Here is a 240,790-nt window from a genome sequence, read left to right on the forward strand (position 1 = left end):
GGTAACCCTATGCCCTGGTATCTTTCTGTATTTTTTCACTGAACAAACGTATTTTTAAAATAAAGAAATATTGCTCAACACACTACATTTTGTATTTCAAAACAGAAATATTAAAAAGCATCTTCCAGTCATTCTACTTACACTCCATAAACCAAGAATCTTAAATAAGCCAACTTTCTTTGAACAGGGAAAAGTACTTAGACATTTCTCAAGAATATACCAAAGCAAACAAGGTTGTACTTTTTAAAGGATCGGATGCTACCAGCCTCATGTACACAGGGGATAAGGGCTGGCAGACTCTGACCCAAAGTAATTCTCTGAAATTAGTTCACTGAGGCACCAATATGGATGTCTACCTTCAATGCTAAATTGTTTTGCTTGGTACTATAATGAAGCAGAAACATATAATGTATTTCATGCAACCAACCTCATTTATTGAAAAAGCCTAATTTTATTGCCTTGTTTAGTAACATCTGTTTGTGTAATTTTTTTCATGAAGCAAAGCACAACTTTTTCTTATAAATAGTATAAATTATTTTATTTACAGAAACTTGTTACAAAACAAATAGACTATATATTTATTTTTCTTTTAAATATCCAAAGTAATTTTTCTATCCCATGACATTTGTTCATGTACTATACAGCAGCCACCACAAAGTTCAGCTGATCAGATGCTCTTGATTATGTATACAAATTATTAAACTATTCACACATTTTACACAGGAGATTGCTTTTTAGAACCAGGCTCAACACTGAGCAGGATACTTTTGAGGCCTACATTCACATTGACATTATGTAGTGCTCATTTTTAAATTATCTTTCAAACGTAAAATATTTCGCACAAAATGTAAAAATGATTTTCTGCTCAACAGTGAAAAGTTAAGAATTTTTCAAGCCCGATTCCCTCCCCCAGGACAGAATGAGCGAGAGACAACAGAGATTCCTTGGCAAGAGAACTCTTAGAGGAAGACAACTGCCGTAGAAATGACATTTGGAAATCACACATTTTTTTAAATTGTTTTAAGAGGTACTTATCTGGTTTTTTTTGTTGGTTTTTTTGTTTTTTTTTCCTGGAATACAAAATATTTTCAACATTCTCTTTTTCTAAACTATATCGTTTAAGAATGAATAACCAAAAAAAGGAGACAGTTCTGTAAATTTCTGTTTGAAAAAAATATTTAACCCTTGGCATTATTTTGAGATGCACGATTAACGGGCTTGTTTCAAAACACGTTATTCTATTTAAAATGCTTTACAAAAATCACCAGCATCAGTCATTTTTGTTTTTTGAACCCCTTCTAATTAAAATTTTAGAAATATATAGGTGGAAAAAGCAAGCTCCAAAATTTCAACTGAACATTCAAGTCTTTTAAGGAGAAGCTGTCTAAACAGTCCAAGCGTAAAACTAGTTATATCAGGCACTTTCAGTTTTTCCATTAGTTTTAAACCACGAGACCCATACAAATGCGCGTGCGCGCACACACACACACACACACACACACACACACACACACACACACTAAAAAAAAGAGAAGCAGAGTGTCACTTAACTAAATGTAGTCTTCTGGGAATCAGACAACTGATAAGCAATGTCATCTAGACCATTTAGACCCTGATCCTGCAATCAGATTCTTGCGGCAGACCTCTGCATGGATCCAATTGCAGGATCTTGGCGTTAGTTTGTGGGTATCCACTCCCAAGACACTAAAAGGGACACAACTTTCACTGAACAAAGGCATCCCTTAATTTGCAAAGTAGGCATGTTACTATTAGCTTGGCAGTGAACCACTTCAAATGATAAAAAAGGTATTTGCTATTTTTAATTAATTAATAAATAAATACTAGATGATCTCAATTGTACCAAAACTGGATATAAGAAAAAAAGACCTGTGCAAAAATACATATTTAAATATGTACAATCAATTAACAAAATATGTCTTCTGAAATAGGGATACTTCAATATTTATAATAGAACAAGAAATTCCAAAATAAAGATACAAAAGTATGTTTTTTGTATAATTCTTTGTTCATCATTGCAGCAATATTTTAGGTTAAGAAAACTGCAGGAGTCATAACAAGACGTTGGAAAGCCTATAAAATTGTATCTCTTAAATTACTACGAAAATCTGTCTAGAAACAACCCAGCCACTGCAAATTCAATTTTGCAAGGTAAATTAATTTTAAGCTTCCTTAATTATTTACAGTAAGAATTATGAGAGACAATAAAAGCTTCAGGAACTGTGTTCGGGTTTAGAACCAAGATCTAACCTGTAATATTTAAGCAGGTTTGTACTCAAGGGCAGGCGAAATTTAAGATGGCCTCACTTCCTAGTCCCAATAGATTAAAACTACGAGCCCTAATGCATATGTAGTTAAAACCCGGCCCTACATGAAGCACAGTGATTAAATACTAACTTTCAAATGTCTGAATGGTTTTGAATGAGCTTTGACTTGCCATTAAGCTTTCAGATCAACATAATCTTTACACAACTAAAGATGTTCCATCACTTAAAGCCACAAAGGTTGATGAATATACATTTCTGTTCACCTGAAATGTAAGTCTATCCAACCAAATTGCACTTGTGACTGAAACGTGGGGGTGAAACCTTGGCACCACTGACTGCCATGGGGCCAGAATTTCACACCCACTGTGCAGGAAACAATCCTTTCAATTGGGCATCATATTACATCTTCAACTTTTTGTTCCTGAAATACAGTTAGTTTATGTTTGCATAATAAACATCTGAAGTGTTTTTTCATGGTGACCTTTTATATAAACTCAAAGCTAAAGTGTCTGCATAGAGGCTTGCTGTTGTTTTGCGGTACATAATAATTCTGCAGCAAGGTCATGTTAACTTGGAAACGTGAACAGGTAACCAACCAACCACCTGCTGCTCTTAGTGGCTTGAGAATCCCTGATGTATGATTTGCCACCAAACTGGGGAGAAGAAGGCTGGACTGCGTGAATAATTTGATAGGCTCAGATTGTCTGATCTCAGCAATATCTGGTGCCCCTTTAAGGCAAAAGAGTATATTCTTGATTTAGAAGTTGTTTCCTTTACTTCACCCCTTAACAAAGGTTCAAGTAAAGTCTCAAAATTCACTGTTAAAAAGCTTACTGAAAATATCCAAATCAATTACATTATAATAATGGTAAAGCCCTTTAAAGGATTTCATTTTTGAGATGTTTTAAAACAAGATAAAATCTCTCGTGAAAACTGACCATCTGGACTGTAACCTAGCACAGTCCCTTTACTCACAAAACATCTGTATCTGAGAAAAAGATGATAGTAACCCATCCAGGTGGATTTAAAGCTGAACTCAGCTGCTAACTAGCATCTAGTGTAGCATTCTGAAATATCTGATTGTGGGTAGCTGAAAGCATGACAAGGGTTAATGATTTGATTACAAGAACAAGGCATAAACTAACTGAAAAGCTTTCAGAAAATCTTTAAACATTTAAAATATTTAGTTTTAAAAGGGCTGTTTTTACAGGCCGGAAGGTACAACCAACCTAATTCAAACGAGTAGAGTTCTTCTTTAAAGTAACAAAGGCTTCTGGTATACAGTATAGGTCAAAAAATACGTTCTTTGGGAATAGTTTTATAGGTTATTTGCCTTTGTTAATTGATACTTTTGCATTCGGATTTCCTTCATCAAAAGAAATTAACAATTTTTACTTTCTTTTGCAATAGAATCTTATTCAGAATAATAATCACTTTTCCATCAGGTAGAGTACATTATTTTTATATCTGTTTTTCGAACAATGGCCTCAAACAAGTTTTTAAAAGTTTTTGAAACTCCTGACAGCTTCTTATCCCAAATTACTTGCAAAAGGCTGGGCAAAACACAGACTATTTAGTTTCTGAATTGTGCTATTTTTGTGTTCCATTAAAGGAACACTGCTATAAAAACACTAAAGCCATATTCCCTTCTTGAGGGCTTCTTTTCATTGTGCCTAACACACTGCACCCCCGCTGGAGGGGTTCTTTCAATTGACAGCGCCTGTCGGGTGGCTAATAACCTACAAAAGACACCATTAGCATAAAAAGAGTCCACAGTAATGGCTGTCCCCAAACATTCTTTTGCCAGCCAATCTATGTCAAATAGCGGCAAGATGATGAACTCCTGTAGGTAAAATCTCACAGGTTTGTAGCAAGCAGTCCAGACCACTGTTAACACTGGTAAGAGCAATTATGTGGCTGAACTTCATCCAGTGTCCATTTACAATATTCACTGCTACAGACATGGCTTCAGGGAAATTCCTTGTTTGAATGACAGTCCAGTAGATTTCCGCACCTGAGGACCACGGGAAGCTGGGAAAACTCAAAGGCATCTTGGAGTCCAGAATTCCAGATGGAGGTTTTGCTTATAGTGAACGTTGTCCAGTTCTTTTCTCACCACGGCATATTCAGCTATCAAGGACGTGCCTTTGGCTTTCAAACAAAAAAGAAAGCTGTGTAAGCAAGCATGCTGTAATAGCTACAGTAAAGGCCACATCAGGCAGGACCTTTCTGCACAGCAGAGAACACGTCAGAGGGAGTTACAAGGCACCAGGTAGCATTGTTAACAGCCAGTTGGCTTGTTTGCCTCTGGAATTCTAAAGTCTCTGCCTTCCCAAGGAATTGTGCCCTCCAATTACACTCTTAAGTGGCTGACTTGTATCGTAGTCACGACAACAATAATCAGCAGCACTAAGGTGTGACTTTCTGCATTTCTTAAGCCTATACGTTCAATTTAATTATTTCAAAAGCAGCTTTTTTCCCCCATTAGGTTGCTGAGTTAAATAAAAACTGTCAGGAAGTATCAAAAGTGACAGTTCCTAGAGCAATGATGGCTGAGCCGTATAATCCATAGATAGTCATTTCTTCTTCCTTTACAGTACGTACACTAATCAGCGTACAACGGCAACGACAGGCCTGTTCTTTGGAGGAAAGGGAAAATTCAGAGACCTGTCTAAGATGGACCTTTGTGAGCTCCTAACACTTCCACAGTAACACGAAAAAAAAGCCAAGGGGGGAGGGGCTTGTAGGACTGGCAGAAATAGAAAGACATCGTCAATATTTCAACACAGTAGGAAACATAGCATGGGGAACAATCGTACAATGTCAGGGATCTGGATGATCTGATAAATCTTCTCCATATCTACCTTCTCGGAGTCTATTTTTTAAATAGTCTCTTTCAAGTGATCTTCCAACCTATTTCTCATAGTTTTGCAAAAACAGCCTTATCTGATTTTGCTCTGTTTCCCACTCCTCTCCTCATGTCCCCACTATGCATGGCAAAATAGGTTTTAAACAACACATCCCTTTCAATGTGGTTCTATTTTGAGAAGTAACTATAACAATAGGACCCTACTCACTGGCAAGATCTGATCCCTTTGTGTTTTTCTTGTAATTTCTGCTGGTTTTAAACTAACAAAAGTAATTGTTAACTACTCTTTTCTCCTGTTCATACTGCAGAGCCAGTCAATAGAGCTCTGGGGAAGGGAGCTGTATTTTACTGCAGCTGAGTTATAATCAAAATGGTTAACTATGTTCTGATTATAGAATGCTTATTGTTGTGGATATGGAAGTCAGAAAGATCCCAGCCTGACTTTCAGATACTTGGCTCAGTTTTCAAGACTGACACTCAGGAAAAATATTTTTACTTGTCAAGTGAGTGAATTCCATCTGGGAGTAATTAGGTAATAATTACGGAACCCATTATGCCACTTTTAAACCCAACTTTTCGGAGTAAAACCACACTTTAAAAAAGTGGATTTGTTGTAATAATCCAACAGCAACAGATTCACAGTGAAAAATATTTCAAAAGAGTAACGGTCAAATAGGAAAACAGGTACCCACCTTTCACTAACAGAGTGCCTAGAATCAGCTAGTCAACCTAAATCAACAGAACATGACCTAGATGTTATAGGGGTCCCTTCTGGCCTTAAACTCTCTATGACCAATATAACCATGTGCAGTCACCTGTGCAAGTCTGCAGAGTCTAAAGCTAATTTGTCAAGCTTACGTCAGTGAAATCTCTTCAATACAAAATGTCATACCTGATGAAGAAGAGAATTGTTCATCAGTCCCTGTGTGCCTGTGATTGCACTGGTGTGTTTTGCATGAACATTGTTCACCGATGGCAATTTGGCAACCTTGTTTGATTTGCTGCTGTTTATGCTGCTTGAACCAGGTGAGCACTTTCTTTTCTTTCCTATGAATTTGTCCAGGGAAGTGTGTGCATGTGAAAAACTGCTGTGTGAATTTACAGTCAGTTCACTGGCCTGATGAACAAATGGCCCTAAGGAAAGAGTGGAATCGCTACTGTTCATCATCACACTCATTCTTTTTATCGATTCTGCAGGGCTCCCAGTAGGAGGGCCCCTCCCTGATTGGTCATGTTTGAGGCTACCAGAGTTAGCTTTGCTAGTCATACAATTGAGGCCAACACTGTGCGACGAAGATGTCAGCGATGAATGATAAGAGGTCCCAGAGTTAGCCACACAGTTTTTCCTAAAGGACTCTGTGGAATGAGACGAAGGTGCTAGCAGTGCGGAACTGTTTTTACGCTTCTTTCCTGAGCCGCCGCTGCTACTGTTGCTATTGGTGCTGTTACAGTTGGCGCTGCTAGCAGAAGATTCCTTAGGTTTAAAAGACTTGCTGGATTTCAATTTCTGAAGTTTGCTGGGCATAGGTGAAGGTACTGAGGAAAGCACTGTAGGTGTTGAAGGGGACGAAGACACTTGTCTTGATTGCATACTGCAGACAGGGTCCACTGCACCCAGATGAGGATTGGCATTTAGTGTAGTTCCATGTGGTGGGACTGATTTACTATTAAGAGACACACAGGAAGGAGAAACCAGTGTTGGTGATGACATAACCGTGGTGGGTAAAAGGAAACCTGCGGCACTGACACCATACTGTGACGTAGGCGTTGAGTTTGTCCAGTGCGGAGCACGAACAGACGCCGTGTTGCTAGATGCTGGGGGAATTTTCCTAGAAAAGAAAAAGAAGAAACGGTTAGTGCTCTTTGTGCACTGACACCAGGCTCCTGAAACTGCCCTGCATTACAATAATTATATTTGCATTTGTTCAGTGCAAAAATACTAACCTTATCAAACCCTAAAGCATTTTGATAAATTAACCCAACTACGCTGCAAACAAGTCAAATACTGCTTAGTGATCCTATCCCTTTGGTGGATGGATACGTGGTTACTTATCTGTAACTGGAGTTCCCTAAATATGACTGTCTGCTCTTCTGGGTGAGATTTTCAAAAGTGCTCACCATTGGCCTAACTCTGCTCCCACTGAAATCAATGTGAGTTTTACAATGGACTTCAACGCTGAGTTCCCTCCGCCTCATAGATGTTGAGCCATGGAAAGGCATCAAGTCACTAGGGGCTTAGTGCCTTGAAGCAGTAACCTCGGAATTACAAAGGAGGCTCCAGGACAGTTCTCAACACCAAGAGCTTTTGTGGAAGTCTTGTGTTGAGAGATGAAGAGCAGGACCCTCTGTTTCATGGGGAGGTGCCACAGGAGCCTTTTTGACCCCAGAAGGAGAGGAAAGCAAACAGAGAAAGACCCTAAAATAACTGCTCTCACTGCAACAAGCTTTAGTGACTGGGCTGGAGCTGGCACCGTTACGGGCTTTGGGATAGCTTGCGCAGTGGGAAATGATGACTAAATGGGACCTGGATCCAGTCCAACCAAACAGCACCCAAACAGAATGCCCCAACTAAACAATTCAAGTGCTCATGACACTCCTGCTCCCTGCCTTGCCACTGTCTCCTGCTCTCAAGTCCCCCACAATCGATACCAAACACCCTCTACAGCAATGGTCTCTAACCTTTTAAAGCACAAGATCACTTTCTGAATTTAAATGCAACCCAGCATCTACCCCGCCCCTTCCCCGCTCACTCCATTCCCCCCTCCCTCCCTCACTTTCACCGGGCTGGGGCAGCGGCTAAGGCAGGCTCCCTGCCTGCCCCAGCCCCACAATGCTCCCAGCACTTTCATGTGGCCCCTGAGAGGGGGCACGTGAATCCACGTGCTGCCCCTCCCTGTAGACACCGCCCCCACAGCTCCCACTGGCCACAGTTCCCCATTCTCGTGAACTACTGGTTGATGACCACTGCTCTATAGGGATACCTGGAACCAAGTTGTGTGGGTCCAATAAGACCCTTCTTAATCTAGGGCCTTGATAATCTACCCCTAGCCTTGAGGATTATTCAAGATGAGAATGATGTTGAATGCTTTTTCCTACACTCTGTATACTACACGGCCAGCCTCAAGCCAGGAAATGCCCCCAACTCCCCAATTATTTCCATATAACTGGGCCCAAAGCAAACCTTTTGTACACGATTTACCTATTGGTGAAAAATCTCTTTGCTCCAAACACATATACTATAGAAAAGCTCATCTTTGAAAAACAACGATCTCCCCACTGTGTCTCAACCTATTTTTTCCAAATCAGAGAGAACTGTCAGTCCCCAAACTCCTCAGCCAGGAAATCCATCGGTCTCAAAGAGCAATGCCAGATGCACATTAACTGTTACAGGAAATAAATGGGGACTAACTGGCTAGGTGGTAGCACTGCTGAAAAGTTACTATCCTCTTTATAACAGCCCGGGGCATATTTGAAGACTTATCAGGTCATCCATTCCCCTCCCTCTCCGCCCCTCTTCTTGTCTCAAGACTCAACATGGCCACTAGTTTTAAGTTTTCCTCATAAAAAGGTTTAGAAAACCTGACCTATCATTTTTGTTGCTCTCATCTGGACTCTAAAACAGATTTGGAAAATTGGGTAAAGTGTGGACACAATACTCTGGCTGAGGCCTCACCAGTGCTTAGAGGGCAATTGACTCATGTTCAATTTATGATACACTAAACCCTCCCAGATCTCCAGGTGCACTGAAGGTAGGACAAGAAGTGATGAGCCTTAGCTGCAGCAAGGGAGCTTTAGATTAGAAATTAGGAAAAACTTTCTAATTATGAGGATAGTTAAGCACTGGAATAGGCTTCCAAGGGAGGTTTTGGAATCCCTATCATTGGAGGATTTTTTGGAGGCTGGACAAACACCTGTGAGGGATGGCCTACGTTGACTTGGTCCCAATCAGCACAGGATGGTGGACTTGACCTCTCGAGGTCCCTTCCAGCCCCACATTTCTATGACTAATAATTACAATTCATCACAAACCACAATGCTAAGAAAATTTAATATTGAAGCTATAAACAAATTAAACTACTAAAAATATTAAGAAAACCAAAGATATAGAAAACAGAGATGGAATGAAAAGGTACAATTTGGATGTAGAACATGGATTCAAAATTAATGTTTGAGGATGAATCATAATTAGGGGTTGAGGTACTAGAATTTTAGAAACTGCTCAAGAGATTTCATTTCCGTGTTCAACATGAAAGCACAAGTTGTCACCCATCATATTGCTTTAAAAAGAATTCAGCTACTCTCAGCTCAGCACAAGAACACGAAGAGAGGAGATCTGTGGGTACAGTTTTATGAAGAAGTAAAGAATACAGTCTCCTAGTGAATGTAACTCAATCCCCTCCTATTCTCCAGAGGACAGTTCAAATGGAGCTGTTGCTCACATTTACCATGTTACTGGGAGGTGCTAATTTAAAAAGAGGTCTTTAATGAATTATTATTACAACAGGAAAGCAAATTTTTCTCTCAAGCTTTAATCTATTTGTATGACAGCAAGAATAATAATTAAAAAAAAAAAACCTTTCATTTCTACTCACTTCCACATCTGTGAATTAAGATGCTTGTCCACCATGAAGTTAAGTGCACATCGGATATGGTTCCACCGCTTATCAAACACGTAATAACCTCTTCCAATTTGCCGGCTACCAAATGTGCAAAACTGAAAATACAGATTTTATTTTGGTGTTTTCTAATTTTAATAACCACTCTCTACATAATAAAATTAACACACTTCATTACAAACCAATAATATACAGGAAAAGTCTAAGGACCTAAGATGGCAAACGTACATTAGGACTTTGATCCTTATGGCCCAAAAAGTACATTCAATATATATTCCCAAATAGCTCAGGCCCAACCCACAAGGAGGACCATCTTTCTCTCTCTGAGATGCTGCCACCTAAATTGGAGTCACCTTGATTAAAGAGAGGGGGAAAGTGGTAGGTTTTTTTGAGGGGCTATTAGGTTTGCAACCTTCTCCCATACTTGCTCTGACATTCAGGCCATGCTGTACGGTCTATGTGAGAAGGCCCTGAGGTTTATGGGGAAGCTTCTTTTGCTCTGAGGCTGAGTCTTGTTGGGAGACAGCTTCTGGTTTTTAGGTGAACTGGTTTTTTAAATGTTGTCAAAGGCAATTAGGATAAGATATACATTATATACAGGATAAGATGTACCTTATATATCTAAATAAATATGTTAGTTCTCTATAAGAAATTGCTTGCAGTCATTTAAAATCTGTTTTTAATGATTCCACTAAAAGATCTAGAAGTTAAATTACATCACATGCACAAATATTTTAGTGATTTTTTTTTTTTTTGCTTTTGGATACGAAAGTATGCCACATGTACCAACTGCTGCCAAGATTTCGACATTAAGCTGTGTTACTGCAAGCCATTTTTCTATGCAAAAATAAGGCTAGCACCGTGATTTAAAAACAGAATACTGAAAGTGTTATTAAACCATACCACTATTTTGCATGTACCAGTTCCACATCTACCCTCTTCTCAAAACACTTTAGAAAGTTTCCGCTTCCACCTCCAATATTTGCGGCATTTTGATTTCTCTTATGTTATTGTGGAGATATCTCAGAATGTGTTTTCATAGCACATTTACTCTGATAATTATGATTAAACCCTTCCTGCCTATTCTGTAACAAACACATTTTCCTGTAGCATGAGAACATTTTAGTGAACACCCCAGAAATACACTGAAAAACCGTAATCGATTTGTTCACCAATTCAGAACCAGTAAAGGATGTAGAACATACAGCGGCTGGCTGAGGATGATGACCTGAATAACGACAATCCAGTTTTTCAACATGTTCTTCTTTTTCATCACACTCTCCCTCATCACTGGATAAACGGGATGCTGGCTCAGCTGCAGGCAACGGAGGGTGTGGAGATTCATGGACCGAAAGAGACTCACTAGGGGCATTTCCGCTGTGCTGGGTTGGACAGCCTGGAGGCCTTGACAAGGAAATACATGTGAAAGGTATTACTGAACAAAGGCTACATTAGTAGGAATTACTTATGCCTGGAATTGTTTGCTTGTATAGACAGGTGCTTTTTTTCTAAAATCAGATTTTCCTTTCTGTCATAATACCAATATTTCAGAATTCTTTTAACAGTTACGTCTCACACCTCTCCAGGAAAAGGAGGAATCATTATATTCATTTTGCAGATGGGCAAACTGAGACACAGAAAGATTAAAGTGGCTTGTAGAGGCCACTCAGCAAGTCAATAGCAGAGCCAGAAATAAAAACAACAATCTAGTCCCAACTTCCAGTCCCCAACCACTTCCACCAGCTACTCCCAACTGCTAGATTTTCAGTTGTCCCTTCGTTTTCTCTCCTCCAGAAACTGCTGGGTATTTTTAAAAGCTGGTAACCTACTCATTAAACAAAGGTATCGCCTTCATACCATCCTGACTTACTGCTATACCGGATCCAGAGGTAATGCTAAACTGGATGCCTTTAATTAATTTACTATTGCAACAACTTCTTTATTTTGCATTCACTTCCTTCTCCTCTGTACTCCGAAATCACATTTCTATTCATCCATTGCCTCCCTGCTGGAGCACCAACACTGAATAGCTGCTACAGAATGGAGCTTCTGGTATGCAATTTCTCAAGCCAGCATTTACCTCCCTGGGCCGCCCATCCTGGCCTCTTGTTAGAAGGGCAGGAGATACAGCTCCCCTAAGACTAAGGAAGGCTATGTCTACACTACGGGGCAGTGTAGACATAGTCTAAGATCCAGTGGGGAGGTTTTGAGTGAGCAATCACCAGGCACAGAGCAAGAGCCCTCGGGTTGCGAATGAATCTGCATTTCCCACGTGGTAGCACTCATTGCCACCAACCCATCAGGTTGCTCCCCAGACTAATTTCACACTTGGTGGATAAACAGATTTCACTTGCCTTGGAAGACTGGGGGGGTGAGGTTTGGGTTTATTAGGTACTAAAGGCTTTGATTCTGTAGGAACAAGTCCATGAGAATTTTGGTGCAGCTCCTGGGAAGTTTTAGAAGGTGAGGGATGTGGTTCCCTGAGAGGGGGCATCTGCTGATGATGATCCGAATGTCGAAGCAATTCCTTTTCCCTGGTTTTGCTTTTGTGCTCGGCTAATAACAAATCAAATCGTTTTCTTCGACCCTGTACAGCCCTCCGCTGGGTTAAGGAATGTGTCTGCAAATCAAAGCATCAAGCATTAATCCAAGGCAATCTGATTTGCGGAAATTAAACACTCAGATATCTAACAGGTCTAGAACGGAGGAAATAAAGCAAGGGATGGCTTTTACAAGAAACGTAAAATAAGGTAATAATTGGAGATATACCAATCTCCTAGAACAGGAAGGGACCTCGAAAGGTCATCAAATCCAGCCCCCTGCCTTCACTAGCAGGACCAATTTTTGCCCCAGATCCCTAAGTGGCCTCCTCAAGGATTGAACTCACAACCCTGGGTTTAGCAAGCTAATGCTCAAACCACTGAGCTATCCCTAAGACATAAAGATGGTCTAATGAGTGTTTATAGTCCTATTTGCTAAGCCAATGGTAATTAAAGTCAATGCTCTCTGTCAAAGGTCTAAGAAGCCTTGAGTTTGAAATTCAAGCCTTTTTCAATGTCCCACTTTCATTACTAATACAAGAATGCTACCTGACCATTTATTTTAAATCAAGAAGCACAGCACACGGTCTTCTCTTAGGAGAAAAGTACCATTTTTTAATGTTTATTTGTGGGAATATTGAGCATAAGATGTAAAACATATTTTTAAATAAAGAGTACTAAACTTAAAAACCTTGTAAATGGCTTTGCTTTTGCAAACTAATGTATTCCCGGACACCTACTGTATTGTAATGGATATTAAAACCACAAAGAAACACAGCAGAATCAACAATTACAACTCCAACAAAGCAACAACATTCACAGGTTAAGGTGATACTATATCAGGTTGTCCCATTCCTGAAAGATCCTGAACACTCAGTGGAGTTAAATACATGTAGTGCAAAATATATATGCAGTAGGATAAAAGATTGTTTCCCTTGTTTACATGTGCTAAATTCATTCCCAAGGCCTTACTTTCACACAGTTTGAAGGGCTCAATAATTTTTATTTATTGTGGAAGTAAACAAGCCTATTTTCCACCTTAGTATTAAGCTCTGAAAATATATGAAAACAATATTTTTGAGGGGAAGTAGAGTGGAAGGAATTTCTATGGGATGCTCTTATTTTCTTTAAAGCTTTTAGTTTATTTCCCTACTGTACAATCCTCTTCTAGAAGCTTGACACTTTTCCTTTGGGAGAACAATAGCTTTGCCCCTGTGTTTTCAAGGAGGCATTACCGTCAAGTTTTCTTCCTTATCATTAATATCAGTTATGTATACACTGGTTCCAGAGGTGGTTTATTTGTTAGGTAACTGGTGGTCCCTCTGCTGGCAGCACAGCTGCTATGCAGGAGCAGAGCTAAATATTTCAAGATCACACGATTCATGACTTTACTTTCTGTAACTTCTCAGGGACAAGTGATCGCTTTTGTTCAAATTGATGTTAGAGCCTGGGTTCACCAGACTGTAACTTTTAAAAAGATGTTTTGTGTACGGCGTTTGACCTACTAGACAGAGACTCTTTAGATAAGGACTTCTCAGAAAAAGAGTTGAAGCAATATCAAACTACAGTCCAAGGAGGCAGCATCATCTGGGTTGATACAACCACCTTCTAAAAGTTGCTTCAGACTTGGTTCTCCTGTGGGAAAAATTTTGCTTTGTCTAGGTCCACATAAAGCAGTGACTATATTTTTAATTTCTTTGTGATAGGTGGATTTTTTTAAATTAATCTTTATAGCCAAAGACACATTCCCCAATAAGAACATCTAACAATTTTAAGATGGGGAAAATTACATAAGATGGGTAAAATTGAGGCCTGAAACCTTCTGTCTGATCCCAAATGAAACATTACATTTTCAATATTTTTTTTAAACCTAACTCTAGTTTACAGTGGAAAAGTCATCAGACCCTACTTATAGATGTTAACAGTGACACTATTAATTGTATAAATCCTTAGACTTTTTTAACAGCAATTTTTATACATTAACATAATTTAATCAAAACTTTGGAAAAATATTTTTTCCCACCAGAACTAAGATTTTTACCAGTCTCCATCACAGTTTTATCAGAGGATATCATTTTCAATGGACATCACTGAAGTTTAGCAGTAAACTGAATGATGTTCAGTTTTCTGTCATGATGCGCAGAAAATTTAAACTTTACTTCATAAATTTATTCGGAGGAACATGTCCTACCTTGCATGTCAAAGACCTAGTACAGGGTTTCTTGGTTTCCACATCAATGACGCCACAGTATATATCAGGATCAAACTCTCTCTCTAGCAAATACACACAAATATACCATTATTGTAAAACAAGAGAGATTAAAAAAACATGTTTTGAAAATATTGGGCAGAATTTTCATCATAATATATATAACTGAACCTGTTCTCAAGACACATGGATTTAATAATAAATATTAGAAATTGCTGAATTTTAAAAACATTTTCTTTTTTACTAGTTTCTGACTGGCTGAAACTTAAGCCCCAATCCTGCAGCAGGATCTATGCAGACAGACATTTATGACTGGGTAAAGTCTCACAGCAGAATCAAATTCTTCACAGCAAAGGAACATGTATTCATGTAAAACTAACACCAGACTTAAAAGGGCACCATATCAATTTGAATACTGATGTCTGAATTTTTTAATCTAAGATAAGTAACACCCAAAATTACTGTAACTGAAAGATTAGAGAAACCCATTTCCCTATGTTTCAGTTTACTTTGTGTAGGCCACTCAGTTTCCTTTGTACGGGTGGGTCTTTCACACAGCAACAGAAAGACACTTATGGTAATAGAAAAATGTAACTGTAAACCCCCCAACACTGGGGCACTCAGAGGCAGGTATAATACTTGAAGCACATTGTCAACTCTTTTTAAAAAGCAACTAGATATCAAGTTGATGGTGTCCCTTTAAGAATGAGTCACTTTAAAGGGGAACATTTAAGACCAACCCCAACACTTAACTGGTCAACTTTCTGCACTGCAATTCAAATCTATCCTGTTTAAAAGAATGTTTTTGATTACATTTATATCTTCATACACTACTACTACTACTATTATTAATATAGCAAACAATATTTTTTAAATTACCTGACAATCTTTTATGTAAGAATTTCCTATTATTTGTACTATCTTCTGGTTTCTTTTCCAAAAATGGAGGCACAGAGAGAAGACCTTTACCAATCAGTATCTGTCCAGGGGAAGGCAAAGGTGGCTTTGGTATTGAGGGACAATTAAGGCCAGTCTTTATTGAGGAACTCACAGTAGTAGAACAAGTTGGACCAACAGCAGTTTTCAATAGTGCACCATCTATCTTTGGATGAATCTTTTCCACTTTGACAGATGGAGTCATGCTGTAGTTAGTGGGAAATAAAGGAAAAGGCCATTTGCAAATAACTGTAGTACCCTATGGTCATGCTTGTCAAAGCTACCGAATAAGTGCTCTATTACTCGAAAATATTCTGAATTGTTCTATTCACAGCAAAAACATAGGTAATAATAATTCTGCCTCTTTTCCCATTTTTAAATTTTAGAAGTTGTTCATTTTATATATTTTTTTTGCTACTTTCGGATGTCCACAATAAGATGAAAATCAATCCTTTCCTGCTCTCTTTACACGATCTCTTCCGAAATGTTTCTACAGCATCAGCGAGGAACTGAGGATGTGTGGTTTAGCAACGCAGACAAACGTACATTACACAGTTATAGTGTATTTCAAAAACAGCTGGGGTGGCCCAATTTTGGCAGAAGACCCAGTGAGAGATGCCATGTTCTGATGACAGCAAATTACGGTGCCAGTACAGCAATCAGATGTGTGCAGGTCAACCCGTATGCCTGTGTGTGAAGTACCACACAAGTCTGGATTGGACCATGCATATCAGATTATAGGATCCAGACCTATATTGGAAAGGGCTTCACTGAGAAAGATTCAAGCTGCGCCTATGTGGGATTTCTCCTGGAACAATGCTGTTGGTTTGCCTACCCTCACCTCAGTGGTCACCAACCTTTTTACACCCAAGATCACTTTTTGAATTTATGGACAACCCAGGATCTACCCTGCCCCACCCCCGAGGCCCTGCCCCTTTCCCAAAGACCCACCCTGCTCACTCCATCTCCCCCTTCCCCCCGGTCGCTCACTCTCCCCTACCCTCACGCACTTTCACTGGGCTGGGGCAGGGTTTGGGGGTTCAGGAGGGGGTGCGGGCTCAGGGCTGGGGCCAAGCAGTTTGCAGTGTGGGAGGCTGAGCCTGGGGCAGGGCGTTGGGGTGCAGGAGGGGTGCAAGATCTGGGAGAAGTTTGGGTGCAGGAGAGGGCTCCACGCTGGGGTAGAGTGTTGGGGTACAGGAGAGGGTACAAGGTGCTGGCTCTGGGAAGGGGGTCAGCGTTTGGGATGCAGGAGGGAGTATTGGATGTTGGCTCTGGGAAGGGGGTCAGGGCTTGGAGTGTAGAAGGGGTTTGGGATGCAGGAGGGAGTATTGGGTGTTGGCTCTGGGAAGGGGCTCAAGGCTGGGTTTTGGGGTCCAGGCTCCAGGAGGGGGCTCAGGGCAATGGGAGCTGCAGGAGTAGCGCTTGCAGGCAGAAGCAGCAGAGACCCCTGCTCTCCGCAGGCCACTTCCGGGAGTGGCACAGGGCTGGAGCAGGCAGGAAGCCTGCCTTAGCGGCAGGCCTGCTGCACCACCAGAGAGCCCAATTATCTGGGAGATCCTCTAAGATCGACCAGTCGATCGCGATCGACCAGTTGGTGACCACTGCTCTAGACTGATCTCCTCTAGAGCCTTTCCAACAGATCGTTGCATTTCATCTTTCATAACCAAACACACAAAATACTTCAAACTGTTACAAATTTTTGCACTAGCTTCTGTGCAAGTGATACCATTGAAATTGGTTCTCAAAAGAACATACTCACATTTTATCGTGGGGAACTTTGCTGTGCTGTACCGGATGCAGTAACCTATTGTTTCCACCGATCTGCAGCTTGTCTTTGGGTGATTTCAACAACTTGGAATTGGATGATGATGCACTAGTACCTCCACTGGATGAGCGATTGCTCCCATTTCCACTGCTACCTTTGCTCTTTGAAGACAAAGATGAAAAGAGGGAAAATACTGAAGAGGAGGGAGGGGTCAAAGGCGGCTTGCTGGAGGAGCTGTGTCTTCTTTCTGAAAGGAAAACCAGTGTTTGTAAATTTCAGAGTAAATGCAGGAACCTTTCCAACGTTTTGTACTTCATCATTTGCTCCATTCAAATTGTTCCTTTACTGGTCTGGGGGCACAAGCTCTATAGGATTCAGCACGTCACAACTATGGAGTACTGAGCTCCCTTCGATGCTGCTCCCTAATTAGTCCCTGGAATGGCTTTTAACTTTGTGAGGTTCATTCCTCCACCAACAATGCTTAACTGAACAAGCTGCCCTTTAAAAAAATACTCCCATGTTCCTCTCAATCCAAGGAGCACGAGCCTGGGAATCAGATCCAGGTCTCCAACACAGGGAAGCCTAGGCCAACCATGCTTAACTCTCACATTTCATCAAGAATTAGCAAATGTTTTGTTCTAAATGCCTCCTAATAAGGTGAAAGAACTTTCACACTAATCTTTTGGCACTGCCTACTAACTCTTAGATCTGGAACACAACTTCTAGATTTATTCTGTAATTTTCCTGGGAGCAATTCTACTCCCCTTTCATAATCTGCCCAGACCAGTTACGGCAGAATTCCATTTTACAGCATCAGCCATCAGTGACTCATCGCATTCATAGGAAAAATAGTTATTCAGGTGTGTGCTTTGTTTTTAAACCAGGAAAAAGATACCTGAATTGCTGAACAGAGAGCAGGCAGGTTCCCGTAATGCACATTTCAGAGAAGAAATGACTGAGTTTATGGAGTTACATTTAATAAAAGGATAGCCATGTCATTAACATAAATAAATGTTTAGATCGATTTTCATTTCAAATGTGTAGCCTGTAGATTTTAAATATCTATATGTTATTACAGTTAATCGCTGAATCGCTGAGCACCACTGCCTGCACACCTCACAACTTCATGGAATATCCAGTTCCACCAGCATACAAGCATGCTAATAAGCCATTCGCTCACCTGATATCTGGGTAACCCAAACTCTCGGTGGTTCCTAGATAACCCTTATAGGCAGCTATCCTGTTTACAGGCATGTCTGTGTCTCCACCAATCGACCAGACCACAGAGCTACCGTGCGTATGTGGGGCGTGGAAGGTCACATACTTGTTAGTAATGTTTCTTCTCAGCTGATACTGTTAACATTGCTTAAGGCCACCCATATGGCTATTCCAATCTCAGAAATGGCCACAGGGCTATGACAAAACCTAATTAAACTGGCAGGAAGCTTGCCCATCAAGTTGCAGTGAACTCTGTCACCTGTTAGGTATATGTAATGATCATGTCCACCATACATCCTGCATGATGGCCTATCAGGCCCAGGAGAATGTGCAGTACTTTGCTGAGATTCTGCTAATTCAGTCCAGGAAAAAAATTCCTTCCCAGCCCCAAATATATCACTCTGTGACCAATCCGGACACCCCAGTCACAGGTTGAAGCCACCCACAGAAAGTTACCAACCCTGTGCCAATGTAGCCAGCAACAGCACTGCCACCCCCAACTCTCAGCAAGAGTGTCAGGGGAGAAGTAACCATGGAAAAGTGAGTCAACCTCTCCCCACTAGGCAAGAAAGGTGGGGGGAGGGCCAGACTGAGGCCAGCAAACTCTATCCCCATGCATCTGGGAGCAAGAATTTTAAACATGTTCGTCAATGCTGAACTAAAGTATTTATAACTGAGGAGATGAACAAGTTAGATCAGGAAACTAGAGGCATGAAATAGGGTCTGTAACTGACTCACTGAGTGACTCTCAACAAGTCTCTTATGCTCTGTACCTGTTTCTCTCTCTGTGAAATGGGTATAATACTGACAGTATTACAATACTTACAAGGATACTGTTGGTTTTAAATAATGTTTGTAAAGAGCTTTGAGATCCTCAGATAACATTTTCTACAGAAATATAAAATAACTGCAGTAACTATCACCACTTTTTCTTAGAAATACCTGACTTAAAATGATACAAGAAATCTTCTATGGTGTCCAATATTAACCACTTAACATATTTACAAAACTAGACATTGTACAAGAGTTTCAAGCGAAGTGTATTAGCATCTTATATCCTAGTAAATGAATGCGCTTCTAATATGACAAACTGTTTATTGCCAAATGTCTTTTTATAGCAATGGCAAGAATCCCTGGGTAGCTTTGATAAGTTACTATTTGAAGGCCATTAGTTCAGTGAAGTTTTATGATGCGGCTAGGCTCCATACATAAACCATGACAGAATCGTTGTGTGAATTACTGAGATAAATTAGTCAATATCCTCCAAACTACTGTATATTTAGCAAATTCCAAGTCCAAATGCTTGTCACTGTTAAAAATAGTTCTTGATAATTTCATAGGTCACCAATGTGATCTGTTCTTAACTTAATTTAATTTATTTAAAATAAGAAAAGGGTGTTACTTCATTTAAGTGTGTTCCGAGAAGAAAAAAGGATTAGGATAAAAACTGAGGTTAAATATTACCTTGCAAGTCATCATTAGTGTTAAACTGGGTAAAATATCAATTATATCAATTAATCCACATGATCTGAATAATTTTTTTTTCTAGTGAGTTTAGTCAGGGCTGTTCCATTGGCCCTGGATTAAGGCTGGATTGAAAGATGGCCAGACTATACTGTTATTTGTATTGGTATCATAGAAGGAAAGCCAGTCTTAGCACAAGTAAGAAAATACAAAAAGAAAAATCCTTTTAACTGGTGATAATTAAAGACCTGACCTAGGGGGTTGAGACTATTAATCAAATATCAGGGTTACACACCATATGGAACAGAACCATGTTATGATAAATATTTTTAAAAGAGAGTGACCTGAATCAGAGTGTTTTCTTTTTGTGCAAACCCTGAAAAGGTTTGTCCCTTTATGGGGATATCTTCATTTTGCAGACTAGATATTTATACTAATATGCAGGTTCTTCACTAATTCAACAGCATTGGGATACTTCCAGTATCCAGGATAACTTCAAACTCTAGACTGCATCCACACTTGGAATTTTAGGGAATTTCCACAGCATTGCTCTAGCACCAACAGAGATTCTCAGCTGCTGCAAATGGTGAGCACTAGGGTAGGCCAACCACCAACATTTTTACCACTGTCCATTAGTGCTATACATACAGCTGAACAAATCCCCAGCCAGCTCCAACAGGTGAGGATCTAGCTTCCTGTATAGAGCCAAGGGCCTAATAACCAGTAGTAGAACTCTTCTTTGCCGCCTTGATGCCTACAAAAAAACCCTGACAACAGTTAGGCTGCTGCAGGTTGGAGGCCACAGCCTACCATGCTGACCAATATTGTCCTGCTTTACACTCCCCCACTGGTCTACATCCATCCATGGTCTCTTGTCTGACACTCACACTGTAAACTCTTTGGGGCGGGGACTGTTTTTTCATTTTCTATTTGTACAATGGGGCTAGGTATAGGACTGCTGCTCCTAGGCACTGCGATGATAATAATGATAAAATAATAAATAACAGACTTGTTCAAGCATAAAGACTGGCAACTTTTTTTTCAAAGTAGGGACAGTATTTAGGGAGAAGGGCAACTAGAGAGTTCAACATAAAATGGAGGTTTTCTCAGATATGTTTCAAGTACCAAGAGAAATGATTATTTTAGAAATTTAGGATAGCAATACAAGCTTTATCCTGCATATCACAGAGAAATCTAGTGTAAATGCTATGACAATAGTGTAGTGTATATAAAGTACTAGTAATTACAGTAGGAACAGGTTTTGAAAAATGTACTCACCAACAATGATGGAGATAAACGGATGTTAATATATTAGTTTCTTTAGATTATAATCTTTCTTTCTTTTTCTTTTTTTTTTAAATTAAGTTTCTGGCCTTTATGATCGCAAAGAAAACCATCCAAATGTAGTTAACCAATTTCAATGTCTTCCTGAGTCTGGAAGTTTAAGTGGAGGAAGGAAGCGTGTGTGAAATTAACAAGATTCTGGTCAGTTTCACTGTTCAGAACTCTGTGAACAGCAGCAATAGCAAGCAGTGAAGTTATTCCTGGGGTAGTAGGACCCACTTGATAGCAGTGTCACTGTGGACCACATGGATCAAGCTTTTGTGCAATTATGGGTCATCATTTGAAAGGTTTTTCTTATGGGGGGTTGAGACATAACAGAGGCAGTCTGCTTGTGCTGTTTGTTGCAAGGAGTTGTGAGGTGGTAATGCTACCTGTTGCTTGTGTTTAATGTAGGTTGTATGCTGAAAGACTTGGCAACAGGCAAAATGAATAGGACTCTCTGGCAAAAATTAATACATTTAAAGTTAGGGGCTAAACTCCAAATGTAGGTACCTAAATAAGCCGCCTGATTTTCAAAAGTCCTAAGCACTAATAGTTCCTCCTGCTGACTTTGAGAGCCAGTGGGTACTCTCACACCTCTGAACTCCTTCTGTTTTTGCAATATCTTTTTCAACAGAGCATGACCAAAACGATATGTTAACACATCAACATCATGGGACAGAGAGATAACAGTGCCGCTTTATGGGACTTATCCATCATAAGAATGAGACCACTAGTAAGAATGACACCTACAATACTCACATCCCCTTCGACCCAAGGAACCCCAAACCAACCAGTGAATATACAAACAAAATCTGAAATAAATCAACCTACAATCACATAATTGGTGCTCAGATACTAACTATAGTGAGGGGTGGCAGTATAAACCCTATGAGAGATACAAAGCTTTGGTTTAGTTATATCTGGAATATTGTATTTGCTTTTGGGTTGTTCAGCATCAGGAAGAAATTGACCTAATGCTGCCAACTCTCACAATTTTCTTGTGTCTGGTGATATTCTTAAAGACTTCGCATCTGCAGTCAAGAGCATCTCCCCACCCCACCCCCCCGTCCTCAAAATCCTTGAGCAGAGCTTGAAAATTTTAATCCTAAAGGATTAAACATCAGAAAACAAATAGAAAGAACTGGATATTTTAATTTTGATTATTAAGCCAATCTCAGGTTTCGAACACTTAGGGAGGGCAATACTGCGATAACACACACAAAAAATGATGAAGGAGCAAGCGTGTTTATTGCACGTTTTACTTTTGCTTTTTTCCCTGGTTCACATATAACAGAAACAGCTTATGAATTTCTTAAATCTTTCCAATACTATTCACCAAATAATGTTGGCTAATTATTTCCAACCTGTAGATTGTATCCATGCAGTTCACCAAGAATATTCAGTATTTTGGGTAGTTTTAGTTAGACTTAGCACACACTTCTGTCCTGAGACTGAAGGAATGTAATTCAGAATCAAGCTTCGAGTGAGAATATTTATTTATTAATTCAAAAATGTGTTGTTAATATTCTCCAATATATTCTTAAAATTAGCTATTTCTGTTTATACTCCTGTCAGCAAACTCATTTTCTCAAATGAACCAAAAAGGAGCATTAACACAGTCAAAATGCTCTACTTATGAGGAACGATTAGAAGAACCAAATATGTATTACTTGGTTAAACTATAAGCAGGAGATGGGAAGAGACATAACAATAGTTTACAAACTAACACCAATGCTGAAAAGGAATTAAGGACACAAGTAGAAGTAATGAGATGAAATTAAAGGCAAATTTAGGTTAAATATCAGGAAAAGATCTGGAGATTAAAGATCTGTTAGGCTGGGAAACTATCTCCCAAGAGAAGTGGTACGAGCTCTACTTATAACTAGACTAAACTCCAGAAAATATACAGTAGGGGAACAATCCTGCCTTGGCAACGTCATCTCTAATTTCTATGGCCAATACTGAGACTGGTACTGTCAATCAGGAGACAGATGCAGTTTGTCACAGATGCACAACTGTCACTGGAAAGTGGCACATTTGCAGGCAAAAGTGAGGTGCAAAAGGGGTCAGTGAATTTATAAAACAGGTTTTGAATTTTAATTCATGTTTAAATTAAAACCTGAGCACCAGTATGTTAGTCAGGAGGATTTATTTTTTCCACGTATTGTAATATATTAAAAGATGCGTGAGAAATAATGCAGAACACAACAAAACATTTTCAAAAGAATAACTGTAAAAGTTTGTATGTACGAAGTGTTTACCTAATTTAGCAACACTGAATGTATTGTATTGTACTGAATTGCATTGTATTGCATTGAATTGACAGGTTGTGGAAAAATTACAGACTGTGGAGATTACATATAGTATTTTGTTCTGATCTCCATCTCAAAGAGCCTTACTTGAACAGTTTTGGTATTTTAATATATATTCACAACATGAACACAAACCAACCAACCAAGCAAGCTTGTTTTAGGCTTTCTTCTCCTCCTGTTGCAGATGCTGCATCTGTTCTGTTTTGGGTATATGAGTCAGGAAAATGCACATCAAACATTAAATGAGAACCTCTTACACTATATGGTGTCCATGAAATGTGTTATAAAATATTAAAACAGTAAAGGTAACTAATAGTGTAATGCTGGAATACTAGGAAATGTGGACTCAATTTCTTTTACTGTGGTACATTATCAATAAAATAAAATGAAGCCTTTTCCCCTCAGCTATTTCCAAGCCTTTGATCTCTAATTTTGGGTAATCTGCTCGTCCCTGTTTGCTGCTGAATGATTTACCAGAGGTGAGGATACTATTACTACCGGTAGTTTGGGAAGATACGAATGGGAACCAACAGCTGCACTGTTCAATCACATTATTCTGCCCGCACATTTAATGATAGTATGTCTCAATCTTGGTGTTAAATTCACATTTTCAAGTGTGATTTGTTTAAGCTGTGTCATGTAAAAACTAGTTTAAGGAATTCAGCAGCTCTTCCTTGTGTGAGAAAGTTAATACTCTTCTCCAAACTCGACCTTCATTTTAAAGTACAGCTATGGTGAGACGTATTTAGTATCAGTTTGATAGTGTCCTTTAATGGAATGATTCCCATACAAACTTACTGAACAATCGAGAAGATCTGGCATACTATGCTAAACATATGACACTGCTGAACACTGCTTAATCATCTGCCAATATATTACAGTTCCCATTTGTCATTATCTATGACTCAGTCTAAAAATATTTTAAAATAATTATGTTCAGGTGTTTTACAGTTTCTATAACATCCTTGTTTCCTCCACTTCACATCATACTCCCCAAATCAAAAATAACTACACTTTAATAGTATCTGATGTGTCTTTTATATGACAGCTCAAAAGGACATTTCAAATGGGACAGCAGTGATTTTTCAAGCTAATAACTTAGCTCCAGTATCGAAAATCTTTTTTAAAAAAATCAAAAGATGTAAACTAGATTGTGGACAAACAACTTAGAAGTATTGTGTTACCCTCTTATGACATGTGCTAGACACACCACAAACTTGCTGCCACACAGCAAAGTAAAAACGAAACCACTCCATATTTTTCTGACTCTCCAAGGGCTCAATCCTATGAGGTGCTGAGCACTCGCACCTCCCCATCAAAGCCCATGGGAGTTGAGGGTGCTCAAGACTTCGCAGGAACCTCAGATAAATATTAGAGCACATTTTTAATGAAACCTTAACAACCCCCTAAAAAAAAATCTTTACCAATAATTTGCATGTGGCTCATTTTCCATACAGTGATTAAAAAAAATTACACAGATCCAGAGTTAGAAACCCCCTGAAAAAGGGCATAAATGTTTGCAATTTCTATTACTACAATAACCATACTGAAAGATATGTTCCTGAGTACCAATGGACTCATAGATTCATAGACTGGAAGCGACTTCCAGAGGTCATCGAGTCCAGTCCCCTGCCCTCATGGCAGGACCAAATACTGTCTAGACCATCCCTGATAGACATTTATCTAACCTCCTCTTAAATATCTCCAGAGATGGAGCGAGACATTTACGTGTGAAATGATTACTGCCTAAGCAATACAGAATATTGCAAGAGAAAGGAAATACATTCAAATTTATAAAAAAGTTAAGCAGTTTCTAGCATTTCACTTGCCCCTTAGTCCTACTGCCAACGTTTGTGGTTTTGTAAAAACATTTCTGTTTCATTCCCTTTTGCTGTGTGAAAGCCTCGCATGCAGAAAAAGGGAACCAACTGACTACACAGGGAAAACCCTTAAGCTAACTATACACAAAGTGCTGTCAAATGCATCAAGTACACCAGAGGCGGGGGGAAACAGCTGATTACCCCTTTCCGTTAGTACTAGGCTGCTGTACCACTAGCGGGTAAACAGTTTTCAGACAAAAGTGTGATTTTTAACCTTACTTCCCCTTAAGACTCACACCACATCAGAAGGTATCTCTTGTATAAAGCTGAAGAGATTGTTTTATATACATGAGCACTCTCATTGCTGTATGTTTAAGACAGCAGGTATCACAGCAGCAGCCTTTAAAGTTAACCGAATGTTCTGTTCAATATGATACTTAACTGAATAACCAAATCTTTCGGACACTTTTGGTGGTTTGCATTATTCCTGTATGTCAATTAATAGGCATGGGCAACAGAATATAAAATGACACATCGGAAGTTTTGTAAACTCAAGTTTTTGTCCTGACTCCTTATGTAAGTGTTGGGCAATGAATCAAACTGACCTGTGCCAGTGCTAACAGACCACTCGTTAAAAATGAAGCAAACCCACTCAGCTTAACACACAGAAATCGACTTCTATGAAAAATGCTGTACCCTTAATTTTCAATCACAAGGCTAGAGCTGTTTCACTTACTTACATATAAGAATTTAGTTCAGACAGTGGAAGAACTTCGACATACATATGTTATTGCTACAAAGAGTAAAGAATGGTTCTATGTTTAAAATTCATTTTGTTTACTGTTTCACACTTCTAATTTCTCCTACAAAACAAAGATAATAAAAGTGCTAATTAGAACACTTAACGTCTTTCACTAAGCAGAAGTCCCAAAGTGTATGATTTTCATACTTTTGCTACGTTTCAACTGTGTTGTTTTATTGTTAAGGTGTTCAGACTTCCCCATACAATATTATACTGTTCAGACAAAACAGTGAAATAACTAGTTTTCACACAAATCCATGTGAACAAGGAAATTTAAAGTTAAAACTGATACTTCTTCCTACAAATTATTTATAGATCATTGTGGAATTCTATGCATCAGGCAGTACTATAGCTACAGAAATAACTAGGTACAACAGAACATTGAAGATGAAGATTCAGACTTAATTTCATATTTGTATTTCGTGTGTGTGTCAAACGGAACGTAAAATTAATATTTTATCAGTTTCCTTCCTTCCATTGTCAGAGAGGTGCATAAAGCTGATCCAGCTAAAAAAAAGGACACTGATTAAAAATAGTATTTAAAAACCTCAAAACAAATACCCATAGACACAGAAAATAGGGTTACTCCTCCTCCTCTGGGGCTGCACGAGCAGCATGGGGCTGGCTGACAGCAATCACCTATGAGCTACATTGGTCTGCTGCTCACTCACTCACTGCTGCTTCATTATCATGTTCTAATCATGGGGCCTAGATACAAGGCTTCTGCCTTAATCTTCAACTGATGTTCCTTTAATCATCAGATCAGGTTTGTTTGCCTGGTAAATCAGGACTGGGTCAGTTCATTTTCTATTGTGTTGTGTTTAAAAGTATGTTATTTATTGAACAGACTGTGTTTAAACAAATGATATTTTCCAAAATAAGAGATTTACAAGGACAAATCCTTCAGAGAGCACAGGTTATTGATCTGACAGATTACCAAGGCTCATTAAGTGATGTTCCAATCTATCAAGCCAGTCTGGCTGTAATGCATGTTCACTAGAAACTTTTACTGAGAATTCTTGTTACATTTTTGTAACAATGATAATACCAGTGACCAGCAGAGGATATTAATGTAATAACTACTGTTGAGCAAAATATCAAAGGGTACGTAACAAATAATATAGTTATGTCACAACCTTCACACAAGAGTCACACTACAAAACCACTGTTTTGAGGTCAGTTAGTTAAGGTAGTATATAGCTAACTTTGCAGTGAGTCAAAAATGCAACTCAACTGCATGGCACATCCTGTAGGTCAGTGGTTCTCAACCAGAGGTACGTGTACCCCTGGGGATACGCAGACGTCTTCCGGGGGGACATCAACTCATCTAGATATTTGCCTAGTTTTATAACAGGCCATATTAAAAGCACTAGAAAAGTCAGTATAAACTAAAATTTCATACAATGACTTGCTTAAACTGCTTTATATACTATACACTGAAATATAGGCTCAATATTTATATTCCAATTGATTTATTTTATAATTGTATGGTAAATAGGAGAAAGTCAGCAATTTTTCAGTAACAGTGAGCTGTGACACTTGTATTTTTATGTCTGATTTTGTAAACAAGTAGTTCTCAAGCTAGTTGAAACTCAGGGTACACAAGACAAATCAGACTCCTGAAAGGGGTACAGCAGTCTGGAAAGGTTGAGAACCTCTGCTGTAGGTATTATGGCATTTTATGTTTGTATACTTCTGGCACAATGGGGCCCCAGATCTTGGCTGGGGGTCCCTAGGTACTATAAATAAATAATACGCATAAACTACTTAATTACGAAAACAGTAATAGAAAACATTCCTTATGTGCGATGTGGCCAAATTAACATTGCTTCTGCAAGCTTAATCCCTGCATTTCCTGATTTTAAAAATAAATAAATAAGTATGCTTACAACATAGTGTGTACTCCGCTTTGCCTGTGATTCACAATGCCAGTTAAAACGCTGAGTAGGATCTGATGGTGATACCTCATTAAGAGTATGTCTAATGTACAAGAAAAGGTATGTCTTTTGTTAGTTAACACATTTCAAAACCTTCGGGTTCACCTCCACAGCTAATATATGTTAAAATACAGCTTGCCCTGTCCACACTAGAACTTCAAAATGTGTTGGCTAACATGATTTAAAACTGTACCTGAAGATGAGTGGCGAGGCAGAGGAGTGAGTGCACACAGATAATGCTCTTGTTCGGCTGGAGACCGTTTTCCATCCATTTTTATTGAGATGGTTGTATCTTCCTCGTAGAAAAAGACAGGGGCTTTTTTTTTTATTTAAAGCTTCAAATTTGAATAATACTGTAACAACTAAAAGGCCCCACCCACCTCATCCCTTAGGAATGAGGATTCACCGTTCTTCAGATTTGCTCCTGCCTGTGATGTTAAAAGCAACTTTCTGGAAGATTCTGCTGGGTCCATGTCTGTGAGCCAGCCACAATCCCTCTCAGGCTAGTGTGCCTCCCAACAGTCTCTTCTTCTGACTGAGCCCTACGGTCAAGCCAGACCGGGAGACTATGCAGCAATATCAAAAAAGAGGTGAGAGCTCATTAGACTCTGATGAAGTTTTATTTTAGCAAATATTGACTGGGCATGATCAGAAGAGATTTTTCAGACCCTAATACACTGAATCCCTCCCCCCGGTGAACCACACGAGAAATTATTCCTCACTGAAAACTATATACAACGGTCTTACATTTTAAACTTCAGTTGTTCTTATGCATCCTTGTTTTAAACTGCTTTAGGGCCTCATTGTGCTAGGCACTGTATAAACAGAAAGGGAAGAGTATTTTTTTTCTTCCCTCCCCCAGTCATCAAACTAAAAAATATTACTGAGTTTTTCCTCAAAACTGCCCATAAAATAATCACCTTCAGGCAGAGAACAAGAGAAGATTTCATAAAGGTTTAGAAAAGTTAAGAGCATCTGAAAATAGGGTGCTATCAAGCAAATTGTTTTGCAACTTTAAATGCAGCTGGTAATTCCAGAGGTCTTGCTTTAGTAAAAAGAACGATAATACCACCCAGCATTTATATATTTAAAAAACGGTGCCAACATTAACTTCATAACACCCCTGTGAGCATCATTCTTCCAATTTGCATATGTCAAGAGGTGCTGATGCCACTTGCCTAAGGACATACAGCAAGTCAGTGGCAGAGCAAGGATAACGTACAACTCAGAATCTCTTGGTTCTCAACTCTGCGCTCATCTCCTCCGACTTTGCTGCTTATTCATTGCCATTGCAACAGCACCCAGAGGCCCCAATCAGGGATCAGGCCCCCTTTGTGCTAGGCACTGCTCACACACACTCAGTGAAAAGACAGTCCCTGCTCCAAAGAACTTCACTATTAATTGCTTAAGTAAACTTGCTTTTTCCAACGGATTTTAAATCCTGACAGAAACTAGGGACTCTGGAGTAACATGAAGTGAATTCTTTGAGGCACAGAATTATAACAGCTCTTCTAATGTCTGTTGACCTGATTATAATCTTGTGACAAACACAATAACCAGCAGTTTCTGATCATACTGAACAATTGGGAACATACGAAGAAAGTCTGGTTAAGTACGCTGGCCCATAGCTATCAGCATTTACAAGTAAGATTTAAAAAAAAAGAAAATCAGTGAAATCAGTGTTATGGGATTTCAAAATGGGAATGACACACTGAGAGCCATGTATCTATAAGTATGTGACTTGTTGCATTCTGAATAAGCTTCATAGCAAAAACAACATGTGATCAATACCTTCAGGGTAGAATCTCATTTATATTTATTTTCTGGCTATACATTAAATTCAACATATGAACATGTTAATCTGCTCATTTCTCCTCTTTTTGGTAAATACATGAATTTAAATGTCTCCCATGCTGTGTATGTGTGAGGAAAACTGCCTTTTTTCTTTTAAACCAAAGGTAAGAAAACAATTATTCCCAGCATCAAGAACTGGGATGATAATTTTTACATTTCTGCCCTAAATTCTATTTAAAAAACAAAACAAAACAAAAAAAAACCACACAAAAAACACAACCAAAAAACCACTCCCTTCCCTAATTTGGAATTTTATCATGAAAATGTACAACTAAACCTAACTACAGCTGAGCCAGCACAATGCTATAATATCCTGGGATCTTTGATATTTCAGGTACACCAACTCAGCAGTCATGGCTACATCACTATTAAAACTGGCAGTACAAAAGACAACAAAAAACCCCACAACAGATTACAAAGAAAGATTACTTACGAGGAAAGAAAAACCGTGAATAGCCTGTAAAAGTTACTAAGAATGCAGCAGAAATATGATAACATTAAGGACCTGTTAAACTAAGGAATCCTCACTTGCTACCCCTCTTATCTTTCCCTTTCTCTCATGCTCTATGCATACCTAATGCTAGTTTTCAATTTTTCCGTATAGATGACTAATCTGTTTAAATCCCAGATAAATATGCTGCCAGGGCAGCTCAGTAATAATTTTGTTTGTTTGTTTGTTTTTTTACAGAATTTAAGATCTTTTTTCCCTTTTATTTTTTTAAGCCCTCAGGATTAAAAATAACTTTCAAAATAAGAACTGATGGTAATGCTGTTCTCCCAAGTCTGCAGAACGACATCTTCTGGCTTTTTTACAGCTCTCCTGAGAAGTAAAAGAATGAAATGAGCAACACTCTGGTCAGGTGCTTTCCAGCTATTCAGAACCTTATGGGTCGCACTGAAAAAGTCAAGAACCATGTGGGAAAGTCAGGGTGCCAGAGGCAGGGTCTTGAATTATTCATAGGGCAGAATCATTAACACAAAATGGAGCCACAGAGAGGGGCATTGTCTGGTGGCACAGGGCCTTCACATTTACCATATCCCTACTAGAAAGAGATTGATGCAAAAGATGGAGCCGCTGAGCACAACTCAGGGATAGCATCCAGGAAGGAATCCCAACACAAACCCAGCAGCTTGACAGGGGGTCAGGATGGGGTGGATTTCTTACCAGGAAATTACCTCTGGAGCTTGAGGTTAATAGATGTCTTGTAAATCTGTCAAGCCACAGGTTATTATGGAAAGATAGAGCATCTGCGTGGTCTCAGACTGCAGAAATTACAACATCCACAGTAGAGTATATGAACACAAATCTCTGTGTTGCCTGTTGAGGACATTACAATATCCGCATGGTTTGATTACAATACCAGGCACTGTATAAAGTATACTTTTGCCTATACAAAAATTAACTGGTGTGATTTTTACCAAATCATAGCTCAGTTCAGAACACAGGGATAATATATACAAACACTGGCAAAAAAGACAACCTCCATCTAACCAGCAATGCACATTAAAGTACCACTGGGGTCATAAAAAAGAAAAAGGTTTGGGAAGTTACTGGGGAATTCTCACACCTGCACTCAAGCCAAATGACCTTAACGGGCTATTATAGGTTTCCAAATCAAACAAGCAAACAAAAAAGCCATAGAAAAATCAAAGAATGCCACTGTAGACATTCTCATTGAAGGTTTTACAAAAGATGAAGTGTTGGAACGCATGGAAATACAGACCTAAGGTAATCCGAACAACCTTATTTCTGACTCGGTTTGCTCATCCTCCACCCAACAACTACAACAGCAACAAAAAAAATGGTTACATTACACCAGCACAGTGTTCCTCTTCAACTCTGACAATGAGTTACACGATCTTACTACATGCCGGTAGTAGAATACGGGTGTATCATATTCATTGAACTAACGAAAACACCACTTACCCGCTACTTGTGCCACCTAATGGTTACAGGCTATGCTCCAAACTCATCTTTCCTTGAAGAAAGGATATCTTGTCACATACTAAAAGACCTACCATGCGTCCATTTTGCTTTCTGTGCCCCTTCACCCTTTTACTATCTGCAGTAGCTTGTGTCGCCTATAGTTACCAAAAGCTGAATCCTCATACACTGACTGGTAGGGTCTGTGTACCCAGCCAGGAAAATCATGTTGCGTTTGCAAATTTCTCAAAATTTGCAGCTGAACCAATGCATAAGGAATTTTAAAATGACCCAGCTGCTCGAGTTCCTGATAGACAGGTGACAAAGATGTTATTGCAATGAAAAGATTTCCATATGAAAGGAGAATGAAAAAAACACAGACTGTTGAGTTGTGAGGGGAGATGAATCAGAGGAAATATGATAGAAATGTATAAATAATTGAGTAAAGTAGATAAATGAGATCCACCTTTTTACAATCTCAGAAAACAAAGAGCACGGGGACTGTCACAGCACAGGGCAACTGCACCTGTATTTCCCCTTGGTGGCCCAGCAAAGGCACACACTCTCGGGCTTCAGGCTCCCCAAACTGTTGCTTCTTGGGAGAAGACTCCCATCCCCATCCATCTCTATCTATCTCTTGACTCGTATCTTATATGTAGATTATTAGCTCTTTGGGGCAGGGACTGTCTTTTTGTTCTGTTTGTACAGCACCTAGCAATGAGGTCCTGGTTTTTGACTAGGACTCCAAGGTGCTATGGCAATACAAATAAATAATAATTGTTTACACCATATACACCAACTGTGGAACTCATTGTCACAAGATATCAGTGAGACCAAAAGCTCTCCGGGATTCAAGGAAGAATACACATTTACATGAATAATTAGAATAAGTTATATTAAATGTTATACAAAATATATAAAACCTTTATGCTTCAGGGCATAAGATAATCATTAACTGTTGGGCTTTAGAAAGGAACTTCCCTTATGGAGCGGTAATTCCATTATTATATATGACAGCATTCCTGCACTTTCCTCAGAAGCATACGGCACTGAACACCATTAGAGATAGAATACCAACCTAGATGGACTAATGGGCTGATACAGGATAGCAACTGCAAAATGCTAAGAAACATTAAGTTAAAAGACACAACAAGCTGCAATATCAATGTGCTTCTCATAGTGACTATATCAGGAAAATAAAAAGGTGTCAGGGATAGAGGGCCAGAGTTCAGACTGATTGGGGTAACTCTCCATCTTCATGCTTTCCAGTTTTTGTTTTAGTAAATGGCAAGCTTTAAGAATGGTCACATTTCCTTGTGGGGAGGCAGGAGAGACAGTAAATTACAATATTTTTCAAGGCTCTTTGACTTAAGATACTCATAAGTATGAGAAACCTTTTCTCTACTTTAAAGTTCTGTGTCTTGGAACATAATATTCATGCTGCAACACCCAGGGCAGAAGTGATATCATTATTTGTTTTTGTTGTTTTAAGATCAGAACCTCAATGCTATTTTACACTGGTTTTATGCCTTTGTAGCACGAACATTTTATTACGCACAGGAAAAGAGCAGTCACGGGTATTCCATTAATTCTGCAACAGCTCACTTGGAGCAGTAAATATATAAAAATTTGCTAGGATTCTGCAGAGTATGTTTACTACCTTCTGCCCAAAATGTTACAACCAAAGTTTTAGTACACACAAAGTCTCACTCAGCCATTTTAAATTGTATTTTAAAAGAGCCCAGCAGCCAGCTGGGATACGACAACCTAGAACAAAAAATTAATGCACATCTAGAAATAAAAAAATATAACTGTAGTATTCAGTACATTTAGACTAATAATTTATTCTTCTATTTCAGTCCACTGAGTACCACTAAAGGGAAAATGATCATGCTGCCCACCCTAAACAAAAGACCTGGCTTTATAACAGGGAATGCATTAAATCTCTGACTTTTAAATTACACTGCTAGGTGCTACTAGGAAGACAGTTAAAATAAACATGTTCTTACTAGTTTATCTCCTTAATTCATAAATTGACAAAATGATACTGAATTGTACAGGATTATAATCTACCTTTTTAAATGTTTAACTGCTGTTCCTGTCCTCGTTAAAATAGTTTCTTTAGATAATTTGTTTTGGATTGCACATTTCTGTAGGGAAACAGTTTTAATTTAACAGATTATGCTCTGTTCTCAGCACTTCCTGTGTCATGAAACCACAGTTACCGCAAATAAAATACAGTACTTCTTCCCCCCCAACCCCCCCCCAGTTAAAACTTTTTAAAATGTTAACTCCAATTTTAGACATCGACTAGGTAAACAATCATATTACTTCAGAGTACATTTTTAAAAGAACTACTGTTTCAAGATACTTAGATGGTTTAGTGCAAACCTCGGCATTTTGAGTTAATAGCAAACTCAACTCCCATCTGCTTTTGAACTTTGGCCAAATCTCTCAAATGACATTTCAGAATGGCTTATGTGGGCCGTTTGCAGCAGTTAATGCCTCATTTTGAGATTATCCACTTTGATCAACTAACTCTGCAAAGGCCTTCTACACAACTTCATCAGTGTTTAACTCCACCCCTGGTAGAGTATAAACAAACCTAGAAAACGCACAAAGTTTACGTCTTTTAGTTCCATGTAGTGTTAGTACAGAACTATACCAACCTTCTGCAAACTCCATGCAGATCTGGGCTCTTTGCCAACTCCTGCCTCTGAAAACTGCACAAGAAAAGTTACCCAGAGCTTTCAGCCCTGTGCAAAGAGAAAGGCTGTTCTGGAAAGCCTTCTTGTTAACTCCCATTCACATAATTTGAGTGTGCTTCATTGCACCCTTGCTACTAAAGCCTTGCATCATAAATTGGGTCTGCCCACAAACTCCAAACAAGCTCCATGTTTGGGTTTATGTAACATTTGCTACTACAGTAAAGTGCACTTGAATCACAAAGGTCCTGGCAGATAAATAGTAAAACAGGAGGTGGAGTCTAATTTTATTTAATATGGTCATACCAGGAGTCCTTGCTGATGTAAATTAATCCCTCTATTTTCACAGCAACTTGTCAGAGTTTGAGAAGGCGGCACTTAAACAATTTATCACATTGACATGCTAATCACTTACTATCCCAATTTTCTCACAGTTTCTTTAAAGTAACCTTAGCACCCCAGGTATATTAACAGATGTATGCAGATTGTATATTACAATAAACATACAATACTTAAAACCATCTAATATTACCAAGAATATTAATACCCCAGTTTACAGCTATCATGTTTATAATACTCAAGTACAGAATGAATCTCTAAAATTACTTTGCATTCTGCATGTCAAAAATCTTGAAATCAGTTCCTTTTACCACAGTACACTGCAGTTTTTAATATTTTCAGATTGTAGTACACATTATACAAACCTTTTATATGCTATTTTTATGCCAAAGCTCTAAAACAAAAATATGAATTCCTTCCCCATAAGTATTGTATGGGTACTAACAGGTGAAATAATGATTATAAGCCTTTGATTGAAGACTAACATAGAACTGATTAATATTAAGTACTCTGCTGTTAACTCTGCCTACTCCATTTAACATTATAAAATCAATATTCAAGCATCCCATCTACATCACAGCAGAAAGAAAAAACTGGTATGTCTGACAGTTTGCCAGCCAGAAGTGTGGTTAATACCTGAAGTCATGTATTTGTTTATTATTCACCTCTCCAAACATTACTGAAATTACCCGGCTAATGCTAAATTACTAACTTCAACCCTATTTCCTGACTAGTCACTTAAAAAGTTCAGTAAACTACCTGACAGAAAAGAATACAGGAGAAGTGCTTTGTGGGTGGTTTCGTTTGGTTGTGCTTTTGTTTTATTTTAAATTATTATCAAAGCCAAGATTTCTTTTCACAGATATCAAATTGCCTTGAAATACATTTTTAAAAAGTAAACAACGGCTTCCGTCTTTGAAATACAAAGGTGCCCAGAGGAAAGACATCTGGCTTGTACAAGTGTCTTTGTGTTGTAAGTTTACTTGTTTTACCACCACGAATGGCTAGCAGAAGCAAGGAACAGCATTCAGCAGCTTCCTTTTCAGGAAAGCACAGAGCCTGGGGACTACTATTCTAATCAAACAGATTAGAAACAAATAAATCAAGGCATTGCTGAAGCTCACTTCACATGTCTTGCATGTTTAAAACACCAGATAGCAATCAGTATTTCCCTTTCCCAGGAACTTCAAGAAAGAGTGGTAAATGCTATCTGACCATTAACCACATGAAAAAACAACTCGGTATGATAAGGACATTTGCCTGGATTTTCAATGTGAAAATCTACTTCACTCCATCTATAATCCACTGTTAAAATTAGTTACCAGCGGCATATAAATTTTGTTTGTTTGTTTGTTTTGTATTTACTGCATAGTATTTTAGTGCACCACCAACAATTACATTCTGGTAGTCCTCCTTCTTATCTTTAGTGGTACACAGAATTCAACTATTGTGGGGGATACCAACGTTGTTGTCTTTGTCCCCTTGCCATCTCACATTTATTTTTCTTCATTTCTGTCTATTCCCTTTCAGGAGCAGCAAGGTGACGATCACAGAAGTGCTTTATTTGCAGAGCAGGCCATGGACTAGGATCGTGCAATCACCGTCGGTTTCATTCTAAGGCAGTGGCATTTATGAAATCATCCTGCTGCTGATTGGGGGTTGGGGAGGCGAGTGATGGCAAAACAGCAGCAGGGAGGGGAATTAGGAAGCATGGTGGGGTAATTTTCCACGGGGAGAAGTTTGGAAAAGGATAATGGAATGGCCACACAACTGCTTGGAGGGGAAAGTGCTGTGATTTTATGCTTCTTTACGTTATGCTAGCAACACACATATTCACTACCTCAGTATTTGAGCTTTTTTCACACATTTTCCATAACTCCTTCATAGCTGGCTGACACGTGGAGCATGATATGGAAGCTTCCAAGCAACTTTAAACTCTGTCTTTAATAAATTTCTATTTGTTTTGTCACAAAACTTTGCCTTTACACTGCCCAAGGTATGTCCCGCAACTTAATGACATTTTAAAGGGCTTTTCTGCTACAGCAAACAAACAACCAAACAAAAAATACTGTCTGTACGATAATAAAATTGAAAAAGGCGTTGAGTTTAATTTCCTTATTATAATAAAGGTCTTAATAGGTTTTTAAGTTTTGGTTTCTAAAAATATTGTTCAAAATTCTCAAAAACATCAAAAAAATATATTTGAGATAAACAATTTATTCTGCCAGTTAACAGGACCATTTCTAGGTTAAGAAGCCTAAAATTAGCCCTATGAGCTGTGGTTTAGTTTGTGTGCATCCACGTCACGCTGGCCTCAACCCTCCCCAACACACTCTCGTTTGTCTGCTCCATTCTAGGGAACAGGCAAAATACAAGAAAATGACAAGAATCCTGCTTTCTAAGTGTCAGCCTGCTTACAAGAATGGAGCAGACAGATAGGAGCAGGGAGAGGAAGAAACAGTGTGATATGCCTCTGCAGAGAAAGCGAGTTCCCTGGTCTTTGTTATTGTAAAATCACCCAGCAGAGTAACGTAAATTTAAACTACACTGGAATTATAGTACTGGGAGAAAAATGGTTTCCCTTGGATCAGCAGAGCGTGAAGAAAAACGTGCTCCCATCTCTTCACTGCGTGTATATAGCAATACAAAAAGGAGGATGTATGTCAATGCATTAATATCATTATGCACACACGGAATACCAAATAGGTTTGTATTGGCATGAGTTTTAGGATGACCACACTGCTTGTCAGCAGCAGCATTATATAATGCAAATCACCGCAAAGAAATGCGAATGAAACCATTATACCACAATATAATGTACTCTGCATATTTCATACATGATGCAAAAAAACTGTTTTAGGAATGGTTAGAGAGCTTTAAATACATTTAATAGGACTATTTTTTGTATCATGCTCCCTGTAAATCCAGATCTCTTATTTACCATGTGTGATGTTTGTGTAGCTGTTATATAATAATCTAAAGCTAAGCGTTAGTTACCGCATAACTATAATGGGTTATTAGAATTTCTTGTATGAATGTACTGATCTAACTTATACTGGGGTAGTGGAATGTTTCTGAAACACCTATAATTATAGAATTCAGGGAGAACTGCCCCCAAGAGGAAGATAACGGCCGCAGATAAGGACACCCCACCATACATGAAAGACAATGGGCAAAGTTTTGCAGAACTTACATCCTCCTCACAAGCCTTGTTCTGCCAATGCTAGGAACTAACAGATCACAGGGCTATAAATGTTAAAATAGTGACTTGGTCTTGGCGAAAGGATCTGATCCAAAGGACTAGTAGGCAGCATTTAAATGACTCTCCCCTGAAGGAGAGAGAAATGGTTTGTGAGTTAAGGAAATGGTCTAGGACAGCAGACCCCAGAGGTCTCTGGGGAGGTCCATATGAAAGAGATCTGGTATCTAGACATGCATGTAGTCTGTTTAATTGTTTTAAGACTGGTTGTCTCTGAAATGCTTTTGTTGTAAATAATATTTTGCTTTAAGGAGGCTGTTTGATTACTGGTTACCTCCATCATTGCTCCCAGAAGGAACCCAACTGCAGGGTCTGAGCTTAAGTCAGGCCTTCTGAGGTAATCACAGTTGATCACAGGGGACTGCAGTCCAGACTTGCTTGGACAGTAGGACAATTAGGTGATTCCACCCCAAGATAGGGGTGACACAGCTCTAAAACTTGAGGGGTGGTACACTCAAAAAGACTGGTGGTGGTGGGGTGATAGGAGGCGCAGTTAGCTTGGGAAATGTGACACATGAGACCAACTACACAGGGATCAAAAAGACCCATTAAAAAACCACTGTACCTTATATCAGATTTTAAAGTCTGATATCTCTTTTTCCAGAGCTAGAAGTGGGTGCTCCATGTTTTCCTCTGAACTCTCTCAGCCCAATAGCATAAGCTTCTGTTTCTAGTCCCTGTAAGGACACCAAACAATTGACTTTGGAAGTCATGACATTTTTGTCTAGAAAAACTGCCACTGACCCAGGATTCAGTGTTTCCTCACCTCAGCCTCATACAATTGTTTGTGTTTGCTTTTGTTTGTTTTTGTTGATTTTTTGGGGATAGGTGCGGGGTGTTGAGGAGAGTGGGAGAAAAGGAGGAAATGTCTCTGGTAAGTTGATTTTAAAAAAAAACAGCAGCTGCTGGATGCTGCTCCGTCTTTGGAAAATTAGCGTAAATCCTGGAAAGATGAATTGGGGGCAGAGAGGAGGTGCGAGATAAATTCACTGGTATATGATCAAGTTATATTGTTCTGCAATCTGTCACATGGATATCAACTCTGCATATGCAGGTACATTTATACAAAAATTATATATTACTAAACACAGACATCATACATACACTAATGCTTATAAATTGTCCTATAGATTTTTTTTGTTTACTATTTGAAAGGATTACAAATTTTACGGAAATAGATTTCTAGTAAATATTTTCAATCTCAGCTATTGCTGAACATTGCTACTAGGACAATCGGGGCTGGACTGCAGAAGTAGGAAGAAGCTCAGTGCCTTCCTAGTGCTTCTAGCACGTTCTAAATAGCCAAAAAGCCTTTTGCTTCCCTGTATACAAACTGGTGGCTCTGCAGAGAGAGAGTGATTGCTATCAAAAGATCAGCAACTGGCCCCACTGCACTATCGCTATGAATCTGGGCATTATGGGAAGCACGCTGCCTAGAAAAACACTACCTCCTCAGCAGCAGTCAGAATCCACACTACACAAAATTTAGTGAGTGACAGTTGCTGTAATGTTCACTCTGTGACTAATGTGATGTGGACACCGAGGCTTACCATATTATGGACACACATAAGTTATACCAATTCCCCTGAGCAACAAAGAAGTGGGGAATATTTTTAGAAGTTGATAAGAAGATAGACGGTCCAGATGCTGGGTTGCGGTCAAGGAAGAGACAGTGCAACTACTATATGGGGAAAGGTTTGCACAAAGGTGGCTAAGAGCCACTCTCCTGATCCTGGGCCATTTGTGGGTCAATATACACCTCTACCCCGATATAACACTGTCCTCGGGAGCCAAAAAAATCTTACCGCGTTTTAGGTGAAACCGCGTTATATCGAACTTGCTTTGATCCACCAGACCACGCAGCCCCGCCCCCCTGGAGCGCTGCTTTACTGCATTGTATCCCAATTCATGTTATATCGGGTCATGTTATATTGGGGCAGAGTTGTACTGTGCTGCCAGGGACCATCATGGCCAGCGGGATTTGCAATAATAGGCTGGCAAACAGGACTGGCAATGGAGGGAAAAGGCGAGTTGGCCAACTCTATGCCACCTATAGGTATACAACCTACTTCCCAGAAGTGTTGTGAAACTTAATTAGTGTTTCTGAAGCACTCAATGCTCTGCAGTTGAAAGGCACAGAAGAAATGAAAAGTATTACTTTAATAACTTCCTCTTCACCAATGCAGCTAACATTAAATATATGTGGCAGTTTCCTGCAATATCTTTGGGAGACCTTACTGAATTAATTTAAGTGTCTTTGGGGACAACTGTATGAAATGAATGGTTTATGTATTATTGTGGGCTAGGGTTGTATGTAACCTCTTGAAGAGGGAGATGTAGCAGATGTGAGACCTGGGGGTCAAAGGACTATATTGAACAAAACAAGAATGGACACTTGGAACAAAAAGTGCTAAGTGGTTTTTCTTGGGAATATATAGGGGGAGGTGAATGCAAATTCCCCACCTCCGGTTATACAAAAACCCAGCCTGCCTTTTGAAGCTAAGATCTAAGGAGGGGCCATTGTCTGATGATCCCCAGTTACATGAGACCAAAACCTAAGTACCATACTGTATAAAGTGTCAGAGGGGTAGCCGTGTTAGTCTGGATCTGTAAAAGCAGCAAAAGAGTCCTGTGGCACCTTATAGACTAACAGACGTTTTGGAGCATGAGCTTTCGTGGGTGAATACGAAAGCTCATGCTCCAATATATCTGTTAGTCTATAAGGTGCCACAGGACTCTTTGACACTGTATAAAGAAAAGACTGAACTATTCATGGTTGTTTACTGGTTCTAAATCTGAGGCAGTTATGAACTTTTAACTATGGGGGAAACCCACTTGTGGGTTTTGAAGGTCTGACACCTACAGAGCCTAAAGTTGGGGTTGCAGTGACCTCTGGTAAGCTGTTTAGCATGCGTATAGGTTCTTTTATTGTCTTTATTGTGTTTCCTCTGTAATGCTTTTGCCTTAAAAATAAATGTGCTTGCTTATAAAGAGTTGTGCAGTATCTCATAACTGCAGGCAGTATGCTACTCACAGCCACTGGAGAGAATGCAAAGCAGACACTGGCCTGTTTAGACAGCCTGGCTTCCTGGGTATATCACAGTATAGATAGGGAACAGTACAGCCTGAAAAACCGTCGCTCAGGAGGGAAAGAGATGCAGGTCTCCACCCAAGAGAGGTGACAGCTAAGGAGTCAGGAGCCTTTGCTGAAGGGAGGTATATCTCCTACCCCACCCACTGAAATAGCTGAATAATGTTGATTACAGACTAAGGCCTCATCTGATTGACAGATAAGGTTCCTGGGAATTACTGGATCCCCCTTAGGAAGTCACATGGCCATGAATGCTATCTCCTAAGATCAGGAGAATGTTCTTTTCTGGTAGAGGCACATGAAGTATATCTAGCTGAAAGAGAAGTCTCCCATTTTAAGGCCACCCTGTATATTTCAGAGCTGTGAGACAAATATTTCCTGACAGCACTTGCCTGTAGAAAGAGGAAGCTCAATTACATGCACTGCCTCTGCAGAAGCCCTGCCCAGTGCCAATTCCCAGCAATCAGGGAGTGGAATGAGAAAGTCTCCCACCACCGCAGAAACAAAAGGTTTTATTTTATTAGTAATTCTCAAAGCCAGTCCTTATTCCACCCCAACCTGTGCCAAAGAAATGAGTTATTAAGGCACTGGAGTAACTCTTGTAGCTTGCATGACACCACTGCGGGGGAGCGGGCCGGGAGGGGGCCGGGGGGGCGGAAGGCAATAGAAAGACAGAACCGAGTTCAGGGAATAACAGCAGGCAGGAAATTTACATGAGCTCTTTACCTTTGAGCAGCCCCACAATACTAGGTACACAACATTTTTTTTTCTCCAAACTTCTTTTGGCATTGTGCAATGGATTGACCTGTATTCTCAATATGTCAATCTGCTGCACAGCCAGCATATGAACTTTTGCGACCAAAACACTGCATAAATTTTAGGGTGTAAAGAACCTAAAACTATTAGTTTGTCAAAAACTACATATAACCTGCATCCTCCAACTGGGAACCATATATCCTTCCAGTTCTATCAAAAAGAACTAATGTAATATTTTGGGTATCATTATTACTATCCCAAGTACTCAATGGTATTTCACATATTAAGCTATGATGGCATCTTAGGCTTGTGTGGATAAGTTTAATATTACGTTTATCTATTTTAATTTTCTGTCTTCTAAATTTTCTAAACCTTGAGAGGATTTATAGTTTTTGGAGAGTTTCATAGTGCAGAACCCACATTATTTTCCAAAGGAAGTCATAATAAAACACATTAATGTTTTATAAGTGACATGTTCAGTACACACCTAGCTGTTATAGAGAAGGACACATAAGGAAAACCAAAATTAGGTAATGAATATAACATTACTTGTTAAAATTATTAAACATTACAATATTGAATACAACTAGACAGACTGTGCAAAGTTCAGAACTCAAGAAGTACTTTAGCCTCCATTGTTGTTATTGTGACACTTTTTATAGTACTACAGAAAAAGCAATAGTAGAAATTTAGAAGCCGAGCTGACAAATTTTCTTGCAATTATCTAAACAGACTTGGGACCATTCCTGTAAGTAGAGCCAACTGGACATTCTCCGATGAAACCAAGTTTCATCAGAAAATGCCAATTAGTTAAACCCAAAGTGTTTTGTGAATGCAAGCTAGAAACTGCCTGGTTCCCTGCCAGCTGCCTAGTGAGCTGTGGAGAGGCCTGGAATTCCAGGCTGCCCCAGGATGGAGATCCTAGGTTTCCAGAGTTTGCTGCTCCAGGGCAGGCCCATCATGCCAGGGCTTGTAGGCTCCCTGCCATGGAGCTGAAAGACTGGAAGTCCTTGAAGCTGCAACTCTAACTGCAGCTCAGCTCCTCACTCCACAGTAGGGAGCCTGGAAGGCCCAGCTCACCCAGGGGCTCTCCAGACTCCCAGGTTCCCTGCTGCAGAACTGGAAGTCTAGAGATCCTGGTAAGGGCTTTTAGGGTCTGTGGAACTCACTCCAGGGGAACCAGTTGGCCCTGGAGTCTGCAAGCCCTGGCGTCCTCAGGCAGTATGCATGGTGGCGCAGTCCCAAAGCCCCAGCCCTTAGGAGCCCCAAAACTGACAAGAATGTCAATTTAACTTGGCAGCGGCTGTCCTAGGAGCAAATTTCACTTCTAAACACTTCTTCCCGAGGATTTCCAGTTCACAAGAAGTTTCTAAAACATTTGGCTACAATCTGATATGGAACAAAACTAAATTTTAGAAAAAAATCAAAATTTCTCCCAAACCAGATATCCTGAGTTATGGCCAGGCCTACCTGTAAACAAGTACACCTCTACCCCGATATAACGAGACCCAATATAACATGAATTTGGATATAATGTGGATCAAAGCAAGTTTGATATACCGTATTTTTCCATGTATAAGCTGCAGCTGTTCCCCCCACCTTTTCTTGCCCCAAATTCAGAACAGGCTTTTTTTTCAGGGGTAGAGGGAGGTAGGAGTAGAGGCAGGGAGGCAGAGGTAGCCAGCGAGGCCCAAGGAGGAGCCCTCCCCCGCGGTCCCGCTCCGCCCCCCGGCCCTGCCGCCCCCGCGGCCGCCTCCCCCCCGTCCCGGCCCCCCCCCCCCCGCGCCCTCCCCCCGGTCCCCAGCCCCTCAGCCCCCCAGCCGCCCCCTCCTGTCCCCGGTCCCCCGCCCCTCGGTCCCCCCCCTCCCCCAGCCCCCTCCGCCTCCCTCCCTGGTCCCCCGGCCGGGCTCCGCCTGGACCGAGCACCGGGTGCGGGGGAGCGGCCCCGGGGCCGCGCAACCGGGGGCGCCGCCCGCCGCCGGCGCCCCCCCCCGCCCCCCCGCCGCCCGCTCCCCCCGCCCCCAGCCCCACGCCCCCCCCAGCCGGCCCGCGGGCCCGACCCGAGGCGAGGCAGACGCAGCCGAGCGGCGGGGGCGGCGGGAGAGCCGCCCGCTCGGGGGCTCCAGCCCGCGGCTCCCCCCCCCTCCGGCTCCCCGCCCCAGCTGCGCGGCGGCCGCGGCGGCGCGGGCGGCCACCTACCCGGATGCCCCGCCCCCCCCCGCCCGCCCCGCCCCCCGCCCCCCCCCAGCGGATGGCGCCACCAGCCAGCCAGCAGCCAGCAGGGCGCACACGTAGGGGGCAGGGAGGGGGCAGGGAGAGGGGGGGAGGGGAGGGGGGGGGGGGGGGGGGGGGGGGGGCGGGGAGGAGGGAGGGGCTTACTTCCGTGTATAAGACTACCCTCAATTTTTAGGCTAAGGATTTTAGAAAAAAGTATAGTCTTATACACGGAAAAATACGGTAATGCAGTAAGATTTTTTGGTTCCCGACGACAGCGTTATATCGGGGTAGAGTTGTAATCTGCAAAAAGTTTTGATGTATTTGTGGTTCTAGTCCTCCTTCTTCCAACCTGCATTAACAGAGTAAATACTTTCCTAATATTAATTTTCCATGTACGCAATTGCCACAAGGATATCCGAAGATTGCATATAAGAGAAATGGTGGTATGTGTAATTATGGTAGGGAGGTGATGATCTCAGTATTAAGTGATAAAAACTGTACTGTAAACCCTGAAATGTGAATGTTCCCGAGTTGCACAAGCAATCCTACTGGCTTCAACAGGACTACTCACATACGGGTTTGCAAGATCAGTTTTAAATTACCCAATTTAGTCACATAATCTAGAGCAACAAGTGTCTTTCATTTTGGTTCACTAATCATTGCAATTAGATATTTAGGACTTTTTCAGTATTTTCATAAATATTTGATCAATTACTTAAAATTAAATTATTTCCAAAGAGGTTACGCTTTTACCACTTTTAGAAAATTATCCTACAGAGTAAATGCTGTTCCACTTAATCATGCAAAAAGTCACACTGAGTTAATGGTACAGCTAGTTTTGGCATTAATTCTGTTTTCTTAATACTGGGAGTTTTAATCAGCTATAAAGGTTTACTTATTTTTAAGCTATATATATAAAAATCACATTTTTATTGATTAGACATTTGACAATATGTTGCCAGATGATATTACATAGGAAATGTTATATACTCCCTCTTCTGGTCATACTTCAAAAACACAGTTTGTAGGCTTTAAATATATGAGATGTGTATTAGATGTCAGTTTCTTTGCTTTGTTTTTGTAAGTCTGGAGCACTTTTCCAGGAATTAATAATATTGTCACTATCAAGAAGTAACTGAAAGGTCAAAGAAAACTGGTAATCAATAAACATGTAAATACTCAGTAATTTAAAAAGTCTATGTAATGCCTAATGCTTGAATTATTGTTTTTTTCTATTTGGTACGCATTATCTTTCTCTTGAGTTTCTACAAGAGCATAACATTAATACAGCTTTTTGGTTTGCTATGATTGTGTGTACCATTGTCAAAGATGAGAACACAGCTTTAGGAATGCTGTTTGCTTGCTGCATGGCCAGCAGAAGGCGCAAGTATGCACAAAGCATTGTGTTTTGTGTAGGCCTGGCATGAATAATTTTCTTCCCTCTAGTAACAATCCTGGACATAGATATTCTGAAGTCAGAGGGCATTCCTCTCCATGCTGTTCTAAAAGCAGTGATACATCCTACTGATCAGAGCAGAAGCCACACTCATATATTAAGTGCCCCTTATTTTCTAAGAAGCGTTACTTAATTTTATTTCTATGTTTCTTACATAAGCAACAGGAGAAAATGCACTGAAGAGAGGCACAAACAAAATTGCATACTGAAGCATTCTAGTAATAGTGTGTGTGCATGCGTGCGGATATATGCGCCCATCAACATCACAGGCAATGTGATGAAGTAGGAGACACATCCAAAATGGGCCCAGTGCATAAAGAATTATGTAAAGTGCTGCATTCACAAATTATATTAATGTGATCACTTATGATGAAATAATTTTAAAGGAAGAAGCCGAGATAGATTTTTTATTGTAATCCTCTTTTCCCTCCTGTCTTCAATATTTTTCTAAAGAGAAAATTTGCTAGTTTGTATAATTCCATCTGGTTTTTATGATTTTTCTACTTTGAGCCTATTTTCCCCTCGTTTGCTTATCTTCCTCCTCACTGTATTTTCCTCTTTCACTATGTTTATTTCAGTTCTGCATTTGACTCTGCTTTTTTTTAAGCTATTCCCCTTCATTTTCATGTTTCTTTCCATCCATTTATCCTCACACTATCTCACCTCCTCTCAAGTTTATCCACACCTATGGGTTTTTTTTACACTTTTCTCCTCCTCCCTGGACATGTCCACCCAGATTACAATGACTGAACTCTAGCCTGGAAAGGCTCTCCTGATAAAGACTTATTTTTGCTGCTAGTGTCACCATCAGTCCTGTACCTCTTGCTCCCCTCTCTCTAGGCAGATACTGCACCGTGCTCCTACTTTCCCTCAGCATAGTAACCGTGCTGCAGGCCTGGAGAAGTGTTGTGTGGTTTGTGCACTGCTCAGACACCACAACAAGAGAATATGTGAGAAAAGGGAGATGATTATTTGTGAGGAGAGGGTTGGAAGTGAATGAGAGGAGGATAGAATCTGTGCAACATGAAACTATACGTATGCATGAAAGTAACTTTTTTTTTTGACAGTTGGGGAAAAAAAAGAAGTCTCTCTTTATCTTTGTAGTTCAATACTTAACCGTGTTTAAAGAGGTTCCCAGAATGCTCCTTTCTGGGATTATAAGTGTTGTGGTGTTCATCTGAGGTTTGCATTTCTTGGAATAGTCTACACTCATGAGAACACATACTTCCCAAAAGAAACAAGCCAGGAAGGCCTTATAAACATATAACTATATTATAGTTGGTCACATTTCAGAATGAAACCTTTTGACAGTGTCCTTTTAATAGTGAGTCCTTGTCTTAGAGGTTTTAAACTATGGGCTACCATCCCCTTTCTCCTCTCCATGCCAATAGGAACCCTGTTTCTTTTTCTTCTCTGGAATAAGGCTCCACCCACCTTCCTTGCATTCCTCCCCCAAACAGGTTGCAGCTTCAAACTTGTGTGTACAGTGCTGCTCTGGGCTCCATGCCAATTCCTCCACGCCTCTGGCCTACCCTCTCGGTGTATGCCACCTCCTCTGGCTGGGACCCAGACTGAAGAAGCAGTTAGGAACTAGAAAAAGCCCTTACAGTGGTGAGGAAACCCTTCCAAACATACACAGCATGTAAATCGATGCAGTGTTGCTTTTCCTGAGTCTGCAGACAGGCTGAAACAATAACTCTAAGAGTGCTGTGACCTTAACCATGTATCTTAATGAGATCTAAATAATGAAACATAATACGATGATTTAAAAGTCAATATTATTATTAACTATTTCAGTGCTGATCATTTTAGAACAAACTAAAGGGCTTATCCCACAATCCCAAATTACACCTTAAAACTTTCAAGTGGGACTTTAGTTATGTGCACTTAATAGCCATGATTTAATTTATTAAAATTGCTAGCCTTTTGTTCCAGAGACTTCCTCAGGTCTGTTTAACAATATGCTGCATTTAGTTAAATTATTCCTCCCTCATGCCTAAGATTTGCTTCTCCACAGGAAGATGAAGATGACTCCTGCTTCTTCCCCCCCAATACTGTACTAACTGTTGCTTCTTCCTCCTCACTTTCCCCTTTTAGACATCAACCCTGAAACCATCCCCATATAGTCCCAAACCGTGGGATTTAAGCAGAAGGCTCACTGTGCAGGACTGGGATTGTCACGGGAAGACTCTATATCTTTACACAGTTCCTTCATTTGAAAATATTTCTCCTTCAAGTTCTCTCAGATAGAAGAGAAGATATTCTCTCTCCACTGTGTTTCAATCATTAGGTGATTTCTGCATTGCGTGCTATCTGTTCTGGCAGGGTAGCATGAAATTCAATTTGTACTAACCAATCTAAGGCAAAGAGAGAAGAAAGCATACCATGGTAATTTTACATTTTAAGTATTTTAGCACATACAGTAATATGAATTTACAGATTAAGCAGTAAACTGTACAATGACTTTCCTTGGTTTTTAAGTCTGGAATTCAGCACCACTGTATTTTATCAGATACTGCTACGAACGATTGCTTTATACCTACATTCAAGGCTTGAAAAAGCCATGTGCCCACAACAGGGAAGCAGTTTTACCAGGAAACTTCCACCAACTTCTTCAAAAACTAAGCTTTCATTTAACAAAGTTTATAGCTCTTACATGTGTAAAGAAACACTTCTAAATATGAACTGATTGTGACATTTAAATAAACACGGTACACAACTACTTTATTCTGTAAAACTGCAGGGGATGTGGACCTTTGTTATTTTTCATCCTGGGTAGGAGGCATAGTACTTGCTAATAGGTTATGGGTATACATTTCAAGTCCTGCCTATAACTCTGGTTTATTTCCAGTGAGCTTCTTTCCAGGTGTTAGTACTTTTTTATTTAATGATGTTCTATTTAAAAATAACTAAGTAATCACTTGAAAGATTTCTCTGAAATAAATCCCATACTAAACTTTGAGCCTTTCTGAGAATATGCCAAAATGATTCTTGCAAAAGGTATAGAATTTCACAAAGCTCTGCCAAAAAGAAATTAAACTAGTCGTTACTGGACCTAGAAACTAAAATCCAGCTGCTGGAAACTACTGTATGAGAACTGCCTGCATGTCTAAATGGAACCTGCTAAAGTTGCCAATGATAATTTGCTAAATCAGAGAGATTAACTTGGACTGAGTATCTGTCTAATACCACCTGTACCTATTTGACAATATGCTTGGCAGATTGCTAGCCCATGTGTAAAAAACCAAAGGGTCTAGAAAGTTTTATTTTGACTAGTAAAACATTACAGGAGGAGGGGTTTAGGATTACTGATATCAGTTGGAATTTCTATTATTTGTATAAAGTATTTTTACATTAGTTAAGAGAGTCCTAGATGACCTGCAGGCACTTCATTACTGAGAAAAATTAGTCAACTGCCAAATAGATTGCTAAATATAATGAAGACCCATCCGTTCAAAAGACGTAAGAGCTAATGCAATCTTCTACAAAAAAGCCCAGGTACAATGGTTTGGGAGCCAGGTTCAAAACATTCCTTTCCCATCTGCATTAAATACTGACTTGTAAACACACTCCATCTTTGACTTTGTGTATTTTTTAAACAGTCTATCTTTCTCCCTTAAAAAAAAACAACACCTAAAAGTTAACAAAAAAATATGTATATATGACTTAAATATTGATGTCAAATTTTCAGTTTGGTCAGCTGTCAGTTCTAGTTTATAGTAACCAAATAAGGCTTAGATTTATGTTCAGTCTATAATGTGGAAAAAGCAACCAAATGTATATGTTACGCTGAAGGTTCTGAGATACTAAGTTACATGTGATATCAGAACACATCAACTTTCTACAACATATTACAAGGGTCAAGTATAGCAACACTGATTACAATTATCTCTGTCAAATCCAAGAAAAGTTAATGGGGTCATTTATCTTGATTAAAATCAAGTTGGGTATATCATTTCTAACCTGGGTTAAGAAAAAGAAAAAGAAAAATTTACCAGACCCCTACCAGGCAGAAGACAGAGGACTAAAACCTGCTAGTCAAAGACAGACACAACACCTGAATAAGTGTGAGTGGAGGAGGGGGAGGTAAGCTAAAGAGCCTGTGTAGTGAGACAATCAGGTGATGGCAACTCCTGATGAGAAGCCCAATCTACAGCTTTCAGCTGCTGGGAAGAGCGCTGGTGCTGTTCTTGGGCTCTATCTTTCATATCAGCCTCTAGCTAACAGGTATCTGACAACATGAAGCTCCCCTTCTCTCTGCAGACTGAAAGGAGCAGGTATTTTCTGTCTCTTCTCTTCCTCCTGGCTGTGGCAAGGTTGGGTGTGTGCTTTGCTATTCTACCTCCAAATCTAGAGCTGCAAAGAGAGGATAAAGTGGTCTTTACTAGTTTATCCCTTCCACAGTCTCTTTTTTTTTTTTGGTCTTCCCTACAGAGTTTTCCAAAAGAGTAGCAAGGTGAAACTGACATTCTGAACAGTTTTACTGTTGCGCACATAACAGCAGAAGTGAAGCTGAACAGAGTCATTAATCTCATTTGTCACTGCATGCCAGAGCTATGAGAATGAGTAGAGGCACCAGACATGCCAGTCTAAAGACTCAGGAACAGTATACGGTATCATTTTCTCTTTCCAATATTTAACCCTTTTATAGCATTTTACAACCATTCAATAACCAAACAGACAACGCCATTACAGGTCTCATTCACAGCTCTTATGATACTTTATAAGGTAGCAGGTTTCAGAGTGGTAGACGTGTTGGTCTGTATCAGCAAAAACAACGAGGAGTCCTCGTGGCACCTTAAAGACTAACAAATTTATCTGGACATAAGCTTTCTTGGGCTAGAACCCACTTCATCAGATGCATGCAGTGAAAAATAGTTATACCTGCTCCTGTATTTTGCACTTCATGCATTTGATGAAGTGGGTTCTAGCCCACGAAAGCTTATGCCCAAATAAATGTGTTAGTCTCTAAGGTGCCACAAGTTCTCCTTGTTGTTTTTATAAGGTAGGTAGCCATTATTATCCTCCATTATAGGTGTAGAAACTGAGGCTCAGAGACGTTAAGTGACTTGGCCAAAAGCACAAAGGTAGTCACTAGCAAAGATTAGAATACAGGAAGCCTTTGCTTTGCAAATCCATGTTTAAATCCACAAGAACATGGCAGCTCAGGGGTGTGAGAAGCAGTTCCCTTCCATGGGGCCAGAAGCCAGACTAGCTACTTAGCAGGAACAGGGCTCATTGCAGACACCTGACTGGCAACCAGTCCGGGATGGGAAAAGCTGGTGAAAGCTCTTGAACCACCACCAACAGCCCAGGTGTCCCCCCCACAACTATGCACTGCTCTGGGATCTCCACTAAAAACTAAGGGAACCACGGCAATGGGTTTCACATACCACAAAGAGCAGCCATGTGCTGAAGTATGTGGAACCATGAACATTAAATTTTTCAGGGGGAAAAAAACCCCAAAGAAAAAAAATGCAGCCACTGGAACAGACTTTCAATCCTACTCATCAGTTTCCATCAGTTTAGAGTTGTCATCTGAAACCATGAGAGCTTATAAAAAGATCCGCTAGGGATGGACTGTGAGGAAAGAAGAGGAAGGAACCCAAGACAAAGCCCAGGATGCCATTAGAGAGCCACAGAGAGGAGATGTTTATACACCACGTTAAATAGAGTAAGATTCTGCAATGACTGCTGCTGAAGGAAAAGTAAAGTCATGTCTATGTCAATGGAATTTATTCAAACACAAAGAATGAGGAATCCCAAATTCTCTTCTGAATGTAAAGCAATGTGCGTTTGACATATCTTCACCATCATATATTGAAAGTGTAGAAGAAGACACACAGTATAAGCAGTCTACTCTAGTATACATAAAGAAATTGTACAACGTTTTCTGTGTGGCCAATGGCATTTTTCCCCCACCCGGGACTTAAACTAATTATCACTGATAGAAACAAATGCATTTCTTCACTCTATTAAAGCAACTTTTTTCTTTCCCCAACAACAACAAGGTATTATGCATGCCAAATATGAAATTGCATTTGCAATTCAGTTTTAATGATTATATTTATTCTATAACAAACACCAGTCATAACTGACAAATTACAATTAAATATTTTATATATTTGTTTTATTGCCTCAAGAAAAGTAAAATTTAAATTTAGTTTTATGATGAATATCCTTTCGCATAACAAAGAACAGCCCAAATTTTAAATAGATTTCTAGTTTGCTAAAATATTTAATGTGGTATATTTTGAGTAAAAATTATATTTCAATTTATCTAATTGCATGTGGTCTAGAAAATTTTAACATATGAACTAAAAAACTCTCTCAGACTACCTTGTCTTGTAGTTTACCACAAACATGCTTTGGGAGGAAATCAGCTCATTAAGTTCTGGGAGTAGTTTGTTTACCCTTTTTCTGACAAAAGTGACATTTTGAAAGAGTATATTCTACTGTGGAAACTAAAAAGCCCACCAGGACAAGCTTCAAAGAACATCAAGTATAAGCAACACACAGCACCAAACGCTGTATAGTATTTTAAGAAACTCTCTCTCTCTCTCTAGTAATATTCCGAAAAACAACAACAAAAGCACTGGAAAAATTTATAAAAAGCATTACTTCACTGCACTTGTGATTTTTCCCAAACCTGGTGAGACTCACCTTTTTAAAAAAAAATCCTGAAATAAAACCACAAATTACAGATTTCATTCAGTAGAAAATTTGATCTTGAAAAATCCAAAGAAAACTATTTTCTTCACTTTTAAACATGAGCTCAACTCTTCTATATTGTTACTTAATATAATTTGACAATGTTTACATTTTACCTTATACATTTTTTTGTTTCCATTATTTCTGTCATTTCTTCACTTTAGGCATGTTGAGTCAGATAAGTACACTGCTGTTTGGTAATCATTAATCACCTGTCTCGTCATACTGATGAGCAGCTTTCACATTTATTATGGTTAAAACAAGAAAACCTCCAAATAAACTGAAAACAGCTACAAGATTAGCTAGCCAGTTTCCTACAGAACCACACCATCGTATGTCCTGCTCACCTTTCTGAAATTACTTAGCAAACCAAACTCTTTGAATAGTTTACATCTCCACCCAACCTCATTTTCCTCAATAACTGACTCCACCCATTTCCTTTCTACATTTCTAGACAGTGGTATTAGAGAGACAAGGTGGGCGAAGTAGTTAGTATCTTTTTTTGGACTAACTTCTGTCGTCTCTCTCACCAGAAATTGGTCCAATAAAAGATATTTCCTTTCCCACCTTGTCTCTCTAATATCCTGGGACTGACATGGATACAACTACACCGCGTAAGTAGATAATTTTATAACTTTCTTATTGTTCGTAACAGTCCTGACAGACATTAACAATAACCTTGACGGCCTCATCACTGCCTTTTTAATTTATGTTAAAGTATCTAGTTCTAATTTACAGATTTAAATTAGAGGCTAATATTTCTTGTATCGGAAATCTTTTTGATACATGTTATTCTGCATACAGTATATACATACACAAGAGACAATAATAATAATAATAATAATAATAATAATAAAAGATAAAACCAAAAAAAAATTCACTTTTAAAATGAAAAAAAAAACCAAAAAAACCCAAATGTGTTTTTCACAATTCTACTTCACAGCAAACCCTCTCTTTTTTAAAGTGAATGTAAAGCAAGATTCTGAATTAACACGCTTGGATACAAATCAACTTTTTAGTCACAAAACAAGTTCTACGCTGCTAGTGGCAATGCAAGCTTCCACACACCACCCAACTAACATATTCACTCTTTAGGGATGAGACAGCAATTCAGTTTCTAGGCCCACACAACTCTTGAACTGTGTGCTGAGCATGCCAACACAGCTGTCATGCTAACAACTATGACAATGGATTCTATAATGTAGAAACCTTTCTGTGAGGAACCGGACAGAGATCGCCAACAGCTTGTCTATATTATGGGGGCCACAGCGGCATAGCTACAGCCCCACAGGTATGCAGCTGTAACCCCCACACTGTAGGCACATGAAAGTACAAGGACAAATGCTAAGTATTCTACTTAGGATGGAACAATCAGCTGTTCACATACAAAATGGGAAATGACTGCCTAGGAAAGTGATCTGGGGTCATAGTGGATTACACCCTAAACAGTGTAACACTGTTGCAAAAAAAGCAAACATCCTTCTGGGATGTAAGCAAGGCACAAGTAATAATTCTTCACTCTACTCCATGCTGATTAGGCCTCAGCTGGAGTACTGTGTCCAGTTCTGGGCACCACATTTCAGGAAAGATGTGGACAAATAGGAGAAAGTCCAGAGAAGAGCAACAAAAACGATTAAAGGTTTAGAAAACATGACCTATGAGGAAAGATTGGAAAAAAATGCATTTGTTTAGTCTGAAGAAGAGAAGACTGAGGGGGGACATGATAATAGTTTTCAAGTACATAAAAGGTTGTTACAAGGAGGAGGGAGAAAAATTATTCTTAACCTCTGAGGATAGGACAAGTAGCAATGGGCTTAAATTGCAGCAAGGGTGGTTTAGGTTGGACATTAGAAAAAATTTCCTGTCAGGGTGGGTAAGCACTGGAATAAACTGTCTAGGGAGGTTGTGGAATCCCTAACATTGTCTAACCTGCTCTTGAAAGTCTCCAAACCCCTGTCAGGGATGGTCTAGATAATACTTAGTCCTGCCCTGAGTGCAGGGGGCTAGACTAGGGGACCTAAGAGGTCCCTTCCAGTTCTATGATTCTATTCTTCAGTGCAGAAAGGGTTTTAGGGATGTGCGCGCATGGGCTTGCATATTACTCCTGGGGGAATTCTGTGTAACTGCAGCGCAACAGAAACCCCTGCCCTTCCGCAGATTCCCTTTATTTCCTTGCAGAAAACGGCTTCTGCGGGGAAGCAAAGAGAAGCTGCACCAGTACCCACTCACCCCTTCCCTGCAGCTCAGAGGTGTCTGTTCAAGCAGCTGGGGGAGAGGTAAATCACTGGGGTGGGGAGATGCTCTGGCCATGCAGGGACGTTAGTCCCAGCTGGAGCATGGAGCAGACGGAGCTGGGTCAGACCAAGCCCCAGAAACTTCCCCTGGCTGCAGGAAACTGTGCCCCGGGGGCGTGTGGGGGGGAGGCTTTCCAGGTCAAGATGCACTGGGTTTGGGTGGACAGGGGGAACAGCTCCTTGTACAGAGATTCTCCCTCCCCCGCGTAGAGCCGCCTCTGCATCAGGGGCCCCCCTGCACCCAGAACCCCCACACCAAGTTCCTGTGCATCCAGATTCCCCCCTGCACCCAGACACCACACCAAGCTGCCTGCACCCAGATTGTTGCCACACAGAAGCCTGGAACTCAAGGGAATTTTCACCAAAAAATTAAAATTCTGCAAAGTTCTGCATAATTTAATTGTCAAAACAACACAGAAACACAACAACAATATAATCACACCATTTTCAATTATTTTGGTAATTTATTTCAAAATACTTTTCAGCAAATAATTGAAAATGGTGTGATTATATGGTGTTATTTTGACAAATAAAATATGCAGATTTTTGCAGAATTTTAAAACCTTGTTCGCAGAATATTGAATTTTTTGGTGCAGAATTCCGTCAAGAGTAGCATATGCGCACACACATAGACATCCTGTGTGTTTGGGAAGAAGGAAGTGGAGGTGAAGATATACTGGGTTTCTCACCATCTTTTGTATTAGCACGTTTAGAAAAAGTCCACTAAATTTCTTCAGCGCTGCATATCCAAAAATGAATACCAAAGGGTCCCAATCAAAATCCTCCATCCCTTTAAAATTGTTTACCACTCTGGAGAGGGGCAGAGGAAAGGGTCTGAAAAACTATCCACCCCTCACCCATTGACTATTTTATATGAAACTACAGAATACTTGAACTGTATAGCACTTTAGACTTTCTTAGTGCTGTACAAATACTGTGTTGGCTGATGTTACCCACACACTTCTAGCATAGTTTATACACAAAAAACTTCATCTGACCATTAAAACAAATAACAATTGATACTTTTTAAAATAAATAAGTTTACTACTTTCAAGTGCACCATGTTTGGTCTATAGCAAAATCTGCAATTTTAGTTTTTAGCTCAACTGCAATTGTATGACATTTAAAAACAGTCTTCAGCTATTAAGAAACATACATACACACACACCATTTCAAAATGGGACAACGCTGATGTAGTACTTAAAGGGGGGAACATTCAAATACTTCACTAATCTCAACAAGGACCATCCTCTTGCATTCATGAACATTATTTTAAAAATAGTTAAAACATTTTGCAATGAACACAGGTTACCTTCTTATACTGCATTTCCATTATAATACTGTGTGCACCATCAGCTTTAAAGATCACAAAGAGGGATAATCAAAAATTGCCAGGCTTAATCCTGATTTAACCTCACCCTTAATTATTAAAAATGGTTAAGCACTTACCATAATGTGATTGAAATGCCTGTGGTTTTACGACCTGATTACAGTGGTTACACATCACCAAATAGAAATCATCATGTGCCGGGCAAAGACCAAATATTGGCATATCTAAAACAAAAAGACAAAGGGCATATCTCTCAGCTGCTTACAATTACTGAAAAACAACTGTATTAGAGAACCATATGATGCTATCACTGAACTATCATTTATAGCACATTTCAATACATTCGGAAAGTGAGAAAAAAGAACATATAGTACAATAGTTAGGTTAGTGTTGAAATATTACAAACACCACATATTTTCCTTCAAAGCTAAGTATAAAATCAAACTGATTGTATCTTGTAGAGCTCTACCAGCAATCTGATGTAGGAGTGATTATTTCATGCCATCTTCAAAAGGACAATAGAAAATCATTATATTTTGATGACACAGTAACGTAAGCTATTCAGAGAGTAGTTTAAGTTCTACCCCACTTTCTTTAAACAAACTCTAAAATGAAGGTTGTTTTCTACTTAAAATTTTGTAATTATTTTAAATGCACAGTCATTTACCAGGCAGTATAATGTGTCTAATGGTCTTATTTGTTTAACAGTGCATTATATTCCAGCCATCTGGTACCAGAGATCTGTGTAACAGGCATAAGAGGGAGAAAGAGATAAGAGTATGTCAGTGTGTATGTGTATTTCAATGATAAACACACATACTTTCAGTCTTTTCAAGTAAAATTAGTTTCTGCAATATGTTTATGAAAACCAGTTCCTTAAGAGTATTGCTTAATGTTTAAACACTTACCAATAATTTCTGAATGCAGTGAATATAAACTCTACTTACTGCAAATCTATAAAAGTATTACATTTAAAAATGAAACCTGTCAAGTATTACCCAATTATTCAGTTGTTCAAAAAACCAAACATATAACTAAGTAGATAAATGCAGTCTCTTAAAGGTATGTGGCATAAAGCAATCAGTAACATTTTCAAAAAAAGATTATACATCATTTAAATTGTTAAATGTTGTTTTCTTACCTTAAACAACACTAATAAATGTGTACATTTATATGCAAATATTAAAATATAATTAAATGCAACATACTTATTAATTTAACATTGACAATAGTGTTACATATTTTAAACATTAACATGTCATGGATATTCACATATTTCATATATTCTACAGGACTAATACATTCTGGTCATTCAATAAATTTGAATTATGCAAGAATTTAAAACTGATTTTATACCATGTAACCCTTTTCTGTAGGAATGACTATGGCCACGATCCTGCAAGATGATCTACATGGGCAGATCCCTGAACTCTTTCAGAAACTTAAACTCAATAGGGCTCTACACAGATCAGCTGCCAGAATTAGGGCCTACATCTGTAATAAGATACAATACTTTTAAATGCAGACATATTTTCTTTAATAAATAAATAAATAAACCACACCCTTTAACTTCTTAAAACATGTATCTGAATTTTAGATTAAAATGTTATAAAACAAACTCCCCATGCAATGGCTGCCACTGAAATCCCTTGATACACAGATGTGGATAAATCAAATATGGATTGAGTATGACTGCAATACATCACATCTATATTCATGTTTTATTTAATTTTCTCTCATATGTTTATATTTTAAGTGCCTTTCTAAACCATAGGTGCTTAAACAGAAATTGAAATTACAGTAAAAGATATGTACTATTAATAATACACTTGTAATCTGATACATGATCGGGGCAAGCATTTTATAATTTGTGCAAATACCAAGTCTAGCTTTCATAAACAATTTAGGAGGAGATGTCATTAGAGAAATATTTGGTAAAACATCAGATGACATTTTAAATTAATGTAAACTGGGCAAAGCACAAGCAAATATACCACACATAATAAACCAGGGGACAGACTAGATTAATAAACAGCTATTTTCCAATATCTGCCTTCCCTTATAAATATTACATTTCTTCATGAAAATAACCAAAAAAAGCCATACGGTGAAATTCTGTGATGCATCTCAGAGAGACAGCACTGAACTCTCAGCCCAGGTGGAAGGGATTGGGGATAACATGGTTTTAAGCCACCTTTGTGCCCTTCTGCTTCTGGGCGTCTCTTGGAGCTAAGTTTCAGAGGGGGAGCCGTGTTAGTCTGTCTCAGCAAAAACAATGAGGAGTCCTTGTGGCACCTTAGAGACTAACAGATTTATTTGGGCATAACCCGTTTCATCAGATGCATGGAGTGAAAAATACAGTAAGCAGTATGTATATACAGCACATAAAAAGATGGGAGTTGGTTTACCAAGTGGGGGGTCAGTGCTAATGAGGCCAATTCAGTTAAGGTGGAAGTGGGCTATTCTCAACTGTTGACAAGAAGGGGTGAATACTATTAGCACTGACCCCCCACTTGGTAAGGCAACACCCATCTTTTCATGTGCTGTATATATATATACTGCTTACTACACACACACACACCCTTACCTTACCGTATTTTTCACTCCATGCATCTGATGAAGTGGGTTCTAGCCCTCGAAAGCTTATGCTCAAATCAATTTGTTAGTCTCTAAGGTGCTACCAGGACTCATTGTTCTTGGAGATAAACAGATTCCTGGTGTAAGATGGGCAGCTCGCAGTAATGTGTGATATGGCTTCCCCCCCCACCCCACTGCTTCCTACCCCTAGCATGCCCCACTCCAGGGCTTGTGATGGGGTCTTTGGAGAGCAGACTTACAGCTGTGCTCCACAGTGCCTAAGTAACATACGGGAGGGAACAAAGTGAGGTTCGATTACAATGTAGGCTTTACATCATCTAACACAGAATGCTAAAAAATTGTTGGCAATATGGGGGAAATATTGTCTATTGCAACTTATCTGGCAAGATAGAAAGGACTTCTTGGCATTATTTTGAGACACCATCATTATATTTAAAGTACCCTTTTACAAATATGTAGGAAATATCGAGGTGTACTTTGAAACTACAGGTGAATTATTATCTGAATGTCTCAAGATTCATCAGAAATTTTCACATAGACAAAAATGTATTCCCATATAAATTTCAAATTACAGGGCAATTTTTGCATAACATGGGCATACCTTTTTCAGATTATTCCCATGCAGAACATATGGAAGAAATATATACACAGAAGAAACATTTGGAATTAGTTAGTTTTATAAACAGGAGAGCACAAAATCAAAGGACAGATTTTCCGAAATGTGCACATTAGACTCCTGGTCTACTACACAATCATCTGTCTTAGGGTTTTATACTGCTGCCCATCACCATAATACCACAGTGTCTTCCAACAGCAAGGTTCCTAGTGAAGTTAATGGAATCTCTGGGTCTTCTCTGTTTTGGGGGCAAAACTGTTCTAAGAGTATGTTGGTTTATTTATTTTTTTTTAAATGCTTGGGTTTTTTTGGAAGCGCCTTTTGTGGGGTGGCGTGGGTGGAGGATGATATCTAGGTAGACCAGTATTGTGAATGTTATTCTTGCTATGGCATCAAGACTTTTTTGAAGAAGGCTCCGCAGCATTTCCTAAAGATAGACTCTGGAGTCACTTCATCAACTCTGGAAGCATCTTCCATAGCTGGATCCCCTCAGCCAAAAATGCTTTGTCCCCAGCTCTTCTGAACTTTATCCTGACATTTGTGACAGCACTGTCCCAGAGGAGCACAATTGTCTCAGTGGGTCATCAACTACTTTTCAGTCTTTAATGTAGCTGGGGCCACTGATCCATGAACTGCTTTGAAGATTAGGACCAAGGTCTTAAACCGGCATCTAAGGGATTTCAGCACAGGTCCAATGTGCTCACTGTGTATTAACACTAATAGAGACCCAATATTCAGTCTGAGTAACATTTATAGACTCATAGAAATGTAGTACTGAAAGTGGGTCTCAAGAAGTCAAGTCCAGACCCCTGCACTGAGACGGGACCAAATAAACCTAGACAAACACCTGTCAGGGATAGTCTAACCTATTCTTAAAAATCTCCAATAATGGGGATTCCATAACCTTCCTCGGAAGCCTATTTCAGAACCTAACTACCTTTACAGTTAGAGAGAGCTCTTCCTAATAGCTATGCTAAATCTCCATTGCTGCAGATCAAGACTGTTACTTCTTGTCCTACCTTCAATGGACATGGAGAAAAATCAACACCCATCCTCTTTATAACAACCCATAACATATGTGCAGACTGTTATCAGGTCCCTGGTCAGTCTTCTTTTCTCAAGACTAAACATGCCCACTTGTTTTAATCTTTCCTCAGAGATCAGGTTTTCTAAACCTTTGATCATTTTTGTTGCTCTTCTCTGGACTCTCTCTAATTTGCCCACATTTCCTGAAGCGTGGCGCCCGGAACTAGATGCAGCACGCCAGCTGAGGCCTCACCAGTGCAGAGTAGAGTGGGACAATTGCCTCCTGTGTCTTACAGCACAGCCCAGAATGGTATCAGCCTTTTTTGCAAGTGCATCACATTGTTGACTCATATTCAATTTGTGATCCACTACAACCCCCAGATCCTTTTCCAGCAGCTGCTGTAGTCTGCAAATTTTAAGAGCATGTTCTTTACTTCATTATCCAAGTTACTCATGATAAGCAATCCCAGGACTGGCCCCTGTGGGGCTCCACTAGATATAAATGGTTCGCAGTGAAACTGGGAGAGTATAATGGCTCTTTGAGTACTGTCTTTCAACCATTTGTGCATCCACTTTACAATAATTTCATCTAGATTGCATTTCCCTAGTTTGCTTATGTGAAGATAATGTGGGATTGTGTCAAAAGCCTTATTAAAATCAATATATGTCACGTTTACTGCTTCTTCCCATCCACTAGACCAGTAACCCAGTCAAAGAAGAAAAATATGCTGTATTTCAATTGTCCTTCATATTCTTAACATATTAGCTTCCCCAACATGGGATACCATTGACAGAATGCTCACTTCTCTGCAAGATGACCAGATAACAACAAACATGGTGTTTGTACTTACTTTTGATCTCACACAAACACACACATGCTTGCTGCACCTTCCGTCTATTCCATCTGTTCACTCTTTTGGAAAAAAAAAGGGGGGGGACTGAAATATACCCACTCCGAGCAGAATTTCTAGCCCTCAAAGAGCAGAGTTTGAGTGCATTTCAATGCTCTCGTTGCTCACAAGAGCAGAGCAGGAGTGTAGAGCAGAAGGACTGTGCTACATGAAATTAATACAGCTGGTGCTCTGAGAATTAGGCCCTGGCAGATTCTCTTTTACCACAGCATGCTAAACACAAAATTATGTATTAAAAACTATACAACAATCTATACATTTAGATCAACCTTACACCCAGAATTTTTTTTAAAAAAGTGTTGAAATATTCTGTAGCTCAAACACTTACAATTCTAATTCTGAAAATTCTAGGGAAACAGTTCCAAAGAAATGTATTGGAGTGATAAAGATAAATTCAGAGGGAACAATTTTGGTACAAAGTAAAACCAGCTGAACCTAACAAAAGGCATTCACTGTACACACTAAACTCCAACCGACTTCAAGGGGAGGTACACACACAAGTCTTGCCGGCTCACACAAATCAGCTGAACTGCACTTCCACCTCAAATCATTACCACACAACTACTTAGATAATAGAGTATCTAATTTAGCTTTTAAGAGCCGTTTGGAATGTTAGTGTCACAAATCCAAGTGTTTCGCCACACTGTCTAGCACTTCACCTTCATTTCTATTAGGGTCAACAAAAGGTATTTTATTAATTGTGTATGGATGGAAAAATTGAAGAATAGGACTAATGAGAGCTATCCAAGGTGAAGGATGGGTGGAAAAAAGCATTGTAATGATGCTACTATCAAAATTATTCTTAAAATGTGTAGCATTAATTATTATTTGTATTACAATATTGCCTAGAAGTCACAAACAAGATCGGGACCCCATTGTGCTAGGCACTGTACAACCATATGGCAAGAGGCAGTCCCTACCCTGAACATCTCACAGTCTGATTGGACAAGCCAGACAGAGTGGGAGAAAGGAAGTATTATCACCTTTTTACAAATGGGGAACTAAGGCCCAGAGAAATTAAGTGACTTGCTCAAGATTGCACAGGAAGTCTGTGGAAGGGTGAGGAATTGAACCCAAATTTCCCGAGTCCCTGCTAAGCACCCACCTACTACTGGTATGTTGGAGGAATAATGTTCTTCCCCTATTTTGGAATAATTACTATGGAGTTGTTCAAGCTGAGCAAAAAGCAGTTTTCAGAGAAACTGTCCTTTAGTTCGGAAGAGGAATTTAACCTTTGGAATAGAGAAACAGTCATACTGTAGCATGTGTGTATTGTGCAACAAGTATATTATAAATACTAGAGAACCTAGGTAATATTTTTAACACAGACATTTCAATACCCAATATCTGCTGTGAGCTAGGGGACATGAATCATTCATATGGTTGGTTCCCCCCTTTTTCCTCATTTAGGAGTTACAAAATTTTGTAACTGATGATATATAATATTATACTTTTATATTCATCTGATTTGATGCCATGCACATCCAATCTTAATTTAAAAGTCTAATGCAGTTCATAGTATTTCAACAGTGCCAGTTCCTATGTACTGTTCCTTTGAGCTTAAAGATGACATTCTAAAATACTTAACAGTCAAGCTCATTCCTCTCACGTGAGAGCCTTGCAACTGTGATCTACACATTCGTCTCAAGGCTGGGCTACTATAACAAATTTCTCACCCAAAACTTCTCTGGGTGAAACTTTCAGGTAGCTTCAATGCTGGGTCCAAAATAGTGGAATAATCTACTGGAAGAGATCAAAATGAGCCCTAAATCTGACTGCTTTCAGAGACCAATGCACAAAACTCCTCTGTTTTGCAGAAGTGGGCTCGCTGCAGTTTAAAAACAGAGATGAAAGTGAAAAGTGAAACAGAGGAAGAGAAAGAGAAAGCAAAAGGGCAGACAAAAGCAAGGGTGGGGAAAAACTACTTACTATTGCAGAGACTTGGTTAAAGGATACAAATCTGAAGACAGATTTAAGTAGAAGCATTTCCCATGAAAATACTGCATTTCTAGACCTAACCTTTCCAGAGCTCCACCTTTCACCCTGTATGTATTTTCAGGTAAAAAGTAGCTTGGTAAATCTAAATAAAAATGGCCAGGCCTGACTAATGCACTATTACAAATATGTTGGTGTTGGTTGCTATTTAATATAAACTGGAAATGTGCATTCCACAGGCTGATGTGAATAGCAAAATGTTTAAATTATCTAGAACATCTGATTCATACAAAAAGGTGGAACAAAATGCCTTAAGTATAATATAAACCTGATATTACAGTTCGGACAGTTTTTAATCAAGTAGAGTTAACTTTAGATATCTACTCACTGTAATGTAACAGATTCAAACACAGGTGTAACACCATAAACTATTCAACACCTTGTTTAAAATCCATGTTACTAACTCGTACAATTTTTAGCATGAGTCTTGCAGTACCTTGCTTATGCTGCTGGAATCAGCTGATCACAAAATCTCAGATTCTGTTTAAAATAAAAAGGATGTTTGTAGAGCTCATGGCCATGGAGAAAAGTGTGAACCCTAAATGCTCAATACCAGAGGGCAAATAAAATGAACCCTCATTTATTTTTAAACTCTCATGACTTGGGATGGGGAGTCGGACTCCTGATTTTTGAACACTTGAGGTTGGCCTTTTCAGTTTGGCATCAAGGTGCTAGATTTCAAATGGAAAGCATCTGTTTAAATGCAGTTCCACTTAAACTGGTTTCTACCACAGGATTTATAGCCAGCATCATCAACAAAGCAAAATTGTACGAGAACCATGTTTAAAAAAAACCTGTTCCTCTAAGTTCAACTGGATATGTTGCTGATATCAGTTGTCTGCATCACGTAATTTTCATGGTGCAGACAAGACTTGCTCTGTGCTTGTTGAGCCAGTGGTACAAGGATACTTCCCGATCACAGGTTCTGGCAACAGTAATAAATAATAATGGCAACAAGTCATCCTAAATAAAGTCCTCCTTTGTTCTAAAAACAGGTATTCCCTATTTCTAAGCCCTGGACTACACTGGGGGAGGAATTGATCTAAGTTACGCAACTTCAGATATGTGAATAACATAGCTGAAGTCGACGTATTTAGATTGACTTACTGTGGTGTCTTAACCGTGATGAGTCAACTTGCTGCCACTCCCCCTTCAGCTCCGCTTGCGCCTCTTGTGGTGCTGGAGTACAGGAGTCAATGGGAGAGCTCTTGGGGGTTGATATATCACATCTAGAATAGATGCGATAAACTGATCCCCGTGGGATCAATTGCTGCTCACTGATCCGGCGGGTAGTGTAGACATACCCTAAGAGAGGCCATCTACATCTTTGAGCTGAAAACTAGAGTCCACGTGCTGTCAAAGTTGGCATCACAAAAATCTTATCTTTTATACACACATTCAACTTTCTGTAATGGCCACACATTTATTTATTTATTAGAAGTTTTACTGTCAAAACAATATGCTTCAATACTATTTTTCAGAAACAGAGCAAACAGTTCAGCACTCATGAGCATATTAAAATGAAAAATCAAATTGATGTCACAGTTCTACTGTGTACTTTGGTAGTCAACAATGTAAAGAATATTTCTAATCTGATGCTTAGTTTTAATTCACAAAGCATATCTGTCTGACCTTTGATAATATTAGAGGTGTTAATAAGTTATTTCCCTTAATTCATAATAAAAATGTTACTGGTAAAAATATATTTTAGCTTTATCTTCATTTTTCCCAGGAATATATTGTCAATTATGCAAGGATAATTTACTTAACCTATTAATAGTATATAAATATCTTAGGGTCCAAAAGGTGTTTTGAAACCAATGGAAGTTTTGGATACACATTTCAAACACATTTAATATTCCTATGAGCTATACTTCAGCTCATTTTTTTTAAAAAGGCAAGATTTTACATACTGTCCCTTTAAATCTATAACTTTTTTGTGTATGTATGCGTGAGCATGTTTATTCTAAAATATGAATTTCTGACCTAAATGGATAATAGCAGTTTATTCAGGTATATACTACATGATTTCAAAATTAGCTTGTACATCAAATATATAGAAGATTTAAAAAAAAACATTGTGTCAAAGCTTTGGTCAAAGCAAAATAAAATTAGGAGATAAATATATGGTCAGTAATAGTCTGATTAGCTCTCAAAAAAGCAAGATAATACAAAGTGAAAACAAACCTCATCTGTAACCTACTTCATTATATATGTTAAGGATCCAACAGTGGTCAACAGAGATCCGGCTAATCTAGTGCTTATATTAAAAATTACAATATTTCTAGACTGCATTAAGTAAGAATAATAGGGCGTGTTAAGATGGAGTTTGACTTTTCTTGCTTTGCAAGTGATTTCAATAGTTTGTCAGTGAATATAAATATACTGTAGCTTTTGCAATTAGTAACAGGGGAATTAGGGAAAATGTATTAGTTTAAAAACAATGACAACTCTTTGGTTTTTGAGAGATGAAAAAGATGAATTCATCAATCCTCATTTGACACCTTTTGAAACCATTTAACTTCAGGAAAACTTTAAACAAACAGCAGGCAGGGACATTTCACACTGGCTTTTAAATGTGCATCTGCTGTCATTTGTGCATGCATACAGCATGTGCTCCTGCAAACATGGTTTCATGTGCAAACCAGGTGCACAATTAACCATCAAATTTGCATGCACAAATTTAGACACTTTTTAAAAATCTGGTCCTAATGTTTCTACTTGTGCTGTTCCAAATAATAACGAACTTTAATTTCGGCATAAAATAAGGCAAGACAAATGGACATTCCCCACACCATAAGGCCACAGTTAACAATCAGTAGAGATGCCTGAGCTGGAGTTCACTTGGTATATAAGAGAAGGAGTTGCTGGCAAAGGGTTCTCTGCAAGGACCCTTTGACTTTGGAATTCACAACCCATCCCTACCTACATAGTCTGAAATAGCCTAAATCTGTTGACCTTCTGAGCACACTGTAAAGCTAATCTGTTTGAGAAGGCATTTATAATGGGGTGGCTGTAACACAGTTCTTTGGGGGAACATAAATATGGGGCGGGGGTGTTTTGTAGTATGTTTGCTGACTGAGAATGGGGGCAGAGAAAGGAAAGGCTGGTGTTTTGGTTTGGTGATTATTTTTATATTGCATTTTTAGTTACAGTAAGAATGCCTGGAACTCAGTTGTTATATTTAAACCCAAATAAATCAATAAACAAACATACTAAGGATACCCAAAACTCTAAGTCTCTCAGTCAAATGACATCCAAAAACACTATAAACATCTGAATGGCATTGTTACTGACCAATATCAGTGTTCCAAAGCAGAACCTCTAAGAGCAATCTTAGGTCTGTAGCCAGTCTCCTGCATGTATACATTCTATTCTTTCAACAATACCAAGTATTGCAAAGCTGAGAAACAATGCATTGCACTAAAGGTCAATCCCCCACCCCCAATTTAAGACAGAATTTACTGTGGTGAAAGTTGACAGGATAGAAATAACATACCTTACAATGCATTTTCCCAGGATTAAGTCATCCTGCACCCCCCAAATCAGATTCCTGTTGTTCCCCCCCGCCCAACTTAAAAAATGAGAATGAAAAAAGGGAGCTTTGCAACATATTTTAAGTTAAAATTACTCTAGTAATTAGGATTACTCTAATCCTAAACATAAATCCACAGCCACTGGTTTTCTTTCAACATTATGAGCAAATGCACATTACACTTTTTCCTGAAGCTTTTTTTCTGTTCCTGTGAGGATACAGAATATTGAGATTTACAATTACCCTGATCTCCAAGATTTAGGATTCTTAAAAAATTTCAATATCCTGAGTACTGACAAGAACAGAGACATAATATGAGAAGTGTGTCATGCATGCATCCACTTGCAATCTACACTGCAGCTGGGAGGTCTAATTACAGGCTCAAGCGATATATAAAGCATATATCATATCAGCCAATAACCGTTAAATATTCAGCAAAATTCTTTGAACACAAATTGTTATACATAATTACTTTAAAAAAACCCAAAACACATTTAAAGCTAAGTAATAACCATTACTAACTACTGTACTATTTTTGTTCAGATTTGTTACATTTTAATGAGCCACCTTACAAGTTACTGCCTTGTTTTGGACCTTAACATAGGTACCATTAGATTTAAATCCTTTCAGTAGAACAAAAACCCCACCACACACAGTTGGTATTCTATTACATATTACGTTATATGACTAATGAAGATAAGCCAGCCAGTTGCAAAACATATTCCCCATTTGGTGTTTAATTACTATTCACAGAATTAATGGTACCCTGCTATATCGCAATCCGCTATAACACAGGTTTACATATAGCGCGGTAGCAGCGGGGCTCCGGCAGCGCTTTAAAGAGTCTGGGGCTCCGGCCGCTGCAGGGAGCCCCGGGCCCTTTAAATTACCGCTGGAGCCCTGCCACTGCTACCCCAGGGCTGCAGCAGCGGGGTTCAGGCAGCACTTTAAAGGGTCCGGGGCTTCCTGCAGCGGCCGGAGCCCGGAGCTCTTTAAATCACTGCCGGAGCCCTGCTGCTACTATCCCGGGGCTGCGGTAGCAGGGCTCGTCGGCGATTTAAAGGGCCCAGGGCTCTGGCTGCTGCGGGGAGCCCCAGGCCCTTTAAATCACTGCTGGAGCCCTGCTGCTGCTACCCCGGGGCTGGGGCAGTGGGGCTCCGCCGGCGATTTAAAGGACCTGGGGCTCCCTGCAGCCGGAGCTCCGGGCTCTTTGAATTACCGCTGCAGCCCTGCCACCACTACCCCGATATAACGGCGTTTCACCTATAACACGGTAGGGATTTTTGGCTCCCCACAACCGCGTTATTGGGGTAGAGGTCTATTTGAAATTTCCCTAGCCATTTTTGTATAACAGTTTATATTACATAAAAAGAGCTGTATGTACATAATAGTGACATACGTACACAATTTTTTTATCATAGTGCATGTCAAAGAATCCATGCTATGTCCTACATTATTTTGGATAAGACAATCTCACAATATCATAAAGTCATTTCTGAAAAGTCACTATATATTACTATATATTTTTGTGGTAGAAAAATGTTCAATACATACTCAGTACAAATAAACTCAAAAGCTATACATTAATTTAACGTAAAGATTACAAAATTAAATTCAACAGAATTCAGGAAATAGAAATATCATGGTTTATATGCTAACATGAAATCAATCATACACAGATAATATTTTTGAACACTAGACTGTTAAAATGTCTCTCTCCATGTACACAGTGTGTGCTATACAGACCATTTGTCAATATGAGTACCGGTTATTAATTTTCTGATTAGATGAGTAATGTTATAACTATAAATTTAAATAATGTAGTTTTTGTACTAGATACCCTTTTGTTGTTGGCTTTTTACACTGCTGAAGCACACTGGTTTTCTTTATTGCAGCTGTGCTTTTGTAATAAGAAAAAAAAAAGGATTTAAAAAAAAAAACCAAAACCTAAAACAGATTACAATAAATTGCAGATTGCAGCAAAAATTACTTAGACACACTAAAAATGCAGAACAGACGTTTTCATGCTCACAATTTTCTCTCGTCCATGACACAGGCATGATTTTTTTATTTTATTTTTTTAAGGATTTTGATGTTTCAACAACAATATTTACAACCCTCCCCCATGCAAATTATCATGGAAGTGTATGCAAGAATGGTCAATTCCTTCAATCACTGACATTACATTCAAGGAGACAGATCTGATTAGGCGCTGGTAAAATCTTAGTTACTAGTACATAATGACTCAGCAACAGAGCAGTGGTGTTTCAAATCACTTATAGCTTTATCAATTTTCCCCCCAGCTGAGAGCTAGGAAGACACGATGTAAACGTGACTATCACTTTTGTGACAGAGAAAGCTAGACTATAATAATATGGCAATTAACAAATCTATTTTCTAGAGAATGTAAATAAAAAAAATAATTACAGCCTCAGAAATACTGTAGTCACTATTCTATCTCTATAATAGTTATAGCGCTTTTTACCAAATCAAATAGTTTGTATAAAAAAAGAAAAGTTAAGAATCATACCAAATGGTGATATATTTATGGAACTAATTTAAGAAATCACTGCAATTTTGTACTAAAAATGTCATCCATTAACACAGATTTTGGTTTCCCAGGTGCGTAATATTTATATCATATACCACATTGTGTTAGGCTTTGAACCTGACTATTTTAATCTCTTCTCTGCTGACCATGACTGTAACTCCTGTGTGACTGCAGTATGTGTCAGCATTCTTTGAAGTGTCACTTCAAAGATTATGCATCAGGAATGTGACACAGCACCACTGGACATTTTACATCACGTACCTAGTACCTGAGGCAGCAAACCAGCAGTTACAAACAAGAAAAATCACAGAGGTTATTACTGATGATCTTTCAATTGATTCTGAATTCAAATGCATTATTAAGTAATCTCATTACCTGAAAAATGCCAGTCCCTTTGTTTCATTCCCATCCCCTGTGTACTTGAACATCAACTTCATAAATAAAATGGATTTTGTTTTAATTAAATCTAACATGATTATAAGGTTAACAGATGCTTTCCAGTTTTCAATTAGAATGATTCAAAAAAGTTAAGTTAATTATTTTAACCAATTATAGAAGGCGCTTATTGCATTTCTACTAGGAATTTACTTGCTTTGTTTTATATATTTACGAGAATGATATTTAATTTGACATAACTCAAGTGCCTGTACAATACTTCAGTGGTGAACTGAAATATTTTTTTTAAGTATTTCCAAACTTATAGGCAGCATACTTGCCAAATAAGTATGATCTGTGAATATTTCACCAGATTTTTAAAAACTGTTTCCTGAATTGTGGAATCATGATTGTTGATGCGCCACTAATAGCGCATTCCAGCGAGTACTGAGCTAATATCATCAGAACCCGCCATGGAGAAGGGACTCTACCTATGGACAAAGTGTCAGCTGTGTTCAATAACACATGGTATAAAACTTTATGTGATTCAATACCAAATATAAAACCTAGATAAATGTGTACAAACTGAAGCAAAGCTGACCTACGTGCCCAGCAATTCAGGACAATCTTCCTAATACCCTGCTGATCAGTTGTGGTATAACACCAACTTACTGCATCCTACAGCATCTTCACATTACGGAAACTGTCAACTGTTGCGCTGCAACTTCAAATTTAAAGGGAGAAATTTAGCTTTTGCTCTTTCACATCATCGGTTGCTTATGTCAGCACCTCTCCATTCCCATTTCAGCACCGCTTCCATATACTTTACAACAGCAAGTTTTTTAGCACTTTGAACTCTTTCTCTCCTAAAATTATACATTAAATGTTCTTAAAATAATGGAACCAGCTTATGCAGAAGAGATGCCACAGACGGGAGTGGGAATGTCTCAGGAAGAACCACATTGGGATATGTTTTTACATAACATGTCATTCAAAAATGAAAACAAAAAACAAACAAAAAAACCCACCTTAGATTATACTGTGATGTAGAAAGAAAGTCTGAAAAGATTTGCTTTTTTTAAAGTTTTTTTTCCTGCTTGTTTTTAATTAGAAATCTCAGGCTTTTGACTACCCTGTTTTTGGTGCAGGACTATATAGATGATTAGAGAAATAGTACAGGACTAAATATTGAAATCTGGTCAACTGAGGACAAAGGGAATTTATTCAGATTGCATAAAGCTTTGGTTTTATTGGATATGATTAACAACTAACAAACTCTTGACAAGCACTCGGGGGAATATGTTCCCTGCATCTACAGCTGAGGGCTGAGTAAGCTTCCCCTCCACTTCTGTAGTCCTCCCATAAAAACAGGGAAGACAAAAACATATTTTAAAATTTTGAAACAAGAAAAAAAGACTTAAAATACACATTCCACCTTTACACATAATTAAGTAGAAAAGAGGCACTTTCCTCCCTTTCTATCTGTCAACTTTAAGAATGGGATAGGAAACAAAATACCATACTGTTATAGAAATATATGGAATGACCTCAAATTGAACACGGCATTCAGTTGTAGACATCTTGCATCTAAAAGGACACAGCAGGAATAGAAATGAGCAACAAAAGTGAGGAGACAGAGAAAGGCTTCCATATGCAGATTAAAGTGGATTAGGAACACCTAGCCCCTGATCCTGAGATGTGAGTCATGCAAGTGGAGTCCTGCAGAGCTCCCTAGATTTCACGGGGTCTCCACGGTGAGTGCCAGTTTCCTGAACACAACACCTTGCAGGATTAGGACCTCATCTGTAAGGAAGTTCAACAGGAGGTATTATATAGGTATATAAGGATCACGAATCACATTGCGAAGGACAACACAATGCTCTGACTGACTGCGTCCAACAATACGAGACAACACTCAATTAAATTAAAAAAGGAACAATGTAACATGGAAAAGTAAACTTATTTCTGCAGTATGAACTTGTGGAACTTACTGTCTCACAATATTATTGAAAACAAACAATGTACGCTCTGTTCTATACTAGACAAAAGATAACTACAGCAAGTCATTGCTTGAATTACACAACTTAAATTTACAACCACCTCTATAGAATGCTTTGCCTGGCATAGCTATTGTGTGTGTGCGTGCATTTTGGCATTGGTTACAGCATCTAGGTTGAGGTCCTTAGCTCAAATCTGCCTGAAGACAAGTGCAGTCTATAATGGTTTCTCTCCAATGCTGGCAAGAAGCCAAAATCACCGCAGTTGAACTTGTTCAGCCAGTCTTCTGAACTCTGTCCCACAATGCAATGTTTCATATTTGGAAATTACTCATAAGCCTTTGTTTCCAGCAACAGCAATGAGCATTTTAGGTTAGATTCTTTAGGAGTCCCAGAAAACCTGGCTTCTGACCATAGCAATAATGTGCACATTGCAAAATGCTTCTGTCAAAAGCGGTGTTGCTGTACAGCCACACTACACTACTGCAAGGAAAAGATGATACAATCATTTCCTGCAGTCCATATCCCTTCAACACTATTCTTAGGAAAGCAGGAACTGTTTTAGTTTAGATTCAAAAATCTCTCTAAACGATCAATAAAACTCATAATTATGTATCTCACTATCAAGTCTCCCTGTTGTAATCTAAGGATATTCAAAGTAGCCTGAAAATGATGTTGGTCTATTTCCCAGTGGATACGTATGTCTCTGTGTCACAAAAATCACCTGTGGCACCTTAACTGACAGTGTCAGCAATAAGGCAAGGAATTAAATTATTACGGACACAACTATCCCCTTTCTACTTTAGAGGTGATCTGCAGGTCATAGGTGAGGTACGTTGGCAGAGCAGTGTGGAGAAGTCTGAACTCTCTTTCTGTGCTGTTCCTATCCTACGGATAAATAGAGAACTTTTCAAGATCACTAAAATCAAATCATAAGAAGCAACTGCAGATACTCTTCTGTTATATAAAAATAAACAAAGGAGTACTGACATTCACACTTCATGACAAAAGCTGATTACCACATGGAGTCAGAAGAAATTTTTCCCACAACACTCCACAACAGGCCACGTACTTTTGGAGTTCCTCCTCTTCCTTTGAGAGTTCTAGCATAGGCCCTATCTGAGTCACCATGACAAATCAGACGGCTGACGGACCTAGCCAGCTACTGTATTTTAAAGAAATTTCTTCCATTTAAATCTATTCTGTTGAATAAACAAATATATATTCTGAGGGCCCTTTATCCAGCCTACATACAAAGCAATATTTACTCAAATCAAAATTATATTTATTAGATATATTTTAGACAATATCATAATTAGAAATAAATGCATCCCTCCAACAATTTAGCTACAAATAAAACAAAATGCTTAGGGCCGAACTCTGCAATCAGATGGACTAACATGGACTGCATTGACTTCCGAGTGACACACACACACACACACACACACACACACACACAATGTAGCCTATATTTTTTTCCTCAAAATATTGAATACTATATACAGTAGATGCCACTTAATAGGAATGACTTATAAATGATTGCTTTGGTTGAATGTGCCTTGTATAAACAAAACAGAACAGGCATTAGAAGAATGGTTTTCTGAAATTCTTCTTCAAACTACCTTCATGAAATAAAAGCATTCTAACTGGAATTTCACTGAAGCCTCTCCTTCCAAATATTTTCATTCAGTACCAGCGAGAAGAGGCTGCCTTCAGTCTACCTTAATGAAGGAGTGCATTTGAGTTTAAATATTTCACTCTGAAGCATAGATCCTGTATTTCAAAAAACAAAACAGCTAAAAAGAAACGTACTGAAAGCAAAAATTATATTATTTATATATATTCTGTTAATATATTTTATTACTTGTGTTCCGATAGCACCTAGAGCAGTGGTTCTCAAACTTTTGTACTGGTGACACCTTTCACATAGCAAGCCTCTGAGAGCAACCCCCCCTCCCCACCACCTTATAAATTAAAAACACTTTTAAATATATTTAACACCATTATAAATGCCGGAGGCAACGCAAGATTTGGGGTGGAGGCTGACAGCTTGAGATCCCCCATGTAATAACCTCGCGAACCCCAAGGGGTCCCGACCCCCAGTTTGAGAACCCCTGACCTAGAGGCCCTAACAAGGTCATGGTCATACTGAAGCATATTACTTGCACGGAGGCCAGACAAACTACTTTAGTGCATTTCAGAATAGCTCAGTTGCAAGGAGGAGAGAGACAATTTTAAGATTTTCTGGGAAAAGTGAAATAAAATTCATTAATTTGAGAGCTGCTTTCCAGAATTGTTTAACTTGGTGGATGCCCATATTAATCTAATATGCATTGAAACTGGATGGCGGGGATATTTTCTGCCATATTGAAATATCCTATTGAAAATGTACCCATTTTTCCTCCTTTGCAGAGCTCCTGAATTAGGGAAACATGGCCATTCCTAACTCAAATGGATCTGTTTTAAAGGGGAATAACAACATTTGGTCTAGTTTTATAGTTCAGCTACTTCAACAACAACAAAAAGTCAGCTCTCTTTTCCCCAGTAGGCTCATTTACAACAACACCTGCTATGAAAGATGAACGTAAATGGTACCCTGTCCTTTCCCTAATAAGGAGAATAACTCAGAGAGCAGACCCAAAGTGTTAGTTTCTTCAACTCAGAAAGTAACTATGAATTGCCTTGAGCCATTTCAATTAAACAATGCTTCAATCTCGCTAATTTGCTTTTTGACACATCCTTATATCTGCTGAATATTGGTGTGTTTGTTTTTTATTTTTTATTTTCAACAATTATAACACTTTGATATAAATGAATTCTAATTTTTCCTCTACTTTTTCTGATCCATTTATAAATTACTACCAACCCAGACTACCATGGCTTGTTAGCCACTGAAATGTGGTGGCTTCCCATTATTTGGGAGGCTTTGTACTCTTTCCATTCACCGATCACGCTGCTATCTTTAAAGATCAAAGAAAGCTAGCTATAAAGTTATGTCTGCCTCAAATTTGACACTCCTTGAAAAGCGTTACAGCAGGGCTCAGTGAATTTTCAGATTCATAACCAGAGCACTTGTTGCAAAATCCTTCCCTTGCCACAGAACTATGTTGCAGAATTTAAAACTTTAATTTTTAAAAGCAGATATCTAGCCTTATGGTTCTGAAAATAACCTTATAAACTAGAATGAATACAAACTGATGCAGGTTGTGTTTCTGTACATGTAACAATACATCTGAGGTGTCAACCGGACTACATATTTCAATGCACTGATCATTGTGAAACCTGGAGATGACAATATAAGTATCATCACTATTAAAATTGTTGTTCACTGCTCATCATTTGATCACAAAGTTCTAGCTAATGGGCTTGACCCACAATCTCAAACCACCTTTCACACCTACCCAGGGGCTTGATCATGCATGCTCAGTGAAGTCAACGGCAAAACTCCCTAGGACTTTTATGGTGCAGGACCAGGCCTCAAAACCCCAGCTATCCCTTACTCAACTTGCAGATCTCCAGCTTCCTCACTGACAACTTCTCCTATGTAATTTATGAATTATCAATACAAAAATCTGTGGCATAATGAAAATGGAGTCTGAGCAACAGCAAATAAATTGCATTTGACATAAAAAAACCCCAAAATGACTACTATTATGGTTGAATTACTCATTTTTCATGTTTGACTCATTATAAACATCCATTTTTTTATTTTATTGGAAGTTGGCATAGTATTTTAGATCTGCCATACCAGAGTGCCACAGAAGTTAGTCCAAACAACGCTCACGGCACCTACCATTCAAAACTGCTCAAAAACAGAGTTTAAGAGGTCACAATACTTAGCATAGACTCGACAAAAACAAAAGCTGTGCAAGTATTGTATTTTAGTACTGCAAATAAATTTGTTTTGTTTGGAAAACCGTTAAAAAAAATTACACATTTCTTAATATAAATGCAGTTGGTGAAAGGTACCAGATACACAAAAATGAAATTCTTGTTATTCCCAGAAAAGGCATACCAAAAGCACCAGCCGTCCAAGTCTTCCTACACAATGCTCTGCTTCAACTCTGTTTTGGTGGGATTATAATCAAGGGCTGAGAGGACAGTTCGTTATCTATGGCCTCGGCTGAAGCTAACCTCAAGAATACAAATGGGTAACAAAGTATTTTTATAATGTGGGTTTTTCCCATTAGGAAACATATTGAGACTAATAGCTCATTTCACACACCCCAAACAGAATTCAAATTAGATATTTCTGATTTGTAGCTTTGAGATAGTTATCCAGAATTTTCACTGCCAATCCATTATGCCATACAGTCCTGTTGTACAATACAGCTGCAACCATTACATACTTTTTTGGGGGGAGTGGGAGAGAGAAACAGGTGGGGGAGGGGGGCACATCATTCATACAATTTATCTGCCAGGATAACTTTAGCTTTCCAGCAGAGGGAAGTATTTTAACTGCAATAAAACTCCCTGGCTCTTGTACGTTCATTTCTGCTGTCCTACACTAGAGAGTGAATTCACTTTACCAGGTTTTAGCATATGTTGGAGAAATCTTGCAACATATAAATATTAATTTGCTGCATCCATTCCTTGTGCTGTCTCCTACTCCACTGCAAAAGCACTGAGAAACAACAAAAAGGGCTTCGTACATACCAGCACCTTCCACAGTAGCTATAGCTTGTCTTCCATTCAAAAAGGAAGAAAAGTTTAATTTTTAGCATCTTGCAAATAAAGAGAACATTTGGACAATTGGAATAAAAGGCAGTGATTATGAATCAAATATTTCTATGCTTTGGGGATGATAAAACTTTGCCCATATGCTTGTAGTTATTATAGATTTTAGGTTCTAAACGACAATTCTCCAGACTCCTTCATACACACTTTCACTGATACACTGTGCTGCCCTCAATCCTCTGACTCTTTGCCTAAAACCTACTACTCCCATCTTTATTATTTCTTCCTTATCCCAAGGGTATCTTTGTTCCTATTAACTTATGACAAACACACCAAAATGAGAGATTGTATACTTAGCTGTTACACTTTGGCCTAGGTGCTGAACCATACATTTGAGCATTTCGGGTACTGGGTTGTGTTCTGAGTTTGGCTGCATAGTAACTTGTACGTGATAAAAGTCAGATCTGGCCCAAGTCTGCACTTTGGCCATTGCTGCCACAGGCATATGTGTACAGAGGGAGGAGATAGAAATCACTCTGTGCATTACAATGAAAGAAATCATATTTGAAGATGGCAATTTTAGGATAACTTTTGATTGAGATGACTTTTTCTGCATTGTTTACATGTTTGATGATGATATAAATTGTTGCAGGAACACTATATTTCAATACCATATTTTCTGAGCTATTCTCCTTTGCCTGATTTTTTATTGTTGTTTAAGACTACAGCAGAAGCCACTGAAAAGGCAACATTAGCCGATAATGCTTGACAATCTCCTATTCTAAGTATAGGGGAAATCTGTGCTAATTTCCGATAACACCTTGTGGGAACTGCTAGCTAATGGTGACTTTTTGGTGATCACATGTGTATGAAAGAGAATTTAAGCACTCGTCGTTCTTGCTTCTTATAGGGTTTGAGGTACACCTCTATCCCAATATAACGTGACCCAATATAACACGAATTCGGATACAACGCGGGGATGCGCACTCCAGCGGATCAAAGCAAGTTCGATATAACGCGGTTTCACCTATAACACGGTAAGCGTTTTTGGCTCCCGAGGACAGCGTTATAATCGGGGTAGAGGTGTACTCAGTATCCTTGACTCCCATGGAGGCACTAGATATCTTGCAAGATCACGGTTATATTATTATAGTACCCCCAAAACAGGCTGAGTATTGTCCAAACAGAAAAGAAGACACAGTCCTAGCTTACAATCTAACATGACATTCTATTTGTAGCACCACAATCATCTCCTCTGCAATAATTGTGATGTCATAATCAAAACCTGGGTTTCAAATAAGAAACAACAGGGATGGAGAGAATGAAAGTGGACACTATAGATAACCTTATAAGTAGCATCACCTCTGAACACAAGATTTTTCAAACTGTTTAATAGAAACACTTATGATTTTTAAAGCATCATAACTCACCTTTACTGTCCACCTGTAACTGTTTTATTATATCCAAAAGACTCACGGGCTCTTGAAACACTTTGTATGATGTCTGAATCTTAATATTCCATTAACATAAAATGAGATAGGCAGAGGAAATTTTCCTGATAAAATATTAAATGTGACTTGCAAAGGCTGTTTTTAAGACTGTTGTGCCTTTTTGCTCATGTAGTTTATTTCAATTTAATAAAAATATACACAAAATATTTGCAAACAAGGGCCTATCTGGAACCTTTGACATGATTTAACAAAACAAAAATAATCTCAACCCAGCAGCTCCACCAAAAGCCCTCAACAGACTGTGAAACCAACTCATCAACACTCAGCCGAATAACACTTAACTTTTTGCTTAGGCTTCCTAATCAGCACCATATCTTCTAGTTGTTCCCCCAACCTGCTAATATTGCCCCCGTCTCATTTGGATTGAGCTTTAGAGTCTGGACTATGGGTATGTTTACACTGCAATTAAAAACCTGACTCGGGCTCAGGGGACTCGGGCTGTTGCGGAGGTCTAACTGCAGTGTACATATACACTGATTGGATCAGGTGATATAAAAGTGTCATAAGCACACTGAAAGCACTGCAGCGAATACCTTTTAACTAACCCTCCTAGCAGCCCCATATGCACAAAAAAGAAGGGGATACAATAAGTTCTATTGAACTTCACATGACAGCACCTTTAGGGAAATGCAACTGTCTCTACCCCCTTCTAGGAATGCTTTTCAAAGCAAAAATAGTGCCACCCAAGGCAGCACCATCCACTTGCACTGAAGTATACAGGTGATTCAGCAACACCTGATGAGGAAGAGTACAGCAAGCTGCTGATAGATCTATCATCAGAAAGGACACCCATCTTCACCCATCTACCAATGCAGTTCTCTCTCATATCCATGTCTGTACCCTCACTAACAAGGAGATCTGAAGCATCTAGGTATTCTAGAGTTGTTTTGCCACAACCTTCTCTATATTATTTTAAAAAAAAAACCAAAAAAAAAAAAACAAGATTCAATACCGGACAACAGTTAGCCATATTGTGAGTGTCGAGCGTTGACTTCTTGAGCAAATGTGACATCGTAACTTCTTCATGGGATTGTCTTCACTAGAAAATTAGGTAGCTTTAGAATAACCTTGTGGAATCATGTTAACTAGCATGGTGTTAAACCTGAATTTGCAGCGGATATAGATAGGAACAAGCTGTGTTTAACGTCTTGTCAGCTGGCAATGATTAAACATATAGTTCCAGTAGAGTTTAATCACAGCCAGTTGACATATAAAACAAAAACTTGTCCCTGTCTATGCTAACTGCAAAGTCATATTAGTGGATATGATTCCTCAAGACTGTGTTTTAATTTTCTAGTGAAGACAAGGTCTAAATAAAAATGGTAACCAGCCCTTCCCAAGGGAGGAGTTAATCTCCATTCATAAGAAGGACTTAGTACTTTTCCACTGGCTATTACCAGACTGGAAGAACATAGATTCAGTGGACAAGTTGTGACATGAAGTATTCCCAGCATTATGTCAGTGAGCATTACTGTCCTAAACTCAATCCAGTAAGACCTAACATTTGTCCCCGTCAGATCTGACTCTACAGCCACCAAGCAGATAGCTGAATCTACTCAATTTTGTCCACAAAGTAATCAGAAATTTTCTCATGATAGTAGGGACTCTAATCAGCCCCTGAGTTCAATCAGCTAGAAAAAAAATCCACTGGCAGACTTTGTGGATGCTATAATGGAGACAAAGAACCTCTTCTTCAACCATGGCATAAGAATTCAAAAATTCTTTATGAGACATCTGAGTCAGCCCAAGACTTCCACCACAAATGCTGTCTTCTCTTACGCTTCATTTGTTGCAGGTCATCTGTAAACCACTGTTAAAAACTGAAGAAGGAACCTAGGGACTACCCCATCAACAGGATATAAAGAGAACGTCTAAAATGTTTCTTTTTCCATGTATGTTTTTTCTCTTAAAAAATATCGAGTGTGTCAAGCCTGGTCTTCTCTCTTTTTTTCTGGTGGACTTCTTGGGATGGGGAGCCTCACATGTATAATGTGTGCGCGCATGAATTTACTGAAAGAACAGGGTGAAAGTATGGCACCTCATGTGTTCATTAGACATGAAAATTTAAGTAGACATTAAAACTGTTTGCTTGTGTCTGTTTTTTGTTAAGCTGTCTAAGCAAAATGCCCTTTCTCTCTCAATTACTCTGCCTTCGATCTTGTGATGTCATAATTCCATTAGCTCTTTTGTCACCACAGAGCATTCCAGGATAGGCAAGACACGAACGTATCTAATAACCAAACACAATTTTCTCCCCTAACCACTTTGGAAGGGTTTTATACATTGATGAATGTTGACAGCAGATATCTTTAACCACTCCCCACCCATCATAGTGTCTGTATTTGTAATTACTAAAATTAAATTAAAAATACTGCAATAACTAAAGTTCTGTCTAAAATGAAATTAGCAAAAAGATGCTGGTAAGTTTACCACTATCAGTTATCCGAGCCTGGGTGGAGAGCGGAAGGGGTGGGACTCTGGCTGCTCCGGGTCACTGCTCTGTGCAGCATGGCAGCTGCCTGAGAGTGAGCCTAGCTGGAGAGGTGGTGGTGGGCTACCCCCTACCCAGGCCCAGCTATTGGAGATAGAGGCCAAGCGAGCCGGAGTCCCCTCTTTCCCCTGGCATGTTTCTGGCTTGCATGGCTGACACCCCCCCAGCAGCTAGGCTCTCACAAGCAGCTGCTGCGCTGCACAGAGTCAGCGAGCCGGAGTGGCCAGCTTCAGCCATGTGAGAAATGCTTCCGTCCTGCTCCCCAGCGAGGCCCAGCAGCCAGGGACAGTGGCCAAACATGCTTGGGGCGGGAGAGGGAGGTGCATCAGGAAAAAGAGAGCGTCCCCCAACTGCAAGTAACTCTGGTGGGGCAGGGAGAGCACAGAGGCCCTGTGCTTGGCACAGGGTGGGGGGGTCTCTGGGCAGAGGAGACACATGGGGCGTGTCCTTCCCTTTAGAGTGAGCCCCCCCTCTTTCCCCAGTATGGGGAGGCAAGAGTCATCTATGATAAGAAGGATGAATATGAATGTTACCCTACACTGAGGTTTCAAGTTCGTATTGGGAAGGTACATTAAAAGGATTAGGCTTTATGTATCATTGTTTCTGAACAGTACCTAGTGAATACAATGCAATAAATTGTGGTTCTGTTCCACGGCAAGAAGCTGGTTTGCAGGGGAATTGAATCCCTGGTTGGTTCATGGACAGTAGGTGATAAGATGTTGAGTGGATGAACTGGAGCACAGTCTGTCATATAAACCATATAGATAAAAATACTTGTACTGAATTATTTCCAGCACAATCTTACATGTAAAATATTGAACGTCGTGAAAAGATTTCAGTACACTGAATACTTTAAAATACAACTCTCTGAGCTAAATGGTGTCTAATTTTCACTCCCAGACACCAAAGACCTCCCAATCCAAAAGTCTGCTTGAGATCTTGGGCTCACACTCCACACCAGCTGCTGTAGTCCATGCAGTGCTTCAAAGCTCAGCACGGAAGGATATGAATCTTAAAAAGCAACACTAGACAGGGTCCACTGAGACTCTATCTTTGGTAAATGTCCTTGAGGATCTGAGACCAAATGATTGTATATAGTGTGTCAACTGAAGGGAAAGGAGTGGCAGCTTGGAGTGAGAGACAAGTAGCTACCAACTGAGAGACACGATGGTCCAGAGCAGGGGTAGGCAACCTATGGCACACGTGCCGAAGGCGGCACGCGAGCTGATTTTCAGTGGTACTCACACTGCCCGGGTCCTGGCCACTGGTCCGGGGGGGTGGGCGGGCTCTGCATTTTAATTTAATTTTAAATGAAGCTTCTTAAACATTTTTAAAACCTTATTTACTTTACATACAACAATAGTTTAGTTATATATTATAGACTTATAGAAAGAGACCTTCTAAGGATGTTAAAATGTATTACTGGCACGCGAAACCTTAAATTAGAGTGAATAAATGAAGACTTGGCACACCACTTCTGAAAGGTTGCCAACCCCTGCTCCAGAGGTTTCGTTGCTAACCTGGGATTTAAGAGACTCAAGTTCAAGTCCCAGTTCTGTCACAAACTTCCTGTGTGACCTTGGGCAAGTCATTTAGGCCCAGATGCTCAAAAGTACTGAGGGGGCTAGGTGGGCCTTGGTCTCACTGTGCCTCAGATAATGGCACTGCCCCACCTTCTAGGAGTGCTGTGAGAATAAATATTGAAAAGATTCTCAAGCACTCAAGATATTCTGGTAATGGTGGGCATAGAAATACAATAGATAAAACAGACTATATATTTTTGGTGCAGAGGTCCAAAGTTTGCAGGAGTCCAGTCACGTATAAAAAGTTTCCCTGTTTTCTAGCATGCAACATTTTCCCTGGCCAAAAGGTTTAATTATAAAGTTTTCTATGTCTGCTTTGGATTATTAAATGGATACAGACTGGCATTTGTTGTTGCCCATCAACATTACTGACAAACATTAAAGCATTAATACAAGGTTTTTTTTGTTTTATTCTATGAAGAGAGGTTCCCTCTGAACCACATAATATGTATTATAATCCCATCAAATACAGGCTTAAAATTTGAATGAACTGCCAAGACAGAGGGCTGAAAATTAATAGACCTTTTAGAATCTTGACAGAATGTTGTTTTTCGCATTCTAATGGTATGTTATGAATTTCCTTCAAACTTAGGCCCCAATCCTGCAACTTGTTCAGGAGACTGAAGTCAATGGGCTCCGTGCAGTCTCAGGGGGCAAGTTGCATGACTGTGAAGGAAGAATCTCATTCACCTTGTTAACTTTCAAAATATAGACACCTGAGAGCAGTCGCTCTCAAACTTTTATACTGGTGACCCCTTTCATATAGCAAGCCTCGGAGTGCAAACCCCGCCCCTTATAAATTAAAAACACTTTTTATATATTTCACACCATTATACATGCTAGAAGCAAAGCGGGGTTTGGGGTGGAGGTTGACAGCTCGCAACCCCCCATGTAATAACCTCGCAACCCCCTGAGGGGTCCCGACCCCCAGTTTGAGAACCCCTGCCTTAGAGGTTTGCATTTTAATACCTGAAGACAGGAAAAAAGAGGTCTGAAAATCAGCCTTAACTGATGGAGCCAGGGTTCCATTAGTTAAGGTTGTAAAGATTTTTGATGTTTCCGTAATATTTTGCACAACACTTAGTATAGCAGGCACAAATAATGCTAATTTATGCACCTATGAAACTATCACACTTGTGTGGAAGGAATGAACTTATAAAACAATTATTAAAATATACATTATACTGGGACAATGGCAGAAAGATCCCAGTGTTTCTGAGTCACATAACATGCACCCCACTGCAATTCCTATAAGGGCTGCTGCTTATTGATTTTGATCCAGTCTTTGGCAGCAAAATTCTCATCAAATTTCCAGTTGTTGCTTACAGCAGGTCAGCACTACAAGCCTTAGCAAGGCTCCGATCCCTACTATAGTCTGGCTGTAAGCTACCACTGACATTTTCAACTGTCATATAAACTACTCAAAACAGGTCTAATTGAGTCAATGTTTAACACACCCGCGGCTCATATATGCTACACTTCCCAATGATAATACCACCAGTGGAGCTCAGCCAATGTTAGCAACATTAGAAAATTCTGAGGCCATTGCCCTGGTGGAAACAGTGTCTGTGAATTGAGACAACCAGTCAAACATGAAAACAAGACTTATTACTGTTTTTTCATCGCCAGTTACAAAATTGCTGACAATGTATATGCTTCACCAACTTTTGTCTACACCTGTAAATAGTATTTCTATTTGTCCAAGTTCAGGCTGTTTATCCTTGCTTTACTGCTTGCTGTCTGTATGTCACTCCCACTATGTATTAACAGTGTCCTAAGTAATAAACATGAGGCACTGACTTGATTGGAAAAAAAGTAGATCAGTGCTCTAGTACTAAAATAGAACTGATCAAGTCAATTTAAAAAACAACAGAGTATACTGTAGAATGGTCCATGGGTGCTGCTCCCAAAGATATCGTGGCCTGCTAGAGACTATTTAGGGGAAAAGATCATTATGCTAACCAATTAAAAACCTGGTCTGAATAATACGGTAAGTCAGCCAGATTTATTATGATACCTTTGGTTAAGAGTTTATTTAATACCGTAAGACATCCACTAAGGAAACCTTATATACAAAACAATGGTCTTGAAGATCTGGTGAGTTTTCTCCACATGCATGTCCTAACAACATAATTACAAGCAGGGAAACCTCTTCATGCACGTTTCGTCTTAATAACAAATCATGCTCACCTTCTCTACAGAGTCGCATTGCTTCTCGATTTTTCCCATACTCCTTGAAACTTTCTTCCAATGCTGTTCCTTAAAAAACAAAAACAAAACGACACCCAGACATTAGGCATCAGCCTACACAGGGCTTACAGAGTCATGGTGATGCAGTCACTCACCAGTACACTTGTCAAAACCCTGTGCGGTCCTACACTTATATACAGGTGAGACTGGCACATGGAACTTGCATATGCACCGTCCCCTACCATAAAAACCAGCATAGATAGGAGGTACAGACCACCCGTCCACCCAGGATCCTAGAGGGAAGGTGCAGGATCCCAGAACTCTCACAGTTCCTCCAACTGTGAACCTATGAAGAGTGATGCCCCACCGGAGGTTCACACAGAACTCCTCCTCCAGAGTATGCGGAATACCGGGGGGCGGCCCCTAGGACTTACTTACATCTCCAACTGGTGCACCCGGGATCGCAGGGGCCCAAGGTGCCCACCGGTATGTCTCTCTCTCATACACCCACCAGCGCTCCCAAGATCCTGGGGAGGGGGGAGGGGGAGTTTCCCGTCCCCGGGCTCACGCAGACCCTCTAACCAGAGCATCCAGGACCCATCCCGGAGACAGGGGTGCTGCAGGAAACACACACCCAACCCTGCCTCGCACAGATTCCTCCAGCAGCGTGCCCAGGATCCCGGGGAGGAGGGTCCCGGCCCCGGAGCTCGCACAGATTTCCCCCGGCGGCGCTCCGCCTCCAAGGCTCCCGGGGGTAGCTCTCCCGGAGCGGTGCCCGGCTAGGGTGGCCCCTTGCCCGGGCGCTCCCGAGCTCCCCGGGGAACGGGGGGGGGCGCTCTGCTCACCATCGTTTCCGTGAAGTTTAGCAGCATCGACCCAGTGGCTCCAGGGCTGCCCCAGCATCGCCTCCGGGCTGGGCAGGGACCTGCGCTCTCCGACGGTCGCCATTGCCGCTGTGGTGGCGGAGGGGCCGGGGCCGCTCTCGCCGCCGCCGCCGCCTCCTCCTCCGTGCCGGGGCCGCCGCCGCCGCTGCCTGGCCGCCGCCGCTCTGCGCTGTTCCCCTCTGACGTCACCCGCGGCCCGCGCCGACATTCTTTCCGCTGCTACAATGTAACGAGAAAAGTCAGCGGGCTCTTAAGGTGGCGCCGCGGTTAAGGAGGCTCCGAGATGGTACCAGCCCACCAACGAGACAGCGGGCTGCTGCCGCTATGGACACTGACAGCGGCAGAGCCAGCCTCTTCCTTGGGTTCGGTCCCCGTTAACTTTCTACAAGCGCCTATGGGGCGGGGGGCCCTTCAGAGTCCCACTGAAGCGGGGCAGTGTTCCAGGATCCCACCCCACGGCCGGGGGTGTAGAAGTAGCGTAGGTGAGCCGGGATGGTCCCTTCCCCTTTTGCCCCCACAGTCGCTTTTAGGGCACCGGTGGCAATACACGCAGCTGTTCTCCTCCCCCAGCCCTACGATTCCTACTCAGGAAGCTGCTTTGCGAAAAGGAATGGAGGTGAAGACCCGACAAAAACAAAGTCCACATCACCCACCCCTCCCGTCCCAAACAAGTGAATTCCGAGAGGCAGACTCGTGGGAGGAGGTATATGGCTGAAGGGTTGATAGAGTAACTGCTTCATCGGCTACAATTTTCTCATTTTAGAAATAACCAACCAACATCTCCCCCTGCACAAATTGTGCGAGCCGATTCACGTAGGTCATTTCTGCCCAGCAGCGCTCACCAGACTCCCTTAAACAGGGCGCCTCCCTCCCCACCTTAAAGTCTTCACGTCACGCCCAGGAGTAGAGACTGTATAGGAAACAAGCAGGAAACTAACCCCATGTATGTAACTCATCCTCACCCCACCCTATACATGCTCCTTTCACAAGGGTCACCCACCAATCTTTCCTTAAAAGGTGCCGTTTAATATCTAATACATTTCGCCTTATTATTTTTCCTAGCTAGGCAGATTTAGTTGTGTGAATGTCCCTTCTCCCAGGCTCTGATTCTTCACGACTTTACATCTGTCAAAAACACAAATGAAGACACACGCTGCCAACTTTCTACGCTCTGGGTTATTTGGGGTTAAAAGAAAGCAGCAACCGCAAAAAAAAATCTCTTCATTTAATGAGAAAGAGTTAAAGCTAAAATGATGACTAGCAAGACAAATTATTCTAAAGAATCCTTAACAGCTTCAAGCTGTTATGTCAGCAGCTCCACTGACCACTGTGCAGTGACACACTGAAATTAAAGGGGCACAACCTATTTAAAGCAGATATTTTAAAATAATCCTAAAAAATAAACATTCTTTGTTAAAACTGAATATATTAATTAGATTGATACCATTTTGCTTTTTACATTCCACTCAGACTGTACAATTAAAATATTTTGAATAGGTCAATTTCACTTTTGTTTGTACTCAATTTTATTTTTCAGTTATTCACGCACAAATTATTGGTTGTTCACAAAACTGCTGGGTCATGTTTTTTGATTCACAGATTTTGTAACTACTGCCCAACATTTTATTTTTAATATCCTCATTTTTTGCCTAAGCTAATAGATGGTGTTGAGTAGTATTTAATTAAGTGATATAACTAGGGCTGTCAAGCGATAAAAAAATTAATCGTGATTAATTGCGTGATAAAAAAATTAATCATGATTAACTGCACTGTTAAACAATAGAATACTATTTATTTAAATATTTTTGGATGTTTTCTACATTTTCAAATACATTGATTTTAATTACAAACACAATACAAAGTGTACAGTGCTCACTTTATATTTATTTTTATTACAAATATTTGCACTGTAAAAAACAAAAGAAACTGTATTTTTCAATTCACTTAATACAAGTACTGTAATGCAATCTCTTTATCGTGAAAGTTGAACTTACAAAATGTAGAATTATGTACAAAAAAATAACTGGGTTCAAAAATAAAACAATGTCAAACTTTAGAGCCTACAGTCCACTCAGTCCTACAGTCAGGCAATCACTCAGACAAACAAGTTTGGTTACAATTTGCAGGAGATAATGCTGCCTGCTTCTTGTTTACAGTGTCACCTGAAAGTGAGAACAGGCGTTTGCATGGCACTGTTGTAGCTGGCATTGCAAGATATTTACGTGCCAGATGCGCTAAAGATTCATATGTACCTTCATCTTCAACCACCATTCCTGAGGACATACGTCCATGCTGATTACAGGACGATTCAGAACCGTGCGGACCAACACATGTTCATTTTCATTATCTCAGTCAGATGCCACCAACAGAAGGTTGGTTTTCTTTTTTGGTGGCTTGGGTTCTGTAGTTTCCGCAACAGAGTGTTGCTCTTTTAAGACTTCTGAAAGCATGCTCCACATCTCGTCCTTTCAGATTTTGGATGACAATTCAGATTCTTAAACTTTGGGTCAAGTGCTGTAGCTATTTTTAGAAATCTCACATTGGTACCTTCCCTTTGCGTTTTGTCAAATCTGCAGCGAAAGTGTTCATAAAAGGAACATGTGCTGGGTCATCATCCAAGACTGTTATAACATGAAATATATACCAGCAGAATGCTGGTAAAACAGAACAGGAGACATACTATTCTCCCACAAGGAGTTCAGTCACAAATTTAACGCATTATTTTTTTAACGAGAATCATCAGCACGGAAGCATGTTCTTTAGGGTGGTGGCCGAAGCATGAAGGGGCATACAAATGTTTAGCGTATCTGACATGTAAATACCTTGCAATGCCGGCTACAAAAGTGCCATGCAAATGCCTGGTCTCACTTTCAGGTGACATTGTACATAAGAAGCAGGCAGCAATATCACCCCTAAATGTAAACAAACTTGTTTGTCTTAGCGATTGGCTGAACAAGAAGCAGGACTGAGTGGACCTGTAGGTTCTAAAGTTTTACATTGTTTTGGTTTTGAGTGCAGTTATGTAACAACAACAAAAATCTAGATTTGTAAGTTATGCTTTCAGGATAAAGAGATTGCGCTACAGTACTTGTATGAAGTGAACTGAAAAATACTATTTCTTTTATCATTTTTACAGTGCAAATATTTGTAATAAAAATAATATTATAAACTGAGCATTGTACACTTTGTATTCTGTGTGTATTAGAAATCAATATATTTGAAAATGTAGAAAAACATCCAAAATATTTAATACATTTCAATTGGTATTCTATTGTTTAACAGTGTGATTGATCGCGGTACATTTTTTAAATTGCAATTAATTTGTTTGAGTTAATCATGTGAGTTAACTGTGATTAATTGACATCCCTAGATATAAACCTTTGGTGAAAAATATTTCTGATTATTAGCAGCTTTGCATGCTTGGAAATAACCATAAGTTTTGCAAAATTAAACTCTTCTATGAACTCCAAAAATATTTTTAAAATTCAGGGATTTTTTTCCCTGTGAATTAAAATGTTAAAGTAAAATTACCAATTTAAAATCACAGGCACTGATCCTACGAAGTCTTAGACCATGGCTACACTAGCGAGCTTACAGCAGCACAGATGTACCGATACAAGTGCGCCGCCGTACGATTGCTTGTGTAGCGGCTCTATGCCAACAGGAGACAGCTCTCCCTTCAACATCATAAAACCACTTCCATGAGCACCGGTAGCTATGTCAGACGGAGAAGCTCTATCACCGACATGGCGCTGTCTACACGGATGCTTTTGTCAGAGTAACTTATGTTGCTCAGAGGTGTGTTTTTTCACACTCCTGTGTGACATATTGTAAGTTATACCGACAAAAGTGGCAATGTACACAACCCCTCAGTCACATGCTTAGTCCCACTGACTTTAATCTGATTACTTACACTGCATAGAGTTAAACAGGTGTGTAAATCTTTGCAAGACCGGGGCCATATACTGTAAACAAATGTATTTATCTGTACCTTATGACATCTTAGATCCTAGTCTTACAAAGATTTATGCACATGCTTAACTTTAACTGCAGTGAGTAGTGCCACTGAAGTTCTACAGCTTAAGCACATGCATAACATTCATGTATGTTGTCTTATTGAAGACAATGGGACTACTCGTGAGAGCAATGGTACACATACATGCTTAAGTGTTTCCAGGACTGGGATTTTAGATTATTAAATGTTAAAGAATTTTAAGAATCCAATTTACCAGTCACCGCTTATGCTCTTTATAAGCATATTGTCCACTTCAATGTGTAAATAAAGTTTGTGGACAACACCAAACTCAGAGGAGTTGTAAGCAAGGACCTTGATAAATTTGAGAACTAATCTGAAATCAACAAAATAAAATATAGGCAAGTGCAAAGTACTACATATAGGAAGGAAAAAAATCAAAGGCACAAATGCAATATGGATAATAACTGGTTAGGCATTAGTACAGAAGAAAAGGATCTAGAGGTTATAGTGCGACACAAATTGAACATGCCAACAATGTGATGCAGTTGCAAAAAAAAAACAAAAAACAAAAAAAAAACATTCTGGGGTCTTTTAACCAGTGTCCGAAGTAAAACACAGTAGGTAATTGTTCTTCTCTACTTGGCACTGATGAGGCCTCAACTGCAGAATTGTGTCTAGCTTTGGTGCCACACTTTAGGAAAGATGTGGACAAATTGGACAGTTGTTTTACACTCAATATTAAGTCTGTGACATAAGCAAAAAAGCAAGTGATTCAGGTGGTAACAGATCTCAAATTCTTTCTTGAATGATGCAAAACTCTTTTTTCTGCTATAGAATCCAGGTGGGAAAAGACCCTATTGGCTTCTCCCAAGTTCCTGGGGAACCTATCACATCATTACTGAGCTCAAATACTTGTATATCTAGGGAAAGTTAAAAGACAGAATTATAGTCTTGATGTTGAATTTTTCTGACTTGTGTCACGGTCCTTATTTGCTAACACAGTTCTGGCTTGTTATGGAGGAAGCGGTCACAGGCATTGTAATCAATAAGGTTTCTTTTTTTTTTTTGCGCATGTTGTTGAAGGAGATAAACCAGTTTAGCCAAAAGTAAAATAAAAGACTTAATTTTGAAACAAAATTACACGATGAACTAGCCCTTAAAATGAGCCAATATATTTGCCTATTTATCGGTTAAAAATGTTGACAATGGTCCAGCTATTTAAACATGGTTACTACTTTAAAACGGCTTGTGCCAATCAGTTAAACATACACCTTTTTATTTATCTATTTTTAACAGATACATACATGTTGGTTGTCCTCTTTCTTGCTACTGTCTACTCTTTACACCTTGTTATTCCCCCCTCCCCCAATCAACAATGTTTTTGCTATATAGGATCCTGATCGGGCCTAATTCTGCATGTTGGGCCTTCAGGTTGGCTTTTACTATACTATTTTGAAACATTTCTCCAGCATGTCATGAATACATCAGTATTCCAGTAGAGGGAGAAGAGTGGCAGCAGAAAGAGCAATTCATCAGTTCAATGGACAAGATTACTGACTGTCAAATCAGAAACTAGGAATAATAAAGTCAGATGAGAAACTGATTTTATGGGAGCTGTAGATGGAGTGATAATTTTCTTTTTCATGGCTTGAGCAGACCAAATGTATGTACTACAAGATGAGAAAATTACTATTCTTGCACATGCGTTACTTGTTTTTCTTTCCTGAATCACTCAAGTATCATTGTTTTAAAGTATAAAAATAGTTTGGGGCAGTACTAAAAAAAGATCTGTCAATGTTTGTGGAGGAATAATTTTGAATGCATAAACAGGGTTTGAAAAACTCACTTGCTGGGGCGATAAGGAATTTGGAACAAAAAATCAAGTGAGCATACTGGGGCTAGGGAGCAGAGCAGCCTGGGCAAAAAGGAAAGCCTAGGAGATGAATGATGCAGGAGCCAATATTACTTTAAGAGAAAGGGAAGGGGAACCAGTAGTACAGCTAATATTTTCCTGCAGGAGGGGGCTTACTGATGAAGCAGAGCAGTCTAAGGGCTGCTGTTATTTTAGGTAGAATGGGATGCAGAAAGGAGCCTGTGGGTGGATGGGTGAACTTGTAGGGGGAAAGAGGTGTATAAAAGAGAGAAAGGGTGGGCATGAGGGGTGAGAGAGAAAGCAAATGAGGGGGAGTAAAATACAGATGCATAGACAGAGAAAGACAGATCTTTGTGAAGAAGTGGAAGAAATGTGAGACCAAAAATATCGGTGAGAAGGTACAGTAACTCCTCACTTAACATTGTAGTTATGTTCCTGAAAAATGCAACTTTAAGCGAAACAATGTTAAGCGAATCCAATTTCCCCATAAGAATTAATGTAAATGAGGGGGTTAGGTTCCAGAGAAATTTCTTTCACCAGACAAAAGACTATAAGTATAAGTTCTAAACAAACAATTTAATACTGGTACACAGTGATGATGATTGTGAAGCTTGGTTGAGATGGAGGAGTCAGAGGGTGGGATATTTCCCTTACTGCTAAACGATGAACTAACAATTGGCTGAGCCCTCAAGGGTTAACTCTCTCACTGTGCAAGGCAGCAGGAATGAAGGGAGATATGCGCATTTCACCTTTAAGTACACTGCCTTATTAATTAGATCAGATTGCTGAGACTGCAGCTGCTGCAAGCTCCCTCTGTCCTGAGCCCTGCTCTATGGAAGATGGGGTAAGCGGCGTGCAGGAGCAGGGGGGAGGGGGACACCCTGACATTAGCCCCCCTCTTCCTTCCCTCCCTCCCGCCCCCCCCAGTACAGCAAGCAGGAGTCTCGGGGAGCAGCTCCAAGGCAGAGGGAAGGAGCAATAGATGGCAGTGTGGGGGAGGGACACAGCTGAACTGCAGGCAGCTGCTGCAGAGGGAACTTAGGGGAGCGGGGAGCTGATAGGGGGAGCTGATAGGGGGCTGCCGGTCCACCCTGGTTCCAAGCCCCCACCAGCTAGCTGCAAGGGGCTGCTCTTCCTGCAAGCAGTAGACAAAGCAGGCTGCTGCCAAACGACCTTAGCAGGGAGCATTAAACAACTTTAAATGAGCATGTTCCTTAATTGATCAGCAGTGTAACAACAAAACAACGTTAACTGGGACGACTTTAAGTGAGGAGTTACTGTACAATATGTAGGAAAGAAAACAATAAAAGTATAAGGACACAGAAGAAGAGAAGGAAAAGAAGGAACATCACACACCTAAAACAACACAGACAATAGAAAAGAAAAAGAGAAGTGAAGCAAGAAGGGGAAAATCAGGTTAAAAAACCTCACAAAACACAAAGTAAATTACAATGTTAAAGTTCATTAAATAGAAAGTTGATTGACAATGTTACAAACAAATATAATACAAAACCAGTACACAACTGGTTTTAATTGTGGGTGTCGTTACTGGGGGTCATGAGGTGTAGATATTGCTTCACCTGGGCAAGGAGGCTTAATCCTTGTGCTAGGTCAGTGTTTCTCAAACTGGGGTCGCCGCTTGTGTAGGGAGAGCCCCTGAAGGGACGGGACAGTTTGTTTACCTGCTCCGACCGCAGGTCCGGCCGATCGCGGCTCCCACTGGCTGCAGTTTGCTGCTGCAGGCCAATGGGAGCTGCTGGAAGCGGCACGGGCCAAGGGACTTACTGGCCGCCCTTCCAGCAGCTCCCATTGGCCTGGAGCAGCGAACCGCAGCCCGTGGGAGCCGCGATCGGCCAGACCTGCAGACGGGGCAGGTAAACAAACTGGCCTGGCCCGCCAGGGGCTTTCCCTACACAAGTGGTGACCCAGTTTGAGAAACACTGTGCTAGGTGGTGCTGGAGACATTTTTCAAGCCTAAGTCATAAGCATGAAACACAACAGCCATACTGGGTCAGACCAATGGTCTATCTAGCCAAATATCCTGTCTCTGATAGCGGCCAGTGCCAGATGCTTCAGAGGGAATGAACAGAACAGGGCAATCTCAAGTGATGCATGGCATCTGCTCCCAGCTTCTGGCAGCCAGAGGTTTAGGGACACCCAGATCATGGTCAGGATGGCCCCTGACCATCCTGGCTAATAGCCATCGGTGGACCTATCCTCCATGAACTTATCTAATTCTTTTTTTAACCTAGTTATACTTGTTTGGCCTTCACAATATTCCCTGGCAACAAGTTCTACAGGTTGATTGTGCATTGTGTGAAGAAGTACTTCCTTTTGTTTATTTTAAACCTACTGCCTATTAATTACATCGATGACCTCTGGTTGTTGTGCTATGTAAAGTGGTAAATAACACTTCCCTATTTACTTTCTCCACACCATTCTTGATTTTATAGATCTTTATCATATTTCCCCTTAGTTGTCTCTTTTCTAAGCTGAGCAGTCCCAATCTTTTTAATCTCTCCTCGTATAGATGCTGTTCCAGATACCTAATCATTTTCATTGCCCTTCTCTGCAGCTTTTTCAATTCTAATATATCTTTTTCGAAATGATGCAACTTGAACTGCACACAGTATTCAAGGTGTGGACATACCATGGACTTATATAGTGGCATTATCTACCCCTTTCCTAATGGTTTCTAATAGTCTGTTAGCATTTGACTGCCACTACACATTGAGCAGATGTTTGCAGAGAACTATCCATGATGACTCCAAGATCTCTTTCTTGAGTGGCAGCAGCTAATTTAAAACCTATGATTTTGTATGTATAATTAGACTCACCAGCCTGTAATTTCAAGGATCACCTCTGGAGCCCTTTTTAAAAATCGGCATTACATTAGCTATCCTCCAGTCATCTGGCACAGGCGCTGATTTAAGCGATAGGTTACATACCAGAGCTAGTAGTTCTGCAATTTAAAATTAACAGTTCCTTCAGAACCTCCTTCAATGTATTCTAAACCCGCCTCTACAGATACCTTACTCTGGGGATAGTTCCTCAGATTTGTCACCTAAAAAAGAATGACTTGAGTGTGGGGTTCTCCCTCACATCCTCTACAGTGAAGACTGTTGCAAAGAATTCATTTAGTCTACACAATGGCCTTGACTCTGAGTGCTCCTTTGGCACCTTGATCGTCCAGTGGCCCCACTGACTGTTTGATAGGCTTCATGCTTCTGATGTACTTAAAATAAAGTGTGCTATTAGATTTTTTGTCCTTAGCTATTTGCTCTTTAAATTCTTTCTTGACCTGCCTTATTATACTTTTACACTTGATTTGACAGAGTTTATGTTCCTTCCTATATTCCTCATTCGGATCTGACTTCCAATTTTTAAAAGATGCCTTTTTGCCTCTACCTGCCCTCTTTTACTCTGCGGTTTAGCCATGCTGACTTTTTTTGGTCCTCTTACCAATTTTTTTAAATATTTGGGGTTTACATTTAGTTTGAGCCTCTAGTATGATATTTTTATATAGTTTCCATGCAGTATGCAAGCATTTCACCCTTGTGACTTTTCCTTCTAATTTCCATCTAACTAGCTCTCTCATTTTTGTGTAGTTCCTTTTTTTGAAGTTAAATGCTACTGTGGTGGGTTTCTTTGACATTTTCCCCCCTACAAGCATCCAATTCTTCCTGTATAATATTCCAGTCCCCCTTCGTATTGATGATCCCTACCAACTTTGTGACATCAGTAAATTTCATTACCACACTCTGTGTGCCAAAATCATTAATAAAAATATTAAGCAAGATCAGTCCCAAGACTCATCCTTGAGGAACTCTTGCAGTCACCTCTTTCCAGCCCTGCAGGTTTCCTTTCAGCACAACCCTTTGTCATCTCCCCTTTAGCCAGTTCTGTATCCACCTTACAATTCTTGTACCAATCCCCATCTTCTCCACCTTAACTAATGATTAACCATCTGATACCATGTCAAATCCTTAAATGAAGTCCAGATAGAGTAGATCTACCACTTCCCCTAGTCTAAAAAATCTTTTATCTCATCAAAGCAAGACATCATGTTAGTCTGGCACGATCTACCTTTGGTAAATCAATGTTGCATTTTATCTGATTTTCCATTTAGTTCCATGTCTTTAATTATTCTTTCCTTCAAAGTTTATTCTAAAGTTTTGCATACTATTGAGTGAGACTAACAAATCTGCAGTTGACTGGATCACTTTTTGTCTCCTAAAGTATTATATTTACTACTCTCCAGTCATACAGTACCACCCCCCAATTTGATAGATTTATTAAAAATCCTTGCTACCAGACTTGCAATTTCATGTGGCAGTTCTTTCCGTGTTCTGGGATGAAGATTACCTGGACCTCCTGATTTGAGCACATTAAGCTCTTTGAGTTTTGCTACCAACATGGATGTAGTAATTTCCATTTCTATACACTCACTCCCATTTGCCATCTTGTCTTTGCCCCCATGATCTACATTATCATCTTTACTGAGGCAAAGTATTAATTTAATTTTCAGGCCGTACCTAGATTATCCTTAATTTTTACCGCATCCTCACTGCTTAGGGGCTCCACTTATTTACTTATTCTCTTTTTATTTATATGGCTAAAGATCCTTTTATTATTTGTTTTAATTTTCTTTGCAAGGAATTCCTTGACTTTGGCAATTCTCACTTTCTTCCTACACTTTCTGACCTCCAAGGCATAGTTTCCTTTGATGATCAATCCCTTCTTCCTTGCAGGGTCTGCTTACTCCAAAAATTCTTTTTCAGGTGGTTATTTGACCAGTTAGGTATGGAGCCTTTCCCTACAATTTTCTTACTCTTACTTGAGACACAAATTCCAGAAAGGTTTTGCACCCTTGACTCAAAGAAATTCCAAAGGCTCGTCTACACTGAAAATGTACATCAGCATAGCTACATCTCTCAGGGGTGTGAAAAATCCACATCTCAGAGACATAGCTATGCCAACCTAGCCTCCAGTGTGGACAGTGCTAGCTTGACAGAAGAATTCTTCTGTCAGCCTAGCTATCTCCTCTCAGGAAGGTGGATTAATGACAGCAATGGAAGAATCCCTCCTGTCGCTGTACTGAATGTCTATGCTGAAGCGCTACAGCGGAGCAGCTACAGCGGTAGCATTTTAAGTACAGACATACCCTTAGTCTCCTCCACATTTAAGTCCCTGAGCTCTACAATCCAGCTACAAGTGAGAATGATTCTATACCCCGGAGATCAGGACACTTTCCTGAAATGTGGGAGACCCAAGTTCAAATCCCTTCTCCACATCAGGTAGAGGGGGGAACTGAAGCCCAAGTCATACCAAGTAAGTGTTGCAATCACTAGGCTAAAGATTATAATGGAAGTCACCTCTTCTGGAATCCACCCTTTACAAATGCCTGAAGAAATCCATTTCAGGGCAAATGAAACATGTTTTGTTAGCCCCTAAACAGACTAATTTTTTTGATTTGGCAAAATTTTTCACAAGTTTTGGATTTGGTTCAACCCGAAGCAAATTTTTTTTTTTAAATGTATGACCTGCTAGTGAACTGAAAATTCAGTTATTCGCCCAGCTCTACAGTGGTTAGCGGCAGTGTATGTCAATTTCAGACAGCACCTGCCAGGGCTTCTTGGGGCCCAGCAGCCCACCAGGCACGTAGCCATGCCCAGGGAGCAGGTTTTCAAAACAAAACATTGTGGGATTTAGTGTACAAAAACTCAGAGGCCCAAGACTCTTTTAAAGGCATTTAGGGGTTGCTGCGCTCAGCATCATGTCTGACTGATTTAAGAGCCTAAATCTCTCGCTTTCCGCAAGCAAAAGAAGAAGGCAGAAGATTCCGGAAGTGAATCCCTGACAAGGTAAGCAGTGGAGAGTTTTGTTTTTGTGGAACAGTGGTGCACCTTCTATGGGAAGAGGGGGCTCTATAATTTGCATGGCTTCCACATCAGTAGAAGGGGGACCAATCTCCTCAGGGACAGGCTGGCAAGAGCAGTCAGCATAGGGTTAAACGAATAGCAAAAAGGGGAGGGTAAAAAGAGGTAAGATATGAGCAGGCAGCAAAAATCGAGATGCCGAGAACAAAATTAATCAAGGAACCAAAAGACACGAAGAGAAGAAATTTCTGAATTGCCTATACACCAATGCTAGAAGCCTAGGTAACAAAACAAAAGGAATTAGAATTGCTCAGTTCTGAGCATAAATTCAGTCTAGTTGGCATTACTGAAACCTGGTGGGATGATTCACATGATTAGAATGTTAAAATCAATCATTAGAACTTATTTAGGAAAGATCGAATGGGCAAAAGGGGAAGGGTGGTGGCACTATGTCAGAAATGGCATTACCTATTTCTGAGTCACTGATAAAACTCAGAAGAAAATGATCTTGAATTCTTATGTTCTAACAGATAAAGCACAACACGGGGTATTAGTTGGTGTCTGCTACAGATCACCAAATCACACTTGGGAACAGGATGAGGACCTCCTTACTGGCCTACCTATAACGTATAGGGGAAAAAGCTGCTCCTTGGAATTTCTAAACATATAGACACCAATTTCCTAATTCAAAAAGTGTTGCAATCAACATGGGAGAATTCTTTATTAGACCTTGTCCTAATAGATAAAGAGGAATTGATCATAGATCTAAAAAATTAATGATAGTTTAGTTACAAGTGATCATGACTTGATAAAGAACATATATAGGGCCAATTTCACAAAGCTGAAAATAATTATGAGCCAAATCAGCTGGCAGAAAGAATTTAATCAGAATAAACGTGAATGATAATTGGGCATAATTTAAGAACCCCTTACTAAATACACAAAAAGCCACAATTGAGGAAGACTGTACTGATTAAAAAAATGATCTGGTTTAGAAGGGAAGTGAAGGCAGCTGTAAAAAAATAAAAAGGTAATATATAACAGATGGAAGAAAGGGGAAATTGATAGTAATGAATGTAAATCAGAAGATAGGAATTGTAAAAAAAATGATAATGGAAGCCAAGGGACACAAGTAGAAGTCTATTGCTAATAGAGCTAAGGACAGAGTTTTTAAACTATATTAGTAACAAAAAGAATCCTGACAATGGTATTGGTCCAATACTATATGGACCAACAGTACAGAAAAGGCAAAAGCATTCAATAACTATTTCTATTCTGTATGGGGGGGGGGGAACGGAAACAGATGATACAGTCTCATTGCATGTGATAAAAACAAACACTCTTTCTATCCAACTAGTATCTCTGAATGTAATTAAGCACAAGCTGCTAACATTCAACATTTTTAAATCAGAAAGGCCACAAAACTTGCATCCAAAAGTTTTAAAAAGAGCTGGCCGAGGAGTTCACTGGACAGTTAAATGTTGCTTTTCAATCAGTCCTGGAACACTGGGGAAGTTCCAGAAGACTGGGAAAAAAAAGCTAATGTGCCAATTTTTTAAAAAGGTAAACAAGATGACCTGGGTAGTTACAGGCTCATCAGCCGGACACTGGTCCCGAGCAAGATAATGGAGCAGCTGATATGGGACTCTAATACAGAATTAAAGGAGTGTAATACAATTAATGCTGATCACTATAGGTTAATGGAAAATGGATCCTGTCAAACTAAGTTGTTTTTTTTTAAATGAAATTACAAGTTTGGTTGATAAGGGTAGTAGCATTGATGTAATATATTTAGACTTCTGTAAGATGTTGACTTGGTATCACATGACATTTTGATTACAAAACAAGGCACACATTCGATGAATTAAAAACTGACTAACTGATAGGTCTTAAAATGTAACTGTAAATGGGGAGTCCTCATCAAGCAAGTGTATTTCCAAAGGAGTCTGCAGGGGTCAGTCTTTTGCCCTATGCTATTTAACATTTGTATCAATGACCTGGAAGAAAATATATCATCACTGATAAAGTTTGCAGACGACACATAAATTGGGGGAGTGGTAAATAATGAAGAGGTCAGGTCACTGATTCAGAGCAATTTGGAATCACTTAGTAAACTTGGTGCAGGCAAACAATCTGCATTTTAATATGGCTATATGTAAATATATGCATCTAGGAATAAAGAAAGTAGGCCATACTTACAAGATGGGGGACTCTCTCCTGCGAAGCAGAGATTCTGAAAAAGTTTTGGGGGTTGTGGTGGATAATCAGCTGAACATGAGCTCCCAATGTGATGCTGTGGCCAAAAGAGCTAATGCGATCCTTGGATGAATAAAAAGGGGAATCTCAAGTAGGAGTACAGAGGTTATTTTAGCTTTGTAGTTGGTACAGGAGTGGCCACTGTTGGAATAGAGTGTCTGGTTCTGGGGCCCACAGTTCCTAAAGGATGCTGATAAATTGGAGAAGGTTCACAGAGGAGTCATCAGAATGATTAGAAGATCAGAAAACATGACTGATAGTAATAGAATCAAGGAGATCATTTTATTTATCTTAACAGAAGATTAAAGGATGATTTGATTACAACCTATCCCAGGACTACAGATTATATGTATCTACATTGGGAACAAATATTTAATAGTAGGTTTTTCAATCTAGCCGAGAGAGGTATAACACAATCCAGTGGCTGGAGCTAGATAAATTCAGACTGGAAATAATATGCATATTTTAACAGTGAGAGTAATTAGCCACTGGAACATGGTGAATTCTCCATCACTGAATTTTAAAATCAAAATTGGCTGTTTTTCTAAAAGATCTGCTCCAAGAATTATTTATGGCCTGTGTTATATAGGAGGTCAGACTAGATTATCACAATGGTCCTTTCTGGCCTTGGAAGCTATTAATCTATTTTCAAAAGGGAATCAGACACTTAAAACTCTAAATCCCTACTGAAAATCAGATTTAGGCTCCTAAATCAGTTATGTCTTGTGACACTGTGAGCAGAAACACCTAAATACCTTTAAAAATCTGGGACTTTGGCTTTTGGGATAGGAAAACTTTCCACAATCTTGAAAATATTCCTTGTGTTGGACAACCACTTCCCACCCACCTCTGCTAAATTGGGGTGAAAATATTTAAAGTAAGTTTCCCTAATGGTGCATTTAGTATGCAATTGCGCATGTATAAACAAATAAAGGAAAAATAAAAATAAAATATTCTCCATTGCCCTGTACACAGTGCTGTAATTTACACTAATGTAAAGTCAGTGTAAAACGCTACTATTCTGATAGGACAGCCTTTAAAACCATTCTGCAGTCTACACTCACTTTGCACTAATGTAAATGTAAAAAGTGCAGGCCCAATGTACCCCACACTTTACATTACTGGCTTCTTCAGCCATCTGTTTTTAAAATCCTACAATATGCAAGGAAGATAAGCCAAAAAGGACAAATCATCACTTTTCTTCTGTTGTGCTGTTGACATAAAATTGCTAATATCAAGCATACAATAGAATACTGTATTAATATTGACTAACGTGTCCTTCTGGCATAGTCAGGTATTCCAGTAACCCTGTATGAATGTAGTGCTTGAAAGTTGTTCAATTCATCAAAAGGAATTTAATTACCTATACAGGCAGTATTCCTGGTCTCTGCTGTGTGGCACAAAAGCTCAGGTTCACTTGATATGTGCTGTAAGTTAGGTCTAAATTGTGCCAAGCAGCACACCAAGTCCTAACTGTTGTGCTCTGAAGTGAAAGTCAACTGCTGAGCCATAAATCTATACTTCTAATTTCACATGCCAAAAATCATATGACCTTGCAATGCGGGTCCACCAATAATACTTTTAAAATGTTTTCTTCCTTTCAAATGGCACCTGACTTGATGTAATTACAATTTCCAAGTAAAAAGTTTCAATATAGGTTTTAAAAGAAAAAAAATACTAGTTTTAGCTGAGCTGCTCAAGAGAAGATATCACTAAAAAGCCATTCTGTGACAAACATTCCTCACTCTTCCCCAGATTATCTCTGCCACTCAAATGAGTTCTGCTTCATTCAGTTTTGCAGACCAGCTCCATACTAACTGTATGGCACTTTCTATCCACTTTGGGGTGGAGGCTAATCTATTTTAAAAGCATAAAAAAAGCTGGTTTGCACAGGAAAAATTAACTTAACTAAAGTAGTCTTGGCTCTTCAAATTTGTGCATAAAAGGCAAATAGAACAAATCCATTATATTTTTAAGTTGTTTCACCATATCAAAGAAAAATACACACAAACAAGTAAAACACAATTGAAGGGGTAAAGGAGAGAGAAATGTAAGGGAGACCAGAGGAAGAAACTGCATCATGATACTAGCTCAAGGAATTTTGCACCTCATCATAATATAATGCTGTTTTACCCAAGACTATATGAATATAGATAAAACTGAAATTTGATTATCAAAAAAAAAAATCTATCTCCCGAAGTATATCAAACACATAGATAAAGACTCTTCTTACACAAAACTCAACTCATTCAAGTTACTTTCATATCTCCCATCTCATTCAGATAAATGAAGTTTGACTGAATGTTTGAGGTTTGACTGGTATGCACAGAGAGCTTATTCTGGCTGTTTGGAAGGTTTCTTTACTTTCCACTGAAACCTGCATTTAACACCTGCATCTTATCAAAACATCACCAAGCTGCCTCTGGTAGCACTTCAGTCTTGCTTTGCAACCCTGTGAATATCCTGTTCTTCATGTTTCTCACATCTGAACTATGAGAATACGATGTTTAAGAAAAAAATATATAGGTAAGTATGTCACAGTACCTTTAAAGTGTGGTAAAGCTCTGGGTTGATTTATGAATTGATCGTCATCTGTTTGGATTGTGGAAGCTCTCTCTGACTTACAGTCGTTTAACTCTGAAATGAAACAAAAATATATGACTACTACAATAATAGGAAATTTGCAATCTTATTTAACTGACATTCTACAATTGCAATTTTTGCCTTGAAATATTAAAGTGCTCTAATACAATGCATTTTCCCTATTTTACACCAGAGATTATTTAGTTTTTACAGTGAACTTAAATGTTAATATATATTGTAAACAGAGAATGTAATTCAACATAATGTGCACAACAGGTCTTTCAATGATAGCCCACCAATTTCAGAACTAATATTTATTTAAAAAATGCACCAATTCAAGTCTCAACCATCACGCCAGTAGTCATATTAATTTAGACTAAAAATGTCTGTATCTAATTTAGATTCTAATCTTGCAAATAGGTGCATTGGTGTGGACTCTTACATTCAGAATCTGCTCCTATGTGTCTACAGCAGTGGTTCTCAAACTTTTGTACCAGTGACCCCTTTCACATAGCTAGCCTTTGAGTGCGACCCCCCCCCTTATAAATTAAAAACACTTTTAAATATATTTAACACCATTATAAATGCTGGATGCAAAGCAGGGTTTGGGGTGGAGGCTGACAGCTTGCGTCTCCCCCATGTAATAACCTTGTGACCCCCCTGAGGGGTCCCGATCCCCAGTTTGAGAACCCCTGGTCTACAGGTTCAGGGCCTTAGCAACTGTTTTTACACTAGACTTTTTTCCCTCCACAGTGCAGCTCCACCAACGGTAGCAAAGAAGGGCCATCCATTTATGTACACTGGCCAACAGCGTTTTTACCACTGTGGCATGTAACTCAGGTGCCCCGTGGTGATAATTTACATGCAACATTGTTCATTATTTTACCACTGAGAGAGAGAGAGAAGCATATTAAGGCCTTATCTACATTAATCTGTTTTTAAACCAGTTAATTAAACCAGTGCAAGCCTCTGCATTGACACACTTGTTTTGTTTTAATTTTCTCTAAGTAGCTACTTACAGAGAGAGCTAGCTACTAGTAATCCTCTCTGGTGCCCACTGTAAAAGGTAGAATAGGCACCCACAATATTACTTTTTTCTCTACCATCTGCTAGGCCAGCCTTTTTGGTTTGTATTTATACACTGCTGAACACTATTAGGCTGTCAAGTATCAGAGGGGTAGCCGTGTTAGTCTGGATCTGTAAAAGCAGCAAAGAGTCCTGTGGCACCTTCTAGACTAACAGATGTATTGGAGCATGAGCTTTCGTGGATGAATACCCACTTCATCGGATGCTGGGCCCTCTGGTACTATCACAATATAAACAGAATTTTATTAGGAAACAGAGAACCCTCTGCATGTAGAGCTCCTCTACTCTATGTGGAAGGTTGCCTAGGCAGGCAAAAAAGAAAAAGTAATGTAGCCAGAAACTGTATTACCTTTCAGAATGTTCTATGGAGCAGAGACTTTTTGCCTTCTGCTTCCTTCATCAATAACCCACACACTTACATGTAGAATAGAGTAGTTATATCATTTATATTGTGGTAGCATTTAGAAAGCCCAGGCTCTTTGTGCTAAGCACTATGCAAATATGAACCAAAAAGTCTATCCCCCAAGCCAATCTATGGGCTTGTCTCCACTTATCGGGGAATCAACGTGTGGCAATCAATCCACCGGGGGTTGATTTAGTGGGTCTAGTTAAGACCCACTAAACCGACAGCCGATCACTCTCCCGTTGACTCTGCTACTCCACTGGAATGAGACGCATAAGGAAAGTTATGGGAGAGTTTCTCCCATTGACCCAGCGCAGTGTAGACACCACAATAAGTCGACCTAAGGTACATCGACTCCAGCTATGTTATTCAAGTAGCTGGAGTTGCATAACTTAGGTCGACTTAGCCCCGTGGTGTAGACCTGCCCTAAGTATAAGTCAAGAGGTAAATAAAACAAATATTATGGGATCAGAAGTCAGAAATGAGGTTATTATAAATAGCACAACAAACAGCGTGGTAAGCAGCAACCTAACCACTAATCAGTTTTTGTCGGTATCACAGCAGAGTTGAGTTTTAAGGAAGGATGTGAAGGAGGACAATGTGGTGGCTTTACAGATTTTTATGTGCAGTTCCGATCTTCTGTGCATAAGAGGGGGCAAGGAAGAAAGTAAGATGGTGCTTGTTGGGAGCTTTTACAAATGAGCAATCAAGATTGGCACAGTTCACAGAGAAAAGTGTAAAAGAAATGACAGGGTGGGTGGAGATGAGCCATGATGGGCCTTATATGAGAAAAGCATTTGGGGCTTGATGCGAGATGGGGAGATGGGGAAAAACCAGTGAAAAGATGTAAAGAGAAGAGTAACATGATCAAAGCACCAAGCCCTACATTTTCAAAACAGTATGTCAGGTTTTAAGCCATACATCTCCCATGAAAAAGTCAATGGAAAAAAGTGTGGCTGCAACTTGAAGGAATACTTTAAAAAATTTCTGTTCAAGAAAATAAACAGGAGTAATGTTGCAATTCACCAGAGCAAAAGCTAAATCCCAGACAATACATAACAGCAGTTTAAGGAGAAATATCTTTACAAGAAAGTTGTAGTTAATAAAAATCAAACCAAAAGCCCATGAAAAACATTAAAAAGCCAGGAAATTGAAAGTTAAGAAACTTTAACATTTGAACGTACGGAAATTCAAATTTAAGATAGCCAAACTACTGTTGCCCCTTTTCAAACCGAGCAGACAGTCAAATTTCAGGGCACTGGGAATGTTCCAGTTGGAATTAGAAACTGATGGAGTCTGATATTTTCTTTGATGCAATCTTGTTTATTTACAAGGAATGTACAAGTCCTGCTTTTCCAAATGCAGAAGGAACCAAGAATAAAAGGAGCAGTTTCCTAGCTTATAGCTACAAGCCTCATTAGCCAACTCCAGACCCAAAAGTACTCTAGCTTTTTCCAGGGCTACACCGTGCTCACTGGGTACTGCTTGGCTTTCTTGCTTGTTGCCTTTGCCTCTCCATTCTCTATGTTCTTGTCTGTTCTCAGTTTGTGTATGTTCTCACACATCCACACACACCTGCTCACAGTACCCACTGGAACAACAGCCCATTTGGTGCTAGTTTCTGGGCAGTCTCTAATAGCCCTTGTTTTAGGAGTGGCCCCTTGTCTCTTACAACTATATTAAATGAAGGATGTGGTCACACACATTGGTTTCTACACGGTTTCCAGTCAATCCGTAACAAGGCACCACCCAGCTCATAAAAACAGCACATACCTCAGCTTTGCCAATCATCCCAATGAGGCCTAAAATGGTGACACCCAATAACTCATCCCAAATAGAATATGTAAATAAATTACCAATGATACAAGATTAACTATTTACAGGTATACAGTATCCTTCTGTCAGGAGAGGTTTGCATCACCACCATGAAAGAAGTTACTCCTACCCAAATCCCTTTTGGGCTTTTCTTTCCCTGGATTTCCCTTCAGTCACCAGTGAGCGACTCCTTTCAGCCAGCCCCTGAGCAATATCTACTGTTTCAGTGGAACTGGTTGGCTGAGGCAGACCTAGCACATTCTGTTTGAATGGGAGATTCATCTCTGTAACAAATTTTCCAGCCTCAACTTCCACAAATACATTCTCAGATTGGGGGGGGGGGGGAGAGAAAGAGGTATTGGGGGTAGGCAGCTGAAATCCTGTCCCCGAAACTGTACGCTCTAGTATCTATGTCTAATATGAAAGGGGTTTGAAACATAGATAAGCCAAGAGAGGAGCAGTCCCAAAACCCTTTTACAACTTTGAAAATGCTAAATAACACCCAACTGACAAATGAAATGATTTTCCTTCTTCGTTATTTGCTACTTGCCAGAAACATTCAGCAAACAAACAGGGATCAGTTCTTCTTTCAGACCCACAAGAACTCTGGCAGCTAAGGTTTCCCTGAAACCCTGGGTCTCCAAACAGGTTTTAACCACTTCCCACCACTCCTTTGCTGAAAAGCTACCACAGCATATAGCTGTTATAATGGTTTCTACCGCCTGGGGCAGGACAATTTATTCACTGCAAACCACTTGCCTACAAACCATTTGTCTCACCTGGGCCATATCTTTAAAGGGCATTTCCACAGACTGAATTTGTAAGACATCTTTCCTGGCATTGGATTATACAGTTATTAGCCATAACAGAATCCAAGCCAGTTCTGAGTTCAATCCCCATTTCAGCCACACCGATTTCTTGTTTGAATTCCAGAGGTGCAATCTTTCAACCCAATTTTCCCAAATTTTGGATGAGTGCCCTGCCCCAGTCATTGTCTCCATTTGAGTCCAATTAGGTGGTTCAGTTTTGGATCCCTGGTTCCCTCTCCTTTTTTGCACGTCTTGTTTAACATCTGTTATGTTTGAGCCCGTGTCAATCACCGCTAATGTGTCTATTACACATTCAACAGCCAAACTCTCCTTATTGTTATTTAACTGCCCAGATCTAAACAAAAACTGGGGCTGATCCTAGTATCTGCACCAAACTTTACTCCCTCAGTTTGGGGTACCCCCATCTCCTGAATGGGACGAGGTCTTCACTAGACACTTGCAACAGTCTGTCTTGACCTGTCATAAATTTATACAAGTCCTTCTATTTGTGGCCAATTTTGTCACAATGCAAGCATTTAACTGAACTGTTTCCTCTAATTTTTGCATTACTGGCAATTTTCCTTGTTTTACAAACTATCATCAAATTTTTTAATCATACATTAAGGTCTTGAGCCAGACTAGAATCCCCTAATTCATCATACATATTTGACGCAGAGCTGTACTTACAGAGCTCATGGCGATCAGCTTCCACCTCTGGGGCACTGCTGCAAGGAAAGATTGCAGTTCTGTGTCAAATTCCATCACCTCTCACAGCGTCTTTGGCCCTTTTTTGCAGATCTTGATCAGCAAGTCCAAGTCCAACTAAGCATCCATAAATTGGTCCACTGCCAGTGTATCCTGAAAGGCCTCAGTGGTATCAGGGTATGCCAGAAACACCAGTCTCCGCAGGTCCTCTGCCAGTTCAGGTGGGGTTTCTTCTTTCCTTCTTCTGTATTTCAGCTGAGCCCTAGCTAGCTCTGATTGATGGGTAGCTCCAAAGTGCATCTCCTGGGCTTCTACCAGGTCTGGACAACTCAGGCAAGTCTACACTCAGTGCTAGATCAGCGCAGATGCACCTATGCTGACAGGAGAGCACTTTCCCCATCAGCATAATTATTCCACCTCCACGAGAGGCGGAAGCTGTGTCGGTGGGAGATCATCTCTCACTGACATAGTGCCAGTGTGGACAGCGCTTAGGTCGCTGTAACTTGCGTCGCTCAGCACCCTGAGTGACATAAGTTACATCGACTTACAGTGCAGACCAGCTCTCAATCTCTTTTCTGGGGGTAGCACAATCAAAGCTGGGCCACTCAAGTTGGGTGCAATAACCCCCCTTTCAGTTCCTCATCCCAGCCATTCATTTGAACTATAATGTTGAACTGAGCCAAATAAACCTCTCAGAGAGAGTTTTTCCCTTGATATAATGGCTTTTGAATTATCTGAGTTAGGGCAGCCTGACCTCACCACTCTGGGCCTGTGCGGGTAACAAATGGGATAGAAAAGTGTTGTAAACATCTGGCCTTACCCAAGTCATCTGGCTGCCCCAATTCCTCATCCAGATGCTGCCTTCCACTACGAAGGGTGACCCTTTGATTTCCTTCTGTAGCTGAATTTTTAGCTCTGCAAGTCCTTGCTTCAGCTTCTCTCGGTTGGCAAGTTCCAGATCAGCCAGTTTGCTCAGACACCATTATTTCACGGAAGAACTTCTGGTCCGTAGCAGTCAGATTGCTGGTCACCTCATCAATCCATTTTATCATCCTAGCCTGGGTGTGTTGTAGCTGGTCATCCCAGTCTGTCCAGACGCCGTATAGTTGTTGCTCCAGAGATTTCACCTCCATTTGCATGTCATCTCTGAGACCTTTCTGGCTACCTCCAGATGCTGATTTAATTAACAGAATCATAGAAGATTTAGGGTTGGAAGAGACCTCAGGAGGTCATCTAGTCCAGTGGTTCTCCAAGCCGGTCTGCCGCTTGTTCAGGGAAAGCCCCTGGCGGTCCGGGCCGGTTTGTTTACCTGCTGCATCTGCAGGTTCAGCCAATCACGGCTCCCACTGGCCACGGTTCACTGCTCCAGGCCAATGGGGGCTGTGGGAAGGGTGGCCAGCACATCCCTCAGCCCCCACCACTTCCCGCAGCCCCCACTGGCCTGGAGCGGCCAACCGTGGCCAGTGGGAGCTGCAATCGGCCGAACCTGCAGACGTGGCAGGTAACAGACCAGCCTGGCCCACCAGGGGCTTTCCCTGAACAAGCGGCGGACCGGCTTTGAGAACTGCTGATCTAGTCCAACCCCCTGCTCAAAGCAGGACCAACAGCAACTAAATCATCCCACCCAGGGCTTTGTCAAGCTTGGCCTTAAAAACCTCTAAGGGTTGAGATTCCACCACCTCGCTAGGTAACCCATTCCAGTGCTTCACCGCCCTCCTAGTGAAATAGTGTTTCCTAATATCCAACCTAGACCTCCCGCACTGCAACTTGAGACCATTACTCCTTGTTCTGTCATCTGCCACCACTGAGAACAGCTGAGCTTCATCCTCTTTGGAACCACTCTTCAGATAGCTGAAGGCTGCTATCAAATCTCCCCTCACTCTTCTTTTCTGCAGACTAAACCCCAGTTCTCTCAGGCTATGGCTACACTTACAAATCTGCAGCGCTGGTAGTTGCAGCGCTGGTCGTCCAGCTGTGCAGGGCCAGCGCTGGTGTGTGGCCACACTGACAGCTACCAGCGCTGCAGTGTGGCCACATTTGTAGCATTTGCAGCACTGTTGGGAGTGATGAATTATGGGCAGCTATCCCAGCATTCAAGTGGCAGCAACGTGCTTTTCAAAAGAGGGGGGTGTGGGGCAGTGTGACAGGGACGGGGAGAGAGAGAGTGGATTTTGGAACCGACACTGGGCAAAATCAGAAAATTTTCCCACCCTTACTGTTAACTGCAAACAACCTGCATCCAACATACTCTTTCCCCTCTGCCCTCCCCGTTTCTCTCAAGCAAAGCAAACACTCAACCCTTGCAGGGGTTATCTCATTTCATTGTTGACAGTAGTTACAGATTAATGACAGCAAACAGGAGCTATGTTTGAAGCAGCTCCGATTGACAACAAAACAAAGAGAGGCTGCATAACAAAACAAAGGGAATAATTTAGTTAAAAGCATTCTGGGATACTCCTTATACCCTGGAGGCCAATAACAGCGCTGGTGAGTGTCCACACTTGATGACCAGCGCTGCAGAACCAGCGCTGCAACCCTTATACCCCAAGCAGACCTTGTTCTGTCATCTGCCACCACTGAGAACAGCTGAGCTTCATCCTCTTTGGAACCACTCTTCAGATAGCTGAAGGCTGCTATCAAATCTCCCCTCACTCTTCTTTTCTGCAGACTAAAGCCCAGTTCTCTCAGTCTCTTCTCGTAAGTTATGTGCCCCAGCCCCCTGATCATCTTCGTTGCCCTCCACAAATTCCTTTTGTGAAGCCTCCAGCTCCTGTTTCAGGTACTGTTTTAAATCCCATTGGCCACTTGTCTGTAAGCACCTTTATTACTTGTTCCATCTTCATTCAGGAGGAACACCAGCTCACAATCTCTCCTTGGAAACTGGATCTCATTACTAACACCAGTGTTGCCCTTTTGACTCAAGCAGCTCCCCACAGACTAAGGGTGTGCCAGGAAAAGAGAAGGTCTGTTGGATGAAGGAGCTATAAGCACAGTGCAATGAACTATGGCTGTTCAGGGCTGCTGGATGTCCTTTAGGGACTATTGTAGCCCAAGAGTATGACAGAGCATCTCTTGAGGCTGAATCAGCACCCTGCAGCCACACAACTCTAGAGGTGCAAAGATGGAGTTAAAAATATAAACAATACAAAAAAAATCAATAATTTATTATCCTCCTCCTTAGATATAATATCCATTTTTACATGTACAGATTAGAGAATCAAAATGTAAGGACAATGTTTTAAATGGATCCCCCAAATGGAAAGTAAGACAGAATCTTGAGATTTACCTTTGATTCAGCCGCTCATGATTCCATAGTATTGTAATTTATACTAAACTGTGAAGATGCTTCCCATTACTACTTGGACATTTACTATGTATTGTTACAAACAAAGCACAATGGAATTCCCAGTGGAAAGGTACAAGATTTTTCCTCAAAATACATCAGAGTTTTTCTTAAACATTTCCATAAATATCTTTACAGATAATCAGATTGTTGCCACTAATATCTGACAGTCAACAGACGACCATCAAAATCTTTTTTGTAACTATCTCAAAATTTTGGTAATGAAAACCTATCAAATAAATTCTTCACAATAAAGTTCACTTCAAGTGTTTTTACTTCTCTGTCTGCTGTTTTTATCTGTATAATTATTGCACACATGTCCAAATTTATTGTTTTTCCCCAAACAGCCAATTATATAGTTTTGCCAATGGTTTCAGCTGCATCTTCAGTAATTTTCCTTTTAATTTCTATATCTTACTCAACAGTAGGCAGTAAGGTTAATGCTATAATAAGATGTCTTTGCATACTTGCTTCAGCTGTTTAAGTAAGTATAAAACACAGACTAGGAAAATATATGGTTTTGGAAACAGTGAATGAAAATTTGGTTGCAGTTTCCCCACAGAAACAGGAAAGTCTACTTTATATTCTCAAGTACTGTATCTTATGGTATAATTTAAGCCACCATTTGAAGGTTCAGCACACACACACAACATTAGGAGCCAGCTAGGACAGATAAAGACAACAGAATAATATTTTTACATTTTATGGAATATTTCATTTGTGAATAACTGCAGAAAAACAAAGTGAAAATATAGTTTTTATTTTTGATGCTATAAGAATATTCAATGCTGATCACAACTTCTTATATCAACAACTCCTCAAGTATTCTATACAAAAGACTGTTAGGCAAACACTACTAGATTCCATGACTTTCCAAATAACAATGTTAAAAAAAACCTCTTTATGCACCATTTTAAAAAAAGGAAAGGAGAAAAGCATATTATGTCAAACAAGGAGTACTTAAAAAATTAAAACAAACATACACACATACTTTGCAAGTGAGGGCGTATCTAATCAAGACAATAGAGAGCATATGATTAGACAATTTACAAAATGTATTATTGAGCTTCCATTCCATGTAAAAGACATAGTGGATTATTCAAAGTACACAGTTATGGTTACTACAAATTTAAGATTTTAAATTAGCTCTCTGGGTATATCACTATTTTAAGTTGTTGCAGATCAAATTTGTACATTTTTAAATTACTACCTTGTAGTATATAATATACTAGCAATATAATATTCAGATGACTTATTATTTAGGTGTTATACCACTAACCTTAAAAGAGACGTTGGTTCTTATACAGGTACATCACTGTTCTCAATGTAAACAAAGGACAGTGGCATGCACCCCAGGCTAAGGATGTCAGCATTTTTCAAACACCTTTCTGACTGTTCTATTTTATGGTGATGCAATTTGACCTACATTTTCAATGGCTAAAGAGAGACAGAGAAATACAAAAGGGAGAGATGGAGAAGAGAGAGACATTTTCTGTCCTCACCCTCCATTAACTAGATCTTTGTCCCTGAAAGGAGTGTTAATAGGGGAGAGACGAGGTGGAATATCTTAGTAGTAAATTTTGAATAGAAAGCTAAACAATGGAATGATGCAAGAAAAAATAAGACTTTTCTATGATCCTGTGCCTCAATAAGCAAAGCAGAATGTAATGTAGAATCAGTGTTAGATGCTAGAAATAGGAAAGCTCATTTTATTCAATTAGATCTCCCATCATAAGAGGTAATGGGGGCTCTTTCTTGACATACCAACACACAATCCTGGCAAAATTCCAACAATACCTAAACCTCTTTTTATTGTACATGACGTTTTCATGAAAAACTGTACTAGATCATTGTCAACTCTCACAAAGCCTGGATTTTAAGTACCACGTGTATCCTGTAAGTTGGACGATGGCTAAAGATCTTTCCAGCCTAGAATTTCTTTCAACAATTATTGTTACAGCTCATCCTCCCCTAGTGTCTACTGTCAGTTTTACTAATTTATGTCTAATTTTAATCACTTATAATCTATCCCAAAGCATGTAAAAAAAACTGTTAAAAGTAAAACGCACTAGCACAGATAAACTTAAGTACAGAGAAACCCAGTGAAAACTGGTACAAAACCAGGCTGTCAGTATTCAAATGATGCCTCCTTATTGTCAAGTATTCCTAAATCAGCTATACACATTCATTTAATACTAAAACGTGATATAATGAATGTGATATTTTCAGTTTAAATGGTTTGATAGTTTCACACTGAAGACGGAGAAAGTTGTAAATGCTTTTTCATTCTATTGTAACTAAAAACAGCTTGGCTTTTAAAATACTTTTTTTTCCCCTCTCTCTCAGCTAAGCTATTGTAGTTGCAATGTGAGATGCTTGCTATTATGCAGTCACTGGTGTAAAATAAAATTGAACCTTTAGATTGCAAAATCTGTGTCTGTCATTTTTCTGCATGTCTGTAGAGTGCCTACTACCACCCTCATCCCTGGAGTGGTGCTCTTTACTACAATACACATAAACAGTAATAAGAGAAACTGCAGTAATGCATCAAAACTAAGTGACAGGTTTTGATCTTATTTACACCAGTGTAAATCCAGTGTCTTCAAAGAAGTTTCTCTGGATTTACACCAATGTAAATGAGAGCAGAATCTGGTGCTAAGTGTCATTTTAATCCACAAATCAACACAAAGTTTAGAAAAAGCAGCAAAGAATCCTGTGGCACCTTATAGACTAACAGACGTTTTGCAGCATGAGCTTTCATGGGTGAATGCCCACTTCGTCGGATGCAAGAGTGGAAATTTCCAGGGGCAGGTAAATATAAGCAAGCAAGAAGCAAGCTAGAGATAACGAGGTTAGATCAATCAGGGAGGATGAGGCCCTCTTCTAGCAGTTGAGGTGTGAAAACCAAGGGAGGAGAAACTGGTTCTGTAATTGGCAAGCCATTCACAGTCTTTGTTTAATCCTAAACTGATGGTGTCAAATTTGCAAATGAACTGAAGCTCAGCAGTTTCTCTTAGAAGTCTGGTCCTAAAGTTTTTTTGCTGGAGGATGGCCACCTTAAGATCTGCTATTGTGTGGCCAGGGAGGTTGAAGTGTTCTCCTACAGGTTTTTGTATATTGCCATTCCTAATATCTGATTTGTGTCCATTTATCCTTTTCCTTAGAGACTGTCCAGTTTGGCCAATGTACATAGCAGAAGGGCATTGCTGGCATATGATGGCATACATTACATTGGTGGATGTGCAGGTGAATGAACCGGTGATGGTGTGGCTGATCTGGTTAGGTCCTGTGATGGTGTTGCTGGTGTAGATATGTGGGCAGAGTTGGCATCGAGGTTTGTTGCATGGATTGGTTCCTGAGCTAGAGTTACTATGGTGCAGTGTGCAGTTACTGGTGAGAATATGCTTCAGGTCGGCAGGTTGTCTGTGGGCGAGGACTGGCCTGCCACCCAAGGCCTGTGAAAGTGTGGGATCATTGTCCAGGATGGGTTGTAGATCCCTGATGATGCGTTGGAGGGGCTTTAGCTGGGGACTGTATGTGATGGCCAGTGGAGTCCTGTTGGTTTCTTTCTTGGGTTTGTCTTGCAGTAGGAGGCTTCTGGGTACACGTCTGGCTCTGTTGATCTGTTTCCTTATTTCCTTGTGTGGGTACTGTAGTCTTGAGAATGCTTGGTGGAGATTTTCTAGGTGTTGGTCTCTGTCTGCGGGGTTAGAGCAGATACGGTTGTACCTCAGTGCTTGGCTGTAGACAATGGATCTTGTGGTGTGTCCGGGATGAAAGCTGGAGGCATGAAGGTAGGCATAGCGGTCGGTAGGTTTTCGGTATAGGGTGGCGTTAATGTGACCATCACTTATTAGCACCGTGGTGTCTAGGAAGTGGACCTCCCGTGTAGATTGGTCCAGGCTGAGGTTGATGGAGGGGTGGAAGCTGTTGAAATCGTGGTGGAATTTTTCCAGAGTCTCCTTCCCATGGGTCCAGATGATGAAGATGTCATCAATGTAGCGTAGGGAGAGAAGGGGTGTGAGTGGACGGGAGCTGAGGAAGCGTTGTTCCAGGTCGGCCATAAAAATATTGGCATATTGTGGGGCCATGCGGGTGCCCATAGCAGTGCCACTGATCTGGAGATATATATTGTCATCAAATTTGAAATAGTTGTGTGTGAAGATAAAGGCACAGAGCTCAGCAACCAGTTGTGCTGTGGCATCATCAGGGATACTGTTCCTGACAGCTTGTATTCCATCAGTGTGTGGGATGTTTGTGTAGAGAGCTTCTACATCCATGGTGGCTAGGATGGTGTTTTCTGGAAGGTCACCAATGCATTTTCATGAAGAAACTTGCACAAATACAGACGGATATCATCTTCCTTTCCAAATGCAAACGGATGGACATCATACCTAATGGACTAAAGGTAAAAAATCCACTGCTATCTACATACTACACAGACCACAGTGAGAAATTGTGCCATACTCTATCAAAGAAACTGAGCAACCACCTGATCAGCATCCTATACAGCAAACAGGAAAACATCAAAAAAGAGCTCTCCAACCTGGAGACTCATCTATAACCAAACTTCCATACAAACGGACTTCACTAAAATAAGACAGGAGATCTACACTACTCACTTCACCTCTCTACAAAGGAAAAAGGACTGTAAGCTGTAGGTTGTGAGGCAAGCGATGTTGTTTTTCCACAATTTCTGCCTGTGCACGTCGGCGGAAGCAATCAATATATAGGTCCAGACTGTCATTTCAACCCTCAGGAGGAGTCCATGTGGAGTTCTTCTTCTTGTGCTGTTGGTGGGAGGATAACTGTGTATCAGTGCGCTGTTCAGTGTTGTCCTGAAAGTATTCTTTGAGTCGGAGACGGCGAAAGTAGGCTTCCAGATCGCCGCAGAACTGTATCATGTTGGTGGGGGTGGCAGGGCAGAAGGAGAGTCCCCGAGATAGGACAGACTGTTCTTCTGGGCTGAGTGTGTGGTTGGATAGATTGACGATATTGCTGGGTGGGTTAGGGGTACCACGGTTGTGGCCCCATGTGGCAGGTAGGACTTTAGACAGCTTACAGTCCTTTTTCCTGTGGAGAGAACCAGAAGGACACTGTAGAGGGAAGTCCGTGGATGTGAACAAAGAGACAGGTTTGAAGGAAATACTTCCCAAATGTATGAATTCCCCACACCTACAAGACAAAATTAATATATTCCTCCACTCCTATTATCCCTCTGTCTACATCTTCTTTATCTGTCTTTCACCAGATAAGCAAAAGTCTTGTCACCACAAAAAGTATAATATATTTTAGTTTCAAACAACTGTGTAAACAGACTTAGGAAGGAGATGCTGGGATTTTTCTGTTGTAAACACAAACGTACTTCTGTTACCCTGAAGTTTCCCTTTCTGACACGGAGGGAAAGGGTGCAATGATTCACAGAGTTTTCTTAATTATTTTGCCCATTATTAAAACACTTTTCTTTTTGGCTGTTTCATGTTCATAGTCATATGTTCTTTTGTGTTTGGTTGGCTGCTTGGTTTTTGGGGTATTCCTATTGTTTCAGGATTCTGCCTAAGTTAGAGGGAAGGAAGCTGAAGTTGTATATTTGTTGCTGTCCAACAGCTTAAAAATTCCAAGTACAAGAGCCAATCAGAGTAAAGAGACTAGCACATTCCAAGAGAAAAAAAAATTACAGTGATCCCTCCAATCTAACTGACTAATGACCGTCAGTCAGAATATAGGGATTCACATAAAGTATTCAGTGGTTATTGAGAAAAAAAACATATAGGGATTACAGTAGTGCCAACCCCAAATGTTCAAAAACCATGAGTCACGCCATCAAAGTGATAGATTGATGATAGAGATTGGCTTAAATATCATGAATTCTTTTTAAAAAAGTTATATATTTTGCATTTAAAGTGCAGTCATGTTTTCAAGCTTTCCTCTGCAACAATGAGGGCTAGAAACTTACTTCTTTTTAAAGTAAAATGATATTCTCATGTATATACCTGGCCCTAGAAGCGAGGCTTATAAGAAACACTCCAAATATCGTGAGACTCATGATAAAATCATAAGAACTGCCAACACTATGATTATGCAAACCAGAACTAGCGAGCAGGGAATTGCATAACTGGGAAGGGGAAAAACATACAGTTTTACAACATAATAGCAGCATTCCAATAGTTTGGTTGAGGCAATTCCATTTCAGTAAAACACGTGTTGTAGATGAAGAAAACTAAAATATTACTATGATGCTCCCCAATTAATCCAGCTGTTTTAGAGGTTTTGTTTTTTGGTACCACTTTAGAATCTATGATCAAGAGCTCCCTAGTTATGTCCGCTCTAACAAAACAAAACTCAACACAAAACAAAAACCAAACACCCCTAGTCAAACTTATGTACATGACATTTTATGAACACAAATATGCCATGTTAAAAATCTGAATGAAAAGTTTCCTCATTAAATTAATGTTTAGTTGCTAAATTTTAAACCCCTGAAGACAGCAGTGTCATTGCAGAAATGCTTAACCTTAACACTGATGAACCTTAACACTGATGCAGGGGACTGGAATAGATGACCTCTGAAGGTCCCTTCCAGTCCGATTCTAGAACATTTGTGAGATTAGACATGAAATTAGTACCACAAATCTGTTTTTAAAAAGCCCAGTATTTGTATTTTATGAAATATATTCAAAAGGGCCCTAGTTTAGCAAAGTTCTTAAATACGTGAGTCGTCCCCCTGAAGTTAAATAGGTCTACTCATGTGCTTAACAATAGACACATGCTTAAGTACTTTGCTGAATCACAGCAAAAAGGCCAAAACACGATAAAACATTTAATAGCTAACTTCTAAATGCTACTCTCAATCTAGTGAAGCAATTTAATATGGCATTTAAAATTCTGTTATTGATCAAATACCTACTGGCTACTCAGGAAAAGTATTAGAAGAAGAGTTCTAGTTAATCTCTCTCCTCAAAATAATAATAATTTGCAATTTAACTTCATTTAATTATATGTCAATTATTCTTGGCAAATGGTATATTCAAACAATACTTCCAATCTGTATAAGTACCTGCTAATACCTTGTGCAGCTACTGCAATTATTTCCTAACATCAGAATCACTGCTATTAGTCTCAGATGAGGAAAATAGTTCACTAGTTTCTTCATTCTTCTTCTGTTCATGGTCAAACACACTGGTAATGAAGCATTATAAAAACACTGCAAACGTCTTTACAGCTTTATCATCGTTGTAGCAGATATACCAGTTCAATGTTACTCAGTATACTTCCTATTGACTGTTACTCCCACCAAGAAATGAACACATGGCAAAGTCTGATACATTCACAGATAAAGTGGAATTAAATGGGATTAAGAAACTCACTGTTCACACGGTTAGCTATTTATGAACCAAATGATCTAACTGTAGTCTTTTGAAATCAATTATTTCTATCCCCTGCTCATGTGCAACCACTATAATAGCTGTTCACAGAGAAATATACTCACACAGTTCTTCCCCACAAGGCACTGCATGAAGCCTCTTACGTTTCTCAAGCAGAAATGACAGCTTTACAATTGGACTGGATATAAAAGAGTGCAGTGATACCTAAACAAAGAGGAGGGCAGGTATTCTTAACAAGACACAGAACTTAGAGGATTAGGTGTCAAAAAATAAGATGCTTAGGGATACACAATCGTTCTTGATGTTGCTTTGATGGTCTTACCCGCCCCACACTGACAGCTAGAATTCAATTGTTGCATTTCGCCCCCTTCCCTGATCTTGTAAAAATTTCTGAAGCATGGGCAGTTATGCTACTACTCAACTGGAATCAAGGAGGCAAAAAGGGAATCAGTCTCCTCAGTCACTGCCCTCCTCCCCATAATTCACCCTTCTATTTTACCCTGAAATGACGGACAACTCCATCAGCATTTCCCCACCATTAAAAAGAAAACAAGTGGAGCAGAAAGACAAGATAAAGAAGACAGTACATAAATGAGGCCGAGGAATTGTAATAGAAGATGTATTAGGCCAACAATCCTAAGGCATGTAGGTGTTAGGAGAGTTCCAGGCCCTGGATGAATATAAATAGACAAAGCACATTTTTCTTAAAATCTAGCCCATGATCATCTCTACCTCCAACACAAACACACACACATCCATAAACACAATTTGTTCATCCCCTTTTAAATTTTTCAGTGTATTTTTGAGAATCCATAAATAAAATCATTTTCCTACCAGAAATATTTGATATCAAATAACAGCAGAATAGCAGGATAAAACCAAGTGACAGAGCCAACATAGTGTCGATCCCTCTGGTCCTCCATCCAGCACAGATGGATGTCCAAAAAGAAGGGAGCATAGCCATAGAACTGCTACAATCAGCTGAAGCTTGTTTGGCATAATTTCCAAATGGAGCAAATGAAAGCAGCTCTGTTGCAACCCTAGGAGCAGCTTGATGTGTCAAGGTGTAGATGTGACTTACAGCCCCCTGTATATCCCCAATCTCCCAGAACTGTGCTAGCCACAAAACAAACAGCCCTAAGGATCTGGAGCAAAGTTTATTTTAAAAAAAATGGAAAGGCAAGTGTATAAATAATTAAAAATGGAAATATGGGGTAAAATAATTTTCAAAAGAAAACATGGAAGGCCATGATTAAATATAAAAAACAGAAAAATGTAAAAGGCAAGAGATACAGTACAGACCCATTTACGCGCAAATCAACTTAAAGCGCGGTAGCACCATGCCTCCCAGTGCTACCTATTTAACATGCGAGACTCGTTAATACGCGGTACAGGAACTTGCTATGTAGTGCTACAGATTTGCTCACTAACTCACTCATCGAAATCGACAGGAAGTGCAGAGCGGAAACGTTGTACGTCTTTACTGATATTGGTAAAGACATATCACCCACGCTTAGTCATTGTCACGCTAGAGAGATATATAACTACTATATATACACACTACATTAGAAAATTTTAATCGTAGGCCTAATATAATGGCAGAAGACAAGCATCAGCGTTCCTACACTGTAGAAGAAAAGCTAGCTGCAATAGATCAAGTAAATAGCCGAGAAACCCAGGCCAAAGTTTCAAAAGATATTGGGATTGCCGAATCTACTCTCCGAAGATGGCTAAAAAACTAATCTAAACTGAATGGCTTTGTACAAAAAATTGATTCTGCTGCGGGGCTTAAGCAAAAATGTGTGCGCTATTCAGCAAAACCCACCATAGACAAAGCCATGTGCACGTGGTTTGCTCAGGAAAGGCTGAAAGGAATGCTGCTAAAGTGGGCCAAGTGACAACATTTGGAAATTTAACAAGGGGTTTATAAGTCGTTTTTAAAAGAGTCATGGCATAGCGCAGGTATCAATTTCTCGAGAAAGCCGATCAGCCGATGAATTGGCCGTGAATGCGTTTCCCGCTGAGTTAAAATCTATTTTACAAAATGAAGACTACCACGAAGAACAATTTTATAATTGTAATGAAACAGCTTTATTTGCAAAACTGCGAAAAAAACTTTAGCCTTTAATTACGAGACACAGAAAACAGCTAGATTTAAAAAGATAAAAGATTGTGTGACTCTTCTTTTTTGTAATAATAAGACAGGCAGCCATAAGCTTGCCCCTCTTCTCGTTGGCCGCTTTCATGACCCTCGCTGCTTTAATCACCTCAATAGAGCCAAACAGCCAGTAATATACGCTAACAGCAAAAATGCTTGGATGACGAGACACATTGTCGAGGACTGGTTCCACAAAAGCCTTGTTCCAGCTGTTCATAAGCATCTGTGGTCGAGGAAACTCTAAGCCAAAGCAATTTTGCTACTTGACAATTGTCCAGTCCATCCTCCAGTCGAATCACTGGTATTGAGCGATGGAAAAATTTGAGTGCTATACCTACCATTCAACACAACATCCAAAATTCAACCTTAAGACCAGGGCATTATTCAGAATTTTAAAAACAATTATCAACAGGAGCTGATTTCGGCGATCGTGTCATACACGTCTTCAGGCATTTCCGAATTCCTGAAACAGTTAAACATGAAGGAAATTATTTATTTAGTTAAAAAAGCTTGGGATGGAGTAAAACAAAAGTCCATTGAAAACTGCTGGATGAAGGCTCTCAGTGATGCCTTTTCTGTCAAAGATGGCTCAGACTCGGAAAACTCCAGCAGTGGCACTGATTCAGAGCCAGACTTTGAAGGATTTTTGGAAGACAACGCCCTACAAACACGCATGCAGACAAAAGAGGATGAAGGGAAACTTCTCTTTCAAATGATAAAAGATTTTAGTTTGGATATGTCGCTGGAAATCATTACCGAGTGGCTGGAGATGGATGAAGACTGCCCGACTTCAGAATTTCTGTCCGAGGAAGAAAGATTAACGGGCTGCGAGGCTACATCGGACCGCCAAAGTGATGGCAAGAATTCTAATAACACAGGCCTAAATGACAATGACAACAACGACAAGGATGTCATTGAAAAGATCAAAATTTCACCCCACAGAAGTCCTTAGTGCTGTAGAAACTGTTGTAAGATTTATGGAGAAGCAAAATGCGGAAAATATCGAAATCATTCATCTGCGGCGCACAACAGACTTCATACGAAAGAAAAAAAAAATGCGAGCCAGAAAGAAAAAACGCCATTATTTTCTGCTCTAAGTAAATCATAGACACTTTTTTCAGCATGACCCTCTTAATCCACGGTCCGTTAACATGCAGTCGTGACAGCTTGATTCCCGACATCCGCACATAAACGGGTTTGTACTGTAATAACTTTAAAAACAATACAGGCAAAGGTTAAATATAAATGTAAAGACAAAAGGCATATATACCCATTTTACAGATAGAAAACCAGAAGCACAAAGATGACATGATTTGCAGCAGGCCAATGGCAGTGCCAGAACACTGCCTCCCACACAAAATTTAAAAAGAGACAAGGAAAAGGTTAAAATACAAAACAAGGAACACTAGCCTAGGATTAACAATAAAAACAGAGGCAGTGGAAATTAGGCATGTGGTACAGCAACAAAAAAATAGGAATTTATAATAGGTATTTTTCTCATAAAGAAAAAAACTAAACCTAGTGATGTGTGCAAACATCACTCTGATCACTTTGCTTGTATATGGTTTCCCTTTTTCCATTCCCTTTGGCCCTTATCCTGCAAGCTGCTTCACAAAGGCAGATCTCTGTACCCATACAAAATGGTAGGAGGGCTGCACAGTGATTCACATGCAGAGAGGAGTTCACAGGACTGAGATGTTCACCTTTTTATTTATTTTTAGACCGTAAGCTCTTTGGGCCAGAAACTGTTTCTATTTATATATTTGTACAACACCTAGCACAAAGGAGCTTCGATCCTGATTGGGGCCTTTGGATGTTACTGCAATATAAATATTAACCAATAATAATAAAACAAAACTTTGTTTCCTCAGCTCTGTCAATGCACGCAGACACTTGCCCTACATGCCTGCAGCTAATTAATATGTGATACCAAATCTTGAAGAGGCAGGGCAATCTGGCCAGTAAGTTTCACAAGAGTAGAAATGAGACAGTGTGTACAAGCCTGCTCAACACAGGGCATCCTTCTAATGGGGTTTACCATCCAGTTGCAGTCTAATGCCACTAAACGCTTTGGAGAGAGAACCTGAGAAGCACCTATCTCAGATTTATTAGAAGTTGTAAATATAAGAACAGTTACACATGTATAATTCTTTGTCTAAGAAGATTTTAAAAGTTCATCAGGGATGCTACCAACATGTCAAATTCAAAACCAGACCAATCTTAACATTGTTATAAACTAGATGGAAAAAAGTCTCGATTTTATGGGGTCCATTCTCCCAACAATGTTCTGCATTTACATGCAAAAGTAATCAAAACTATTTCATACTCCTATCACTTAAAAAATTCAGCAGTTTTCTAGACAAGATAATAAAATTGTCATTATGGTGTGAGCATAAATATAAAAAGGAATTTTCCTATAGCAAAACTATGAACATTCCTGCTGACATCACTGATGATGCTGGCTGATGCACAGGGAAGAGCTGGTAAGGCACTAGAAACAAGAGAAAATGTTTATGAAGTGTAAAAGGTAACCAAGAGTAAAAGAAGAAATTTAATTTGAAAGCTTCAAAAGTTATTTGCAAGGCATAATCAGAAAAAGTGTATATAAAATGAAGCTGATGCCTCTTTTTTAATTTTGTAAAATTCTTTATGAATAGTATAGGGAAGAGTTCTCTCTCAACATATATTTATAAAACACAAACCTCCAATATAACATAATTGTATAGGCTATTGTGTATGATGAGGACTTTAAAAGCAGTGAACTACTGTTACAGCTAGAATATGTATATACGTTTTCATTGTCAAATTTTCAATTGTTTATAAATAAACATTAAGTTAATTATTCAAATCTTGATCTTTAGGTCCAGTGGTTACAGAAAACCACTGTCTAACAAAATCTTTACAAATTCTTTGTTATGAAGAAAAATGTCTGGAAGGCTGCTTCACTTGGCCATCAGAACTGATCTCAAACTTTCAGACAGCTCTTCTCTGCTTTCTCATCCTAAAACAATGATATCACTGCAGATCATGAGTCCCCCAGCACAATTAAGTAGTACAAATATTACCTAAGGAGTAAGTCTTCTCTAAATATACTGAGTAACAACATGTTTTCCTACTTCTGTAGACACCTGAAAAGACTCCTGCACACTTTGAAATCTATTACTCCATTTCAGTCTTTGACTCTGCCATGGTCTGACTATTAACCATAATAGTCAGACTTGAAGCTCAACAACAGATACAGGAGGTTACACTAATTAGAGCTGCTTTTTATTATCACTTCCCAAGCAATGAATGATATTCATATTGTGCTAAGAGCACTGTGTGTATTGCCACTATATCAGAAATCTATACCGACAATTGAGTGTGTGTCTACTTGTAACCACTGTGTTCTTTTGGTAGGCTGTTAGTGAAGAAATCAGTGAGTTCCTTACACAACTGTGGTCCAAGAGATTCCATGGTATATCCAGCAGCATTTTTCTTACAATGTGCAAGTCTGGGTTCTGCAAATGTAGTTTGATTCTACAAAACATGTCTACCACTCTTCATATTTTTGCCATAATTATGACATTAACAAGACTCCATTACATATTTCAAAATGTACAATCCTTACAAACACGGATAATTTCTCCACTATGGGGATGCCAACTAAGTCTGATTTTTTTAAAACCTGCTACTGTTACAAGCAACATCTAAGGCCCTGATCCTGCAATCCCTTATGTATTTGTTTAACTTCCCTGTATCCCAATGGAACTTCTCATCATAGTAAGGTTAAATGCACACATTAGTGTTTACAGGATCAGGGACCAAGATTTCTACAACTTCAACATTTAAAAAGTATTTTCTCTATTTTTTCCATTTGACAGTATTTTGTGTACAGTCACTTTCACCTGTTTGTGTGAGTCTTTCACACAGCAACAGGGAAGATTTAAAAAAAAAAAAACAGGAAAATTAATTGGAAGACCAAAATTAAATAAATAAATTGGATGGGGGGGAGGGGGGGTTTCAGGGTCAAATATATTGCCTGTAACTACTTTTAACTAATTAAGAAAATATATTTAGATTTCAAGTTGATTGCATCACCTTAAATAATTCTCATGAAGCAAGAGCACAGATTTATTTCATGTTATTTGTATTGTTCAGCATTAGCCTAATTTTACATATTGTCATAACCTATAGGCAGGACTTAGAGATGAAAAAAATCATTAAATAAACATAACTGCCAAAGCAATGTAAGAGTGGAACAGAAGTGAAAATATTTACAATAAACCACAAAATCACAGATGCATACTTGTGTTGATTCTTAATATAGTTTTGTTTTACTTTCAGCTCTTACAGGTCAGCCTTTATTCATTCAAGTGTTAAAAATCAAATTTCTGTCCATTCTTTGTTTTATAAATCCGTTCAATTATTTCTCTGTCTATCCAACATTTAGTTAAAACAAAACATAATCTTTAAGGACAAAAAGATCTTTCAGACATCTGGTTCTCAGCCTCTTCCACATCACATTTTAAAGAAACAAAATGTTTGTTTATACCCGTACTCTACTAAAACATTTGTATAACAAAAATGCTCTTAAGTCTTCTGTAAGCCCTTAATACAGGAAAAATATGACACACTGGGCTTAATTTTCAAATGTGTGTCCAAACGGGACCTAACTAGTATGTACAATTAACATGATGGCATGTACATATAACCAATTAGCTACAGAACTAGCCATTTGCTATCATGGTCATTAAATTTGCAAATTAGGTCCTTGCACGCTCATGCACTTTTGCAACTAAGATCCTTTACGGCAGGCTTCTTTTCTGCTAGTTTGTACAGTAATTTTTTCTGTTTTGTTTATCTTCACCCGTAAATTACAGCTTTCAAAGTAGATTCTCTTTTATTCAACTTTTTGGTTTCTTATTGGACTACACTTTTACAGCCAAATTCTGGTCTCAGAAGTGCATGTAAAAAGCCACCCATCAAAGTCAATAAGAGATGTGGACACGTATCTTGTGGCAGAAACTGATCTTTATATTGAATGAGCTGCTGCAGCTCACTCACACTATTCTCTCATATCCGTAACAGCCAGCTTGCTGCTATGGGATATATGTTAGTGGCCTGCCATGTCTATCCTATGTGTAGCCAGATAGTCTGGCTATGGGATATTCTGCTGGTAGTCTCTCTCAATCTCTCCTATTGAAGCCATTCTACTTCGTATTAAATAATTAAATAGGTACTGGGCCAGAGAGAGATGGGAATGACTCTACAGACCAATGGTCAGGGCACTCAACTGAGAGGTGGGAAACTCCTGTTAAAATCCCTTCTACCCAACTAGTAGAGGGGAGAATTGAACTGGGCCACTCTCATATCACAGGTGAGTACCATAACTAGGCTAAAGGTTATAAAGGGATGTCCTTCTCTTTCCAGCCCATTTTCTGCTGAGTTAGGTGTGCTTAAAGCATGTGAGATAGGCAGGGAAACACCTGATGTAAGGATCATCTGGGGCTTTGGTGTGAGATAGAGGTCAGGGCACCTACCTGATGCAGCGGAATGCATGGCTAGAAACAGAAAGTTAGGCTCCTAAGTGACTTCCACAGCAGAAATATAGTTGTTTAGTGAGTTTAGGTGCCTATGGGGTTAGACAGCAGCTGAACAAGGTTTTCTGGGTTTTAGATGCACAAGTCCCTTTGTGGAATTGGGCCTTACACACATAAGTAGTTCCATTCACTACTCACATGTGCAAAGTTCAGTATGTGCACAAGTGCTTGCAGGGTTGGGGCTTAAGTGAGCAAATGTGGTGAAAGAAAATCTGGGGGTCGCATTCACTCCAAAGTCCAGAAACTGGAGTGAGGGACTAAGATGTGGTGGCAAAAAAAAAAAAGACATAACCTACATGAGGACAGGAATACAAGTACTTAGTTAGAGGCAAGCATCACCCAAAAGCAATGACAACACTGGTGAGCAAGTATGTAGATCAGCACCTCTGCTAAAAAATTCCAGCTGGTATAATTCCAGTGAAACCCCACCAGGTATTAAACCGCTATTCCCCTTCACCCAAATGGAAACCTCACACATGATAACCCAGAACCACCACCTGTTCTCATTTGGGATTTATTTTCCTTCAGATCCAAGGAATCTAGCTGCCGCAGTATAAATAACTGATGTAATTTACACCTCCCTTCACAAGCATAATTGAACTGGCCTTATATCCTCTGAGAGAAGCCAAATTACCTTCTCTTGGTCCGTCAATATACAATGCTTTTTAAATACTTGGTTAATTCATTTGCTATTAACATAGGTATATGAGTGGTATTTTAGCAGGCATTTAAATAGATTCTACCTTTGGTCCATTCCTCAGAGAAAAGTCATGGCTTGAGGAGTTTCTATGTATTTTAATTTTATGCTGCTGTCTATCACCACAGTATCTGAGCATTTTCACTGCAATAGTGGAGAGCCTTACAATAAGGTATTTCCATACAGAGAGTAAAGCAGCAAAACATGAACTGTGTGTGTGTGATCCTAGGATGCTGCCACGACTCTCACTTTATTTAGGCTGAAGCCTGAATGCTGAAACAATCTGAGAAGTCAAGATACTGCAGCATGACATGCCCTGTCATGTTTTAGGAGAATTGTAAAGTGACTCTTCATAACTATTACCAAAAAATTTACAATTATTTTATTAATAATAATTATATCTAGGTATTATATAGTGCTTTTCCAGTGCAGACCTCAAGGTGCTTTACTTCTATTTAAAAATATCTTAAGCCAATAAAAAAATTGCAAAATAAAACCATTTTAAATTAAAAACATGTTTATTAACACAGATTGAATATATTCTTCTTAATGTTCTGAAGACTATGGCCTTTATTCCATCCTCCTCCCACATCATCTAGATTTCCCTTGCTATGCTGAAAGATTTGTTTTAATTGTCTGGGTTTCCTTTTACTGCTGTGAGATTTTTTTAAAAAAAAAAAAAACTTTTATTAAATGTTTAAAAGCTGACTCAGAAGTTACGCCATAGCTCTGATTCAGCTTTCTTAAACAGATACTGAGTCAAAGAATCTGGCCACATGATGAATGAAGCACTATTCAGAGCCACAAGCAGCAGCTGCTTTCCGAAGGGGAAACGACTTTTACCTGCATATCTTTTCACAAAATTCCCTCAGCAGTATCAACACTTATTTATTTAGATATTTTAAATGTGATAATCATAACTCCTAGTATATGTACTATATTTTAAATTATCAATGGACAAAAACATTTATAAACTGGCTCAGTGCCACCAAAGGATTCTTCCCGTGTCTTGAAGGCCACCAAACTCATGAACTGAGAGATTCAGGGAGGAGAAGTAAATTGCAGAACTGTGGACCCTACACTGAAAACACATATCAATAGTTCCCCTTCCCGTAAATCAGTGGGCTTACTGGTTAGAGCACCATGACTGATCACAACTGCCACAGAATTACAAAAGAAAGAGATTATCTCAAAGATCACTGGGGCATAAACCAGTTAGGATTTTACAGGCCACACCAAACACTTTAAACTTCACCCACAATCCAACTGACAGACAGTGCAGATCATGGAATACATATGCAATGTGCTATTAAGGAAAAACTCACTTAATAATGGTCAGGCAGTTACATTCTATACTGGCAGTAATATCCAGATAGTTTGAAGGCCTAGCCCCATGTAGTCCGCAATGCAGTAATCTCACTTTGAGAGGAAAATGGAGACCACAGTCTCAAAGGTCTCAACTGTCTTGCAAGCACAATCAGACGTAAGATACTGCAAGTGTGTCATTTCTACCTGTTGGTTCTCTCACTTTTTAAGCATTATCTCTATTTTAACCAAGTTGATCTCCATCATCTAGTCCTCATCCATACCCTAATCTCAGTTAGTCCCTTATTTGACATGTATGAACTGAATGTTTTCAACAGCTAGGATAAAAAGGCAACTCATCACATTAAGGCCCAACTGTGCAATTTCTGATTACCCAAACTTCCACTGTCTTAGAGGTTCAACTTTGGTTTGACAAGTATAAATAAATGACCAACCATCTTAAATTTATACAGTAATTAATCTCAAAACTCTGTAAAGTAAATATTAAAGAGGATCCCACATATTATATCTGGTAAGATGTGATAGTGTTCCTGGGAAAAGATCTGAGAGAAGAAATTACCAAAAATGCCATCACTGAATAACATAAGGAACAAGATCCTACATGAAGGAAAAAAGTTACTTATAAATAAAATACTATTATTCTCATAAAGTGAGAAAAATAAATCCACGTCCCCTCTGAATTCTTGTGACGTATGGCTTCTGATGGCATAAACAATGAATTAATGTTGGGTAAGTGATGTAGCCAATCTATCACGGCACCATTAGCCAGAGACATCAAGTACATCAACCCACCATTATGATGATAAAGGGAGCAGTCCAAGCAAAAGACAGCTGTTTGTTCTTGAGCTCCATAGAGGCAGGACAGGGAGTTCAAGAAAAACCAAGGGTAAAGATATGAGTTAAACTGTTGTCACGGGCAGTTTATCCTATTGTAACAAAGAAGGATCTTTCAGTTCATATGGTTGTTGTGAAGGGCATGCAAGAGCTGAATGAGCCATCATTAGAGAAGGACCAGTGGCAATATCACATATTTAGCAAAACTGCAGGTAATATCTGAGGATACAACGTACAGCTTCCAGGATTTTAACTAAACCAAAATGCTACTACCAAAATTTTCAAATGTAATGATATATTTGCTTCTGCCAGAAACAAAGATGAAGACCAATTAACTATGTATGACGCTGTAGCCCAGAACTCTGTAGGATTTGCATCATTATCTGATAATGGACATTTTTAAAGCATGATATTAAGTACATTTTTTAAATCAATCATGGTAACACAGATAATATGCTAAAAATCTGACTACCACGTGGTTAATAAAGGATTGGATTATTATTTTATAGTAGTGCCAAGTTTTGTACTCTCTCCCTCACTTTTATGCCCCTATTCTGTAAAAATATCCCGGCATGAGGCCCTGCACTAATGCTGGAGTCCCTGCAAGCAAACCTATCTGCAGCCATACTGCATCCATCCATGTCTAATAAATGGTAGACTGCTAAGTATGTAAAGCCACAGAGATTGTTACCCAAGTTAAGGAATATTGTGGTATAAAAGATCTTATTCTACTTAGTAAAAATGCTCCATAGCAGATTGCTGTCCAGTACTATAAATTGTGGTCTTTAAGACATGAAAATTCCAACAAACAGAGCTTTTTGTTCCATTGGTATCTGTGTACAGCTATAATACTAATATACTATTGAAAAGGGCAGGAAAGAATCAAGTGCTAGTGTCTAATTTTGTAGAGGTTTCTTTTGTGTGTTTTATTTATGGCCATAATTATGCTGTTAGAGTTGCTTTACCTGTTTTGCAGGATTTCTTAAGTATTTGTTTTAATAAATTTGTTAGCTTTATCTTTGGTATTCTTGAAGTGTTTTTCCCTTGAAGCATTTACAATGATCACACCTGTGGGACCTGCTTTTCTTTTTCTCATTCCATGATCATATAAAATCATGTGTTATGTATATCAATTAATAATGAAAATTTTCAATAATAATACACAAAAAGCACGTGTTCAAAATATTTTTGTTCTGTATTTCAAAAGAAGCTGGATGAGTGGCCTTGTAGGCTCTAAAGCAGGGGTCGGCAACCTCTGGCACGCAGCTCACCAGGATAGGCACCCTGGCAGGCCGGGCCAGTTTGTATAGCTGCCGTGTCGGCAGGTTTGGCAGACCGCGGCTCCCACTGGCCGCGGATCACTGTCCCAGGCCAATGGGAGGGGCGGGGCTGCTTCCTGCCGCCTCCATTGGCCTGGGACAGCGAACCATGGCCAGTGGGAGCCGCAGTCCGCCGAACCTGCTGACACGGCAGGTAAACAAACTGGCCCGGCTTGCCAGGGTAACCGCGTGCCAGAGGTTCCCAACCCCTGCTCTAAAGTTTTACACTGTTTTGGTTTTGAGTGCAGGTTTTTTGTACATAATTCTACATTTGTAAGTTCAACTTTCATGACAAAGAGATTGCACTACAGTACTTGTAATGTGGGAATTGAAAAATACTAATTTTTTTTTTTTACAGTGCAAATATTTGTAATAAAAAATAAGTATAAAGAGAGCACTTTTGTATTCTGTGTTGTAATTGAAATCAATATATTTCAAAATGCAGAAAAATCCAAAAATATTTAAATAAATGGTATTCTATGATTGTTTAACAGTGCGATTAATTTCACAATTAATTCTAATTTATTAAATCACATGATTAACTGTGATTTTTTTAAATCTCTTGACAGCCCTACTTGCAACCAATTAATTAGTTTTCTCAAAGTAATTATTAATGAGGAATCATAACTGAAGTAGTGTGAATCTAGTTGTGTCCTGCAACAATCTGTTCTTGCCTTACTGCTGTTTGGTATCTTTATCAATAAGCTGGAAGAAAATATAAAATCATTCTGGTGTTGTTTCCAAAGGAAACAAAGCATAGAGTGATAAATAACGATAAGGACAAGTCAGTTCTAGAGAGTAATCTGGACCATATGGTAAATTGGGCTCGTTCAAACAACATGCATTTTAATACGGCCAAAAGTAAATCATAAACACAGGAACAAGAACGTAGGTCACACTTTCAGGATGAAGGACCCTATTCCATAAAGCAGTGATTCTAAAAAGGGATCATGCTGGCTAACCAAGTAAACATTAGTTCCCTGGGCAAGGCTGTGTCTAAAAGGGGTAATGCAATCTTTGGATGTATACAATAGAAAATATCAAGTAGGAGTAGATATATGGTATTGCCTCTGTATATAGCATTGGTGAGACCATTATTACTCTATCCAGTTCTGGAGTCTTCATTTAAAAAAAAAAAAGATGTTGGAAAATTGAAAATGTTTCAGAAAAGAGCTATAAGAATTATACCAGTTTTGAAATCCTGCCTTTCAGACACCTAAGAAACTCCATCTTTAGCTTATCAAACAGAAAGTTTAGAAGTGTCTTGATCACAGTTTATTAGTACCCACATGAGAGAAGATTTCATTTAGCAGGAAGTTCTTCAATCTATCAGACAAGATCCAATGGATGAAAACTGAAACTAGACAAATTCAGACTGGAAATAAGGTGAATTTTTTTTTTTTAACACTGAGGATAATTAACCATTAGTACAACTTACCAAGGGATGTAGCGGATCTCCATCACTTGAAGTCTTTAAATCCAGAGACTGGATATTTTTCTAAAAGACATACTCTAGTTCAACCAGAAGATAGGAACCTGAGACAGGAGTCACTTGGCCTGTGTTATGCGGGAGATCAGATTAGATCATCATAATGCTCTCTTCTAGCCTTAAAATCTATGAAGTAGTTAAAAAGATTTAAATAGCATTTAAAATCCTGCATTTTTATTAAACAAAAACCATTGATAGTGTAGATGTATTGATATAATTTATGATGGGGATTCAATAAACAGCAGCAGATCTAAACCTTAGCCTCATTTAAGAATAGAGCTAGAACTACTGATATTTTCTTTTAAATCAAAGTGCTGTTAATTCAAGCGTGAGACAAAGACAGAAAACAGAGGGCGCATTCTAGAACCCTGAAATGTTCTATAATCAGTGACACATCTGAAGACAAGAGTCACACAAACATCATTAAACTATGTCAACTATTCAGATGATTTGCTGGATTCTAAATTAACTTTAACCAATAAAGAAAAGTACCTAGATATCACTGTGACGAGTTCAGTGAAAACATCTGCTAAATGGACAGAGGTGATCAAAAAATAAAAAGTGCTTGCACTGGATAAAGAAAGTGATAAAAAGTAATACAAAAATAATATAATGGCATATAAACTGATTGTAGTTCTTCAGCTGAAATACAGTATTCAATTCTGGCCACCTCATTCCAAAAAGGACATAGCAGAAATAGAAAGTCCAGAGAAAGGATACAGAAATTATTACAGTCATGGAAGGACTGAGGAGAGTTTAAAATGTTTAAGATAATGTAGATTACAGAGGAAATGAAGAAGGGGGATAGATAGAGGTATCTAAAATAATGAACAGTTTAGAGAAGTTTAATCAGGCACTCTTATCTATCCTTTCTCATAATACTAGAACAAGATCAGGGTGATAAGTGTCTTAAAAAACAAAGCACACAGTTTAACTAGAGGCAGCCAATGAAATTAAATGGCAACAAATGCAAAACTGATCAAAGGAAATGTTTTTTTTAAACCACAGAAAATTAACCAGTGAACTCATTGCCATGAAGTATTATTGAGGCCCAGAACTAGCCCAATTTAAAAAAAAGGATTAGACACATATATGAATAATAAGACCATCCACAATTACATAAAATAATATAGAAAATTTAAGAGATTGAAATGCTTTATCTATGCAGATTTGCTCTGCTGTCACTCATCACTGTAATATTTCATAACCTTAGCTCATGCTTCAAGATGTAAACCAACCACTAATTACCTAGGATTAGGAAGAAACCAATTGTCATTTATGGGGCTTCTTGTACCTTCCATTGAAGAATCTTGTGCTAGACACTATAAAAACAAGATACTGAACTAAATAGGCACTGCCCTGATTTGGTATGGCGATTCCTATGTACCTATTAAAGGCCAGTCTCAGGAGCAAAATGAATCCCTATGCAAGTTCACCTTTAAACCAGGAAACCGCAAAACATTACAGTGCACACACACTTTACTGTTTCTGATATCAATTTTCAAAACACTACAAAACATCTTTTAACAATGTCAAAACAAAAGACTGACCCTGGTGAGAAAAAACAAATGTTTTGAGCATAAAAAAAAACCAACAAGCATATAAGTTATTTAACACATCATGATCAAAATGAAAAGAGAAAACTATAGGAGGGAAAAAACCTGTGCATTAGACCATCCAGACAAAGCCCACTAAAACTCTTGAAACACGTGTGTTTGCTAAAATATACCACATTAACAGTGCCACTTGCTACAGCTCACCATCCTGTTGCTGCAATGTCATTGTCTGTGGTTCCACATGTTAAAGCTCACCATATGGCATCAACAAAACTCTAACCTCTCCATCCCCTTGATCTCGCCTCTATGTTTTTGCTGGACCCCAGCTTTGGTCTTAAGGGAGCTGCTCTACAGAGCAATGAGGCCCTGCCAGCCATGCTAAAACAAGAGATGGCTTCTGCCTTGGTATGAACATCTTTAATGTGGGCATTACTTCTGTTCCCAGTGCAAACTGATACTTAGCTGGTCAGTAAAAGGGTATGCAAAAAAGAGACAGCACCAGTCGGTGGGTGAGCAGCTATTTCAGAAACCCTGGCTTCAGTAGGGCCAGCTGGGACCCTGGAGGCATCCTGCCAGATTTAGATGTCTGGTCCTTCTTGGCACAGGCAGGGGGGAAGACAGTTATTATTGTTGATACCATATTATGTTATAAAATTAACCTTGACAATGTGGGGCACTACCTGCTCAGAGATGAGAACAAGGTCCAATGTGGGTACTGGCCATGGGATCTCAATGAGCTAAGAGAGGATCATTCACACCCAACCAGGAATTAGAAGTTGTAGGAGTGGCATAAATACAAGGGCAACACTGGTAAGGGATACGGCTAGCGATGGGGGAAACAATGGCCACAGCAGCCAGGAGATGGGAAATGGGGTGAGAGCTGGGACAGTTCTAGAGAGACGACGGTCATGCCAACGTCAATGGAAAGTGCGGCACTGGTGGGGAAGGTGACATGGAGAATAACGGAAACGATCACATCGAGGGGAATGATGAGGAAGGCAACTGCGATGAGGGAAATGGCAGTAACAACAACATGGGAAACAATGGCAAAAGCAACAAGGCAGAAAATCATGGTGGTACCAGGGACACGATACCAACAAGGGCGGCCAGGGGGACTGTGCACAGGACCCGACGTCAACGCCACAGGTGACAGCGAGGATGGCGCCCAAAACACGATGCCAATGACAGCGACGAGAAGGACAGGACGCCAACGACAGTAATGAGGGAGACCGCGGAGATGGCGCTGGGAACACAACGCCCGTGACGGTAATGGGGAATACGAAGCCACGGAATACGAAGCCACGAGGGGGACGGCAGGAATACGAAGCCACAAGGGGGGATGGCAGGGGGAAGATGACACCAATGAGGGAGGCAGTGGCGATGGCGCTGGGAACACGACGCCGACGAGGAGGACGGCGCCAGGGACACGATGCCGAGGCCGGCGACGACGCCAGGGACACGAGGCCGGCGACAAGGGAGGCGGTTGGGATGGGGCAAGGAACACGACGCCGAGGGGGACGACACCCGGGACACGACGCCAACGCTGGGACTGAGGGGGACGGCGCCCGGGACGCGAGCAGGGCCCCAGCGCGAGGGAGGGCAAAGGAAGGGGACGGTGCCAGGGCCACGGTGCCAGGGCCACGGGAGCCAGCCGGGGAAGGTGACAGCGAGGGGTGAGACGGGACGAGGCCGGCGAGCGGGGGTGGAGCCTGGCGCCCGCCCCTCACCTGCTGAGGCTGCCCGCGGCGAGGAAGAGGCCGGTTCCGTGCGGGGTGCAGGCCTCGCCCGCCCACCCTCTCCCCCGCCAGCCGGTGGCGCGGCAGAGCGGGGCCCCGGGTCCGCAGGGAGCAGCTCAGGCCCCAGCCTCCGCCTCCATGGCTGCCGCTTACCCGGCTGCATTGTGGGAAGCTGACCTCACTCACTGCCGCCGCCGCCCCGCCGGCTCCAGCACCCGCAGCCGCCTTCGCCGCCATGGGGGCTGTGACCGATGGTGAGAGCCCGGGCCCGGGTCCCCGCCGCGGCCCCAAGCCCCCGCCTTATACAGCCCGGGGCTCCGGAGCATCCCCCTCCCCGGGCCGGGCCTCCGCCTTATACTGCCCTGGGCTCCGAGCCGGCCTCTGGGGCCGGGCCTCCGCCTCGCGTACAGCCCGGGGCTCCGAGCCGGCCTCTCGGGCCGGGCCTCCGCCTTATACAGCCCGGGGCTCCGGAGCCTCCTTCCCGGGCCCAGGCCTCCCCCCGATACAGCTCTCGGCTCCTGACCCGGGACCCGCAGCTTTGTGCTCGGGTTCCCCCTGCTCTCCAGAGACCCCAGAGCTTGGGGGGCCGTGGGCCCCTCCACGTCACCTCCCTCTGGGGTGCCCCCCAGTCCTGCGTTTCAGTCCCAGAGAGACCCCCCACCTTTCGGGGTTCCGGAAGATCCCCACTCGTCTCCAGGGTTGTGCTACTCGCTTCCCCTAGCACCTGCATTTTGTCCTCCACCCTACCCCACCCAGCTGTGGGCTCCAGGCCTCTCCCGATGCCCCCTTCCATTGCAGAACCTCTCCCCCCAGCTGTGGGTGCCATCCTCTTCTTTCCCACCCAGAGCTACCACCCCAACACACACAAGCCATCATGCCGTCCTGGGCTCCAGACTTCCCCATTCCAGATCCCCCCACTCAAGAGACTCTTTCAATTTGGGGAACTGAAGGGCATGCTGTTTTGGGGGTTGTGAGGGGGGGGGGGGTTGGATATATCAAAAATCCTACTGCCTGCTATAGGAAATGTTCTCTTCAGAGCGAGGCTGTAATGGGAGGGCTATCATTCAAAACCAGGATAAAACTTGAACCAGGGATCTGTCATAAATGTAACTTATCTAATGAATTGGAATTAATTTGCAAAATGGACACCATTAAATTAGGCTTAAATAAAGACTGGGAGTGGATGGGTCATTACACAAAGTAAAACTATTTCCACATGTTTATTCCCCCCCTCCCTCACAACTTCTTGTCAACTGCAAATGGACCATTTTGATTACCACTACAAAAAGTTTTTTTCTCTCCTGGTAATAGCTCACCTTAACTCATCACTCTTGTTAGTGTGTATGGTAACACCCGTTGTTTCATGTTCTCTGTGTGTGTGTGTGTGTGTGTGTGTGTGTGTGTGTATATATATATATATATATATATGTGTCTTCCTACTCTATTTTCCACTGCGTGCATCCGATGAAGTGGGCTGTAGCCCACAAAAGCTTATGCTCAAAAAAATTTGTTAGTCTCTAAGGTGCCACAAGTACTCCTGTTCGTTTATCTAATGTTAACAGCAGAGTCGTGTGTTTAAAAAATGATTTTCCTCTACTTTAGATGAAGTTATTCGTAAACGACTTTTAATTGATGGAGATGGTGCTGGCGACGACAGACGAATTAATTTGTTAGTGAAGAGCTTCATTAAATGGTGCAACTCTGGATCTCAAGAAGAGGGGTATTTCATTCTCTGTTTTTCTTATTTAAAGTAATGTTGTCTACATACCAATGTTTAGATCCTGAAGCTTGTTTTGTTTTGAAAAACAGTGCAGTTCATCTTAAAACATATATTTTTATCTAGGCCTGTTGATTAATCACAGTTAACTCACACAATTAACTCAAAAAAAATCACTATTAAAAAAAGTAATCATGATTAATCGCAGTTTTCATTGCACTGTTAAACAATAGAATACCAATTGACATTTATTAAATATTTTTGGATGTTTTTCTACATTTTCAAATATATTGATTTCAGTTACAAAACAGAATACAAAGTGTACAGTGCTCACTTTATATTATTTTTATTACAAATATTTGCACTGTAAAAATGATAAAAGAAATAGTATTGTACAAGATGAACTGAAAAATACTGTAATGCAATCTCTTTATGGTGAAAGTGCAATTTACAAATGTAGATTTTTTTTTGTTACGTAACTGCACTCAAAAACAAAACAGTGCAAAATTTTAGAACCTACAAATCCACTCAGTCCTACTTCTTGTTCAGCCAATCACTAAGACAAACAAGTTTGTTTACATTTACGGGAAACAACGCTCTCTGCTTCTTATTTACATCACCTGAAAGTGAGAACAGGTTTTCACATGGCACTTTTGTAGCCGGCGTTGCAAGGTGTTTTCGTACCAGATATGCTAAACATTCGTATGACCCTTCATGCTTCGGCCACCATTCCAGAGGACATGCTTCCATGCTTATGACGCTCGTTAAAAAAATAATGCGTTAATTAAATTTGTGACTGAACTCCTTGGGGGAGAGTAGTATGTCTCCTGCTCTGTTTTCCTTCATTCTGCCATATATTACATTTATAGCCATCTCGGATGATGACCCAGCACGTTGTTCATTTTAAGAACACTTTCACTGCAGATCTTACAAAATGCAAAGAAGGTACCAATGTGAGATTTCTAAAGATAGCTACAACTCCACCCAAGGTTTAAGAATCTGAAGTGCCTTCCAAAATATGAGAAGGATGAGGTGTGGAGCATGCTTTCAGAAGTCTTGAAAGAACAACACTCCGATATGGAAACTACAGTACCCGAATCACCAAAAAAGAAAATCAACCTTCTGCTGGTGGCATCTGACTTATGATGATGAAAGTGAACATGCGTCGGTCGACACTGCTTTGGATCATTATCAAGCAGAACCCCTCATTAGCATGGACATATGTCCTCTAGAATTGTGGTTGAAGATGAAGGGACATATGAATCTTTACCACATCTGGAATGTAAATATCTTGCAATGCCGGCTACAAAAGTGCCATGTGGACACCTGTTCTCATTTTCAGGTGACATTGTAAACAAGATGTGGGCAGCATTATCTCCTGCACATGTAAACAAACTTGTTTGTCTGAGTGATTGGCTGAACAAGAAGTAGGACTGAGTGGACTTGTAGCTCTAGAGTTTTCCATTGTTTTATTTTTGATTGCTGTTATTTTTTGTACATAATTCTACATTTGTAAGTTCAACTTAATTTTTTTAATTTGACAGCCCTATTTTTGTTACATTTAAATATGGCCGTGTATTGTTTACAATCCAAACCCTGCAGCAGTTACATAGCTAAGACAATTAGCATTGTGTAGCCATTTTTTGCCAACTTCTGTGATACTGGTGTTTTATTTAAAGCCCCAGGTCTTGGAGTCAAGTGATTAAATGAGAATATCTGCTTTCATTTTTTTTTTTTAAAGTAAGTATCTAGCCCTCATTGGTATAGAGAAAAGTTTGTACTTTAAGCACTCAAAAACCAGAAGGCAAATAAAAATCCCTTTTAAAAAAAATCTCATGATTTAAATGAATGATTTCTTTTGAAGGCCTGACTTTCTGTAATGTTTTGGGTTGGTGGTATTGAATCTATGCCATTGCTTAAGCATTATTGAGAGACGCTCAGTACTATTATCTTTCTGCTACTGGTTTTACAGCAACTGACAGCTGTAGTAGAGGATAACTAAAAGGTGTGTCCTGGAGAAGACAATCTGTTGCTTTTGTTCCTCTGTAAAAAGATGTGTCAGAGAAAAAGCCCATTAAATTAACTCCATTCAAAATGAAGGGGAGGACTTTATTAGAGAGAACACTGTAAAACTAGATGCTTGGAGGAAGTTGTCTTCTGGATGACAGTATGAGCATTGCCGAGAAAGAGTGTTCAGGGCAAGACTTTGAAAAAGAGAATTGACAAAGTAATCCATATTGCAAATCAAATCTATTTAAAGTAGAGACACGTTTTAAATTAAATCATTAACCATTGGAAAACATGTCCATAGAACTTCAATGGTCTGACTTGTGAAGAATTGCATTTATGCTAAAGGTCTGCAAACAACATAAAGCAATCCTGTGTGAAAATGTGACACACACAAATTAAATAAACCTGCATCTTCCACTTACCAAAATAAGCATCCGATAGCTGTGATGGAAAGCAAGTGTCCATGGAGCAAGCAACTTGCTTTACAATAAATATTTCTGTACTATTCCATTGTTATACTATCATTAGATATAAATTCCAGAACGCCCCTATAAAATTATGTATCTGCTTTATACAAAGAGATATAATCCTGTCCTCGTATGCATTTTTAGAGCAGGAGCATCATGGAACTCTAATCTAAGTAGGGCCTCTGAATATTACTGTAATATAAATATTAAATACTTATCGCAGTGGATAAGCAGTCTTCTCTAATGAGACACTTAGATTCACCCATGGATTGTGTCTATTATGTGAATACCCATTTGGCATCCTGAAAATAAACTGAAAGACTTAATGCTTTAGTTAACCACTATGGTATATGTATAATTAAATTTTCAAGAATTATACATTAAATGCTTGGAATCTTACATTTCTCCAATTGCTGTTATATTTCATGAGATATTTAGTCTTCCGTGGCATTGTAATAGTAAATGAACATTTCCATTAAAAAAATTTTAACTGCTTAACAACAACTTGTCCACCTTTAGGTACAGCCAGTACCAACGCATGTTGAGCACTTTATCACAATGTGAATTTTCAATGGGAAAAACTCTGCTTGTCTATGATATGAACCTCAGAGAAATGGAGAACTATGAAAAAATCTACAAAGACATAGGTAAAGAGAACTAAACTTCCTGAGTATTTGTGGTAACATTTGTAAGGCAGTTAGTCCAGTATTAAAGTTTGAGACAATTTCTGGCAGATTTAGCATCATTTGTCTACTGTTTCTACAAATATATATTTATTTCAATTTTTAATGAAAAACACCCATGCACAGGCTTTGAGCATCCTGCCAATATTTAAAATACAAATTCAAAATGCACAAGGGAATACAGTTATATAAAGGGAATAAAAATTTCCAGCAGGGCCAGGGTAGAAGTCAGTTGCCTTGTGACATTGTAGTTTAGAAAATTGGCTTATTGACAGTTGAGTACTTTTGAATCAAATACTGTACCTCTTACCTTTGGGGATTTGATTTTTTTTTTTTTTGTAAAGAAAATAGTATAGCTGCAGCACATGAGAAAATTGCTGAATGCAAAAAGCAGATCCTGCAAGCAAAAAGAATACGAAAAAATCGTCAAGGTAAGCTAAAATTGGACCGATACTGAAAAACTAATAGCAAAGATTTGTTGTTTTGAGGGTAGCCTTGGTTTTATGCATAGTCCAAGAAATAAATTACGAAACCAGCTATTTTTAAAGAGCGCTTGTTCCAAGAAATTACAGTAGTTTTTGTGAATGTATTAATGTCAAAACAGAAATCTGTATTTCAGAATTACTTTTCATGTCTAGCATTTGAAATTCTTAGGGTCTGGACATTATTGGAGGGAGGGAAAGACAGGGAATCCCATTTCGATGTGCGAGTATATTCCAGTTTTCTTGTACTTTCCAAACACCTTTGAACTTCTGCCACTCATCCCTCGCACCCAGGGAGAACTGGACAAGTCTCCGTTCAGGGCCAATCTGTACTGTTCCTAATTGAAGGGAAGGAACATGGGTGAGCAGAATGGGAAACTTCTACCACTATGCTTCCTGGTCAGGGGAAGAATAGAAAATGATCAATCATCAAACTTCCTTCATGGCACAGTGAAGTCTCCTGCATAGCAGTGCAGACCATTACCTCTGGACTAGTCCAATTTGGAGAAAAATAAACCAGTGACATGTGAAATTAGAAAATTACAGATGTGACCAGGTATGTCAGAGCTAGGTTTGTGCCATTATAGTAAAATAAGCAATGGAAAAACCCATATGCCATACCAGAGCAATAAGGCTCTAAATGAGAAAATATCAGTTCCCATAATCAGACTGCTCACTTAAAATTGTTATACACGTTGAAAAGTAATTAATAAGGAAGCGGTGTCAGCATTTTTCAAAGAGTGAGAGAAAATCCTGGCTCCATGAAGACTGTTTAATCTTTTGAGTACCACGCCCACTGGATAAAGAGAATTCCTACATCCAGTAATAGTGCAGCATGTACGTGTGTGCCATTTGGCTTGCAAAGCATTGTTTATTTGAAACTTACTTTTTGAAAAAAAAAATTTCCTATAAAAACACTTTACAGACTACTACTTTTAGACCTAAAATTTAAGTTTTTCTTTTTAAAAAATAAAGTGGGTGAAGGGCTTAACAAATCTGATGCAACTAGGAAGATTCTATGATTTAATAATAAAAATTTATTGTAATTTCACAAGTAATACAATAAATATCTGTTCTGCATTCCCTACCTATGCAAAACGCCTAGTAAAGTAAAGTCAAGCCAGTGAATTTTGAGTGCGCACGGCAGCCAAGATCGGGCAAGTAGACGTCAGAGAGACATAGGGCATGGTTCAAGGAGACACTATTATGCCAAAAACAAACAAAATTCCCCCAAAACCCAGCGTCTTATGACTAGAGCCCTGCAAATCCGCGGATGCAAATATCCACAGACCATTTTTGCAGATCGCAGCGCAGATGCAAATTTTGTATCCACGCAGGGCTCCGCAGCACACACTCACCTGAACAGAGTGGCTCTCACCCAGCCTGCAGGCTCCAGCTCTGCTCTCTGAATCATGCAGCAGCGTGCTGGGTATTCTGGGAGTTGTAGTCCCCAGCTTGCTTAGAGGGAGGTAAACTACAGCTCCCATTAGGGAGTGAGCCAAGCACCATTTTGAAGGTGGGGTTCTTTAAAACAACAGGCGTGCATGAGAGCTGCTACAGTTGCGTAAGGGTGTCCCCGCCCAGACGGGGAGGGCGGTGCTGCATAGAAAGACCCAGAATTGTAGCCTCCCTGCCTGGAGCAGGTTAGGATGTAAGGAAGGGGTGGAATGGGCAGCAGGCCTCTGGGGAGAAGTGGGGCAGGGAGGGCAGGCGTTTGGGGGCTTGACACAGGCCTGCATCACTGCTGCACAATGACCTGTGGAGCTGTTCAGAGCCCTGCAAATCCGCAGACAATTTTTGCGGCTTGGATGCGGATACACCTTTTTGTATCCGCACAAGGCTCTACTTATGACTATCCAGAGTGACCTAAAGGACCTCCTGATGCCAACTGATAGAAGGTACAGGGGTACATAAGGGTTACAGAGTGCCTCTGGGCCTAATAGCTACATACTAGTCCTCCAGAATGTGTGATGTAAGGTCTTTAATGATGACTGAGATGCTTATCTCCCTCTGATTAGTCACATGCAAATTGAGTATTGTATGGTTCACAGCGGATGCCTATTTTCAGTCTAAGCAAAATGCTAATCAATGGATTGCGAAGACTGCAAGAAAAAAATAGCAGGGGTTATCCTATTTATCTCTAAAACAATGAACTTTTCAAACTATGTGGGGTGCAGATGAACCCTCAGTTATTCAATCTATGCGGACAAGCCGGCAGGAGGCTTGATCTTAGGAGATGGGATCTTTGCCAAACTTGTTGAAAATGCTGGGGAAAGGACTTGGGGTAAGCTGTCTTGTAGGAGATAGGGGAATGCCTCGTCAGGTAAGTGATGATCTTGTTTGATCTATAACCATTTGTTTCCAAAATTCTTACTTTCTATCACTTGAATCTCTGTTCTTTGATAATAGATAAAGTTATTCTTGTTTTCACTGTAAATATTAATGCTGTGTTTGAAGTAATCCTGAGTTGAATCTTGCAAGATGGGGTGTACTTTTCTTTCGGGAGTTCTCTGTGTGTTCAATGGAACAGGCGCTGAGCACCCCAGAGGTGTTGGGAGGACTTAGGAGTTTGTGCGTGCCTTTTGCTAACCTTTACACAGAGAGGTGGCCTGGAAGGCAGTGTTTGTGTTGCCAGAGGCTGATCCACAGCAGGCATAGACAAGGCTTCCTCTTGTTAAGCGCAGGTGCTAGCAAGGTTCCTCATATCGCTGGGGTTCCCTTGGAAGCATTACAGCCTTTCCTCTTCAAGGCCTTTATCCAGCACTGAGAACTATACACGTGCACCCATGTGATTTCCAATGTAGGATTGGGGCCAAATCCAGACTGACACACATACACACAGCCAGCAACAAGTCAATTACTCTCCCCGTACAAACCACATCTGAGGAGTTCCAAGATGTACAGTTGATCACTTCTCATAAAAAGGAGTATATTCATAATTTCAGTGGAAACATTTTAAAACATTCCCCTGCAATATTGTACATAAAGCATTTTGCTAAGGCACAAAACTAGAAGTTATTGGAAATAAGAATCTTTCTTTGTCAAAGATAAGTAAACAGTATTATAAAAACCCAGTACATTTGTCTTACTCAGAGGCAAAGGTGTATTCAAATTAGTTATTTTGCCAGTATCTCTTTGCTGGATAATTTTGAATTCAAGGTTCTGAGTGCTCTTAGCTCCCATGTATTTCAGTAGAAATTCATGACACTCAGCACCTTGCAGGACTAGGTCTAGATTTAGGCTCGAAGTTAGGTTACTAGCCGTCGAAGGAGTGACATTCAGTTTATGAATAGGATTTTATGATAGGATTGCTTATAAGAGCAGGAGAGTTCATGATCCAGGAGGTCCCTGCCAGTCCTTTATTCTTATGTTAAAGTTTTTGCTTGTGCCATGTTCTCGCTAGTTCTTGATGAAAACTTTATACACACGCTGCATAAAGTTTTTCATGTGAATTTGTAGATACCTGGTTCACGTATAGGAACTGGCAAGGCTACAGTTCCCCACATGACTGTAGCTCTGCTCTTTAATTACAAGATAAGACTATTTCTTAAATACGGTATCATACCATCAGTTTTAAAACCATAGATGTGGTTGGCTATTTATCTAACACACACCAGAAACCATGTATATTTAAAGAGTAAACTATACTTACACAACAAATAGGTATAGGCGTTGAACAGGAGTGAAAAATTACTCGACACGATAAACTACCTACCATTCTATTTATGGGTCCAACTCTACAAATACTTAGTACTGAGCATGGGTCTTTCCACTACAAGTGGTGCTATTGACTGGATCTGGCTTTAGAAATCCTTACCCAGAAGAGTTTAAAAGTTTGGTTTTTTTTCCCTTTCAGAATATGATGCATTGGCTAAAGTAATACAGCACCATCCAGACAGACATGAAACATTAAAGTAAGTATAGGGCTGATTGAAGTGAACATAAGCCAACAGCTGTTCCGTCACTTAACATAAATCATCTTATTATGGATCTTCAGCATTTAAATCAGTTACTACATATTGCAGAGGTTTAGTTTATTAATTAACCTACTCTGCAAAATATTTTTGCTCATTCAAGAGCTGCTTCGATTCTTGCAACATAGAACAAATTACCTTAATTGGTTTCATGTTTTGGAAACAAACTTACATCTAAAGAAATAGAAGATGGGTAGACCTCCATCTCATAGGTGACATATGAGCAGCAGACCTACACTTAACCATTTATGGAGATTCTTTCTATATTGTTAATTACTGTGGAAAATGTTCTGTTTACACAGGTTTTTGCACAGATGCAAAAAACCCTTTAGTTGTTTTTTCATTTGTATTTTGCACTTGTGTAAACTTTGCCCACCATACCTATTCAAATGGACCTCAGGTTGTTTAATATTGAGGGTGAGATAATTGTAAGCTAACTCAGTGTGGTTCATTAAGTATCCTAATTAATGCTTATTGCTTAGAAAATAGGGTCTCTTCATTCAAGTGGTGTTCACTTGATTTTATAACAAACATTTAAAAGCTAAGTTTTTATGCTGCTATTAGTGGAGGTTTTTGTACACCATTTTCTTCATTTGCTTGTTCGAAAGGGCTGCAATGTTTCTATGTTTAAAGTTTGGTATGTGGTGACTCTCTTTTAACAGGTATATTCCTTAATATTTTAATTAACCTCCAGACATTTCTGTTCAAAAGTATTGCTATTACTTTGTATTTGAAATGTTATTCATATATTATACTTAGTGGGTGAAACGCAGATCTGCATGCTGGTGCAGTCTCGGCCCAAACTCACTGCGGACAGGTTGATCAGAAAAAGAGGTGTAATGGCAAAGTAACGTGATTGTCACCAGTGGGGCAGAACATGTAACATACATGCAAAAGGGATGCAATAAATGAGTAGCAGGAAAGCCCCTGCTACTTTGTTTACATCTTCCTAGTATCGGGGGGGTAGCCATATTAGTCTGTATTCACAAAAGCAACGAGGAGTCCAGTGGCACCTTAGATTAACAGATTTATTTGGGCATAAGCTTTTGTGGGTAAAAACCCCACTTCTTCAGATGCATGGAGTGATCCTGTTATGCCTTTTCCTACAATGGCCCCACCTCCTCAGTTTATAAATTACTATCCTGCACCCCTAGTTATTTCCCCAATCAGGCAATTTACACTTTCTAGCTGTCCAACTTACTCTACCTGTAACTTACATCACTGGTTATGTGATAGCTGAATTTGTAAAATTGGATATTTAGTACTGATCAAGGAGGAGGATCGGTTTTGATCTCACAATCTCAAATATTCTAGCACTGTCCTCTGAACTTGATTAAAGATGACAGTCACTGTGTGGGAACACTATAGTTTAGTGTTCTCACTTGAGTGTTGCTTATACTTACATATCTGATTTGCTCTGGCCACCTGCCTTTAAATAACAAAGGGAAACTGTCATTCCATGTTCCATGATTTTCTATATCAAATGGAAGATCTATAATTGTTTGACTTTAGAAAATACAACTACTAGGATAATATTTTTGAGCTGGTGAGAACATTTCATTTAAAAATTGACACTGCATGCAGCACAGAAATTTCCTATTTAACCAGTCGTTGTGCCACTCATCACTAGGAAGCTCATGATATGTAGATGTCAGAAGTGGCTGTAGTTTTTCAAATAAGGCAGCTGGAACATATTTCTTGGAAGGAAGCCACTCTTATTTACCTTACACATCAGTCATCTGAGCACAAGTGCCCTTAGCAAATCCATAGATAGCAGCAATAGTATTTCACGTTTGGTTTTCTGCCGTTTCCTTTATGTCATTTTCTCTTCCTATTATTTGAATTACAGGAATATGTGGAGGCCTTACTATGGGGTATCCATCTTATGTATTACACCCTGTACAAATAAGTAGGAAGAGAGAGTCCCTGCCCTGAAGAATATATGCTCTAAACAAGAGAGACAGACTAGGGCAATAAGAGAGGATTAGTATCTCAATTATACAGGTGGGGAACTGGGACAGAGACTGAATGACTTGCTCAAGTTAATACAGTAAGAATTGAACCAAGGTCTCCTAAATCCTAGTCCAGTGCCTTAACCACCAAGATCATATTACATAAGAGTGACCATACGGGTCAGACCAAAGGTCCATCTAGCCCAGTATTCATGCCAGGTGCCCCAGAGGGAATGAACAGAACAGGGCATCATCAAGTGATCCATCCCCTCTCACCCATTCCCAGCTTCTGGCAAACAGAGGCTAGGAACACCATCCCTGCACATCCTGGCTAATAGCCATCGATGGACCTATCCTCCATGACCTTATCTAGTTCTTTTTTGAACCCTGTTATAGTCTTGGCCTTCAACATCCTCTGGCAAGGAGTTCCACAGGTTGACTGTGTTGTTTAAAAAAACCTTCCTTTTATTTGTTTTAAACCTGCTGCCTATTTGCTCTCTTGTTTCTGAAGGACACTTATAGAAATTGTTACAAAGCCAAATACTACAAGTCAAGAACCACCACCTTAAATCAGGAGGCCTGTGGAATGAAAGGCTCTTAGCTAATGAAACACAACTGTTTTCATGGTACTTTTAATCACTGCAGAAGCTGGAGAAAAATTGGTCAGGAAAAAGATCCTGGTTTATTGTGCATGTACATATACAGGTCATATGACACAATGGGACACGAGTCTAGAGAAATAATTTCTTGACAGTAAGTTATTAGAACTAGCTATTCCAAATACTAGAGCAGACACGAGGAGAGACTATTTTTGACTTAATCGTCATAGATTTGAAGAGCGGAAAGGACCTGCAATTGTCTATCCTGCCCCCTGGTATAACACAGTCCATAGAACTTCCCCGAAATAATTCCTATAGTACCTTTTAGAAAAACAAATCAAGATTGGATAAAAATTGTCAGTGATGGAGAATCCACCACGACCCTTGGGAAGTTGTTCCAGTAGTTAATTATGCTCACCATTAATTTATGCCTTTTCCAGTCTGAATTGTCTAGTTTTCATTTCCAGCCCTTGGATTGTGTTACACCTTTCTCTGCTAGATTGAAGAGCCCGTTATTAAATATTTGTTCCCTATGTAGGTATCTATAGTCTGTAAGCAAGTCACCCCTTAAACTTCTCTTTAAGCTACATAGACAGACTCAAAGACCTCCTCACTCCAGGGCATGTTTTCTAACCCTGTAATCATTCTCATGGCTCTTCTCCGAAATCGCTCCAATTTATCTACGTCTTTCTTGAATTGCAAGCACCACAACTGGACACAGTATTCCAGCAGTGGTCACAACAATGCCAAATGTAGAGGTAACATAAACAGGGAAATCTCAAGTAGGAGTAGAGAGGTTATGTATCCTAAGATCACATTAGCTCTTTTGATGGCAGAGTCACACAGGGAGTTCATGTTCAGCTAAGCATCCATCACAACCTCCAAATCTTTTTCAGAGTCACTGCTTCCAAGGCTTGAGTCCCCCATCCTGTAACTGTGGCCTACATTCTTTGTTCCTAGATGTATATACTTACATTTAGCCATATTAAAATGCATATTGTTTGTTAAGACAGCTAAACTGGGCACAAGCACACAGGAGCTAATTCAAGAAGCGACAGTAAGTGAGCTAGTAACAGTGACCACAATATAATTAGATTCCACATCCAAAGCGCAGGTAGACTACCAAAAAGTGACACTAAACTTCAGAAAAGGAGATTTCAATAGAGAAAGTTAGCCAAAAAGGCCCTAGAGTGAAAAGTAAAGGCAGTAAAAATCCCTAGACGTACCTTGGATGCAACTTAGGAAAATAGTAAGTCTGAAGTCATGTACGCTGAACAAAAAGGGAACTGGGAATGCAAGGTGTAAACCATTGTGGTTGAATGATAAAGTTCAAGAGGCTGTTCAAGCCAAGGAGACTGCCTTCAAAATCTGGAAAATCTAACCCGAGTGAAACCAACAGTGCCTGGAGCTCTGAGGCACTATGATAATACTGCAGATAATAAAACAGGAGCATGAATTACAGCAGGCATTACGAAAGAAGGAAATTAGAAGGGCCAAAGTGGAGTCTGAAGAACAAATAGCTCACTGGGTAAAACCAACAAGAGCTTCTTTAAGTGTAGTGGAAACAGGAAGCCTGCAAAAGAATCTGGGCTAAAGGGAGCAATTAAGGAAAATAAAAACATTGCTGAGCAGAAAACTGATGACTTTCCATCAGTCTTCACCACAGACAATGTTGGGTAAATTTCTGCCCCAGACCTGATATTTTCTGGTAACAAAGATGAGTTACTGTCCTAGATTTGATATGGTGGAAGAGGGGTAGTGGAGCAAATAGATAATTGAAAATGCAGTAAGTCACTAGGCCAAGGTGGTAGATATCCAAGAGTTCAGAAGAAGCAACTCAGCTATTTCATACCCAAGTTAACAAAAATGTGTAAATCTCTCATTAAGAAAAGCTAACGTTCCGAAGTATTGCAAAGTGGCAAATGTTGTACCCATATTTTAAAGGCCCTAGAGATGATCTGGCTAATTATAGACCTGTAAGCCTTGCGTCCATACCTGACAAGTTGGTTGAATTGATCATTAAAACCAATACCAAAACATTTAGAAGGTCATGATCTAATAGGATTTAACCAGCCTGGATTCAGCAAAGGAAAGTTGGGTCTCACTAATCTCTTAGAATTCTCTGAACGTGTCAGTAAAGTAGTGCATAAAGGAGAACCAGTTGACAATTTCATTCAGTGGCTCTCAAACTTTTTTACTGGTGACCCCTTCAACATAGCAAGCCTCTGAGTGCGACCCCCCCCCCTTATGAATTAAACACACTTTTTAAAATATATTTAACACCATTAGAAACGCTGGAGGCAAAGCGGGGTTTGGGTTGGAGGTTGATAGCTCGTGACCTGTTGTTGTGTTTGTTTTGCAGTGACATGCAAGTTGACAAGCAAAAGATGATCTGCTAGTTCTTATCTGCTGGAGGCAATAACAAATAAATAATTAGAAGGTTGGTTAGTTAATTAATTAAGTACAGCAGCTGTGCTGCTGCTGTTACTTATTATTTAATTAATTATTTGATTTTTGATGCATTTAATTGTATAAAATGATGCTGAGAGGAAAAAAAAAATTAGCTGCCAATCATACTGACTGAAGAGCTTTGTTCATGCCCGCTTGAGAGGCACCGAGACGCAACAGTGACCCCCCATGTAATAACCTCACGACCCCCCGAGGGGTCCTGGCCTCCAGTTTGAGATCCCCTGATTTAATTAGACTTGGAAAAGGCCTTCAACATGGTCCTTCACAAGAGGCTACTAGAGAAGCTAAATACTCATAGGTGAGAGGAAAACGTACTATCTTGAATCAAAAACTGTCTGAGAGAAAGCAAAGAGTAGGATTAAATGGTCAGCTTTTATCATGGCAGAAGGTTAACAGCGGGAGTCTCAAGGGGCTGGACTAGGTCCCGTGTTTAATATACCTGGAAAGGAGAGGAGGAGAGGGAGTAGAGAGGTAACAAAATGTGCAAATGACAAAGTTATTCAAGATGGTCAGGACAGGAGAAGACCATGAGGAACTTGAAAAGACTTAAACAAGCTAGGTGAATGAGCAACACCATGGCAGATAAAATTCAATGTTGATAAAGGCAATTGAAGGGGGAAAAAATGTAAACTACTTACCTCTTCCAGGGTTCTAAATTAACTGCATTAAGCCAGGGAGGGGACCTGGGACATCACTGTACACTGCGTAATGGAGACCAACTGCTGACAGAAAAAACAAAATGTTGGGAAGCATAAGGAATGAGATGGAGAATAAATATTGAAAACATAATGTCTTTGTATTAGTCAGTGGTGCACTGTTCTAGCAGTAGTGGTCACCTGATCTCACAAAGGATATCGCAGAACTGGAAGAGGTTCAGAGAAGAGTGACAAACATGACCAAAGGCCTGGAAAATCTCTCGGGTGAAGAGTGGTTGAAGAGGCTGGGATTGCTTGGCTTAGAAAGGAGATGGATAAGAGGGGACGTTACAAAAGTACATAAAACAATAAGTGTTATGGAGAAGGTAGAGAGGAGCTTCTGGTCTCCCATATAATGCAAGAATAGGGGGGCATATTAAACTGAAAGGTAGGAAATTCAAAACCAACAAAAGGAAATACTTTTTCACACTTCTTAAGCTGTGGCACTCATTGCTACAAGAAGTCATTGAAGCCAAGAACTTAATTAAAAAAGAGTATATGGATTAAGAATATCTCGAGTTATAATTAATGACCACACCATTTTTTGGAAGGAATAGTAAACCTTGTGTTTTGGGGCTTAAGCCAATTTCTAATTATTAGAGAGTGGGGTGAGACCTAATGGCAGGGGATGGCAGATTATTCCACATATGCCTATTGCAGGGTTCTTATGCTATCTCCTAAAGCAGTGCTTCTGAAAACTGGTCCGCCACTTGTTCAGGAAAAGCCCCTGGCGGTCCGGGCCGGTTTGTTTACCTGCCATGTCCTCAGGTTCAGCCGATCGCAGCTCCCACTGGCCGCAGTTCACCACCCCAGGCCAATGGAGGCTGCGGGAAGCGGCGCGGGCAGAGGGATATGCTGGCCACCCATCCTGCAGCCCCCATTGGCCTGGAGCAGTGAACCACGGCCAGTGGGAGCCACGATCAGCCTAACCTGCGGATGCGGCAGCTAAACAAACCGGCCTGGACTGCCAGGGGCTTTCCCTGAACAAGGGGCGGCCCAACTTTGAGAAGCAATGTCCTAAAGCATCTGGTTCCAGCCACTATCAGAGATGAGATACTGAACTAGATGGACTTTCGGTCTGATCCACTCTGGCCATTCTTGTGTTCCTATATGGAGTATGTAGTTATTTCTTATATACTCCACTGTGCCCTTCTGTTACTGCTCTTGTAAGACACAGGAGTTGATGAAGTAGTGCATTCATGTGAAAATATCAGGGGTATCTTGTGGAGTTTGTTTCTTCCATTTCCAGGCATTTTTAATCAAGCAATCCAGTGTTTTAACAAAGCTACAGAGAATGATTCAATTATTTTTAATAATTCACAAAAGTTGTGTGTAATTTGTTATTATACTGTTTGTACTATGACAGTTATTGGAATTTGTTTGCAGGCAGCTAGAAGCTTTGGGAAAAGAACTTCAACATCTTTCTCACATTAAAGAAAATGTTGAAGATAAGGTAGGCGTATTCTTTTATTTTGGTATCTATATTTATATTCATATGAACATAATTATGAGAAATCTACTGAAAGTTTCATAGTTCATGTATATACTCACTTAATTGGCCATACTTTAGTTCGTGGGTTGTGTTCTTTGTCATTCTAGCTGGAGTTGAGACGAAAGCAGTTCCATGTGCTTCTGAGTACCATCCATGAACTTCAGCAAACTTTGGAAAGTAAGTGGTTCTTAAATGAAAATATATGGGGCCGAATCCTCCTCTGCTTACTCAGGAGTAGTTCTATTATAGCCAGTGAGACGATTTCCATGAGTAAGGGGAGCAGAGTGTCTTTTTTCCAATTAGCGTATACAAAGTAATGCCTTCTAGCACTGAAATCATTAAAGTTGTTGTAGTATCTGTATTTCCTATATTAAACTACTGCATTCAGCACTACTTAAGTAAGAGAATCTTTTCTAAGATAAAAAAATTCTTCTCAAAATTTATTCTAGGAGCCAGCTATGATGGAGTAGAGTAGGGGCAAACCTTTCATAGTTTTTAATAAACTCCTTTGAAATGTGATTGTAAAAATAGTGACATATCTGTTACCCTTCAGAGCCACAGTATAAAAATATGTTCATAAATATTTGTTGAACTAACCAAAAATGGTCTCTATCTAAGTTACTGATATGGCTCCCATTTCTGTAGTGTTGGACATCTCAATCCTTACTGTCTTTATCCTCACGACACCCCTGTGACATAGGTAAACTAATAGGGAACCAAGGCCCAGAGAGACTGAGTGACTTTCCCAAGGACATGCAGGAAGTCTGTGGCAAAGCAGGGAATTGAACTTGGGTCTCCTGACTCCCACGCTAGAGCTTAACCACTAGACAGTTCTTTCTGATATAATCTTCATATAGTATACTCTGAGGCCAGATATGTACCTATTCCAAACAAGACATGTTCCTGTCTTTCCAAGCTTGAATATCTGGCATACTAAGGCTACAGTTTTGTCACGGAAGCTTTTAATAAATTTCACAGCGGAGGTGCAGATGAAAAGCATTAAATGAGTCAGGTATTAGTACTGCTCTGATAAAAGAGTTCACAATGCAAGAAGCCAGGACATTAGTAATGGAAGCTGATACAAACTTTGTGCATTGATATTACAGGATTTTTCATATACAAATACACAAACACTAATTGCTGTAGTAGCTGAAACAGAACCAACTGAGGGGCAAATGTCAGCCTTAGCTTTGAATTAGTGTGTTTTCCCTTTTTTGTGTCACAGTCTTAGTTTCTTAATGTTCTGTATAATGCAGTGCTAAACAACTGGGATAACATTCTCCAGTACAGTTTATATATAAATATCAAGTCTAATCTGAGCATGTTTCAATAACAGACACAATCTAATTTTCAGATGATGAAAAACTTTCAGAAGCAGAGGAATCCCAAGAAACTCACATGGAAGCAGAGACTAAACAGTAGACAGACTTTGGACTTACCTGAGAATTTCCATAGCTCTTGAACTTTTTTTAAGAAATAAAATCTTGCTGCCACTTCTGTGAATTTGTATGAATACTAGTTTTTTTAATACAAAAATACTTGTTTTGTTAGTGCTACAGTAAAACAGTTACTGATCAGTAAAAAGCCTTCATAGACAAAGCGTGGACAGACGCTGTATTTGGTTTAATACAAAAAGCTTTATATTTTGTGAACTAGGAAAATATTTTAGGCTTTTAATTTGCAGAGTGAAATGTTTCTGTACGGTAATCAGCTACGATGATAAGTGTTGGCAATAAAACGTGTTTACAAATAATTTTCTCTTTTTTTTGGAGGCTAAAAACCTGGATTTACAATAAAGTATTAAGGCCCTGATCCTGCATTGAGCCCACCAGTCAGGAGTCCTGTGCCTGTGTGCAGTCACAGTCATGCCAGTAGCCTCTACCCATATCCAGGAGTCCACACTAGTGGACTCAGATGCAGGTTTGGGATCTAAATCTGGACCAAATGGTTTACTTGTAGTTTTCCAGTGTAGCAGCTATGTGTAGTGCATTTTAGAACCCACCAATGAGAGAGAGTAATTACTCCTTTGTTTCAAATACACTATAAACCTTAAGAATCATCTCACATCAGTATATGAAAGTTGGCCCACCAACAGCTTTAAATCACTAACATCTTAAGGTGTGTCTATGCAGCAGTTTAGTGTGCAGTGAGCTGGAGTGTACACAGACAGCCTGTCATGCTCTACCTGGCCACGTGGACCCTGCTACCCCACACTTAAAAGGTCCCTGGTACACTTTCATCTGCTCAACTTTTAAATGGAGGTCGATCAAAGTGCACTATCGACCTTTTGGTGCACAGGGGCAGGGTCCAGATGGCCAGTTAGTGCACCGCAGGCTCATGCTGTAGATTTACACCCCAACTTGCTACAAACTAACTGTTCATATAGACAAGCCTTTATTGTAGTACTACTGTTTATTGGTACAGTAACTCCTCATTTAACATTGTCCCACTTAACATTGTTTCAGTGTTACGTCCCTGCTCAGTTAGGGAACATGCTCCTTTAAAGTTGTGCACTGCTCCTTTATAACGTTGGTTGGCTGCCTGCTTGTAAGATTCTGTGGAAGAGCAGCGACTGTACAAGGGAGCATTCCACAAGTTCCGCTTCTCTGCCTCCTCCCTCTCCCTGCACCGCCAAACAGCTGTTTAGCGGTGCTTAGGATTTTCTGGGAGGGAGGGGGAAGAGTGGAGATGTGGGGCTTCCCTGCTCCTGCCCCTCCCTCCCAGCACTTCACGCTTAGGACTTTCTGGGAGGGAGGGGCAGGAGTGAGGAAGCGCTGCATCTCCATTCCTCCCCCTTCCTCCCTCCCAGAAAGTCCTAAGCGCCGCTAAATAGCTGTTTGGTGGCCTCTTGGCCTAGCGGGGAGGGATGTGGCGTGCTCTGGGGAGGAGGTGGAGTTCGGGTGGGAAGAGGTGGGCCTGGAGTGGAGCGGGGACAGGAAGAGGCGGACTTGGAACATTCCCGGCAAAGTCGGCGCCTGTTCTCTGGGGAAGCTGCCGCTGCTGCTGCAAAGCTGCTTCCTAGTGTCCTTGCCTGCAGCGGGCTGTGCCTGTGGGGGGTAAGCCAGGGGCACTTCCCAACCACAGTACAGTACTGTACAGTATACAGTATAATGCCTTTTGTCTGCCCCCCAAAAATCTCCTTGGAACCTAACCCCCCACATTTACATTAATCTTATGGGACAATCGGATTTGTTTAACATTGTTTCACTTAAAGTTGCATTTTTCAGGAACATAACTATAGTGTTAAGTGAGGAGTTACTGTATTGTAGTAATGCCGAGGAGCCAGGTATCCAGGCCCCATGGTGCTATGCTCCCACAACATAGACACAACCAAAACCCACAGTGCTTACGGGCTAAGTAACACTTAATATCATTTGATTACCACAGTTAAGGATGAAGAGGATCTAATACAATTTGCATTCAGAGTCTGTCCAGCTTTAACTATATCAATAGTAATTGAAAGTTTACTGATCTTAAAAAAAAAAAAATAATAAATCTATAACATACATGACCTTAGTTAGTTAGTTGCAATATAATATAAAATCCAATATATTAGCTGACATGGAAATCAGTCAATTACAAGTGTTTCCATTCATTCTCTCCTTGCAGAAATTAAATTTATCAGTGAGTATTCTAGGAGAACCTTATCAAATGTGGCATTACTGAATCTGACTCTTCCTCCTGGGTTAGTACAGAGCTAACATCCCAGTATAGCATTTGAGGGTACTATTCTACACGCTGTCTTGATCTTGTGTGATAGCTGAAGGGGTCATGGCACTTTCTGCAAGAGTAAAAGTGTTAACAGTGGTGTCATGGCCAAATTCCAACTTTTGTAACGACATTCTGCTCATTTAGTTTTCTTCTGTAGCTTGTAAGATAAAATATTCAATTCCTGTCCAAAACCATTACATAATATTAATTACCATGTAACATTCTGTATCCAGCTGCTTTTTAGAAGTTGCTAATGTAAAACGTACACAGTAGAACTTTACTTGAAATATTGACTGGGTTACCTATTGTTAGTTACTGAATTTTGCAAATTAAAGAACAAAACCAAGTCCGATTTAATTTTTTTTAAAGAGACACTAACAAAGAATAATTTGTTCTGACTAGTATAGTTCAGTTATTGTTTCCTAATAGTATATGAATTAGTAAGTACTCTGTAGCGTATTGTGAAAGAGCAACAATGCTTAGTAATAAACTTCACTGCAGTACAATCATTGCTAAGAAGTCAGTGGAAGACCCCTGTCTTCAATACACAAATTATGGAGATTGAAAATTGGCAAGGCTCATCCGTAGTTTGTAAAGCAAGTTGGGATCTTTTGTAGACTAAAGGCCCTATCTATAAATATAGATCACTACCCTAGTATGTTGAATTTTAACTGCTTTTACTATTTAAAAAGGGTCTTAGCAACAGCATGTGCATGGGAAATGCATATGTTTTAGTTTATACAATCCTCATGGTTCTTTTGGAAGCCAATTGAAAATGCTTAGATGATTGAAATATCTCCTCTCCCAGAAACTCACACTGCTGGAGTTCTGCGTGTTTCTGGGCCAGTAAATCTATGGACTTTTCAGTTACTTTTTCTAAGAGATCATCCACCTGGTGTGGAACACAAATTAAAATGAAACAATCTAGTGTACAGATTGAACAGCAAATTCCTGGATGCTGGACAGAAGATAAGTGGTTTGAGTAGAGGTGTAAGTAAAGTTACATTTTCTAATTCAATTTATGGTGATGCAACGTTGAAATAGTTACCTTCCAAGAAAATCAAGAGTCCCTATTTAAGTCATCTGCAAAAGGTTGGTGGGGATAAAGAGCCACCATGTTATAACTAGATTTAGTTAGGGAGAGTTAGTGTCACAATTAAGATAACCAACTGATTTCTACATTTACTGCTGTTTCAAATAGTACTACGTTAAAGTAAACTAGGGAACTTTTAGTGTGCGACAGCAATGTCCACACAGGCCAGTTAGTACACAATACATTAGTGTGCAAATTACCACATCGTGGAGACAAACCCTAAACCTACTTCGGTGGCATCCGTTTTTTAGCAACACATTCCAGTTCCAGTCTGCCGTGACTATCCTGAGAATATGTAGTTGAGACCCCCCCTTATTCTTCTGATTGAATTCCTCCTTCTGTGAACTGTTTAAGCACAGATGAGATACTCTCTGCCCTTGTTCTGGAAACTTATCCATTGTGATGTTGCTTACCTGAGTGACTTCCACATGTACAAATATAAAATGCCCTTGGATCCCAGCTACACACTATGCTACATTTTTTAAAATTGAGATTATTCCTACCATTCTAGCCTGCTTTTTGTGCTTCTCTCTCTGAGACTGTGTGTTGCCATGATACTACGTCCTAGTTCCACCGTCACATGGACACTGAATACAAAACAGAGGAGACAACACCACAGTGGTTTTTAGAAGGGATAAAGCTGATATTTCCTACACTAGGGGGGTTTTGTTTTTAAATTAAAAAATAAGTTGTATTCTACTGCAAACTGTCTGGGGTGCAATTTGAATGTTAGGCATAGATAGGGAACATGGGCAGAATTTTTAACTTAGAAAGAAGAACAAGCATGTGATGTAACTTCGTGCACTGACAGAATAAGCGGTCATGGTGACACCAGTGCCAAGTGACACTATCACTGCCCCTTTGTGAATCTATGGTAACTTGAAGCTACATCTAAGAAAATTGCAAAAACATAGGCTTAAGATACGTGGCATAGCACTAGAGAGATTACTAATTATTTTTATTACAGATACCTGTGTTTGAAGCTTTCCAGCCATCACACCTGAATGATACTGCAGCTTCCACTCATTCTTTTTCTTCTTTTTGAGGCCTAGAAAGTTTCCCCTCTTTTTTGACAAATAAGGAACCTGAAAACAAAAAATGTATTCAGACAAGGCTAGCTAGTGTGGCTTTGGGAGGTAGAAAAGAATTCTTTTTGTTTTATGGGATTGGTAAGTTGTATTTCTTATAAACTGGGAAATACCCAATATATAAAAATATATGAATATGCAGCATTGAGAGAAAGCGAGTCGCCAATAGAAAAATGTGTTCTTATTCCTCTCTCATCTTCCTATTTTCAAGCATTTGTTCTTCGTTTACCTTGACCTGCCACTGCTGAAACTCTTATTTGTAATTTAGGGATAAATCATGCTACAACCTTGAAGCAGCTGGCACAAGGAGATGGGATACTAGCAGCTGCTTTGCCTCCATGGCACCTTGCATGTGTGGTGGGATTTCTCAAACCAGCCTACTGCAAAGCACTTCTGGGTGTTGTTTACTACTCCTCTCCAATGAAGTAATTGAGACATATGTTCAGTTACTGGTCATAACATGACACGTACATATGATGTTGCCTGGGGGCTAAACACACCCCTTATCCTCCAACTAAGACCCGTGCAGTCTATGGTCTATGCAGCTAGGTACATTAATTGGGATGCCATGGTAGTGTGCTATGAGAGCATCCCACTTGACTATTCGAGCAGGAGTTAAAAGCTCCTTACACCATTTCCCATCTACTCACTTTGTTTGGCCGTCTTAGATGGTAGTAACTCCTTTTTGGAAAAGAGAGAGGAAGTTAGTTGAGATGGGCTGGATCTGGTGCTGTTAAAGTCCAATCCTGTTTTCTAGAAAAAAAAACCAAACACTCAAAAGGAGAAAGAAAAGAACAGCAAAGATAGAAAATGGAACTTGGGTCTCTGGTGTTGGCTCTCACTTTCCCCCTCACTGTTGGAAAAACACCGGCACAGCACATGCTCTTACCAGCCACTCTGAGACCTGGCAAACTGGTACCAGCGATGGGCTGTTGAAGGCATTGCTTTTAGCTGCTTCCTTCTGGTCACAGGCTTACAGCACTGTTGCAAAATATGCAGTCTTAGGTGACTAAGCCAGAATCTTATTAAACAGAAGGCAAAAGGAGAGAGATTGGAAAGAAATGAAGTAAGGTGGGGAAGGGAAAAGGATACGCCGAAGCAGGCAGGGAAAGAGATGAAGTCTCATATTTCAGGTGGTGGCTGGAATGGACAAGGAAGGTCCAGGAGCCCAGGAGATGATGGGGATGGCAGCCAGGATGGTGAAGCTTGCTCCTTTCCCCTTCTTTTGTCTTTCAGTCAGGAGCCAACTTTTCCCCCCAGTCTCTCTCTGAGGACCCCAAAAGGGGGGTGATGGAAATAGCCCATCTCGTCAATATTTTGGCCCAGTTTCCAACACACCCATTTTGGTTAGCTGATTTCTGATTCCACACTTTTCTTGTTTACCAAGCATGGTTTTAAATACAATCTCAAGTTACATCAGTAGGCCTTTTTCTTTGGACTAATTCGATCTCTCTTGCATTTGCTTATTTTCCCCATCAGTATTTGTTGTTTTCAGTTATTGTGACATTTTATGAACTTTCACTCACTTCTTACCGTTGAGCTCACAATTAGGGTAAGCTTGTAGGCCCAAGTATCGCAACAAGCCCCTAGTCTATTCGTCTCCCAGGGCCCTCGCTACCCTCTCGCTCACACAATGCCCCCTTTTGGAGCTATTCCACTTTGTATAAGTAAATATTCATCTGGCCACAGAGAGTTTAAATGGAATGTTTGTTTTCTGGCCAGCCCTCATAAATGGCAACCCAGGGAAGATCAATGCTATGCAAGTGTGGGCCTATCATTAGGGGTAACCAGCAGGTGGCACTGGTCTCCACTCATGCCACACAGCTAGAGCTTGTCAGGAAAGCAGTTTTTCCTGGAACATTTCACACCTCTCTCTGTAGGTTTCCCAAAGGAACCATGTTTAAATTTATTTATTTGTAAGCATTTTTGTCAAAAGTGTTTCATTTCTGAAGTTTTTCCATGTTTGATTTTTCCATTCCCGCCCACCTCCACGGTCATTTTTTTTTTTTGAAGAAAAAAATGGAAGATTTTGGAAGTGTTTTTTGTGAAAAATGTGGATTTTGAAGAGAGCCTTTTCTGACAAAGTTATTTGGCTCCGTTTGTGACCTGCTCCAGCCCAGCCAGGGGCATTCAGAATCCCTGCTCCCCTGCCCCTAGTCCAGGGGTTCTCAAACTGGGGGTCGTAAGCCCTCAGGGGGTGGCGAGGTTATTACGTGGCGGGTCACGAGCTGTCAGCCTCCACCCCAAACCTCGCTTCGCCTCTAGCATTTATAATAGTGCTCAACGTAAAAAGAGTGTTTTTAATTTATAAGGGAGGCTGGAGGGGTGCCCTCAGAGGCTTGCTCTGTGAAAGGGGTCACCAAGGCAAAAGTTTGAGAACCACTGCCCTAGCACTGTGAGGCTGCCTCCACCCCACTGCAGCAGGCTGCTCTCAGCCTCCCCCCGCTGCTGGCTGACTGCTTGCTGCCAGAACTCCCCTTGCTGGTCAAGACATGAAGAAGGATTTCATGGGTGGCTGAGCAGCACAGACAGGGTCTTCCCAGATGGGAGCTGGGAAGCAGAGTCTACAGGGACAGGGAATTGAATTAGGAAAATATTCTGGGTCTGAGCCTCCAATCAGGCAAATCTCCCATTGACTCCAGTGGGGCCTGCACACACAATTTCATAAAATACATTTATTTTAGTTGTCTGACCATCGTCAAAATTCTACCTTTTGGAGTTCAGCTGTCAGAGATTTTACCGACAAGTGTCTCCTGGTTTGTCTTGCTCTGACAACCATGTTTTCCCCAGTTATCCTCTCTGCTTGTTCCTCCATGACTTTCACCTCCAGCTGGATGGTTGCTTTGAAGGAAAAGGAGATGGAGAGAGTTTAGAAACATCACACTGTGGTTTCTCAGCTAGAGACGGACAGCTGGAAGCTCAGACGACATAAAATAATTTGTGTTTATATTCTCCTCTTCCCTCATTTCAGTTCTTCCTGTGCTGTGACACACACACCGAACACCTGGAGGCTGGCAGTACTAATACTGGACAGGCTCAGTGAAACCTTTCATTACTTACTAATCCCTTCCAGGGACAGCTCTGGTGACCGACCTTCTCCCTTTATTTCCTGCTCTAGTTCCAGTAGCCAAACTCGCTCACGTCCCAGTGCTAACATCAGGAGCTTCTTGATAGAAACCGACTCTGTGTGTTATTTTCAAAGGGTGTGTCACATATGTTCTTCGAGTGATTGCTCATGTGTATTCCACAGTAGGTGTGCGTGCTTGCCACGTGCACCGGTGCCGGAAGCTTTTCCCCTAGCAGTACCCGTGGGGGGGGAGTGCCCCCTGCAACCCCTGGAGTGGCGCCTGCCTGGCGCGGTGTAAGGGGAGCTGCTGCGCTCCCTCCACCCTCAGTTCCTTCTTGCCAGACAACTCCGGCAGCGGGGAAGGAGGGTGGGATGTGGAATAGACATGAGCAGCACATCTTGAAGAACACCAGTTACGGAAAAGATCACTCACTTTTCTTCTTCAAGTGATTGCTCATGTGTATTCCACAATAGGTGATTCCAAGCTATATCTGCTGGAGGTGGGTTGGAGTTCACAAATTCTCGGGATGGAGCACAGCCCTGCCAAACCCAGCGTCCTCCCTGGTTTGGGAGACGATCGCATAATGCGAGGTGAACGTGTGAACTGAAGACCATGTAGCAGCCCTACAAATGTCCTGGATGGCGACATGGACCAAAAAGGCAGCCATGAAGCCTGCACCCCAGTCAAGTGTGCCCTCACAATTGGCAGCAGGGGGATTCCTGCCAGGTCATAACAGGTACGGCTACACGATGTGATCCCGTTGGAGAGTCGTGGAGTGGAGAATGGAGATCAGCCGACCCTTCATGAACAGCTGTGAGGATTTTCTGAATGGTTTTGTCCGCTCCAGGTAGAAAGCCAGAGCCCGTCACACATCCAGTGTGTGGAGGCGGCACTCCTCACTGGATGCATGGGGCTTGGGGCAGAGGACCGGCAGAAAAATGTCCTGACCCATGTGGTAGGCGGAGACCACCTTCGGGAGGAAGGAAGGATGTGGGCGGAGCTGGACCTTATCCTTACGGAACACCATGTACTGGGGTTCGGAGGTCAGGGCCCTGAGTTCCGAGATCCATCTAGCTGATGTGATCGCCACCAGGAAGGCTACCTTCCATGAGAGGTGCGACCAGGAGCATGCAGCTAGCAGCTCAAACGGGGGCGGGGGGGGTCCCGTGAGGCGGGCCAGCACCAGGTTCAGGTCCCACTGTGAGACTGGGGGCCTGACGTACGGGAAGAGATGATCCAATCCCTTAAGGAATTAGCCAGACACAGCATGGGAGAATGCCATGTGGCCCTGCACCGGCGGGTGGAAGGCCAATATGGCTGCCAAGTGCATCTTGACGGACAAGGGCGCCAGGCCCTGGGCCCTAAGGTGAAGGAGGTAGTCCAAAATGAGCTGGAACGGGGCAGCCACGGGGGAAACGCCCCGCTCATCCGCCCATCGAGAGAACCAAGACCACTTTGCGCATGGAGGGTCGCCTATCACAACAACCTGTGGTGTACCTCATCTAGTGCCCTAAATGCCCCAACAACTATGGGGGTGATACCAGACAAGCACTACCTCTTGAATGAACTCACACAGACAAGTGATAAAAGACAAAAAAAACCCACCCTATCACCCATGGGCAAACACTTTTCACAAAGCGAGCACTCCATCTCTGACCTATCAGTCCTCATCCTCAAAGGAAACCTGCACAACACCATCTTCCAAAGGCAAGCTTATTTTACAGAATCACCTCTAGAAACAAAGGTTGAATTATAGACCAGCGCTGTTGATTTCGTGAAATGAAAGGGTGCTATTAGTCAGCAACTACACTTTATTCAATGAAGTTGCCATGCAGTATCAAACAGCATATCTGACAGAAGCCTGCAAGATCTTGCACCAATGCGGAAATGTACATAAGAAGAACCATTGGTCTGACCTAGTATGGTTAGTCTAGCCCAGTAGCCTGTTGTTCAGCAGTGGCTAGTGCCAGACGCTTCAGAGGGAGTGAACAGAACAGGGTGATCATCTAATGTCCCAATCCCTGTCATCCATTCCCAGCAGCTGGCAGTCAGAGGCTTAGGGACATCCAGAGCATAGGGTAGCACCCTCTGAAAACCCTGCACCATTTTCCAGGGAAACAGTACCAAACCTTTGATCGAAAGTGTGCACATGTAGACCTTAAACTCAGAACTTCTACTATATTTTAGTACAGTTGTTAACAAACCTGAAGATTTCTGGGGCTTCTTAAAGGTCAGTATTTGTTTCAGAGCCATGTTAGCTCTCATGAACCTAGTCCTGTATTTCTTGGACACACTCAGAAGACCTGGTTCTGCTACAGAGAAGAAAATCCATCACTGAGGTTAATGAGAGGGTGGAAATGAGGCACAGCGAATGCAGGACTGAACCCTCATTCAATGTTAAATTACCTCTCTTGAAAGCTTCCGTGTTTTCATTTTTGGAAATCCTCTGGGAGATGGCAACTCCTTAATTATTTTTGGAAGACGTCCATGTGCTCCAGAAAAGCCACCTGCTCTGTAGCTAGTTAGATTTACAGGGCTATCATCATGGTAGCTTGAGTTTTTTAATGTGTTCTTCAATAGGACAGAAGCATTTTTCCCCATTGTTGTCTTCATATGTGTCATAAAACCTTTTTTCTCATTTTCACAGATTTCAAGACAACCTGAGTCACTTCCACTGGAGGAGTCATCTTCTTTGGGTATCAGGAGATTTCATTTCAGTAAGTTAGCAGACACACCTCTATGCCTCCTGAGACAAAGAAAAATGACTAGTAATTACACGCAGTAAATATAGAATTCAAATACCTTGCGTCTGACACAAAGGGCTTTTTTAAAGTCCTACGTCTAACATTGGGCCTAACTCTTACAATAGCCGAGCATCTACAAAATCCATTAATGGGTGACACGCTGGCCCCTATGAAATTACCAGGACAGCCACTTAACTTCAATGGGCTTTTGTCCATTTTCTCCTGTTATGGCCTATTGAAAATGTAATGACCATAGAGAAGTTTCAAATTACTAAAAGGTGGGAAGAAAATAAATGTTCACCTCTGACATCCTCACAAATGCCAATATCCCAGAAACCCAGCACGTTGTATTTCAACCCAGCACCATTTTTTTCTTCTGTGAAATATGGTGAACACGGAAAAGGAGTTTTAAAGTGAAGCGATGTTTTGAAAGTTGGTCGGAAATTCACTTCTGAAAAGTTTTCTGACATTTTTCACACAGCATCTCTCCGGGCTAGTGAAATGCCGACATTTCTCTTTTTTTTGGTTGATCTTCTGCCAAGGAGAATAATTACCTTTTAGTACTTTGGGTGTGGGAGTTGGGGAAGCACTTAAGCATGTACTTAAGCAGTAACTTCAATGGAATTTAAGTACTTTGCTGAATCAGAGCTGTACTGGGGAAGTTATAACTATATATGAAGTGGTTTGTAAAACCCTGCACTAAGGAAAGCAGGAACCGGGCTCACTAGGAGACAGCAGAACACTGAGAAAGAGGTGACTCTACCTCGATATAACGCTGTCCTTGGGAGCCAAAAAATCTTACCTCCTTATAGGTGAAACCGTGTTATATTGAACTTGCTTTGATCCACCGGAGTGCGCAGCCCTGCCAGGGGTGGCTCTAGACATTTCGCCGCCCCAAGCACGGCGTGCCTGCAGAGGGTCCACTGGTCCTCCCTCGGCTCCGGTGGACCTCCCACAGGCGTGCCTGCAGAGGGTCCACTGGTCCTCCCTCGGCTTCGGTGGACCTCCCGCAGGCGTGCCTGTGGAGGGTCCACCGGAGCCCTGCCTGCCGCCCTCCCAGCGACTGGCAGAGCGCCCCCCGCGGCATGCTGCCCCAAGCATGCGCTTGGCGTGCTGGGGTATGGAGCCGTCCCTGAGCCCTGCCCCCCCCCCGGAGCACTGCTTTACCGTGTTATATCCAAATTTGCATTATATCAGGTGGCGTTATATCGAGGTAGCAGTGTACTTGCCCACACCAGTTATTTTATGTTCTGTTCTGTAGTCAGGAAGCAAGAACTAGGAAACTACTAAAAAAAAGATTAATAAGGCCATGTCTACAGGAGGACACTCAGGAAATCCGAATTAACTGCACTAAACCCCTCTGTGAGCACTTCTAGATAGAATTAAAGTTGCCTTCATTTGGTTTTAACTGAATTAAGGCCACTTCAATTCTGAATAAGTATCCACACAGGGTCACTGATCCACTTTAAATTCACACCTTTAGTTAATTCAGATTAATTTTACTGGAGAGTCCTTAAGGCCCTTGTCTACATGGGAAAGTTATACTGGAATAAAAGGGGCTTATATCTGTATAAGAGTGGCTTTTTGGCTGGTTCAGTTTATCCCATTTGGCAAGACGTTTGAGCTAAACCAAAAAAAATCACTCTTCTACCAGACTAAGAATGTCCAAATGGGGGTTTACACTGGTATATAGCAGTTTAAATTCACATCTTAACTTAGACCTTGTCTATAAAGGAAAGCTTTTTGGGGGGCATATAAACTGTTTCCTTTCCTGCTGACTCAACCTTAACCAATGTGTTTCTTGCTGGGTTTGAACCAGGTTGAAGCAAACGCTTGATCTGGCTGCACATTCAGAAGTATTTCCTCAAGGCTCTACACAGAGGTACGTTCATCTCACCATGGCAGAATGCAATATCGTGTTGCTGCCCCCCCCCTTTCATTATCCGACAGCCTGGGCCACAAAACTCTTAGTCACTGTGATGTTTGGTTACATTTCCAAAAAAAAAAAAAAAAAAAGCCAGGGGCAGAGTGAAGGTTGGAGAGTTGGTGCTAGTCAGATGGGAGGGACACGGTTTAAATGCAGTGGGAACTGGCTAGGTCTTTTAACTGTTTACCAGGCATTTTAATGTTTAGGGGGTTTAGAAGATGGATAATTTTTGTTTAAAAAAAAGAAAAAAGTAATGTTGGGAGTTTAGCTGAACTCCACTGAAGCACACAGTCAGCATGAACTCTTTTGTAGCCAAGTTGCTTCTCTGTGAATTTAGAATAGTCCTGGTATTCGCTTAAACCTCATCTCTGCCACGGTGGCTACAAATATCTTAGTAGTGGTCTGGCAGCTGGCGTGCGCCGAGACCGCAGCTTCTGATGCTGGACAGGATTGTCTCATTGTCTTCCCCCCACCCATCCCATCTGTCTGTTGTAGCCGATGGTTGTCTCCTGTCTTCTCCTTAGGTTGTAAGCTTCCTGTGGCAGGGACCATCTTTTTATTCCACGTCTGTACGGGGCCTAGAACAATGGGGTTCCCATCCATGGACAAGTTTAAGTGCTACCACAGTACAAATAAAAAAGTAAACATGCCACAAAAAAACCTGTTTTGACTGCAATAGGACAGTAAATACATACAGTGTTTAATGAGTGGTGAACTATTGGTTGTTACATGCAGGGGCGGCTCTAGGTATTTTGCCGCCCCAAGCACGGCAGGCAGGCTGCCTTCGGCGGCTTGCCTGCGGGAGGTCCCTGATCCCGTGGATTCGGCGGCACGCCTGTGGGAGATCCGCCGAAGCCGCGGGACCAGCAGACCATCCGCAGGCATGCCGCTGAAGGGATCCTGCCTGCCGCCTTCGCAGTGACCGGCAGAGCACCCCCCGTGGCTTGCCGCCCCAGGCACGCGCTTGGTGTGCTGGTGCCTGGAGCCGCCCCTGGTTACATGTGGATCACTTGATGATTCCCTGTTCTGTTCATTCCCTCTGGGGAACCTGGCACTGGCCACTGTCGGAAGACAGGACACTGGGCTAGATGAACCTTTGGTCTGCCCCAGTACGGCCATTCTTATGTTCTTATGAGTAATCACAACATCTCCACTACCTTTGTCTATTGCATTGAATATTTTTTGTTATACCTTATAAGCTGTGCCAAAAATAATAAAACATATTTTGATCCTCCGAGTCTTTATGCTTATGATGTGGAGACAAAAATATCTAATCCCAACTCAATATGTAAGTTTATTATGAAGTCTAAAACCCATTCAGGCAGGGAGCGAAGAAATCTGTGTTGTTTGAATTAAAGTATTCCAGATAACAGCTGCAATTTTGTATGAGCTGAGATTTTCTCCAGTTACCTTGTATGCATTCTCAATGCCTTAACTCAGTGGGGATTTTCCATTTGTTTTAAAGCATGAGGTGAAAATTGTATAACTTTCTCCCTCTAAAGACCAATGCATCAAACATACTGGGCCCTGTTTCAAAGTATTATAGCCATCCCCTTGCATTCTACCAGATCATGATCTATAGCTGCATTGAAGTCATTAGTATTACTTACCTTTCAATCCCATTTTTCGTTTTGATTTGCGGTGCTTTATCGTCATCACGTGCCCCTTCGCTGTAGCTCCTAAAAGGGTTGAAAAAATGCATTTGCCTATGGTGCATAGTTAGTTCACGGCAAACTAATTGACTAGTATAGATTCTCAGCATCCTAATAGTGACACTTTTAGACTGTCTAATCAATTTGCAGATGTTGAAGTGGGTGCTTCTGTCTCAGACCTGCTTTTAGCCACGTTTCATCTCCGTTCACTGGCATGTATTAGGTTCACCGTTACGAGAAATGTCCTGCTTGAGGCAACTTAGGGGTGATAATAAGTAAGTTTGTCAGAGCTATGGGAAATTCCATGATGTGCAGCTAAACATTTTGCAGTGTATTCCTTACCCAGCAAGTAAACAACACTTTAGTAAGACAGCAATTCCCCCCTGCTGATTTACACCCGGGTCAGCTAGCCTGAGCCATTGCTCACCAGGGTCCATGCTACCATGACCCCATGACTATTTTTAGTCAGCTAGATCAATGAGAACTAGTGTGGGTGTGCCTCCCGACCGGCAAGTGTAGACAGAACCTGACACACCCCTCCCACCACCCCTCATCCTGGGACTTAAGAGGGGCTCGTCCAAAGGGAAAGTCAGCCTAGGGTTTCACAGATTTTACCAAAGTAATAGTGAAGATACCCAGAAAGTCTTCACTCCTATGGCTACACAGCAGCTGGGAGGTGTGAGCTCCAGCCTGGGTAGACAGACGCATACTAGACCTCTTAAACTAGCCACCAAGCTTGGACCCAGGGGGCTGAGCAGTGGTTCTAGCTTCACCTGGGCAAGGCTTTCTACCTGCACTGGGAATCAGACCCCCCAGCAGCGGTGCTGACACTCCCTTGGATTTTGAGAAGCACACAAAGCCCGGACCTGTTTGGTGCAGCCAGGAGAGACAGAGTCAGACCTTGTTCCACAGAAAAACATTCAGAAGGGGAAGAAGGGACGTAGACCTCTTCTTCAGTCATGATGTTGGGCGGGAAGGGATGGCCTCAGGATGCTATAGATTATCTCCTTTCTGGAGGGAAAGCTGAGGGGCCTCAGACCTCCCTTCAAGATTTCGAGAGTGTGGAGAGAGAAGGTGGAGATAGGGTTGTTTCAGAGAGAGAGAACCAAGGAGCCAGTCATGGTGCCACTGGAGGGAAAGAGCTGGGCCCGACCACCAGTGTCTGCAGATATTGCTAGTAGACCAACATTAGGAATCAACATTAGTCAATTAGCTGAAAGTGAAGTAGCCAGGAGGGAATAGAACCTCTCAGGGGATTGTGGGGGCCTCAATAACTCTGCAAAGTGACCTTCACTAAAGCCACTTTTCTGAGACTCACACGGCCTGGAGGGCCCGATCCTATTGCTGCAGCCCCACTGAAGCCAATGAGCCAACCAGTATTGCCATTTCTCAAGGGTCGAACATAAATATCCCAGGACTCAGTATAAAAATCCCGAAGACTGGCAACATTACATAATGCTGATTTACACCAGCTAAGGATCTGGACCTCAGTTTTCAACTATCCTCTGTGAACCTGGCAATTTGGTTTCCTGGGGCAGGAAGTTTGCAAGCATCTGCTGGAAGATTTGTTTCCAGTAAAAAATATTTTAAAAGAAGAACAACAAAATTAAACACCCCGATGGAAGTAATTGCAATGTCTCTCGTATGTGCCCTACACCCGCCTCCAAAAAACCCCATACCCCTACCACCATCCAGCAAGGCGGACACCTCCTTCCTGAGAAGTTTAAAATAAAATTGATGGGACATTAGGCTTGCTGGAGAAGAGAATAGCTGATGTGGGGAGCAAGGAGCGTTGGCACATAGCAGCTACTTGTTTAGCTACCTACTCTGCATCTACACATGCAGCATGCATCGAGCCACAAATACAAGATCAGTCAGAGCAGAAGCTGAATGTGAATATTTCACACAACTCAAAAACAGTGTAACTGGCCAAATCCCTGGCGTAACAATCACCATCAATGTTCTCTGGTTTGGGAGTAAGCATGCATTGGCACATCAATGCCAGCAGATGGCAGAAGAGGTTAACAATATTTTTCCATTCTTGCCTGTTCCTGGGTGTTTCTTTTAACACATCCACAATTGTTAATATTCATGAATACTTAGTTTTATTGTAGTTCAGTCCTGCCCATTACATGCTACATATTTAATCTGAATTGTACACAAGTCCTGGATTCTGATTCTGTTTTTCCCAGCTTTTCTGCTTTCCTTTAGGGAAAATGCATAACGCATGTTCTTCTGACTGGAAGTTGGTATTCTGCTGGCTTTTTGTGTGAATAAAAGGCAGAATGGTTTAAGAATTATAGTGATATTTGACTTTTCCAGGACACTTTACATACAATGGCCCTGACCCTGCAAAATGTACCTATATCCTTAATTTATTCACGACTGGGCCCTTTGAAGTCAATGGAACTGTTTAGCAGCAAAGGGTTACGTTTATCTGCACAAGATCACACCCTTCACAGCTACAAACAGCTTTACTGAAGTGCAATAGGCACGACAATGGAGATATTGTCCTGTTTACCCTAAGAAATATTTAGAGTTATGAAAATACTACAAGTTCTTTAACCTCCACACAGAGCAGACAGGACCTTGGTTTTCAGAGTCTCCTCTGAAAGCTCCACCCACAGAAAACTGTGGAATTGCTGTGTGTTTTGATGATAAGACCTTTGTTAGTCTGTAGAGCCGCTAGCATGCCGTGAGCACAACATAAATGTTAAGTAAGACTAGCCCCCATAGCTATATGAAAAGGGCTGATTCACCTTCCTGGCAGGCATAGCTATTTCCAAGGAGACAGTTTAAGACCAGAAGGTAAAGTACATGATGTAGACGGAGTTTGGACTTGCTAAGGGCCTAATTTTGCCAGCACTAAAGCACATGCATAACTTTGCTCACGCGCTGTCCCATGTGGGAGAGGGCGTGGAATAAAAACTCTGCCATTTGTGGCTGGCATCCTTTCAGTTTGGTGCCACTCCAATACCGGCTTTGCAATGCAATTGTCATAAACATACAGCTAAGGGTGAATTCCTCTTTTACCTTTAAAGGGTTAAGAAGCTCCCATAACCTAGCTGACACCTGACCAGAAGGACCAATAAGGGGACAAGATACTTTAAAATCTGGAAGGGGAAAAGTCTTTTGTCTGTGCTGTGTGTTTTTTTGCTGGACACAGAGAAAGGAGGAGCCATCCCACTCCTGTAGGGCAGTGAGTATTTAGAGAAGGAATGCATTTGATTACTTTTATTTTCTATTTGTGATTTCTTTTGCAAAATAGAGGGAGGATAAAATTGGGTTATTTGTGTAACTTTAAACTTTTGCCCAGAGGGAAACCCTCTGTGTTTTGAATCTGTTTGTCTGTGAGATTATCTTGCATTCTAATCTTGCAGAGGGATTCCTTCCACCTTTTTCTTTGATTAAAATTCTTCTTTTAAGAGCCTGATTGATTTTTCATTGTTTTGAGATCCAAGGGTTTTGGATCTGTGTTCGCCAGCACTAATTGGTGAGGGTATACCCTCAAGCCTACCCAGGAAAAGGGGTGTAAGGACTTGGGGCGGGGGGAGGAATTAGTCTCAAATCTGCCCAGGAAAGGGGGGGTTAGGGACTTGGGAAATATTTGGGGAAAGGCAGAGTTCCAAGTGGCTTTCCCCTAAGATTTGGGACACACTTGGTGGTGGCAGCTTACTGTTAACCTAAGCTGGTAAATAAGTTTAGGGGGTCTTTCATGCGGGTCCCCACATCTGTACCCTAAAATTCAGAGTGGGGAGGAACCTTGACAGCAATGTTAACGACACCTGGCTGAGAGATGGTGAACTAGTTTCACTGAGTGAGAGCTCTGCAATATTTTTAATAGAAATGATACATAGACAGCAAGGATAAACATTTCAAAATTGTTTTTGTATTTAGGAAAAATATTTATGCCTTGCCAATTTGTAATCAGGATAACATAAAACTTATCTCTGTGGGAAAAGGATCAGGCCTTAAAGAATAAAATGTCAGTTGTTTAACACTATAGTGTTACATCATAGGTACATAGTGGAAATAATACACTGAACTTGTTGTAACAAATTAGCGTCATTAGCATACTTTTTTGGCACAAGACATAGTATATAAGTTAGCAAACAACCTGGCCTGCTAGCTGATAATGACTTTTCAATGTCTCTTACATAAAATGTGCTATTCAACTCAAATCTCATTTTACACTAAGTCAAGTGAAATTAATCTGTTGAGTTTAAACTACTGTGTAGAATTTTGTGTCAGCAAGTATTCCAAGTCAAATATTTTCCTTTAATATTGTATTTCACAAAAAACCCTCACAAAAACAATCCCTCCCCCCACCCTGACACAAACAAAGCAGCGTAAACTTTTAATCACTAACTACTTTATTTATGTAGCAAGTGTAGTTAACAATTGTACACAGAGCACCTGGGAACAATGTTGTCCAGAATAACATTTCCACAATATTAGTAGGAAATGTTATGTTCACTTTTGATTGACTTTCCATACGGTAAGTGGAAGTCATTGAAATACACGTATAATCAGCCCAATCAGTGGGAAACATTTAGAATTGTGTTTCACATGCATCTTGGTCTGCGGTTGGACACCCCTCCAGGTCAGTATCCGGATGTTTTGATTCATGTGCTATGAATCCGATTAAACTGATTTAATGTGAAATAGAATTGATCTGAGAATGTTAATGAAAAGTTACTTTGGTAAATTTTTGCTATTAAAAACATTGAAAGCACAAAACCTGTGCTAGCATGAATATCCATGTCAGGGGATATCTTAAATTGGCTACAAGAATAAGATACTTCTAGATTTCAGGAATGTTGAGTAGGCAATCCTCTCAAGAGAGCTAGTTCTTTTCTTTACTTTTGTAGGTTACAGATAGGCTGAAGTCTCTGGAATTAAGAGAAATACTTGAGTGTTTGTTCAGTTTCTTAATTCTCAAACTATGGCCCTTTGCAGCAGACCTCACTCGAACAAATTCCCCAACTATGGGACTAAGTAAGGAAGGTCTCCAGGATTAACATCCTAAAGTAGAGTGATGTGCTATTCAACGCAAACATCAGCATCTGGGCCAGCGTGAACACCACATTTCATGAAACTATGGAAAAACCAAACAAAAGCCAAATCAAATAAAATGCGTCATGACTGATTTCGTAGAACACAAATTTATGTCTTGGTACAGTCCACTTTGATTAGAGGCTGAAAGTGTGGCTTAAGTCCTGCCACTTTGCAAAGAAGGATGGCAACAAAAGAGAAGCAAGGGGCCTGTTTGTGATCCTATACACTTGTACATGGAGAGTGTGTTAGAAAAACCTGGTCTTAGCAGAGCTACTAATGACAAAAAAACCTGTAATACAGAGCAGTTGTGTACAGTGTATTTGTTACAACAGATCTGTGGGTTTGGGGATTTTATTTTTTGGACCTTTAAGTAATTAAGATTCAAGGAGACGCTGTTAAAGACAGCTACAGCATTATTTGGCTAAGTAGGCAGGGTTGTGAATTTAAATCACGCATAAGTTCTTTGTGCTGATTTTCCCCTCCACCTCCCGAGTCAGCAAATTTTATCTGCTTGTTTTCATAAGCACAAAACAATGACAAAGGGCTTCCAAAACAATGCCAAAGGATGCTCACTTACATCAGGGCAAGACAGGAAAAGCCCCTGTAATTCCACTGACTTCAATAGAATAAACAGTCAGTGTAAACAAGAGGAGAGCCAGACCCCACGACCCAAACTCCAGATGCAAGAAGGTACACACAGAAATTCGCAGGACTTTAGAAAGCAGCCAGCAGTTCTGAAGTGCAAGAACTGGCTTGAAAAATCCAATGTATGTACTAATGTATAGGGCATGAATTCCCTAAAAGAAGTCCCAGTCCATGCCAAGTGGCACCATATCACCATTACATAATCCACACCTTCAGGGTTTGTTGTGTTCTTTAATGTTACTTTTAGAACAGCAATAATGACCTCAGCCCAGGCCAATCCACAGGGACAAATGGCCAACTAATGAATCAATTAATGAGCTAACGTAGGATTACCAGCTCCTCTCAGGCCACGTCTATACTACAAAATTATGTGCACCAAACTTACATTGGCATTCAGCCACCACAGTTATTAAATCGCTTGTGTCTGTGCACACTTGGCTCCTTGTGTTGGCGGTGCGAGTCCTCACCAGGAGCGCTTGTACTGATTGTAGTGTCGGTAGTGGGGCCTTGTGCGACAGCTCCTGAAAGCCGGTTACAGTCAAAGCAAACAATGCCGTGTCTACACGGATACTGCATTGACCTGTGACTCTAAGCCGCTCGGGGAGGCGGTGTTATTAGGTCAGCGTAGAGAGAAGCTTATGTTGGCGGGAGCCAAATGTAAGTGAAGACACTTCCATAGCGAGGCTGACCAAACTGTGTAGTGTAGACCAGGCCGCAGTCAGTGATTAATTCCCAGAAGTTCTACTTCCTTCTGCAAAACCCTGGGAAATATTCTCAGTTTGATCTTCAGGGAAATCAGTCTACAATTATCACATGATTAAGGGCCCTCTAGCAATGAAGACATGTGACTAAGAACCAGTTTTTACCTCACACCACTTCCCTGTGCTCTGTCCATTTCCTATGACCACGTCTACACTAGAAACTAGTACCTCTAACTATATTGCTCTATTGTTTTATAGCTATTCATGGAAAGGAAGGAGCACAGCATCTTTTTATCAATAAAACTGTGCCCACACTCGGAGTTCTATTGTCTACCCGTACCAGTAAAAAAATCACATCCCTAACTGAAATTGTTATTTCAGTACAAAAACTGTATGCAGACCTGACTCAAGGCTGCAAGCAAGCAAGGTTAACAATGTTTTAAAATTCTATTCACCTATTCTATTTTAAGACTCCTCTGTACCTCAGAAACCAGCCTTTTGGGTGAATCCGAAACGAATTTACTGCGTATACGATAATCACGGTGAATGGCATGCAATAAACATCTTGTCAGAGGTGTCTTCGGTGAGAACTGATGGATTGAATTAAACAGAAGACAAAACTAGTAATTGAGGCTGAACCTAGTAGTAAAGGGTACCGCTGATGTAGGGGGGTTGCATAAACAGCTAATGAAGAAGGAAGCAGGAGCGGATTTACCATGAAACAAACCAATGAGAGGGGGCCCCCAAAATGCAGGACAAATCTCATCTGACAAGCTGCCCCCAAGTCCTGGCTGGTGGCACAGCAGGACTCAGGCACGCAGGCTGCCTACATAATCTGGCTGGTGGCCCCACACCGCTTCCGGAAGCGGCTGGCTGCTGACACGTCTCTGTGTGCCCCTGGCGGAGGGGTGGGGGAGGCGGCTCTGCATGCTGTCCCCGCCCTGGGCAGTGCACGGAGACCCGCTGCCCCCGTCCCACCAAGGGGTGCGCGGAGACATGCCAGCAGCCGGGCTAAGGCGGCTCCCTGCCCACTCTGCCTCCCTCCATCCCAGAAGCAGCCAGCATGTCCCTGTGGCCCCTGGGTGTGTGTGTCTCCCCGCACGCTGCCCCCGGCCCGAGTGCCAACTCCGCAGTTCCCATTGGATAGGAACTGTGGCCAATGGGAGCTGTGGGGATGGTGCCTTTGGAGACCCCCTAGCACCCTGCCTAGGAGCCACTGTCAGACGGGTACGTGTGCTGGTCGCTTTGGGAGTCGCGCCCCCAACTCCCTCCCACACCCCAAGACCCAGAGCCTGCACCCAGCACCCAAACTCCCTCTCAGAGCCTGATCCCCGCACTCCCTCCTGCACCCCAACCCCCTGCCCCAGTCAAGGTACCTCACTTTATTTTTATTTACTTCCCATTACTTATAATATAGGAGGAGGACGAAGAAAAAAAGAATGAAAAACGGGGGAGAGCTTAGAGAGACTGTTCTTTTTCTTGGCTGGGTCCTGAGAGGGCCCCCCAAAATGAAGCTGTGCACAGGGCCCCACTCTAAATCTGCCACTGGAAGGAAGAGTGAAAAGATTACAGAACACAACCCAGTATAAAAACCCAACCAACTCCACACCCCGACGGACAGGAAAAGGAATGGTGTGGCAGGAACGCAGTTTTCGTAGACTGTAAAGACAGAAGGGACCATTACATGACCTCTGAGCTCAACAGTGCAGCAGGTAAAAAGTAGCACAATATTTCTCAAGTGGATAATGGCCAAGGGGAAGGGACAGTGGTAATTGATGAGGGGGGGAGGATCTGTTGGGACCTCTCCTGGCTCCTGCTGGCGGCTTGTGAGCTAGCGTTAGAGCTGCATCACTGTGTGTATCTGTGTGAGATGTGGTTCTGGTGCAGGAGTTGGCTAATGCCATGCTCCCAGGCAGTATGTCCTGGAAATGGTCTGACCATGTCATTTGCACAGAGCAATGGGCTGGAGAATAAGGTGCTTTTGGAGTGGAGAGGGCAGGGGCAAAAGTCTTGAACATTTTTCAAATGAGCTTTTTTACAGTTCTGGAAAAACTAAGTGAAAGGAGACAAATAAGAAGGATATTTACTGTCTGAACTGATTCATCCCGTGCAATGACTTATGGATGGAAATGTTGGCCAAGATTAAGAAAAGGAAACCTAAAGTTAGAGGTACCTACATAATTTGCCCAAGTAATGAACACATCATAGCTCTCAGTGGACACTGTTTGGTTTTCAGCACTTTTGAAAAGTTATTTAGGTCCCTTATGGGCTAGGTGCTCAAAAGGATTCCCCCCTCACACACACACACACACACACACAGTTTCTCACAACTTCTTGTCAACTGCTGCAAATGGACCATTTTGATTACCACTACAAACAGTTTTTCTCTCCTGCTGGTAATAGCTCACCTTAACTGATCACTCTCGTTAGCGTGTGTATGGTAACATCCATTGTTTCATGTTCTCCGTGTGTATATATATCTTCCTACTGTATTTTCCACTGCGTGCATCCGATGAAGTGGGCTGTAGCCCATGAAAGCTTATGCTGAAATAAATCTGTTAGTCTCTAAGGTGCCACCAGGACTCCTGTTCTTTTTGCGGATACAGACTAACACGGCTGCTACTCTGAAACCTGATCCTAACTTTAGGCTCCCTTTTTAAAGATCTTGGCCCAATGTTTAAAGTGCACTTTCACTTCAGGAAAGCCAGCGTTAAACTCATGCCCTAGTTTGCTGCAATTTGTCCCCATAAAATTGCTAAATAGTTGTATTTGGTGGCTGTAGGTTTTCTAGCATTGCTTAATTTAACTAGAGCAAATCCTCGGCCTCTGGCAGAAAATGCACCAGAGCATACAGGAGTTAACACCACAATTGTTTAGCTGGAGAGATGCTCGTTGTTAATGCTAACCCAGTAGTATATCCATTTATTGGAATTCCCAAAGCTACAAATCAATGGGAAGCATGTATGGGTGTGACATGAATATCTGTGTACTATGTCATTTCTCTCTTGCTTCAAAAATAGCTCAATAACTATGTTGCACTTAGAGCTGGAGAATTTTTTTTTTTTGGCCAATGGTTTATTTGCTGGAAGTTGCTCTTTGAGGTCAACCAAAACTGTTTGCAAACGTGGGCTGAATTCAGCAGATTTCACCCCCTTTTGGCAGAAACTTTCAGAAAAAAGTCAAACACATTTGTATTGACATTTTCAAAAAGTGAACTATTTTGACTTGTTTCAAAATGTTTTATTTGAAAATTTAGCTCAATTTAACAAAAAAAGCAATAAAAAACACATACAAAAAGAAGAGTCAGCTTTTATTTCAATGAGAGAAAAAAAAGTTTAAAAAGTTCATTTCAGCTTAACCCAAAATGATTTTTTTCCTGGATTTTTTGGTTTGATCACCAAACACACAGAGCAATGATTCACCGAGCTCTACTCGTACCGTAAGTTCAGGTCAACCCTGACGCACGATTTAAATGGTCAAGGAAGCAAAATAAAGTATTTTAGGGTCACCAGGTTCCAAACCTGCAATCAAAGGAGCACCTATCAGAATGAATACAAAAACATGCGTCTTCTGCTGTCATGTTTCCTTTATCATCCCGGTAGCCACTAACACCCTGTGACATCAGTGATGATACATGAACGCACCAAATGGTCATTAAATATACGCTGTTGGGAGAAACTGAGTAGATTTTATATAAATCAATTCCACAAAGAAAGTAGAGCTAAAGAAAGTGAGCAAATAACCCCTGTAACTATTTATCTTGACATTTCAAGATGTGTTAGAAAGTTAATTTACCTTCCTATTTTTGTGTTATCCTATCATTATCCATTGTTAAGTTTCCTTCCTTTGCTTGTTTGCTTTACAATTACTCATCCAACTGAGGAGGGGGAATTGGGCAGCCAGTCAAGCAAGAGAATAGCAATTTCACAGAGAAACAACAGTAACGGACTGAAATGAACTGATTATATAGATACATCAATGTAAATGAGACAAGAAACAGTCCAGTTATATAATCTTCAAATTGCTACCTGTCTGTTGCTCTGACTGCGATTAGCTACGTACGTTGTACTGAAAATACAGAACGAGAAAATGAACTGAAGAAGCCCATTTTGGATCCAATCCTGTTCCTATTAATTTCAATGGCAAAACTTTCATTGACTTAAAAAGGAGCAGGTCCTTTGTGTTCGCTCTAGTACTGTAGACCACACTGGCCGTGGACTCAAGCCAAATAAAAGGTGAAGGAAAGCTCTTAGTTTTCTGTATACAGAATTTCAAAATATATTTCCCTGTCTTTCCTGTAAGGTTAGGTAGAAATGCAGGAGGTCAAGATTTTAAAGACGTACTCATAGTGAAAAATACATTACTTGATTTCAGTGTTCTTATATTATACCTCTGCTCTCTTGACCAGTTAATCACCCTAACTGGATTTTGAAACAATCGTCCTTTATCTTTCATCAGCACTAGAAGTGACTACTCAGGGAAGTTCAGCTTCTTGGACAATCTTTGTTCAGATTGTCAATGTCGACCTGACCGAAGTATGAAGAACTTACATGTAACATTCAATAGGTGTGCATAATGTGGTTGCAATGAGCTTGATTCTGATATCACAAATCAACGATGTTCACTGGCTCTCAGAGTCCAACAATAATTTGTTTGGAATAAGCAAACACAGAGCAAGTTTGTTCCTTACCTGAAAGCTGGTGTTCTGCAAAGGACTCCCCCAGTCAGGAACGCTGGGCTGCTCCACTGCTTACCTTTGACCCAGGTTATTCATCCTTCTGAAGTTTTGGCACCCAGCATCACCATAGCCTTGATCATACTTCCCTATCCTTTAGAGGGTAAAGTTGGAGGTGCTTTCCCCATAAGGAAAGTGTGTATGGGTGTGTGTGGGGGGGGCGGGGGATGATTCAGATGCTTAGTTGTTTAGATGCTTGCTGTTATCTCCTGGCTCCATAGTTTACATTTGGGTCTATGCAGACTCTGGAATGAATGCTGGAGCTGACAAGAGACCGTGCATTGGCCCCAGTACTAGGATGAAGGCTAAGAAGAGTAGCGGTTTCACTACACCACTATGGAACTTCTTTTGTTCCTGATGGCTTTAACTAGGGCACTCCTGTAGAGTCCCTCTCTCTCTTCCTCCCTCCACTGACGGGAGTAGCAACATGTCATGGCTTGGTCTGGAAGTCAGTTTTATTTTGTTTGAAGTCAATGTCTTGCAACGTGCAAGGTTATTACTCAGGGGACAAGATGCTGCATTTGCTCTGGTTTCTTGCATCAAACAAAACCAGGCATCACCCATAGGGTCTGAGAAATATTCTCTCTGTGACTCTTCGGGCATATTCCCTTGCATGTCCTTGGCAAGCCAAACACCTAGGGCAGTGCAATTCTGGCTGTTGCAGAGCTATATGCCATGTGATTCAACACAAGCTGACGACTCCTTGAACAATTGGCTCCACATTGCACTCATGCATCTAAGGCATATTGTCCTTTAGAAGATGTGGCTCCTGGCCAGTCCCAGGGAGCACGACCCATAGTCTTGAGGCTAATCACGTCATTCTCATCAATCCCTGACGGTCTCTTCAATATCCAAATCAGTTTTAACACAGTCTCCCTCTACCTCCAAGGAGCTGGAGAAACCCCTGGTCCTTCTCTAGGGGCCCTGGCCAGCTGCTGGGAAGAACAGAGGGGCAAGTGACTTTCTCCAGTGGAGAGTAATCTTTCCATGGGAGTGCTCCATGAAAGTTCTGTATGCAAGGAAATGGGCGGGGAGGGAGGGGAAACAGGAGAGAGGTGCCGGTACAGGAGATGGGATAGCAGTGACCATGCAACTGCTTGCCTGGGGGGAGATCTTGATGCAAACTCCTTTCCCTGTGAGCCTCTACCAAGGCCTTTGCCCAGCAGGAGTTGTCGGGCTGGACAGCTAGAAGGGGCTGGGAGCCCATCACATGCTTACTGTGGTGTCACTTGGATGCTGGTTTTACTTCACACCAAGTGCCTGGCCAGAGAAGCCCAATGGATTTTTGGCATCAAGATGGGCAGAAAATGCTGGCAGATGATGGCAGATTTAGCTGGGATTGGTCCTGCTTTGAGCAGGGGGTGGGACTAGATACCTCCTGAGGTCCCTTCCAACCCTGATATTCTATGATTCTATTTTGCTGGTTTTGCCAGCTGGGCCTTATCTCTTCTCCTTGGGGCCTTGAGAACAGCTCCAGCTCTGAAACAAAGCCCTGCAGTGGGCGAGCCAGGTGGAGGCACAGCTCTGAGTGCTGGAAGGAAATGCTGGTAGGGTCCTAGGCCACAGATGGACCCACCTGTTACCCAGATTGCGGGGGCCCTGTGCCCAATTACCATGCTAACCCTCCTCAGCTGATGGCAATTGGTACAGCTGGTTCAGCGAGGCTACGATGGGTTGCACCAGCTGAGAACGTAGTTCATTTATTTTCAAAGTAAACCCAGTCGCCATACGAGTCTAGGAACTCCGGGCTGGTACTGCAATCGGATATGCTATCTGACAGGAGGCACTGAAAGATGCTATTGACTCTAGCCCTGTCCATCTCATGTAATTTAGCTCATTGGCTGGACCCTATCACACTGATTTCCATTAGGCAACTCTAAATCTCTTTGCTGAAACACATGCTTTCTACTGTCCACTGCTGACCTGGCCAGTCCATTCTGCACCTACGTTACCAGTGTAGGATCACACGCTCCATTCTGGCAGCTCTTCCCTGGCTCCTTGACACTACTCCTCAGAGAAGCCACAGACCAAAGATCCTCTCTACTCTCTCAACCCTCCCCAAACCACGACCACCTCCGCCCAGCACTTTTCCCCCCACGCAGCTCCCTGCTGGCCCACGCAGAGGTATACTACATGAATCTTAGTCATGGACTAGTTTTTATGAAGCAACGCTGCTAGATCTATAGAGAAAGTATTGTCTGTTTGTGCAGTAAGTGCACCTTATTAAAAATAGATCATATTCATAGCTTATAGCATTTTCATCTACTCTGTTTTTAAATATACACTAAGTGCCTGATCCTGCCATCAATCCACCCTCAGTGCTCCCGTAGTCCTGAGCAGGAATTGCAACTGGGCACACAGGCAAGGATTTCAAGCATTGCTGCCTAGGCCTGGCAAGGGAATCCACAGATGGTCCTGCAGTATGATTGCACAATGGTGCATGGTTGATGTATCTTCTCTTCCCATGCCTCCCTGTCTGCAAATGACATACAGTGGGCCCTGACTTTCCTTCTGGAGGCCTTTCTCAGCTAGAAAGAATCACACTGAAGCAGTCCAGGAATTCAGAGAGAATGTGACACTGAATCGTCAACTGGGCCCACGTCATTTTTTACTGCAGTTGCTGAAGGTGGTATTGCAGAGGGTCTCCTTGTCAGTAGTCATTTCTACAATCACCACCCTGGAGCCAGAAGCAGCTGTTTTAAAGATAATTTACAGGAACTATTTTGAATGAGAAATTAAAATACACTGAAAGTGATGTTACTTTAATGCAGTGATTCTCAAACTTTTGCACGGGTGACCCCTTTCACGTAACAACCCTCTGAGTGCAACCCCCCCCCATAAATTAAAAACACTTTTTTATATATTTAACACCATTAGAAATGCTGGAGGTAAAGCGGGGTTTGGGGTGAGGCTGACTGCCCGTGACACCCCACATAATAACCTCATGACCCCCTGAGGAGTCCTGACCCTCCGTTTGAGAACCCCTGCATTAATGTGTTTGTACTTACAAAAGTTTGATCCTGCAGTGAAATATTTGTTAAGAAATAGACTTGTGGCGGATAATGTCCTACTACTGCTGATATTTTAAAAATATGGATCATCAGTGCCTACATCTTATAAAGCACTTATCAGTAGATTCCAATGCACGATACAGAGGAGGCCGTTATCATCACCCTTGCTTTACAGATGTGGAAACTGAGGCTCAGAGAGGGGAAACGTGACTTGTTCAAGGTCATCCAGCCGATCAGGAAGAACTGAGCAAGGTGCAAGGTCTTCCGAGTCCTAGTCTAGTCCTCTGACCACTAGGACACACAGCTTCCAAAGCATCCAAGTAATAGGGGCCAAATCTTGCCATCAACCACCTCCTCATCCCCTGTGAGACTAGGGGCAAGGACTGTAGGATTTAAACCAACAAATTTAGGATTCTACCCTCCCCTTAATTTAGACAAAACGATAGAGAGATTAAAGAAAATCCTTCTAGCAGTTTTGCCATTTCCCCACAGGATAATGGAAGATGAATAGAATGTCGAATGAAAAAGAGAAACCCAGCACTTACACCAGCTTAACTCCACCGGTGTCCATAGAGCTACCCTCATTGCCAGTGGTGTGAGAAGAGAAGCTGATCCGTAACGTTTCTGGGGTCAGATCCTCGACTGGCCTCAACTGACTTCAGTGGAGCTATGCCAATTTGAACAAGATGGGTATCTGACCGTGCAGTTTCTTTCCTACTGAGAGAGATGTAATTGATTAATTGCTTAACCGTGCATTGTTTTAAGCACTGTGCATTTCTCTGGCAGGTAGATTGACGGGGAATGAAAAGATCAAAGTCTCATTGAGAATATTTTTCTCTAGGATCTCCAAACAAAACAATTAGTCATGTTCTTCATCAGAAGGCTAAACAGTGATATAATAGTGAATGGTACTGTAGCATTGCCTATAATTAAGGAACTGTTTGCATTTTAATTATTAACGGCTATTGTCAGATGTTGATAATTCAGCTATAAAACAAACATTAAAGCAAGTTTGGCAGTTTCTGAACTATGGAATCGTTAAAGTTTAATTTTTCATAGAATCAGAGAAATGTAGGGAAGGGACCTCAAGGGATTGTCTAGTTCAGTATTATTCTAGACCTTCCCTGACAGGTGTTTGTCTAACTTGTTCTTTAAAACCTCCAGTGATGGAGATTCCACAGCCTCCCCAGGTAATGTGTTCCAGGGCTTGTCTACAGTTAGGAAGTTTTTCCTAATGTCTGACCTAAATCTCCCTTACGACAATTTAAGCCATTTTGTGTTTATGCGCATGCTTGTGGCTTGTGCCTGGCTTTTGTATAAACTTTGGAGGAATTTAGACTTGCCTCCCCAGTAAGCGTTTGGACAGAACATTAGTCTGAGGAGTGATGATTCAGAACAGTGTCTGTTTAAGTTTGCATGACTCCCTTGAAAAGAAGGTGAGTCCAATTCCGCTCTCCGTTATAACGGTGCAGGTAAGAGGAGAGTTGGTGCCAGTGCGACTCAGAGCTGATGCCAAATACAAGTGTCTGAAAATTACCTTAGTGTAAACCTGTGGTCCCCCCAACTGTGGGGTGCACCCCATTAGGGGGACATGGAGGAATGTGCGGGGGGGGCATGGCAGGGTCCAGGCCAGCCCCCATTGCGGGCAGAAAGGGAGCCCCACTCTGCTCCCAGCTCTTCCCCGGCCCTACTCCCAACTGTGGCTCTGTTCCTGCCCCTGTCTCCTCACCCGGCTCCTGTGGGGGGCCTGGACAGAGGTAAGGGGGGGGCACAACGTAAAAAGTCAGGGACCGCTAGTGTAAACCCCAAAACAGCAAGAAATTCAGCTAAGATTGAAAGTCGGCCCTGACTTTATGGGATGAATTTTGCTCTGACTGCGGGCACTGGGCAGCACAAAATCTGACCCTACAGCCTTCATTTATGGAAGTAACGCAGGAGAAAGTAAACAAATAAAAGGGATGATCTCCTAGAGCAGAAAATCCATACCAATGCTATGGCCTTCCCGCTCGATTACAGGTGGCTAGGTTTCCTTCTGAGCGGATCCGAACACAGGGCCACATTCTGCCGTCTTTTACTCAGGTGAGTAGCCCAAAGGGAATTCTGCACGGTCCAGGGTTGCAGGATTGGGCCCCTAGGCCAGTGACAAGTCCTGTAATATAAAAGCACTAGGTATCTCATCCACAAGATGGCGTTCAAGTTCATGGCATACATTCATCATCAATCGCTCTCCTTAGTTCTCTATAGGACAGAGGTGGGCAAACTATGGGACCGTCCTGCCTGACCCCTGAGCTCCTGGCCGGGGAGGCTACCCCGGCCCCTCCTCTGCTTTCCCCCCTCCCCAGCAGCCACGCGGCTTGCACCCGCCCACCTCCCAGTCTTTCCAATAAACCTGTATTGCTGCTTTGAGCGACATTGTAAGGGGGCAGGGAGTGGGGGGTGGGGAGGGTTTGGGTAGGGGGCAGGAGGTCCTGGGGGCAGTCAGGGGACGGAGTGGTTGGATGGGGTGGACGTTCGAGGGGAAAGTGAGGAGACAGAGAGCAGGGGGGGTTGGATGGGGTGGGGTCCTGATATGGTGACCAGACAGCAAAAGTGAAAAATTGGGACGGGCGTGGGGGGTAATAGGAGCCTATATAAGAAAAAGACCCAAAAATTGGGACTGTCCCTATAAAATCGGGACATCTGGTCACCCTAGGTCCTGGGAGGGGGCAGTCAGGGGACAAGGAGCAGGGGGGGTTGGATGGTGGGGGTGGAATCCCGGGAGGGGACGGTCAGGGGACAAGGAGCAGGTGGGGTTGGATGGGGTCAGAGGACAAGGAGCAGGCAGGGTTGGATGGGGTGAGATCCCAGGGGGGCGGTTAGGGGCAGGGGACACTAGGAGGGGACGGTCAGGGGACAAGGAGCAGGAGGGGTTGGATGGGGGGGTCCCGGGAGGGGACGGTCAGGGGACAAGGAGCAGGCGGGATTGGATGGGGTCCCAGGAGGGAGCAGTCAGAGGACAAGGAGCAGGCGGGATTGGATGGGGGTCCCAGGAGGGAGCAGTCAGAGGACAAGGAGCGGGGTTGATGAGGGGTGGGATCCCTGGAGGGGACGGTCAGGGGACAAGGAGCAGGTGGGGTTGGATGCGGGGTCCCGGGAGGGTGCTGTCAGGGGACACGGAGCAGGCGGGGTTGGATGGGGCAGGGGGCGGGGGGGGGCAGGGGATACTAGGAGGGGGAGGGGGGGGGAGATCACAGGCAGCAGTTTTGGGGGGGGTCGGGAGGGGACGGTCAGGGGACAAGGAGCAGGGGGTTGGATGGGGGTGGGGTCCCAGGAGGAGCAGTCAGAGGACAAGGAGCAGGCGGGGTTGGATGGGCCAGGGGGGGTTAGGGGGGGGGGGACTAGGAGAGGACGGCAGGCAGGGTTGGATGGGGTCCCGGGAGGGGACGGTCAGGGGACAAGGAGTGGGGGGGTTTGATGGGGGGGTCCCAGGAGGGAGCAGTCAGAGGACAAGGAGCAGGCGGGGTTGGATGGGGGGTGAGATCCCAGGGGGGAGGTTAGGGGCAGGGGATACTAGGAGGGGACGGTCAGGGGACAAGGAGCAGGCGGGGTTGGATGGGGGGGGTCCCAGGAGGGAGCAGTCAGAGGACAAGGAGCAGGCGGGGTTGGATGGGGGGGGTCCCAGGAGGGAGCAGTCAGAGGACAAGGAGCAGGCGGGGTTGGATGGGGGGTGAGATCCCAGGGGGGAGGTTAGGGGCAGGGGATCCTAGGAGTGGGTGGTCAGGGGACAAGGAGCAGGGGGGTTTGGATGGGTGGGGGATTCTGAGGGGGGCAGTCAGGGGGCGGGGGCCAGGCTGCTTGGGGAGGCCCAGCCTTCCCTACCCCACCCTCCAAACCGCTTCACAACTCCAGTGTGGCCCTTGGGCCAAAACGTTTGCCCACCCCTGCTCTAGAGCCTCACATGGTAATCATGAACACTTAGTGCTTCTCTAGCGTGTTACGTCTACAAAGCACTGAGCAAACTTAATTCAGGTAATATTTAGCCCACTCGAGTCCCATAAATGTCACAAGAACAGTGGAGATTTCATGTAAGTTAGTCACTACGTTGAGATCTGAACAGATGGAATATATTCAAAGTTGCAATGTTGTTTAAAAAACTAAAACAGTAAAAACTTTTGCTAATTCAATTATTTACTCTCTAGCACAAAATCCATAAAGCTTGTCACAAATGACTGGTATCGGATAACTTTTAAATCTGAATATTTGCAGAATCAAACCGTTGAATGACAAGAGTAAGCAAAGAAAGAATACTGGTTTTTTAAAATGCATCTCTGCAGAGATTAAATCACTTTGGAATATTTGTTTGCCTAAATATTTACATCTTCTAGGCATACTCTGTCAATGCTACTAAGTATGCAAGGAGCAACAGCTAAGCAGAAAGAACTGACCTGCCTGTATAGTCAGTGACAGAGGACATTACTTACTCTCAAAGCAAGGTTTTATTCTCACCTCATTTCCAGCAAGTCTGCTTGGGGTAGACCAGTGGTTCTCAACCTGTGGCCCACGGGCTGCTTGTGGCCCAATCAGCACAGAGCTGCAGCCCATGTGACATCCTCAGGGCCATACAGGTAGTATTAGATGCGGCCCACATAACACATTGTGGGCCATATATGCAGCCCACAATGGCAAATAGGTTGAGAACCAGTGGGGTCAACACTGCATAGGTAGTTCTGTCCCTTTAAGAGGACAACTCAAGCCTCCTTAGCTTAAGTCTAGGTTACAAGTCTAGGAAACAAAAATTGGTTGAGGCCCTGTATGAAAGGAGAAGCCAACACCTCTTTAGCTCAGTTGCAAATCAAGCCAGGTGTGACCAGAGACTGGGACAACAGGCTATTCATTTGCATTGAAGGCTGCAGGAAGATCATTTGCATTGAAACCACAAGAGACTGCAAAATTAACATGGTTTCCTTACAAGCTCTAGTTTCAATCCAGCAAGACACCTTTAAAGCAAGGAGAGATCCCATTGGACTTTACCATATTAGGTATTTAGTGCTGCTCAGATTTAAATAGGAGTTCCCAGGACTAGCTGGCTTCACCCACCGATCTCTGGGTTTGTGCATTGGTCAGGGACTCCTCTCCCTCCACATGTGGGGAGAATTCTAGACAGGACAAAGGCTTGTCTCAAAGCTTTTGTTCCATGGAAGCTAAGTAAGGGCAGGGAAAGGGATGCTGAATTCCCATTAGAAATTATTGGGGAATAGGCTTCCAAATACACTATATGCCTTTGAAAAAAATCTCACTTTCAGCTCTTAGGTGATAATACGCTGGTCGTCGTATCTACCATTGCGCATATACCCAATACTTTCCCCCAAATAAGTGATATTATTTCTGCAATGGGATCAAGGAACAGACATGGAAGGATCTATTGTTAGTCAGCAGCCTGCTGCATAAGACACAAAGGAAGACATGTTTACTGCCCCAAGGAGTTTAACATCTATACAGACTATTCTTCCTGCTGAACAAGAGCATAGAGGCCGAAAAGGTCACATGGACTGAAGGCCTGAACTAGAAATGGGTTTACAGTCGTATTACCCTGCATCTGGCCTGTGGGAAAACAGATCTTCAGCGTTGAGTGTACTGATTCCTGAACAATATACTGGGGGGAATCACTGACTGTTACCCGAGGTGGCATTTTTCAGTCCTCACGTGGGCAATCCCATTGTGGAGTTCAGGGAGTGTATAGCCTGGGAGCAGCCTCTAGGAGGGATAGCTCAGTGGTTTGAGCGTTGGCCTGCTAAACCCAGGGTTGAGAGTTCAATCCTTGAGGGTCTATTTAGGGATCCAGGGCAAAAAACGGTCTGGGGATTGGTCCTGTTTTGAGCAGGGGGTTGGACTAGATACCTCCTGAGGTCCCTTCCAACCATGATATTCTATGAGATGTGTAAGGCCTGGATTGCTGGGACCCCCCCCCCCTTCCAGGCATTGTTGACATTCACACTTGGCAATCACAGGGTGGTTGGCCAGTTCAGCAGTGATTGCAAGCCACTTAAGATCACTCGTTAATCTTGTGATCATTCATTCGGGTAGCTTCTTCAGCAATTCAGCTGCCTCCCAGCCTTTACATTGCCTAGCAACCATGCCAGCCACACTGCAGATGTCAGAACGTAACTACCAGCAAAATTATTTGTATAAGAAGATAAAAAATAAGGAAAAAGCTGTGGCTATAAACTCAAGTTCCCACCTCATTTTATAGAAACAGTGTCTGGAGTTTTAAAGGTGTACAGACTGATTGCAGGATAGGTACCCAAGTGTATCTGCTAACAGAGCTGCACAGGTAAACTTGCTCCAATACGGAGCTGTGTCGACTTAAATGGGACCCCCTGCTTAAAACAAGGGATTCCCCATGCAGAGATGATTACAGGACCAAGGCCTTCAGTTTTAGTGGTTCCTTTATTTTGTTTGTTTGGCAGCCAAAGAAAACCTTTGTCAAAACCCAATTATTCACCCAGCGCTAGCTTTCAGCTACTGCCATAGGTTCCAATATCTTGTCCTCACCCTTAAAGCTTTACAGGACTGACTCAGCCTGTATTTCCCATCTAGTCTTCTACTCCACCAAGTCACTTCCACTCCTCTAACGACACCAGCCTAGATTCCCACTTTGTCTGCTTCTCTCACTCCTGCCTCAGTGCCTTCCTCCATTCATGGAATTCCCATCTCATGCCACTTCCCCAGAAATGAACAGAACAGGGTAATTAGCAAGTGAATCATGTCCTGTCATCCAGCCCCAGCTCCTGGCAGTCAGAGGTTTAGGGACACCCAGAGCATGGGGTTGTATCCCTGACCATCTTGGCTAATAGCCATAGAGAGCCCTATCCTCCATGAGTTTATCCAGTTCTTTTTTGAACCCGGTTATACTTTGGGCTTCACAACATCCCCTGCAACAAGTTCCACTGGTTGATTGTGCGTTGTGTAAAGAAATGCTTCCTTGTGTGTGTTTTAAACTGCCATCTACAAATTTCATTGGATGACCCCTGCTTCTTGTGTTACGTGAAGGGGTAAATAACACTTCCATATTCACTGTCTCCTCACCACTTAGTCGTCTCTTTTCTAAGATGACCAGTCCCAGTCTTTTTAATCTCTCCTCATATGGAAGCAGATTAGGCACCTAAATCCCTGTTTAGGCACTTTTGAAAATCCCACTAGGTGCCTATCTGCATCTTTTAGGTGCCTAAGCACCTTTGAACATCTGGCCATAGTAATCACTGTGTATATGCAAGTTCCTGAGGGCAGGGACTGGCTTTTTTTCTACATTTGAATGGTGCTTAGCACAACAGGGTCCTGGTCAGTGACTGCAGCTCTTAAGTGCTATGATGATACAAATAAATAGTGCTTTAAAAATAAAGCAATGGGCCAATTTGCAATACCCTTCCTCACACAAATAGGACCTTCATTCATGGGCTGGCCCAATGATTTCAGTAGGAGTACTGCTGGTATAAAGGTACTCTTCAATATGTGTGAGGATATCAGAGTCTGGCCCTCCTTTTCAGATTTAGGAGTCGCTTTATTCACTTCTATGATATGATGCCTATGTCTTTACCGAACTTCAGAATATCAGCTGGGGTTTCTTGCACTAGAATATACAAATGTTTGACAGAGGGCTGTGTTACAGTGCTCATTACTGAACGAGTACCCTGATATTAATTCTGACATGATTAATTGTAACAATAATTTTATACAGGCATGTATAAACATGGATTGTACATGCCGAATTTTATTGGTATTTACGGTGTTTTTGTAAGGATACTTGCCGTTAAAATCTAGACATTCTTAAATTCTGTTTGCTCCCTAGAATGTTCTAAGCGACATTTCTGCCAAGTCTCCTCTTAAATCGACATAATCCTAGTCCATATGAAGGGGTCAGTAAAGGGTAGGAGAATGGACATTGGACCAGAACCTCAGCTAGTGCAAACTGGCATGTCCCCATTGGAATCATTAGAACTACACTGATTTATACCCACTCAGAGTAGCCCTGCTACAGAACATGGAATACAACGAGTCAATTGAGCAGCAAGGTGGCAGAATCCAGCCCATAGCAACTAAAAACAAAGCTCTCACTATGGGATGGTGACATTTTGACTGGTCCCAGCAATTTCCCCAACCCATCCCAAGCCTATTCCTTTCCCCCAAGGAATTTTATGGGAAGGCAGAATTTCACCACTCTAACCCAGGCATCTGGAAGTATTTCACTCCATTTCCAGTTAAGTTACTTGGGGTGGGTGGGGGAGATCTGTCAGTAAATTGGTTTAACAGAACCAGCCACTCATGGACTAGATATTAAGACAGGTCCACCGTAAGGGCACTCATTTTGGTCTTGCTTCTATGGGTGTCCCCTGGGGAGGTTAGCAGGGGCACTGGCACCCATAGCAGAACCCAGCACTGGTAGATGCTGCATACTCACAGTGGGAGCTGAGAAGGCACCATACAGGAGCACAGAACTGGGTCTAAAGGTTTATCCCTCCGACCCATGTGGGTATTTATACAGTGCATCCTGGTATTAAGACAATCAGCCGCTATCCAGTTTAACAAATTGGACACAATAACCACTAATATCATTTCTCATTGTCTGGAGCACTGGACTGGGTTGTATTCCTGGCTTAGCCACAGACCTTGGGCAATGTCACTCCTGGCCCCGCACCTCCATTGCCCCAGCTGTAAGGAATGGGTATAACAATACTGACCTCCTATGTAAAGTATTTTGAGATGTACTGAGAAGAACTAATTATTAATACCCAAGGAAAACAGAACTTCCTATTTCTACTTAGATCACCTGATGTAACCCCCTTATGCACTGAATCTGATCCCCTTATGCACAATGAGTAGCGTCTTGCTCCATGAGTAGTTGCACTGAAGGTAGTAGGATTGTTTGTGCAACAAAGCACAAGTAAGGAAGGATTGAACAATCTTCTCCTGTATGAGTCAGAGTGAACCACTCATTTCTTATTACCATACACAGCCAAGGAATTTTACACAAATCATTTCACAACACCAAATTGCTACAGCATTTGCCACCAAGTTTAGTTTTTCATATTATTAGAACTTCTGCTGTTTTTAGTGAAGAATTTGCTTGCAGCTTAGAAACAGGGCCAGTGACCCTGATAACAAGATACATGCTTTTAAAGGGTACATTTTATTAAATAATATATCATGCTATTTAACTGTCTGGCACGCAGTATTAACTTTGAAAAAAAAATTTTTTTTGGACATTAAGGAGTGTTTGTAATGCCTGTTTCTCCCCTAATTGTCTAGTACTACACCAGAGATTTTACCAATGGGCCAAGAGTTTACTATTGAGGACGCTGAGGCACCTTTTGATCTGGATTGAAGAAAGAGAGAAAAAGGTAAGTGGAACTACGCTAGGTACAATATTGCGGGCCAAAGCCTTTTTTCCCAGCTTCTCTCTCATGCAGGAACATGTCCACTGAAAGAAAGCCTCAGGATTTGGGTCTGTGTGTTTATCATCTTTTCCAAAATGCCTTTTTGGAGACACACTGTGGTACTGGTACCACTGAGACTTGGAAGGACACACTAACAGTCATACATTCTCACACAAGTGGGCCCAGTGTAGGGCAGACAGTAGCAGAGAAATCATTTGGCAGGATGCCTCCCACAAAGCTGCTTCATACACCCATCTGTGGCTCAGGCCCAGAGCTTTTCTGCCCCACGCCATGGGTCAGTCAACTGCCCAGCCAGTTCATTCAAGATTCCAAACCACAATTAATGGCCCTCACTTTGCTTAATTACAATAGGCCCTCAGAGTTATATTTCATATTTCTAGTTTCAGATACAAGAGTGATACATTTATACAAATAGGATGACCACACTCAGTAAATTATAGGCTTTGTAATGATACCTTACAAGAGACCTTTTGCATGAAGCATATTCCAGTTACAGTATATTTAAACTCATTAGCATATTTTCATAAAATCATATATAGTGCAACGTCACAGCCCCATTGCAAAGTTTTCAGAGCCTCAGGGTCTAATGTTTTCTTTCAAAATGGGTTTTGTTTAGGTGTTTTTTTAAAGTTTGTATTATAATAAAATAAAAAAAGCTCAATTGAAAGGAGTTGTTCTGATTTTCATCATTGTTGTTGTCAAAATAAAAAAAAACAGTTGATCTGAAATGAAATTGTTTGAAATTTTCTGTCATTGAGAATTTTGAAATTTTGGGGTTTCATTCTAAACTGGAACAAAACTGTATTTCAAGCTCTCAAAATACTCTAAGAAAACAGAAAATTTCCAAAAAGATTTTAGTTTTTTAAAGAAAGAATACACAATTGCCTTGTATGGTGTCTAGATAACTATATAATTTTAAACAATTTATAATTATCTCAAATATTGAAAGTAATTTTCTCTGATGGAGTTTGACAGCACTGTGGATCCAGAGTTGGCAGAAGCTTTTGAGTGAAAAAGAATTCTTTAAATTGCAAATAATTTTTCAGAAGAGCAAATTTAAAAACACAAACTAAAGTTCCTTCACATTGTGCTGTAAATCACAAGGGAAGCATAATTCATTTACAATAGTTTTCAGCTAGAAAACTTGGCAGCCTTTCAGCAAGTTTCATAATTGCTCTATTTTAGACTTCATCTTGAAGATACTCAAGATAGCTTTTTGTTTTATTGAAAGGTTAATTTCACACCTACAGAAAAATTTCTGCTTTCCATTTGATTTAACGGGGTGTTAAATGTGAAAATTACACAGCCTCTGTGCGACGTTTGTTGCATTTTTAACCCTCGTTGCTTTTTAGACTTCTGTAGCAGAACTGAGGAAGAGTAGGCAGTATTTCTTATCATTATTGGCAACAAAGCTTGTTGCTCATATTTTGCAATGAGAGACTGTTCCTGTACAGTTTAATATTATTCCTTGATGGGAACTGCAAGATGGTGTCAGTGCATGATAATTACAGCACTGACAGTGCAGAATTGTGGGTCTTAGTAACAGGCCAATGAAAAGTCCACAATACGAAGTGATGCTCATGTGAATCCAAGTGGTACAAAGAGGGAATGTGAATCCAAATTAGAACAGAGTAGGCATGAGCGATTTTCCAAAATACTAGTACTAGCTGGCAATCATTTTGGGGTTCACCTCCTTTGGCAGTGTGTGGTATCAGAATGGATAGGGGTTCAGTGGATTCATCCCAAGTGGTTTTCTCTCCAGGTCCGATCTAGGCACATTGGTGAGATGTGGAGTTTTTAATCTGCTGCTGTTCAGCGCCTGCCATACATATTACATGTGGTACTTGCCATTGGCAGGAGCAGGGCTGTCCGGAGGGGCAGGGAAGGGAGGGAAAAGAGGCAGGCTCCCATCTGACAGAGCTCCCAAACTGAGTGGCACTGTAACCCTGTGTGCTGGGTCACAAGGCCAGTCAGTGAAATTCGGTCAGGTGGCCCCTCTGTCGCAGCCAGGGCAAACCTGGGTGGTAACGTGCTACGTGAAAGTGGCTCAGTCGTGCATGCCATGTGAAAAATGTCCAAGGGTGCCTTTGTCCCATGCAATCCCTGTCATGTGGATTTCTGTTATCAAACCTGTGAAGCCAGCACTTCCATAAGAATTAATGGAAGGAGTTGTTGTTCCGGATGTTCTGCTACGTCTGAGGCAGGATTTTCCAACACATGTCAAAGTGAGAGTGTGTCGGTGCATAGCTTTCTTCATGTGTCTACACAACCTCGGGTGCGTGGCAAAAGATGCAGTCTTGCCACAGCACTGTTCTTTCGGGTTATCAACGGAGTATTAGGACTTTCTGCTCTACATGTTGGAATCAAGATTTGTCAAGACGTGTTCACCAATCAAGACAATGCCAACTTGCTTCTGGGGAAGCAAGAGAATTTCATCCCTGCCTTCCTGGACTATTGAGTTGAACATCTCCAGGCAAAAGACTATGGTCCAGAACCTCAGAGCTGGGCCACTGTGATGGAGTCCACTCACCGAAGGTTTGGCACGTCCTCCCGACCATTCTGGCAAATAGCTCGGCAGGTCAACGCCCTTCCCCATGGTTGCCCCCATCAGTTTCTCCTCTGCAGCTCCTCTCTGATTCCAGGAACCAGTGTCCTCTTCATGACTCAGCCCTCCGGCCAGTCACTACTGTGGTTTCCCCTTTCAGGGGAGAGTGCATTAAGGTTGCTGCTTTTCAGCCGTCTCAGGCAGTCCTCTGGGTTTTCCAGTCTCTTAATTCCCTCCTCCAGGGAGTTACTTTAGGCAACTCATCTCTGTACCGCCCCCCCCCAAACACTCCTCCCTTCTCCCAGGGAGTGACTGCAGACTTCTCCACGCCACCTCCTCTGCTCCAATTTCCTGGCTTTTGTAGAAGCCCTGTCTGTCCCTCACAGGTGAGCTTCTCTTTAATCAGGTGCCTCCAGCTAAAGCTCCCCTGTTTGCAGCCTACTTAGCTCTTTCAGGGCCAGTGTGGGGAGCACACTCCATCACAGCCACTGGAACCCCTGGTGCAGGTAAGGTCAAATACCAGTGGAGAGCGAAAGCGTTGACGAGTTCATCTAGCTAGTCTGCAAGCAGAGTTCAAACAGTTGCAGCAAACTGGAAGGCCTCCAATGAATAGTTCTTGTTGCCTTCTGCATAAAGTCCATGTCTCACTTATGGACTTAAAAACATTTTGTGCTGAGACAGAGTTTGGGATTTATCAAACCTGTGTACTACCTGTATTACTATATGGGTCAGAAAGCTGGACCTTCTTACAAGCAGACATGGAATGCTTCTAGCTGCTCCAAATGCCTGATCAGAGCCAAATCTTGAGCATAAAAGTGCATTTAAGTTTGATCTTCATTCAGAGATTGTTGCATTTCAGCCACAGTACCATCCTGCCCAGCTGCTTTACCTCACTTTGTACTTTTTAGAACTCTTACTAGTTCCCAAAGTGTAATATGTGGTGATTTTCCTTCTCTTCCAATTTTTCAGGATAATCAAAAAGTTCCTTCACACAGTCTATCCATCTTTCCAGGATGCTGTTTGGTTTTGTCACCTAAATGGCTAGAAGATGCAATGAAATGGAAGAATTTGAAGTCAGACAGAACCACAGAGAGATTCATTGCACCATAAAAAGAACCATGAGACAAATAAAGAAGTAAAGAAAAAGAATTCGCTGTATTAAAATTGACGATGGCAGAGAAGAGACTGGGTGGCTGAAAATGAGCCAGGAAAGTGAAAGGGTTAGAAACGAAGGAGAGATGAAGAGCAGAGAGCTAAGTGGCAGAGGTGTGGGGGAAAGAGAGAAGGGGCGGGCAACTCGGTAAAAAACCATAATGGTAAAGAACCAGGGACTTGTGTGGAAGTGAAACGAGAAGGAGCAAATGCCAAGAGCAAGGTGGGCTAAGATGGCAGACATGGCTGGGGAAAGGGAAAGAAGTAGCAGCTGGTTAGATGAAGCAAATCACTGAGTAGCCAACTAGCAAGAGGTGAACAGCCAGCCACTGAATTCAACAACAGCCTTCGCGGTTTCACTGGAAGAGGACGCTGGCTTGGCTTGGAGTGGCTGGTGGCAGAGGGATGATTTGATTGGCTTTATTTTGCTTACTGGTAAAACTAATAGCCAGATGAGTCAGGATGGGAGCCAGGGGGGCCTGGGGACAGGAAGGAGGAGGTGTTTACACATACAATGAAGGATCACCGTATCACAAGGGAGGGGGAGGGGGCATTCTATGCCATGTGCCTGCACTGCTAGGGGTGAGTTATGGATGTTGTTTCTTTGGGGATTGGCAAAAACTCCCCATGTGGCTGGTACTATTTTCAAGTTACGTTGGAAATAGTCTGTGCTTATGCTATAAAAGAACAGTTTGAACACACTTGTGAGCTTGTACTGCTATTGGTGGGATTGCACTAATGTGGAACCATGTGTGAGGTCAGAACAAGGCCCATTCCGTCTACAGCGTTTTGTGATTCTTGAGCACAAGAAGTCTTCCCGAAGCACTGGGCAGCCCAACAGAAATGTTTCAGCTCCAAATTACCCAAATCCTTCTCCTCATTCAAAAATTAACAACCTCTTTCCTCAAATACAGACACTGTACCATTGGGGCTGCCGCACTTTTCATTTCAAACTTTGCTGGGATTATGTTAACATGTCATGTTCAAACTGCTGCCGCTCTTTTTGTCACGCATCCATGAAAGTGAAGTCTGAACATTGTTATTTTCATGAAGAATTGATCCGGCTTTGCTATCTGGTGAAAACTGCTGCATAAATTTACCCCATGTTAGTGCAAAAATAATTCATTCTGTAATGCGCATAGAAGTACTTGCTGTCTAGTTTGAGAGCCGATATTCAATCTAAAAATGCTTCTCTTTCTAGTATTAATCGCACTGCCTCATGCAGTCCTACAGGGACAAAGAAAATCAACAGCAGACAAGTTACTTTCAGTGACATGACACAACAGCCAAATGAGAGCTGTAATTTATCGACAGAACTCGCGTTCTTTTCAGAACAGATTACTGCTTCAGTGTGGACAGGCAAGGATTTGATCCAGAATAGATGCCGGGGAACTAGACAAGTACAGACAGACCGGCTCAGCTACAGGCTCAATGATTTTAGGAGGTAGTTTGACTCTTCTCCAATGACAAGGAGACAACTCATGCTAGTCTGCACAACCCAGGCTCTGCCGACGCAGCCATATTGGCAGACCCCACAGTGTAGAGGCAGCATATGCCGACAGGAGATTTTCTGATGGTGTCAGAACACCACCTCCCCAAACGATGATAACTAAGCTGACAGAAGCACTGAGGGTTTTGCTAGCACAGCTCTGTCAGCTAGGGAGTGTGGGTTTTCCCACACTTCTGACTGACGCAGCGATGCTGCCAAGATTTGCAGACCTTGGGATAGGAAACAGCTGTGCTATCTTAGGGCTTACCTACACTAGAAGCACTGCGCCACTGTAGCGCGTCTGGGGAAGACGCTCTATGCCGACGGGAGAGAGCTCCCCATTGGCATAAAAAAACCACTTCCACGAGTGCCGGTAGCTATGTCAGAGGGAGAAGCTCTCCTACCGACACAGTGCGTATGGTTTATTCACACCCCTAAGCAACATAAGCTGTAATGTAGACACAGCTTAGATCAGGGGTTGGCAACCTTTCGGAAGTGCTGTGCCGAGTCTTCATTTATTCACCCTAATTTAAGGTTTCGCATGCCAGTAATACATTGTAACATTTTTAGAAGGTCTCTTTCTATAAGTCTATAATATATAACTAAACTATTGTTGTATGTAAAGTAAATAAGGTTTTTAAAATGTTTAAGAAGCTTCATTTAAAACTAAATTAAAATGCAGAGCCCCCCGGACTGGTGGCCAGGACCCGGGCAGTGTGAGTGCCACTGAAAATCAGCTCGTGCGCTGCTTTTGGCACCCGTGCCATAGGTTGCCTACCCCTGGCTTAGATCCTCCCCTTCTGGAAACAGCTGGCAAATGTATCTTATAAGATCAACTACTTACTGCCTGTTGAAAATAAGCTTCCTCTCCGAAAGCTATCAGCACTGCAAGGCTCCTAGCAGAGACAGAGACTGAGCTTGGGAATTGTGCTTTTGGACAGCTGCCTGAGTGCTGAATAAAGGCTCCTGTAATTTGGCTGAGTTAATAAAAAGTTGAGGAAAGTTAAATCCTCTCTCCAGGGTGTTCTTACAGGAGACAAGCACAACAGGGGACCCCAGTGAATGTCGCAGGTGAAGCGCCATTACTCATCTAGGAGGCAGATAACCTTTATACTTCAGTCTGGCATTCAGTCACTGACATTTTAGAATCATTGATACTTTCGACTTTTCACTGTGCATTAGCACACTATTCTCCCCCCTTGGTGATATTCTAATTAAGAAAACTGCGACAAGCCACTAATGATGGCCATCACACATTTCAAATCAATCCTGTTCCTCCTGTCAGCATGCAGTGTTGCAGCTTACATACCGTGGAAAGGGCCCTGAGCCAGAGAAAGATACAGTATAGACTCCACTGACTTCCTGTCATTAAGCACAGCTAAAAAGTTCACAGCAAGAACAATCAGAAATTCATTTGCCATCAGCCTCGTTTCAGAGCCTTTAGATTCTGATGGTTCAGTGGCGTCTCCCTCATCTGGTTTACCCCTAGCGATTAAGCACCTAGTCACTGTGGAATCTACCACTCCCATTTCTCAAAAAAAGTGTTACCTGCTGTAGAGATTATTGTAAATGTCTTTGGTACCAGGATGACATTATGCACAACAGATTTTTTGGCCTTTGGGTAACTAAGGACAAATGTTGTTGGTATTTGTACAGGCTTGATAGTTGAGACCTCTACATCACAGCATCGTCCACTTCAGCTAATAGGGCAGGGAGCTGGTAAACTCCCTCAGGGAAAGAACAACCAGATTGGAGAGACTTTATCATTGGAAACAAAATGGAGGAATTAACAATCATCCGGGGGGAACCTGCCTGAATAAGCCCAGTTGTAGGAATTTGCAAGTATTGCTGAGGGATCGCAGTTGAGGGAAATTATATATATAAAATCTGTGGAGTTTATAAACCCCCCAAAGCCATAAAAGTTGGTGTCAATATAACAAGATTAGATTCTATATCTATATTCTTAGCCTGTTTTCCCCCTAAATGTAAACTCTAATGTACGATTGTTGGTTGGCCATAAAGAGTGTAGGGTGGCTAGGCACTGGTCTGTACTAACTTTTGACAGCAGATGTTTCAACCTTTATGCTGCATTAATACCCCTGATAATGTGGCTGTCAGGGCTGGAGACAGTTTTGTTGGCTAAACCCCATTAAACAGGATCTGGTGATTTCAGTGTCTCCAAATCAGAGGCCTCATACCCAACTCCACAGCGTCACCTCTACGGCCCAGAATGAACAAGCATTGAGGCAATGGGTTCCCCACTAACCGAGGCTCCCATATGCCCCTGACTCATGTGGAGCCTGACCTGGAAGGCCTCCATGAGTGGAAGGATGGTCTGGTCCCTGCCCCTTCACAATCTGTGTGACCTTGAGCATGTCATTTAGTCTCTCTGCCTCAGTTCCCCATCTATAAAATGGGCACAACAACACTGCCCTAGTTCACAGGGGAGAGGATTGTTAAGTGCTCAGGTAATGAGAGCTAGATAAGTACTTAAGACAGAGGGACATGTAGGCAGGAGGAATGGTAGCACATGGTGGATCATTCCTTCCTTTCCATGCTGGGCAAGGGAGACACACAGTGCAGCTGGGCTATAGCAAAACTGCAATGCCTACAATAACTTGCTTTACAAAGCTCATATGTGGCCTGGCCTCAAGCTAAAAAAACCCCACCCCATAGTTCAGAAATTCAAACAACTTTTTAAAGCAAAACCTTTAATGCACTCGATTTCATGTTATACAAGAAGAAGTGCAAGCTCCGAATGGCCTGGCCATGGACAGTGCAGCATTGAAACTGGCATCTGCAGTGCCAAGAGAAAAGAGACGTGTCGGCTTGTAGCATCAAAAGCATCATTCACAGGTATCCAACTAAGTAGTAGATAGTCACACCAGGGAGTTAAGCTTTTAGCTATTTAAGGCCTGTGAATTACAACTTTTTGCAGTCAGTGAATCTACCATGAAGCTTCATGTTGTCTACAGAATATGCATGGTGCACAAAGGCAAATCATAAACTATAACTACAGTATATGATCTATGGGTTCATTCATTTTTCTTCAATCCTTGAACAGGTTACAATGAACACTGAAGAAAAGAATGATGAACCACCAGCATGCAAGTCACCAGGACCGGCTCCAGGCACCAGCCCAGCAAGCAGGTGCTTGGGGCGGCCAACGGGGAGGGGTAGCATGACCGGCTCTTTGGTGGCGGGTCCCTCACTCCTTCTGGGAGCGAAGGATCAGCCGCCGAATTGCCACCAAAGATTGAACTGGCGGCGGTAGTGCCGCAGATCGCGATTGCGGCTTTTTTTTTTCCCCTCCCTTCTTTTTGCTGCTTGGGGCAGCAAAAATCCTGGAGCCGGCCCTGCAAGTCACCTATGGATAAGGCAACTGTCGTCGACAAAAGAGTTACTTTTGGGACAAACAGCAACACTTTTTGGCTTAGTTGCCATGACACAGACTCAAGTGACCCTGCAATACGGTTTGGGATAGTATCTGGTAAAGGCTTTTGCATTTGCTGCAACTTGTGACTCAGCTACTGATTGCTTCTAAAGGAAGCAATTATACCTTTTCTATTTCAAATGGTAATGTTATGTTGCCTTTCAGAAAATTAAAGCACTGAAGATTACTCCATAGTAATAGTGCTAATTTATTTCCTCTATATTATCTGTATTTATTGATCATGTTCCCTTTGCCAAGCATCTGAGGGCTTGTGCATCGTTTATACACATAGTTAACGGTAATCAGTTCCCAATAGAAAGCCTTCAACAGGCAGCATTTGGAGATATTAGAGAGGGCACCTTGTGGCAATCATGATATCTTCCCCAAGCCAATGTTCACTGTAAAAGAAAAGGCGTGCTACAGTCTAATGGCAACATGTGTTGCCAAGTATCACAAGTCTAAAGTACTAAACACACATCCCACAACCCAAACACATTCCTGGAGGGCCCCATCTCAGTAACAGGTAGGAAAACCCTTCCTAGATGCCTTCCCTCACATAGCTGGAGGTACAGTCTCTGCAGGCTCCCCTTTTCCTGTATGGATTTCAAGTGATGTCAAGGAATCTTTCCATGCACTTTTCTGGAAAAATTCCAGAGTTCTGGCTGCAACACACAAATGCTTCTACTTCATCCACAAGCTTCAAGGAGAGACAGAAAACAGGCAAAGGAAACGCACGTTAAACCTACCAATGATTATTTTATCGACTCCATCCTGTATGTTGGACGTTGGCTTCCCTCACACCTTTTATTGTCATTGACATCCATGCAAAGGGGATGTAAAATGCTATGGCGGTAGAACGGTAGCACCGGCCATCCACTGCACAGTGGCTTAAGTGCCGGCGCAAGGTGCAGAGCAATGGAGAATCAGACTCTCTCGTTACTTAACAATCTTTAAAAGTGTTTCTATACTGGATATTCACCAAATGAATTTTCAGATTTAGGGACTAAACAGAATGTTTTAGACTTACAGGACATAGTGTATTATGGACTTCAGGCTGCAGATGACATAAAATACGTCACAATATGCTGAAGAAAATTAAAGTTCTGAAGAGATTAATTTTTTCCCTTTTAGGCAACAGGAACAATCATTTTGCATTTGTCCCAGCTCGGGGTTCCAACACACCTCAGCTAATTGGGAAAAACACTTACCTGTGGAGCCAAGGCTGAATTCTGAATTCGCCTTGTGGTTAATATTGTTGATGACAACCTGTACAACATGACAGCTGTCCAGCCCATGACAGGGACTGTCGTTATGGACAGACGTGATTAGAACTACTAGACTGCCTCTGCCAAGAACGAGTTTTGAAATAAGAGCTGGTGACACTTCATTGTAGTACAATAGCAACACTGGGCTTCTGAAGGATTTGAAAGAAAGGTGACATTACCAAGGGGCAAATTGTTTGATGGGCTAAATATTGTTGAAAGCAGCAAAGAGTCCTGTGGCACCTTATAGACTAACAGACGTATTGGAGCATGAGCATTCGTGGGTGAATACCCACAAAAGCTTATGCTCCAATATGTCTGTTAGTCTATAAGGTGCCACAGGACTCTTTGCTGCTCTTACAGATCCAGACTAACACAGTTATCCCTCGGATACTAAATATTCTTAGGGCATGTCTACATGGCCCTGCAATCGCAAAGGTGTGATTTTTAAGCACACTAATTGATCCCTGTGGGCCCAGCTGGGGCACTTTACCAGAACTCGGTTTCAAACAGTGCTACATTAAAGAGTGCTAGGAAAGTTTTAGCGAACACCAACACAGTCTACACAGACCAATTAGTGCCCAACATGGTAGAGCACTTACAAATCACACCCCTGGAGTGTGCATTGTTGGTCTGTGTAGACAAGCCCTTTAGTCCCGAGTTATCAGACAGGGTACATCATGGAGCAGAACAAGTTCCATAGCAAAGGGCCATTCAGTGATGACTACGGGAAGAGAGATGGAGTCACAGATTTAAAAAGACTGCATATGTTAAACATAATTATTTGTATTCTGGTATTGCAGAGTGGCCTCGGCTCCATTGTGCTCAGCAAACCACACACACACACACACACCCCTTGCCTAGAGGAGCTTACAGTCTAGGTACAAGAAAGTCTTTGCTGAAGATACTAGGGATCACAGAGAGTAGTGTAGTGTGTAGTGCATCAGCACAAGGCCTAGACATATGAGGGGCATACGTGGGTCTTTGGGGGTGCACAGACCTTGAAATTAATTGGCACAGGGGGTGCATTTCATGCACCAAACTTCTTTGCTGCTCTGGATGTTGGATGTCGCAGGTACCACAGTGAGCGGTTGTGATGGGGTATGTACAGGGTGCTCCACTCACCGCTGGGCTGGCGCCTCCTCCTGATCACTCTGGGGATTAGCTCTCAAGGCCGACACCCCCGTCCGCAGTTTGCACGCCATGACTCCAACTCTGGTCTGCAGCTTCTCTTGCTCCAGGACCCTCAGCGTCTCCTTCGTGACTTAGCCCTCCAGCTAGGTGTGTTCCCCCTCATGGGGTACAGTCCATCACTAGTCCTAGGCAGTCCTCCCGTTCACTGCCTCAGTTCTATGCCATGCCCCAATCTCTCCCCTGGGTTCCAGTCCAGGGACCCTCAACCCAACAGATCTGGGGTTTCTTCTCCTAGCCCTCACTGCTCCCTCCCTGGACTGCTTCTTACACTTCTGGTTCTTCTCCTGTCATGTGGCGTACCAGCTCAAACCTTCCTCCCTCTTCCCAGGAACTGACTACTGCCTGCCTTCTTGAAGCCTCTCCCAGCAGCCCATCTGTTGCCAGCTGTCTGGCTTTATACAGGCCCCACCTGTTTCTGTACAGGTGAACCTGTTCCTCTAACTGGGGCTTTCTTCTCAGCCTTGACTATCAGGTTAATTGGCCCATCTGGCCTCCATTAACCTCATCACACCCGCACACAGGGCCTGAGGGGCCCGTTAGGGTACTGGACTGCACCTGGAGGGAGAGCCAAGCCTAAAGAACAAGAAGCCCAGCTGAGCAGGAGTAGGCTGGATTATAAAACCAGGACGTTTGCAGCAGAAAGGAGCTCCAGGGAGACCGTCTACAGTTAGTCTGTGGGAGCAGAGAGAAGGGGAGGTGTCAGCCTAAGAGGAAATTAGCCCTGGAAGAAGGGTCAACCCCAGAGGAGTTGTGGGGAAAGGAAGCCTGAGAGGATTAGGTAGGAAAAGCCCAGGGAAACAGCAGTAAGGGGGTAGGACTGCGACCTGTTCTTGAGTGCCCCTGTAGCAGGGTGCTGGGGCAAAGGCACCTAATTAGCCCCTACTCAGCCAGCCCCAATCAGGGGAAATAGATTGGGGCTGGGGAGAAGCCTGGTGCCTGGCCTTTGGAATTGGCTGCACCTGCGGGCCTGAGGGTTCAAGGGCTATGAAGGGTGGCTGGCAGCCAGAAGAAGGGGGAATGGCCAGGGGAAGGTCAGTCTGCAGGCTGTTTAGGAGAGGACTCTGTTTAGGAGAGGAGATTATCAGGCCTGCAAGCTCTGTATATAGTATAACACTGGTGGTGGGAGAACATTGTGTATATAAAGCCACAGGTGCTGCAGAACTACAAGCCTCTCTGAGCTCAGGGGCGACTCTAGGTATTTTGCCGCCCCAAGCACGGCAGGCAGGCTGCCTTTGGCAGCTTTCCTGCGGGAGATCCCCGGTCCCGCGGATTTGGCGGCACACCTGCAGGAGGTCCGCCAAAGCCGTGGGACCAGTGGACCCTCCGCAAGCACGCCGAAGGCAACCTGCCTGCCGCCCTTGGGGCGACCGGCAGAGCGCCCCCCGTGCCTGGAGTCGCCCCGTCTGAGCTTTATTGGGGCAGCCAGTGGGCCCCAGGAAGAGGGGCGGGCAAAGGACTTGTCACAGCCCCCTATTAACTATTTACATAAAAAGTTAAGTAATGGTAGGGGGTTGTCCACACACACACACACACACCCAACTCTCTCATGTATCGATCACTCCTGTACACATTACATTTAACACCATACCGGGGCACTGGTTCAGTAATAACTCGGAGGGAAAAGTGGCACCTGCTGAAACACCAAAGCCATGTATTGCAGTCTCTCCTTGGAGGTCTATCGCAAGAACTGATCAGGCCTGCGTCAAGTTAGCTGATGGGGGTTCTGAAGGGCATACAGCCCAAGGTGACATGGCTCAGATTTACTTCAAAGTCTGGATTATTCACCCTTCATGAACTGGCTACCCTTCCAACATGATCAGATCAAAAATGAAGATCTGAAAGCAAGTCCGGGTGTTGTGGGGCAAAGTCTGTCATGTCTATGAAAAAGATTTCTATGGATGATTTCACTAGGTACGATTATTTACTATAGTTGGATATGTTGCACTACATTGTTCACATTAGAAACCTGCTCAGACTGAGCAGGGAGATTTTGACTGGACGTTGAAGAGTCTAGTCACTAGGCATCACCTCCAAGTAATAACTGGCTGTTCAGAATTCTCAATTTGTAACATATTTTTATTCACCACAAAAACGTTATACACCTTTACCCACTATGCATTTAGATTTATCTTTAAATGCTAAATTCATTATGTGGACAGCCAGGCATTTGCTGACAGTATATTATTTTCAAATAATAGGAACACAGCAATACTGCACTGTCGAAGCAAATTTTTCTAGAAATGCAATTGCCTTTGGATGACTGAATCTCAGTTTGCACTATTTAAGAACATTCTGATAAATAGTTTAAATAGACAAAATTGACATTTTCATTGCGTTCTTAATAGATCATCATCATCACCACTGATGCACATTCCCAGAGGTACCTCAGGAAGCTGTCCCATGTAGTAACCAAAAGAGAGACCTCATTTCTTGATATGCAGTAAATAAAAACGAACACATTTCATGTTCATTCAACACTGACCACTAGTCCAAAGACAACACTCCGTTTACACTGAGTGCAGGAAATGAGATGGTAGATGGTCTGCAAATTCACTCAGCATTTTACTCAGCCCTAGGTCTGGTGCTTTAAATTTGCCAACCTGAGATTTCCTCAAGAGAATACTGGGCTCTCAGGGCAAGCAAGTCACACAAGAGGAGATTCTAGCTCAAAGCCATATTTAGTTTTAGACCCAAGGACTACAGGCTTGATCCAAGCAAAGATATTTTTAAACAACATAGGACTTCATTTTAGGGTATGTTGCAGGTCACACAATCTACTAAGAAATCTTCTCTGATGTAACATCAGTCAAACAGTGTTAGGCTGGATCCTGAGTTAACTATTCATGCTGCCTCTGGAGCAGCCTGGGAAGGAGACGGACTTGCTGTTACAATCTTCCTGCTGCTCTGAGGAGCGGGTTTCTGCCTGGCTCAGCACATGACTGACGTGCTGGCACAGCTGGGCTGCCCAGCACGTTGGGGAGGGTAGAGCTGAGGCTCTGCCCTTTTTACCCACCTACGCAAAGTGGTGGTGGTAGAAAACAGTCCCTGTGCAGAGCCATCTTCCTCTCCCACAGGTGTATATTATATATTACAGCACATGGTAAGGCAACTCCCATCTTGTCAAGTGGGGGGTCAGTGCTAACGAGGCCAATTCAAACAGGGTGGAGATAGCCTACTCCCAACAGTTGACAAGAAGGGGTGAGTATCAACAGAGGGAACATGCATCTGATGAAGTGGGTATTCATCCACGAAAGCTTATGCTCCAATGTATTTGTTAGTCTATTAGGTGCCACAGGACTCTGTTGCTTTTAACATAGGGAAATTTACTTTTTGTAGTGACCCAGCCACTCCCAGTCTTTATTCAGGCCTAATTTGATGGTGTCAAGTTTGACAATTAATTCCAGATCTGCCGTTTCTGGTTTTGAAGCTTTTTTGTTGAAGAATGGTCACTTTTAAGTCTGTTATTGAGTGTCCAGGGAGACTGAAGTGCTCTCCTACTGTTTTTTCCCTCTGTTGATACTCACATCTTCTTGTCAACTGTTGGAAATGGGCCACATCCATCCTCGTTAGCACTACAAAAAGTAATTTCCCCTTTGTTGATATTCATCCCTTCTTGTCAACAGCTGGGAGTAGGCTACATCCACCCTATTTGAATTGGCCTCATTAGCACTGACCCCGCCACTTGGTAAGGTAACTCCCATCTTTTCATGTGCTGTAATATATATACCTGCCTACTGTATTTTTCACTCCATGCATCTGATGAAGTGGGTTTTAGCCCACAAAAGCTTATGCCCAAATAAGTATTGCAGAGTTTTCCCAGCTCTCTCTCAGACATCAATATACATGAAGGGCTATAACAGCTTCTGAGTGCTTTGCTATGAGCCATGAATGGAGAGACCATTTCAGAATAATTAGCATTTCATTTCCCATGAAAGTTCTCTCTTTATTTTAAATACAAAGAACTGGCTTAACGTTCTGACACAAATTGACCAATGCCAGGCTGTGCAAAGTCAGAGCACATGTCCTCCTTAACGTTAACCTTCATGCTATGTTAGCAAAGTATGATTTAAAAGGCAGGGCACCAGCCTTTAATCAAACGACTGGGCTTTTATCACACTGAGCATTTTTCAAATTTCAGTCATTTGCTCTGCATTATGGAGCCCACTGACAACACACAGGTGACAAATGGTGACAGACAAAGCGTGGTACTAGAGAGTGAGATGAAGTATGGGCATAAGAAAGCCATGTAATGAGAGCCAGAGACAGATGGGCAGAATGGGTGGATGGTACTAGTGGAGTGATGCAGCTGTACAGTCCATCGCACAATGACAATAGCACATAGGCCCCTTTAAATAGCGTCCTTTCCAGGGAGATGGACAAGCTGAAACTGATAAAGATAAAGCCAGGAGTTAAAAACAAATACATTGATCTGTGCTTCACGTCCTCTGTTACATTTAAGAGTTGAAGTTCAAAACTAGCCACTCAGGATTGTCTCAGACCGACACTGCCCCAGGCTCCCTAGCATCTCAAAGGTATCATTTCCCTGACAGGCCCATCATCAGCTGGCCCAGGGCCTGGAAGCTGTTAGGTTATTAAAGCCCCATTACAGCAGCTCACATTAACCTAATTAACCACAATTATGACCCCAGATACTTGCTTGATTAGACAGCAAAGCCAGTTTCTCACAATTTTTGAATTCATTTCTGCACTGTCCACAGAACCCCCAACAGTTCACTCTTCATGGAGAAAGAGAAACAGTTCAGGAAGTTCTGATAGGCCCACACCAAAAGTTTCTCGTTTTTCCTGTAGGCGGAGCTTTAGTTTTATTTCCCCATAGCTTCAGGTTGCTGACTGCAGCCCTTCACACCCATCCTGAATCTACAGCCTTCAAGGCCACCATCCTTGCCACACGAGTTATAATAGTGTCTCCTCTGTCATCACAGCATTTGCTGATTGAAAATACAATCAGAAAGTAACACCAAGCTACTTTAGGCAGCACACAGTCTATTCAGGTCGCCTGCGAGCACTCAGTTTGGCCAAACCAACATAGCAATGAGCATGATTAACTGTCCACAATGGGTCACATTTCATTCAAGAGAAGAGTAGAGAACAACATCCAGTCTTCTGACAGTGGCCAATGCCAGGGGCTTCAGGGGAATGAACAGAACAGGCAAACACTGGGTGATCCATCCCCTGTTATCCACTCCCAGCTTCTGGCAGTCAGAGGCTAGGGACACCCAGAGCATAGGGTTGCCCGAATTGTACTACTGGCAGATGATTAGCATTAGAGAACTTGGAGAGAGAGAGAAGATATGCTTGCTACCTAATAAGCCCCATACCCATTGACTGTTGCATAAACAGCTCATTAGGTCTGGTTAGGGTACAGCAGTCACACAGGGGTATTTAGTATTCTCTGGATTCAGCAGTTGCTCATGTTATTCCTCTTTTGACCGCAGGTGACTGAAGTCTTTTCTTTTGATGTTTTGCTGGGATGTTCTGCCAGGTACCTCTCCACTGCACTCCTTGGTGTCCTCACTCCAGACAAATTCTGGGAACACAACTGATAGGCAAAAGACAGTGGATTCCCCTGTTAACATGGAAATGTGACTCCCATTCAACCAAACCACAGAGCACATGACTTTCCCGCAGCATTCTGGAGACAGAGCATTCAGCCACACAGGGAGAAGCCGGCTTTATTTTTAACATTGGTTTTGCAAGTGTAAAGTACTGATTAGTGCACGTCTACTGCTGCCTTCTACTGGATGGACTCAGAACTGCTCTACTGTGTGTCACACCCCTTAAGTTAACACCAAGTCAATCTCCTTTCATTCAAGCAACAGACCTGTACTTCCAGAACAGTGTGATCTGCATTGTCTCTTCTGAAGTGATGTGCAACATAGTGACAACCCAGAACTCGCAGGACACTATTTTTTGTTTATTCTTAATAGTGTAATGGCTGCATTGTGTCCAGCACAGACAAAAAAAGATATTCTCATTTTTAGATGCCAGATATTCATCATGCACCAGGAAAGTGCAAACCTGCACTGGAGTGGCACAGACCCTTGCCCCAGGCTGCTTGCACACTGCACTAGCACGTAGAATGGTGTAGTCATGTCTCCTCCTACAGCCAGCCAGCTTGGCAATGTGGTGTGGAGGGGCTTGGGGGCCCCATCCTTCTTCTAACCTCCTCTCTTCAGCATGGTATGGACCCATAGGGTACTGGGAGTGAACAGTCCCTAAGCTCAGAGACAGTGATTGTACTTGGCCCTGGCACAGATGGGTGAGGGGCAGCAAAAGGCAACCGGCATCCTCAGAGCTGCAATTCAGTCCATGGTTAATAACTGCTGAGCATTTTCAGTTTCATGAGTATCTTGACTAGTCAGCGCTAGCCTGTGGAGATTCAGTGATGGGAAGATGCCTGTAAAAATCTACATTGTCAGTGATTGGCAAACTAAAGTGTTCCTGCATGTGCCTTAGCTGCTGAATTGCCATTTATTACATCAGTCCATAAATGAAAGTGGTCCCCAGAAAGGCTCAAACACATCTAGTTGCAAGACACCATTAGCTATACAGCGTGACTTTCTTTTGAATAGGTTTACACGACTGTCAGACAAGACAGCGCAGAGAGTGGCACAAAGACATTGTACTCCGAATACATTGGGCCAGTAAATCAGCAGGCTGCATCGCAGTAAGGAAGGGCACTGCGTTACAGCAGCTGAGGCCCTGGCCCATTGAGGGAGAGGAAAGTTCAGTGGGAACTTCTGTGCTTGAAGAAGGGCTTTGTGAAGGGATAGAGGGTTGATGATCCATAGAGGAGCGATAGAGAAAGGCTACTCTAAAGAGCAGGTGCCGGGAAATATTTGTACAGCTTTAAGCTATTCCAGAACTGCTAATACAGGTTTTCAGAGGGGGAGCCGTGTTAGTCTGTATCAGCAAAAACAACAAGGAGTCTTTGTGGCACCTTAGAGACTAACAAATGTATTTGGGCAAAGCTTTCGTGGGCTAGAACCCACTTCATCAGATGCATGGAGTGGAAAATACAGTAGCAGGTATAAATACACAGCACATGAAAAGATGGGAGTTGCCTTACCAAGTGGGAGGTCAGTCTAATAAGACAATTCAATTAACAGTAGGATACCAAGCGAGGGGAAAAAAAAGTCACTTTTGCAGTGCTAGTGTTCTCCCTACAAATTGGAGCAGGATCTGGAGTGGGGACGGCTCTCACCACAAGAGCTGTGAGATGGTGAGAGAATGGGCTCAGAAGAAGAGGACCAGTCTTACTGCGCTATTCACTGGATCTTAAGGGAGGATACCCAGCAACGTTCCACAGCTACGAAGCACAAGAAGAGCAAGAGGCATTGCAGTTAAGGCTGACATTCTTCCCTGAACCACTTCCCCCCCACGTTCCCCTTTAAAAACAAGCTCTAACCGTCCTGTAAACCAAGCGCAGCCACGTGCTTTCCCATTGCATGGCAACCCTGGATGTCAAAGCTGATCCCTCCTAGGGTGCACCTCACCGGTGATTCACTAACTCTCCCTTCCTGGCTCAGTGCCCTGGGACGTCTCTTTAGCCTCCCCTACCCCCTTGTCTAGAGCTATCACAAAACCCGTTATTTTCCACTGGGAAACAAAGAGAAGGAAGAATTGTATTGCAATGTTTTTCATTTAAAATTTACATTGATTTTGGAAAAATAACCTATTTTGGGGCTTGAGTTTTAGTTACTGGATTTTTCCCTCCCTCTACTTCGAAAGCACTCATTTTTGGTTTTTTATATCTTTCCAGGTAATTATACTAATCCCAGACCCCTCCCTGAAGAATCATTAGCTAAAGGCTAACAGATCTTGTTTTGGAGATGCAGCTTTCAGCTCACTTTAGTATGTGTCATATGGGGTTGCTAGCAAATATTTGGCTCTCACAGTGTACACCTGTTTCAGGTTGTCTCTTGGGAAGAACTGGATCATTTTTCTGCAGTAATAATCCTTCTCTTGATGCAGTTAAAATTCACCTGCTTATTACAGACAAAATGGCAAAACAGCAAAACTAATTTCCAAAAAGGAACACTGCTGTTTTTATAGAGAAAACAAACATCTTTCTCTTATAATAAACTCATTATATTAAAGTAGGAGATATTGTGAGTGCTGGATAGGATGGAGAAATCATTCAAAAGGCACCTGCGTGGGTTGGAAACTCCGATTTTTTAGTGAAGTTTGTTTTTCAACTTTCTGGTACCAGCTGAGGGTATACAGAAATACTAATATCTGAGCAAAGCTGATCTTATAGCATTTCCAGCTGGACCAACATCTAGTGCTAGAAGTCTCATGAGAGAAGCAATTCTTCAAAGATTTTCAGGCTAGAGCTAGAGAACAAAGAAGTTTGGATAAGATCATAGAAGATTAGGGTTGGAACAGACCTCAGGAGGTCATCTAGTCCAACCCCCTGCTCAAAGCAGGACCAAACACCAACTAAATCATCCCAGTCAAGGCTTTGTCAAGCCGGGCCTTAAAAACCTCTAAGGATGGAGATTCCACCACCTCCCTAGGTAACCCATTCCAGTGCTTCACCACCCTCCTAGTGAAATAGTGTTTCCTAATATCCAACCTAGACCTCCCGCACTGCAACTTGAGACCATTGCTTCTTGTTCCATCATCTGCCACCACTGAGAAGATGACATTAAGCAACAAAACAGAACCTATGGACTGTAGGAGGACTTGTGTGACATTAGACAGAGACTACTAAGCCATTCCTGTGAGTAAATGGGCTACTTCCACTGTTCAAAAGGACTCATGATACCTAGTCTACTCACCAGCTGCTGCACACAGAACCCAAAGGTAGCTGTCTGTTGGCCTTCAGGGCACTGTGTGCAGTCAAACTTTGTTAGACAAATTTCGTCATGGCCATGCAATGAGTCATGGAGACAGACAATAACGCTCCCTTAGCTACAACAGTTCATTGATCTACCCATATGGTGAGCATGTGCGTGTGTTGCTTTTAAGTTAGCATAAAGAACCCAGATGTTATGGCTTATGGTGATGGATGCCACAGACATTTGAAAAATAAAACCAGCTCATCTTATTTAAATGTTTAGCCCACTGATACGAACCCTGTTTTATTATTTAAACCAGCAGATTAAATATTTTGATTCACATGACAGTACTCATTCAAAACTTGGCAGGAATCTCATGTTTCAATGTAGGGAGCGCGCGTGCGCGCACACACACACACCCCCCCCTATTCATTCAGCGGAGCAGGGGCATTTTTACTCTCTCCAGCATCCTTTCAGCACAGAGTCCTGTCTTTTAATTTTAAACTCTCATTGCATACTGGAGAGCAAGTGAGGAGGACACAAGACATTGGCTTGGACGTGTGTTTTCCTTATGCAAAACAGTTCAGATGGGCACAGCTCCTCAGCTGGTGTAAATTAATGTCAATGAAGCTGTGCTGATTTGCACCAGCTGAGGAACTGGCCCTTCATTTATTTATTTTTTTAAGCACTGTGGGTCAGATTCTCCATTGCATTACACTAGTTTCATGCAACTGTAAACGTGGAACAGAGCAGCAGTGAGTCGAATCCTGTGTTCCATCATGTCCCAATAGTTCTGCATTGCTGCGCCTTCACCTACTTTGTATGATCATTAAATGATGCACTTTGTTCCTTTTGTTGAGATGAAAACATGTTCGACAAACTTCCCACATCCTTCTCAAACCCCAGTTGCAAGACAACCATCAACTCTTCTACATATCCAGATTTCACTAATTGGAACGCTTGGGAGCCGAATGCCTGCCTTTCATTTTCCACTGGAACGTACGAAGGGAAAGCCATCATACATATTGCTGTAAAGCAGTAACATTAGCCCACATGATACAGCAGAGATTATTTTAAGGTTTTGCTGTGACTTCAGTTTGCTAATTCTAAGTGAAAGAAAACTAGACTTGAATCCAAAATGCTGCACCACTTCAGACACATCAAATCACTTCAGAAATGCTAAAAATGTACCAAAAGGACATCAGCATGTTTTTTTAAAGCACTGACTCCTGTTTCTTTAGGCTACAATTTTTCAAGCGTCTAATTATTCTGAGTGCATCCTTTTGCACACTGCCTATGGAAGACACAGCAATACTGACATACAGACTATCCTCATGTGCCTCAAACACATTGGTGGTGCCGATGGAGTTCCTCTCCATCTTGTAGTCCCTGGGGAGCAGTGTCCCCCTTGTGTCCAGGCTGAAAGTCCTTGGAGATTTCAATGTTCCTGCAGTCAATGACTCTTCAAGTTAGCCCAAGAACTGGGTAGTTTCTGGCTCAACAGGTAAAGTTGGGCACAGTCTGGGTCCTGTCCTGGGCATGGAAAATAGGGATGACACTGAACATGATAGCCATGTTATCTCCTTTGGTTTGAGGTCAGCAAGGCCCACCTTTGGTCCTGTTAGGCAGACCACTCATTTTATTGGTTCACCTTTTTATTCTGTCCAGAACTGTCAATACAATAGCTCTTAAACATACACACACTACTCCTAAGCAGCGAAATCCTGATTCCGTTGACTTCCAAACACCCATTGTTTTCACTAAAAAGCGACAGAGTCCTGTGGCACCTTATAGACAAACAGACTGTTAGTCTATAAAGGTGCCACAGGACTTTGTCGCTTTTTTACAAATCCAGACTAACACGGCTACCCCTCTGATTGTTTTCACTGAGGCCAGGATTTCACCTAAGGTGGGTGACCCATGACAGGTGTACAATGAAGGAAGGAAGCTAAGGATCCAGTGCCAGACATTATGGGCTGAACTTGCCCTCATAGCGTATAGAATTTTGGAAGATTTATGCCAGATATTCTAGGGGCAAACAGGGCAAAGCAGCCTTAATGGGCCCCTTAGTGTGGCTGGTCTCCTCATCGCTGGTCCAATTTCACTCATTTATACCAATGTAAGCCAGGAGTAGAGCCACTGAATGCAGCAGGAAGCAAAGATGGATAAAAGCACTTTGGTTTAAAATAACCCATATACCAAATTTTAAATAATCTGAGAATGGTACCAAAAAAAAAAAAGCCTCCCCTAACTAAATGGGCTGATAATCACACCCACGCCTTCCCCTCCCATCACTTCCTCGATCCCACCAATCTGGTTCCATTATCTTCCACGCCAATGTCACTGAGCGCAGACCTTGGCCCTAGTGGTAGTACAATTGTCTCTGGGTAGGTCACTCACATGGCCCTCCTCACCACAGCGTCAATAATTCAAAGCAACGAACAGATCAAGCCCCAGATTTTGATCTGTGCAACTACCATGACAGCTGGACTCCTCTGGGGCCAGGCAGATCATGACGCCCAGGATGTAGCCTCTGAGAGCTGGGAAACAAGAGTCTCAACGGATGGGTTCTGGCAATGGAACAACCTTCCAGAGGAGATCAGATGAATCCAGTCTGACCATCTTTAGGAAACATTACAAAGCCTTCCTCTTCGAGAGAGCCTTTCCACCACAAGTGACCCACACAATTCAAACACTGCTTTATTCTCAGCCCCCAAACAACCTATTCCAAGCAGAGTTCTAGAAAGAAGAAATGCCCGAGACACCTTTAAATCCACTTGGAACTTTGCTATTGATTTTACATGGCAGGCACTCAGCTACCATTGGCCGTTATCTCCATAGCACCCGTGTGAAGCAGAGAAGTATTATACCCATTATACAGATGGGGGACAGAGAGAGGCACAGGGCAGATTAAGGGGCTTGCCCAAGGACACAGATGAAGTCTGACTGAGATGGGAACTGAACTAGGTCTTTGAGGGCTAAGTGCCCTATCCTCTAGGCCACCCTTCTAATTCATGAGGGTGCTCCACTGCCTGACCTGGCTTCCTATTTGAGGTACAACACAGTGTATTGGTTTGGATTCAAATTGTTTCCATTATAGATACTTAGCTTATGTCTACATTACACACTAAGCCCAGGATCTGACTTGGGCTCAAACCTAAGCCCCCCTTCCATCGCCCTCAAATCAGTTTGACTTGGACCAGTAAGCAGTCGAGGCCCAGGTCCTAGGTCCCTGCTGGACAGGGAGGAAGGTGAATCCTTCCAACTTCTGCTGTGACTCGGATCTAAACTCCGTCATTTTGTAGTGTGGACACAGCTCTAGTTGCAGACCCAAATCAGAAGTTCTGCACAGTGCAGTTATGGATGCAAAAGCATGGCTGTAAAACCTGGGTCCAGCAACATTCAGTGTACATTGAACATTAGTTTAGGGTGCTTGTTAAAATTTGTAGTTTGTTTGGCCTTGCTGCTCACAATTATGTATGCAAATTGCATCTCACTTTGGATTCTGTATTCAGCTTAGCCCACCCCAAATGCTAAAGAGTCAAAAAAACAAAAACAACCTCCCTCCCGCCCCCCAGAATGCAATCAGGAGATTGGCCAATATAGGTACAACTCAAAGTTTTTTCCTCCAAGGAATTCACTAGTGCTGCATTGTGCCACACATTCCAAAAAGGAACATTCAGAGAAATAAGTAAAGGTAGATTCACTGGGACAGTCCAGGCATGGGAGAACACATCGGATGATAACTTAGAGTACCCTTGTTGATACTAGACTAATGCTAAATACTACATGATCTGCTTATTAATGTCAAGTTTTATATAGAAACTGTTCTTCCTTAAGGAATATGCTATTTTTTGCCAGAGGGAAATGGATGATCTCATCCATATAATTCAGTTGTATATAGAATGAGGTATTATTATAAATTAATTTGTTGAACACTGATCTGTTTTTAATTTGAGTTCCTTATTACAGTTTGTTCTTGCTGCCTAATAAAGTCTGTCAGTGAATGAATCAGACTGTTTCTTCTAGCATGAGATTAGTTGAATATGTAGGAAATTTCTTGTAGAACTAAACTAACCATTTCTTTTTCTATTCATTACTATTTCTTTCTTTAATTAGACTAAAGTCCATGAAATTCTTACTGCAGAGGACAGATCCTTAGCCAGGGTAAATAGTCTCATCTTCAACCGGCCTAAGGAATCAGATCCCGCCAAAGATCTGCTCCCAGACCAGGTTACATACCTTGAATGCAAACTAACATTTCCAGCTGCACACAGCGTTAAACCACATTATACAGGCACTGCTTCTGCAATCCGCATTAATGTGTAGTCCCGATGAGAGTCCTCACATTTTCATTCATAGATACCCAGGCCAGAAAGGATCATTGTGATAATCTAGTCTGACCTCCTGAGGCCAGAGAACTTCCCCAGAATAATCCCTAGAACAGATCTTTTAGAAAAACAGCCAATCTTGATTTTAAAACTGTCAGCGATGGAGAACCCATCACGACGTTTGGTAAGCCACTCCAATTGTTCATTACTCTCACCGTTAAAAATTTATGCCTTATTTCCATTCTAAATTTGTCTAACTTCAGCTTCCAGCCATTGGATCATGTTACATCTTTCATGAGGCAGGACTACAGAATCCAGCCCTTAATGTAGCAGGTACACACTAATTCAATTGACTCTGGGGTCAAGCAAATGATCTACTGGGTTTGGAAAATGTATCTGTCCATGCAGAATGTGACAGCCTGTGTGTTCCGGGTCAGCCCCAGAGTCCCAGCCCTAACTCTTCTGCTTATTAAAAAACAAAAATCCCAAACCAAACCAGCCTGATGTTTTCAGTGGTGGGATGGGGATTCACCCCCCTCCCCCCGCCAGCTTCTCTCCTTTTGTCAATTTCCTCCTCTTCGGATACTGCTAATCCTTGGAATGTTTAATTGTGCCATGCAATAGCACAGCAGTCCCCAAACTTTTCAAGGTTGTTTCCTGCCTTATCCCTGTCTGCAACCACCTCCCCGAACCGGGCCCACAGCTGGAGGGTGGGTCTGGGGCCAGGAGCAGGGCTGCAGCCAGGGGCCGAGTCTGGGGTGGGAGCAGAGCCGCAGCCAGGCTGCGGTGGGGGCCGGCAGCTGGGCCCGGCAGGTATGGCTCAGCTCCTGGCCCCACCCCCAGCCCCAGACCTGGGCCGGGAACAGAACCGTGGCCAGCTGAGGACGCAAGAGCCGGGGACGTGGCTGGGGGCAGGACCCGAGCAGAGCTCGGGGCGGGGAGGGGCTGGGTGGTGCTCCCTCCCTGCACCTTATGGGGGTTGTCCTGGACCCCGACACGCCCCTCGGATGTTCCTCCATGCCCCCCTAGGGGGTCGCACCCCACAGTTTGGGGACATCTGCAATAGCAAGAGGGTTGCACTCTGAGGCCATGCTGCTGCTGAGATACACTTACTGGAATTCACGCCTCAGCCTCTCCTCCTTAGCCTTTTTCTTTTTTTTCCAGAGGTGGCCTGCAGATGGGTGGCCCAGCCATCAGCACCCCAGTGAACCTCTGGCACTTGGTGCATTTCTGCCATTTTGTTTCCCAAGCTGGTGTAGCCACATGGGCTTTAGCATCTTACCAGGGCAAAGAGCTGTTCCAGCTCTGGTGGGCACTCCATGACAGACAGTGTCTTTGGCAGGCCTGCAGCTTTTAATCCCCAGACAAGCCATACAGAAAATATACAGTAAGGCACGTTTTGCCATGAGGATCATTTACCGTGACACTTATTCTCTATTGATCCGTCCACTCATGTGGCAGGAGGCCAGCTGACCCCTGCGTGTTGTCAGTGGGCTAGCTAGGATGGCAGAGTGCAGCACGGGTTGAGTTTGTATATTTAAGCACAAGTTTGGGCTCTGATCCTGCAAGTTGCTCCTCACAAGCAGACTTCTGTACCCACCAGGAGCCCCACTAACATCAACGGGGGTTTGCCCACTCTGATTTGGGGGAGGGGTTAAAAGCAAATATACCAGAAAAGACTTACTTGCCTCTAGTCTGAAGGCTCCTTGATTTCTGCAAGTAGAACCACCACCAGACCAGGCCCTTATGCTCCTCCAGACACAAAGACCAAGCGGCTGCTCACAGCGAGGAGTATGAAGAGAACAATAAAATGGAGACAGGATGGGCATGAAATCCCTAGGAGAGCATGTGCATTGCCATAGAGCTCAGAGAGCACAATGGCCACGTGACCGCCCAGCGCACAGGAAAGCACCAAGAAACACGCAGGGGCAGAACATCAGACTTCCGTTGCTATGAGCAGCACCATGAACATTTAACAGATGCTGCCCTCCAGTGAGGACCCGCGGCAGATCCGGGGGTGCAATGAGTGGGGATGTCAAAGGAACAAACTCTCTCTCACCATTGTTCCCCCCCCCCAGTTAATCCTTCTTAAGAGAGACAGTTGGGGTCTTTCCTGTGTAGCTGTGGAACTGGAATGTTGCTTCCTGAGTGTCCCCTTGTGGGGAGAGTTTCCTCAGGAGCAGCCTCCCTCTCTTCTGCCCCTTCAGGGCCCCTTACAGATTCCCCTCAGCCTTTCTTGGAAGTCCTACCACCCTCCGCCTGGGGTGGGTTTAGTGCCCACAAACCATCCTCCCTCCCCCAATAAAGCCCATCACTGCAATCAAAAGGTTGATACTTACCTCTGGCTCCTTTACTATTCACATGGAGCTCCTCCCCAGCCACAGCGGGCTCTCCACAGGGTCACGTCTCAGAGCTCTTCCTCCCTGGAGTTCGGCTATCTAGCGCCCTTCTCTCCCTTCCTTGGTCCTGTCCCAGGGAGAAGGCCGTCTATATACTGCCCTCCTCTGGAGAGCGCCTCCTGATTGGCTGGAAGAGAGGGGATCCCGGCCCTCCCCTACACTACAGGGCTCCTGATCCCAGACCCTTAAAGGATCAGTGTCCTGGGGTTCCTCCCCATCCAACTCCTATTTCCCCAGGACCACTTCCTCTCTTCCGCTATCAGGCCATTTCCTGGGCTTTTGTGAATTCCAGCTCCCTGGGATGGGGACTTCTGGCCCCTCTACTCTTAAAGGGCCAGTATACCCCATTACAAGCTCTCATAGCTGAAAACAGGGCTGGGCCCACCTCTGCACTCCTCTCCCTCTGAACACACCATGACAGCGAGCAGCTGCCTGTCTCCTGCACTTACAGCCAGGGGAAAGGGCAAGCCACAGCCAGGCTCTCCCGTTTGTTTCCTCCGAGTCTCTCTCACACTGTTTGTGCTGAGGAGCCCATTCTTCCTGGGGAGAAGGATGCCAGGACTACTTCCCTGATGGGCTGCTCACCCTCGCAGCTCTGCCAGCTGCAATCCTGGCTACCATGTGGTTTGGACTTACAGGGGGGCTAAGTAGTGTGGCAAAGCTCCAACTTTGTCTCAGTGGGTCCCACGTTTCCTGGCAAATTTCACTAGCCTCAGAGGCTCACGGTGACCCTCCATGTAGCCCTTCTCTCTCTCCCACAGCCTACTGAGCCATTTTTATCATAAGCCAGCAAGGGAGGTGGGAAGAAGCAACCCTCCCTCACTCAGTTGATTCACAGTGTCTGTGATTAATCGGGGAGAATGGAGGTGAGGGGGAGTCCACGCCCAACCTCTACTCTGGGCTCCAGCCCAGGGACCCTAGTAGTAGCAGCTATTGGTAGCTGACTTTTTGAAACGGGACAAGTACAATTCCCTGAGCCACTTCCCCGCAGCAGGCCCCGCTTCATCAACGTCAACGTCACCCTTACCTCAGGGCCGCCTTCCTTGTGCCTGGCAGCATTTGTACTGCCCAGTTTCTCTAGCAGCACGGCTTCCTCCCTCAGCTCCTGATACACACGCCCAACTGACTAACTGGGAGGCTTTTAACCAGTTCCAGACAGTCCTTGATTGGCTTCAGGTGTCCCAATCAACCTAGCTGTCTCCCCTGCTTTCTAGAAGGTTCTTAATTAGCCCCAGGTGACTTGATTAACCTGAAGCAACTGCCATTTGGTTACCATGGTAACAGGGATTTGTTTAGTTTGGGGCTAACATACCTGTTTCTTTCCTCTAGCCCTCTGGCCTTGCTCTGTCACAGTAGCCAGAGGATAGCCATGGGCTCGCGGGGAAGACACTGCACTAGGCCGATGGAGAGCTGCCTTCTGTTCTCAGCTTGGCTATAGAATCCCCGGGTGTGACCTTGGCTATACCAGCTATACTATGGGGATGACAATCCTACCTTGCCTATTTAGATTGCAAACTCTTTGGGGGCATAGACTGTCTCTCCCTATACACACACCAAACACAATGGGGTCCTGTCTCCTGTGGGAGCGCAAGACATGACTGCAATACACACCATAATGAGGATTAAAGGATACTCCCTTGGTCCCAAGAGAGTTTGTCTACACTGGGAGGAGCTGCCTGGCCTGGGTAGACAGACCTTCAGGCTAGTGTGTTGAAAATAGCAGTATGGATGGTGTGGGTCAGGCTCTGAGCCCACCCAACCCCATAGGCTTGTGATGCAGCATCCCCACTGCTATATTTTAGCACACTAGCTTCAGTCTGTCTATCCAGGCCTGGGTGTACTGCCTAAGGAATGCAGTTGACTGTGTTACAATAAGCTTCTCCAGCTGAAGAATTAAACTCAGGGAAAAGCGTCTCAGGTAACCACCCTGAGATATGCTAAAAATAAGTTGAGTTTTCCCTTGTGGCCACTGAAACACCTGGGCATTTTTTTAGCTACACTTACTGACCGAGACCCTGCGTCCTTTGGCATATGAAATGTGAACAGAAAACTATTAAGAAGCAATGTTTGTAGCAGAAAGATGTCAGACAAGAAGTGCATGCTAAATAATGCACAGCTCACTGCACACTAGTGCCTGCATTTGTCTGGCTGAGTTCGGTGGAGAAAATAGAAATTCTATTTTCCTGGCAGCCTGAAGTCTGTACTGTCACAGGGATTAGCATCTGCAGCTGTTACAGATTTAGCAATTTACAACAGCTCAGAAACCAGCTAGGTAATGGGGAGGGTGAGAATGGATGTTGTTCCATTGATCAAATATTAGTAAGTGGAAGATGAAGATTTGGGGCACAGGGGTGGAATTTTTAGCCTAGTCCTAACCTAACCTTTACTTTGAAAGTGCAAATAATTGCAGGTATAATTTAGACTTCTCGGGGCAGTACTTGGAATCAGCTCCAACTCCTACTGACGTCAGTGCAAAGACTCCCGTTGGCTTCCTTGGGAACTGGATTGACCCCTTTAACCTTCCAATGTCCTAAATTGTGGCTGCAGTTATTAACATCAGCAAAGTGCAGTTGCAAAAAAAACCAGGTCAAGTTTTAAACATCTGCTCTGAATGCTGCATGAGCCTCCTTTTACCTAGTAGGTCTGGAGGGATTCTATATTGATGTGATATTGACAAAGCAGAAGAAGCTGTAAATTACATCCACTTAGACCCTCTCTAGATTCCCTAGCACGCACTTGGGTTTACTTAGTTTAGAATAAATGTATGGCTCTAATCCTCTGCCATGTGAAATCAATGGCAAGACTCCTATTGTCTTCAATAGGATCAAGACCAGATCTTAAATGAAACATGACAGGAGCCTTTTAAGCAAGATAAGCTTTTAAGCAGTCTCCCGAGGATCCAACTTCATGCAGTGTGTGCGTCAGGTCAGCCATCTAAGCTGCCAGACTGGAGCGCTCTGGGCAACCACAAAAAGTCCAATTTCACACAAGCACATCCTTTGTAGCAAAGCTGCATATATGCCCACGGCCCTAATTGTACTGGGAGTGTTAGCTCTTATGATCGGTGGGCATCACATACGAACGGACATAGTGGATCAGACCAATGGTCCATCTAGCCTAGTATCCTGTCTCCAACAGCAGCTGGTACCAGAGCTTCAGGGGACATGTATCAAACAGGGCAGTTGGAGAGATCCACCCCTATCTTTCCCTTCTACTTTCTGGCAGTCAGAAGTTCAAGGTCACTCTGAGCATAGGATTGCAACTCTGACAACCTTAGCTAATAGCCAGTGATGGACCTAACTGCCATTAACTTACCTACTTCTTTTTTGAACCCAGTTATACTTTTGGCCTGCACAACATCCCCTGGCAATGAGTTCCACAGGTTAATTGTATGTTGTGTGAAGAAGTACTTCCTCTAGTTTATATTAAACCCTCTGCCTATTAATTTCATCAGGTGACCCCTGGTTGTATTGTGGGAAAGGGCATCAGGCAGGACTTCAGTGCAGGATGCACAGGCATAGAGCCAGTCAATCACATGATAAGTCCCATTCTCTTCAGTAGAAAGGCTTTTATAAATTATCAGCTCCACAAGCTTTCCCTTCATGCCCTGAATCCATCCTGACACGCCAGCGGATAAACCACCGAACTGGGTTTATTCCCAGTTCTAGTCTTACCTGCTGAGCTTCGTTTCAAAATTCAACACTCTCATTTGCATTGTCTCTTTCAGCTCTACCTCACATTGCAAGAGCCCATACTCATGTCATATCAGGACACAGCCCCACCCCGCCTGAAATAACTGATCATTCCCCCCTACCCCCGGCAGGCATCTTTCGTCTGCAGGAATATCAGCTGTGAAAAATGCTGTTCTCTCAGTGACCTAAACCTAGTTCCTAAGATCATATTTTTTCCCCCTCTGTTAGAACCAAAGGTCAACAATGACTGTGCCAGTTCTTGCTCTCTTTCTGCCTAAAGAAAGTAAGAACCGGGCAAGGCTAAATCGTTATCTCTTGTCTCTTTCAGACCTGGAAAGAAAGAGGATTTGTTGGCTTTGTTACCGGAGTGCCCTTTTAAGGGTATGTCAAGATCGTGTAGAGAAATCTCTTTTGTTTCCAATTCCTCCTTTAGAAACTTTCCCCATGTAAAAATTGGCTGTGGAACTGGAATTTGGATGTGTTTTCTGTACCCTACCAGACTGTTTAAAAAGCTGTGGGTTTTCTATGGTGTGTGGGTGTTTTAATAGGCTATATATTGAATGTGAACTAGAGCCTGAGCTGTGACTCAGCACAGAAACATCCTTATGTTGAGGATCTGGCCCTAATTAAGCACAGAGGTGGATGGTTGGTGTCAGTTTCCATAGACAACCCTTTAAAGAAGGCCTCCGCCACCCACTTCTTGGGCAGTTGTTAGCATGGTCATTTTCAGATCATAAAGCAACTGATTTAAACTCAGTTGTCATTCGTGAGCACATAACAACTGAGATGAGACGGAGCACACCGTGAAAAGTCAGGCTATCTGGGGTCCATTTAGGACATTATCCCTGTTTCACAGTGCACAATGGAATAGGTCACCTGACCTCTTCATGGGCTATTTTTCCCCACTGAAGGTAAGAACATAAGAATGGCCGTACTGGCTCACACCAATGCTACATCTAGCCCTGTGTCCTGTCTGCCAGCAGGTCAGTGCAGGATGCTTCAGAGGGAATGAACAGAGCAGGGCAGTTATCAAATGATCCATCCCCTGTCATCCTGGATGGTTGAGGGACACCCAGAGCATGGGGTTGCATCCCTGACAATCTTGGTTAATAGCCATTGACGGACCTATCCTCCATGAACTTATCTAGTTCTTTTCTGAACTTGGTTGTTGGCCTTCACAACATCCCCTGGCAACAAATTCCATTGGGTCGACTGTGTGTTGTGGGGAAAAGTACTTCCTGATGTTTGTTTTAAATCTACTGTCTGTTAATGGCATTGGGTGACCCCTGGTGGTTGTGTTATGTGAAGAGGTAAATAACACTTCCTAATTCTCTTTCTCCACACCAGGGGTCCCCAACGCAGTGCCCGCGGGTGCCCCGGTGCCTGCCATGGCGTCTAAGTGTGCCCGCGTAGTGGCCGGCGGATGAGCATCTGCTGAAATGCTGCCAACAAGCTGCATCATCCAGAGGCATCGCCGCTGATTTTCGGCGGCAACGCCTCTGGATGACGCTGCTTGTTGGCAGTATTTCGGCGGCAACACCTATTGACATTGTCGCTTGTCGGCGACATTTCAGCAGATGCTCGTCTGCCGCCACAGTCCTCCATGGCTCGTCTTCTGGTGCCTGCCAGATGAAAAAGGTTGGGGACCACAGCTCCACACCATTCATGATTTTATAGACCTTTATCATATCCCCCTGTCATAGGTCTCACCCCCACTTGGAGCTGTTGGGTTCCAAAATGGGGACCTGCATGGACTCCTCTAAACCAAAATCCTAGTTTAGATCTGGTTCTCGCTGCCACCAGTCAGGTTAAAGTGTTTGACACACTGCCTGTCCCCCAAGCTTCCCCTGGGGAACCCAGATTCAAACCCCTTGAATCTCACCAGAGAGAAACAGCCAGTTCCCCTCCCCCCCATTTCCCTCTCTCCAGCCTGCTCCGGAGAGAGAGATACCTTGATTCAAACTCCTTGAATCTCTACACACAGGGAAGCAGCCCACTTCCCCCCTCCCTCTCTCCTAGCCACCCTGGAGAGATACACACCGATTCAACTCTGTGAATCACCCTCAGGAGGAACTCACTCTTCCCCCCTCCCCTTCCCTTGAATCTCCACAAGAGAAGGAATTAACCAAGTCCAAAGAAAAGAAAAGAATTTATTAAAAGAACAAAAAAAGAAAGTACACCATCTCTGTCATACCAGGATGCAAAAATACAGGGTCTAACTTATCAATCTCTGGAGAGAATCCCCCCTCCTTTCTTTCTCAGTAAAAGCAAAGTAACAGCAAGCAGAAATAAAGAATTTCCTTCAGCAAACACACAATTGCAAATGTAGAAATCAAATTATAAGACTAATCCGCCTTTCTAATTAATACTCACTGTTGGATAGTAGGAACTACTCCAGGAGAACTTGGAGACATGACTGGCCTCTCTTAGATCCAAAGAGAGCACAGAGCCAACAAGGAACACAGACAAAGGCTTCCCTCCACAGAGATTTGAAATTATCCTGTCCCTTGATTGGTCCTCTGGTCAGGTGTTTCTCAGGTTACTGAGCTTGTTAACCCTTTCCAGGTAAAAGAGACCTTAACCCTGATCTGTTTATTTATGACACCCCCCCATTAGCTTCTTTTCTAAGCCGAATAGTCCCTGTCTTTTTAATCTCTCCTCATGTGGAAGCTGTTCCATACCCCTAATCATTTCTGTTGCCCTCTGTACCTTTTCCTTTCTAATATATATATATTTGAGATGGGGCAACCAGAACTGTACACAGTATTCAAGGTCCAGGGGTACCATGGATTTACACAGTGACTTCATGAGATTTTCTGTTTTATTATCTACCCCTTTCCTAATGGTTCCTAACATTGTTTGCTTTGTTGACTGTCGCTGCACAGCGAGTGGATGTTTTCAGGGAACTATCCACAATGACACTAAGATCTCTTTCTTGCGTGGATAGTGCAGGTCCATTAATTCCAAGCCCTTTGATGGAAGGTGCTATGTATAAGTGCTAAGATTTAGTCATTGTTATTATTACATAAATGATCAAATGGAAATTCCTTCTAGGCTTTTAGGAGTGGAAGGTTCTACCGTGTGTAAGTTGTAGAGATAGTTGGAAAATTATGTTTTCTGTGAATTTTTTTTTAAGTAATTAAAAGATGTTGGGGGAAATTCTCAAGGAAATTTGCCATTTTTTAAACAAAAAAATCTGAAAAAAATCATTTTAGGTATTAGTGCATCCAAATATTTGCCATTTATTCCTGTTTGCCCACTTCTGGCTGCTCCTTCCCTTATGTACCCAGCTCTTCCTTTCAGTCTCTGCGGGGAGGACGGCTCATTTCGTGGTTCTGAGATTTCTGATCTCCTGCAGAAGGTCTGACATCAGAGCGAGGCTGAGGAGCAAGATCATGAAATCTTCAAAATCAATTTTGTTATCTTTATCCTCATCAAGGGCAGAAATGATTTCCTGGTATTTTGGTTTGCTTTCTTGGCCCTGTGGAGAATTTTAATAAAGTTTTAACACAAAATTCCTTTTTTCCAGCATCTTCTTGAAAATAGCAAAATACTTGTGATGTAAATGTTGATACATTTTCCTGCTGGTATGACTCAGCATAGAAACATCCTTATGTTGAGGATCTGGCCCTAATTAAGCACAGAGTTGTGTGGTTCGTGTCAGTTTCAATAGACAACCTTTTAAAGAAGGCCTCCCCCATCCACTTCTTGGGCAGTTGTTAGCATGGTCACTTTCAGATCATAAAGCAACTGGTTTAAACTTGGTTATAATTCATGAGCACATAATAACTGAGATGAGATGGAGCACACCATGGAGAGTCAGGCTATCTGGGGTTCATCCATCCCTCCAGGTTCTTATAACTATGCCTGTCACTGAAATTTCTGATTGTCTCACAGGAAATTAATACATTATAAGGCCAGAAGGGACCATTGTGAACATCTAGTCTGACCTCCAGGGTAACACAGGCCACAGAACTTTCCTTAATTAATTCCTGTACACACTACAGCAGGTCTTTTAGAAAGACATCCAATCTTGATTTTAAAATTTCCATTGATGCAGAATCCACTACAAAACTTGAGAAGTTGTCCAGGGGTTATTTACCCTCGTTAATAATTTGCACCTTATTTCTAGTCTAAATTTTTCTAGCTTCAACAACCAACCACTGGATTTTCTTATACATTTGTCTGCCAGACGGACAGACTTGTATTGTCAAATTTCTGTTCTCCGTAAAGGTACTTATAAACTGCGATCAAGTCACACCTTTTTCTCTGATAAGCTAAATAGATGGAGCTCCATCAGTCTTTCCTGATCTCCGTGGGACCCTACTTGAAATATTGAAATATCAGTTAGCCAGTTTTCAACACATTTATTGTGTCTCGGGTTGATTTTGTATTATTCTAATTTATTAATCAAAATGTTGTGTGGTACCAACTCAAATGCCTTACAGAAAACTAAGCACAGGAAAAGCTGTGTTATCCGGCACTTTACCAACTGGAAAGCTCTATAACTGCCATTTCTGATCTTCATTGAAATTTTGGTTTATAGTCTGGTTGGTGCGGGGCCGGCAGGCTCCCCACCTGGCTCCGCGTGGCTCCCCGGAAGTGGCGACATGTCCCTGCTGCTCCTAGGTAGAGGAATGGCCATGAGGGGTTTGGGGTGAGGTGTGGGGCACGGGCTCTGGGAGGGAGTTTGGGTGTGTGTGGGGTGGGGCTTGGGGGCGGGGGGTTGGGGTGCAGGAGGGGTTTCAGAGTGCCAGATCTGGGGGGCGCTCACCTCAGGTGGTTCCCCTCAAGTGTTGACATGTCCCTGCTGCTCCTGGGTGGAGGCACGGCTAGGTGGCTCTGCATGCTGCCCCTGCCCCCCAGTGCCAGCTCCGCAGCTCCCATTGGCCGGGGACGGTGCCTCTGGGAGGAGACAGTGCACACAGCTGCCTGCTGCGCCTCCACCTACGATCAGCAGAGACATGTAGCCTTTGTGGGGAGCTACCTGAGGTGAGCGCCACCTGGGTCTAGCACCCTGAAACCCCTCCTGCACCCCAACCCTCTGCCCCGAGCCCTGCTCCCCTTTCCATGCCCCAACCCCCTGCCCCGAGCCCCCTCCCACACCCAAACTCCCTCCCAGAGCTCATGCCCCACACTCCCTCCCACGCACTAACCCCAAGTCCTGAGCCCCCTCCTGCATTCAAACTCCCTCCCTCTTAGTTAACCAGAATTTTTTACTTACCGGCACCCCCCATTCTCCCAACATGCCACATACCAAAGCTTTTACTGTATATTACATCCAAACTATTACTTTTATCAACCAAACTTGTAATCTCACCCAAAAAATATATCAAGTTAGTTTGATACGATCTATTTTTCATAAACTGTGTTGATTGGCATTCATTATATTATTCTCCTTTAATTCTTTATTAATCAAGTCCTGTATCAGACTTTTCATAATTTTGGCCAGGACTGATGTCAGACTGACAAGCTGTTTTACCCTTTTTAACTATTGGCACATTCGCTTTCTTCTGGTCCTCTAGAACACTCCCATTGTCCATTGAAAAATTCACATTAACAGTCCAAAGAGCTCTGTGGCCAGCTCTTTTAAAACTCTGGGATTAACTGAATCTGCTCATGTAAACATTTCTGACTTTAGTAGCTGCTGTTTAACGTAATGCTGAGTTATTGTTAGAATTGAAAATATTTCATCATCATTATCGGATATGAATACATCAACCTGCCTATTCCTAAATACAGGATAGAAATATTTATTGAACACTTCTGCCTCTTCTGCATTATTATTGACAGTTCTACTATTTCTATCTAGTGATTTGCCAGTACCATTGTTAGGATTCTTTTGTTCCTAATATATTTAAAATATTCCTTTTTTTGTCCTTAACTTTGCTGGCCAGGAGTGCTGGGGAAAATCCAATCTTTGTTTCCTAAGCATGGATAATTCCCAAGTAGTGCATGTTAGAGCAGCCTATTGGCTGCTCTAAACAGTGCTCAATACTAGCACCAAATAGAGAATCAAGAAGCTGTATCTGGCTCTCCAACAGCCTCCCTTCTCTTCTGCACTCAATGGAAGCTGTGTTCATCACGGAATCTGGCCCTATGTATTTAGAACCCATATGAAATAATATATTCTTCTCTTATTTCAAACTCCAATGAGTTCCTGTCCTTCTCTCATACTGTGTTTATATTCTAGACAGAGCTAGGAAGGTTGGGATGACAAGATCCCCTGTGGAGCTGTCACTAACGCTCTCACAAAGAGGTGCTGATAACATGGTGCTTTCAGCTCTCTGGCTGCTAGAGACATCATTTATGCCTCTGCAATTTATCTGGCTTCAGCTGCCTTGGGGGTCCAAGTCTGATTCTCATGTCAGGTGTTTATGATGTAATGGCAGATTCAGCATTAAACGCGTGTGCATTTCTTCCTACAAAAAAATATACAGTATTTAGTCTTTGTATGAGCCCTTGTAATTGTGGAAATGTAGGCAGATACATTAAGAGTGTTTTCTCAATTTCTTGCCCTGTGTTGCATACGGAGGTGGCTAGGAATACAGGCAAGGAATCCATCAAGAATTTATTTACATAGTCATTAAAATCTCACTGGGGATTTGCAAGGCGACAATATGTATGTTGTATCTGCAGCCTCCAAAATGCCCTCCCAGGCTGAGGAATAATTTGGTTGGTCATTAGGTGAAAGGCAGACATGGGGCAAAGGGTTTGCACTGAAAGGAGTTTGGGAATTGGATAGTTCAGTCTGTGCAATGCATGTTTCAGACCTCCAAGTATGCAAGAAAGTCTGCTGCGACTGCATGAACAGTGCACAATGAAAACGTCTTGGGCGGCAATGACAAAAGGTGCTGACCCATCCTAGAGGTGAACTAGCACAAGGCTTGGCTCTGGACACCCGCTCTACGTGCTCTTACCTGTATGAAATTCATAAACTGGGTTTGCAGCAGGGTTTTGGTTTCAGCTTTGCTGAGTTTGCCCTCGGGGTCAGCAGAGTTGTTGTAAACCAAGGCCGCGGTAGCAAATGCTTTCTCCAGGTCTGAGCCTTTCCCCAGAGCTATGGGAAGAAAACGTTGCATACAAAGGTTTGCAATATTATGGACAACTTTGCACTAGAAACAGCCCCAGTGTCAGGAATGAGGCCTGCAGCGGTGCCTGCCCAATCACAAGTGATGCTAAACCACAGCTGGGTGACCTGATTGGCTAAGGCAGTCGGGTGGCTTGCTCTTACGCCCAGTGGCTGCTCAGTGCACACCTCTGTAGAGTCTTTGCCGTCCTGTGTTTGCCTTACTCCAAGCTCTGCTCCTGCCCTGCCCCAGCCGGGTTCCACTCCCGCCTTCCCTGACACAGGTAGTCTGGTTCTGACCCTGACTCCTGGCTCCAACTCTGTCTCAACCCTGGGCTCCGCTATCTGGACTCTGACTATGGTTCTGACCCTTGGCCCTGGTTCCTGGTTCTCAGCTGCAGGCCTGACTCCGCTCTGACTTGGTGTCCGGCGCCTCTGCTGGTGTAAATCAGTGTAGCTCCATTACAGTTAATAAACCTCTGAGGATCTGGCCCAGAATTTAGTACAAGCGAGGTACCAACGTGCACTATATGCTGGGCCCTGCCAATAACTCGGTGCACCCTACCGCTAAGATTTCATGCTCTGAATAAATACAAAACAAAAGCACCAACATAAAGTGAGCCAGGTATAACCAATGCTGTGGGTCTAGCTCACTGGGTCTGTTAGTTCAAAAATGCAGTAGCCTTAAACGTTAATCCCTCTAAACGGGGCGTCCCCGGGGAAAGCTGCTGTCTGCAGAAGCCCCGGCAGCGAAGAGCAGAGGACTCACTTACAGCCCTTCCCATTCTGGTTGCCATTGTCTGTGGCCTGAGCAGTGGGATTTGGGGGGGTCCCCACTAAATTTCCATTATTTCCTGCTGTTGATGTTTTTGCCTTGAAAATCAGAACCCAAAAGGATTAAGAAACCATGTGGAGTAGGTCTCCTTACCTTTCACAGAAGCCAGCTGCTTGGATATAGGTGTGCTAGTAACAAGAGGGAAGAAATGCAGTTATACTGGTGAGCCTTGTGTGTCCAGTTCCTTCATAAACGAATTGACTCATTTGTATTCATTTTATTCCATTCCACAGAAATATTCCAGAGGGCTCCTCAAAGAGGAATGAGTTTCCTCCACAGCAGAAAAATCAATATTCTTTACAAGCTACTGTCACAAAATAATCCAACAACAATGGACTTATTCTGCTCCTCAGGCTCAGCTTGCAGCCCACCGATTGTATGAAATATCAAAGAAGTGGAACCAAACTGTAACACAGCAGCTCTCAACCTTTCCAGACTACTGTACCCCTTTCACCTGACTTAAAAACGACTTGCTTACAAAATCAGACATAAAAATACAAGTGTCACAGCTCACTGCTACTGAAAAATTGCTTATGCTCCTATTTACCATGTAATTATAAAATACATCAATTGGAATATAAATATTGTGCTTATATTTCAGTGGATAGTATTTAGAACAGTATAAAGAGGTCATTATCTGTATGAAATTTTAGTTTGTACTGACTTCGCTAGTGCTTTTTAGGTAGCCTGTTGTAAAACTAGGTAAATATATAGATGAATGGGTGTATCCAGGGCAGGCTCCAGGGTTTTTGCCGCCCCAAGAAGCCAAAAAAAAAAAAAAAGCCGCGATCGCGATCAGCTCTACTGCTGCCGCTTCGGTCTTCAGCGGCAATTCAGCGGCTGGTCCTTCCCTCCGACAGGGACTGAGGGACCTGCTGCTGAATTGCCACCAAAGAGCCGGACGAGCTGCCCCTCCCCGTTGGCCACCCCAAGCACCTGCTTGCTGGGCTGGTGCCTGGAGCCAGCCCTGGATGTATCCCCTGGAAAACCTCTGTGTACCCCCAAGGGAGCACATACCCCTGCTTGAGAACCAATGGATGCTCATTTAATATCATTTGTTTAATGACATTTTCAAAGTATGGAAGTACTACAGGAATTGTAAGTGTTCAAACTTGGTTTTGAGTGCACCCTGGAGAAATGCAGCAGGTCTATGCATTTTCCACTCTCTACCGTTCCCACTTCTGGAGTGCAGCATATGTGGGTTTTATTTTTACCAGAAGTCGTTTTGGTGAGAAGGGCTCTTCCTACATTCTATTAAAATTTAAAGCGTGATTACTTTTGCTAAAGTGCTGGAAACTAATTATAGATGAGCCATCATGCTGCGGAATCCATCTCTTGTGATGGATATAGACAAATCTGTCCGCATAATGAATTTTAAGACAAATGTCAGATTATTAAAGAGTAAAGAACAGAACTTTCACTTACCGCTTGGGCATGTTTGCAGCAGCTGAAGTTGTTTTTTGGGTCGAAGCAGCACCAGGTTGATTCACGGAATATAGTTTTGAGTTCTGAGTGCTAGCAGTGCAGCCACACATCCTTTCACAATAGCCTTGTTGTTTATGATCTCTAAGCAACTCAAGTAATTGCAAACAGATGAATTCAAACTCCCTGCTGTGAAAGGGGAAGAGAGCAGAGCCTGGCTTCAGCACGCCCTATCAATAATGTAAATGCCACTTGGTGAACATGGAGATAGCTAAATCAATCAGTCTGGAGCAGCCTGGTTGAGATGATGGAGAGGTATCGGAAAGTAGAAGTTGCTGTTTATTTTATGCAAGACTAAGAGGAAGTGAACTGATTCAACTGGGGCCTGAACCATGGGAATCGTCCCATGGACTTTAAAGGCCTTTGATTCATTCTTTTAGTACTGACCACATCAGTATGAACTAGATGCCTTTTTGTTTGTGCCAGCAGGCTGTATCTGGGGGAGTTAGCGCTCTGCAATTAACAACCCCTGTAGATCAGTCCGCAGCACTGTGTAGACAAGCTGTAAGTGTTAAAAGCCAGGCTTCAATTAGACCAGCTTAGCATGAGTTAACCTATACTGCTTTGTCTACACTAGAGATTAACCCGGTGTCAGCTAACACCTTGTAACAACACACTTTTAAATCCTAGCCAAGACAAGGCCACAGACTTTTCAGCAGAAGGTCTAATGTACAGGTGCCTTTAGAAATTTGTGTGTAGCAAATTGTGTGTAGATGCTTGTCATGCCATGGACTAGTCATGCGAGTCAGCGCACACACTCTCCAGGGATGATCAGGCTCTTAGCTCTCCTCCTTCCTTGGGAAAAAGTTTCCAGGTGACCTGAAACTAACTGACCAACAAGCTCTCTGGAGCTATCCTGCATGACAGACACCATGTCAATGGTTACTGTGCTAGCATGAAAAGGAATGAACTTGGCAGTTGTCAGCACACCTGCCATCTACTCAACGCTCCTCCTGACATCCTGTTTGATAGCATCGATTTACCACAAAGTGTTTCCTTCTCACACACGTGCCACTGAAACTTGTTCCTGAAGTCCTCTTGTTCTCCAGAATAAATTGGCACCAGACTGGTTTAGCCTTTTAAAGTAACAGTATTCATGTGAATGCAGTCCTTTGTGTTCTCAAGGTGCTGGGCAAACATTAACTGGTCAATGCTAACAGCACCTGCGAGGCAAGTAAGCAGGAACCATGGGCGTGATTCTCTACTGCCTGCAGCAGACCCTGAACACAGCACACAGCAGGATGACCAACATGGCACTAGTTCTGACATCTGGATTCTCTGGCCCAGCGCAGGTGAGAGCATCCTGGGGGCTGCTCTAACTTGTGCCAGCTGACAACAGTATCTAAGGGACCGTGTGCCCCCTGAACACAGCTGGAGGGCAGAACATTCCAGCCACACTTCCTCCCCATTTCCTGACACGCCCCCTGTGGTAGGGACTGTGAGACAAGTGGAGTAGATGCTGTTAATTCTCCATCTGTGCCCACTAGGGTCTCCCCCCACACTGAGGGCACCTCCAGCAGAGGAACTAGGGCTGGACTCTGTCCCTTTGTGTACAGGAGACAGAATAGGTCAAAGAACCTCTTTCATTACCTCCATTTCCCAAACAAGGAAACCAAGCCATCGCACTGGTCAGCTGCACCTTTTGTGGACCCTGGATAATTTTCCTAGTGTGGACAAGGCTGGGGAGGTTAAGTAACTTGTCCAAGGGCACACAGCGAATCATTGTCATACACGGGATTAGACCACTTCCTAGGCCAGTGGTGGTCCCCTAGAGCATGCGGCCTTTCTAATAATTTTTTCCACCCTGTAGTAGGAGGAGGTGTTCTGTCTTTTCTTAGGCTTCCAGCAAAATAGCATCCAAGAGTAATCATTTCAACTGTGGCAGACGGTCTCTGCTTCCAAAAAATCACAGAGCCACAGGACAGATCAATCCCCACTCTGAGAACGCCTCTGAACTCGGTTGTGTCTCAGCAGGACTGTTGATATTTGAAAATATACTGGCACACATTACATATTTCTTCTCAAAGTTCTCTAAAAATTGCTTTTCGCATGGGTCTGTCTGCTTTACCTATGATCCTATAGGCTTATACCTGGAAGTCCTGTTGGTTCTTTTCCCCCCTAAGGCTGGACAGTGAATAGGATGGCTTCAACAATTTTCAACTCACTTTTCCTGATAACGGATCCAATACCAATGACAAAACTACCCAGAGTGAGACTTTATGGAACAGGACATTCAAAGGAGACTGCAACAGATGGCCTAGAGAATTAAAATGCTTTCCTCATTTAGTAGAGGCTAAATTACTGAAGGCTAATGACTAAGGATGTTCACCACCTTACTGTTCTTGGATTTTAATTATCTTAAAAAGCCTGGGAAAAGAGAACCCCTAATTTTCCATCTAAGAGTGTCATTACTCCGAGCCTCTTTTGAAAGGTTTAAGCTGTCTGAGCTCTCCAGTGCATTCTTCGGGATTGGCTCATGAATAAAACAGAGCCGTAATTGCAGTGACGCAGCCAAAACACATATAATCAATGCTCATTATCCCATCAATTAACACACTAAAATTAAACAAGAGTTAGGGTTTAGTAATCTGCCATCAATTAAAAAAAACAACAAAAAAACAAAAAAAATCTTTCTCATGGTGAAGCGGTAATTCGCTTTTTCATCTCCAGGACCATAAAGCAAAGCATCAAATGTTTTACAACTTAGTTAATGTGCAAGAAGTAAAGAACATTTGGTCTTAGAGCCCAGGGCAAAAATGTGGATGGAAAAGGGAAACCTGAAGCACGGATCTCAGCTGCAACAAGCATTGAGAGGTCTGGAGAGCAAAGGCAGCCCCCTGCATGCTGCTTTTTGTAATGTGTAGATTTGACTATACGTACCTTGAGCACCCTCCTGTGTATTACCTCGGCTCTCCAATCCTCAGGATGATCTCAACTCCAGCAGTGACTTCCTTGTTGGGTGAGAAATGAGTTGAAACAGACATGGGATACGTTATCTGGGTAGAAGGTATCAGTAAGCATGTGCACCTTTTGAACAGGAGTCGTAGGGTGTAACTGACAGAGTAACACAAAGGGCCCCTGTGCACAAAGCCTCCTATGCAACACCTCAAAACAGTGTTGAAGTTACGGTTGCCAACCCTCCAGGATTGTCCTGGAGTCTTCAGGAATTAAAAATGAATCTTTAATTGAAGATTATGTCATGTGACGAAACCGCTAGGAATACGTCCAATCAAAACTGGCAGTCCTAGTTGAAGTGGGATATAAAGGGCTAGCCCCTGCCTGGAGGTGAATTTCACCCCAGATATGCAACAACAGACCCCCAGAACACAACTCCGATATGCACCACTTCTTGCTACTCATTCCCTGACCTGCATGGCTTCATGACAGGTTTTTTCATGTCTACTTGTCATATTTGCTAATGGGCTGTTCCCATAGGCTGATCATGCATTGACATATGCTCCCAAGGTACCCAGTGCAAACCATGCCACATGCAAACCAAAAAAAAAAAGAAAAAAGAAATGAATGTAATAACTCCTGTGATTCTCCCTCTACTTCTCCTGATTACTCACCTTCCTCTGTCTCAGAGCAAGCAGAGCTCAAGTGTGCAGTGTCAAAATGCTGCTTTCTACTTCCACGGGACCCCAAACCCGAGACTGATTCACCCACTGAACTGTTTTCCCCCATAATCACAGCCCCTCTCAAATTCAGGTAAAGTGGAGGGGGGGGGAGGGGTGTGCACCCACCCACAGCTGCTGCCTCATTTGGCCTGGGAGGGCTTCTCCACCACCTGACACAGGCCAGTCAACACCGCACTGGCTTGCACGTGACCAAATTGGCTCTGTATCAATCTGCCAATGGATGGTGTGCCACCAACCTCGGAGCTCACCTTTCCCGCGTATTTGGTCCATCTCTTCTACCATGCTGTCTCTAGAGGTAGCCAACACCGGTCAGATGAAAAATCTCTATAATGCAGCAACTGTGCCATGTTGTATTTGGGTGAAAAATCCATCCCTGCATGGCGCAAGCAAGCAATTCATATTGTGCAGCATGAGATTTAATTACTCTTAGTTTGCATTGAGTAGCTGCAAATGTTGTTAGGGCTCATGGCACTTTCCACCTCTATTTAAAATTCAGCCAGAAGTAGGTGACATTTTGTAAACACATTGTTGAAACACACAGATAAACAACTGAAACAGGGTGACCCGGGCATGAACTAACATCTATCATGTCTGTGATTCTGTGTTAAGGATATATATATATATATATGAATGAAAACTTAAATATTGAAGAGAAAACACAAATCTTTTTTAAATGATCAGATTTCACACTATTATGCAATTTTCTGTTGGTGTAGAATTTTGTTCAGGCTTTAAACCCAGATATATATACACACATCCATATGGCAAGTAAGAATAGATTTCTGTACATATACACATTACTCTGTTTTACATCTCTCTCGATTTCTAGCTAGAATGTGCAAATCATTCATTATTATTGACTGGACAAGTTTTAGCAGATTTCACATGCCCACAATAATGCACGCACAAACATGTGATTGCATAAATTATTCATGCAATCAGTTAAATTAATTGCAGCTGCAGAAGACCAGGCTATGAAGTTTCTTCTTGGCATTCTCCCAAAGGTGTTTCCTTTTTTATACACTAAAGCATTCCGAAGCTTCACGTTGGTTTACATTTCTAATACAATATGTACCGTGTCATGAGATTACTGGGTTCTATGGCGATGAACTCAACAGTACCCATAAACATGCATGGGCATGCCCAGGTTTGAGAGGGAGTATGTTAGGAGTAAAGACTAACAGCTTAGTAGATACCATTACAGCTACCACTATAATGTAAAGCCCAAACAAGCATAATGGATTTGGCAGAGTTACTCTTTCCCTAATGCCTTCAGACTTTCCAGCCCTGACATCTCTTCAATTAAACCATTGTTGTGTAGTGTTATGGGAGCAGAAATGCTGCTAAATTGCACCCAAGAAGGTAATAAATATATTAGGTGTTTTGGTAAAGGGAATTTCTCATTCATTCTCATATGAACAAATGAATTCTATTAGTATGAATGATTAAAAATGAATCATTGTAAAGAGTAGTTTGATTTTAATAATAATTGTTGTGGCTATTTAAAATAATCTTCCTTCCTTTCACTACTAAAATAAATACAAGGATCTAACATTATTTTGCTTAGGTCATCTCTTGGGTTGACGCTTACAAATACTTATTTACAGGTGCCAAAGTTGATGTCTCTTATGTAGATCCAAGTCTTCCTGAAGTTTGTGTAGTTTTCTAGATAGGTGTCCAGGTGTCCGGTTTTCGACCGAAACACCAGTTTGAAAAGGGACCCTGGAGGCTCAAGTCATCACTGCTGACCGGGCCATTAAAAGTCCAGTTGGCATGGGGCTGGCAGGCTCCCTACCTGGCTCTGTGCAGCTCCCTGGAAACGGCGACACGTCCCTGTGTCCCCTAAGCAGAGGCATTGCCAGGGGTCCCCCCCGTGCAGCCCCCACCCTGAGTGTCAGCTCCGCAGCTCTCATTGGGTGGGAACTCCCCTCCACATGCCATCCCCCTGCTCCAGCCCAGACCCCCCTCCCACACCCTGAACCCCTCATGTCTGGCCCCACCCCAGAGTCCGCACCCCCAGCCAGAGCCCTCACTCCTTCCCGCACCCCAACTCTCTGCCCCAGCCTGGTGAAAATGAGCAAGTGAGTGAGGGTGGGGGATAGCAAGCGACAGAGGGAAGTGGGATGCAGTGAGTGGGGGCAGGGCTTCAGAGAAGGGGCAGAGCAGGGGCAGGGCCTCGGGGAAGGTGTGGGGCAGGGGGTGAGGCAAGGGTGTTCGGTTTTGTGTGATTAGAAAGTTGGCAACCCTCTTTCTAGAGCATTCTTTTTATACATTTACCAAACATTTGATCAACAGATTTTTTAAAATGGAATTAAAAAAAAAATTCTGGTGGAAACTGTTTCGATAAAACAAAATTCTCCTGCATGGTTTGCGACCCAAGTATTGCAGCCAAAGCATGTGAAGCTGAAAGTGATATTGACCAGAGCAGCTAGACTTAATGGTTCTACAACTCTACACTTTGAAATACGTTACATAGCCTTAAAATTGAAAAACCACTAGAAGTAGATCTTTAAGTGCACCCATTATATAAAAACTGCTCCACTTATCCCAATGCCCCAGTATATGTCTTTAATCCCTTCACCAGTGTGTACATCTACCCCTCCCCTTTGGTGAATGGAATCAGACCTGCTAAATTATTTGTGAATTTTCTCATGTTCTGCTTGCTGGCCTAAAAGGAGGATGCAGGACCCAATTCTGCGAGCACTAATGGTGATTTGCCTTTCGCCCATGTGGTTGAGCCCTATGTTACTAGACCAAACAATCCAGAGGCCTGTCCCCAGTCTACATACATGTAATTTAGCTGATGACCATTGCACCTATATGTACATAGTCACAGCTTGTTACACTCCCAGTGGCAGCAATTCACTAAAGTCTGTATCCACTGCCTTTCTGGTTTCCCCTGGAATCAAGCACAGAACAACTGGAGTCAGAGCTTTGATCAGGTATAGTCTGAGCCCTGGCTATGGGGATCCGTTCTTGGCTGGAAGCTGAATCTGTTCTGGATTTTTAACGTGCATTTGATCAGCACATGCTAGTTAATTTCAAAGGGAATCTACGCATGTGGGAAATTCTCACTGACATCAATGAAAGCTATTCAGCAGGAGAACGGACACCCTTTTAATAACCAGATCCTGCAAACACACACATACATAACTTTGCACGTGCGTGGTCCTACTGAATTCACTCATTCACCTTAGCTACCACAGCCTGGATAATAATGATTGAAGTCTCATGACTGTATTAATGTAGTTGTGTGTAGTGGCCTAAGGAAGTGGTTTCTGAGTTGATTTTGGTAATAGCAAATGCACTGTTGAAAGGTTTGCCATTTTCTTCCATCCATCATGAACAGACGCATTATATATCTCCATTGCAATGATCACTCTTCTGCATAAACCATCTTCCCTTCTGATTGAAACACACCCCTCCTGAAATCATGCAACTCAAACTTGGCAGTCAAATCCTGGTAGAATGGAGTCATGGTGAGCATGCGTCTCTTTTAGAAGGGACAAAGTCTGCTGTGGGCTGAACTACTCTTCTGATGCTCTTTGGTTCTCTTCTATAATCTGGTTAACTCCAGGTCTTCCACATTTGTTCCACGTTCCAGAAACAGAACTTTCAAGCTTGTTCTCACTTCCCAAGCATAACGGTGCTCCAGTATTTACCTTTTCTGAAAGTATTCTGGTGGCCTTTGTGAGGGGGACCACTTCACCAAAGGGCAATACAAATGATTGCGCCACCTGAGACAACTGGTGGGGCTGTGCATGAGGAATCAGGCCTGTTTGGGATTAGGGGAGAATCACACAGTATCAGTTGAGCACCTTTGCCCCCCTACAATCCTCCCTGAATTCGCTCTTCAGAAATATGTATGTGCAGTTCTGAGAGTGGAATTTAGCTCTGTGGTCATTAATGATTCAAATATTAATGAATCCCACTGCAGAAGACAAAGCAGGTGAAATGTCATTTTGAAAAGCTATTAGAATCAGTCTCTGTCTGCGGGGAAAAGTCATTTCTCATTTCAAGTCCAGACACCTTTCAGAATATGGCACATCACTTTGGACCAAATTCTGCTCCGTAACCCGTGGTTGTGGAGGGCTCTGACCTATGGAGCTGGTGTAGAATCCTAATAAATTCAGGCACCAAACTCCCTTAGACTTATTTGAAAATATCAGGTGTAAGGTGTAAATGCACACACCACTCTTGGGTACAATTATTCAGCTACATAATTCACCTGTTAAAATCCCACCCCCAAAGCATTTTATTAAAGGAAATTTTGGGGGGAAAAAACCTCGTTACTGGAAATACATCACCGACGTGGTTCTTAGGCATGTGCCAATAGCCATCAGAAGAGTGAATTCCTGTTAAAGAAAAAGACACACAAAGGTGAAAATGTAAATTAAAAAAATGGCAGCTAATGGCAATGACACATATTCCCCATACCACTAACACTGAATGTTGATGCACTGAAAACATTACATGAGATGTCTAGTTCAGATAAGGAACGATGTGTCAAGCTGCTGTCGATATTAATATTGAAATGTAGCTTATTCCTGATGTTGGATCAGTGTTTCCTCGAAGGAAGGAATAAAATATATGTTAGGGAAACGTGTAAGTTAAGGAGCACATCGGTTCCAGAGAGAGAGTTTTGAATCAATATGGTTTAAAAGAAGTAGACTGAAGGACTTAAAGGCTCATGACACAGTGGACTATAGAACCACTAGATAGGTATACAATGAAAGGGAAATACATCTGAGTCTGTTTCATGCCTACTATTATTTGGAGTGTTTTTCTAAATCTCTAATATTAACTGTGGTGCTCTGGAGATACTGCATGTGGCAGAATGAAGAGAGAGGTGATGAATGTTGCATGCAACAGCTGCTTTCATCAATCCATCAGAGACTTTGCCAGGCATAAATAGATCTCAGCTTTAAACAACTCTTTTTAATTCATAGGATATGCAAATTGGAAATAATTAGGCTACTTGGGTCAAACACTCACAAGATGAATGCATGCCACAGAACCTCAGCATCTCCTTGCGTATTGCTTGTTCCCAAACCTTTATGATTTATCACAGGCCAACTCTGTGCCAAGCAGGAGACACACTGATCTGCAGAGACTTATGGGAAGAAAGAAAATATCCAACCAGGCTTATGGGCTGCCCTGCGAATGCAACAGGCACAGTTGCCCTCCTGGTTTTTTTACTGCTCCGGGAAGTAAATTCCATGTCTCTGCCAGTTCTCTGCCAAGGCTCTGCTCCCTCCTCCCTCCAGACCAACAGTACTAGGGAGGGGAATGTAGCAGCTTTGCATAACCTGCTGCCCCTGGCATGCCAGAAGCAGTGGTACAATGTACCCGCCCACAGAATGTGTCCCTAAAGGGCAGCAAAAGGCCACCGGAGCCTTGTTCTCTCTTTGCTTAGCTTTACAGCTGCTGGACAATATAAATATTGGAGAATTTGCATGGGGAAGATGGGCCTTGTCCAGACAGGGATTTTAGCCACCTGGATTCAGTGGAGTTACTGTGGATTTATACCCATCACAATGAAGAGCAAAAATCAGGCCTTAGACATAGATTCCAAGGCCAGAAAGGACCATGGTGATCATCTAGACTGGGCTCCTATATAAAAGGCAGGCCAGGAACTGCCCCAAAGTCATTCCTAGAGCAGATCGTTTAGAAAAAACATCCCATCTTGATTTAAAAATGGTCAGTGATGGAGAATCCACCATGACCCTGGGGAAGCTGTTCCAGTTGTTAATTACTCTCACTGCCTTATTTCCAGTCTGAATAATCTAGCTTTACCTTCCAGCCACTGGACTGCATGAGACTCTGACTGCTAGATTGAAGAGCCCATTAGTAAATATCCGTTTCCCATGTAGATACTTACGAGGGGTGACTTGATGACAGTCTATATGTTATCTCCTTACAACTCCTGCGCCGCATGTCCTGCTGCTCCAGCGTAAACCGGGCCTGCACTCGAAGACTATGCTGAAATCCTGGCATAGACAGAGCCCCAGGAATCCGCAATCTCTGGGTCTGCTCCCCATGCTCCAGGCCCCACAGCTCCCGCTGTCTATGAGGGCTGGAAATAGGGCCAGCCCAGGGTGAGGCAGGGGAGATGCCCATCGCTCCCCAGCTGGAGGGCTAACGCACCCAGGGGTTACTCTCTGCAGCTCTCCATTTGCTGGGATAAGCTGCTGTTTAAGCGGATGTGTGGTGGGGGGAAGCGAGACGCTCTGGAAGGCAGGGAGCTGGGCACGGCCGCAGGGGGCGCTGGGGCAAGTATCGAGGCACACACGTGTCTTTGGGCTTGAGGAGCACATGAGACTTCAGGACACAATCACTGCCAGCTACCTGGGGGGAAAAGGAGTGTGTGGGGAGGGAAGGGGATAGAAGCCCCCACAGATTGTATATCTAGTAATACCAACATGTCTAACCGCTAGGATAGAGGAGAAACGGGCTACAACGAGAAACACCCGGGAAGGATTATAAATGAGCAGGAAGGACTTTCCTGAACATCAAGGGACATATATGCTTCAAGGCTGACCTAGTTATTTAACTAACTAGCGGATACACCCACTAATAGCGCAGCGGGGAAGAAAGCCGTCTGCCAGCAGCATGCACACAGGACTTCGGAGGGGAAGCTGCAGTTTACAGAGGCATTATTTGCCTTACGTCAGGAAACACCAAACTCAGTATTTTTTCTCCTGGTGCTCCCCTGTGATGTAATCGGCCCTGTACCGTGACTTTAACACAAAGGGAACATTCCGGCATGTTCTCCAGCTGTTACACATACAAACGCATGCATGGATTTTTGTTTTCATTTTTGCTATGTTATCTTCATGCCTGTCCGTGAAACTACAGTCCCCAGGCAGAGGCTGTATCAGACACCAATCAGCTCATTATGGCTAAACACTACTAAAGGGCCTGTATATCCTACTCCTTCCTTGACTCTATTACTGTCAGGGCCGGTGCAACCGTTTAGGCGACCTAGGCGCTTGCCTAGGGCGCTAGGATTTGGGGGGCAGCATTTTCTTCGGCAGCGACCGCAGCGGCCGGATCTTCGGCCACCCCAGTCGCCACCGGCATTTAGGCAGAGGGAGCTGGGGCAGGGGAGCGCAGGGAGGGTCACCTGCAGCAAGTAAGGGGGGGGCCCGCACGCAGGGGGACTCCCTGCCCCAGCTCACCCCTGTCCCACCTCCTCCCCGAGCACACCGTGACTGCTTCACTTCTCCCGCCTCCCAGGCTTGCGGCGCCTAGGCTGATTGGTGCCGCAAGCCTGGGAGGCGGAAGAAGTGAAGCAGCAATGGCGTGCTCGGGGTGGAGGCGGAGCAGGGGTGAGCTTGGACGGGGGGTGCCTCAGGGTGGAGGGTGGGGAGCTGCCACGGGGGGGCGCCTCAGGGTGGAGGGGGGAGCTGCTGCAGGGGGGTGTGCCTCAGGGCTAGCGATCGGGGACGCAGGAGGGCGCAAGGTGGAAGTTTCGCCTAGGGCGCGAAACATCCTTGCACCGGCCCTGATTACTGTATAAGTTTTTTTTTGAGACTGGATATGTTGCTTGGTTCTATTACTAAGTCATTCCCTCAGTTCTGTTCTTCAGATGAAAATGTTTGCTTAAACTTGAAACTTAATAATGATACCTAGCCCTTACATGGCACTTTCATCCACAGATCTCAAAGCATGTTACTGAGGTCAGTATTATCCCTATTTTACAGATGGGGAAACTGAGGCACAAAGAGGGGACGTGCCTTTCTCAAGGCCACCTCTCAGACTAGGCACAGAGCTGGGAACAGAACCCAGATCTCTTGAGTCCCAGGTCAGTGCTCTAGCCACTAGGAAATGCTGCCTTCCATTTGTGTAGGCAAATAAGAACATAACGGCCATACTGGGTCAGACCAAAGGTCCATCTAGCCCAGTATCCTGTTTACCGACAGTGGCCAATGCCAGGTGCCCCAGAGGGAATGAACAGAACAGGTAATCATCAAGTGATCCATCCCCCTCTTGCCCATTCCCAGCTTCTGGCAAACAGAGGCTAGGGACACCATCCCTGCCCATCCTGGCTAATAGCCATTGATGGACCTATCCTCCATTAACTTATCTAGTTCTTTTTTGAACCCTGTTATAGTCTTGGCCTTCACAACATCCTCTGGCAAGGAGTTCCACAGGTTGACTGTGCATTGTGTGAAAAAATACTTCCTTTTATTTGTTTTAAACCTGCTGCCTATTAATTTCATTTGGTGACCCCTAGTTCTTGTGTTATGAGAAGGAGTAAATAACACTTCCTT

General features: G+C 41.9%; 4 protein-coding genes across 11 annotated transcripts; 1 reads left to right on the forward strand and 3 right to left on the reverse strand.

Annotated features, from left to right (window-relative positions):
* Positions 1 to 557: 557 nt before the first annotated feature.
* On the reverse strand, positions 558 to 133,806 carry ATXN7 (ataxin 7). Of its 7 annotated transcripts, XM_039547263.1 has the most exons (14): positions 130,443 to 130,794; positions 117,193 to 117,292; positions 101,504 to 101,596; positions 84,937 to 85,194; positions 84,092 to 84,160; positions 56,155 to 56,259; positions 17,215 to 17,467; positions 15,399 to 15,661; positions 14,502 to 14,584; positions 12,125 to 12,390; positions 10,976 to 11,174; positions 9,747 to 9,868; positions 6,047 to 6,983; positions 558 to 4,436 (listed from the first exon to the last, which is right to left on the reverse strand). In XM_039547263.1, the coding sequence occupies exons 4-14, from the start codon at positions 85,181 to 85,183 to the stop codon at positions 4,419 to 4,421; spliced, it is 2,562 nt and encodes an 853-aa protein (XP_039403197.1). In that variant the 5' UTR covers positions 85,184 to 85,194; positions 101,504 to 101,596; positions 117,193 to 117,292; positions 130,443 to 130,794; the 3' UTR covers positions 558 to 4,418. The 7 variants fall into 7 exon arrangements, with proteins under 7 accessions (XP_039403197.1, XP_039403199.1, XP_039403198.1 ...); XM_039547265.1 differs by lacking the exons at positions 117,193 to 117,292; positions 130,443 to 130,794 and adding an exon at positions 133,777 to 133,806; XM_039547264.1 differs by lacking the exon at positions 117,193 to 117,292.
* Positions 130,902 to 152,078, forward strand: THOC7 (THO complex 7). Of its 2 annotated transcripts, none has more exons than XM_039547271.1 (8): positions 130,902 to 131,036; positions 135,388 to 135,505; positions 138,499 to 138,626; positions 139,007 to 139,093; positions 143,001 to 143,058; positions 150,220 to 150,286; positions 150,433 to 150,502; positions 151,680 to 152,078. In XM_039547271.1, exons 1-8 carry the CDS (start codon positions 131,027 to 131,029, stop codon positions 151,745 to 151,747), a joined length of 606 nt encoding a protein of 201 aa, XP_039403205.1. In that variant the 5' UTR covers positions 130,902 to 131,026; the 3' UTR covers positions 151,748 to 152,078. The 2 variants fall into 2 exon arrangements, with proteins under 2 accessions (XP_039403205.1, XP_039403204.1); XM_039547270.1 differs by lacking the exon at positions 130,902 to 131,036 and adding an exon at positions 133,736 to 134,039.
* Positions 152,079 to 154,732: 2,654 nt separating this feature from the next.
* Positions 154,733 to 216,955, reverse strand: C7H3orf49 (chromosome 7 C3orf49 homolog). Its single transcript, XM_039481958.1, is given in 11 exon segments — positions 154,733 to 154,780; positions 154,782 to 154,928; positions 156,101 to 156,214; positions 158,928 to 159,058; positions 165,567 to 165,635; positions 180,304 to 180,475; positions 181,745 to 181,907; positions 213,311 to 213,506; positions 215,084 to 215,174; positions 215,739 to 215,865; positions 216,826 to 216,955. Coding segments are annotated over 5 exon segments (486 nt in total). The 5' UTR covers positions 165,613 to 165,635; positions 180,304 to 180,475; positions 181,745 to 181,907; positions 213,311 to 213,506; positions 215,084 to 215,174; positions 215,739 to 215,865; positions 216,826 to 216,955.
* Positions 216,956 to 222,444: 5,489 nt separating this feature from the next.
* Positions 222,445 to 228,950, reverse strand: SNTN (sentan, cilia apical structure protein). The gene is made up of 4 exons (XM_039482956.1): positions 228,820 to 228,950; positions 227,488 to 227,522; positions 226,411 to 226,550; positions 222,445 to 222,971 (listed from the first exon to the last, which is right to left on the reverse strand). Exons 1-4 carry the CDS (start codon positions 228,927 to 228,929, stop codon positions 222,813 to 222,815), a joined length of 444 nt encoding a protein of 147 aa, XP_039338890.1. The 5' UTR covers positions 228,930 to 228,950; the 3' UTR covers positions 222,445 to 222,812.
* Positions 228,951 to 240,790: the final 11,840 nt, after the last annotated feature.

This window comes from Mauremys reevesii, linkage group 7 (genome assembly GCF_016161935.1).
Source record: "Mauremys reevesii isolate NIE-2019 linkage group 7, ASM1616193v1, whole genome shotgun sequence".
Lineage (NCBI taxonomy): Eukaryota > Metazoa > Chordata > Testudines > Geoemydidae > Mauremys > Mauremys reevesii.

Excerpts from the sequence above, each read along its gene's own strand:
- THOC7 (XM_039547270.1), top strand. Across the intron at positions 139,094-143,000 it reads AATACGAAAAAATCGTCAAG|AATATGATGCATTGGCTAAA; the intron begins GTAAGCTAAAAT and ends TTTCCCTTTCAG. Across the intron at positions 143,059-150,219 it reads GACAGACATGAAACATTAAA|GCAGCTAGAAGCTTTGGGAA; the intron begins GTAAGTATAGGG and ends ATTTGTTTGCAG.
- SNTN (XM_039482956.1), bottom strand. The coding sequence starts at position 228,929 with ATGTGTGGCTGCACTGCTAGCACTCAGAACTCAAAACTATATTCCGTG. Across the intron at positions 227,523-228,819 it reads GCTGCAAACATGCCCAAGCG|CACACCTATATCCAAGCAGC; the intron begins GTAAGTGAAAGT and ends TCTTGTTACTAG. Across the intron at positions 222,972-226,410 it reads AGTTTATGAATTTCATACAG|GGCCAAGAAAGCAAACCAAA; the intron begins GTAAGAGCACGT and ends AATTCTCCACAG.
- ATXN7 (XM_039547265.1), bottom strand. The coding sequence starts at position 85,183 with ATGTCGGCGCGGGCCGCGGGTGACGTCAGAGGGGAACAGCGCAGAGCG. Across the intron at positions 17,468-56,154 it reads GGCATTTCAATCACATTATG|AAAGAAGACACAGCTCCTCC; the intron begins GTAAGTGCTTAA and ends TTTTCCTTTCAG. Across the intron at positions 11,175-12,124 it reads CACCCCCCCAGTCTTCCAAG|GCCTCCAGGCTGTCCAACCC; the intron begins GCAAGTGAAATC and ends TTCCTTGTCAAG.